Source organism: Triticum urartu, chromosome 5A (genome assembly GCF_056163025.1).
Source record: "Triticum urartu cultivar PI428250 chromosome 5A, HENAU_Tu73, whole genome shotgun sequence".
In the NCBI taxonomy this organism is placed as follows: Eukaryota; Viridiplantae; Streptophyta; class Magnoliopsida; order Poales; family Poaceae; genus Triticum; species Triticum urartu.
The window spans coordinates 242,995,566-243,283,923 of NC_141877.1; positions in this window are offsets into that span (position 1 = coordinate 242,995,566).

Below are 288,358 nucleotides of genomic sequence, written 5' to 3' on the forward strand. Positions count from 1 at the left end.
TGAGAGATAGCTTCTCCACCATCTCGATGCTAGCCAAGTTGTTGCAACTCCCTCCATCTATGATCACACGAACAGAACGTTCCTTCACAACTCCCTTTGTATGGAACAAATTATGCCTCTGATTTTGCTCAGCTTGTGTAACCTGCACACTCGAAACACGTTGAGCAACTAAACATTCATACCTGTCAGCATCTTCAGGAGCCATGTATTGCGTCTCATGATCAGAATCGTCTCCACCATGTTCGTCACGTGTAATAAGAGCCAAAGTCTCCTCATCATAGTCACTAGCGGACTCATACCCACCATCCTCAGTAACAATCATCACACGCTTAGATGGGCATTCTCTCGCATAATGACCTCCACCCTTGCAACGTCGACAAATAATATCATGTGTCTGCCCTGTTGATGCCATGGATGAAGAAGAGCTCTTTGCAGGCCCAGAAGGTGTGCTCTTGGCAGATAGTGGTGATTGTGCCTGCTTTATTGTATCACGGTTGGAGGTGGCAGCCGACGGAGGCGCCGGTGAAGCAGAACGTGTGGAAGTAGATGATGCACGTGGTGTCCATGAAGAAGGTCGACCTGCAGAAAAGTTAGTCCGCGCCAATGCATGTCGATCCTGCACTTCACGTTCAGCTTTACAAGCAAGATGGAATAAACGAGTGATATTAGTATACTCCTTATACTCTAGAATCGTCTGAATCTCTCTATTTAATCCACCCATAAAACGTGCAAGCATAGCTTCACTCTCCTCAACAATACCACATCTAATCATGCCAATTTGTAATTCCTGATAATATTCTTCTACAGAATTTTTTCCCTGTCTTAAGCGCTGCAATTTTTGAAGTAATTCACGTTGATAATATGGTGGAACCCAATGAGTACGCATAGCAGTTTTCAAAGCAGCCCAAGTAGCAGGAATGGGATATAATCTACAATGCTCAGACCACCAAACACATGCAAAACTAGTGAATGCACAAATAGCAGCAGGAACACGTCTCTCCTCGGGATATTGTAAACATGTAAATCGTTGTTCAGTTTCCAACTCCCAAGTAAGATATATATCAGGAACATATCTACCCTCAAATGGTGGAATATTCAATTTTAGTTTAGGGAGATGGTCATGATCTCGTACCTGAGGGTGAGCCCTACCATTGCCATTATTTGCATGTGGACGACCTGATGGTTGCTGTGCTGGTGGTGGCACGTAGTTCTGATTTTGATCAACCTCATCCTCGTAATCGCCAGCAAAATCATCCTCCTCCGCATCAGCAGCAGGAGCCACAGAAGTAGCAACAGCAGCACCAACAGTTTGGCCAGGTGCAAGAGGGAGACGGCTCGCTCGGCGGAGGGCTGTTTCACGATGTGTAGGTAGTCGTCGTTGTTGTTGTTGTAGAGGTGCGTTAGGTGCAGCCGGTGGTGGTGGTGGAAGACGCGCGAGCAATTCATTAAACCTGTCATCGAGCTTTGTTTCGAACGTCTTCTCCATGTCATCTATCTTCTCCATGGCCTCTTCAAATCTGTTTAGCACATCCTGCACCTGTCCATTCATCATTTGCTGAAATTTATCATGCAACTCCTGATTCGTCATGTTCTCCCAGTCAGTCTCGTCGGCTTGTGATCCTGCCATGGTTAGCAACAATAGAAAACACACAAGAATATGATCCTACAGAATACTAACAAGAGGTGGTGGTGGCGGGTGTCACAAATCCGTCAAGCAAATCTCAAATTCTTACCAGTTCTTACCCAGCAGCAGGCGGTGATCGGCAACCGTTGTAGTCAAAACTCTCAAAAGCTTGGATAGAGCGATTGCCAGGGAGAGTCAAACGCACGACGTAGAGGTATGTGGAGCTGGGAAGGCTTATAGTATGGTAGCAAAAAGGGTCAGCAATAATCAATTCAGAGATGCAAAGTTGAATAAACGCTCAACGACGGTACTGTGCTGGTCCTAGGCTAGACCGTGCTAGAGACGCGAGCCTAGAACACTAACAAAATCACGGCGCTGCACGTAAATAAGGGAAAAGCACACTCTGGAACTTTTTTTTTCGCTTCTTTTTCTTTTTGCGCTCCTCTTTTTTTTTTTGCGCTCCTCTTTTTTTTTGCGAAAAATTACTATAATGGCGAGTGTCTCAAAACTCTTTCCTCGTTAAACTGATAGTATGGGCACGAAAATTTTTTTTTCACTTTTTTTTTTTTGGAAATCAGGGCAGCGACGACGAAAAAGTGCGACAAAAAATCACTATGATGGCACGTGGCTCAAAAGACTCAGAAAAGCCTAAAAATAGGATAGGGAAAAAAAAATTGCCCGAGAAAATTTTGGCCTAAAAACTGCCCGGGGGTCTCCAGACTTTTTTTTTCCGAGACCTACGCAGGCAAGGAAACACGAATCGGAATTGAGATTGATCTCAAGAACAATCCTAATATGAGAAGAACTCGGATTGGTGGTGGATATATGGTTGTGGTATATGGCAGCGGTGGTGGTATATGGTAGCGGTGGTGGTATGTGGTATATGGATAAGGATTCAGAGCGGTGGCGGATAAGCAAAAGTGGTAGATGGGCGATGATGATGGTGCGGCGGCGGCGTGACAACTTATGACCAGAACTCAAAACTCTAAAAGACTAGACTCTAAGACCAGCAACTTGACACGACGATGCAACCGCAAATTCAACAAAGCAAAAACCCTAAAAAGATTATGCAAAGGCTTAGATTGGTTCGGATATGATGAACTAACCCTAATTTTTTTTTTGTGGCTTTTTCGTGGACTGTAGGTATGAAGAACAGACTCGATCTAATCTACGAAAAACTGTAAAATCTCACCGAGCAACTTGGAAATCTGATACCACTTGATAGAGGCAAAGGTGTCCCGATGTTTCGATGAGATGGTGGCTATCGTTTTCTGTGGGAGTCGACCTTGACGATCCGACTACGAACGTGCGAGACGTCGCGCCTTAGCAATCGCTAAACCAACTTCCGAGGGGTTATTGACCACGCCGGAGCACGATCAACCTGACCACGAGGGCCTGTTTCCTGCGAGCAAACGAAGAACAAGCAAGAAACTGAGATTGCAATCTGGATATTGCGAATATAAGATGAAAGCTTTATTGATCAAGGTGGGGTTCTGTGACGTCTTGGTCTGGTCGTTGGACACAAACGAAGTACGCGAAGTTGCAGCTATGGCGAACTTTTAATCTAAACAAAACCCAAGTCTAAACGACGCCCTAAGGGCTGTATATATGGAGGAAGAGAGGGGAATTTCGTGGCCCTTGAGGGTGGGGTCCGAAACCAACCCTAACTCTTGTTTCCCCACACATACGGACTCTAAAAATAGCCTATACTTAAGTATTTCGAAATTACATGGGCCTGGCCCATTAATAAGGTGACGCAGCACCTAGAATAGCCTATGGACGAATATTATGAAGTGGCATCTTGTATATTTCGTCCAAGGCTTCATGCACTCCTTATGGCGGCTTCAAAGTCCTGAAATCATCACTTGTAACTCCGTTCTTGATCCCCTTGCGCATGCCATCAACTCCATTCGTGTTCTTGCTCCAATGTTCATCCTTCTCCAAGCTAGGACCTTCATTTGTAAGCAAAACAAATGTATCCAATTTAGGCAGCATCATAATCTCATGAACATTAGAATCATTACCAAGAAACGAAAGTACCTGGTAATTTAATTGGCGTGCGCGAGCTCTAGTAATTGGCCCAGTATATGTAACAGTAGGGGCTGTGGGTGTAACAATGGTATTGATGTCCTCATCAAGATGCTCGAGTCGGCGCCTTATCCAGTGTCCTCAAAGGAAGATGGTGGGGGGAATAAAGAGGGCGAAAGCGGGCCTCACTTGCTACTTATTCTAGCCGGGGGAAGAATCTGACATTCTCTCTCCCCGGGGAAGGAAGAGGACTACTTCTAAAGATCTGGAAACTAAGGTTTCCAAAGGGAGAAGAAATCTTCATCAGAGGGTCCTGCCTCGGGGGGTATTCTTGCCGCACAATGTCCGCGCGGGGATCAGCCCTCTACCGAGCTGTAAGTAATCGAAAAGTACTTAATAGTGAAAACATCCTACCTTACTTCCGAAGACAATAAATGATGCTTATGAATTGTAGTCCGGATCGCAGCCCTTCTCGACAGAGTTCATCTTCGGGGGATCTTCTTCCGGACATGATGGAGAGCGAAACGCCTCCCCCGGACACCCTGTCTCAAGAAGCGGGCGACCTTGAAGTGTCGTCGCGAAGGGTATCTCCGGATCCACTAGGGCCAGAGGATAGCCCTTTGGCTGCCCAGAGTCCCCAGTATCCGGCTCCTAAGGAGAGCGACATCAAGGGTCCGTACAGTGTGCGGTCGGACGCGCTGAAGGATCTTCTGGGGCAAGTTGTCATCTCGGAAGCGCATCGTACGCTAATGGGTACAGTAATTGAAAGGATTTCATCCGTTGAAAGCGGTTTGCATGAAGCCTTTATGAGTCTGCTGAAAGGCTTCGAGGTACGTGAAATAATGTATGTTTTTAATAGTACCGCATACATTAGATATGCCCTATGCAGATGGTAGCCCCTGAGACTCTGGTTGTCGTCGAAAACGGTAGCAAACAGAGGATCATAGTCCCAGGTAATAACCAGACCGCCTTTATGATGAGGACATCAATACCATTGTTACACCCACATCCCTTGCTGCTATACATACATGACCAATTACTAGAGCTCGCGCACGCCAATTGAATTATCAGGTACTTTCATTTCTTGGTAACGATTCTAATGTTCATGAGAATATGATGGTGCCTAAATTGGATACATTTGTCTTGCTTACAAATGAAGGGCCTAGCTTGGACAAGAAAGATGAACCTTGGAACAAGTTCAAGCGTGGAGATGATGGCATGCGCAAGGGGATCCAGAACGGAGTTACAAGTGATGATTTAGGACTTTGAAGCAACCATAAGGAGTGCATGAAGCCATGGACGAAATATACAAGATGCCACTTCATAAATTTCATCCACAGGCTATTTTAGGTGCTGAGTCACCTTATTATTGGGCCAGGCCCATGTATTTTCGAAATACTTAAGTATAGGCTGTTTTTAGAGTCCGTATGTGTGGGGAAACAAGAGTTAGGGTTGGTTTCGGACCCCTCCTCCAAGGGCCACGAAATCCCCCCCTCTTCCTCCATATATACAGCCCTTAGGGCGACGTTTAGACTTTGGGTTTTGTTTAGATTAAAAGTTCGCCATAGCTGCAACTTCGCATACTTCGTTTGTGTCCAACGACCAGACCAAGACGTCACAGAACCCCACCTTGATCAATAAAGCTTTCATCTTATATTCGCAATATCCAGATTGCTATCTCAGTTTCTTGCTTGTTCTTCGTTTGCTCGCAGGAAACAGATCCTCGTGGTCATGTTGATCGTGCTCCGGTGTGGTCAATAACCCTCGGAAGTTGGTTTAGCGATTGCTAAGGCGCGACGTCTCGCACGTTCGTAGTCGGATCGTCAAGGTCGACTCCCACAGAAAACGATAGCCACCATCTCATCGAAATATCGGGACACCTTTGCCTCTATCAAGTGGTATCAGATTTCCAGGTTGCTCGGTGAGATTTTACAGTTTTTCGTAGTTTAGATCGAGTCTGTTCTTCATACCTATAGTCCACGAAAAAGCCAAAAAAAAATTTGGGTTAGTTCATCTTATCCGAACCAATCTGAGCCCTTGCATAATCTTTTCTATATTTGCTTTGTTGAATTTGCGGTTGCATCGTCGTGTCAAGTTGTTGGTCTTAGCGTCTAGTCCTTTAGAGTTTCGAGTTCTGTTCACAGGTTATCACGTCGCCGCTACCATATACCACCACCACACCAACTTCATCGTCGCTGCCATATTCACCACCTCATATTCACCACCAATCCGAGTCCATATACACCACCACATATCCACCGCCATCACGTTCCGAGTTCACCTGCAACATATATCCACCACCAGTCCGATTTCCACCAGATTCATCGTCGCCACCAGTCCGAGATTCCACCAGATTCATCTCCGCCACCTGCCCTAGTCCGAGTCTAGTATTTGTTGCTTTATTTTCGATTTCCAGATCACGTGATACTCCGAGTCGTGACAGAGTAGGACTCCCCAACTTTCGAGCCATCCACAGAAGAAAAATAGTTCCAAACTCAAAAAAAACTAAGTTTGGAAAATTCTGGCTAGGCAGTTTTTAGGACATTTGTAGACTTTTTCGAAAAAAAATGTTGCGGAGCAAAAAAAAAAGAGGAAAAAAGTGCAAAAAAAGTGAAAAAAAAGAAAAAAAATTCAGAGTGTGCTCCTCCCTTGTTTACGTGCAGCGCCGTGATTTTGTTAGTGTTCTAGGCTCGCGTCTCTAGTATGGTCTAGCCTAGGACCAACACAGTACCATCGTTGAGCATTTATTCAACTTTGCATATCTGAATTGATTATTGCTGACCCCTTTTGCTACCATATTATAAGCCTTCCTAGCTCCACATACATCTACGTCGTGCGTTTGACTCTCCCTGGTAATCGCAGTATCCAAGCTTTGAGAGTTTTGACTACAACGGTTGCTGATCACCACCTGCTGCTTGGTAAGAACTGGTAAGAATTTGAGATTCGCTTGACGGATTTGTGACTGTCCACCACTTACTAGTAGTCTGTAGGATCATATTCTTGTGTGTTTCTATTGCTGCTAACCACGACACGATCACCAGCCAACGAACAAAGAGTTACATGATAAGTTTTAGCAAATGATGAGTGGACAGGTGGAAGATGTGCTAAACAGATTTGAAGATGCCATGGAGAAGATAGATGACATTGAGAAGGCGTTCGAAACAAAGCTCGATAACAAGTTTAATGAATTGCTCGCACGTCTTCCACCGCCCGCTGCACCTGTCGCACCTCTACAACCACAACAACATCGTCTTCCAAATCAAGTGGGACGAGCACAACACATTCCCATTGAGCCTGGTCAAACTTCTGGTGCTGCTATACCTACTGTTGGTGCTTCTGTCGCTCCTGCTGCTACTGCAGAGGTGGAGGACCATTACGAGGATGAGGTTCATCAAAATCAGAACTACGTGCAACCACCAGCACCACCACCACCAGGTCGTCCTCATGCATATCATCGCAACGGTAGGGCTGCACCACCACCTGAGGTACATGACCATCTTCCTAAACTAAAATTGAATATTCCACCATTTGAGGGTAGATATGTTCCTGATATATATCTTACTTGGGAGTTAGAAACTGAACAACGACTTACATGTTTACAATATCCCGAGGAGAGACGTGTTCCTGCTGCTGTTTGTGCTTTCACTAGTTTTGCATGTGTTTGGTGGTCTGAGCATTGTAGATTATATCCTATTCCGGCTACTTGGGCTGCTTTGAAAACTGCTATGCGTACTCGTTGGGTTCCACCATATTATCAACGTGAATTACTTCAAAAATTGCAGCGCTTAAGACAGGGAAAAAATTCTGTAGAAGAATATTATCAGGAATTACAAACTGGCATGATTAGATGTGGTATTGTTGAGGAGAATGAAGCTATGCTTGCACGTTTTATGGGTGGATTAAATCGAGAGATTCAGACGATTCTAGAGTATAAGGAGTATACTAATATCACTCATTTATTCCATCTTGCTTGTAAAGCTGAACATGAAGTGCAGGATCGACAGGCATTGGCGCGCACTAAATTTTCTGCAGGTCGATCTTCATCATGGACACCACGTGCATCCTGATGAGGACATCAATACCATTGTTACACCCACAGCCCCTACTGTTACATATACTGGACCAATTACTAGAGCTCGCGCACGCCAATTAAATTACCAGGTACTTTCGTTTCTTGGTAATGATTCTAATGTTCATGAGATTATGATGCTGCCTAAATTGGATACATTTGTTTTGCTTACAAATGAAGGTCCTAGCTTGGAGAAGGATGAACATTGGAGCAAGAACACGAATGGAGTTGATGGCATGCGCAAGGGGATCAGGAACGGAGTTACAAGTGATGATTTCAGGACTTTGAAGCCGCCATAAGGAGTGCATGAAGCCTTGGACGAAATATACAAGATGCCACTTCATAATATTCGTCCATAGGCTATTCTAGGTGCTGCGTCACCTTATTAATGGGCCAGGCCCATGTAATTTCGAAATACTTAAGTATAGGCTATTTTTAGAGTCCGTATGTGTGGGGAAACAAGAGTTAGGGTTGGTTTCGGACCCCACCCTCAAGGGCCACGAAATTCCCCTCTCTTCCTCCATATATACAGCCCTTAGGGCGTCGTTTAGACTTGGGTTTTGTTTAGATTAAAAGTTCGCCATAGCTGCAACTTCGCGTACTTCGTTTGTGTCCAACGACCAGACCAAGACGTCACAGAACCCCACCTTGATCAATAAAGCTTTCATCTTATATTCGCAATATCCAGATTGCAATCTCAGCTTCTTGCTTGTTCTTCGTTTGCTCGCAGGAAACAGGCCCTCGTGGTCAGGTTGAACGTGCTCCGGCGTGGTCAATAACCCCTCGGAAGTTGGTTTAGCGATTGCTAAGGCGCGACGTCTCGCACGTTCGTAGTCGGATCGTCAAGGTCGACTCCCACAGAAAACGATAGCCACCATCTCATCGAAACATCGGGACACCTTTGCCTCTATCACATCCTCTACTTCCACTCCACCAGCACCTCCATTAGGTTCCACCTCCAGCCGTGATACAAGAAAGCAGGCACAACAACCACTATCTGCCAAGAGCACACCTGCTGGACCTGCGAAGAGCTTTTCTTCTTCCATGGCATCAACAGGGAACACAAGTGATATTATTTGTCGTCATTGTAAGGGAAGAGGACATTTTGCGAGAGAATGCCAATCTCAGCGTGTGATGATTGTTACTGAGGATGGTGGGTATGAGTCCGCTAGTGACTATGATGAGGAGACTTTGGCTCTTATTACACATGAAGAACACGGAGGAGAGGATTCTGATCATGAGACGCAATACATGGCTGCTGAAGATGCTGACAGGTATGAATGTTTAGTTGCTCAACGTGTTTTGACTATGCAGGTTACACAAGCTGAGCAAAATCAGAGGCATAATTTGTTCCATACAAAGGGAGTTGTGAAGGAATGTTCTGTTCGCGTCATCATAGATGGAGGGGGCTGCAATAACTTGGCTAGCATGGAGATGGTGGAGAAGCTATCTCTCACCACAAGACCACATCCACATCCTTACTACATCCAACGGTTCAACAACAGCGGCAAGGTTAAGGTAACACATACTGTTCGTGTGCATTTTAGTATCTCTACATATGCTGATTATGTTGATTGTGATGTGGTACCTATGCAAGCATGTTCCTTATTACTTGGTAGACCATGGCAATTTGATAAAAATTCTGTACACCATGGTAGAAATAATCAGTATACTCTTGTTCATAATGATAAAAATATTACTTTGCTTCCTATGACTCCAGAATCCATTTTGAAAGATGATATTAATAGAGCTAATAAAGCAAAACAGGAGAAAAATAAGAGTGAAAATCAGATTGTGGCAAAAGAATTTGAGCAACAAATGAAACCTAATAATAAACCATCTAGTGTTGCTTCTGAAATTAAATTGAAAAGTGCATGTTTACTTGCCACAAAATCTGATATTGATGATCTAGATTTCAGCAAATCTGTTTGCTATGCTTTTGTGTGCAGAGAGGCATTATTTTCATTCGAGGACGTGCCTTCCTCTTTGCCTCCTGCTATCAATAACATTTTGCAGGAGTTCACCAACGTCTTTCCAGAGGATGTGCCACCGGCATTACCACCTATTCGAGGGATTGAGCATCAAATTGACTTAATTCCCGGTGCATCATTACCCAACCGTGCACCATACCGTAACAATCCAGAGGAGACGAAGGAGATTATGTGTCAAGTACAAGAACTGCTCGACAAAGGTTATATACGCGAATCCCTTAGTCCTTGTGCTGTTCCTATCATTTTAGTGCCGAAAAAGGATGGTACGTCGTGTATGTGCGTTGATTGTAGAGGCACTAATAATATTACTATTCCTTATCGTCATCCTATTCCTAGGCTAGATGATATGCTTGATGAATTGAGTGGCTCTACAATATTCTCAAAGTTGATTTGCGTAGTGGATACCATCAAATTCATATGAAATTGGGAGATGAATGGAAAACAACATTTAAAACTAAGTTTGGATTATATGAGTGGTTAGTCATGCCTTTTGGGTTAACTAATGCACCTAGTACTTTCATGAGGTTAACGAACGAAGTTTTACGTGCTTTCATTGGACGATTTGTGGTAGTTTACTTTGATGACATATTGATTTATAGCAAATCTTTGGAGGAACATTTGGAACATTTACGTGCTGTTTTTATTGCTCTACGTGATGCACGTTTGTTTGGTAACCTTGGAAAGTGCACCTTTTGCACATACCGAGTATCTTTTCTTGGTTATGTTGTTACTCCACAGGGAATTGAAGATGATAAAGCCAAGATTGAAGCTATTGAGAGTTGGCCGCAGCCCAAAACGGTCACACAAGTGAGGAGTTTCCTTGGCCTCGCTGGTTTCTATAGGCGTTTTGTGAGAGATTTCAGCACCATTGCTGCACCTCTCAACGAGCTTACAAAGAAGGATGTGCCTTTTGTTTGGGGTACCGCACAGGAAGAAGCCTTCACGGTATTGAAAGATAAGTTGACACATGCTCCTTTACTCCAACTTCCTGATTTTAATAAGACTTTTGAGCATGAATGTGATGCTAGTGGAATTGGATTAGGAGGTGTGTTATTACAAGATGGCAAACCTGTTGCATACTTTTCTGAAAAATTGAGTGGGCCTAGTCTAAACTATTCTACTTATGATAAAGAATTATATGCTCTTGTTCGGACCTTAGAAACATGGCAACATTGTTTATGGCCCAAGGAATTTGTTATACATTCAGATCATGAATCATTGAAACACATTAAAAGTCAAGCAAAACTGAACCGTAGACATGCTAAATGGGTTGAATTCATTGAGCCTTTCCCTTATGTCATTAAACACAAGAAGGGTAAAGAAAATGTTATTGCTGATGCATTGTCTCGTCGTTATACTATGCTTTCACAACTTGACTTTAAAATATATGCATGATGCTGAATTTAAAGATGTATTGCAAAATTGTAAGGAAGGGAGAACTTGGAACAAGTTCGTTCTTAACGATGGATTTGTGTTCCGTGCTAACAAGCTATGCATTCCAGCTAGCTCCGTTCGTCTTTTGTTGTTGCAGGAGGCGCATGGAGGAGGATTAATGGGACACTTTGGCGTCAAGAAGACGGAGGATATACTTGCTACACATTTCTTTTGGCCAAAGATGAGACGGGATGTTGAGCGTTTTGTTGCTCGCTGCACTACATGTCAAAAAGCTAAGTCATGACTCAATCCTCATGGTTTATATATGCCTTTGCCTGTACCTAGTGTTCCTTGGGAGGATATATCTATGGACTTTGTTTTAGGTTTACCTCGAACAAAGAAGGGGAGGGATAACATATTTGTTGTCATGGATAGGTTCTCGAAAATGGCACACTTTATACGATGTCATAAAAGCGATGATGCTATTAATGTTGCTGATTTGTTCTTTCGTGAAATTATTCGCTTGCATGGTGTGCCAAATACTATTGTTTCAGATCGTGATACTAAATTTCTTAGCCACTTATGGAGATATTTATGGGCTAAGTTGGGGACTAAGCTGCTTTTTAGTACTACTTGTCACCCCCAAACTGATGGACAAACTGAAGTAGTCAATAGAACATTGTCTACTATGCTTAGGGCTGTTTTGAGGAATAACCAGAAAATGTGGGAAGAATGCTCGCCTCATATTGAATTTGCTTATAATCGTTCATTGCATTCTACTACTAAGATGTGCCCTTTTGAAATTGTGTATGGTTTCCTACCTCGTGCACCTATTGATTTGTTGCCTCTTCCATCTTCGGAGAAGGTTAATTTTGATGCTAAAGAAAGTGCTGTATTGATTTTAAAAATGCATGAGTTAACTAAGGAAAACATTGAGCGTATGAATGCTAAATATAAACTTGCTGGAGATAAGGGTAGAAAACATGTTGTGTTTGCACCTGGAGATCTTGTTTGGTTACATTTGCGTAAGGATAGATTTTCTAATTTGCGCAAGTTAAAGCTAATGCCATGTGCTGATGGTACTTTTAAGGTGTTAGAGAAAATAAATGATAATGCATATAAACTTGAGCTGCCTACAGATTTTGCGGTTAGTCCCACTTTTAACATTGCAGATTTGAAGCCTTATTTGGGTGAGGACGATGAACTTCCATCGAGGACGACTTCATTTCAAGAAGAGGAGGATGATGAGGACATCAATACCATTGTTACACCCACAGCCCCTGCTGCTATACATACAGGACCAATTAATAGAGCTCGCGCACGCCAATGAATTATCAGGTACTTTCGTTTCTTGGTAACGATTCTAATGTTCATGAGAATATGATGCCGCCTAAATTGGATACATTTGTCTTGCTTACAAATGAAGGGCCTAGCTTGGACAAGAAAGATGAACCTTGGAACAAGTTCAAGCGTGGAGATGATGGCATGCGCAAGGGGATCCAGAACGGAGTTACAAGTGATGATTTCAGGACTTTGAAGCCACCATAAGGAGTGCATGAAGCCTTGGACGAAATATACAAGATGCCACTTCATAAATTTCGTCCAGAGGCTATTTTAGGTGCTAAGTCACCTTATTATTGGGCCAGGCCCATGTATTTTTGAAATACTTAAGTATATGTTGTTTTTAGAGTCCGTATGTGTGGGGAAACAAGAGTTAGGGTTGGTTTCGGACCCCTCCTCCAAGGGCCACGAAATCCCCCCCCCCCCGCCCCTCTTCCACCATATATACAGCCCTTAGGGCGACGTTTAGACTTTGGGTTTTGTTTAGATTAAAAGTTCGCCATAGCTGCAACTTCGCGTACTTCGTTTATGTCCAACGACTAGACCAAGACGTCACAGAACCCCACCTTGATCAATAAAGCTTTCATCTTATATTCGCAATATCCAGATTGCAATCTCAGTTTCTTGCTTGTTCTTTGTTTACTCGCAGGAAACAGACCCTCGTGGTTAGGTTGGTTGTGCTCCGGCATGGTCAATAACCCTCGGAAGTTGGTTTAGCGATTGCTAAGGCGCCACGTCTCGCACCTTCGTAGTCGGATCGTTAAGGTCGACTCCCATAGAAAACGATAGCCACCATCTCATCGAAACATCGGGACACCTTCGCCTCTATCACTTTATGTGCAGGTGGCTGAAGCTCCGGTGGCTAGCCGGACTGATGGTTTTGCTGAGCTAAAGCGGCAACATGATGCGGCAGATGCCGACTTCATGCTTGTCAACAAGCGGCTTGACGAGGCACAGGGTGAGTGATTTTTCTGGTGATCATCACATAATAAGAGTAGCATAATGCCAGTATGTTTAATATGTTGTGACTACAGATGGAGCTGGCACCGTGGAGACCCTTCGGGCGGAGCTTGCCAGAGCCAAGGAGCAAGCAAGGAGTAGCAATGCGACCACTTTAAAGGCGGCCGAAGAGTTAAGGGCCGAACAGGCCACGCATTGCGAGAGCAAGGAAAAAATAGCCAAGATGGCTGTAGAGTTAAAAGATGCCGCTGACCATTACCATCTTCTTGAAGAAGAAAGCCGAGCGAAGGCGATGGACCTGGAGAAGGCCCGGGTGGCTGCCAAGGAAGCCCGCTCCAAAATTAGAGCGACGAAGGAGGAGCTGAATCAAGCTGCAAATATCATGTCTGGGAAGCACTTCTTGTTGCGGACTAAGTTTGGAGATCCGAAGTATGCTCCTCTGGAACGGCTATGGAGTTCTACGGACACATACATGGATTTGGCTGCAAGTGCTGCTGATGCGGCCAAGTACTTCAAGGATCAGAAAGGTCCCGAAGTGGAAAAGCTGTTCTGGTCACAGTTTCACGCTCCAGTCCGTCTGCTGCTGTTGAATGAGCGATTGGCCGAGTGGGCCGAGCTCCATAGGTTGTCCGGACTTGCCATGAGGTCCGTTGTGGATCACCCGTGGCCGGGAGGGCCAAGGCCGAATAGCTACTTTAGCTTAGTGCAACAATTCCTTGGTGCTATGCCATGCATCGATGATGTAAAGAGATCGGCGTGCATAGAAGGTGCGCGGATGGCCTTTGCCCGTGTAAAGACATACTGGGCGGAGATGGAGGCCACCACTGTTGCGACATAGGGTTCGGCCGTAGGCCGAGTGGCTGCCGAGCACTACTTTGAAGAAGTTCTTGAAGGCGCTCGTTCGATAGAGGCTCAGTGCTCGAAGAATATTATTTTCCAGTGACATGTATTCCCATTGTACAAACAATGTTTTACTGAATTATCAAGGCTGTATTTATACTTTTGCCTGAAAGTACTATGATGCCTCCTGTGCGGCCGTTTATGTATACATGTGTATAACCTGAAAGTTTGCAGTTGTCGGCTTCCGCCCCCACGCATATAATGCAGGGGTGTTCGCTAAATATGCATATCCACACTTGATCCAACGTCTTGGTCCGTTAAGGAGGTGATAGCGCAGCGAACGGGGCAATCGGACTATATTGCTTTAACACTTTCACTTAGCCATAGGAGTTTGACAGTGGGGCTACTATATAGCCCCTGGTACTTCTGCGCTTGTCCGAATACGGGTCGCGTACGTACATGGCCAGGAAACGGCCCTTCGTTATTGCGGAGGAATCCCGAAGATTCCGATGAGTCATTGAGTGGTTGACCAGTTTCTCGCTATATCATGACAGTCAGTTTTCGGCTTACTCTACTGAGGTGCTCACCCGGATGAGCCAGGGCACAATCGCAGTAGTTCTCCCAGTGCTACCTTAGCCGATATAATGTAACGTAAGGTACCAAAACGTGGGAGCCGGGAAAACCCAACATTTGACCAAAGACATGATTCGGAGCTGATGAATATAGGGCCAAACTTGCGACGTCGAACACTCCCTAAGGTGTTCGGTCTTTATAACATATACCGGGCTAAACAATGCCCTTAATAAGAAACCCCATATGTCCAGGTATGTGCAAAATTCTGGCGTGGCCACATGCCAATAACGCCAACATCCTTCTCGGTTGAGTGGAGTATCCGGAGGATGTGAGCAACAAGAGACAGTAAAAAAGGTTTACGCAGGGTCTTAATCTAAAAAGAAACCTTTGGGCGGGTCCCTGCTGGACGTCTGCGCCTGTGTCTCCGTTGTGCCGTGTCCTGGACGTGTGTAGCACGTTTGTCATCTGCAAAAGGAAAGGACTTAGGTGAAAGTTGTCGTGCCAAAAAGAAGAATTGGTTATTGTAAATGAAATATCAAAATTCAAGAGAAGCCTAGTTGAGTCGGGCTGGCCCTGATTACATGCGGGAAGCCCCTGGTATCGCTTTATGAGGGTTCGAAAACCAATCTCATGTATATATGATGGAACGCCGGATTCGTCTAACCGTGTCCGTGGTCTTGACGACCTACCATTTTTTCTGGTTGGTGAGGCCGTCTAGTTCGCGGCTGTTAGAGCTGCCACGTCCTCTTCCGTACGTAAAAAACATTCGGTATTTTCGCTAACTGTGATGATGCCACATGGACCGGGCATCTTGAGCTTGAGAAAAGCATAATGCGGTATTGCGTTAAAACAAGCGAAAGCCGCCCTTCCGAGTAGTGCTTGATAATCACTTCGGAATGGAGCGATGTGAAAAGTTAATGTTTCACTTCAGAAGTTATCGGGAGAACCGAATACCACCTCTAGTAGTAGAGAGCCCGTACAGCGGGCCTCTTGGCCTGGTATTACTCCCTTGAAGGTAGTATTACTGTGGCTTATTTGCGTCTGGTCTATCTCCATTTTGCAGACTGTGTCCTGATATATCAGATTTAGATCACTGTCGCCGTCCATGAGGACTCTTGTGAAATGGTACCCATTTATGATTGGGTCTAACACCAAGTGATGTAGGGTAGAACCCTAGTGGCTCGATCTTTCACGAAAGGAGCGGATCCCGTGAAGAACACGAAGAACACGAGGAGGGAAACGAGGGGAAAACACGAGGGGAACACAAGAGAACACTCAAACCAACAAGTATGATCACACATGTGCTAGATCCTCGAAACACAAAGAGAGATACAAGATCCAAAGTCAACAACGGACGATACAAGAGGTAACCGGTTCTTCTCCGTGAGGAGGTCTTGAATCCACAAGGGGATCTTCTCCGCAAGGAGGTCTTGAATCCAAGGTGGATCTTCTCCGAAGAGGCCACGGTCTCTCGCAAGGAGGAGATCCGATATGGATGAGCGTAGCTCTATCTCTCACATGAGCTATCACAACGCTGACCCTAGAAAGAAGGTGGAGGTGGTCTATTTATAGTCTTAGCCACAAAGGGGTAAGTGGGAGAGGGGTACAAGGCCAAAGGCCCACGGCTGCACACAGGCAGGTACCGGACGACCGGTGGGGGTCGGACGTCCGGTGGCTCAGGACGGACCGCACATCTGGCGCGCGTCGGACGTCCGCTGATTCTTCTCGGGACAGGTGGCACTGGATTTCCGGTAAGCGTCGGACATCTGGTGCCTGGGACTTGTCGGGCGTCCGGTATCGTCGGTCGTCCGGCGGCTGTAGAGGGTCGAACGTCCGGTGGCTTCCGGTCGTCCGGTCGCTGAAGACTCTGCAACTCCTTCTTCTTCCGTCTTCTCTTCCAGGCTTCCGTCGCGAGTGGTGTAGGTGTTCCTTGGCGCTGGCACTCCTCCTCATCATCCGTGAAGTTCCAACAATACCTATGCATGCACACGAGAGGGGTGTCAAGTAGTATACCATCCTCGAAGGGGTCAAGTGAACACGTGAAAGGGGAAGATTCACCTTTAGGTATGAGAAGTAGATGTCGCACGTGTCACTTGCCAAATGGACTCTTGACATGGTGATGCCCGTAGGATGCTCTGCATCATCTCCCCTCCCTTGGGAAAGATCCGACCTCGGATCGAAATCCAAATCACCATGGGAAAGAGATGGCGTCGCCGTGTAGGAGTGGTCGATCACCAAGTTCTCGTCATCTTGAAGCTCGAAATGGGCACTCTCCAATGTCGCATCGTCTCGTTCTTCCTTCAAAAGGAGCAAGGAGAACAAACACTTCGAAAAACAAATGCGGTTAGCGTTAGTGCAAAACCAAGCATTCTGATGAGAACATGACTACCTTGGATACGACCAAAAATATTGCATACATGCATATTTGTCAGGTGATTTCTAATGCAAACTATTCAATAATCTATTTATGTTATCCAGAACAAAAATACTTCACACACTTTTGTGTTTTGTCTAATTGCAGGTGTATGGGACATTTGTACAATCCACATATGAAGATAAGGGAAAAGGAGAAGTTTATGTTGTGTTCAAAAAGTCCTCTCACGTCACTTTTGGGCCAAGAGAAGATAGAGTCCAAGTCTTTCACGTTCTGGATTCAGATTCGGACTGCACAGACATACCTGACTCAAAACGCCAACAACTTTTTCGTACGGACTCCGAATTGGGTGATTCTTTTTTTGTTGGAAACTAGATTTCGTGCTCTTTCCAACCCAATTGGATTCACCTTCAAATTCGTCCGGAGCATTGAGTTACAGACGAAACAATCTGACGTTGCAGCAGAATCCGAGTCAAACTACAAGCCCAAAGGTGTTGCATCACCTCCACTTGGGCCCATGAGCCTTGTACGACCTAGGGTTAGTTTTAGGCTGCCTTGGGACGTCCTCCCACCTCCTTGGCCGCCACCCCTTGCTCCTATATAAGTAGATCCATCTAGTAGCTTTTTCCTTGGGATTTGTTTAGTTAAAAGTTAGCCATTGCAACTTCGTGTATTTTGTTTGTGTCCAACGACCAGACCAAGACCGCTTACGGATCCCCACCATTATCAATACCTCATATATATTTGCAATATTCAGATTGCTTTATCATATTCTTGCTCGTTCTTCGATTGCTTGCAGGAATAGACCTTCGTGGTCAGGCTGACTGTGCTTCCGGCATCGTCAGTAACCTCAGGAGATTGGTTTAGCGATTGATAAGGCGCAACGTCGTGCACGTTTGTAGTCGGATCGTCAAAGTCATCTCCACCAAATCGATAGTTATCATCTCATCGAAAGATCGGGACACCCTCGCCTCTATCAAGTGGTATCAGTTTTCAGGTTGCTCGGTGAGAATTTCCAGTTTTCCTAGATTAGATTTATTTTCTTACCTATTGTCCAAGAAAAAGCCACAAAAAAGAGTTAGATCTATTCATCCTTGGTCCAAGCCAGTCTGAGCCTTTGCAATTTTCTTTTCATTGCTTGCATAGTTGAATTATCGGTTGCATCGTCGTGTCGAGTTGCTGGTCTTAGTGTCTAGTTCGTTTAGAGTTTCGAGTTCTGTTCACATTAGTCACGCCACCGCTGCATCATTATCTCTTCCGCTGTCCACCATCCATCCATCAATTTCCACCACGTGCTACCCACCATTCATTGTCATAATAATAGTTGAGATCGTTCACATCTTCACTTGATCCAATCTGCATCTTATCTAGTTTGTTTTGGAAAGAGGGAGAAAAAAAAGAGAGAGAAAAAACGAGAGAAAAAAGAGAAAAAAAGTCAGAGAAAAAAAAGGAGAGAAAGAAAAAAAAGTGTGAGGAAAAAAAAAAGAGAAGAAAAAAAACAAAATTCGGATCTTTTTAGACTCAATCTCGTAGTTGAATTCGGATTGGAATCTGTTTTGTGCACTGTTCAGTAAAACAGGCATAACTTCCTCATACGAAGTCCGTTTTGCTTCCGCGAGTACTCAAATGAAAGCTAGCGACGAGCCGCATCTAAATAGTTGAAGAAGCTAGTTCAATATTTGGCACCTCAAAATCGGCTTCTAAATAGGTCTTTTTGCCCTCCGAAGTTCATGAACACAGCTTATTCCAGTTTTTCAGGACAGTTTTCGAATTTTTTGACTCCTCATATCAACTCGGAATTGAGTGATTCCTTTTGTGTTTGAAAGCTTGAGTCAATACCATTCTTGAAAAAAAATCGGCACAAACTTTTTCAGAGGAAAGTTGGAGACAAAGTTGTTGATATATCCTGCTTGGCTGTTGTTCCACATCATTATCTTTACTGCCGTTGTGATCTTCACTTATATCTTGCTGTCCAGAGCTACTTAGTATCCTTCATTGATGCTAGTTGTGCTACGACATGACCTCATTAGTGTTCTAGGCTCGCGTCTCTAGTTCGGTCTAGCCTAGGACCAGCATAGTACCGTCGTTGAGCGTTTATTCAACATTGCATCTCTGAATTGATTATTGCTAATCTTTTGCTACCATATATAGCCAACCCAGCTCCACATATTTCTACACCGTGTATACGCATGTTCCCCTGGCAATCGCTTTACACAATCTTTGGAGTTATTTGACACCGCTAGTTGCCTCTCACCACCTGCTGCATGGTAAGAACTTGTAAGATATTGATATTTGCTTTACTGTGAGCACTTTACAACCACATCCTAGTAGTTCATGGGAACATTATTCTCGAATTTTGGTTCTTGTTTCTACTAATCATGACAGGTTCCAGAGATAGAAATTCTTGGATGACGGACACATCTTCACCATCACGAGTTGGGACAACACACACAAGCATATGGTCAGGTTATCTCTTTACCATCATTTGAGGGTAGATTTAATCCTGCTATTTATCTAGCTTGGGAGCTTGAAGTAGAACAAGTTTTTAGTCACCATGATTTTTCTGAACTTGAGTGATAGAGGCGAGGGTGTCCCGATCTTTCGATGAGATGATAACTATCGATTTGGTGTAGACGATTTTGACGATCCGACTACAAACGTGCACGACGTTGCGCCTTAGCAATCGCTAAACCAATCTCCTGAGGTTACTGACGATGCCGGAAGCACGGTCAGCCTAACCACGAAGGTCTATTCCTGCAAGCAATCAAAGAACGAGCAAGAATATGATAAAGCAATCTGAATATTGCAAATATATATGAGGTATTGATAATGGTGGGGATCCGTAAGCGGTCTTGGTCTGGTCGTTGGACACAAACGAAATACACGAAGTTGCAATGGCTAACTTTTAACTAAACAAATCCCCAGGAAAAAGCTACTAGATGGATCTACTTATATAGGAGCAAGGGGTGGCGGCCAAGGAGGTGGGAGGACGTCCCAAGGCAGCCTAAAACTAACCCTAGGTCGTACAAGGCTCATGGGCCCAAGTGGAGGTGATGCAACACCTTTGGGCTTGTAGTTTGACTCGGATTCTGCTGCAACGTCAGATTGTTTCGTCCGTAACTCAACGCTCCGGACGAATTTGAAGGTGAATCCAATTGCGTTGTAAAGAGCACGAAATCTAGTTTCCAACAAAAAAATAATCACCCAATTCGGAGTCCGTATGAAAAAGTTGTTGGCGTTTTGAGTTAGGTATGTCTGTGCAGTCCGAATCTGAATCCAGAACGTGAAAGACTTGGACTCTATCTTCTCTTGGCCCAAAAGTGACGTGAGAGGACTTTTTGAACACAACATAAACTTCTCCTTTTCCCTTATCTTCATATGTGGATTGTACAAATATCCCATACACCTGCAATTAGACAAAACACAAAAGTGTGTGAAGTATTTTTGTTCTGGATAACATAAATAGATTATTGAATAGTTTGCATTAGAAATCACCTGACAAATATGCATGTATGCAATATTTTTGGTCGTATCCAAGGTAGTCATGTTCTCATCATCCTCCCCTTTCTGAAAACAAAGCCGTCCTCGGCGTTGCTTAATCTGAAATGTGGCTAACAAAAGAGACAAGGTTTACATGTTGTATATGTATATGTCATCCAGTTTAACTTCCCTTGATTTTTGCACGTATGACACATGTATACATGAGTAACTTTCATAGTTCATAAAAACTAAAGCCAAAAAATTATCACAAGAAGTAGAAGGCATGAAAATATTAGAACTCAGTTTGCACATATAAGTGAAGCTCCTATTCATTTCAAAAGATTCGCAATGTTCATCATTAAACCATCCCAACTTTGGTGAATAAACCTTACTTGCATCAAATTTACATGCTACAACATGCTTAAATAAGCAAACATGCAATAAGTCATTGGACACAGAATCATCACCAAGATTGGAGGCCATATCAAAATGATTAAACATTAGTTCTTTTGCATCAACAGTTAATTCAATGGGTGCACTCAAAATTATTGATATTTCAGTTGTTTGATCACATGACGCATTCATGACAGTAACAAGATTCTCTAAAATAGGTGGTGTGCTCAAATCAACAGGTAACTCAATACATGACGCATTCAAGTTAACTAGGCATGCATCATTCTCATGTGAAGTTATATCATCAATACCTTTACTGTTACCTTGTGGCAAAGATGTAGCTGATGTAGGTACGGACGTTGACAATGTACCATACTCTTGAGATGATGCCGCGCTCATAATCCGAGGTGCAGTGATGGAGGAACCCACCGGCGGTGGCGAGCATGAACTGGAATAGTAGTTGTTGTAGTCACCTAATGCATCCTCCTTTATCTGTCTCTCAAAGGTACAAGCACGGACATACATACCAGTAATGCAACGAGGAATATACTGAAATCTTGCCTGAATATCATGGTTCAAACCACCAAAAAATCTATTCATTGTATCATTCTCAGATTCTTCTATGTCACAATGATGCATATAAGATTTGAACTCTTGGTAGTAAGCATGAACAGTGTTGTTGCCTTGTTTAAATTGTTCAAATTTGCGAAGCAATTCACGACGATAATAAGGAGGAAAAAATTGTTGTCTCATTACAGCTTTCAAAACTTTCCAAGTTGTGGGTTGGTTATCAATGTTTTTCTTACAATGTACACTCCACCAAACAGAAGCAAAATCAGTAAATGCTCTAGTGGCTGCTCGCACTCGCTCAAGTTCAGAAAAGTCATGGTGACTAAAAACTTGTTCTACTTCAAGCTCCCAAGCTAGATATGTAGTAGGATTAAATCTACCCTCAAATGACGGTAAAAAGATAACCTGACCATGTGCTTGTGTGTGTTGTCCCAACTCTCATGATGGTGAAGATGTGTCCGTCGTCCAAGAACTTCTATCTTCGGAACCTGTCATGATTAGTAGAAACAAGAAACAAAATTCAAGAATAATGTTCCTATGAACTACTAGGGTGTGGTGGTAAAGCGCTCACAGTAAAGCAAATATCAATATCTTACAAGTTCTTACCAAGCAACAGGTGGTGACCGGCAACCAACGGTGTCAAATAACTCTGAAGATTGTGTAAAGCGATTGCCAGGGGAACGTACGTATACACGGTGTAGAAATATGTGGAGCTGGGTTGGCTATATATGGTAGCAAAAGATTAGCAATAATAAATTCAGAGATGCAATGTTGAATAAACGCTCAACGACGGTACTGTGCTGGTCCTAGGCTAGACCGAACTAGAGACGCGAGCCTAGAACACTAATGAGGTCACGTCGTAGCACAACTAGCATCAATGAAGGATACTAAGTAGCTCTGGACAGCAAGATATAAGTAAAGATCACAACGGTAGTAAAGATAATGATGTGAAACAACAGCCAAGCAGGATATATCAACAACTTTGTCTCCAACTTTCCTCTGAAAAAGTTTGTGCCGATTTTTTTGATTTTTTTTCTGACTTTTTTTTCTCTTTTTTTCTCGTTTTTTTCTTTCTTTTTTTCCCTCTTTCCAAAACAAACTAGATAAGACGCAGATTGGATCAAGCGAAGATGTGAACGATCTCAACTATTATTATGACAATGAATGGTGGGTAGCACGTGGTGGAAATTGATGGATGGGTGGTGGACAGCGGAAGAGATAATGATGCAGTGGTGGCGTGACTAATGTGAACAGAACTCGAAACTCTAAACAAACTAGACACTAAGACCAGCAACTCGACACGACGATGCAACCGATAATTCAACTATGCAAGCAATGAAAAGAAAATTGCAAAAGCTCAGACTGGCTTGGACCAAGGATGAATAGATCTAACTCTTTTTTGTGGCTTTTTCTTGGACAATAGGTAAGAAAATAAATCTAATCTAGGAAAATTGGAAATTCTCACCGAGCAACCTGAAAACTGATACCACTTGATAGAGGCGAGGGTCCCGATTTTTTGATGAGATGATAACTATCGATTTGGTGGAGACAACTTTGACGATCCGACTACAAACGTGCACGACGTTGCGCCTTAGCAATCGCTAAACCAATCTCCTGAGGTTACTGACGATGCCGGAACCACGGTCAGCCTGACCACGAAGGTCTATTCCTGCAAGCAATCGAAGAACGAGCAAGAATATGATAAAGCAATCTGAATATTGCAAATATATATGAGGTATTGATAATGGTGGGGATCCGTAAGCGGTCTTGGTCTGGTCGTTGGACACAAACGAAGTACACGAAGTTGCAATGGCTAACTTTTAACTAAACAAATCCCCAGGAAAAAGCTACTAGATGGATCTACTTATATAGGAGCAAGGGGTGGCGGCCAAGGAGGTGGGAGGACGTCCCAAGGCAGCCTAAAACTAACCCTAGGTCGTACAAGGCTCATGGGCCCAAGTGGAGGTGATGCAACACCTTTGGGCTTGTAGTTTGACTCGGATTCTGCTGCAATGTCAGATTGTTTCGTCCGTAATTTGAAGGTGAATCCAATTGGGTTGTAAAGAGGACGAAATCTAGTTTCCAACAAAAAAAGAATCACCCAATTCGGAGTCCGTATGAAAAAGTTGTTGGCGTTTTGAGTCAGGTATGTCTGTGCAGTCCGAATCTGAATCCAGAACGTGAAAGACTTGGACTCTATCTTCTCTTGGCCCAAAAGTGACGTGAGAGGACTTTTTGATCACAACATAAACTTCTCCTTTTCCCTTATCTTCATATGTGGATTGTACAAATGTCCCATACACCTGCAATTAGACAAAACACAAAAGTGTGTGAAGTATTTTTGTTCTGGATAACATAAATAGATTATTGAATAGTTTGCATTAGAAATCACCTGACAAATATGCATGTATGCAATATTTTTGGTCGTATCCAAGGTAGTCATGTTCTCATCATCATTGCACCTCGGATTATGAGCGCGGCATCATCTCAAGGGTATGGTACATTGTCAACGTCCGTACCTACATCAGCTACATCTTTGCTACAAGGTAACAGTAAAGGTATTGATGATATAACTTCACATGAGAATGATGCATGCCTAGTTAACTTGAATGCGTCATGTATTGAGTTACCTGTTGATTTGAGCACACCACCTATTTTAGAGAATCTTGTTACTGTCATGAATGTGTCATGTGATCAAACAACTGAAATATCAATAATTTTTAGTGCACCCATTGAATTAACTGTTGATGCAAAAGAACTAATGTTTAATCATTTTGATATGGCCTCCAATCTTGGTGATGATTCTGTGTCCAATGACTTATTGCATGTTTGCTTATTTAAGCATGTTGTAGCATGTAAATTTGATGCAAGTAAGGTTTATTCACCAAAGTTGGGATGGTTTAATGATGAACATTGCGAATCTTTTGAAATGAATAGGAGCTTCACTTATATGTGCAAACTGAGTTCTAATATTTTCATGCCTTCTACTTCTTGTGATAATTTTTTGGCTTTAGTTTTTATGAACTATGAAAGTTACTCATGTATACATGTGTCATACGTGCAAAAATCAAGGGAAGTTAAACTGGATGACATATACATATACAACATGTAAACCTTGTCTCTTTTGTTAGCCACATTTCAGATTAAGCAACGCCGAGGACGGCTTTGTTTTCAGAAAGGGGAGGATGATGAGAACATGACTACCTTGGATACGACCAAAAATATTGCATACATGCATATTTGTCAGGTGATTTCTAATGCAAACTATTCAATAATCTATTTATGTTATCCAGAACAAAAATACTTCACACACTTTTGTGTTTTGTCTAATTGCAGGTGTATGGGATATTTGTACAATCCACATATGAAGATAAGGGAAAAGGAGAAGTTTATGTTGTGTTCAAAAAGTCCTCTCACGTCACTTTTGGGCCAAGAGAAGATAGAGTCCAAGTCTTTCACGTTCTGGATTCAGATTCGGACTGCACAGACATACCTAACTCAAAACGCCAACAACTTTTTCATACGGACTCCGAATTGGGTGATTATTTTTTTGTTGGAAACTAGATTTCGTGCTCTTTCCAACCCAATTGGATTCACCTTCAAATTCGTCCGGAGCGTTGAGTTACAGACGAAACAATCTGACGTTGCAGCAGAATCCGAGTCAAACTACAAGCCCAAAGGTGTTGCATCACCTCCACTTGGGCCCATGAGCCTTGTACGACCTAGGGTTAGTTTTAGGCTGCCTTGGGACGTCCTCCCACCTCCTTGGCCGCCACCCCTTGCTCCTATATAAGTAGATCCATCTAGTAGCTTTTTCCTTGGGATTTGTTTAGTTAAAAGTTAGCCATTGCAACTTCGTGTACTTCGTTTGTGTCCAACGACCAGACCAAGACCGCTTACGGATCCCCACCATTATCAATACCTCATATATATTTGCAATATTCAGATTGCTTTATCATATTCTTGCTCGTTCTTCGATTGCTTGCAGGAATAGACCTTCGTGGTCAGGCTGACCGTGCTTCCGGCATCGTCAGTAACCTCAGGAGATTGGTTTAGCGATTGCTAAGGTGCAACGTCGTGCACGTTTGTAGTCGGATCGTCAAACTTATCTCCACCAAATCGATAGTTATCATCTCAACAAAAGATCGGGACACCCTCGCCTCTATCACATTCAAGAGGTGATTCACCCAACAAGTGTTGTCATCCAGCATAGCATATGGTGTGACAAAGGATTGTGACATGGCATGTAAGCACATAAATTGAGCATAAGCAAATATATCATGGGAACAAGCATGTGAATGTGTGGTAGTGATGCAAATATGTGTGGCAAGAGAAGAAGCATCTACCTCAAGTTCATAGCAAGCATTCACAAATTGCTCAATGAAAGGTCTATGGTAGGCATAGGAATCGTTCACAACACCAAATAAAATGAAGTTTCTAAACACATGTGTCAAGTGCAAGACAATCCAAGCCGAATGTGATTTGGGTGTAGTGAATATCGTGTGGCACTCAACATAATAGAAAGAGCAATTGTTCATCATGTGTGAGGCAATCAAGTCAAGCATAGTAACCGAGTCGTGCAAGCTAGTAGTGCGAAGATGTAACATACTAGAGGAAATCATGGCAACCATGTCATGTGAGCAAATAATAGACATAGACAATGCACATGACATATCGCAAGCAGGAACACAAAGCAAGATCACAGTATAATCATAGGTATGGGGCACAAAGCAAATATGGCAATAACAAGTGATATCTCTACCAAGCTTGCAAATATACATACAAGTATGAGAATCAATCATCATGTGTAATGCAAATCATGGGTCACAAATGCATGGCAAAGTCATGGGAATGAGCATATCATGCAAAGTGAACATGGCAAGATGGGCATAGAATATGTAATGGACAATATTCCATAACCATGTGAGGGACATGTAGAATAAATGCACGAAGACTTCGCGTGAAGAGAGCGGCAGGAAATGCAATCCATGGGATCCCAAGTCATCATTGCTCTCTAGAGCTCGTTTTGTCAACTCGTGGGATTGCGAGATTGACAAGAATTCATGGGTACCTACACAAAAGAGACACAAACCAAAGAAATTGTGCGCATGGTAAATGTACACATCATCCATCATGATGTGTATGTGCACATGTGAGTTAGCACAAGATAAGCATCGGTCAAAGAAATTTTATGCATGGTATAAGAACATGTCATCCATCATGAAAGAATAGTTATTGTGCATAACATGATGGGGATGCAAATTGAGCATACAAGTATATGGCACATCAATAGCATGTTTATTCATGGGAAGCATATTGTGCACATAAGTATTGGGATCATGCAATGGATTGGAGTGATCAAAATCTCCAAACATGTATGAGGAAACTATGGGGGGTCTCCTCATGAGCAATAATGGGAACATCATATGGAGAAAATGGACAACATCCAAAACAATGCATATCCGAAGCTAGTGGTTATGACATGGCATATGAGATAAATGATGCAAAGGTAGCATATCAATATCATCACAAGAGAAACAAATGCCAATAACCATAGGCTTGTCATCTATGCCATATGTGCAAATTGGGTTCATTTTAATAGCATATGCATAGTCACTATGAAGAGATTGCAAATATGACATATGATTGATCTCATGCATAGCATATGACAAGTCAAGCGGATTGGCAAACATGATGTGACCGAGATAATTAGCACAAGAAATCCTCTGCAACATGGCATCACAACTAATAGTCTTCACATGAGAATCATCATACTCATCGTAAATGGGCAACAAATCATCACATGAGGAAGTCGCACTAGCATGAATCATGGAAATAGGTGGATCAACATCATGCAAGCAATCAATGTCAAGAATGTCCATTAGTGGGACTAGAGCATCACCTTCACCTATGTTACCATTGCCATTCCACTCATGTGGTGTAGGTGAGGTGGGAAAGACCGAATGGTGGTCAAGATCATCATTGTGATGGAACCATGTGGGGGTGCATCATATTCCACCATGGCCATCGTCTTGTCCAAAGGTAGGACAAAGTCGTTGATAATCGGCGCATCATCATATAAGGGACCTAGCACCAAATGAGAAGACACAATAGAGGTAGAGGTCAAGTCGTTAGTGTTGAAATTGGCCTCACATGACCTGTCAACTATCTCACTCTCTCTATGTGGTGGTTCACTCACTCCCTCAAAATAGGTGCACTCAAACTCACATATGGTGGAGTCACTCATCTCACTCGAGTGGTGGGGATTGTGGCTCTCCTCACATGGGAATTGTGGCAACACATATATGTGGCTAGTGGTGAAGTCACTCTCACTCTCAATATGGTGGCACAAGTCACTCAAGTCATCATACGTCGCCGTGGTCGAAGGGAATTCCCATGCTCAACCATCTCGTCGTTGTCGCCGTGGATGAAGGCCAAAGATGGCACATCATCACTCTCGCCTCCTAAGATGGAAGCATCATCCTTGCTCGTCACCATGTCGCTTGCCTCCAAAGTTTGGTCCTTGATGGTGTCCGTACTCGTAGTCGTCGCCGCACCATCTTGAAAAAGAGTCGAAGTAGACTCGGCATCGTCAATGCCACAAAGAGGGATGGCGGTGAAGTCGAACTTGGGAGCATCGTCTTGGAGCTCGTCGGGCTTGGACATCTTGGTGATACTATCCTCATGCTCGCCTTCTTGGAGCTTGGTCTTCGAGAAGTGTGCTTGGGGTCGAGAAGCCTTGGCCTTCATGAGTTCTTGTTCCGCCTTGAGAGCACCAATGTAGTTGTCGTCGAGGGACTTGTAGCTCTCGAGGAAGATCGTCTTGGAGATGTTGTTGTGCAATCCCATCATGAAGTGGAACTTCATCGAAATGGGGTTGTCCATGCCGGCTCGTCGCAAGGCAATCTTCATCTCCTTGAAGTACTCGTCGATGGACTTGGATCCTTGGATGGTGTTCTCCAATTGGCATTGAAGTTGTTCCGTGTAGGTTGGAGGCACAAACTCTCGCTGCAAAGCTCTCTTCGTCTTGGGCCAACTCATGTCGTAGCTCTCCGAGGGTGTGTGAAGCCACCATGTGGACGTGTAGTCGTGGAAGTTCCTTGTGGCGCACTTCACTTGATCTTCGGGAGGGACTTGATGTAGCTTGAGGTAGTCGTCCATCAAACGCTCCCACTTGAGATACTCCTCGGGTTCTTGAGTCCCATAGAAAGGAATCGTGTGGTCGATGTCGAGGTCGTAGTAGCTCATGGAAGTCGCGGACTTGAGCTTGGGGAGCTTCTCTTGAGCGTAGTCTTGAGGTGCTTGCTGGCGAAGATGCCATATATCCGAAGGCGAAGATGCCTTGAAGTCGCTTGGCGAAGATGCCAAAGTGGTTGGTGTAGCCGTAGCTCCGTCTTGGTGGTGCTTGTCTCGCGGTCTTCTCTTGTGGTCATGAAGTTTGGACTTGGCGTGAAATAGGGCTTGTTGCAACTTGTAGGTAGGCTCATCTCGAGCATCTTCATGTTGATGGTGTCGTTGTCGCACTTGAGCTCGTAGTAGATGTCGTTTGTTGACGTCATGCACATGTTGCTTGGAGGTGACTTCCCTTCATGACGAGGTGGATCACGAACGTGATGGTGGTCGCCATGGAGATGTGGACGAGGATGACTTGCGCTTGCATCATTTTTGCGCTCCGAAGACTTGTGACTTGAACGTCGCCGCCTTGAGGATGATGAAGGGGAAGAACGGTTGATCAACAAGGTCCGAATCTCCTCCATCCTTGCATGTTGCTCCTCCTTTTGTGCGGAAAGCTTGTTGTTGATGTAGTTGTACACGCCGTCGTTGTTGTGGAAGACCGGAGATGAAATGCCTTGCCTATCCATCACAAGATTCGAGGCAATATGAGTGGAGAAAGAGAAGAACGAATACCAAATGTACCTTGACCGAAGTTGAAAGTGGATCAATGATCACTCCAATGTGGACAAGGAAATAGCACAATTGGTACCAATTCTTGTTGGTTTCTCACACCTGCACAAATAAGGCTTATGGTGGAGCTCGGTGAGGATAGTGGCACAAAAATTTGATGTAAAATGTTAGCAAGAGTCAATAATGTTGAAAGAGATTCACAAATTCGCAAGTGAAACAAGTAGACCAATAGCAATATGTGGCACACGGAAACACACACACGGATAGATAAAATGGGGTCATGCAACCAAGGATGAGCACAAAATGTGGAATCCACGGAAAACGCTTGTGTTGCACAACTCAAGAGAGACGCTAGCACGATTGCTCACTAGGCGGATACGACACTTGTGCACAACCTATAAGATGCAATATGGATAAACTTTCTATCCCAAGTATGCTACGTATGTATGGTTCCCGGTGTTTGATCCAAGATGATCGGATATGACAATCTTATGCAATGTGGTGGATGCTATGGCTATTGCTTACAAGCTTCTTTGCTCTTTCTCCTTTTCTTAAAAGCTTATTCTTTTATATATATATATCCACTTTGCGAAATGCACAAACCAAGATAGTAATTGTGTATATGCGGAAACAAACTTGAGGCACACGAGATGATATGATACCAATATGATATGGTATGTATGCAATGTATGGTGTAGATCACTAATGTGCACAAGTAACGTTGCCGGCAATACTCAAATGGCTAGTCTCGATAGGCAAGTGACGCAAAATGGGCTAGGGGTTATCAATGCAATGGCAAGGGAATATACAATGGAGGGATACCACGATATCGAGATGATATGGAGGTTACCGTCCGTGGCGATGATGAGTGGCGGTGATCTTGATGGAGATTCCAAGATGATGAAGACTCATCCCTAGCCGAAACACCTTAGGAAACGGAAAAACCACAACTCAAAATCTCAAGGACAAAAGTCAAATTGTGGTAGCGGGATGTGGTGTTGTTGCACTAGGCAATGCGGAAGTGGAGGTTATGGTGGTGGACTATACACGGTGTCGGAGTTGAAAGCACGGTCCCTAAGTAGCCGAAACACCTTAGGAGACACAACTCACAACACAACCAAAATTGGGTTAAGTTGGGGTGGCGGAAGTGTATAGTGGTCAAGCCTATGCGGAAGTGGTGGTGGTGGTTGAAGAAGAAGCAACCGTCCCTAAGTAGCCTAGACACCTTAGGAGACTCAAATCACTCCTCAAGCAACCACTAATGCGATGGGGAACAAAATTGGTTAGGTTGCGGAAGTCGGTGATGGTGTAGAGGATGATGTGGTGGAAGCCCTAGGCAAAGATGCCAAAATTGTCAAAATTTAATGGAGTCAAATGGTGATGGTAGTATTTTTGTGGGAAGGGGGGATGTCAAGAGTTTTCCAACGAGCTAAAGAACGCGAAAATCGGACTCCGGATAAATTAGTTATGGCCGAAACAAAAATCAGCCGAAGTTGATATCTACAGGTAGCGGACGTCAGGAAAAAACGGCCGTCCAGTGGCCGGACGTCCGGTCAGGTCGGAAATCCGCTAATTCTGCTCGGGTTATGGGGTTTTGGTCGTCCGGTATGGTCGGACGTCCGGTGGTTCCTGCGGCTCCGGACGTCCGGTAAAGGGCCGGTCGTCCGGTGTATCGGGGTCAACTCGAGATCCGAGATTCGAGACGCGATTTTGGGCGGAATTTGGGGATTTTGGGGTCAAAATTGATGAGATTTCATGGATGAAAGATGGGGAAACTTGGGGAGATGCTAGATCCACTCGTAACCAAGCAAATCCATGGATCAAAATCAACAAAACATCATCAAACCAACAAATCACAAAAAACAATCTGGGGCTATTTTTGGTGGGGATTTTCGAATTTAGGACGAAATCAAGCAAAAGAAGGCTAGAAAACGGTGGGGGAGGCTCCGAAATCGTGATCAACGTGGCTCATGATACCAAGATGATGGTATCAAGAGACAAGCTGGCTCTGATCCAAGATGATGTAGGGTAGAACCCTAGTGGCCCGATCTTTCACGAAAGGAGCGGATCCCGCGAAGAACGCGAAGAACACGAGGAGGGAAACGAGGGGAAAATCACGAGGGGAACACAAGAGAACACTCAAACCAACAAGTATGATCACATGATAGAGGCAAAGGTGTCCCGATGTTTCGATGAGATGGTGGCTATCGTTTTCTGTGGGAGTCGACCTTGACGATCCGACTACGAACGTGCGAGACGTCGCGCCTTAGCAATCGCTAAACCAACTTCCGAGGGGTTATTGACCACGCCGGAGCACGATCAACCTGACCACGAGGGCCTGTTTCCTGCGAGCAAACGAAGAACAAGCAAGAAGCTGAGATTGCAATCTGGATATTGCGAATATAAGATGAAAGCTTTATTGATCAAGGTGGGGTTCTGTGACGTCTTGGTCTGGTCGTTGGACACAAACGAAGTACGCGAAGTTGCAGCTATGGCGAACTTTTAATCTAAACAAAACCCAAGTCTAAACGACGCCCTAAGGGCTGTATATATGGAGGAAGAGAGGGGAATTTCGTGGCCCTTGAGGGTGGGGTCCGAAACCAACCCTAACTCTTGTTTCCCCACACATACGGACTCTAAAAATAGCCTATACTTAAGTATTTCGAAATTACATGGGCCTGGCCCATTAATAAGGTGACGCAGCACCTAGAATAGCCTATGGACGAATATTATGAAGTGGCATCTTGTATATTTCGTCCAAGGCTTCATGCACTCCTTATGGCGGCTTCAAAGTCCTGAAATCATCACTTGTAACTCCGTTCTTGATCCCCTTGCGCATGCCATCAACTCCATTCGTGTTCTTGCTCCAATGTTCATCCTTCTCCAAGCTAGGACCTTCATTTGTAAGCAAAACAAATGTATCCAATTTAGGCAGCATCATAATCTCATGAACATTAGAATCATTACCAAGAAACGAAAGTACCTGGTAATTTAATTGGCGTGCGCGAGCTCTAGTAATTGGTCCAGTATATGTAACAGTAGGGGCTGTGGGTGTAACAATGGTATTGATGTCCTCATCATCCTCCCCTACTTGAAATGAAGTCGTCCTCGACGGAAGCTCATCTTCCTCACCCAAATAAGGCTTCAAATCTGCAATGTTAAAAGTGGGACTAACCCCAAAATCTGCAGGTAGCTCAAGTTTATATGCATTATCATTTATTTTCTCTAAAACCTTAAAAGGACCATCAGCACGTGGCATTAGCTTTGATTTGCGCAGATTAGGAAATCTATCTTTACGCAAATGTAACCAAACAAGATCTCCAGGTGCAAACACAACATGTTTTCTACCCTTATCTCCAGCAAGTTTATATTTAGCATTCATACGCTCAATGTTTTCCTTAGTTAACTCATGCATTTTTAAAATCAATTCAGAACGTTCTTTAGCATCAAAATTAACCTTCTCCGAAGATGGAAGAGGCAACAAATCAATAGGTGCACGAGGTAGGAAACCATACACAATTTCAAAAGGGCACATCTTAGTAGTAGAATGCAATGAACGATTATAAGCAAATTCAATATGAGGCAAGCATTCTTCCCACATTTTCTTGTTATTCTTCAAAACAGCCCTAAGCATAGTAGACAATGTTCTATTGACTACTTCAGTTTGTCCATCAGTTTGGGGGTGACAAGTAGTACTAAAAAGCAGCTTAGTCCCCAACTTAGCCCATAAACATCTCCAAAAGTGGCTAAGAAATTTAGTATCACGATCTGAAACAATAGTATTTGGCACACCATGTAAGCGAATAATTTCACGAAAGAACAAATCAGCAACATTAACAGCATCATCGCTTTTATGACATGGTATAAAGTGTGCCATTTTCGAGAACCTATCCACGACAACAAATATGCTATCCCTCCCCTTCTTTGTTCGAGGTAAACCTAAAACAAAGTCCATAGATATATCCTCCCAAGGAACACTAGGTACAGGCAAAGGCATATATAAACCATGAGGATTGAGTCGTGACTTAGCTCTTTGACATGTAGTGCAGCGAGCAACAAAACGCTCAACATCCCGTCTCATCTTTGGCCAAAAGAAATGTGTAGCAAGTATATCCTCCGTCTTCTTGACGCCAAAGTGTCCCATTAATCCTCCTCCATGCGCCTCCTGCAACAACAAAAGACGAACGGAGCTAGCTGGAATGCATAGCTTGTTAGCACGAAACACAAATCCATCGTTAAGAACGAACTTGTTCCAAGTTCTCCCTTCCTTACAATTCTGCAATACATCTTTAAATTCAGCATCATTAACATATTGATCCTTGATGGTCTCCAAACCAAATATTTTAAAGTCAAGTTGTGAAAGCATAGTATAACGACGAGACAAGGCATCAGCAATAACATTTTCTTTACCCTTCTTGTGTTTAATGACATAAGGGAAAGTCTCAATGAATTCAACCCATTTAGCATGTCTACGGTTCAGTTTTGCTTGACTTTTAATGTGTTTCAAAGATTCATGATCAGAATGTATAACAAATTCCTTGGGCCATAAATAATGTTGCCATGTTTCTAAGGTCCGAACAAGAGCATATAATTCTTTATCATAAGTAGAATAGTTCAGACTAGGCCCACTCAATTTTTCAGAAAAGTATGCAACAGGTTTTCCATCTTGTAATAACACACCTCCTAATCCAATTCCACTAGCATCACATTCAAGCTCAAAAGTCTTATTGAAATTAGGAAGTTGGAGTAAAGGAGCATGTGTTAACTTATCTTTCAATACCGTGAAGGCTTCTTCCTGTGCGGTACCCCAAACAAAAGGTACATCCTTCTTTGTAAGCTCGTTGAGAGGTGCAGCAATGGTGCTGAAGTCTCTCACAAAACGCCTATAGAAACCAGCGAGGCCAAGGAAACTCCTCACTTGTGTGACCGTTTTGGGCTGCGGCCAACTCTCAATAGCTTCAATCTTGGCTTTATCAACTTCAATTCCCTGTGGAGTAACAACATAGCCAAGAAAAGATACTCGGTCGGTGCAAAAGGTGCACTTTCCAAGGTTACCAAACAAACGTGCATCACGTAGAGCAATAAAAACAGCACGTAAATGTTCCAAATGGTCCTCCAAAGATTTGCTATAAATCAATATGTCATCAAAGTAAACTACCACAAATCGTCCAATGAAGGCACGTAAAACTTCGTTCATTAACCTCATGAAAGTACTAGGTGCATTCGTTAACCCAAAAGGCATGACTAACCACTCATATAATCCAAACTTAGTTTTAAATGCTGTTTTCCATTCATCTCCCAATTTCATACGAATTTGATGGTAACCACTACTCAAATCAACTTTGGAGAATATTGTAGAGCCACTCAATTCATCAAGCATATCATCTAGCCTAGGAATAGGATGACGATAACGAATAGTAATATTATTAATGCCTCTACAATCAACGCACATACGCGACGTACCATCCTTTTTCGGCACTAAAATGATAGGAACAGCACAAGGACTAAGGGATTCGCGTATATAACCTTTGTCGAGCAGTTCTTGTACTTGACGCATAATCTCCTTCGTCTCCTCTGGATTGGTACGGTATGGTGCACGGTTGGGTAATGATGCACCGAGAATTAAGTCAATTTGATGCTCAATCCCGCGAATAGGTGGTAATCCCGGTGGCACGTCTTGTGGAAAGACGTCGGCGAACTCCTGCAAAATGTTAGTGACAGCAGGAGGCAAAGAGGAAGGCGCGTCCTCGAATGAAAATAATGCCTCTTTGCACACAAAATCATAGCAAACAGATTTGCTAAAATCTAGATCATCAATATCAGATTTGGTGGCAAGTAAACATGCACTTTTCAATTTAATTTCAGAAGCAACACTAGATTGTTTATTATTATTAGGCTGCATTTGTTGCTCAAATTCTTTTGCCACAATCTGATTTTCACTCTTAGTTTTCTCCTGTTTTGCTTTATTAGCTCTATTAATATCATCTTTCAAAATGGAATCAGGAGTCATAGGAAGCAAAGTAATATTTTTATCCTTATGAACAAGAGTATACTGATTGTTTCTACCATGGTGAATAGAATTTTTATCAAATTGCCATGGTCTACCAAGTAATAAGGAACATGCTTGCATAGGTACCACATCACAATCAACATAATCAGCATATGTAGAGATACTAAAATGCACACGAACAGTACGTGTTACCTTAACCTTGCCGCTGTTGTTGAACCATTGGATGTAGTAAGGATGTGGATGTGGTCTTGTGGTGAGAGATAGCTTCTCCACCATCTCGATGCTAGCCAAGTTGTTGCAACTCCCTCCATCTATGATCACGCGAACAGAACGTTCCTTCACAACTCCCTTTGTATGGAACAAATTATGCCTCTGATTTTGCTCAGCTTGTGTAACCTGCACACTCAAAACACGTTGAGCAACTAAACATTCATACCTGTCAGCATCTTCAGGAGCCATGTATTGCGTCTCATGATCAGAATCGTCTCCACCGTGTTCGTCACGTGTAATAAGAGCCAAAGTCTCCTCATCATAGTCACTAGCGGACTCATACCCACCATCCTCAGTAACAATCATCACACGCTTAGATGGGCATTCTCTCGCATAATGACCTCCACCCTTGCAACGTCGACAAATAATATCATGTGTCTGCCCTGTTGATGCCATGGATGAAGAAGAGCTCTTTGCAGGCCCAGAAGGTGTGCTCTTGGCAGATAGTGGTGATTGTGCCTGCTTTATTGTATCACGGTTGGAGGTGGCAGCCGACGGAGGCACCGGTGAAGCAGAACGTGTGGAAGTAGATGATGCACGTGGTGTCCATGAAGAAGGTCGACCTGCAGAAAAATTAGTCCGCGCCAATGCCTGTCGATCCTGCACTTCACGTTCAGCTTTACAAGCAAGATGGAATAAACGAGTGATATTAGTATACTCCTTATACTCTAGAATCGTCTGAATCTCTCTATTTAATCCACCCATAAAACGTGCAAGCATAGCTTCATTCTCCTCAACAATACCACATCTAATCATGCCAGTTTGTAATTCCTGATAATATTCTTCTACAGAATTTTTTCCCTGTCTTAAGCGCTGCAATTTTTGAAGTAATTCACGTTGATAATATGGTGGAACCCAACGAGTACGCATAGCAGTTTTCAAAGCAGCCCAAGTAGCAGGAATGGGATATAATCTACAATGCTCAGACCACCAAACACATGCAAAACTAGTGAATGCACAAACAGCAGCAGGAACACGTCTCTCCTCGGGATATTGTAAACATGTAAATCGTTGTTCAGTTTCTAACTCCCAAGTAAGATATATATCAGGAACATATCTACCCTCAAATGGTGGAATATTCAATTTTAGTTTAGGGAGATGGTCATGATCTCGTACCTGAGGGTGAGCCCTACCATTGCCATTATTTGCATGTGGACGACCTGATGGTTGCTGTGCTGGTGGTGGCACGTAGTTCTGATTTTGATCAACCTCATCCTCGTAATCGCCAGCAAAATCCTCCTCCTCCGCATCAGTAGCAAGAGCCACAGAAGTAGCAACAGCAGCACCAACAGTTTGGCCAGGTGCAAGAGGGAGACGGCTCGCTCGGCGGAGGGCTGTTTCACGATGTGAAGGTGGTCGTCGTTGTTGTTGTTGTAGAGGTGCGTTAGGTGCAGCCGGTGGTGGTGGTGGAAGACGCGCGAGCAATTCATTAAACCTGTCATCGAGTTTTGTTTCGAACGTCTTCTCCATGTCATCTATCTTCTCCATGGCCTCTTCAAATCTGTTTAGCACATCCTGCACCTGTCCATTCATCATTTGCTGAAATTTATCATGCAACTCCTGATTCGTCATGTTCTCCCAGTCAGTCTCGTCGGCTTGTGATCCTGCCATGGTTAGCAACAATAGAAAACACACAAGAATATGATCCTACAGAATACTAACAAGAGGTGGTGGTGGCGGGTGTCACAAATCTGTCAAGCAAATCTCAAATTCTTACCAGTTCTTACCCAGCAGCAGGCGGTGATCGGCAACCGTTGTAGTCAAAACTCTCAAAAGCTTGGATAGAGCGATTGCCAGGAAGAGTCAAACGCACGACGTAGAGGTATGTGGAGCTGGGAAGGCTTATAGTATGGTAGCAAAAAGGGTCAGCAATAATCAATTCAGAGATGCAAAGTTGAATAAACGCTCAACGACGGTACTGTGCTGGTCCTAGGCTAGACCGTGCTAGAGACGCGAGCCTAGAACACTAACAAAAATCACGGCGCTGCACGTAAATAAGGGAAAAGCACACTCTGGAACTTTTTTTTTTCGCTTTTTTTTTGCGCTCCTCTTTTTCTTTTGCGCTCCTCTTTTTTTTTTGCGCTCCTCTTTTTTTTTTGTTGCGAAAAATTACTATAATGGCGAGTGTCTCAATACTCTTCCCTCGTCAAACTGATAGTATGGGCACGAAAATTTTTTTTTTCCACTTTTTTTTTCGGAAATCAGGGCAGCGACGACGAAAAAGTGCGACAAAAAATCACTATGATGGCACGTGGCTCAAAAGACTCAGAAAAGCCTAAAAATAGGATAGGGAAAAAAAAAATTTTGCCCCAGAAAATTTTGGCCTAAAAACTGCCCGGGGGTCTCCAGACTCTTTTTTTTTTCGAGACCTACGCAGGCAAGGAAACACGAATTGGAATTGAGATTGATCTCAAGAACAATCCTAATATGAGAAGAACTCGGATTGGTGGTGGATATATGGTTGTGGTATATGGCAGCGGTGGTGGTATATGGTAGCGGTGGTGGTATGTGGTATATGGATACGGATTCAGAGCGGTGGCGGATAAGCAAAAGTGGTAGATGGGCGATGATGATGGTGCGGCGGCGGCGTGACAACTTATGACCAGAACTCGAAACTCTAAAAGACTAGACTCTAAGACCAGCAACTTGACACGACGATGCAACCGCAAATTCAACAAAGCAAAAACCTTAAAAAGATGATGCAAAGGCTCAGATTGGTTCGGATATGATGAACTAACCCTAATTTTTTTTGTGTGTGGCTTTTTCGTGGACTGTAGGTATGAAGAACAGACTCGATCTAATCTACGAAAAACTGTAAAATCTCACCGAGCAACCTGGAAATCTGATACCACTTGATAGAGGCAAAGGTGTCCCGATGTTTCGATGAGATGGTGGCTATCGTTTTCTGTGGGAGTCGACCTTGACGATCCGACTACGAACGTGCGAGACGTCGCGCCTTAGCAATCGCTAAACCAACTTCCGAGGGGTTATTGACCACGCCGGAGCACGATCAACCTGACCACGAGGGCCTGTTTCCTGCGAGCAAACGAAGAACAAGCAAGAAGCTGAGATTGCAATCTGGATATTGCGAATATAAGATGAAAGCTTTATTGATCAAGGTGGGGTTCTGTGACGTCTTGGTCTGGTCGTTGGACACAAACGAAGTACGCGAAGTTGCAGCTATGGCGAACTTTTAATCTAAACAAAACCCAAGTCTAAACGACGCCCTAAGGGCTGTATATATGGAGGAAGAGAGGGGAATTCCGTGGCCCTTGAGGGTGGGGTCCGAAACCAACCCTAACTCTTGTTTCCCCACACATACGGACTCTAAAAATAGCCTATACTTAAGTATTTCGAAATTACATGGGCCTGGCCCATTAATAAGGTGACGCAGCACCTAGAATAGCCTATGGACGAATATTATGAAGTGGCATCTTGTATATTTCGTCCAAGGCTTCATGCACTCCTTATGGCGGCTTCAAAGTCCTGAAATCATCACTTGTAACTCCGTTCTTGATCCCCTTGCGCATGCCATCAACTCCATTCGTGTTCTTGCTCCAATGTTCATCCTTCTCCAAGCTAGGACCTTCATTTGTAAGCAAAACAAATGTATCCAATTTAGGCAGCATCATAATCTCATGAACATTAGAATCATTACCAAGAAACGAAAGTACCTGGTAATTTAATTGGCGTGCGCGAGCTCTAGTAATTGGTCTAGTATATGTAACAGTAGGGGCTGTGGGTGTAACAATGGTATTGATGTCCTCATCATCACACATGTGCTAGATCCTCGAAACACAAAGAGAGATACAAGATCCAAAGTCAACAACGGACGATACAAGAGGTAACCGGTTCTTCTCTGTGAGGAGGTCTTGAATCCACAAGGGGATCTTCTCCACAAGGAGGTCTTGAATCCAAGGTGGATCTTCTCCGAAGAGGCCGCGGTCTCTCGCAAGGAGGAGATCCAATATGGATGAGCGTAGCTCTATCTCTCACATGAGCTATCACAACGCTGGCCCTAGAAAGGAGGTGAACGTAGACTCTGCAGCTCCTTCTTCTTCCGTCTTCTCTTCCAGGCTTCCCTCGCGGGTCATGTAGGTGTTCCTTGGCGCTAGCACTCCTCCTCGTCATCCGTGAAGTTCCTACATTACCTATGCATGCACACGAGAGGGGTGTCAAGTAGTATACCATCCTCAAAGGGGTCAAGTGAACACGTGTAAAGGGGAAGATTCACCTTTAGGTATAAGAAGTAGATGTCGCACGTGTCACTTGCCAAATGGACTCTTGACATGGTGATGCCCGTAGGATGCTCCGCATCACCAAGGCCGTCAGTCCTTCGCGCCGGATATTTGTATCATGATCCCTACGATCAAAAGTGATCGGGCAAGCCAACCAAGGGTTGAACCTAGGGGTGACGGGCTCTATGGCGCGTGTGTATCGGAGTGCATGATTGCTTCTCCTCTTTGTCACATGGATCACATTTACTGTTTTAACCTCTGATGGGAACTTTTTCTGTCCTCCGGCGTTTTGCTGGCGAGGTTCATCCTCGACTTCGCTTGGTGTTTCTTCCCTTTTGTGTTCGGCGTTTAGCTTACCGGCCTGCTTGAAGACCCAACATTCTCTGTCGGTATGATTTGCAGGTTTGTCTGGGGTGCCGTGAATCTGACAAAGTTTGTCAAGAATTTTGTTTAGGCCAGATTGTCCTTCTCTGCTGCCTTTGAAAGGCTTTTTCCGCTGACCTGGTCGGGAGCCCCTGAATCTGGCGTTTATCGCCGTGTTATCTGGGCTACCTTCTTTATTTCGACGCTTGTTTTTGTTGCATCGTGGTTTACCATTGCCATCCCTGACTTCGGATGTGCTTGGGTCGCTGGTGCTGCTACGGGCCAACCAGCTGTCTTCGCCCACGCAAAAGCGGGTCATGAGGCTTGTTAGGGCTGTCATTGTTCTCGGTTTTTCTTGACCGAGGTGTCTGGCTAGCCATTCGTCTCGGATGCTGTGTTTAAAAGCTGCTAAGGCTTCGACGTCCGGACAGTCGACGATTTGGTTCTTCTTGGTGAGGAACCTGTTCCAAAGCTTTCGAGCAGACTCCCCAGACTGTTGGATTATATGACTTAAATCGTCTGCATCCGGAGGTCGGACATAAGTCCCTTGAAAATTGGCCCGAAAAGCATCCTCGAGCTCCTCCCAACTTCCAATTGAGTTTTCGGGGAGGCTTTTCAGCCAGTGTCGAGCTGGCCCTTTAAGCTTGAGGGGCTAGTATTTAATGGCATGGAGATCGTCTCCACGAGCCATATGAATATGGAGGATGAAGTCCTCTATCCAGACTCCAGGGTCCGTGCTTCCGTCGTACGCCTCTATGTTCACCGGTTTGAATCCCTCCGGGAATTCGTGATCCAGTGATAGAGGCTAAGGTGTCCCGATGTTTCGATGAGATGGTGGCTATCGTTTTCTGTGGGAGTCGACCTTGACGATCCGACTACGAACGTGCGAGACGTCGCGCCTTAGCAATCGCTAAACCAACTTCTGAAGGTTATTGACCACGCCGGAGCACGATCAACCTGACCACGAGGGTCTGTTTCCTGCGAGCAAACGAAGAACAAGCAAGAAACTGAGATTGCAATCGGGATATTGCAAATATAAGATGAAAGCTTTATTGATCAAGGTGGGGTTCTGTGACGTCTTGGTCTGGTCGTTGGACACAAACGAAGTACGCGAAGTTGCAGCTATGGCGAACTTTTAATCTAAACAAAACCCGAAGTCTAAACGACGCCCAAAGGGCTGTATATATGGAGGAAGAGGGGGAAATTTCGTGGCCCTTGAGGGTGGGGTCCGAAACCAACCCTAACTCTTGTTACCCCACACATACGGACTCTAAAAATAGCCTATACTTAAGTATTTCAAAATTACATGGGCCTGGCCCATTAATAAGGTGATGCAGCACCTAGAATAGCCTATGGACGAATATTATGAAGTGGCATCTTGTATATTTCGTCCATGGCTTCATGCACTCCTTATGGCGGCTTCAAAGTCCTGAAGTCATCACTTGTTTTATGGGTGGCAAGTAAACATGCACTTTTCAATTTAATTTCAGAAACAACAGTAGATGGTTTATTGTTAGGCTTCATTTGGTGCTCAAATTCTTTTGCCACAATCTGATTTTCACTCTTATTTGTCTCCTGTTTTGCTTTATTAGCTCTATTAATATCATCTTTCAAAATGGAATCAGGAGTCATAGGAAGCAAAGTAATATTTTTATCCTTATGAACAAGAGTATACTGATTGTTTCTACCATGGTGAATAGAATTTTTATCAAATTGCCATGGTCTACCAAGTAATAAGGAACATGCTTGCATAGGTACGACATCACAATCAACATAATCAGCATATGTAGAGATACTAAAATGCACACGAACAGTACGTGTTACCTTAACCTTGCCGCTGTTGTTGAACCATTGGATGTAGTAAGGATGTGGATGTGGTCTTGTGGTGAGAGATAGCTTGTCCACCATCTCGATGCTAGCCAAGTTGTTGCAACTCCCTCCATCTACGATCACGCGAACAGAACGTTCCTTCACAACTCCCTTTGTATGGAACAAATTATGCCTCTGATTTTGCTCAGCTTGTGTAACCTGCACACTCAAAACACGTTGAGCAACTAAACATTCATACCTGTCAGCATCTTCAGGAGCCATGTATTGCGTCTCATGATCAGAATCGTCTCCACCGTGTTCGTCACGTGTAATAAGAGCCAAAGTCTCCTCATCATAGTCACTAGCGGACTCATACCCACCATCCTCAGTAACAATCATCACACGCTTAGATGGGCATTCTCTCGCATAATGACCTCCACCCTTGCAACGTCGACAAATAATATCATGTGTTTGCCCTGTTGATGCCATGGATGAAGAAGAGCTCTTTGCAGGCCCAGAAGGTGTGCTCTTGGCAGATAGTGGTGATTGTGCCTGCTTTATTGTATCACGGTTGGAGGTGGCAGCCGACGGAGGCGCCGGTGTAGCAGAACGTGTGGAAGTAGATGATGCACGTGGTGTCCATGAAGAAGGCCTTCTTCATGGACACCACGTGCATCATCTACTTCCACACGTTCTGCTACACCGGCGCCTCCGTCGGCTGCCACCTCCAACCGTGATACAATAAAGCAGGCACAATCACCACTATCTGCCAAGAGCACACCTTCTGGGCCTGCAAAGAGCTCTTCTTCATCCATGGCATCAACAGGGCAAACACATGATATTATTTGTCGACGTTGCAAGGGTGGAGGTCATTATGCGAGAGAATGCCCATCTAAGCGTGTGATGATTGTTACTGAGGATGGTGGGTATGAGTCCGCTAGTGACTATGATGAGGAGACTTTGGCTCTTATTACACGTGACGAACACGGTGGAGACGATTCTGATCATGAGACGCAATACATGGCTCCTGAAGATGCTGACAGGTATGAATGTTTAGTTGCTCAACGTGTTTTGAGTGTGCAGGTTACACAAGCTGAGCAAAATCAGAGGCATAATTTGTTCCATACAAAGGGAGTTGTGAAGGAACGTTCTGTTCGCGTGATCATAGATGGAGGGAGTTGCAACAACTTGGCTAGCATCGATATGGTGGAGAAGCTATCTCTCACCACCAGACCACATCCACATCCTTACTACATCCAATGGTTCAACAACAGCGGCAAGGTTAAGGTAACACGTACTGTTCATGTGCATTTTAGTATCTCTACATATGCTGATTATGTTGATTGTGATGTGGTACCGATGCAAGCATGTTCCTTATTACTTGGTAGACCATGGCAATTTGATAAAAATTCTATTCACCATGGTAGAAACAATCAATATACTCTTGTTCATAAGGATAAAAATATTACTTTGCTTCCTATGACTCCTGATTCCATTTTGAAAGATGATATTAATAGAGCTAATAAAGCAAAACAGGAGAAAACTAAGAGTGAAAATCAGATTGTGGCAAAAGAATTTGAGCAACAAATGCAGCCTAATAATAATAAACAATCTAGTGTTGCTTCTGAAATTAAATTGAAAAGTGCATGTTTACTTGCCACCAAATCTGATATTGATGATCTAGATTTTAGCAAATCTGTTTGCTATGCTTTTGTGTGCAAAGAGGCATTATTTTCATTCGAGGACGTGCCTTCCTCTTTGCCTCCTGCTGTCACTAACATTTTGCAGGAGTTCGCCGACGTCTTTCCACAAGACGTGCCACCGGGATTACCACCTATTCACGGGATTGAGCATCAAATTGACTTAATTCCCGGTGCATCATTACCCAACCGTGCACCATACCGTACCAATCCAGAGGAGACGAAGGAGATTATGCGTCAAGTACAAGAACTGCTCGACAAAGGTTATATACGCGAATCCCTTAGTCCTTGTGCTGTTCCTATCATTTTAGTGCCGAAAAAGGATGGTACGTCGCGTATGTGCGTTGATTGTAGAGGCATTAATAATATTACTATTCGTTATCGTCATCCTATTCCTAGGCTAGATGATATGCTTGATGAATTGAGTGGCTCTACAATATTCTCCAAAGTTGATTTGCGTAGTGGTTACCATCAAATTCGTATGAAATTGGGGGATGAATGGAAAACAGCATTTAAAACTAAGTTTGGATTATATGAGTGGTTAGTCATGCCTTTTGGGTTAACTAATGCACCTAGTACTTTCATGAGGTTAATGAACGAAGTTTTACGTGCTTTCATTGGACGATTTGTGGTAGTTTACTTTGATGACATATTGATTTATAGCAAATCTTTGGAGGAACATTTGGAACATTTACGTGCTGTTTTTATTGCTCTACGTGATGCACGTTTGTTTGGTAACCTTGGAAAGTGCACCTTTTGCACCGACCGAGTATCTTTTCTTGGCTATGTTGTTACTCCACAGGGAATTGAAGTTGATAAAGCCAAGATTGAAGCTATTGAGAGTTGGCCGCAGCCCAAAACGGTCACACAAGTGAGGAGTTTCCTTGGCCTCGCTGGTTTCTATAGGCGTTTTGTGAGAGATTTCAGCACCATTACTGCACCTCTCAACGAGCTTACAAAGAAGGATGTACCTTTTGTTTGGGGTACCGCACAGGAAGAAGCCTTCACGGTATTGAAAGATAAGTTGACACATGCTCCTTTACTCCAACTTCCTAATTTCAATAAGACTTTTGAGCTTGAATGTGATGCTAGTGGAATTGGATTAGGAGGTGTGTTATTACAAGATGGAAAACCTGTTGCATACTTTTCTGAAAAATTGAGTGGGCCTAGTCTGAACTATTCTACTTATGATAAAGAATTATATGCTCTTGTTCGGACCTTAGAAACATGGCAACATTATTTATGGCCCAAGGAATTTGTTATACATTCTGATCATGAATCTTTGAAACACATTAAAAGTCAAGCAAAACTGAACCGTCGACATGCTAAATGGGTTGAATTCATTGAGACTTTCCCTTATGTGATTAAACACAAGAAGGGTAAAGAAAATGTTATTGCTGATGCCTTGTCTCGTCGTTATACTATGCTTTCACAACTTGACTTTAAAATATTTGGTTTGGAGACCATCAAGGATCAATATGTTAATGATGCTGAATTTAAAGATGTATTGCAGAATTGTAAGGAAGGGAGAACTTGGAACAAGTTCGTTCTTAACGATGGATTTGTGTTTCGTGCTAACAAGCTATGCATTCCAGCTAGCTCCGTTCGTCTTTTGTTGTTGCAGGAGGCGCATGGAGGAGGATTAATGGGACACTTTGGCGTCAAGAAGACGGAGGATATACTTGCTACACATTTCTTTTGGCCAAAGATGAGACGGGATGTTGAGCGTTTTGTTGCTCGCTGCACTACATGTCAAAGAGCTAAGTCACGACTCAATCCTCATGGTTTATATATGCCTTTGCCTGTACCTAGTGTTCCTTGGGAGGATATATCTATGGACTTTGTTTTAGGTTTACCTAGAACAAAGAAGGGGAGGGATAGCATATTTGTTGTCGTGGATAGGTTCTCGAAAATGGCACACTTTATACCATGTCATAAAAGCGATGATGCTGTTAATGTTGCTGATTTGTTCTTTCGTGAAATTATTCGCTTACATGGTGTGCCAAATACTATTGTTTCAGATCGTGATACTAAATTTCTTAGCCACTTTTGGAGATGTTTATGGGCTAAGTTGGGGACTAAGCTGCTTTTTAGTACTACTTGTCACCCCCAAACTGATGGACAAACTGAAGTAGTCAATAGAACATTGTCTACTATGCTTAGGGCTGTTTTGAAGAATAACAAGAAAATGTGGGAAGAATGCTTGCCTCATATTGAATTTGCTTATAATCGTTCATTGCATTCTACTACTAAGATGTGCCCTTTTGAAATTGTGTATGGTTTCCTACCTCGTGCACCTATTGATTTGTTGCCTCTTCCATCTTCGGAGAAGGTTAATTTTGATGCTAAAGAACGTTCTGAATTGATTTTAAAAATGCATGAGTTAACTAAGGAAAACATTGAGCGTATGAATGCTAAATATAAACTTGCTGGAGATAAGGGTAGAAAACATGTTGTGTTTGCACCTGGAGATCTTGTTTGGTTACATTTGCGTAAAGATAGATTTCCTAATCTGCGCAAATCAAAGCTAATGCCACGTGCTGATGGTCCTTTTAAGGTTTTAGAGAAAATAAATGATAATGCATATAAACTTGAGCTACCTGCAGATTTTGGGGTTAGTCCCACTTTTAATATTGCAGATTTGAAGCCTTATTTGGGTGAGGAAGATGAGCTTCCGTCGAGGACGACTTCATTTCAAGAAGGGGAGGATGATGAGGACATCAATACCATTGTTACACCCACAGCCCCTACTGTTACATATACTGGACCAATTACTAGAGCTCGCGCACGCCAATTAAATTACCAGGTACTTTCGTTTCTTGGTAATGATTCTAATGTTCATGAGATTATGATGCTGCCTAAATTGGATACATTTGTTTTGCTTTCAAATGAAGGGCCTAGCTTGGAGAAGGATGAACATTGGAGCAAGAACACGCATGAAGTTGATGGCATGCGCAAGGGGATCAAGAACGGAGTTACAAGTGATGATTTCAGGACTTTGAAGCCGCCATAAGGAGTGCATGAAGCCATGGACGAAATATACAAGATGCCACTTCATAATATTCGTCCATAGGCTATTCTAGGTGCTGCGTCACCTTATTAATGGGCCAGGCCCATGTAATTTCGAAATACTTAAGTATAGGCTATTTTTAGAGTCCGTATGTGTGGGGAAACAAGAGTTAGGGTTGGTTTCGGACCCCACCCTCAAGGGCCACGAAATTCCCCTCTCTTCCTCCATATATACAGCCCTTAGGGCGTCGTTTAGACTTTGGGTTTTGTTTAGATTAAAAGTTCGCCATAGCTGCAACTTCGCGTACTTCGTTTGTGTCCAACGACCAGACCAAGACGTCACAGAACCCCACCTTGATCAATAAAGCTTTCATCTTATATTCGCAATATCCAGATTGCAATCTCAATTTCTTGCTTGTTCTTCGTTTGCTCGCAGGAAACAGGCCCTCGTGGTCAGGTTGATCGTGCTCCGGCGTGGTCAATAACCCCTCGGAAGTTGGTTTAGCGATTGCTAAGGCGCGACGTCTCGCACGTTCGTAGTCGGATCGTCAAGGTCGACTCCCACAGAAAACGATAGCCACCATCTCATCGAAACATCGGGACACCTTTGCCTCTATCAATCTTCAGCTATTACCAGTTCTTTAATTTCTTCTTTACTAGGTGGGTGATATTTAAACCACTTCTCCTTAGGGAGATCAACATGAGTAGCTAAATATTCACAAAAGTAAGCTACTATCTCAGAGTCAAGTCCATATTTAGTGCTAAACTTTTGAAAATCATCGGTATTCATAAAAGATTTACCAGAATCATACTTAATCTTAATACTTGACTCTTTCTTCGAGTTCCCAATCTTCATAGTTGTGTTTAATTCTTTCTAAAAGGTCCACCTGAATTCAATAGTCTTCTTCATGAAGGAACCAGTACAAGAAGTATCGAGCATGGATTGATCATCACGAGAAAGCCAAGCACAAAAATTCTGAACAATAATTTCTCTTGAGAGGTCATGATTGGGGCATGAATATAACATTGACTTAAGCCTCCCCCAAGCTAGAGCAATATTTTCTCCTTCACAAGGCCAAAATATATATATATAATTCCGATCACGATGAACTAGATGCATAGGATAATTTTTTGGTGAAATTCCAATTTCAATCGATTCCGATTCCAATTCGAAGATCCAATATAATTGCATAGCCTACACCATGCCAATGCTTTTCCCTTCAAAGATAAAGGGAGAACCTTCTTCTTAGCTTCATCTCTGGGTAAACCTGCATGCTTAAATAATCCACAAATATTATCCACATATATCAAGTGCATATCAGGATGTTCGGTTCCATCTCCTGCATAAGGATTAGCTAGCAGTTGTTCTATCATACCCGAAGGAATTTCATAACCAATATTTTTAGTAGGTGCATTAGGTTGAGGGGTAACTAATTGTGGTTCTGATTGAGGTGAAGATACCGCGAACAAACCCCTCAAAGGATTGTTCTCGATAGTAACAAGTGACAATAAATTTCAACACATAGTAATAATTTTTTCATACCGATTTCCACTTATGAAGAACGCTTCACTCCCCGACAACAGCGCCAGAAAAAGGTCCTTGATGACCCACAAGTATAGGGGATCAATCGTAGTCCTTTCGATAAGTAAGTGTGTCGAACCCAGCGAGGAGCAGAAGGAAATGACAAGTAGTTTTCAGCAAGGTATTCTCTACATGCACTGAAATTATAAGTAACGGGTAGTTTGAAAGCAAGATAATTTGAAACAAGCAAGTAAGGGTAATGGTAACAATAGTGCAGCAAGGTAACCCAATCCTTTTGTGGCAAATGACAAGCCAAAATGCTCTCTTATGATAAGCAGAGCGTTCTTGAGGGTACACGGGAATTTCATCTAGTCACTTTCATCATGTTGGTTTGATCATGTGTTCGCTACTTTGCTAATTTGATATGTGGGTGGACCGGTGCTTAGGTGTTGTTCTTACTTGAACAAACCTCCTACTTATGAACATATAATCCTCCACCAAATAAACCATATAGTAATCAAGTACAAGATGTAATCAACACTACTAGTCACCCACAAACACCAATCTAAGGTTTCGGTACAAAGATTGAACACAAGAGATGAACTAGGGTTTGAGAGGGGATGGTGTTGTTGAAGATGATGATGGAGATTGCCCGCCCCAAGATGGGAGAGTTGTTGGTGATGATGATAATGATGATTTCCCCCCTCCGGGAGGGAAGTCCCGCTAGCAAAATCGCCCCGCCGGAGGGCAAAAGTGCTCCTGCCCAAGTTCCACTTCGGGACGGCGGCGCTTCATCCCGAAAGTCCTCTCCTTATTTTTTCTAGGTCAAAATGACTTATATACCAGAAGAGGGGTGCTACCTCTTGAGCATGCGTTGGTTTTCCCTTGAAGAGGAAAGAGTGATGCTGCAAAGTAGTGTAAGTATTTCCCTCAGTTTTTTGAGAACCAAGGTATCAATCCAGTAGGAGACTACATGCAAGTCCCTCGTACCTGCACAAACAATCAAGAACCTTGCAACCAATGCGATAAAGGGGTTGCTAGTCCATTCACGACCACTTGCAAAAGTGAGATCTGATAAAGATAATAAGATAAATATTTTGGTATTTTTGTTGTATAGATTGAAAAGTAAAGACTGCAAAATAAACGGTAACAGAAATTGGCAAGTTGACGGGAAAATAATATAATGGAGAATAGACCCGGGGGCCATAGGTTTCACTAGTGGCTTCTCTCAAGATAGCATATTCTACGGTAGGTGAACAAATTACTGTCAAGCAATTCATAGAAAAGTGCATAGTTATGAGAATATCTAGGCATGATCATGTATATAGGCTTCACGTCTGTGACAAGTAGACCGAAATGATTCTGCATCTACTACTATTACTCCACACATCGACCGCTATCCAGCATGCATCTAGAGTATTAAGTTCATAAGAACAGAGTAACGCATTAGGCAAGATGACATGATGTAGAGGGATAAACTCAAGCAATATGATATAAACCCCATCTTTTTATCCTCGATGGCAACAATACAATACGTGCCTTGCTGCCCATACTGTCACTGGGAGAGGACACCGCAAGATTGAACCCAAAGCTAAGCACTTATCCCATTGCAAGAAAGATCAATCTGGTAGGCCAAACGAAACTGATAATTCAAAGAGACTTGCAAAGATATTTAAATCATGCATAAAAGAATTCAGAGAAGAATCAAATATTGTTCATAGATAATCTTGATCATGTACCCACAATTCATCGGATCTCGACAAACACACCGCAAAAAGAATTACATCGAATAGATCTCCAAGAGAATCGAGGAGAACTTTGTATTGAGATCCAAAGAGAGAGAAGAAGCCATCTAGCTAATAACTATGGACCCGAAGGTCTGTGGTAAACTACTCACACATCATCGAAGAGGCTATGCTGTTGATGTAGAAGCCCTCCGTGATTGATTCCCCCTCCGGCGGAGCGCCGGAAAAGGCCGCAAGATGGGATCTCACGGGTACAGAAGGTTGCGGCCATGGAAATAGGGTTTCGTGGTGCTCCTGGATGTTTTCAGGGTGTATGAGTATATATAGGCGAAAGAAGTAGGTCGGTGGAGCTGCGAGGGGCCCACGAGAGTGGGGGGTGTGTCCACCCCCCCCGGGGGGGTGCGCCCTCCTGCCTCATGACTTCCTCGCTACTTCCTTGACGTCCACTCCAAGTCTCCTGGATTGCGTTTGTTCCAAAAACGATCCTCGTGAAGGTTTCATTCCATTTGATATTCCTTTTCTGTGAAACATTGAAATAGGCAAAAAAATAGCAATTTGCACTGGGCCTTCGGTTAATAGGTTAGTCCCAAAAATAATATAAAAGTGCATAATAAAGCCCATTAAACATCCAAAACAGATAATATAATAGCATGGAACAATCAAAAATTATAGATAAGTTGGAGAAGTACCAAGGGACACCGGAGGTGGGCCGAGGAGGGCACAACCCACCATGGCGCGCCGAGGCTCCCTGGCGTGCCCAGGTCGGTTGTGCCCACCTGGTGGGCCCCCTCTGGTAGTTATTTGCTCCAGTATTTCTTATATATTCCATAAAAAAAACTCTGTGAAGTTTTAGCTCATTTGGAGTTGTGCAGAATAGGTGGTCCGATGTAGCTTTTCCAGGTCTAGAATTCCAGCTTCCGGTATTCTCCCTCCTTACCTTGCATATTATGAGAGAAAAGGCATTAGAATTACTCCAAAAAGCATTATTATGCATAATAACATTATAAATAACAGTAGGTAAACATGATGCAAATTTGATGTATCAAAGGCTGAAAGATAGGACGGGCTGGAAATGACCCAATGAAATAATGACAGTTAATGGGTATAAAGCGATATACTGTTCCTTATGGGCCAGTTTCACCACGGACCTTTAATGGGCCTAGAGTTACAAAGGGCCTCATACGGGCCAAAAGACGTCATGGGCCATACATGGGCCGGAAGTTACAATGGACTGAAATCATATTGGACGGCCCAGATGATGCTAGGCCATAACGGGCCATGAGTTAGCGGGCTGTAAATTGGCTATATGCTAACAGACTGTTAACTAGCTGATAGAGGCAAAGGTGTCCCGATGTTTCGATGAGATGGTGGCTATCGTTTTCTGTGGGAGTCGACCTTGACGATCCGACTACGAACGTGCGAGACGTCGCGCCTTAGCAATCGCTAAACCAACATCCGAGGGGTTATTGACCACGCCAGAGCACGATCAACCTGACCACGAGGGCCTGTTTCCTGCGAGCAAACGAAGAACAAGCAAGAAACTGAGATTGCAATCTGGATATTGCGAATATAAGATGAAAGATTTATTGATCAAGGTGGGGTTCTGTGACGTCTTGGTCTGGTCGTTGGACACAAACGAAGTACGCGAAGTTGCAGCTATGGCGAACTTTTAATCTAAACAAAACCCAAAGTCTAAACGACGCCCTAAGGGCTGTATATATGGAGGAAGAGAGGGGAATTTCGTGGCCCTTGAGGGTGGGGTCCGAAACCAACCCTAACTCTTGTTTCCCCACACATACGGACTCTAAAAATAGCCTATACTTAAGTATTTCGAAATTACATGGGCCTGGCCCATTAATAAGGTGACGCAGCACCTAGAATAGCCTATGGACGAATATTATGAAGTGGCATCTTGTATATTTCGTCCATGGCTTCATGCACTCCTTATGGCGGCTTCAAAGTCCTGAAATCATCACTTGTAACTCCGTTCTTGATCCCCTTGCGCATGCCATCAACTTCATGCGTGTTCTTGCTCCAATGTTCATCCTTCTCCAAGCTAGGCCCTTCATTTGAAAGCAAAACAAATGTATCCAATTTAGGCAGCATCATAATCTCATGAACATTAGAATCATTACCAAGAAACGAAAGTACCTGGTAATTTAATTGGCGTGCGTGATGATGAGGACATCAATACCATTGTTACACCCACAGCCCCTACTGTTACATATACTGGACCAATTACTAGAGCTCGCGCACGCCAATTAAATTACCAGGTACTTTCGTTTCTTGGTAATGATTCTAATGTTCATGAGATTATGATGCTGCCTAAATTGGATACATTTGTTTTGCTTACAAATGAAGGTCCTAGCTTGGAGAAGGATGAACATTGGAGCAAGAACACGAATGGAGTTGATGGCATGCGCAAGGGGATCAAGAGCGGAGTTACAAGTGATGATTTCAGGACTTTGAAGCCGCCATAAGGAGTGCATGAAGCCTTGGACGAAATATATAAGATGCCACTTCATAATATTCGTCCATAGGCTATTCTATGTGCTGCGTCACCTTATTAATGGGCCAGGCCCATGTAATTTCGAAATACTTAAGTATAGGCTATTTTTAGAGTCCGTATGTGTGGGGAAACAAGAGTTAGGGTTGGTTTCGGACCCCACCCTCAAGGGCCACGAAATTCCCCTCTCTTCCTCCATATATACAGCCCTTAGGGCGTCGTTTAGACTTGGGTTTTGTTTAGATTAAAAGTTCGCCATAGCTGCAACTTCGCGTACTTCGTTTGTGTCCAACGACCAGACCAAGACGTCACAGAACCCCACCTTGATCAATAAAGCTTTCATCTTATATTCGCAATATCCAGATTGCAATCTCAGCTTCTTGCTTGTTCTTCGTTTGCTCGCAGGAAAACAGGCCCTCGTGGTCAGGTTGATCGTGCTCCGGCGTGGTCAATAACCCCTCGGAAGTTGGTTTAGCGATTGCTAAGGCGCGACGTCTCGCGCGTTCGTAGTCGGATCGTCAAGGTCGACTCCCACAGAAAACGATAGCCACCATCTCATCGAAACATCGGGACACCTTTGCCTCTATCACGTGAGCTCTAGTAATTGGTCCAGTATATGTAACAGTAGGGGCTGTGGGTGTAACAATGGTATTGATGTCCTCATCATCCTCCCCTTCTTGAAATGAAGTCGTCCTCGACGGAAACTCATCTTCCTCACCCAAATAAGGCTTCAAATCTGCAATATTAAAAGTGGGACTAACCCCAAAATCTGCAGGTAGCTCAAGTTTATATGCATTATCATTTATTTTCTCTAAAACCTTAAAAGGACCATCAGCACGTGGCATTAGCTTTGATTTGCGTAGATTAGGAAATCTATATTTACGCAAATGTAACCAAACAAGATCTCCAGGTGCAAACACAACATGTTTTCTACCCTTATCTCCAGCAAGTTTATATTTAGCATTCATACGCTCAATGTTTTCCTTAGTTAACTCATGCATTTTTAAAATCAATTCAGAATGTTCTTTAGCATCAAAATTAACCTTCTCCGAAGATGGAAGAGGCAACAAATCAATAGGTGCACGAGGTAGGAAACCATACACAATTTCAAAAGGGCACATCTTAGTAGTAAAACGCAATGAACGATTATAAGCAAATTCAATATGAGGCAAGCATTCTTCCCACATTTTCTTGTTATTCTTCAAAACAGCCCTAAGCATAGTAGACAATGTTCTATTGACTACTTCAGTTTGTCCATCAGTTTGGGGGTGACAAGTAGTACTAAAAAGCAGCTTAGTCCCCAACTTAGCCCATAAACATCTCCAAAAGTGGCTAAGAAATTTAGTATCATGATCTGAAACAATAGTATTTGGCACACCATGTAAGCGAATAATTTCACGAAAGAACAAATCAGCAACATTAACAGCATCATCGCTTTTATGACATGGTATAAAGTGTGCCATTTTCGAGAACCTATCCACGACAACAAATATGCTATCCCTCCCCTTCTTTGTTCGAGGTAAACCTAAAACAAAGTCCATAGATATATCCTCCCAAGGAACACTAGGTACAGGCAAAGGCATATATAAACCATGAGGATTGAGTCGTGACTTAGCTCTTTGACATGTAGTGCAGCGAGCAACAAAACGCTCAACATCCCGTCTCATCTTTGGCCAAAAGAAATGTGTAGCAAGTATATCCTCCGTCTTCTTGACGCCAAAGTGTCCCATTAATCCTCCTCCATGCGCCTCCTGCAATAACAAAAGACGAACGGAGCTAGCTGGAATGCATAGCTTGTTAGCACGAAACACAAATCCATCGTTAAGAACGAACTTGTTCCAAGTTCTCCCTTCCTTACAATTCTGCAATACATCTTTAAATTCAGCATCATGAACATATTGATCTTTGATGGTCTCCAAACCAAATATTTTAAAGTCAAGTTGTGAAAGCATAGTATAACGACGAGACAAGGCATCAGCAATAACATTTTCTTTACCCTTCTTGTGTTTAATCACATAAGGGAAAGTCTCAATGAATTCAACCCATTTAGCATGTCGACGGTTCAGTTTTGCTTGACTTTTAATGTGTTTCAAAGATTCATGATCAGAATGTATAACAAATTCCTTGGGCCATAAATAATGTTGCCATGTTTCTAAGGTCCGAACAAGAGCATATAATTCTTTATCATAAGTAGAATAGTTCAGACTAGGCCCACTCAATTTTTCAGAAAAGTATGCAACAGGTTTTCCATCTTGTAATAACACACCTCCTAATCCAATTCCACTAGCATCACATTCAAGCTCAAAAGTCTTATTGAAATTAGGAAGTTGGAGTAAAGGAGCATGTGTCAACTTATCTTTCAATACCGTGAAGGCTTCTTCCTGTGCGGTACCCCAAACAAAAGGTACATCCTTCTTTGTAAGCTCGTTGAGAGGTGCAGCAATGGTGCTGAAATCTCTCACAAAACGCCTATAGAAACCAGCCAGGCCAAGGAAACTCCTCACTTGTGTGACCGTTTTGGGCTGCGGCCAACTCTCAATAGCTTCAATCTTGGCTTTATCAACTTCAATTCCCTGTGGAGTAACAACATAGCCAAGAAAAGATACTCGGTCGGTGCAAAAGGTGCACTTTCCAAGGTTACCAAACAAACGTGCATCACGTAGAGCAATAAAAACAGCACGTAAATGTTCCAAATGTTCCTCCAAAGATTTGCTATAAATCAATATGTCATCAAAGTAAACTACCACAAATCGTCCAATGAAAACACGTAAAACTTCGTTCATTGACCTCATGAAAGTACTAGGTGCATTAGTTAACCCAAAAGGCATGACTAACCACTCATATAATCCAAACTTAGTTTTAAATGATGTTTTCCATTCATCTCCCAATTTCATACGAATTTGATGGTAACCACTACGCAAATCAACTTTGGAGAATATTGTAGAGCCACTCAATTCATCAAGCATATCATCTAGCCTAGGAATAGGATGACGATAACGAATAGTAATATTATTAATGCCTCTACAATCAACGCACATACGCGACGTACCATCCTTTTTCGGCACTAAAATGATAGGAACAGCACAAGGACTAAGGGATTCGCGTATATAACCTTTGTCGAGCAGTTCTTGTACTTGACGCATAATCTCCTTCGTCTCCTCTGGATTGGTACGGTATGGTGCCCGGTTGGGTAATGATGCACCGGGAATTAAGTCAATTTGATGCTCAATCCCGCGAATAGGTGGTAATCCCGGTGGCACGTCCTGTGGAAAGACGTCGGCGAACTCCTGCAAAATGTTAGTGACAGCAGGAGGCAAAGAGGAAGGCACGTCCTCGAATGAAAATAATGCCTCTTTGCACACAAAAGCATAGCAAAGAGATTTGCTAAAATCTAGATCATCAATATCAGATTTGGTGGCAAGTAAACATGCACTTTTCAATTTAATTTCAGAAGCAACACTAGATTGTTTATTATTATTAGGCTGCATTTGTTGCTCAAATTCTTTTGCCACAATCTGATTTTCACTCTTAGTTTTCTCCTGTTTTGCTTTATTAGCTCTATTAATATCATCTTTCAAAATGGAATCAGGAGTCATAGGAAGCAAAGTAATATTTTTATCCTTATGAACAAGAGTATACTGATTGTTTCTACCATGGTGAATAGAATTTTTATCAAATTGCCATGGTCTACCAAGTAATAAGGAACATGCTTGCATCGGTACCACATCACAATCAACATAATCAGCATATGTAGAGATACTAAAATGCACACGAACAGTACGTGTTACCTTAACCTTGCCGCTGTTGTTGAACCATTGGATGTAGTAAGGATGTGGATGTGGTCTTGTGGTGAGAGATAGCTTCTCCACCATCTCGATGCTAGCCAAGTTGTTGCAACTCCCTCCATCTATGATCACGCGAACAGAACGTTCCTTCACAACTCCCTTTGTATGGAACAAATTATGCCTCTGATTTTGCTCAGCTTGTGTAACCTGCACACTCAAAACACGTTGAGCAACTAAACATTCATACCTGTCAGCATCTTCAGGAGCCATGTATTGCGTCTCATGATCAGAATCGTCTCCACCGTGTTCGTCACGTGTAAGAAGAGCCAAAGTCTCCTCATCATAGTCACTAGCGGACTCATACCCACCATCCTCAGTAACAATCATCACACGCTTAGATGGCATTCTCTCGCATAATGACCTCCACCCTTGCAACGTCGACAAATAATATCATGTGTTTGCCCTATTGATGCCATGGATGAAGAAGAGCTCTTTGCAGGCCCAGAAGGTGTGCTCTTGGCAGATAGTGGTGATTGTGCCTGCTTTATTGTATCACGGTTGGAGGTGGCTGCCGACGGAGGCGCCGGTGAAGCAGAACGTGTGGAAGTAGATGATGCACGTGGTGTCCATGAAGAAGGTCGACCTGCAGAAAAGTTAGTCCGCGCCAATGCCTGTCGATCCTACACTTCACGTTCAGCTTTACAAGCAAGATGGAATAAACGACTGATATTAGTATACTCCTTATACTCTAGAATCTTCTGAATCTCTCTATATAATCCACCCATAAAACGTGCAAGCATAGCTTCATTCTCCTCAACAATACCACATCTAATCATGCCAGTTTGTAATTCCTGATAATATTCTTCTACAGAATTTTTTCCCTGTCTTAAGCGCTGCAATTTTTGAAGTAATTCACGTTGATAATATGGTGGAACCCAACGAGTACGCATAGCAGTTTTCAAAGCAGCCCAAGTAGCAGGAATGGGATATAATCTACAATGCTCAGACCACCAAACACATGCAAAACTAGTGAATGCACAAACAGCAGCAGGAACACGTCTCTCCTCGGGATATTGTAAACATGTAAATCGTTGTTCAGTTTCTAACTCCCAAGTAAGATATATATCAGGAACATATCTACCCTCAAATGGTGGAATATTCAATTTTAGTTTAGGGAGATGGTCATGATCTCGTACCTGAGGGTGAGCCCTACCATTGCCATTATTTGCATGTGGACGACCTGATGGTTGCTGTGCTGGTGGTGGCACGTAGTTCTGATTTTGATCAACCTCATCCTCGTAATCGCCAGCAAAATCATCCTCCTCTGCATCAGCAGCAGGAGCCACAGAAGTAGCAACAGCAGCACCAACAGTTCGGCCAGGTGCAAGAGGGAGACTGATAGAGGCAAAGGTGTCCCGATGTTTCGATGAGATGGTGGCTATCGTTTTCTGTGGGAGTCGACCTTGACGATCCGACTACGAACGTGCGAGACGTCGCGCCTTAGCAATCGCTAAACCAACTTCCGAGGGGTTATTGACCACGCCGGAGCACGATCAACCTGACCACGAGGGCCTGTTTCCTGCGAGCAAACGAAGAACAAGTAAGAAACTGAGATTGCAATCTGGATATTGCGAATATAAGATGAAAGATTTATTGATCAAGGTGGGGTTCTGTGACGTCTTGGTCTGGTCGTTGGACACAAACGAAGTACGAGAAGTTGCAGCTATGGCGAACTTTTAATCTAAACAAAACCCAAAGTCTAAACGACGCCCTAAGGGCTGTATATATGGAGGAAGAGAGGGGAATTTCGTGGCCCTTGAGGGTGGGGTCCGAAACCAACCCTAACTCTTGTTTCCCCACACATACGGACTCTAAAAATAGCCTATACTTAAGTATTTCGAAATTACATGGGCCTGGCCCATTAATAAGGTGACGCAGCACCTAGAATAGCCTATGGACGAATATTATGAAGTGGCATCTTGTATATTTCGTCCAAGGCTTCATGCACTCCTTATGGCGGCTTCAAAGTCCTGAAATCATCACTTGTAACTCCGTTCTTGATCCCCTTGCGCATGCCATGAACTCCATTCGTGTTCTTGCTCCAATGTTCATCCTTCTCCAAGCTAGGACCTTCATTTGTAAGCAAAACAAATGTATCCAATTTAGGCAGCATCATAATCTCATGAACATTAGAATCATTACCAAGAAACGAAAGTACCTGGTAATTTAATTGGCGTGCGCGAGCTCTAGTAATTGGTCCAGTATATGTAACAGTAGGGGCTGTGGGTGTAACAATGGTATTGATGTCCTCATCATCTTCCCCTACTTGAAATGAAGTCGTCCTCGACGGAAGCTCATCTTCCTCACCCAAATAAGGCTTCAAATCTACAATGTTAAAAGTGGGACTAACCCCAAAATCTGCAGGTAGCTCAAGTTTATATGCATTATCATATATTTTCTCTAAAACCTTAAAAGGACCATCAGCACGTGGCATTAGCTTTGATTTGCGCAGATTAGGAAATCTATCTTTACGCAAATGTAACCAAACAAGATCGCCAGGTGCAAACACAACATGTTTTCTACCCTTATCTCCAGCAAGTTTATATTTAGCATTCATACGCTCAATGTTTTCCTTAGTTAACTCATGCATTTTTAAAATCAATTCAGAACGTTCTTTAGCATCAAAATTAACCTTCTCCGAAGATGGAAGAGGCAACAAATCAATAGGTGCACGAGGTAGGAAACCATACACAATTTCAAAAGGGCACATCTTAGTAGTAGAATGCAATGAACGATTATAAGCAAATTCAATATGAGGCAAGCATTCTTCCCACATTTTCTTGTTATTCTTCAAAACAGCCCTAAGCATAGTAGACAATGTTCTATTGACTACTTCAGTTTGTCCATCAGTTTGGGGGTGACAAGTAGTACTAAAAAGCAGCTTAGTCCCCAACTTAGCCCATAAACATCTCCAAAAGTGGCTAAGAAATTTAGTATCACGATCTGAAACAATAGTATTTGGCACACCATGTAAGCGAATAATTTCACGAAAGAACAAATCAGCAACATTAACAGCATCATCGCTTTTATGACATGGTATAAAGTGTGCCATTTTCGAGAACCTATCCACGACAACAAATATGCTATCCCTCCCCTTCTTTGTTCGAGGTAAACCTAAAACAAAGTCCATAGATATATCCTCCCAAGGAACACTAGGTACAGGCAAAGGCATATATAAACCATGAGGATTGAGTCGTGACTTAGCTCTTTGACATGTAGTGCAGCGAGCAACAAAACGCTCAACATCCCGTCTCATCTTTGGCCAAAAGAAATGTGTAGCAAGTATATCCTCCGTCTTCTTGACGCCAAAGTGTCCCATTAATCCTCCTCCATGCGCCTCCTGCAATAACAAAAGACGAACGGAGCTAGCTGGAATGCATAGCTTGTTAGCACGAAACACAAATCCATCGTTAAGAACGAACTTGTTCCAAGTTCTCCCTTCCTTACAATTCTGCAATACATCTTTAAATTCAGCATCATGAACATATTGATCTTTGATGGTCTCCAAACCAAATATTTTAAAGTCAAGTTGTGAAAGCATAGTATAACGACGAGACAAGGCATCAGCAATAACATTTTCTTTACCCTTCTTGTGTTTAATCACATAAGGGAAAGTCTCAATGAATTCAACCCATTTAGCATGTCGACGGTTCAGTTTTGCTTGACTTTTAATGTGTTTCAAAGATTCATGATCAGAATGTATAACAAATTCCTTGGGCCATAAATAATGTTGCCATGTTTCTAAGGTCCGAACAAGAGCATATAATTCTTTATCATAAGTAGAATAGTTCAGACTAGGCCCACTCAATTTTTCAGAAAAGTATGCAACAGGTTTTCCATCTTGTAATAACACACCTCCTAATCCAATTCCACTAGCATCACATTCAAGCTCAAAAGTCTTATTGAAATTAGGAAGTTGGAGTAAAGGAGCATGTGTCAACTTATCTTTCAATACCATGAAGGCTTCTTCCTGTGCGGTACCCCAAACAAAAGGTACATCCTTCTTTGTAAGCTCGTTGAGAGGTGCAGCAATGGTGCTGAAATCTCTCACAAAACGCCTATAGAAACCAGCGAGGCCAAGGAAACTCCTCACTTGTGTGACCGTTTTGGGCTGCGGCCAACTCTCAATAGCTTCAATCTTGGCTTTATCAACTTCAATTCCCTGTGGAGTAACAACATAGCCAAGAAAAGATACTCGGTCGGTGCAAAAGGTGCACTTTCCAAGGTTACCAAACAAACGTGCATCACGTAGAGCAATAAAAACAGCACGTAAATGTTCCAAATGGTCCTCCAAAGATTTGCTATAAAGCAATATGTCATCAAAGTAAACTACCACAAATCGTCCAATGAAAACACGTAAAACTTCGTTCATTGACCTCATGAAAGTACTAGGTGCATTAGTTAACCCAAAAGGCATGACTAACCACTCATATAATCCAAACTTAGTTTTAAATGATGTTTTCCATTCATCTCCCAATTTCATACGAATTTGATGGTAACCACTACGCAAATCAACTTTGGAGAATATTGTAGAGCCACTCAATTCATCAAGCATATCATCTAGCCTAGGAATAGGATGACGATAACGAATAGTAATATTATTAATGCCTCTACAATCAACGCACATACGCGACGTACCATCCTTTTTCGGCACTAAAATGATAGGAACAACACAAGGACTAAGGGATTCGCGTATATAACCTTTGTCGAGCAGTTCTTGTACTTGACGCATAATCTCCTTCGTCTCCTCTGGATTGGTACGGTATGGTGCACGGTTGGGTAATGATGCACCGGGAATTAAGTCAATTTGATGCTCAATCCCGCGAATAGGTGGTAATCCCGGTGGCACGTCTTGTGGAAAGACGTCGGCGAACTCCTGCAAAATGTTAGTGACAGCAGGAGGCAAAGAGGAAGGCGCGTCCTCGAATGAAAATAATGCCTCTTTGCACACAAAAGCATAGCAAACAGATTTGCTAAAATCTAGATCATCAATATCAGATTTGGTGGCAAGTAAACATGCACTTTTCAATTTAATTTCAGAAGCAACACTAGATTGTTTATTATTATTATGCTGCATTTGTTGCTCAAATTCTTTTGCCACAATCTGATTTTCACTCTTAGTTTTCTCCTGTTTTGCTTTATTAGCTCTATTAATATCATCTTTCAAAATGGAATCAGGAGTCATAGGAAGCAAAGTAATATTTTTATCCTTATGAACAAGAGTATACTGATTGTTTCTACCATGGTGAATAGAATTTTTATCAAATTGCCATGGTCTACCAAGTAATAAGGAACATGCTTGCATAGGTACCACATCACAATCAACATAATCAGCATATGTAGAGATACTAAAATGCACACGAACAGTACGTGTTACCTTAACCTTGCCGCTGTTGTTGAACCATTGGATGTAGTAAGGATGTGGATGTGGTCTTGTGGTGAGAGATAGCTTCTCCACCATCTCGATGCTAGCCAAGTTGTTGCAACTCCCTCCATCTATGATCACGCGAACAGAACGTTCCTTCACAACTCCCTTTGTATGGAACAAATTATGCCTCTGATTTTGCTCAGCTTGTGTAACCTGCACACTCAAAACACGTTGAGCAACTAAACATTCATACCTGTCAGCATCTTCAGGAGCCATGTATTGCGTCTCATGATCAGAATCGTCTCCACCGTGTTCGTCACGTGTAATAAGAGCCAAAGTCTCCTCATCATAGTCACTAGCGGACTCATACCCACCATCCTCAGTAACAATCATCACACGCTTAGATGGGCATTCTCTCGCATAATGACCTCCACCCTTGCAACGTCGACAAATAATATCATGTGTCTGCCCTGTTGATGCCATGGATGAAGAAGAGCTCTTTGCAGGCCCAGAAGGTGTGCTCTTGGCAGATAGTGGTGATTGTGCCTGCTTTATTGTATCATGGTTGGAGGTGGCAGCCGACGGAGGCGCCGGTGAAGCAGAACGTGTGGAAGTAGATGATGCACGTGGTGTCCATGAAGAAGGTCGACCTGCAGAAAAGTTAGTCCGCGCCAATGCCTGTCGATCCTGCCCTTCACGTTCAGCTTTACAAGCAAGATGGAATAAACGAGTGATATTAGTATACTCCTTATACTCTAGAATCATCTGAATCTCTCTATTTAATCCACCCATAAAACGTGCAAGCATAGCTTCATTCTCCTCAACAATACCACATCTAATCATGCCAGTTTGTAATTCCTGATAATATTCTTCTACAGATTTTTTTCCCTGTCTTAAGCGCTGCAATTTTTGAAGTAATTCACGTTGATAATATGGTGGAACCCAACGAGTACGCATAGCAGTTTTCAAAGCAGCCCAAGTAGCAGGAATGGGATATAATCTACAATGCTCAGACCACCAAACACATGCAAAACTAGTGAATGCACAAACAGCAGCAGGAACACGTCTCTCCTCGGGATATTGTAAACATGTAAATCGTTGTTCAGTTTCTAACTCCCAAGTAAGATATATATCAGGAACATATCTACCCTCAAATGGTGGAATATTCAATTTTAGTTTAGGGAGATGGTCATGATCTCGTACCTGAGGGTGAGCCCTACTATTGCCATTATTTGCATGTGGACGACCTGATGGTTGCTGTGCTGGTGGTGGCACGTAGTTCTGATTTTGATCAACCTCATCCTCGTAATCGCCAGCAAAATCATCCTCCTCCGCATCAGCAGCAGGAGCCACAGAAGTAGCAACAGCAGCACCAACAGTTTGGCCAGGTGCAAGAGGGAGACGGCTCGCTCGGCGGAGGGCTGTTTCACGATGTGTAGGTAGTCGTCGTTGTTGTTGTTGTAGAGGTGCGTTAGGTGCAGCCGGTGGTGGTGGTGGAAGACGCGCGAGCAATTCATTAAACCTGTCATCGAGCTTTGTTTCGAACGTCTTCTCCATGTCATCTATCTTCTCCATGGCCTCTTCAAATCTGTTTAGCACATCCTGCACCTGTCCATTCATCATTTGCTGAAATTTATCATGCAACTCCTGATTCGTCATGTTCTCCCAGTCAGTCTCGTCGGCTTGTGATCCTGCCATGGTTAGCAACAATAGAAAACACACAAGAATATGATCCTACAGAATACTAACAAGAGGTGGTGGTGGCGGGTGTCACAAATCCGTCAAGCAAATCTCAAATTCTTACCAGTTCTTACCCAGCAGCAGGCGGTGATTGGCAACCGTTATAGTCAAAACTCTCAAAAGCATGGATAGAGCGATTGCCAGGGAGAGTCAAACGCACGACGTAGAGGTATGTGGAGCCGGGAAGGCTTATAGTATGGTAGCAAAAAGGGTCAGCAATAATCAATTCAGAGATGCAAAGTTGAATAAACGCTCAACGACGGTACTGTGCTGGTCCTAGGCTAGACCGTGCTAGAGACGCGAGCCTAGAACACTAAGAAAATCACGGCGCTGCACGTAAATAAGGGAAAAGCACACCCTGGAACTTTTTTTTTTCGCTTTTTTTTGCGCTCCTCTTTTTTTTTGCGAAAAATTACTATAATGGCGAGTGTCTCAAAACTCTTCCCTCGTCAAACTGATAGGATGGGCACGAAATTTTTTTTTCACTTTTTTTTCGGAAATCAGGGCAGCGACGACGAAAAAGTGCGACAAAAAATCACTATGATGGCACGTGGCTCAAAAGACTCAGAAAAGCCTAAAAATAGGATAGGGAAAAAATATTTTTGCCCGTGAAAATTTTGGCCTAAAAACTGCCTGGGGTCTCAAGACTCAGAAAAGCCTAAATATTTTTTTTCCGAGACCTACGCAGGCAAGGAAACACGAATCGGAATTGAGATTGATCTCAAGAACAAACCTAATATGAGAAGAACTCGGATTGGTGGTGGATATATGGTTGTGGTATATGGCAGCGGTGGTGGTATATGGTAGCGGTGGTGGTATATGGATAGAGATTGATGGTGGTATATGGATACAGATTGGTAGTGGTATATGGATAAGGATTCAGAGCGGTGGCGGATAAGCAAAAGTGGTAGATGGGCGATGATGATGGGGCTAAACGATTCCCCTTAGGGCGTCGTTTAGACTTGGGTTTTGTTTAGATTAAAAGTTCTCCATAGCTGCAACTTCGCGTACTTCGTTTGTGTCCAACGACCAGACCAAGACGTCACAGAACCCCACCTTGATCAATAAAGCTTTCATCTTATATTCGCAATATCCAGATTGCAATCTCAGCTTCTTGCTTGTACTTCGTTTGCTCGCAGGAAACAGGCCCTCGTGGTCAGGTTGATCGTGCTCCGGCGTGGTCAATAACCCCTCGGAAGTTGGTTTAGCGATTGCTAAGGCGCGACGTCTCGCACGTTCGTAGTCGGATCGTCAAGGTCGACTCCCACAGAAAACGATAGCCACCATCTCATCGAAACATCGGGACACCTTTGCCTCTATCAAGTGGTATCAGATTTCCAGGTTGCTCGGTGAGATTTTACAGTTTTTCGTAGATTAGATCGAGTCTGTTCTTCATACCTACAGTCCACGAAAAAGCCACACAAAAAAAAATTAGGGTTAGTTCATCATATCCGAACCAATCTGAGCCTTTGCATAATCTTTTTAGGGTTTTTGCTTTGTTGAATTTGCGGTTGCATCGTCGTGTCAAGTTGCTGGTCTTAGAGTCTAGTCTTTTAGAGTTTCGAGTTCTGGTCATAAGTTGTCACGCCGCCGCCGCACCATCATCATTGCCCATCTACCACTTTTGCTTATCCGCCACCGCTCTGAATGCTTATCCATATACCACTACCAATCCGTATCCATATACCACCATCAATCTCTATCCATATACCACCACCGCTACCATATACCACCACCGCTGCCATATACCACAACCATATATCCACCACCAATCCGAGTTCTTCTCATATTAGGTTTGTTCTTGAGATCAATCTAAATTCCGATTCGTGTTTCCTTGCCTGCGTAGGTCTCGAAAAAAAAAAGAGTCTGGAGACCCCCGGGCAGTTTTTAGGCCAAAATTTTCACGGGCAAAAATATTTTTTCCCTATCCTATTTTTAAGCTTTTCTGAGTCTTTTGAGCCACGTGCCATCATAGTGATTTTTTGTCGCACTTTTTCGTCGTCGTTGCCCTGATTTCCGAAAAAAAAAAGTGGGAAATTTTTTTTCGTGCCCATACTCTCAGTTTGACGAGGGAAGAGTTTTGAGACACTCGCCATTATAGTAATTTTTCGCAAAAAAAAGGAGCGCAAAAAAAAAGAGGAGCGCAAAAAAAAAGCGAAAAAAAAAGTTCCAGAGTGTGCTTTTCCCTTATTTACGTGCAGCGCCGTGATTTTGTTAGTGTTCTAGGCTCGCGTCTCTAGCACGGTCTAGCCTAGGACCAGCACAGTACCGTCGTTGAGCGTTTATTCAACTTTGCATCTCTGAATTGATTATTGCTGACCCTTTTTGCTACCATACTATAAGCCTTCCCAGCTCCACATACCTCTACGTCGTGCGTTTGACTCTCCCTGGCAATCGCTCTATCCAAGCTTTTGAGAGTTTTGACTACAACGGTTGCCGATCACCGCCTGCTGCTGGGTAAGAACTGGTAAGAATTTGAGATTTGCTTGACGGATTTGTGACACCCGCCACCACCACCTCTTGTTAGTATTCTGTAGGATCATATTCTTGTGTGTTTTCTATTGTTGCTAACCATGGCAGGATCACAAGCCGACGAGACTGACTGGGAGAACATGACGAATCAGGAGTTGCATGATAAATTTCAGCAAATGATGAATGGACAGGTGCAGGATGTGCTAAACAGATTTGAAGAGGCCATGGAGAAGATAGATGACATGGAGAAGACGTTCGAAACAAAGCTCGATGACAGGTTTAATGAATTGCTCGCGCGTCTTCCACCACCACCACCGGCTGCACCTAACGCACCTCTACAACAACAACAACGACGACTACCTACACATCGTGAAACAGCCCTCCGCCGAGCGAGCCGTCTCCCTCTTGCACCTGGCCAAACTGTTGGTGCTGCTGTTGCTACTTCTGTGGCTCCTGCTGCTGATGCGGAGGAGGATGATTTTGCTGGCGATTACGAGGATGAGGTTGATCAAAATCAGAACTACGTGCCACCACCAGCACAGCAACCATCAGGTCGTCCACATGCAAATAATGGCAATGGTAGGGCTCACCCTCAGGTACGAGATCATGACCATCTCCCTAAACTAAAATTGAATATTCCACCATTTGAGGGTAGATATGTTCCTGATATATATCTTACTTGGGAGTTAGAAACTGAACAACGATTTACATGTTTACAATATCCCGAGGAGAGACGTGTTCCTGCTGCTGTTTGTGCATTCACTAGTTTTGCATGTGTTTGGTGGTCTGAGCATTGTAGATTATATCCCATTCCTGCTACTTGGGCTGCTTTGAAAACTGCTATGCGTACTCGTTGGGTTCCACCATATTATCAACGTGAATTACTTCAAAAATTGCAGCGCTTAAGACAGGGAAAAAATTCTGTAGAAGAATATTATCAGGAATTACAAACTGGCATGATTAGATGTGGTATTGTTGAGGAGAATGAAGCTATGCTTGCACGTTTTATGGGTGGATTAAATAGAGAGATTCAGACGATTCTAGAGTATAAGGAGTATACTAATATCACTCGTTTATTCCATCTTGCTTGTAAAGCTGAACGTGAAGTGCAGGATCGACAGGCATTGGCGCGGACTAACTTTTCTGCAGGTCGACCTTCTTCATGGACACCACGTGCATCATCTACTTCCACACGTTCTGCTTCACCGGCGCCTCCGTCGGCTGCCACCTCCAACCGTGATACAATAAAGCAGGCACAATCACCACTATCTGCCAAGAGCACACCTTCTGGGCCTGCAAAGAGCTCTTCTTCATCCATGGCATCAACAGGGCAGACACATGATATTATTTGTCGACGTTGCAAGGGTGGAGGTCATTATGCGAGAGAATGCCCATCTAAGCGTGTGATGATTGTTACTGAGGATGGTGGGTATGAGTCCGCTAGTGACTATGATAAGGAGACTTTGGCTCTTATTACACGTGACGAACACGGTGGAGACGATTCTGATCATGAGACGCAATACATGGCTCCTGAAGATGCTGACAGGTATGAATGTTTAGTTGCTCAACGTGTTTTGAGTGTGCAGGTTACACAAGCTGAGCAAAATCAGAGGCATAATTTGTTCCATACAAAGGGAGTTGTGAAGGAACGTTCTGTTCGCGTGATCATAGATGGAGGGAGTTGCAACAACTTGGCTAGCATCGAGATGGTGGAGAAGCTATCTCTCACCACAAGACCACATCCGCATCCTTACTACATCCAATGGTTCAACAACAGCGGCAAGGTTAAGGTAACACGTACTGTTCTTGTGCATTTTAGTATCTCTACATATGCTGATTATGTTGATTGTGATGTGGTACCTATGCAAGCATGTTCCTTATTACTTGGTAGACCATGGCAATTTGATAAAAATTCTATTCACCATGATAGAAACTTGAGCTACCTACAGATTTTGGGGTTAGTCCCACTTTTAACATTGCAGATTTGAAGCCTTATTTGGGTGAGGAAGATGAGCTTCCGTCGAGGACGACTTCATTTCAAGAAGGGGAGGATGATGAGGACATCAATACCATTGTTACACCCACAGCCCCTACTGTTACATATACTGGACCAATTACTAGAGCTCGCGCACGCCAATTAAATTACCAGGTACTTTCGTTTCTTGGTAATGATTCTAATGTTCATGAGATTATGATGCTGCCTAAATTGGATACATTTGTTTTGCTTACAAATGAAGGTCCTAGCTTGGAGAAGGATGAACATTGGAGCAAGAACACGAATGGAGTTGATGGCATGCGCAAGGGGATCAAGAACGGAGTTACAAGTGATGATTTCAGGACTTTGAAGCCGCCATAAGGAGTGCATGAAGCCTTGGACGAAATATACAAGAAGCCACTTCATAATATTCGTCCATAGGCTATTCTAGGTGCTGCGTCACCTTATTAATGGGCCAGGCCCATGTAATTTTGAAATACTTAAGTATAGGCTATTTTTAGAGTCCGTATGTGTGGGGAAACAAGAGTTAGGGTTGGTTTCGGACCCCACCCTCAAGGGCCACGAAATTCCCCTCTCTTCCTCCATATATACAGCCCTTAGGGCGTCGTTTAGACTTGGGTTTTGTTTAGATTAAAAGTTCGCCATAGCTGCAACTTCGCGTACTTCGTTTGTGTCCAACGACCAGACCAAGACGTCACAGAACCCCACCTTGATCAATAAAGCTTTCATCTTATATTCGCAATATCCAGATTGCAATCTCAGCTTCTTGCTTGTTCTTCGTTTGCTCGCAGGAAACAGGCCCTCGTGGTCAGGTTGATCGTGCTCCGGCGTGGTCAATTACCCCTCGGAAGTTGGTTTAGCGATTGCTAAGGCGCGACGTCTCGCACGTTCGTAGTCGGATCGTCAAGGTCGACTCCCACAGAAAACGATAGCCACCATCTCATCGAAACATCGGGACACCTTTGCCTCTATCATTTCCCCCTTTCCTAGTCCAAGTAGGATAAGAAGGAAGGAGAGGAAGAAGAGAAGGAAAATGTGGGGCCGGCCCCCCTAGCCCTAGTCCAATTCGGTTTGGGCTAGCGGCGCGTGCCACCTCTTGGCCTGGCTCCTCTCTTCCACCACTAGGCCCATAAAGCCCAATAACTTCCCGGGGGGGGGGGGGGGGTTCCGGTAACCCCCGGTACTCCAAAACTTATCCCAAACGACCCGAACCATTCTAGTGTCTGAATGTAGCCTTCCAATATATGAATCTTTATGTCTCTACCAATTCGAGACTCCTCGTCATGTCCGTGATCACATCCGGGACTCCGAACAACCTTCGGTACATCAAATCACATAACTCATAATACATATCATCATCGAACGCTAAGCGTGCGGACCCTACGGGTTCGGGAACTATGTAGACATGACCGAGACACATCTCCGGTCAATAACCAATAGCGGAACCTAGATGCTCATATTGGTTCCTACATATTCTACGAAGATCTTTATCAGTCAAACCGCATAACAACATACGGTGTTCCCTTTTTCATCGGTATGTTACTTCCCCGAGATTCAATCATCGGTATCATCATACCTAGTTCAATCTGGTCACCGGCAAGTCTCTTTACTCGTTCCGTAATGAATCATCCCGCAATTAACTCATTAGTCACATTGCTTGCAAGGCTTATAGTGTTGTGCATTACCGAGAGGGCCCAGAGATACCTCTGTGATACACAGAGTGACAAATCCTAATCTCAATCTATGCCAACTCAACAAACACCATCGGAGACACCTATAGAGCATCTTTATAACCACCCAGTTACGTTGTGACGTTCAATAGCACACAAGGTGTTCCACCGGTATCCGGGAGTTGCATAATCTCATAGTTAGAGGAACATGTATAAGTTACAATGAAAGCAATAGCAATAAAAACTAAACGATCATTAATGCTAAGCTAACGGATGGGTCTTGTCCATCACTGATAGAGGCAAGGGTGTCCCAATCTTTCGATGAGATGATAACTATCGATTTGGTGGAGACGACTTTGACAATCCGACTACAAACGTGCACGACGTTGCGCCTTAGCAATCGCTAAACCAATCTCCTGAGGTTACTGACAATGCTGGAAGCACGATCAGCCTGACCACGAAGGTCTATTCCTGCAAGCAATCGAAGAACGAGCAAGAATATGATAAAGCAATCTGAATATTGCAAATATATATGAAGTATTGATAATGGTGGGGACCCGGAAGCGGTCTTGGTCTGGTCGTTGGACACAAACGAAGTACACGAAGTTGCAATGGCTAACTTTTAACTAAACAAATCCCCAGGAAAAAGCTACTAGATGGATCTACTTATATAGGAGCAAGGGGTGGCGGCCAAGGAGGTGGGAGGACGTCCCAAGGCAGCCTAAAACTAACCCTAGGTCGTACAAGGCTCATGGGCCCAAGTGGAGGTGATGCAACACCTTTGGGCTTGTAGTTTGACTCGGATTCTGCTGCAACGTCAGATTGTTTCGTCCGTAAACTCAACGCTCCGGACGAATTTGAAGGTGAATCCAATTGGGTTGGAAAGAGCACGAAATCTAGTTTCCAACAAAAAAAGAATCACCCAATTCGGAGTCCGTATGAAAAAGTTGTTGGCGTTTTGAGTCAGGTATGTCTGTGCAGTCTGAATCTGAATCCAGAACTTGAGAGACTTGGACTCTATCTTCTCTTGGCCCAAAAGTGACGTGAGAGGACTTTTTGAACACAACATAAACTTCTCCTTTTCCCTTATCTTCATATGTGGATTGTACAAATGTCCCATACACCTGCAATTAGACAAAACACAAAAGTGTGTGAAGTATTTTTTTTCTGGATAACATAAATAGATTATTGAATAGTTTGCATTAGAAATCACCTGACAAATATGCATGTATGCAATATTTTTGGTCGTATCCAAGGTAGTCATGTCCTCATCATCCTCCCCTTTTTGAAAACAAAGCCGTCCTCGGCGTTGCTTAATCTGAAATGTGGCTAACAAAAGAGACATGGTGTACATGTTGTATATGTATATGTCATCCAGTTTAACTTCCCTTGATTTTTGCACGTATGACACATGTATACATGAGTAACTTTCATAGTTCATAAAAACTAAAGCCAAAAAATTATCACAAGAAGTAGAAGGCATGAAAATATTAGAACTCAGTTTGCACATATAAGTGAAGCTCTTATTCATTTCAAAAGATTCGCAATGTTCATCATTAAACCATCCCAACTTTGGTGAATAAACCTTACTTGCATCAAATTTACATGCTACAACATGCTTAAATAAGCAAACATGCAATAAGTCATTGGACACAGAATCATCACCAAGATTGGAGGCCATATCAAAATGATTAAACATTAGTTCTTTTGCATCAACAGTTAATTCAATGGGTGCACTCAAAATTGTTGATATTTCAGTTGTTTGATCACATGACGCATTCATGACAGTAACAAGATTCTCTAAAATAGGTGGTGTGCTCAAATCAACAGGTAACTCAATACATGACGCATTCAAGTTAACTAGGCATGCATCATTCTCATGTGAATTTATATCATCAATACCTTTACTGTTACCTTGTGGCAAAGATGTAGTTGATGTAGGTACGGATGTTGACAATGTACCATACCCTTGAGATGATGCCGCGCTCATAATCCGAGGTGCAATGATGGAGGAACCCACCGGCGGTGGTGAGCATGAACTGGAATAGTAGTTGTTGTAGTCACCTAATGCATCCTCCTTTATCTGTCTCTCAAAGGTACAGGCACGGACATACATACCAGTAATGCAACGAGGAATATACTGAAATCTTGCCTGAATATTATGGTTCAAACCACCAAAAAATCTATTCATTGTATCATTCTCATATTCTTCTATGTCACAATGATGCATATAAGATTTGAACTCTTGGTAGTAAGCATGAACAGTGTTGTTGCCTTGTTTAAATTGTTCAAATTTGCGAAGCAATTCACGACGATAATAAGGAGGGAAAAATTGTTGTCTCATTACAGCTTTCAAAACTTTCCAAGTTGTGGGTTGGTAATCAATGTTTTTCTTACAATGTACACTCCACCAAACAGAAGCAAAATTAGTAAATGCTCTAGTGGCTGCTCGCACTCGCTCAAGTTCAGAAAAGTCATGGTGACTAAAAACTTGTTCTACTTCAAGCTCCAAGCTAGATAAGTAGTAGGATTAAATCTACCCTCAAATGACGGTAAAAAAATAACCTGACCATGTGCTTGTGTGTGTTGCCCCAACTCTCGTGATGGTGAAGATGTGTCCGTCGTCCAAGAACTTCTATCTTCGGAACCTGTCATGATTAGTAGAAACAAGAAACAAAATTCAAGAATAATGTTCCTATGAACTACCAGGGTGTGGTGGTAAAGCGCTCACAGTAAAGCAAATATCAATATCTTACAAGTTCTTACCAAGCAGCAGGTGGTGACAGGCAACCAGCGGTGTCAAATAACTCTGAAGATTGTGTAAAGCGATTGCCAGGGGAACGTACGTATACACGGTGTAGAAATATGTGGAGCTGGGTTGGCTATATATGGTAGCAAAAGATTAGCAATAATCAATTCAGAGATGTAATGTTGAATAAACGCTCAACGACGGTACTGTGCTGGTCCTAGGCTAGACCGAACTAGAGACGCGAGCCTAGAACACTAATGAGGTCACGTCGTAGCACAACTAGCATCAATGAAGGATACTAAGTAGCTCTGGACAGCAAGATATAAGTGAAGATCAAAACGGCAGTAAAGATAATGATGTGAAACAACAGCCAAGCAGGATATATCAACAACTTTGTCTCCAACTTTCGTCTGAAAACATTTGTGCCGATTTTTTTGATTTTCTTTTTCAAGAATGGTATTGACTCAAGCTTTCAAACACAAAAGGAATCACTCAATTCTGAGTTGATATGAGGAGTCAAAAAATTTGAAAACTGGCCTGAAAAACTGGAATAAGCTGTGTTCATGAACTTCGGAGGGAAAAAAGATCTATTTAAAAGCCGATTTTGAGGTGCCAAATATTGAACTAGCTTCTTCAACTATTTAGATGCGGCTCGTCGCTAGCTTTCGTTTGAGTACTCGCGGAGGCAAAACGGACTTCGTATGAGGATGTTATGCCTGTTTTACTGAACAGTGCACAAAACAGATTCCAATCCGAATTCAACTATGAGATTGAGTCTAAAAAGATCCGAATTTTGTTTTTTTTTCTTCTCTCTTTTTTTTCCTCACACTTTTTTTTCTTTCTCTCTTTTTCTCTGACTTTTTTTCTCTTTTTTTCTCTTGTTTGTTTTCTCTCTTTTTTTCTCACTCTTTCCAAAACAAACTAGATAAGATGCAGATTGGATCAAGCGAAGATGTGAACGATCTCAACTATTATTATGACAATGAATGGTGGGTAGCACGTGGTGGAAATTGATGGATGGGTGGTGGACAGCGGAAGAGATAATGATGCAGCGGTGGCGTGACTAATGTGAACAGAACTCGAAACTCTAAACGAACTAGACACTAAGACCAGCAACTCGACACGACGATGCAACCGATAACTCAACTATGCAAGCAATGAAAAGAAAATTGCAAAGGCTCAGACTGGCTTGGACCAAGGATGAATAGATCTAACTCTTTTTTGTGGCTTTTTCTTGGACAATAGGTAAGAAAATAAATCTAATCTAGGAAAACTGGAAATTCTCACCGAGCAACCTGAAAACTGATACCACTTGATAGAGGCGAGGGTGTCCCAATCTTTCGATGAGATGATAACTATCGATTTGGTGGAGACGACTTTGACGATCCGACTACAAACGTGCACGACGTTGCGCCTTAGCAATGGCTAAACCAATCTCCTGAGGTTACTGACAATGCTGGAAGCACGATCAGCCTGACCACGAAGGTCTATTCCTGCAAGCAATCGAAGAATGAGCAAGAATATGATAAAGCAATCTGAATATTGCAAATATATATGAAGTATTGGTAATGGTGGGGATCCAGAAGCGGTCTTGGTCTGGTCGTTGGACACAAATGAAGTACACGAAGTTGCAATGGCTAACTTTTAACTAAACAAATCCCCAGGAAAAAGCTACTAGATGGATCTACTTATATAGGAGCAAGGGGTGGCGGCCAAGGAGGTGGGAGGACGTCCCAAGGCAGCCTAAAACTAACCCTAGGTCGTACAAGGCTCATGGGCCCAGGTGGAGGTGATGCAACACCTTTGGGCTTGTAGTTTGACTCGGATTCTGCTGCAACGTCAGATTGTTTCGTCTGTAACTCAACGCTCCGGACGAATTTGAAGGTGAATCCAATTGGGTTGGAAAGAGCACGAAATCTAGTTTCCAACAAAAAACGAATCACCCAATTCGGAGTCCGTATGAAGAAGTTGTTGGCGTTTTGAGTCAGGTATGTCTGTGCAGTCCGAATCTGAATCCAGAACGTGAAAGACCTGGACTCTATCTTCTCTTGGCCCAAAAGTGACGTGAGAGGACTTTTTGAACACAACATAAACTTCTCCTTTTCCCTTATCTTCATATGTGGATTGTACAAATGTCCCATACACCTGCAATTAGACAAAACACAAAAGTGTGTGAAGTATTTTTTTTGGATAACATAAATAGATTATTGAATAGTTTGCATTAGAAATCACCTGACAAATATGCATGTATGCAATATTTTTGGTCGTATCCAAGGTAGTCATGTCCTCATCAATCACATCATTCTCTAATGATGTGATCCCGTTCATCAAATGACAACACATTTCTATGGTTAGGAAACTTAACCATCTTTGATTAATGAGCTAGTCAAGTACAGGCATACTAGGGACATTCTGTTTTGTCTATGTATCCACACATGTACTAAGTTTCCGGTTAATACAATTCTAGCATGAATAATTTACATTTATCATGATATAAGGAAATATACATAACAACTTTATTATTGCCTCTAGGGCATATTCCGTTCAGTCTCCCACTTGCCCTAGAGTCAATAATCTAGTTCACATCGTCATGTGATTTAACACCAATAGTTCACATCTTTATGCGATTAGTTCACATCTCCATGTGACTAATACCCAAAGGGTTTACTAGAGTCAATAATCTAGTTGACATCGCTATGTGACTAACACCCAAAGAGTGATCATGTTTTGCTTGTGAAAGAAGTTTAGTCAATGGGTCTGCCACATTCAGAGCCGTGTGTATTTTGCAAATTTTCTATGTCTACAATGCTCTGCACGGAGCTATTCTAGCTAATCACTCCCACTTTCAGTATGTATCCAGATTGAGACTTAGAGTCATCTGAATCAGTGTCAAACCTTACATCGACGTAACCCTTCAACGACAAACTTTTTTGTCACCTCCATAACCGAGAAATATTTCCTTAGTCCTCTAAGGATAATTTTGACTGTCGTCCAGTGATCTACTCCTATATCACAATTGTACTCCCTTGCCAAAATCATGCTAAGGTATACAATAGGTCTGGTACACAACATAGCATACTTTATAGAACCTATAACTGAGGCATAGGGAATGACTTTTCATTCTCTTTCTGTTTTCTGCCGTGGTCGGGTTTTGAGTCTTTACTCAACTTCACACCTTACAACTCAGGCAAGAACGCCTTCTTTGACTGATCCATTTTGAACTTCTTCAAAATCTTATCAAGGTACGTACTCATTGAAAGTCTTATCAAGCGTCTTGATCTATCTTTATAGATCTTGATGCCTAATATGTAAGTAGCTTCATTGAGGTCTTTCTTTGAAAAATCCTTTCAAACACTCCTTTTTGCTTTCCAGAAAATTCTACATCAATTCGGATCAACAATATGTCATTCACATATATTTATCAGAAAGCCTGTAGTGCTCCCACTCACTTTCTTGTAAATACATGCTTCACCAAAAGTCTGTATAAAACCATATGCTTTGATCACTTTATCAAAGCATATATTCCAACTCTGAGATGCTTGCACCAGTCCATAGATGGATCACTGGTGCTTGCACACTTTGTTAGCACCTTTAGGATTGACAAAACCTTCTTGTTGCATCATATACAACTCTTATTTAAGAAATCCATTTAAGGAATGCAGTTTTGACATCCATTTGCTAGATTTCATAAAATGTGGCAATTGCTAACATGATTCAGACAGACTTGAGCATCGCTACGAGTGAGAAAATCTTATCGTAGTCAACACCTTGAACTTGTCGAAAACCTTTTTGCGACAATTCAAGCTTTGTAGATAGTAACACTACTATCAGCGTCCGTCTTCCTCTTGAAGATCCATTTATTCTCAATGTGATGAGGACATGACTACCTTGGATATGACCAAAAATATTGCATACATGCATATTTGTCAGGTGATTTCTAATGCAAACTATTCAATAATCTATTTATGTTATCCAGAAAAAAATAATTCACACACTTTTGTGTTTTGTCTAATTGCAGGTGTATGGGACATTTGTACAATCCACATATGAAGATAAGGGAAAAGGAGAAGTTTATGTTGTGTTCAAAAAGTCCTCTCACGTCACTTTTGGGCCAAGAGAAGATAGTGGTGATTGTGCCTGCTTTATTGTATCACGGTTGGAGGTGGTAGCCGACGGAGGCGCCGGTGAAGCAGAACGTGTGGAAGTAGATGATGCACGTGGTGTCCATGAAGAAGGTCGACCTGCAGAAAAGTTAGTCCGCGCCAATGCCTGTCGATCCTGCACTTCACGTTCAGCTTTACAAGCAAGATGGAATAAACGAGTGATATTACTATACTCCTTATACTCTAGAATCGTCTGAATCTCTCTATTTAATCCACCCATAAAACGTGCAAGCATAGCTTCATTCTCCTCAACAATACCACATCTAATCATGCCAGTTTGTAATTCCTGATAATATTCTTCTACAGAATTTTTTCCCTGTCTTAAGCGCTGCAATTTTTGAAGTAATTCACGTTGATAATATGGTGGAACCCAACGAGTACGCATAGCAGTTTTCAAAGCAGCCCAAGTAGCAGGAATGGGATATAATCTACAATGCTCAGACCACCAAACACATGCAAAACTAGTGAATGCACAAACAGCAGCAGGAACACGTCTCTCCTCGGGATATTGTAAACATGTAAATCGTTGTTCAGTTTCTAACTCCCAAGTAAGATATATATCAGGAACATATCTACCCTCAAATGGTGGAATATTCAATTTTAGTTTAGGGAGATGGTCATGATCTCGTACCTGAGGGTGAGCCCTACCATTGCCATTATTTGCATGTGGACGACCTGATGGTTGCTGTGCTGGTGGTGGCACGTAGTTCTGATTTTGATCAACCTCATCCTCGTAATCGCCAGCAAAATCCTCCTCCTCCGCATCAGTAGCAAGAGCCACAGAAGTAGCAACAGCAGCACCAACAGTTTGGCCAGGTGCAAGAGGGAGACGGCTCGCTCGGCGGAGGGCTGTTTCACGATGTGAAGGTGGTCGTCGTTGTTGTTGTTGTAGAGGTGCGTTAGGTGTAGCCGGTGGTGGTGGTGGAAGACGCGCGAGCAATTCATTAAACCTGTCATCGAGTTTTGTTTCGAACGTCTTCTCCATGTCATCTATCTTCTCCATGGCCTCTTCAAATCTGTTTAGCACATCCTGCACCTGTCCATTCATCATTTGCTGAAATTTATCATGCAACTCCTGATTCGTCATGTTCTCCCAGTCAGTCTCGTCGGCTTGTGATCCTGCCATGGTTAGCAACAATAGAAAACACACAAGAATATGATCCTACAGAATACTAACAAGAGGTGGTGGTGGCGGGTGTCACAAATCCGTCAAGCAAATCTCAAATTCTTACCAGTTCTTACCCAGCAGCAGGCGGTGATCGGCAACCGTTGTAGTCAAAACTCTCAAAAGCTTGGATAGAGCGATTGCCAGGGAGAGTCAAACGCACGACGTAGAGGTATGTGGAGCTGGGAAGGCTTATAGTATGGTAGCAAAAAGGGTCGGCAATAATCAATTCAGAGATGCAAAGTTGAATAAACGCTCAACGACGGTACTGTGCTGGTCCTAGGCTAGACCGTGCTAGAGACGCGAGCCTAGAACACTAACAAAATCACAGCGCTGCACGTAAATAAGGGAAAAGCACACTCTGGAACTTTTTTTTCGCTTTTTTTTTTTGCGCTCCTCTTTTTTTTTGCGCTCCTCTTTTTTTTTTCCGAAAAATCACTATAATGGCGAGTGTCTCAAAACTCTTCCCTCGTCAAACTGATAGGATGGGCACGAAAAAAAAATTTCCACTTTTTTTTCGGAAATCAGGGCAGCGACGACGAAAAAGTGCGACAAAAAATCACTATGATGGCACGTGGCTCAAAAGACTCAGAAAAGCCTAAAAATAGGATTGGGAAAAAATATTTGTGCCCGTGAAAATTTTGGCCTAAATTTTTTTTTCCGAGACCTACGCAGGCACGGAAACACGAATCGGAATTGAGATTGATCTCAAGAACAAACCTAATATGAGAAGAACTCGGATTGGTGGTGGATATATGGTAGTGGTATATGGCAGCGGTGGTGGTATATGGTAGCGGTGGTGGTATATGGATAGAGATTGATGGTGGTATATGGATACGGATTGGTCGTGGTATATGGATATGGATTCAGAGCGGTGGCGGATAAGCAAAAGTGGTAGATGGGCGATGATAATGGTGCGGCGGCGGCGTGACAACTTGTGACCAGAACTCGAAACTCTAAAAGACTAGACTCTAAGACCAGCAACTTGACACGACGATGCAACCGCAAATTCAACAAAGCAAAAACCCTAAAAAGATTATGCAAAGGCTCAGATTGGTTCAGATATGATGAACTAACCCTAATTTTTTTTGTGTGGCTTTTTCGTGGACTGTAGGTATGAAGAACAGACTCGATCTAATCTACGAAAAACTGTAAAATCTCACCGAGCAACCTGGAAATCTGATACCACTTGATAGAGGCAAAGGTGTCCCGATGTTTCGATGAGATGGTGGCTATCGTTTTCTGTGGGAGTCGACCTTGACGATCCGACTACGAACGTGCGAGACGTCGCGCCTTAGCAATCGCTAAACCAACTTCCGAGGGGTTATTGACCACGCCGGAGCACGATCAACCTGACCACGAGGGCCTGTTTCCTGTGAGCAAACGAAGAACAAGCAACAAACTGAGATTGCAATCTGGATATTGCGAATATAAGATGAAAGCTTTATTGATCAAGGTGGGGTTCTGTGATGTCTTGGTCTGGTCGTTGGACACAAACGAAGTACGCGAAGTTGCAGCTATGGCGAACTTTTAGTCTAAACAAAACCCAAAATCTAAACGACGCCCTAAGGGCTGTATATATGGAGGAAGAGAGGGGACTTTCGTGGCCCTTGAGGGTGGGGTCCGAATCCAACCCTAACTCTTGTTTCCCCACACATACGGACTCTAAAAATAGCCTATACTTAAGTATTTCGAAATTACATGGGCCTGGCCCATTAATAAGGTGACGCAGCACCTAGTATAGCCTATGGACGAATATTATGAAGTGGCATCTTGTATATTTCGTCCATGGCTTCATGCACTCCTTATGGCGGCTTCAAAGTCCTGAAATCATCAGTTGTAACTCCGTTCTTGATCCCCTTGCGCATGCCATCAACTTCATGCGTGTTCTTGCTCCAATGTTCATCCTTCTCCAAGCTAGGCCCTTCATTTGAAAGCAAAACAAATGTATCCAATTTAGGCAGCATCATAATCTCATGAACATTAGAATCATTACCAAGAAACGAAAGTACCTGGTAATTTAATTGGCGTGCGCGAGCTCTAGTAATTGGTCCAGTATATGTAACAGTAGGGGCTGTGGGTGTAACAATGGTATTGATGTCCTCATCAGTCCAAGTCTCTCACGTTCTAGATTCAGATTCGGACTGCACAGACATACCTGACTCAAAACGCCAACAACTTTTTCATACGGACACCGAATTGGGTGATTCGTTTTTTGTTGGAAACTAAATTTCGTGCTCTTTCCAACCCAATTGGATTCACCTTCAAATTCGTCCGGAGCGTTGAGTTACGGACGAAACAATCTGACGTTGCAGCAGAATCCGAGTCAAACTACAAGCCCAAAGGTGTTGCATCACCTCCACTTGGGCCCATGAGCCTTGTACGACTTAGGGTTAGTTTTAGGCTGCCTTGGGACGTCCTCCCACCTCCTTGGCCGCCACCCCTTGCTCCTATATAAGTAGATCCATCTAGTAGCTTTTTCCTAGGGATTTGTTTAGTTAAAAGTTAGCCATTGCAACTTCGTGTACTTCGTTTGTGTCCAACGGCCAGACCAAGACCGCTTCCGGATCCCCACCATTATCAATACTTCATATATATTTGCAATATTCAGATTGCTTTATCATATTCTTGCTCGTTCTTCGATTGCTTGCAGGAATAGACCTTCGTGGTCAGGCTGACCGTGCTTCCAGCATGGTCAGTAACCTCAGGAGATTGGTTTAGCGATTGCTAAGGCGCAACGTCGTGCACGTTTGTAGTCGGATCGTCAAAGTCGTCTCCACCAAATCGATAGTTATCATCTCATCGAAAGATTGGGACACCCTCGCCTCTATCAAGTGGTATCAGTTTTCAGGTTGCTCGGTGAGAATTTCCAGTTTTCCTAGATTAGATTTATTTTCTTACCTATTGTCCAAGAAAAAGCCACAAAAAAGAGTTAGATCTATTCATCCTTGGTCCAAGCTAGTCTGAGCCTTTGCAATTTTCTTTTCATTGCTTGCATAGTTGAGTTATCGGTTGCATCGTCGTGTCGAGTTGCTGGTCTTAGTGTCTAGTTCGTTTAGAGTTTCGAGTTCTGTTCACATTAGTCACGCCACCGCTGCATCATTATCTCTTCCGCTGTCCACCACCCATCCATCAATTTCCACCACGTGCTACCCACCATTCATTGTCATAATAATAGTTGAGATCGTTCACATCTTCGCTTGATCCAATCTGCATCTTATCTAGTTTGTTTTGAAAAGAGTGAGAAAAAAAGAGAGAAAACAAACAAGAGAAAAAAAAAGAGAAAAAAAGTCAGAGAAAAAAAGGAGAGAAAGAAAAAAAAGTGTGAGGAAAAAAAAGAGAGAAGAAAAAAACAAAATTCAGATCTTTTTAGACTCAATCTCGTAGTTGAATTCGGATTCGAATCTGTTTTGTGCACTGTTCAGTAAAACAGGCATAACATCCTCATACGAAGTCCGTTTTGCCTCCGCGAGTACTCAAATGAAAGCTAGCGACGAGCCGCATATAAATAGTTGAAGAAGCTTGTTCAATATTTGGCACCTCAAAATCGGCTTTTAAATAGGTCTTTTTGCCCTCCGAAGTTCATGAACACAGCTTATTCCAGTTTTTCAGGCCAGTTTTCAAATTTTTTGACTCCTCATATCAACTCGGAATTGAGTGATTCCTTTTGTGTTTGAAAGCTTGAGTCAATACCATTCTTGAAAAAGAAAATCAAAAAAATCGGCACAAATGTTTTCAGACAAAAGTTGGAGACAAAGTTGTTGATATATCCTGCTTGGCTGTTGTTTCACATCATTATCTTTACTGCCGTTTTGATCTTCACTTATATCTTGCTGTCCAGAGCTACTTAGTATCCTTTATTGATGCTAGTTGTGCTACGACGTGACCTCATTAGTGTTCTAGGCTCGCGTCTCTAGTTCGGTCTAGCCTAGGACCAGCACAGTACCGTCGTTGTGCGTTTATTCAACATTGCATCTCTGAATTGATTATTGCTAATCTTTTGCTACCATATATAGCCAACCCAGCTCCACATATTTCTACACCGTGTATACGTACGTTTCCCTGGCAATCGCTTTACACAATCTTCAGAGTTATTTGACACCGCTGGTTGCCTGTCACCACCTGCTGCTTGGTAAGAACTTGTAAGATATTGATATTTGCTTTACTGTGAGCGCTTTACCACCACACCCTGGTAGTTCATAGGAACATTATTCTTGAATTTTGTTTCTTGTTTCTACTAATCATGACAGGTTCCGAAGATAGAAGTTCTTGGACGACGGACACATCTTCACCATCACGAGAGTTGGGACAACACACACAAGCACATGGTCAGGTTATTTTTTTACCGTCATTTGAGGGTAGATTTAATCCTACTACTTATCTAGCTTGGGAGCTTGAAGTAGAACAAGTTTTTAGTCACCATGACTTTTCTGAACTTGAGCGAGTGCGAGCAGCCACTAGAGCATTTACTGATTTTGCTTCTGTTTGGTGGAGTGTACATTGTAAGAAAAACATTGATAACCAACCCACAACTTGGAAAGTTTTGAAAGCTGTAATGAGACAACAATTTTTCCCTCCTTATTATCGTCGTGAATTGCTTCGCAAATTTGAACAATTTAAACAAGGCAACAACACTGTTCATGCTTACTACCAAGAGTTCAAATCTTATATGCATCATTGTGACATAGAAGAATCTGAGAATGATACAATGAATAGATTTTTTGGTGGTTTGAACCATAATATTCAGGCAAGATTTCAGTATATTCCTCGTTGCATTACTGGTATGTATGTCCATGCCTGTACCTTTGAGAGACAGATACAGGAGGATGCATTAGGTGACTACAACAACTACTATTCCAGTTCATGCTCACCACCGCCGGTGGGTTCCTCCATCATTGCACCTCGGATTATGAGCGCGGCATCATCTCAAGGGTATGGTACATTGTCAACATCCGTACCTACATCAACTACATCTTTGCCACAAGGTAACAGTAAAGGTATTGATGATATAAATTCATATGAGAATGATGCATGCCTAGTTAACTTGAATGCGTCATGTATTGAGTTACCTGTTGATTTGAGCACACCACCTATTTTAGAGAATCTTGTTACTGTCATGAATGCGTCATGTGATCAAACAACTGAAATATCAACAATTTTGAGTGCACCCATTGAATTAACTGTTGATGCAAAAGAACTAATGTTTAATCATTTTGATATGGCCTCCAATCTTGGTGATGATTCTGTGTCCAATGACTTATTGCATGTTTGCTTATTTAAGCATGTTGTAGCATGTAAATTTGATGCAAGTAAGGTTTATTCACCAAAGTTGGGATGGTTTAATGATGAACATTGCGAATCTTTTGAAATGAATAAGAGCTTCACTTATATGTGCAAACTGAGTTCTAATATTTTCATGCCTTCTACTTCTTGTGATAATTTTTTGGCTTTAGTTTTTATGAACTATGAAAGTTACTCATGTATACATGTGTCATACGTGCAAAAATCAAGGGAAGTTAAACTGGATGACATATACATATACAACATGTACACCTTGTCTCTTTTGTTAGCCACATTTCAGATTAAGCAACGCCGAGGACGGCTTTGTTTTCAAAAAGGGGAGGATGATGAGGACATGACTACCTTGGATACGACCAAAAATATTGCATACATGCATATTTGTCAGGTGATTTCTAATGCAAACTATTCAATAATCTATTTATGTTATCCAGAAAAAAAATACTTCACACACTTTTGTGTTTTGTCTAATTGCAGGTGTATGGGACATTTGTACAATCCACATATGAAGATAAGGGAAAAGGAGAAGTTTATGTTGTGTTCAAAAAGTCCTCTCACGTCACTTTTGGGCCAAGAGAAGATAGAGTCCAAGTCTCTCAAGTTCTGGATTCAGATTCGGACTGCACAGACATACCTGACTCAAAACGCCAACAACTTTTTCATACGGACTCCGAATTGGGTGATTCTTTTTTTGTTGGAAACTAGATTTCGTGCTCTTTCCAACCCAATTGGATTCACCTTCAAATTCGTCCGGAGCGTTGAGTTACGGACGAAACAATCTGACGTTGCAGCAGAATCCGAGTCAAACTACAAGCCCAAAGGTGTTGCATCACCTCCACTTGGGCCCATGAGCCTTGTACGACCTAGGGTTAGTTTTAGGCTGCCTTGGGACGTCCTCCCACCTCCTTGGCCGCCACCCCTTGCTCCTATATAAGTAGATCCATCTAGTAGCTTTTTCCTGGGGATTTGTTTAGTTAAAAGTTAGCCATTGCAACTTCGTGTACTTCGTTTGTGTCCAACGGCCAGACCAAGACCGCTTCCGGATCCCCACCATTATCAATACTTCATATATATTTGCAATATTCAGATTGCTTTATCATATTCTTGCTCGTTCTTCGATTGCTTGCAGGAATAGACCTTCGTGGTCAGGCTGACCGTGCTTCCAGCATTGTCAGTAACCTCAGGAGATTGGTTTAGCGATTGCTAAGGCGCAACGTCGTGCACGTTTGTAGTCGGATCGTCAAAGTCGTCTCTACCAAATCGATAGTTATCATCTCATCAAAAGATTGGGACACCCTCGCCTCTATCACAATGGCTCACCGATCATTGGGCAAGTCAATCAAAGTCCATACTTTGTTCTCATACATGGATCCCATCTCAGATTTCATGGCCTCAAGCCATTTTGCGGAATCTGAGCTCATCATTGCTTCCTTATAGTTCGTAGGTTCATCATGGTCTAGTAACATGACTTCCAGAAATGATTACCGTACCACTTTGGCGCGGACCATACTCTGCTTGACCTACGAGGTTCGGTAGTAACTTGATCTGAAGTTTCATGATCATCATCATTAGCTTCATCAATAATTGGTGTAGGAATCACTGGAACTGATTTATGTGATGAACTACTTTCCAATTTTGGAGAAGGTACAGTTACCTCATCAAGTTCTACATTCCTCCCACTCACTTCTTTCGAGAGAAACTCCTTCTCTACAAAGGATCCATTCTTAACAACAAAGATCTTGCCTTCGGATCTGTGATAGAAGGTGTACCCAATAGTTTCTTTTGGGTATCCTATGAAGACACACTTCTCCGATTTGAGTTCGAGCTTATCAGGTTGAAACCTTTTCATATAAGCATGACAGCCCCACAATTTAAGTAATGACAGCTTAGGTTTGTTGCTAAACCATAGTTCATATGGTGTCGTCTCAACGGATTTAGAAGGTGCCCTATTTAACATGAATGCAACTGTCTCTAATGCATAACCCCAAAACGGTAGTGGTAAATCGGTAAGACACATCATAGATCGCACCATATCTAATAAAGTACGGTTACGACGTTCGGACACACCATTACGTTGTGGTGTTTGAGGTGTCGTGAGTGGTGAAACTATTCCAGATTGTTTCAAATGAAGGTGAAACTCGTAACTCAAATATTCGCCTCCATGATCAGATCGTAGAAACATTATTTTCTTGTTACGATGATTCTTAACTTCACTCTGAAATTCTCTGAACTTTTCAAATGTTTCAAACTTGTGTTTCATTAAGTAGATATACTCATATCTTCTCAAATCATGTATGAAGGTCAGAAAATAACGATACCCGCCGCGAGCCACAACACTCATCGGACCGCATACATCGGTATGTATTATTTCCAATAAGTCATTGGCTCGCTCCATTGTTCCGAAGAACAGAGTCTTAGTCATCTTGCCCATGGGCATGGTTCGCAAGCATCAAATGATTCAAAATTAAGTGGTTCCAAAAGTCCATCCGCATGGAGTTTCTTCACGCGCTTTACACCAATATGACCTAAACGGCAGTGCCACTAGTATGTTCAATATTATGAATATGTGTATCACTACTATCGAGATTCAATAAACCATTCACCTTGGGTGTATGACCACGGAAGGTTTTATTCATGTAAACAGAATAACAATTATTCTTTGACTTAAATGAATAATCATATTGCAATAAACATGATCCAATCATATTATGCTCAACGCAAACACTAAATAACATTTATTTTAGGTTCAATACTAATCCCGAAGATATAGGGAGTTTGTGATGGTGATCTTATCAACCTTGGAATCACTTCCAACACACATCGTCACCTTGCCCTCAACTAGTCTCTGTTCATTTTGTAACTCCTATTTCAAGTTACTAATCATAGCAACTGAACCAGTATCAAATACCCAGGGCTACTATGAATACTATAAAGTACACATCAATAACATGTATATCATATATACTTTTGTTCACTTTGCCATACTTCTTATCCGCCAAGTATTTGGGGCAGTTCCGCTTCCAGTGACCATTTCCTTTGTAGCGGAAGCGCTCGGTTTCGGACTTGAGACTAGCTTTGGGCTTCTTCATGGGAGTGGCAACTTGCTTGTCATTCTTCCTGAAGTTCTCTTTCTTTTCCTTGCCCTTATACTTGAAACTAGTGGTCTTGTCAACCATCAACACTTGATGCTCTTTCTTGATTTCTACCTTCGCCGATTTCAGCATCACGAAGAGCTTGGGAATCATTTTCATCATCCCTTGCATATTATAGTTCATCACGAAGTTCTAGTAACTTGGTGATAGTGACTAGAGAACTCTATCAATCACTATCTTATCTGAAAGATTAACTCCCACTTGATTCAAGTGATTGTAGTACCCAGACATTCTGAGCACATGCTCACTAGCTGAGCTATTCTCCTCCATCTTGTAGGCAAAGTATTTGTCAGAGGTCTCATAACTCTCGACACGGGCATGAGTCTGAAATACCAATTTCAACTCTTGGAACATCTTATATGCTCTATGGCGTTCAATACATTTTTGAAGTCCCGGTTCTAAGCCGTAAAGCATGGTGCACTAAACTATCAAGTAGTCGGCATACCGAGCTTGTCAAACATTCATAACGTGATGCAGAGCTTCCCACGTTCATCCCCATGTACACTTCGACTACTCTCCAAGACCCAAGAGAACATAAGATGAGACCTCAACTAGGCACCATTGGACACAAGGTGAACTCGCTCCTCTTCGAACCATCACTTTCCATACGTGAGACATGGCTACTACCTCAAACATGTGTGCTATGCATGACTAGGAACCAAGAGGAAGCCGATGGACAAGAAGGCGAGGACACCAAGCGCGAGGAACAAGAAGAAGGGCCACGGAAAAATCTCCAGCCACCAGACGACCGGTCGGGACCGGACGTCCGACGCATGAAGATCCACCGGACGACCGGCCCGGACCGGACGACCGGCGATCTCGCACCCGAACCAAAATGAGCGGACATCCGACACACTCCAGCGTCCGGACGTCCGACCGCCCTGGAAATCCGGCGCCACCTCATCCGAGCCAAAACGCCAGACGTCCGACAAGTACCTGACGACCGGACCCTCGCGAGCCACCGGACGTCCGGTACCTGTCGGACGACCGGCCCCTGGTTGTGTCCAGTGTTGCGGGCCAAAGCCCATGTAACCCTCACTTACCCCTTTGTGTCCCTAGACTATATATACTCCTCCACCATCTCCTAGTTAGGGTTAGCATTGGTTTAGCTCATTTTAGAGATAGAGCATTGCTCATCCACATCGGATCTACTCCACGAAAGAGACCGCGGCCTCTACGGAGAAGATCCCTTTGGATTCAAGACCTCCTTGCGGAGAAGAACATCAAGACCTCCTCACGGAGAAGACCGGCTACCTTTGTATCGTCCGTTGTTGACTTTGGATCTTGTATCTTCCTTTGTGTTCATGGATCTAGCGCATGTGTGATCATTTTTGTTGGTTTGAGTGTTCTCTTGTGTTCCCCTCGTGATTTTCCCCTCATTTCCCTCCTGGTGTTCTTCGTGTTCATCGCGGGATCCGCTCCTTTCATGAAAGATTGGTAGATTAGGGTTCTACCCTACATCATCTTGGTGTCAGAGCCACGTTGATCACGATTTTGAAGCCTCCCCTTTGTGTTTTCTAGCCTAATTTTGTTGTGTTGTTCCCCAATTTTGAAAATCCCCACCAAAAATAGCCCCAAAGTTTTTTGTGATTTGTTGGTTTGACGAAGTTTTGTTGGATTTGATCCATGGATTTTCTTGGTTTCAAGTGGATCTAGCATCTCCCCAAGTTTCCCCATCTTTCATCCATGAAATCTCATCAATTTTGACCCCAAAATCTCCATTTTCCGCCCAAAATCGCGCCCCGGGTCTAAAATTTCGCGTTGACCCCGACCCCCCGGACGACCGACACTTTACGGACATCCAGAGCCCCTGGAACGACCGGACGTCCGACCTTTTCCGGACGACCGGAACCCCTAACCCGAGCCGAGTTTACGGATTCCGAGCCCGCACAGACGTCCGGCCCCCGAACATCCTACCTTGTCCGGACGTCCGTAACCTATAAAAACCGATTTCGCTCAAATTTTGTTTCGGCCATAACTAATTCATCCGAACTCCGATTTTCGCGTTCTTTAGCTCGTTGGAAAGCTCTTGACATCCTCCTTCCCACAAAAATACCACCAAAATCATTTGACTCTATCAATGTTTTGGAATTTTGGCATCTTTGCCTAGGGCTTCCACCACATCATCTGCTTCACCACCACTGACTTCCGCAACCTAATCAATTTTGTTCCCCATCGCATTAGTGGTTGATTGAGGAGGGATTTGAGTCTCCTAAGGTGTCTAGGCTACTTAGGGACGGTTTCTTCTTCTTCAACCACCACCACCACTTCCGCATAGGCTTACCAACCATACACTTCTTCCACACCGACTTAACCCAATTTTATTTGTGTTGTGAGTTGTGTCTCCTAAGGTGTTTCGGCTACTTAGGGACCGTGCTTCCAACTCCGACACCATGTATAGTCCACCACCTTACCATCCATTTCCACATTGCGTACTCCACAACCCATCATTGCATTTCCGCAATCCCTTTGAGCTTCCACAACCAGCACCACATTCCCGCTACCAGCATTTGACATTTGACATTTGAGATTTTGAGTTCGCGGTTTTTCCATTTCCTAAGGTGTTTCGGCTACTTAGGGACGAGTCTCCATCATCTTGGTATCTCCATCAAGATCACCGCCACTCATCATCGCCACGGACGGTAACCTCCATATCATCTCGGTATCGTGGTATCCCTCCATTGTATATTCCCTTGACATTGCATTGATAACCCCTAGCCCATTTTGCGTCACTTGCCTTTCAAGACTAGCCATTTGAGTATTGCCGGCAACATTACTTGTGCACATTAGTGATCTACACCATACATTGCATACATACCATACCATATCGGTATCTTCTTTGTATCATATCATCCTTTGTGACACAAGTTTGTTCCCGCATATATACAATTGCTATCTTGGTTTGTGCATTGTGCCAAAGTGGCCAAAAAAAGAATAAGCTTTTAAGAAAAAGAGATAGAGCAAAGAAGCTTGTAAGCAATAGCCATAGCATCATACCACATTGCATATAAGATCATCTTGGATCACCTTGTGAAAAACACCTGGAACCATACATACATAGCATACTTGGGATAGAAAGTTATCCATTTTGCATCTTATAGGTTGTGCACAAGTGTCGTATCCGCCTATTGAGCAATCGTGCTAGCGTCTCTCTTGAGTTGTGCAACATGAGTGTTTTCCGTGGATTCCACATTTTGTGCTCATCCTTGGTTGCACGACCCCATTTATCTATCCGTGTGTGTGTTTCCGTGTGCCACATATTGCTATTGGTCTACTTGTTTTACTTGCGAATCTGTGAATCTCTTTCAACATTATTGCCTCTTGCTAACATTTTGCATCAAAAAAATTTGTGCCACTATCCTCACCGAGCTCCACCATAAGCCTTACTTATGTAGGTGTGAGAAACCGACAAGAATTGGTACCAACTATGATATTTTCTTGTCCACATTGGAGTGATCATTGATCCACTTTCAACTTTGGTTAAGGTACATTTGGTATTCGTTCTTCTCTTTCTACCACTCACATTTTTCTCTTGGAGTGATGGATAGGCAAGGCATTTCATCTCTGGTCTTCCACAACAACGACGGCGTGAACAACTACATCACCAAAGCGTCAATCTTCGATCTACAACGACAAATGCAAGGCGCACAATCAAAATTGTGAGAGCGCACCGAGAACCTCTCCATCGACATTCGTCACTCCGAAGCAAGGAGAAGGGACTACATCGACAACAAGTTTTCCGCACAAAAGGAGGAGCAAGATGCAATGGTGGAGGAGATTCGGACCTTGTTGATCAACCTTTCTTCCCCTTCATCATCCTCAAGGCGGCGACGTTCAAGTCACAAGTCTTCGGAGCGCAAAAATGATGCAAGCGCAAGTCGTCCACGTCCACATCTCCATGGCGACCACCATCACATTCGTAATCCACCTCGTCATGAAGGGCAAGTCACCTCCAAGCAACATGTGCACGACGATGAATGACATCTACTACGAGCTCAAGTGCGAAAACTGCACCATCATCATGAAGATGATCGCCAAGCGCAAATGTACAAGTCCCAACAAGCTCTACTTCATGCCAAGGCCAAGCCTCAAGAGCACAAGAGAAGACCGCGAGACAAGCACCACCAAGAGCACGCTACGGCTACTACCACCACCACTTCGGCATCTTCCCCAAGTGTTCTCAAGGCATCTTCGCCTACTTCCCATGAGTTTGCATACATCGACATCTTCAAGTACAAGGCGACCACCTACGAGCGAGGGCGACACTTCCATCTTCGGAAACCCCTCAAGGAAGATGGCCGAGCATGGGAATTTCCCTTCCGTCATGGAGACAAGCTACGAGGTGCCACATCATATGGGCCTCCAACAACAAGACGGTGACAAGAAGGTCGAGCAAGGGCCATCCCCTTCGACCACGGCGACGAGCATGAACTTCTTCCACAACATGAAGACGGCGCCCATATTGGACTCATACTCCGAGTCAAGCTATGAGGCCGCACAAGAGACCTCATCTTTGGTCTTAGAGGAGAGCGATGATGTGCCATCTTCGGCCTTCATCTACGGCTACAACTACGATATGATTGAGCATGGAGACATTTGCACCAATATCTCTCCGACACTAACATGTGATGAGATGCCCCAATTCCCATGCGAGGACGACCGGCGATCCCGCACCCGAGCCAAAATGAGCGGATGTCCGACAAGTCCCGGACGTCCAACACACTCCAGCATCCGGACGTCCGACCGCCCCGGAAATCTGGCGCCACCTCATCCGAGCCAAAACACCGGACAACCGACAAGTACCGGACGACCGGACCCTCGCGGGCCACCGGACGTCCGGTACCTGTTGGACGACCGGCCCTTGACTGTGTCCAGTGTTGCGGTCCGAAGCCCATGTACCCCTCACTTACCCCTTCGTGTCCCTAGACTATATATACTCCTTGATAGAGGCAAAGGTGTCCCGATGTTTCGATGAGATGGTGGCTATCGTTTCTGTGGGAGTCGACCTTGATGATCCGACTATGAACGTGCAAGACGTCGCGCCTTAGCAATCGCTAAACCAACTTCCGAGGGGTTATTGACCACGCCGGAGCACGATCAACCTGACCACGAGGGTCTGTTTCCTGCAAGCAAACGAAGAACAAGCAAGAAACTGAGATTGCAATCTGGATATTGCGAATATAAGATGAAAGCTTTATTGATCAAGGTGGGGTTCTGTGATGTCTTGGTCTGGTCCTTGGACACAAACGAAGTACGAGAAGTTGCAGCTATGGCGAACTTTTAATCTAAACAAAACCCAAAGTCTAAACGATGCCCTAAGGGCTGTATATATGGAGGAGAGAGGGGGAATTTCGTGGCCCTTGGTGGAGGGGTCCGAAACCAACCCTAACTCTTGTTTCCCCACACATACGGACTCTAAAAACAGCCTATACTTAAGTACTTCGAAAATACATGGGCCTGGCCCAATAATAAGGTGACGCAGCACCTATAATAGCCTCTAGACAATATTTATGAAGTGGCATCTTGTATATTTCATCCCATGCTTCATGCACTCATTATGGTGGCTTCAGTGTACTGGAATCATCACTTGTAATTCCGTTCTTGTTCCCCTTGTGCATGTCATCATCTCCATGCTTGAACTTGCTCCAAGGTTCATCTTTCTTGTCCAAGCTAGGCCATTCATTTGTAAGCAAAACAAATGTATCCAATTTAGGCAGCATCATATTCTCATGAACATTAGAATCGTTACCAAGAAACGAAAGTACCTGATCATTCAATTGGCGTGCGCGAGCTCTAGTAATTGGTCCAGTATGTATAGCAGCAGGGGCTGTGGGTGTAAAAAATGTATTGATGTCCTCATCATCCTCCCCTTCTTGAAATGAAGTCGTCCTCGACGGAAGCTCATCTTCCTCACCCAAATAAGGCTTCAAATCTGCAATGTTAAAAGTGGGACTAACCCCAAAATCTGCAGGTAGCTCAAGTTTATATGCATTATCATTTATTTTCTCTAAAACCTTAAAAGGACCATCAGCACGTGGCATTAGCTTTGATTTGCGCAGATTAGGAAATCTATCTTTACGCAAATGTAACCAAACAAGATCTCCAGGTGCAAACACAACATGTTTTCTACCCTTATCTCCAGCAAGTTTATATTTAGCATTCATACGCTCAATGTTTTCCTTAGTTAACTCATGCATTTTTAAAATCAATTCAGAACGTTCTTTAGCATCAAAATTAACCTTCTCCGAAGATGGAAGAGGCAACAAATCAATAGGTGCACGAGGTAGGAAACCATACACAATTTCAAAAGGGCAAATCTTAATAGTAGAATGCAACGAACGATTATAAGCAAATTCAATATGAGGCAAGCATTCTTCCCACATTTTCTTATTATTCTTCAAAACAGCCCTAAGCATAGTAGACAATGTTCTATTGACTACTTCAGTTTGTCCATCAGTTTGGGGGTGACAAGTAGTACCAAAAAGCAGTTTAGTCCCCAACTTAGCCCATAAACATCTCCAAAAGTGGCTAAGAAATTTAGTATCATGATCTGAAACAATAGTATTTAGCACACCATGCAAGCAAATAATTTCACGAAAGAACAAATCGCTTTTATGACATGGTATAAAGTGTGCCATTTTCGAGAACCTATCCACGACAACAAATATGCTATCCCTCTCCTTCTTTGTTCGAGGTAAACCTTAAACAATGTCCATAGATATATCCTCCCAAGGAACACTAGGTACAGGTAAAGGCATATATAAACCATGAGGATTGAGTCGTGACTTAGCTTTTTGACATGTAGTGCAGCGAGCAACAAAACGTTCAACATCCCGTCTCATCTTTGGCCAAAAGAAATGTGTAGCAAGTATATCCTCCGTCTTCTTGACGCCAAAGTGTCCCATTAATCCTCCTCCATGCGCCTCCTGCAACAACAAAAGACGAACGGAGCTAGCTGGAATGCATAGCTTGTTAGCAAGAAACACAAATCCATCGTTAAGAACGAACTTGTTCCAAGTTCTCCCTTCCTTACAATTCTGCAATACATCTTTAAATTCAGCATCATGCACATATTGATCTTTGATGGTCTCCAAACCAAATATTTTGAAGTCAAGTTGTGAAAGCATAGTATAACGACGAGACAATGCATCAGCAATAACATTTTCTTTGACCTTCTTGTGTTTAATCACATAAGGGAAAGTCTCAATGAATTCAACCCATTTAGCATGTCTACGGTTCAGTTTTGCTTGACTTTTAATGTGTTTCAAAGATTCATGATCGGAATGTATAACAAATTCCTTGGGCCATAAATAATGTTGCCATGTTTCTAAGGTCTGAACAAAAGCATATAATTCTTTATCATAAGTAGAATAGTTCAGACCAGGCCCACTCAATTTTTCAGAAAAGTATGCAACAGGTTTGCCATCTTGTAATAACACACCTCCTAATCCAATTCCACTAGCATCACATTCAAGCTCAAAAGTCTTATTAAAATCAGGAAGTTGGAGTAAAGGAGCATATGTCAACTTATCTTTCAATACCGTGAAGGCTTCTTCCTGTGCGGTACCCCAAACAAAAGGCACATCCTTCTTTGTAAGCTCGTTGAGAGGTGCAGCAATGGTGCTAAAGTCTCTCACAAAACGCCTATAGAAACCAGCGAGGCCAAGGAAACTCCTCACTTATGTGACCGTTTTGGGCTGCGGCCAACTCTCAATAGCTTCAATCTTGGCTTTATCAACTTCAATTCCCTGTGGAGTAACAACATAGCCAAGAAAAGATACTCGGTCGGTGCAAAAGGTGCACTTTCCAAGGTTACCAAACAAACGTGCATCACGTAGAGAAATAAAAACAACACGTAAATGTTCCAAATGTTCCTCCAAAGATTTGCTATAAATCAATATGTCATCAAAGTAAACTACCACAAATCGTCCAATGAAAGCACGTAAAAATTCGTTCATTAATCTCATGAAAGTACTAGGTGCATTAGTTAACCCAAAAGGCATGACTAACCACTCATATAATCCAAACTTAGTTTTAAAAGCTGTTTTCCATTCATCTCCCAATTTCATACGAATTTGATGGTATCCACTACGCAAATCAACTTTGGAGAATATTGTAGAGCCACTCAATTCATCAAGCATATCATCTAGCCTAGGAATAGGATGACGATAATGAATAGTAATATTATTAATGCCTCTACAATCAACACACATACGCGACGTACCATCCTTTTTCAGCACTAAAATGATAGGAATAGCACAAGGACTAAGGGATTCGCGTATATAACCTTTATCGAGCAGTTCTTGTACTTGTCGCATAATCTCCTTCATCTCCTCTAGATTGGTATGGTGTGGTGCATGATTGGGTAATGATGCATCGGGAATTAAGTCAATTTGATGCTCAATCCCTCGAATAGGTGGTAATCCCGGTGGCACGTCTTGTGGAAAGACGTCAGCGAACTCCTGCAAAATATTAGTGACAGCAGGAGGCAAAGAGGAAGGCACGTCCTCGAATGAAAATAATGCCTCTTTGCACACAAAAGCATAGCAAACAGATTTGCTAAAATCTAAATCATCAATATCAGATTTGGTGGCAAGTAAACATGCACTTTTCAATTTAATTTCAGAAGGAACACTAGATGGTTTATTATTACGATGCTTTTGTTGCTCAAATTCTTTTGCCACAATCTGATTTTGACTTTTATTTTTCTCCAATATTTCTTTATTAGCTCTATTAGTATCATCTTTCAAAATGGAATCAGGAGTCATAGGAAGCAAAGTAACATTTTTATCCTTATGAACAAGAGTATATTGATTGTTTCTACCATAGTGTACAGAATTTTTATCAAATTGCCATGGTCTACCAAGTAATAAAGAACATGCTTGCATAGGTACCACATCACAATCAACATAATCAGCATATGTACAGATACTAAAATGCACACGAACAGTACGTGTTACTGATAGAGGCAAAGGTGTCCCGATGTTTCGATGAGATGGTGACTATCGTTTTCTGTGGGAGTCGACCTTGACGATCCGACTACGAACGTGCGAGACATCGCGCCTTAGCAATCGCTAAACCAACTTCCGAGGGGTTATTGACCACGCCGAAGCACGATCAACCTGACCACGAGGGCCTGTTTCCTGCGAGCAAACGAAGAACAAGCAAAAACTGAGATTGCAATCTGGATATTGCGAATATAAGATGAAAGCTTTATTGATCAAGGTGGGGTTCTGTGACGTCTTGGTCTGGTCGTTGGACACAAACGAAGTACGCGAAGTTGCAGCTATGGCGAACTTTTAATCTAAACAAAACCCCAAAGTCTAAACGACGCCCTAAGGGTTGTATATATGGAGGAAGAGAGGGGAATTTCGTGGCCCTTGAGGGTGGGGTCCGAAACCAACCCTAACTCTTGTTTCCCCACACATACGGACTCTAAAAATAGCCTATACTTAAGTATTTCGAAATTACATGGGCCTGGCCCATTAATAAGGTGACGCAGCACCTAGAATAGCCTATGGACGAATATTATGAAGTGGCATCTTGTATATTTCGTCCATGGCTTCATGCACTCCTTATGGCGGCTTCAAAGTCCTGAAATCATCACTTGTAACTCCGTTCTTGATCCCCTTGCGCATGCCATCAACTTCATGCGTGTTCTTGCTCCAATGTTCATCCTTCTCCAAGCTAGGCCCTTCATTTGAAAGCAAAACAAATGTATCCAATTTAGGCAGCATCATAATCTCATGAACATTAGAATCATTACCAAGAAACGAAAGTACCTGGTAATTTAATTGGCGTGCGCGAGCTCTAGTAATTGGTCCAGTATATGTAACAGTAGGGGCTGTGGGTGTAACAATGGTATTGATGTCCTCATCATCCTCCCCTTCTTGAAATGAAGTCGTCCTCGACGGAAGCTCATCTTCCTCACCCAAATAAGGCTTCAAATCTGCAATATTAAAAGTGGGACTAACCCCAAAATCTGCAGGTAGCACAAGTTTATATGCATTATCATTTATTTTCTCTAAAACCTTAAAAGGACCATCAGCACGTGGCATTAGCTTTGATTTGCGCAGATTAGGAAATCTATCTTTACGCAAATGTAACCAAACAAGATCTCCAGGTGCAAACACAACATGTTTTCTACCCTTATCTCCAGCAAGTTTATATTTAGCATTCATACGGTCAATGTTTTCCTTAGTTAACTCATGCATTTTTAAAATCAATTCAGAACGTTCTTTAGCATCAAAATTAACCTTCTCCGAAGATGGAAGAGGCAACAAATCAATAGGTGCACGAGGTAGGAAACCATACACAATTTCAAAAGGGCACATCTTAGTAGTAGAATGCAATGAACGATTATAAGCAAATTCAATATGAGGCAAGCATTCTTCCCACATTTTCTTGTTATTCTTCAAAACAGCCCTAAGCATAGTAGACAATGTTCTATTGACTACTTCAGTTTGTCCATCAGTTTGGGGGTGACAAGTAGTACTAAAAAGCAGCTTAGTCCCCAACTTAGCCCATAAACATCTCCAAAAGTGGCTAAGAAATTTAGTATCACGATCTGAAACAATAGTATTTGGCACACCATGTAAGCGAAAAATTTCAAGAAAGAACAAATCAGCAACATTAACAGCATCATCGCTTTTATGACATGGTATAAAGTGTGCCATTTTCGAGAACCTATCCACGACAACAAATATGCTATCCCTCCCCTTCTTTGTTCTAGGTAAACCTAAAACAAAGTCCATAGATATATCCTCCCAAGGAACACTAGGTACAGGCAAAGGCATATATAAACCATGAGGATTGAGTCGTGACTTAGCTCTTTGACATGTAGTGCAGCGAGCAACAAAACGCTCAACATCCCGTCTCATCTTTGGCCAAAAGAAATGTGTAGCAAATATATCCTCTGTCTTCTTGACGCCAAAGTGTCCCATTAATCCTCCTCCATGCGCCTCCTGCAACAACAAAAGACGAACGGAGCTAGCTGGAATGCATAGCTTGTTAGCACGAAACACAAATCCATCGTTAAGAACGAACTTGTTCCAAGTTCTCCCTTCCTTACAATTCTGCAATACATCTTTAAATTCAGCATCATTAACATATTGATCCTTGATGGTCTCCAAACCAAATATTTTAAAGTCAAGTTGTGAAAGCATAGTATAACGACGAGACAAGGCATCAGCAATAACATTTTCTTTACCCTTCTTGTGTTTAATCACATAAGGGAAAGTCTCAATGAATTCAACCCATTTAGCATGTCGACGGTTCAGTTTTGCTTGACTTTTAATGTGTTTCAAAGATTCATGATCAGAATGTATAACAAATTCCTTGGGCCATAAATAATGTTGCCATGTTTCTAAGGTCCGAACAAGAGCATATAATTCTTTATCATAAGTAGAATAGTTCAGACTAGGCCCACTCAATTTTTCAGAAAAGTATGCAACAGGTTTTCCATCTTGTAATAACACACCTCCTAATCCAATTCCAGTAGCATCACATTCAAGCTCAAAAGTCTTATTGAAATTAGGAAGTTGGAGTAAAGGAGCATGTGTCAACTTATCTTTCAATACCGTGAAGGCTTCTTCCTGTGCGGTACCCCAAACAAAAGGTACATCCTTCTTTGTAACCTCGTTGAGAGGTGCAGCAATGGTGCTGAAATCTCTCACAAAACGCCTATAGAAACCAGCGAGGCCAAGGAAACTCCTCACTTGTGTGACCGTTTTGGGCTGCGGCCAACTCTCAATAGCTTCAATCTTGGCTTTATCAACTTCAATTCCCTGTGGAGTAACAACATAGCCAAGAAAAGATACTCGGTCGGTGCAAAAGGTGCACTTTCCAAGGTTACCAAACAAACGTGCATCACGTAGAGCAATAAAAACAGCACGTAAATGTTCCAAATGTTCCTCCAAAGATTTGCTATAAATCAATATGTCATCAAAGTAAACTACCACAAATCGTCCAATGAAAGCACGTAAAACTTCGTTCATTAACCTCATGAAAGTACTAGGTGCATTAGTTAACCCAAAAGGCATGACTAACCACTCATATAATCCAAACTTAGTTTTAAATGCTGTTTTCCATTCATATCCCAATTTCATACGAATTTGATGGTAACCACTACGCAAATCAACTTTGGAGAATATTGTAGAGCCACTCAATTCATCAAGCATATCATCTAGCCTAGGAATAGGATGACGATAACGAATAGTAATATTATTAATGCCTCTACAATCAACGCACATACGCGACGTACCATCCTTTTTCGGCACTAAAATGATAGGAACAGCACAAGGACTAAGGGATTCACGTATATAACCTTTGTCGAGCAGTTCTTGTACTTGACGCATAATCTCCTTCGTCTCCTCTGGATTGGTACGGTATGGTGCCCGGTTGGGTAATGATGCACCGGGAATTAAGTCAATTTGATGCTCAATCCCGCGAATAGGTGGTAATCCCGGTGGCATGTCTTGTGGAAAGACGTCGGCGAACTCCTGCAAAATGTTAGTGACAGCAGGAGGCAAAGAGGAAGGCACGTCCTCGAATGAAAATAATGCCTCTTTGCACACAAAAGCATAGCAAACAGATTTGCTAAAATCTAGATCATCAATATCAGATTTGGTGGCAAGTAAACATGCACTTTTCAATTTAATTTCAGAAGCAACACTAGATTGTTTATTATTATTAGGCTGCATTTGTTGCTCAAATTCTTTTGCCACAATCTGATTTTCACTCTTAGTTTTCTCCTGTTTTGCTTTATTAGCTCTATTAATATCATCTTTCAAAATGGAATCAGGAGTCATAGAAAGCAAAGTAATATTTTTATCCTTATGAACAAGAGTATACTGATTGTTTCTACCATGGTGAATAGAATTTTTATCAAATTGCCATGGTCTACCAAGTAATAAGGAACATGCTTGCATCGGTACCACATCACAATCAACATAATCAGCATATGTAGAGATACTAAAATGCACACGAACAGTACGTGTTACCTTAACCTTGCCGCTGTTGTTGAACCATTGGATGTAGTAAGGATGTGGATGTGGTCTTGTGGTGAGAGATAGCTTCTCCACCATCTCGATGCTAGCCAAGTTGTTGCAACTCCCTCCATCTATGATCACGTGAATAGAACGTTCCTTCACAACTCCCTTTGTATGGAACAAATTATGCCTCTGATTTTGCTCAGCTTGTGTAACCTGCACACTCAAAACACGTTGAGCAACTAAACATTCATACCTGTCAGCATCTTCAGGAGCCATGTATTGCGTCTCATGATCAGAATCGTCTCCACCGTGTTCGTCACGTGTAATAAGAGCCAAAGTCTCCTCATCATAGTCACTAGCGGACTCATACCCACCATCCTCAGTAACAATGATCACACGCTTAGATGGGCATTCTCTCGCATAATGACCTCCACCCTTGCAACGTCGACAAATAATATCATGTGTTTGCCCTGTTGATGCGATGGATGAAGAAGAGCTCTTTGCAGGCCCAGAAGGTGTGCTCTTGGCAGATAGTGGTGATTGTGCCTGCTTTATTGTATCACGGTTGGAGGTGGCAGCCGACGGAGGCGCCGGTGAAGCAGAACGTGTGGAAGTAGATGATGCACGTGGTGTCCATGAAGAAGGTCGACCTGCAAAAAAGTTAGTCCGCGCCAATGCCTGTCGATCCTGCACTTCACGTTCAGCTTTACAAGCAAGATGGAATAAACGAGTGATATTAGTATACTCCTTATACTCTAGAATCGTCTGAATCTCTCTATTTAATCCACCCATAAAACGTGCAAGCATAGCTTCATTCTCCTCAACAATACCACATCTAATCATGCCAGTTTGTAATTCCTGATAATATTCTTCTACAGAATTTTTTCCCTGTCTTAAGCGCTGCAATTTTTGAAGTAATTCACGTTGATAATATGGTGGAACCCAACGAGTACGCATAGCAGTTTTCAAAGCAGCCCAAGTAGCAGGAATGGGATATAATCTACAATGCTCAGACCACCAAACACATGCAAAACTAGTGAATGCACAAACAGCAGCAGGAACACGTCTCTCCTCGGGATATTGTAAACATGTAAATCATTGTTCAGTTTCTAACTCCCAAGTAAGATATATATCAGGAACATATCTACCCTCAAATGGTGGAATATTCAATTTTAGTTTAGGGAGATGGTCATGATCTCGTACCTGAGGGTGAGCCCTACCATTGCCATTATTTGCATGTGGACGACCTGATGGTTGCTGTGCTGGTGGTGGCACGTAGTTCTGATTTTGATCAACCTCATCCTCGTAATCGCCAGCAAAATCATCCTCCTCCGCATCAGCAGCAGGAGCCACAGAAGTAGCAACAGCAGCACCAACAGTTTGGCCAGGTGCAAGAGGGAGACGGCTCGCTCGGCGGAGGGCTGTTTCACGATGTGTAGGTAGTCGTCGTTGTTGTTGTTGTAGAGGTGCGTTAGGTGCAGCCGGTGGTGGTGGTGGAAGACGCGCGAGCAATTCATTAAACCTGTCATCGAGCTTTGTTTCGAACGTCTTCTCCATATCATCTATCTTCTCCATGGCCTCTTCAAATCTGTTTAGCACATCCTGCACCTGTCCATTCATCATTTGCTGAAATTTATCATGCAACTCCTGATTCGTCATGTTCTCCCAGTCAGTCTCGTCGGCTTGTGATCCTGCCATGGTTAGCAACAATAGAAAACACACAAGAATATGATCCTACAGAATACTAACAAGAGGTGGTGGTGGTGGGTGTCACAAATCCATCAAGCAAATCTCAAATTCTTACCAGTTCTTACCCAGCAGCAGGCGGTGATCGGCAACCGTTGTAGTCAAAACTCTCAAAAGCTTGGATAGAGCGATTGCCAGGGAGAGTCAAACGCACGACGTAGAGGTATGTGGAGCTGGGAAGGCTTATAGTATGGTAGCAAAAAGGGTCAGCAATAATCAATTCAGAGATGCAAAGTTGAATAAACGCTCAACGACGGTACTGTGCTGGTCCTAGGCTAGACCGTGCTAGAGACGCGAGCCTAGAACACTAACAAAATCACGGCGCTGCACGTAAATAAGGGAAAAGCACACTCTGGAACTTTTTTTTTTCGCTTTTTTTTTTGCGCTCCTCTTTTTTTTTGCGCTCCTCTTTTTTTTTGCGAAAAATTACTATAATGGCGAGTGTCTCAAAACTCTTCCCTCGTCAAACTGATAGGATGGGCACGAAATTTTTTTTTTCACTTTTTTTTCGGAAATCAGGGCAGCGACGACGAAAAAGTGCGACAAAAAATCACTATGATGGCACGTGGCTCAAAAGACTCAGAAAAGCCTAAAAATAGGATAGGGAAAAAATATTTTTGCCCGTGAAAATTTTGGCCTAAAAACTGCCCGGGGGTCTCCAGACTCTTTTTTTTTCCGAGACCTACGCAGGCAAGGAAACACGAATCGGAATTTAGATTGATCTCAAGAACAAACTGAATATGAGAAGAACTCGGATTGGTGGTGGATATATGGTTGTGGTATATGGCAGCGGTGGTGGTATATGGTAGCGGTGGTGGTATATGGATAGAGATTGATGGTGGTATATGGATACGGATTGGTAGTGGTATATGGATAAGGATTTAGAGCGGTGGCGGATAAGCAAAAGTGGTAGATGGCGATGATGATGGTGCGGCGGCGGCGTGACAACTTATGACCAGAACTCGAAACTCTAAAAGACTAGACTCTAAGACCAGCAACTTGACACGACGATGCAACCGCAAATTCAAGAAAGCAAAAACCCTAAAAAGATTATGCAAAGGCTCAGATTGGTTCGGATATGATGAACTAACCCTAATTTTTTTTTTGTGTGGCTTTTTCGTGGACTGTAGGTATGAAGAACAGACTCGATCTAATCTACGAAAAACTGTAAAATCTCACCGAGCAACCTGGAAATCTGATACCACTTGATAGAGGCAAAGGTGTCCCGATGTTTCGATGAGATGGTGACTATCGTTTTCTGTGGGAGTCGACCTTGACGATCCGACTACGAACGTGCGAGACGTCGCGCCTTAGCAATCGCTAAACCAACTTCCGAGGGGTTATTGACCACGCCGGAGCACGATCAACCTGACCACGAGGGCCTGTTTCCTGCGAGCAAACGAAGAACAAGCAAGAAACTGAGATTGCAATCTGGATATTGCGAATATAAGATGAAAGCTTTATTGATCAAGGTGGGGTTCTGTGACGTCTTGGTCTGGTCGTTGGACACAAACGAAGTACGCGAAGTTGCAGCTATGGCGAACTTTTAATCTAAACAAAACCCCAAAGTCTAAACGACGCCCTAAGGGCTGTATATATGGAGGAAGAGAGGGGAATTTCGTGGCCCTTGAGGGTGGGGTCCGAAACTAACCCTAACTCTTGTTTCCCCACACATACGGACTCTAAAAATAGCCTATACTTAAGTATTTCGAAATTACATGGGCCTGGCCCATTAATAAGGTGACGCAGCACCTAGAATAGCCTATGGACGAATATTATGAAGTGGCATCTTGTATATTTCGTCCATGGCTTCATGCACTCCTTATGGCGGCTTCAAAGTCCTGAAATCATCACTTGTAACTCCGTTCTTGATCCCCTTGCGCATGCCATCAACTTCATGCGTGTTCTTGCTCCAATGTTCATCCTTCTCCAAGCTAGGCCCTTCATTTGAAAGCAAAACTTATGCGGACATCAATACCATTGTTACACCCACAGCCCCTACTGTTACATATACTGGACCAATTACTAGAGCTCGCGCACGCCAATTAAATTACCAGGTACTTTCGTTTCTTGGTAATGATTCTAATGTTCATGAGATTATGATGCTGCCTAAATTGGATACATTTGTTTTGCTTTCAAATGAAGGGCCTAGCTTGGAGAAGGATGAACATTGGAGCAAGAACACGCATGAAGTTGATGGCATGCGCAAGGGGATCAAGAACGGAGTTACAAGTGATGATTTCAGGACTTTGAAGCCGCCATAAGGAGTGCATGAAGCCATGGACGAAATATACAAGATGCCACTTCATAATATTCGTCCATAGGCTATTCTAGGTGCTGCGTCACCTTATTAATGGGCCAGGCCCATGTAATTTCGAAATACTTAAGTATAGGCTATTTTTAGAGTCCGTATGTGTGGGGAAACAAGAGTTAGGGTTGGTTTCGGACCCCACCCTCAAGGGCCACGAAATTCCCCTCTCTTCCTCCATATATACAGCCCTTAGGGCGTCGTTTAGACTTTGGGTTTTGTTTAGATTAAAAGTTCGCCATAGCTGCAACTTCGCGTACTTCGTTTGTGTCCAACGACCAGACCAAGACGTCACAGAACCCCACCTTGATCAATAAAGCTTTCATCTTATATTCGCAATATCCAGATTGCAATCTCAATTTCTTGCTTGTTCTTCATTTACTCGCAGGAAACAGGCCCTCATGGTCAGGTTGATCGTGCTCCGGCGTGGTCAATAACCCCTCGGAAGTTGGTTTAGCGATTGCTAAGGCGCGACGTCTCGCACGTTCGTAGTCGGATCGTCAAGGTCGACTCCCACAGAAAACGATAGCCACCATCTCATCGAAACATCGGGACACCTTTGCCTCTATCAAGTGGTATCAGATTTCCAGGTTGCTCGGTGAGATTTTACATTTTTTCGTAGATTAGATCGAGTCTGTTCTTCATACCTACAGTCCACGAAAAAGCCACACAAAAAAAAATTAGGGTTAGTTCATCATATCCGAACCAATCTGAGCCTTTGCATAATCTTTTTAGGGTTTTTGCTTTGTTGAATTTGCGGTTGCATCGTCGTGTCAAGTTGCTGGTCTTAGAGTCTAGTCTTTTAGAGTTTCGAGTTCTGGTCATAAGTTGTCACGCCACCGCCGCACCATCATCATTGCCCATCTACCACTTTTGCTTATCCGCCACCGCTCTGAATCCTTATCCATATACCACTACCAATCCGTATCCATATACCACCATCAATCTCTATCCATATACCACCACCGCTACCATATACCACCACCGCTGCCATATACCACAACCATATATCCACCACCAATCCGAGTTCTTCTCATATTAGGTTTGTTCTTGAGATCAATCTCAATTCCGATTCGTGTTTCCTTGCCTGCGTAGGTCTCGGAAAAAAAAAGAGTCTGGAGACCCCCGGGCAGTTTTTAGGCCAAAATTTTCACGGGCAAATTTTTTTTCCCTATCCTATTTTTAGGCTTTTCTGAGTCTTTTGAGCCACGTGCCATCATAGTGATTTTTTGTCGCACTTTTTCGTCGTCGCTGCCCTGATTTCCGAAAAAAAAAGTGAAATTTTTTTTTTCGTGCCCATCCTATCAGTTTGACGAGGGAAGAGTTTTGAGACACTCGCCATTATAGTAATTTTTCGCAAAAAAAAAAGAGGAGCGCAAAAAAAAAAGAGGAGCGCAAACAAAAAAACAAGCGAAAAGAAAAAAGTTCCAGAGTGTGCTTTTCCCTTATTTACGTGCAGCGCCGTGATTTTGTTAGTGTTCTAGGCTCGCGTCTCTAGCACGGTCTAGCCTAGGACCAGCACAGTACCGTCGTTGAGTGTTTATTCAACTTTGCATCTCTGAATTGATTATTGCTGACCCTTTTTGCTACCATACTATAAGCCTTCCCAGCTCCACATACCTCTACGTCGTGCGTTTGACTCTCCCTGGCAATCGCTCTATCCAAGCTTTTTAGAGTTTTGACTACAACGGTTGCCGATCACCGCCTGCTGCTGGGTAAGAACTGGTAAGAATTTGAGATTTGCTTGACGGATTTGTGACACCCGCCGCCACCACCTCTTGTTAGTATTCTGTAGGATCATATTCTTGTGTGTTTTCTATTGTTGCTAACCATGGCAGGATCACAAGCCGACGAGACTGACTGGGAGAACATGACGAATCAGGAGTTGCATGATAAATTTCAGCAAATGATGAATGGACAGGTGCAGGATGTGCTAAACAGATTTGAAGAGGCCATGGAGAAGATAGATGACATGGAGAAGACGTTCGAAACAAAGCTCGATAACAGGTTTAATGAATTGCTCGCGCGTCTTCCACCACCACCACCGGCTGCACCTAACGCACCTCTACAACAACAACAACGACGACTACCTACACATCGTGAAACAGCCCTCCGCCGAGCGAGCCGTCTCCCTCTTGCACCTGGCCAAACTGTTGGTGCTGCTGTTGCTACTTCTGTGGCTCCTGCTGCTGATGCGGAGGAGGATGATTTTGCTGGCGATTACGAGGATGAGGTTGATCAAAATCAGAACTACGTGCCACCACCAGCACAGCAACCATCAGGTCGTCCACATGCAAATAATGGCAATGGTAGGGCTCACCCTCAGGTACGAGATCATGACCATCTCCCTAAACTAAAATTGAATATTCCACCATTTGAGGGTAGATATGTTCCTGATATATATCTTACTTGGGAGTTAGAAACTGAACAACGATTTACATGTTTACAATATCCCGAGGAGAGACGTGTTCCTGCTGCTGTTTGTGCATTCACTAGTTTTGCATGTGTTTGGTGGTCTGAGCATTGTAGATTATATCCCATTCCTGCTACTTGGGCTGCTTTGAAAACTGCTATGCGTACTCGTTGGGTTCCACCATATTATCAACGTGAATTACTTCAAAAATTGCAGCGCTTAAGACAGGGAAAAAATTCTGTAGAAGAATACTATCAGGAATTACAAACTGGCATGATTAGATGTGGTATTGTTGAGGAGAATGAAGCTATGCTTGCACGTTTTATGGGTGGATTAAATAGAGAGATTCAGACGATTCTAGAGTATAAGGAGTATACTAATATCACTCGTTTATTCCATCTTGCTTGTAAAGCTGAACGTGAAGTGCAGGATCGACAGGCATTGGCGCGGACTAACTTTTCTGCAGGTCGACCTTCTTCATGGACACCACGTGCATCATCTACTTCCACACGTTCTGCTTCACCGGCGCCTCCGTCGGCTGCCACCTCCAACCGTGATACAATAAAGCAGGCACAATCACCACTATCTGCCAAGAGCACACCTTCTGGGCCAGCAAAGAGCTCTTCTTCTTCCATGGCATCAACAGGGCAAACACATGATATTATTTGTCGACGTTGCAAGGGTGGAGGTCATTATGCGAGAGAATGCCCATCTAAGCGTGTGATGATTGTTACTGAGGATGGTGGGTATGAGTCCGCTAGTGACTATGATGAGGAGGCTTTGGCTCTTATTACACGTGACGAACACGGTGGAGACGATTCTGATCATGAGACGCAATACATGGCTCCTGAAGATGCTGACAGGTATGAATGTTTAGTTGCTCAACGTGTTTTGAGTGTGCAGGTTACACAAGCTGAGCAAAATCAGAGGCATAATTTGTTCCATACAAAGGGAGTTGTGAAGGAACGTTCTGTTCGCGTGATCATAGATGGAGGGAGTTGCAACAACTTGGCTAGCATCGAGATGGTGGAGAAGCTATCTCTCACCACAAGACCACATCCACATCCTTACTACATCCAATGGTTCAACAACAGCGGCAAGGTTAAGGTAACACGTACTGTTCGTGTGCATTTTAGTATCTCTACATATGCTGATTATGTTGATTGTGATGTGGTACCGATGCAAGCATGTTCCTTATTACTTGGTAGACCATGGCAATTTGATAAAAATTCTATTCACCATGGTAGAAACAATCAGTATACTCTTGTTCATAAGGATAAAAATATTACTTTGCTTCCTATGACTCCTGATTCCATTTTGAAAGATGATATTAATAGAGCTAATAAAGCAAAACAGGAGAAAACTAAGAGTGAAAATCAGATTGTGGCAAAAGAATTTGAGCAACAAATGCAGCCTAATAATAATAAACAATCTAGTGTTGCTTCTGAAATTAAATTGAAAAGTGCATGTTTACTTGCCACCAAATCTGATATTGATGATCTAGATTTTAGCAAATCTGTTTGCTATGCTTTTGTGTGCAAAGAGGCATTATTTTCATTCGAGGACGTGCCTTCCTCTTTGCCTCCTGCTGTCACTAACATTTTGCAGGAGTTCGCCGACGTCTTTCCACAAGACGTGCCATCGGGATTACCACCTATTCGCGGGATTGAGCATCAAATTGACTTAATTCCCGGTGCATCATTACCCAACCGGGCACCATACCGTACCAATCCAGAGGAGACGAAGGAGATTATGCGTCAAGTACAAGAACTGCTCGACAAAGGTTATATACGCGAATCCCTTAGTCCTTGTGTTGTTCCTATCATTTTAGTGCCGAAAAAGGATGGTACGTCGCGTATGTGCGTTGATTGTAGAGGCATTAATAATATTACTATTCGTTATCGTCATCCTATTCCTAGGCTAGATGATATGCTTGATGAATTGAGTGGCTCTACAATATTCTCCAAAGTTGATTTGCGTAGTGGCTACCATCAAATTCGTATGAAATTGGGGGATGAATGGAAAACAGCATTTAAAACTAAGTTTGGATTATATGAGTGGTTAGTCATGCCTTTTGGGTTAACTAATGCACCTAGTACTTTCATGAGGTTAATGAACGAAGTTTTACGTGCTTTCATTGGACGATTTGTGGTAGTTTACTTTGATGACATATTGATTTATAGCAAATCTTTGGAGGAACATTTGGAACATTTACGTCCTGTTTTTACTGCTCTACGTGATGCACGTTTGTTTGGTAACCTTGGAAAGTGCACCTTTTGCACCGACCGAGTATCTTTTCTTGGCTATGTTGTTACTCCACAGGGAATTGAAGTTGATAAAGCCAAGATTGAAGCTATTGAGAGTTGGCCGCAGCCCAAAACGGTCACACAAGTGAGGAGTTTCCTTGGCCTCGCTGGTTTCTATAGGCGTTTTGTGAGAGATTTCAGCACCATTGCTGCATCTCTCAACGAGCTTACAAAGAAGGATGTACCTTTTGTTTGGGGTACCGCACAGGAAGAAGCCTTCACGGTATTGAAAGATAAGTTGACACATGCTCCTTTACTCCAACTTCCTAATTTCAATAAGACTTTTGAGCTTGAATGTGATGCTAGTGGAATTGGATTAGGTGGTGTGTTATTACAAGATGGAAAACCTGTTGCATACTTTTCTGAAAAATTGAGTGGGCCTAGTCTGAACTATTCTACTTATGATAAAGAATTATATGCTCTTGTTCGGACCTTAGAAACATGGCAACATTATTTATGGCCCAAGGAATTTGTTATACATTCTGATCATGAATCTTTGAAACACATTAAAAGTCAAGTAAAACTGAACCGTCGACATGCTAAATGGGTTGAATTCATTGAGACTTTCCCTTATGTGATTAAACACAAGAAGGGTAAAGAAAATGTTATTGCTGATGCCTTGTCTCGTCGTTATACTATGCTTTCACAACTTGACTTTAAAATATTTGGTTTGGAGACCATCAAGGATCAATATGTTAATGATGCTGAATTTAAAGATGTATTGCAGAATTGTAAGGAAGGGCGAACTTGGATCAAGTTCGTTCTTAACGATGGATTTGTGTTTCGTGCTAACAAGCTATGCATTCCAGCTAGTTCCGTTCGTCTTTTGTTGTTGCAGGAGGCGCATGGAGGAGGATTAATGGGACACTTTGGCGTCAAGAAGACGGAGGATATACTTGCTACACATTTCTTTTGGCCAAAGATGAGACGGGATGTTGAGCGTTTTGTTGCTCGCTGCACTACATGTCAAAGAGCTAAGTCACGACTCAATCCTCATGGTTTATATATGCCTTTGCCTGTACCTAGTGTTCCTTGGGAGGATATATCTATGGACTTTGTTTTAGGTTTACCTAGAACAAAGAAGGGGAGGGATAGCATATTTGTTGTCGTGGATAGGTTCTCGAAAATGGCACACTTTATACCATGTCATAAAAGCGATGATGCTGTTAATCTTGCTGATTTGTTTTTTTCGTGAAATTATTCGCTTACATGGTGTGCCAAATACTATTGTTTCAGATCGTGATACTAAATTTCTTAGCCACTTTCTGAGATGTTTATGGGCTAAGTTGGGGACTAAGCTGCTTTTTAGTACTACTTGTCACCCCCAAACTGATGGACAAACTGAAGTAGTCAATAGAACATTGTCTACTATGCTTAGGGCTGTTTTGAAGAATAACAAGAAACTGTGGGAAGAATGCTTGCCTCATATTGAATTTGCTTATAATCGTTCATTGCATTCTACTACTAAGATGTGCCCTTTTGAAATTGTGTATGGCTTCCTACCTCGTGCACCTATTGATTTGTTGCCTCTTCCATCTTCGGAGAAGGTTAATTTTTATGCTAAAGAACGTTTTGAATTGATTTTAAAAATGCATGAGTTAACTAAGGAAAACATTGAGCGTATGAATGCTAAATATAAACTTGCTGGAGATAAGGGTAGAAAACATGTTGTGTTTGCACCTGGAGATCTTGTTTGGTTACATTTGCGTAAAGATAGATTTCCTAATCTGCGCAAATCAAAGCTATTGCCAAGTGCTGATGGTCCTTTTAAGGTTTTAGAGAAAATAAATGATAATGCATATAAACTTGAGCTACCTGCAGATTTTGGGGTTAGTCCCACTTTTAATATTGCAGATTTGAAGCCTTATTTGGGTGAGGAAGATGAGCTTCCGTCGAGGACGACTTCATTTCAAGAAGGGGAGGATGATGCGGACATCAATACCATTGTTACACCCACAGCCCCTACTGTTACATATACTGGACCAATTACTAGAGCTCGCGCACGCCAATTAAATTACCAGGTACTTTCGTTTCTTGGTAATGATTCTAATGTTCATGAGATTATGATGCTGCCTAAATTGGATACATTTGTTTTGCTTTCAAATGAAGGGCCTAGCTTGGAGAAGGATGAACATTGGAGCAAAAACAAGCATGAAGTTGATGGCATGCGCAAGGGGATCAAGAACGGAGTTACAAGTGATGATTTCAGGACTTTGAAGCCGCCATAAGGAGTGCATGAAGCCATGGACGAAATATACAAGATGCCACTTCATAATATTCGTCCATAGGCTATTCTAGGTGCTGCGTCACCTTATTAATGGGCCAGGCCCATGTAATTTCGAAATACTTAAGTATAGGCTATTTTTAGAGTCCGTATGTGTGGGGAAACAAGAGTTAGGGTTGGTTTCGGACCCCACCCTCAAGGGCCACGAAATTCCCCTCTCTTCCTCCATATATACAGCCCTTAGGGCGTCGTTTAGACTTTGGGTTTTGTTTAGATTAAAAGTTCGCCATAGCTGCAACTTCGCGTACTTCGTTTGTGTCCAACGACCAGACCAAGACGTCACAGAACCCCACCTTGATCAATAAAGCTTTCATCTTATATTCGCAATATCCAGATTGCAATCTCAGTTTCTTGCTTGTTCTTCGTTTGCTCGCAGGAAACAGGCCCTCGTGGTCAGGTTGATCGTGCTCCGGCGTGGTCAATAACCCCTCAGAAGTTGGTTTAGCAATTGCTAAGGCGCGATGTCTCGCACGTTCGTAGTCGGATCGTCAAGGTCGACTCCCACAGAAACGATAGCCACCATCTCATCGAAACATCGGGACACCTTTGCCTCTATCAAAAACAAATGTATCCAATTTAGGCAGCATCATAATCTCATGAACATTAGAATCATTACCAAGAAACGAAAGTACCTGGTAATTTAATTGGCGTGCGCGAGCTCTAGTAATTGGTCCAGTATATGTAACAGTAGGGGCTGTGGGTGTAACAATGGTATTGATGTCCTCATCAGTTACCTTCACCTTGCCGCTGTTGTTGAACCATTGGATGTAGTAAGGATGTGGATGTGATCTTGTGGTGAGAGATAGCTTCTCCACCATCTCCATGCTAGCCAAGTTATTGCAGCTCCCTCCATCTATGATGACGCGAACAGAACGTTCCTTCACAACTCCCTTTGTATGGAACAAATTATGCCTCTGATTTTGCTCAGCTTGTGTAACCTGCACACTCAAAACACGTTGAGCAACTAAACATTCATACCTGTCAGCATCTTCAGCAGCCATGTATTGCGTGTCATGATCAGAATCATCTCCACCGTGTTCTTCATGTGTAATAAGAGCCAAAGTCTCCTCATCATAGTCACTAGCGGACTCATACCCACCATCCTCAGTAGCAATCATCACACGCTGAGATTGGCATTCTCTCGCGAAATGTCCTCTTCCCTTACAACGACGACAAATAATATCACTTGTGTGCCCTGTTGATGCCATGGAAGAAGAAGAGCTCTGCGCAGGCCCGGCAGGTGTGCTCTTGGCAAATAGTGGTAGTTGTGCCTGCTTTCTTGAATCACGGCTGGAGGTGGCACCTGATGGAGGTGCTGGTGGAGTGGAAGTAGAGGATGCACGTGGTGTCCATGATGAAGATCGAACTGCAGAAAAGTTAGTTCACGCCAATGCCTGTCGATCCTGCACTTCATGTTCAGCTTTACAAGCAAGATGGAATAAACGAGTGATATTAGTATACTCCTTATACTCTAGAATGGTCTGAATCTCTCTATTTAATCCACCCATAAAACATGCAAGCATAGCTTCATTCTCCTCAACAATACCACATCTAATCATGCCAGTTTGTAATTCCTGATAATATTCTTCTACAGAATTTTTGCCTTGTCTTAAACGCTACAATTTTTGAAGTAATTCACGTTGATAATATGGTGGAACCCAACGAGTACGCATAGCAGTTTTCAAAGCAGCCCAAGTAGCTGGAATAGGATATAATCTACAATGTTCAGACCACCAAACGCATGCAAAGCTAGTGAAAGCACAAACAGCAGCAGGAACACGTCTCTCCTCAGGATATTGTAAACATGTAAATCGTTGTTCAGTTTCTAACTCCCAAGTAAGATATATATCAGGAACATATCTACCCTCAAATGGTGGAATATTCAATTTTAGTTTAGGAAGATGGTCATGTACCTCAGGTGGTGGTGCAGCCCTACCGTTGTGATGATATGCATGAGGACGACCTGGTGGTGGTGGTGCTGGTGGTTGCACGTAGTTCTGGTTTTGATCAACCTCATCCTCGTAATGGTCCTCCACCTCTGCAGTAGCAGCAGGAGCGACAGAAGCACCAACAGTAGGTACAGCACCACCAGAAGTTTGACCAGGCTCAATGGGAACGCGTTATGCTCATCCCACTTGATTTGGAAGACGATGTTGTTGTTGTTGTAGAGGTGCGACAGGTGCAGCGGGCAGTGGAAGACGCGCAAGCAATTCATTAAACTTGGTATCGAGCTTTGTTTCGAACGCCTTCTCAATGCCATCTATCTTCTCCATGGCCTCTTCAAATCTGTTTAGCACATCTTCCACCTGTCCACTCATCATTTGCTGAAACTTATCATGTAACTCTTTGTTCGTCATGTTCTCCCAGTCAGTCTCGTCGGCTTGTGATCCTGCCATGGTTAGCAGCAATAGAAACACACAAGAATATGATCCTGCAGACTACTAACAAGAGGTGGTGGTGGATGTCACAAAACCGTCAAGCAAATCTCAAATTCTTACTAGTTCTTACCCAGCAGCAGGCAGTGATCGGCAACCGTTGTAGTCAAAACTCTCAAAGCTTCGATAGAGCGATTACCAAGGAGAGTCAAACGCACAACATAGATGTATGTGGAGCTGGGAAGGCTTATAATATGGTAGCAAAAAGAGTCAGCAATAATCAATTCAGAGATGCAAAGTTGAATAAACGCTCAACGACGGTACTGTGCTGGTCCTAGGCTAGACCGTGCTAGAGACGCAAGCCTAGAACACTAACAAAATCACGGCGCTGCACGTAAACAAGGGAAAAGCACACTATGGAATTTTTTTTCGCTCTGTTTTTTTTGCGCTCCTCTTTTTTTTGGCGCTCCTCTTTTTTTTTGCAAAAAATCACTATAATGGTGAGTGTCTCAAAACTCTTCCCTCGTCAAACTGATAGGATGGGCACGAAATTTTTTTTTGACTGTTTTTTCGGATATCAGGGCAGCGACAACCAAAAAGTGTGACAAAAAATCACTATGATGGCACGTGGCTCAAAAGACTCAGAAAAGCCTAAAAAGAGGATAGGGAAAAATATTTTTGCCTGCGAAAATTTTGGCCTAAAAACTGCCCGGGGTCTCCAGACTCTTTTTTCCGAAACCTACTCAGGCAAGGAAACACGAATCAGAAATTAGACGGACCTCGAAAACAAACCTAATATGAAAGGAACTCGGATTGGTGGTGGATATATGATGGTAGGATATGGCAGCGGTGGTGGTATATGGATAAGGATTGGTGGTGGTATATGGATATGGATTGGTGGTGGTATATGGATACGGATTGGTGATGGTATATGGAGACGGATTGGTGGTGGTATATAGCAGGGGCGATGATGATGGTGCGGTGGCGGCGTGACAACTTATGACCAGAACTCGAAACTCTAAAAGACTAGACGCTAAGACCAGCAACTAGACACAATGATGCAACCGCAAATTCAACAAAGGAAAATACTGAAAAGACTATGCAAAGGCTCAGATTGGTTCGGATATGATGAACTAACCCTAATTTTTTTTGGCTTTTTTTTGTGGACTGTAGGAATGAAGAACGGACTCGATATAAACTATGAAAAACTGTAAAATCTCACCAAGCAACCTGGCTCTGATACCACTTGATAGAGGCAAAGGTGTCCTGATGTTTCGATGAGATGGTGGCTATCGTTTCTGTGGGAGTCAACTTTGACGATTCGACTACGAACGTGCGAGACGTCGCGCCTTAGCAATCGCTAAACCAACTTCCGAGGGGTTATTGACCACGCCGGAGCACGATCAACCTGACCACGAGGGTCTATTTCCTGCAAGCAAATGAAGAACAAGCAAGAAACTGAGATTGCAATCTGGAGCGAATATAAGATGAAAGCTTTATTGATCAAGGTGGGGTTCTGTGACGTCTTGGTCTGGTCGTTGGACACAAACGAAGTACGAGAAGTTGTAGCTATGGTGAACTTTTAATCTAAACAAAACCCAAAGTCTAAACGATGCCCTAAGGGCTGTATATATGGAGGAGAGAGGGGGAATTTCGTGGCCCTTGGTGGAGGGGTCCGAAACCAACCCTAACTCTTGTTTCCCCACACATACGGACTCTAAAAGCAGCCTATACTTAAGTACTTCGAAAATACATGGGCCTGGCCCAATAATAAGGTGACGCAGCACCTATAATAGCCTCTAGATGAAATTTATGAAGTGGCATCTTGTATATTTCGTCCCATGCTTCATGCACTCATTATGGGGCCTTCAAAGTCATGGAATCATCACTTGTAACTCTGTTCTTGTTCCCCTTACGCATGCCATCATCTCCATACTTGAACTTGCTCCAAGGTTCATCTTTCTTGTCCAAGCTAGGCCCTTCATTTGTAAGCAAAACAAATGTATCCAATTTAGGCAGCATCCTATTCTGATGAACATTAGAATCGTTACCAAGAAACGGAAGTACCTGATAATTCAATTGGCGTGCGCGAGCTCTAGTAATTGGTCCAGTATGTATAGCAGTAGGGGCTGTGGGTGTAACAATGGTATTGATGTCCTCATCACTCCTCCACCACCTCCTAGTTAGGGTTAGAATTGGTTTAGCTCATTTTAGAGATAGAGCATTGCTCATCCACATCGGATCTACTCCACGAGAAAGACCGCGGCCTCTACGGAGAAGATCCCTTTGGATTTAAGACCTCCTTGCGGAGAAGAACATCAAGACCTCCTCACGGAGAAGATCGGCTACCTTTGTATCATTTGTTGTTGACTTTGGATCTTGTATCTTCCTTTGTGTTCATGGATCTAGCGCATGTGTGATCATTTTTGTTGGTTTGAGTGTTCTCTTGTGTTCCCCTCATGATTTTACCCTCATTTCCCTCCTCGTGTTCTTCGTGTTCATCGTGGGATCCGCTCCTTTCGTGAAAGATCGTCCGATTTGGGTTCTACCCTACATCATAACGTCTGCATCTGCTCCTGCAATAGTTCTGTCACCTAGCGGTCCATCAAGGACATAATTCTTCTGTGCAACAATGAGGATAATCCTCAGATCACGGACCAAGTCTGCATCATTGCTACTATCATCTTTCAACCTAGTTTTCTCTAGGAACATGAAGAAAATAGGGAGCTAAACGCGAGCTATTGATCTACAACAACATAGATATGCAAAAACTATTAGGACTAAGTTCATGATAAATTAAAGTTCAATTAATCATATTACTTAAGAACTTCCACTTAGATAGACATCCCTCGAGTCATCTAAACGATAACGTGATCCATATCAACTAAACCATGTCCGATCATCACGTGACATGGAGTAGTTTTCAATGGTGAACATCACTATGTTGAACATATATACTATATGATTCACGCTCGACTTTTCGGTCTCACTGTCCCGAGGCCATATCTGGATATGCTAGGCTCGTCAAGTTTAACCCGACTATTCTGCGTGTGCAAAACTGGCTTGCACCCATTGTATGTGAACGTAGAGCTTATCACACCCGACCATCATGTGATGTCTCGGCACAACGAACTGTAGCAACGGTGCATACTCAAGGAGAACACTTATACCTTGAAATTTAGTGAGAGATCATCTTATAATGCTACTGTCGTACTAAGCGAAATAAGATGCATAAAAGATAAACATCACATGTAATCAATATAAGTGATATGATATGGCCATCATCATCTTGTGCCTTTGATCTCCATCTTGAAAGCACTGTCATGATCACCATCGTCACCGGCTTGACACCTTGATCTCCATCGTACTACTGCTTAGTGATAAAGTAAAGCAATTACATGTCGATTGCATTTCATACAATAGAGCGACAACTATATGGCTCCTGCCAGTTGCTGATAACTTTGTTACAAAACATGATCATCTCATACAACAATTTATATAATCACGTCTTGACCATATCACATCACAACATGCCCTGCAAAAACAAGTTAGATGTCCTCTACTTTGTTGTTGCAAGTTTTACATGGCTGCTACGGGCTTAGCAAGAACCGTTCTTACCTACGCATCAAAAACCACAACGATTTTTCATCAAGCATGTTGTTTTAACCTTCTACAAGGACCGGCCATAGTCACACTCGATTCAACTAAAGTTGGAGAAACAGACACCCACTAGCCACCCGTGCGCGAAGCACGTCGGTAGAACCAGTCTCATGAATGCGGTCATGTAATGTTGGTCTGGGCCGCTTCATCCAACAATACCGTCGAATCAAAGTTTGACATGCTGGTAAGCAGTATGACTATTATCGCCCACAACTCTTTGTGTTCTACTTGTGCATATAACATCTACACATAGACCTGGCTCGGATGCCACTATTGGGGAACGTAGTATTTCATAAAATTTCCTACGATCACGCAAGATCTATCTAGGAGATGCATAGCAACGATAGGGGAGAGTGTGTCTACATACCCTCGTAGACCGAAAGCGGAAGCTTTTAGTAATGTAGTTGATGTAGTCGAACGTCTTCACGATCCAACCGATCAAGTACCGAACACACAGCACCTCCATGATCTGCACACGTTCAGCTCGGTGACGTCCCTCGTACTCTTGATCCAGCTGAGGCCGAGGGTGAGTTCAGTCAACACGATGGCGTGTTGACGGTGATGATGAAATTACCGACGCAGGGCTTCGCCTTAGCACTACGACAAATATGACCGAGGTGGAAAACTATGGAGGGGGGCACCGCACACGGCTAAAGATCAACTTGTGTGTCTATGGGGTGCCCCCTCCCCCTTATATAAAGGAGGGGAGGAGGAGGAGGGCCGGCCTCAAGGGGCGCACCCAAGGGGGGATTCCTACTCCTAGTAGGAGTAGGTTTCCCCCTTTCCTAGTCCAAGTAGGTGAAGAAGGAAGGAGAGGAAGAAGAGAAGGAAAAAAGGGGGCCGGCCCCCTAGCCCTAGTCCAATTCGGTTTGGGCTAGGGGGGCACCACCTCATGGCCTGCCTCCTCTCTTCCGCCACTAGGCCCATAAAGCCCAATAACTTCCCTGGGGAGGGGGTTCTGGTAACCCCTGGTACTCCGAAACTTATCCGAAATGACCCGAACCATTCCGGTGTCCGAATGTAGCCTTCCAATATATGAATCTTTATGTCTCAACCATTTCGAGACTCCTCGTCATGTCCGTGATCACATCCGGGACTCCAAACAACCTTCGGTACATCAAATCACATAACTCATAATACATATCGTCATCAAATGTTAAGCGTGCGGACCCTACATGTTTGAGAACTATGTAGACATGACCGAGAAACATCTCCGGTCTATAACCAATAACGGAACTTGGATGCTCATATTGGTTCCTACATATTCTACGAAGATCTTTATCGTTCAAACTGCATAACAACATACGTTGTCCCCTTTGTCATCGGTATGTTACTTGCCCGAGATTCGATCATCGGTATCATCATACCTAGTTCAATGTCGTCACTGGCAACTCTCTTTACTCGTTCCGTAATGAATCATCCCACAACTAACTCATTAGTCACATTGCTTGCAAGGCTTATAGTGGTGTGCATTACCGAGAGGGCCCAGAGATACCTCTCTGATACATGGAGTGACAAATCCTAATCTCAATCTATGCCAACTCAACAAACACCATCGTAGACACCTATAGAGAATTTTTATAATCACCCAGTTATGTTGTGACGTTTGATAGCACACAAGGTGTTCCTCCGATATTCGGGAGTTGCATAATCTCATAGCCAGAGGAACATGTATAAGTCATGATGAGAGCAATAGCAATAAAAACTAAACAATCATTAATGCTAAGCTAACGGAGAGGTCTTGTCCATCACATCATTCTCTAATGATGTGATCCCATTCATCAAATGACAACACATGCCTATGGTTAGGAAACTTACCATCTTTGATTAACGAGCTAGTCAAGTAGAGGTTTACTAGGGACATTCTATTTTGTCTATGTATCCAGACATGTACTAAGTTTCCGGTTAGTACAATTCTAGCATGAATAATAAACATTTATCATGATATAAGGAAATATAAATAACAACTTTATTATTGCCTCTTTGGCATATTTCCTTCAATAAATCGACCCCTCGAAAGATTTGTTGAAGTAGCGAAGCTTTCTGTTTCAATACTGTCGTCCAAAGAAACTGACTGTAGCGGTTGAAGTCGAAGACAAAATGAAGACATAGTATTCATTGACTTTTTCTTCTTTCTGTCTTTTTGAGTCATAGGACCTCTGTACTATTAAGAGGGGTATAGGTTCTCGTTGCTTAGATCAACTGTGATGCTTAGCTACAACCTATGAAAAATGCGAAAGAATTCTCTTTGTGCTTCGAGCAATTACTTGCCAGCAAGAGACTTTGTTCTTCTTCGCTGCGAGAGATTTGCCTCGGACAGAGGAGTTAGCATTTCTTGCTCCGCAAGGAATGTTAGCGCTGCGCTCAAATACGACAATCAGAATTGTGTCGTTCAGCTATTGGCTAAGGCTGATGTCCAATTTGGTAATTTCCCATCTGGGAAGGTGATAGAGGCAAAGGTGTCCCGATGTTTCGATGAGATGGTGGCTATCGTTTTCTGTGGGAGTCGACCTTGACGATCCGACTACGATCGTGCGAGACGTCGCGCCTTAGCAATCGCTAAACCAACTTCCGAGGGGTTATTGACCACGCCGGAGCACGATCAACCTGACCACGAGGGCCTGTTTCCTGCGAGCAAACGAAGAACAAGCAAGAAACTGAGATTGCAATCTGGATATTGCGAATATAAGATGAAAGCTTTATTGATCAAGGTGGGGTTCTGTGACGTCTTGGTCTGGTCGTTGGACACAAACGAAGTACGTGAAGTTGCAGCTATGGCGAACTTTTAATCTAAACAAAACCCAAAGTCTAAACGACGCCCTAAGGGCTGTATATATGGAGGAAGAGGGGGGAATTTCGTGGCCCTTGAGGGTGGGGTCCGAAACCAACCCTAACTCTTGTTTCCCCACACATACGGACTCTAAAAATAGCCTATACTTAAGTATTTCGAAATTACATGGGCCTGGCCCATTAATAAGGTGACGCAGCACCTAGAATAGCCTCTGGACGAATATTATGAAGTGGCATCTTGTATATTTCGTCCATGGCTTCATGCACTCCTTATGGCGGCTTCAAAGTCCTGAAATCATCACTTGTAACTCCATTCTTGATCCCCTTGCGCATGCCATCAACTTCATGCGTGTTCTTGCTCCAATGTTCATCCTTCTCCAAGCTAGGCCCTTCATTTGAAAGCAAAACAAATGTATCCAATTTAGGCAGCATCATAATCTCATGAACATTAGAATCATTACCAAGAAACGAAAGTACCTGGTAATTTAATTGGCGTGCGCGAGCTCTAGTAATTGGTCCAGTATATGTAACAGTAGGGGCTGTGGGTGTAACAATGGTATTGATGTCCTCATCATCCTCCCCTTCTTGAAATGAAGTCGTCCTCGACGAAAGCTCATCTTCCTCACCCAGATAAGGCTTCAAATCTGCAATATTAAAAGTGGGACTAACCCCAAAATCTGCAGGTAGCTCAAGTTTATATGCATTATCATTTATTTTCTCTAAAACCTTAAAAGGACCATCAGCACGTGGCATTAGCTTTGATTTGCGCAGATTAGGAAATCTATCTTTACGCAAATGTAACCAAACAAGATCTCCAGGTGCAAACACAACATGTTTTCTACCCTTATCTCTAGCAAGTTTATATTTAGCATTCATACGCTCAATGTTTTCCTTAGTTAACTCATGCATTTTTAAAATCAATTCAAAACGTTCTTTAGCATCAAAATTAACCTTCTCCGAAAATGGAAGAGGCAACAAATCAATAGGTTCACGAGGTAGGAAACCATACACAATTTCAAAAGGGCACATCTTCGTAGTAGAATGCAATGAACGATTATAAGCAAATTCAATATGAGGCAATCATTCTTCCCACATTTTCTTGTTATTCTTCAAAACAGCCCTAAGCATAGTAGACAATGTTCTATTGACTACTTCAGTTTGTCCATCAGTTTGGGGGTGACAAGTAGTACTAAAAAGCAGCTTAGTCCCCAACTTAGCCCATAAACATCTCCAAAAGTGGCTAAGAAATTTAGTATCACGATCTGAAACAATAGTATTTGGCACACCATGTAAGCGAATAATTTCACGAAAGAACAAATCAGCAACATTAACAGCATCATCGCTTTTATGACATGGTATAAAGTGTGCCATTTTCGAGAACCTATCCACGACAACAAATATGCTATCCCTCCCCTTCTTTGTTCGAGGTAAACCTAAAACAAAGTCCATAGATATATCCTCCCAAGGAACACTAGGTACAGGCAAAGGCATATATAAACCATGAGGATTGAGTCGTGACTTAGCTCTTTGACATGTAGTGCAGCGAGCAACAAAACGCTCAACATCCCGTCTCATCTTTGGCCAAAAGAAATGTGTAGCAAGTATATCCTCCGTCTTCTTGACGCCAAAGTGTCCCATTAATCCTCCTCCATGCGCCTCCTGCAACAACAAAAGACGAACGGAGCTAGCTGGAATGCATAGCTTGTTAGCACGAAACACAAATCCATCGTTAAGAACGAACTTGTTCCAAGTTCTCCCTTCCTTACAATTCTGCAATACATCTTTAAATTCAGCATCATTAACATATTGATCCTTGATGGTCTCCAAACCAAATATTTTAAAGTCAAGTTGTGAAAGCATAGTATAACGACGAGACAAGGCATCAGCAATAACATTTTCTTTACCCTTCTTGTGTTTAACCACATAAGGGAAAGTCTCAATGAATTCAACCCATTTAGCATGTCGACGGTTCAGTTTTGCTTGACTTTTAATGTGTTTCAAAGATTCATGATCAGAATGTATAACAAATTCCTTGGGCCATAAATAATGTTGCCATGTTTCTAAGGTCCGAACAAGAGCATATAATTCTTTATCATAAGTAGAATAGTTCAGACTAGGCCCACTCAATTTTTCAGAAAAGTATGCAACAGGTTTCCCATCTTGTAATAACACACCTCCTAATCCAATTCCACTAGCATCACATTCAAGCTCAAAAGTCTTATTGAAATTAGGAAGTTGGAGTAAAGGAGCATGTGTCAACTTACCTTTCAATACCGTGAAGGCTTCTTCCTGTGCGGTACCCCAAACAAAAGGTACATCCTTCTTTGTAAGCTCGTTGAGAGGTGCAGCAATGGTGCTGAAATCTCTCACAAAACGCCTATAGAAACCAGCGAGGCCAAGGAAACTCCTCACTTGTGTGACCGTTTTGGGTTGCGGCCAACTCTCAATAGCTTCAATCTTGGCTTTATCAACTTCAATTCCCTGTGGAGTAACAACATAGCCAAGAAAAGATACTCGGTCGGTGCAAAAGGTGCACTTTCCAAGGTTACCAAACAAACGTGCATCACGTAGAGCAATAAAAACAGCACGTAAATGTTCCAAATGTTCCTCCAAAGATTTGCTATAAATCAATATGTCATCAAAGTAAACTACCACAAATCGTCCAATGAAAGCACGTAAAACTTCGTTCATTAACCTCATGAAAGTACTAGGTGCATTAGTTAACCCAAAAGGCATGACTAACCACTCATATAATCCAAACTTAGTTTTAAATGCTGTTTTCCATTCATCTCCCAATTTCATACGAATTTGATGGTAACCACTACGCAAATCAACTTTGGAGAATATTGTAGAGCCACTCAGTTCATCAAGCATATCATCTAGCCTAGGAATAGGATGACGATAACGAATAGTAATATTATTAATGCCTCTACAATCAACGCACATACGCGACGTACCATCCTTTTTCGGCACTAAAATGATAGGAACAGCACAAGGACTAAGGGATTCGCGTATATAACCTTTGTCGAGCAGTTCTTGTACTTGACGCATAATCTCCTTCGTCTCCTCTGGATTGGTACGGTATGGTGCCCGGTTGGGTAATGATGCACCGGGAATTAAGTCAATTTGATGCTCAATCCCGCGAATAGGTGGTAATCCCGGTGGCACGTCTTGTGGAAAGACGTCGGCGAACTCCTGCAAAATGTTAGTGACAGCAGGAGGCAAAGAGGAAGGCATGTCCTCGAATGAAAATAATGCCTCTTTGCACACAAAAGCATAGCAAACAGATTTGCTAAAATCTAGATCATCAATATCAGATTTGGTGGCAAGTAAACATGCACTTTTCAATTTAATTTCAGAAGCAACACTAGATTGTTTATTATTATTAGGCTGCATTTGTTGCTCAAATTCTTTTGCCACAATCTGATTTTCACTCTTAGTTTTCTCCTGTTTTGCTTTATTAGCTCTATTAATATCATCTTTCAAAATGGAATCAGGAGTCATAGGAAGCAAAGTAATATTTTTATCCTTATGAACAAGAGTATACTGATTGTTTCTACCATGGTGAATAGAATTTTTATCAAATTGCCATGGTCTACCAAGTAATAAGGAACATGCTTGCATCGGTACCACATCACAATCAACATAATCAGCATATGTAGAGATACTAAAATGCACACGAACAGTACGTGTTACCTTAACCTTGCCGCTGTTGTTGAACCATTGGATGTAGTAAGGATGTGGATGTGGTCTGGTGGTGAGAGATAGCTTCTCCACCATCTCGATGCTAGCCAAGTTGTTGCAACTCCCTCCATCTATGATCACGCGAACAGAACGTTCCTTCACAACTCCCTTTGTATGGAACAAATTATGCCTCTGATTTTTCTCAGCTTGTGTAACCTGCACACTCAAAACACGTTGAGCAACTAAACATTCATACCTGTCAGCATCTTCAGGAGCCATGTATTGCGTCTCATGATCAGAATCGTCTCCACCGTGTTCGTCACGTGTAATAAGAGCCAAAGTCTCCTCATCATAGTCACTAGCGGACTCATACCCACCATCCTCAGTAACAATCATCACACGCTTAGATGGGCATTCTCTCGCATAATGACCTCCACCCTTGCAACGTCGACAAATAATATCATGTGTTTGCCCTGTTGATGCCATGGATGAAGAAGAGCTCTTTGCAGGCCCAGAAGGTGTGCTCTTGGCAGATAGTGGTGATTGTGCCTGCTTCATTGTATCACGGTTGGAGGTGGCAGCCGACGGAGGCGCCGGTGTAGTAGAACGTGTGGAAGTAGATGATGCACGTGGTGTCCATGAAGAAGGTCGACCTGCAGAAAAGTTAGTCCGCGCCAATGCCTGTCGATCCTGCACTTCACGTTCAGCTTTACAAGCAAGATGGAATAAACGAGTGATATTAGTATACTCCTTATACTCTAGAATCGTCTGAATCTCTCTATTTAATCCACCCATAAAACGTGCAAGCATAGCTTCATTCTCCTCAACAATACCACATCTAATCATGCCAGTTTGTAATTCCTGATAATATTCTTCTACAGAATTTTTTCCCTGTCTTAAGCGCTGCAATTTTTGAAGTAATTCACGTTGATAATATGGTGGAACCCAACGAGTACGCATAGCAGTTTTCAATGCAGCCCAAGTAGCAGGAATGGGATATAATCTACAATGCTCAGACCACCAAACACATGCAAAACTAGTGAATGCACAAACAGCAGCAGGAACACGTCTCTCCTCGGGATATTGTAAACATGTAAATCGTTGTTCAGTTTCTAACTCCCAAGTAAGGTATATATCAGGAACATATCTACCCTCAAATGGTGGAATATTCAATTTTAGTTTAGGGAGATGGTCATGATCTCGTACCTGAGGGTGAGCCCTACCATTGCCATTATTTGCATGTGGACGACCTGATGGTTGCTGTGCTGGTGGTGGCACGTAGTTCTGATTTTGATCAACCTCATCCTCGTAATCGCTAGCAAAATCATCCTCCTCCGCATCAGCAGCAGGAGCCACAGAAGTAGCAACAGGAGCACCAACAGTTTGGCCAGGTGCAAGAGGGAGACGGCTCGCTCGGCGGAGGGCTGTTTCACGATGTGTAGGTAGTCGTCGTTGTTGTTGTTGTAGAGGTGCGTTAGGTGCAGCCGGTGGTGGTGGTGGAAGACGCGCGAGCAATTCATTAAACCTGTTATCGAGCTTTGTTTCGAACGTCTTCTCCATGTCATCTATCTTCTCCATGGCCTCTTCAAATCTGTTTAGCACATCCTGCACCTGTCCATTCATCATTTGCTGAAATTTATCATGCAACTCCTGATTCGTCATGTTCTCCCAGTCCGTCTCGTCGGCTTGTGATCCTGCCATGGTTAGCAACAATAGAAAATACACAAGAATATGATCCTACAGAATACTAACAAGAGGTGGTGGTGGCGGGTGTCACAAATCCGTCAAGCAAATCTCAAATTCTTACCAGTTCTTACCCAGCAGCAGGCGGTGATCAGACTCTAAGACCAGCAACTTGACACGACGATGCAACCGCAAATTCAACAAAGCAAAAACCCTAAAAAGATTATGCAAAGGCTCAGATTGGTTCGGATATGATGAACTAACCCTAATTTTTTTTTGTGTGGCTTTTTCGTGGACTGTAGGTATGAAGAACAGACTCGATCTAATCTATGAAAAACTGTAAAATCTCACCGAGCAACCTGGAAATCTGATACCACTTGATAGAGGCAAAGGTGTCCCGATGTTTCGATGAGATGGTGGCTATCGTTTTCTGTGGGAGTCGACCTTGACGATCCGACTACGATCGTGCGAGACGTCGCGCCTTAGCAATCGCTAAACCAACTTCCGAGGGGTTATTGACCACGCCGGAGCACGATCAACCTGACCACGAGGGCCTGTTTCCTGCGAGCAAACGAAGAACAAGCAAGAAACTGAGATTGCAATCTGGATATTGCGAATATAAGATGAAAGCTTTATTGATCAAGGTGGGGTTCTGTGACGTCTTGGTCTGGTCGTTGGACACAAACGAAGTACGTGAAGTTGCAGCTATGGCGAACTTTTAATCTAAACAAAACCCAAAGTCTAAACGACGCCCTAAGGGCTGTATATATGGAGGAAGAGGGGGGAATTTCGTGGCCCTTGAGGGTGGGGTCCGAAACCAACCCTAACTCTTGTTTCCCCACACATACGGACTCTAAAAATAGCCTATACTTAAGTATTTCGAAATTACATGGGCCTGGCCCATTAATAAGGTGACGCAGCACCTAGAATAGCCTCTGGACGAATATTATGAAGTGGCATCTTGTATATTTCGTCCATGGCTTCATGCACTCCTTATGGCGGCTTCAAAGTCCTGAAATCATCACTTGTAACTCCATTCTTGATCCCCTTGCGCATGCCATCAACTTCATGCGTGTTCTTGCTCCAATGTTCATCCTTCTCCAAGCTAGGCCCTTCATTTGAAAGCAAAACAAATGTATCCAATTTAGGCAGCATCATAATCTCATGAACATTAGAATCATTACCAAGAAACGAAAGTACCTGGTAATTTAATTGGCGTGCGCGAGCTCTAGTAATTGGTCCAGTATATGTAACAGTAGGGGCTGTGGGTGTAACAATGGTATTGATGTCCTCATCAGAAGGTTGCGGCTATAAATAGCCACCCCGCTCCAAAGTTATCCATTGGCTGCTCCGCGTGAGATTTCTGACAAGATTGATTTGAGCTACCCCTCTCTGAGTGTTTTGGGAAGAAGAAGCACGGTTCAGAGGACCCCGTGCGCACGGCCCTTCTGGACCCCGTGCGCACGGCCTATCCAGAGAGTTTCTAGATACCCGTGCGCACGGGCCCCAAAAGACCCCGTGCGCACGGGACCCCCGTGCCCACGGGGCTGACTTAGCCCGTGCGCACGGGCCTACCTGCGAGTTGGCCGGGAGATGCCCCTTTTGCCCCTCCACTCGTCCCTCACCTCCAGCCACCTATATATTTCGTCCCTAGGTCATTTGTTAGGGTTAGCAAAGGATATGACATGATCTATGTGAGCTTTGCTCCTTGTACCACTCCTCCTCTTGAGAGAGAGAGAGACCTCTCCATTGGAGATCAAGACCTCCTATGGAGAAGATCCCAAGTGGATAGATCAAGACCACCTATGGAGAAGATCCCTAGTGGATAGATCCCCATCATAGGATCACCAAGACCTCATTCCTCATAGGATTGGGATGAACTAGCACCTTGTATCTTTCCTTTGTTGTCTTTGAATCATTGTATCTCTCTCTGTGTGATTGGATCTAGCATATGTGTGATTGGATCTAGTCAATTGAGTGTTTTCCCTCTTGTGTTCATCTTGTTCTTGGGGATTCCCCCTCCAATTCGTGAAAGATATCCACTTAGGGTTCCACCCTACACCATTTTGGTATCATGAGCCATGGTTTCTCATGAAATTGGAGCCCCCCTCTTTGTTTTCTAGCCTAGTTTTGTTGATTTCGTCCTAAATTCGAAAATTCCCCACCAAAAATAGCCCCAGATTTTTTTTGTGATTTGTTGGTTTGATGATGTTTTGTTGGATTTGATCCATGGATTTGCTCGGTTTCAACTGGATCTAGCTTTCCCCCATCTTTTCCCCACCACCCATCCCCAAAATCTCCCCAATTTTGCCCAAGAAATCTCCAATTTCCGCCACAAAATCACAAATTTTCCGCCCACCCCGTGCCCACGGACCCCAGACCCCGTGCGCACGGCCCCCCGAAAACTCTCTGGACACCCCGTGCCCACGGACCTGTACTGTGTGCACGGGACCCCGTGCCCATGGGCTCCCACCCCCGTGCGCACGACCCCCCCAGGACAGCCACGAGTGCTTCACCGTTTTGCCCATAATTTCAACATCCGGAGTCCGATTTTCGCGTTCTTTAGCTCGTTGAGTAGCTATTGACATCCCCCATCCACCTAGATAGGCTCCAACACCATTTGACTCCATCAAAGTTTTGACATTTTGGCTTCTTTAACTAGGCCTTCCACCATATCATCCGCAAAACCCAACATAGCCTTCCGCAACCTAACCCATTTTCTCCATTTAGCATTTGTGGTTGTTTAAGTGGTGACTTGAGTCTCCTAAGGTGTTTCGGCTACTTAGGGACGGTTTCTTCTTCTTCAACCACCACCACCACTTCCGCATTGCCATCTCCGCTACCACCATTTGACTTTTGTCCTTCAGATTTTGAGTTTGCAGTTTTTCCGTTTCCTAAGGTGTTTCGGCTACTTAGAGACAAGTCTCCATCATCTTGGTATCTACATCAAGAACACCGCCACTCACCATCTTCAAGGACGGTAACCTCGATGACACCATTGTACAATCACCCTTGCAATTGCATTGATAACCCCTAGCCCATTTTGCGTCACTTGCCTATCGAGACTAGCCATTTGAGTATTGCCGGCAATGTTACTTGTGCACATTAGTGATCTACACCTCCCATTGCATGCATACCATATCATATTGGTATCACATCATCTCTTGTGTCACAAGATTGTTCCCGCATATACACAATTGCTATCTTGGTTTGTGCATTTCGCATAGTGTCCATATAAAAAAAGAATAAGCTTTTAAGCAAAAGAAGAGAAAGAGCAAAGAGCTTGGAAGCAATAGCCATAGAATCTTACCACATTGCATATAAGATTGTCATATCCGATCATCTTGGATCATCTTGACAAGAACAACGGGAACATCATACACATAGCACACTTGGGATAGAAAGCTCATACATTTTGTATCTTATAGGTTGTGCACAAGTGTCGTATCTGCCTATTGAGCAATCGTGCTAGCGTCTCTCTTGAGTTGTGCAACACGAGCGTTTTCCCTGGATTCCACATTTTGTGCTCATTCATTGGTTGCACGACCCCATTTATCTATCCGTGTGTGTGTTTCCGTGTGCCACATATTGCTATTGGTCTACTTGTTTCACTTGCGAATTTGTGAATCTTTTCCAACATTATTGACTCTTGCTAACATTTTGCATCAAGTTTTTGTGCCACTATCCTCACCGAGCTCCACCATAAGCCTTATTTGTGTAGGTGTGAGAATTGACAAGATCCGGTACCAATTGTGCTATTTCCTTGATACATTATTGAGTGATCTTTGATCCATCCTCAACATTGGATAAGGTACATTGGTCTAGTTCTTTCCTTTCTTCCACTCATATTTGTGCGAGTCTTGTGATGGATAGGCAAGGCATTTCATCTCCGGTCTTCGACAACAACGACGGCGTGAACAACTACATCACCAAAGCGTACATCTTTGATCTACAACGACAAATGCAAGGCACACAGTCTACCTTGCGAGAGCGCCTCGACAACCTCGCCATCGACATACACCACTCCAAAGCAAGGAAAAGGGACTACATCGACACCAAGTTGGGCGAGCTAAAGGATCAACTACAAGACATGGTGGCCGACTACAAGTCTTCTTCCCCTTCATCATCCTCAAGGCGGCGGCGAGCAAGTCGATCATCTTGTGAGCGCAAACAAGATGCAAGCGCAAGTCGTCCACTTCCACATCTCCATGACAACCATCACCAACATCGTCATGAAGGGCAAGACACCTCCAAGCATCATGTGCACAACGACGACGAACGACATCTACTACGAGCTCAAGCACGACAACGACATCATCAACATGAAGATGCTCAACAAGCGCAAACGTACAAGTCCGAACAAGCCCTACTTCACGCCAAGTCCAAGTTTCATGAGCATAACAGAAGACCGCGTGACGAGCACCACCAAGACGGAGCTACGGCTACTACCACCACCACTTTGGCATCTTCGCCTAGTGCTATCAAGGCATCTTCGCCTTTGGACGTAAGGCATCTTCGCCTACTTCCCGTGAGTTCGCCTACATCGACATCTTCACCAACGAGGCAACCACCTACGAGCGAGGGCGACACTTCCAGCTTCAGAAGCCCCTCAAGGAAGATGGCCGAGCATGGGAATTTCCCTTCGGTCAAGGAGACGAGCTATGAAGTGCCACATCATATGGACCTCCTACAACAAGACAGCGACAAGAAGGTCGAGCTAGGGCCATCCCCTTTGACCACGGCGACGAGCATGAACCTCTTCAACAACATGAAGACGGCGCCCATATTAGACTCATACTCCGAGTCAAGCTACGAGACCGCACATGAGACCTTATCTTTGGTCTTGGAGGAGAGTGATGATGTGCCATCTTCGGCCTTCATCCATAGCTACGACCACGACATGATTGAGCATGGAGACATTTGCACCTACATCTCTCCGACACCCACATATAAAGAGATTCCCCAATTCCCATGTGAGGAGAGCCACCCCACCATGAGTGATATGAGTGACTCCACCATTTTTAACATTGAGTGCATTTCCTATGAGAGGATGAGTGTGACCACCACTAGCCCCACACTTGAGAGCATCCAAGAGGGAGTGAGTGAGCCACCACACTTAGTGAGTAAGGTAATTGACACGACATGTGAGGCCACTATGATTTCTAACAACTTAACCTCTACTCCGAGTGTGTTTTCTTTGGTGCTAGGTCTCCTACATGATGACACGCCTATCATCGACGAGTCCATACCTCTAATGGAGATGACGATGGCCATGGTGGATGATGATGCACCCCCCACATGGTTCCATCAAGATGAAGATGACCATGACTTGGTCTTCGACGCCTCACCTACAACACATGAGCGATGCTCCAAAGGTAACATAGGTGATGGTGCTTCTCTTGTCCCACTAGTGGACTATCTTGCAAATGATTGCTTGCATGATGATGATCACCCTATGGATTCATCACATACTATGTCTTGTTTTGATATGCCACCCATTTATGATGAATATGATGATGAGCATGTTGAATTGCCTACTTGTGATGCTATGCTCCATAGGATACCATGTGAAAATTCTTTTGGTCACATCATGTTTGACAATCCATTAACCTTGTCATATGCTATGAGTGAGATCTCCCATATTGCATCTTTTCAATCTCAACATACTAACTATGCATGCCCCATTAAAATCAATCCCATTTGCACTTATAGCATAGATGACGAGATGATGGTCATTGGCTTTTGTTTTTCATGTGATGATATTGCCATGCTTCCTTTACATGATTTGCGCAATTTATCTACTATGCCATGCCATGATCACATTGCTCCAAATATGCATTGTTTTGAATGTTGTCAATATTCTCCATGTGATGTTTCCATTAATGCTCATGAGGAGACCCCCATAGTTTACTCATACATATTAGGAGATTTTGATGCATTCCATACATTGCATGATTCTCATAATTGCTTGCACCGTATGCATTCCATGAATAACAATGCTCTACATATTTCTTGTGATGCATTACACAATTTGAGTCTCCATTATGCTATACATAACAACAAACCTATCATGATGGATGGCATGTTTCTATATCACGCATCTCATTTATTTGAGCATTGGCTATTTTGTGCTAACCAACACAAGCACGTGCGCATCATGATGGATGATGTGTACATCTACCATGCACACACAATTTTCCCTTTGTCTTTGTTTTGTGTAGGTACTCACGTATACGCGTCAACCTCTCAATCCCAAGAGTTGACGAAATGAGCTCTTGAGAGCAAAGATGACTTGGGATACTGTGAACTATCCTTTCCACCACTCTCTTCGCGCAGCGACTACGCGCATCTCTTTCACTTGGCTCTCACACGGCTATGGGCTATATACCGCTTCTCGCTTCTTGCTCATTTTACCGTGTTCACTTTGCATGCTATGCTTGCTTCTATGCCTTTGCCATGCAACTGTGACACTTGCTTGCATCTACCCATGATTCACAATTATGTTACTCCTATGTGTATTTGCATGCTTGGTGAGATCCTTGTTGCTATTGCCATGTTTATAATGTGCCTCATGCTATTGATGCTATTTTGCTCATATCCTCCTTTCATGCTTGTGATATGTCTTGTGCATTATTCATGCCCACGATTTGCACACATGACATACTTGACATGATTCTTTCTAGTATGTTGCATCTTCACAATACTAGCTTGCTTACCTTGATTCCCATGATTGCTTGCTTTGTCGCATCACCCATGCTCCATTCTTCATTGCTTTCTTGGGTTGATGACGCATATGCTCATGCCTCTCACATGATATATTTTGTTCATTGTCGCCTGCCTCCAATTGTTGCATTTATGCTTATTGATCGTGGAGACTTGGACACTTTACTTGTGATGCATGCTTGCTTGATTGAGCCTATTGTATTTGGTTGTCCTCTCATCATCATATGCCTCCATACTATGAAATGCTCCCTTGTACTTTCTTATGACGAGCATGATGCATCCACTTGTTGGGTATTTTACCACACGAATGATAGGTTTTGCATCTCCGCTAGCCTCATTTGTTTTTCCGAGTGTTTGTCATGTTCTTTCATGTTGACGGATTCACAAGGCGATACCGTCATGAGACAATTTCGTCATGTGAAGGCATACACGACGTGCAACACCAAAATTTGCGAGAATCTCCTAAAGGTGAACTCCTTCCCTTTGAGCCATCCTCAAATATGCATATTGGATGGGTCACTCTTTCATTGTTGTTTCCTTCTTCTTGTCTACATGTTACATCTATTGGATGGAGGACCGACATTGGAGATGGAACCCATGAACCTTCAAGTTGAGGAGCGCTCGGACTTATTGGATGCACCTTCGAACCTCCACTCATGCCACGACATCGAGCATTGGTATACCAACACCTCCATATTTGTTGATTGTGTTCACACATGTCATGCTCGATGGACATATCATACACATGACAAATTTGCATCTTATGCATGGATTGACTCATATTACGATTGCCTTGTTGCATCTTGTCTTTCTATGTCATCCATGATATATGAGCTTGTGCATTTCATTAGCAAATTTCTTGTAATATACCTTGATGGCATATCCATACATCATGATCATATTGCCTACCATCAATTGCATGATAACTTCTCCATATTGAGCATACATTGCCATATTCATGCTATTGATAAACCGTCTCACTATGACATCATTTTGCACCATGGTTGCATTGATCACATTCACAATACATTTGTGTGCACAATGAATGCTTTTCCTCCCATGAATGCTCTACATGTCATTTTACATCATCTTGATAAGCTTCATGCGCTTTGTCACGAACAATCTTGCCGCAAGGACTTATGCTTATTTGATGGACACTTTGGGTGCGCTAACCATTGTATTTCCTAGTGTCGCTTGTGTTTGCTCTTTTTGCATGTATACCACTCCGGAGACACCTTGGAGTACTTGGATTGCGCCATGTCTTCAATTCCGTCCAACTACAAGTCCATCCACGACAACCGTTTCCATGGTGATGATGATCACGATCCAAGGTCTGATCTTTCCCGAGGGGGAGGAGATGATGCGGAGCATCCTATGGACATCACCATGTCAAGAGCCACTTCGTCAAGTGACACGTGTGACATCTACTTCATGCTTACAAAGGTGAATCGTCTCCTTTACATGTGTCCACTTGTACCCCTCGAGGATGGTATACTACTTGACCCCTCTCTCGTGTGCATGCATAGGTGTGAGCGGAGCTACACGTTCTTCGAGGAGGAATGATGTAGGGTAGAACCCTAATCGCCCGATCTTTCACGAAAGGAGCAGATCCTGCGAAGAACACGAGGAACACGAGGGGAAAACGAGGGAAATCACGAGGGGAAACACGAGAGAATCACTCAACCTAACAAGAACAAGTCACACATGGGCTAGATCCTCGAGTACATAGGGAGAGATACATGAATCCACGGACAACTAAGGACGATACAAGGGTTGCCGGTTCTTCTCCGTGAGGAGGTCTTGATGTTCTTCTCCATGAGGAGGTCTTGAATCCACAAGGGGATCTTCTCCACGAGGAGGTCTTGAATCCAAGTGGATCTTCTCCGAAGAGGGGCCGCGGTCTATCTCTCAAATGAGTTAAATCCAAGTGTATCTCATGGAGTAGATCCGGATGGATGAGCGAAGCTCTATGATAGAGGCAAAGGTGTCCCGATGTTTCGATGAGATGGTGGCTATCGTTTTCTGTGGGAGTCGACCTTGACGATCCGACTACGAACGTGCAAGACGTCGCGCCTTAGCAATCGCTAAACCAACTTCCGAGGGGTTATTGACCACGCCGGAGCACGATCAACCGGACCACGAGGGCCTGTTTCCTGCGAGCAAACGAAGAACAAGCAAGAAACTGAGATTGCAATCTGGATATTGCGAATATAAGATGAAAGCTTTATTGATCAAGGTGGGGTTCTGTGACGTCTTGGTCTGGTCGTTGGACACAAACGAAGTACGCGAAGTTGCAGCTATGGCGAACTTTTAATCTAAACAAAACCCAAAGTCTAAACGACGCCCTAAGGGCTGTATATATGGAGGAAGAGAGGGGAATTTCGTGGCCCTTGAGGGTGGGGTCCGAAACCAACCCTAACTCTTGTTTCCCCACACATACGGACTCTAAAAATAGCCTATACTTAAGTATTTCGAAATTACATGGGCCTGGCCCATTAATAAGGTGACGCAGCACCTAGAATAGCCTATGGACGAATATTATGAAGTGGCATCTTGTATATTTCGTCCATGGCTTCATGCACTCCTTATGGCGGCTTCAAAGTCCTGAAATCATCACTTGTAACTCCGTTCTTGATCCCCTTGAGCATGCCATCAACTTCATGCGTGTTCTTGCTCCAATGTTCATCCTTCTCCAAGCTAGGCCCTTCATTTGAAAGCAAAACAAATGTATCCAATTTAGGCAGCATCATAATCTCATGAACATTAGAATCATTACCAAGAAACGAAAGTACCTGGTAATTTAATTGGCGTGCGCGAGCTCTAGTAATTGGTCCAGTATATGTAACAGTAGGGGTTGTGGGTGTAACAATGGTATTGATGTCCTCATCATCCTCCCCTTCTTGAAATGAAGTCGTCCTCGACGGAAGCTCATCTTCCTCACCCAAATAAGGCTTCAAATCTGCAATATTAAAAGTGGGACTAACCCCAAAATCTGCAGGTAGCTCAAGTTTATATGCATTATCATTTATTTTCTCTAAAACCTTAAAAGGACCATCAGCACGTGGCATTAGCTTTGATTTGCGCAGATTAGGAAATCTATCTTTACGCAAATGTAACCAAACAAGATCTCCAGGTGCAAACACAACATGTTTTCTACCCTTATCTCCAGCAAGTTTATATTTAGCATTCATACGCTTAATGTTTTCCTTAGTTAACTCATGCATTTTTAAAATCAATTCAGAACGTTCTTTAGCATCAAAATTAACCTTCTCCGAAGATGGAAGAGGCAACAAATCAATAGGTGCACGAGGTAGGAAACCATACACAATTTCAAAAGGGCACATCTTAGTAGTAGAATGCAATGAACGATTATAAGCAAATTCAATATGAGGCAAGCATTCTTCCCACACTTTCTTGTTATTCTTCAAAACAGCCCTAAGCATAGTAGACAATGTTCTATTGACTACTTCAGTTTGTCCATCAGTTTGGGGGTGACAAGTAGTACTAAAAAGCAGCTTAGTCCCCAACTTAGCCCATAAACATCTCCAAAAGTGGCTAAGAAATTTAGTATCACGATCTGAAACAATAGTATTTGGCACACCATGTAAGCGAATAATTTCACGAAAGAACAAATCAGCAACATTAACAGCATCATCGCTTTTATGACATGGTATAAAGTGTGCCATTTTCGAGAACCTATCCACGACAACAAATATGCTATCCCTCCCCTTCTTTGTTCTAGGTAAACCTAAAACAAAGTCCATAGATATATCCTCCCAAGGAACACTAGGTACAGGCAAAGGCATATATAAACCATGAGGATTGAGTCGTGACTTAGCTCTTTGACATGTAGTGCAGCGAGCAACAAAACGCTCAACATCCCGTCTCATCTTTGGCCAAAAGAAATGTGTAGCAAGTATATCCTCCGTCTTCTTGACGCCAAAGTGTCCCATTAATCCTCCTCCATGCGCCTCCTGCAACAACAAAAGACGAACGGAGCTAGCTGGAATGCATAGCTTGTTAGCACGAAACACAAATCCATCGTTAAGAACGAACTTGTTCCAAGTTCTCCATTCCTTACAATTCTGCAATACATCTTTAAATTCAGCATCATTAACATATTGATCCTTGATGGTCTCCAAACCAAATATTTTAAAGTCAAGTTGTGAAAGCATAGTATAACGACGAGACAAGGCATCAGCAATAACATTTTCTTTGCCCTTCTTGTGTTTAATCACATAAGGGAAAGTCTCAATGAATTCAACCCATTTAGCATGTCGACGGTTCAGTTTTGCTTGACTTTTAATGTGTTTCAAAGATTCATGATCAGAATGTATAACAAATTCCTTGGGCCATAAATAATGTTGCCATGTTTCTAAGGTCCGAACAAGAGCATATAATTCTTTATCATAAGTAGAATAGTTCAGACTAGGCCCACTCAATTTTTCAGAAAAGTATGCAACAGGTTTTCCATCTTGTAATAACACACCTCCAAATCCAATTCCACTAGCATCACATTCAAGCTCAAAAGTCTTATTGAAATTAGGAAGTTGGAGTAAAGGAGCATGTGTCAACTTATCTTTCAATACCGTGAAGGCTTCTTCCTGTGCGGTACCCCAAACAAAAGGTACATCCTTCTTTGTAAGCTCGTTGAGAGGTGCAGCAATGGTGCTGAAATCTCTCACAAAACGCCTATAGAAACCAGCGAGGCCAAGGAAACTCCTCACTTGTGTGACCGTTTTGGGCTGCGGCCAACTCTCAATAGCTTCAATCTTGGCTTTATCAACTTCAATTCCCTGTGGAGTAAAAACATAGCCAAGAAAAGATACTCGGTCGGTGCAAAAGGTGCACTTTCCAAGGTTACCAAACAAACGTGCATCACGTAGAGCAATAAAAACAGCACGTAAATGTTCCAAATGTTCCTCCAAAGATTTGCTATAAATCAATATGTCATCAAAGTAAACTACCACAAATCGTCCAATGAAAGCACGTAAAACTTCGTTCATTAACCTCATGAAAGTACTAGGTGCATTAGTTAACCCAAAAGGCATGACTAACCACTCATATAATCCAAACTTAGTTTTAAATGCTGTTTTCCATTCATCTCCCAATTTCATACGAATTTGATGGTAACCACTACGCAAATCAACTTTGGAGAATATTGTAGAGCCACTCAGTTCATCAAGCATATCATCTAGCCTAGGAATAGGATGACGATAACGAATAGTAATATTATTAATGCCTCTACAATCAACGCACATACGCGACGTACCATCCTTTTTCGGCACTAAAATGATAGGAACAGCACAAGGACTAAGGGATTCGCGTATATAACCTTTGTCGAGCAGTTCTTGTACTTGACGCATAATCTCCTTCGTCTCCTCTGGATTGGTACGGTATGGTGCCCGGTTGGGTAATGATGCACCGGGAATTAAGTCAATTTGATGCTCAATCCCGCGAATAGGTGGTAATCCCGGTGGCACGTCTTGTGGAAAGACGTCGGCGAACTCCTGCAAAATGTTAGTGACAGCAGGAGGCAAAGAGGAAGGCACGTCCTCGAATGAAAATAATGCCTCTTTGCACACAAAAGCATAGCAAACAGATTTGCTAAAATCTAGATCATCAATATCAGATTTGGTGGCAAGTAAACATGCACTTTTCAATTTAATTTCAGAAACAACACTAGATTGTTTATTATTATTAGGCTGCATTTGTTGCTCAAATTCTTTTGCCACAATCTGATTTTCACTCTTAGTTTTCTCCTGTTTTGCTCTATTAGCTCTATTAATATCATCTTTCAAAATGGAATCAGGAGTCATAGGAAGCAAAGTAATATTTTTATCCTTATGAACAAGAGTATACTGATTGTTTCTACCATGGTGAATAGAATTTTTATCAAATTGCCATGGTCTACCAAGTAATAAGGAACATGCTTGCATCGGTACCACATCACAATCAACATAATCAGCATATGTAGAGATACTAAAATGCACACGAACAGTACATGTTACCTTAACCTTGCCGCTGTTGTTGAACCATTGGATGTAGTAAGGATGTGGATGTGGTCTGGTGGTGAGAGATAGCTTCTCCACCATCTCGATGCTAGCCAAGTTGTTGCAACTCCCTCCATCTATGATCACGCGAACAGAACGTTCCTTCACAACTCCCTTTGTATGGAACAAACTATGCCTCTGATTTTGCTCAGCTTGTGTAACCTGCACACTCAAAACACTTTGATTAACTAAACATTCATACCTGTCAGCATCTTCAGGAGCCATGTATTGCGTCTCATGATCAGAATCGTCTCCACCGTGTTCGTCACGTGTAATAAGAGCCAAAGTCTCCTCATCATAGTCACTAGCGGACTCATACCCACCATCCTCAGTAACAATCATCACACGCTTAGATGGGCATTCTCTCGCATAATGACCTCCACCCTTGCAACGTCAACAAATAATATCATGTGTTTGCCCTGTTGATGCCATGGATGAAGAAGAGCTCTTTGCAGGCCCAGAAGGTGTGCTCTTGGCAGATAGTGGTGATTGTGCCTGCTTTATTGTATCACGGTGGGAGGTGGCAGCCGACGGAGGCGCCGGTGAAGCAGAACGTGTGGAAGTAGATGATGCACGTGGTGTCCATGAAGAAGGTCGACCTACAGAAAAGTTAGTCCGCGCCAATGCCTGTCGATCCTGCACTTCACGTTCAGCTTTACAAGCAAGATGGAATAAACGAGTGATATTAGTATACTCCTTATACTCTAGAATCGTCTGAATCTCTCGATTTAATCCACCCATAAAACGTGCAAGCATAGCTTCATTCTCCTCAACAATACCACATCTAATCATGCCAGTTTGTAATTCCTGATAATATTCTTCTACAGAATTTTTTCCCTGTCTTAAGCGCTGCAATTTTTGAAGTAATTCACGTTGATAATATGGTGGAACCCAACGAGTACGCATAGCAGTTTTCAAAGCAGCCCAAGTAGCCGGAATAGGATATAATCTACAATGCTCAGACCACCAAACACATGCAAAACTAGTGAATGCACAAACAGCAGCAGGAACACGTCTCTCCTCGGGATATTGTAAACATGTAAATCGTTGTTCAGTTTCTAACTCCCAAGTAAGATATATATCAGGAACATATCTACCCTCAAATGGTGGAATATTCAATTTTAGTTTAGGGAGATGGTCATGATCTCGTACCTGAGGGTGAGCCCTACCATTGCCATTATTTGCATGTGGACGACCTGATGGTTGCTGTGCTGGTGGTGGCACGTAGTTCTGATTTTGATCAACCTCATCCTCGTAATCGCTAGCAAAATCATCCTCCTCCGCATCAGCAGCAGGAGCCACAGAAGTAGCAACAGCAGCACCAACAGTTTGGCCAGGTGCAAGAGGGAGACGGCTCGCTCGGCGGAGGGCTGTTTCACGATGTGTAGGTAGTCGTCGTCGTTGTTGTTGTAGAGGTGCGTTAGGTGCAGCCGGTGGTGGTGGTGGAAGACGCGCGAGCAATTCATTAAACCTGTTATCGAGCTTTGTTTCGAACGTCTTCTCCATGTCATCTATCTTCTCCATGGCCTCTTCAAATCTGTTTAGCACATCCTGCACCTGTCCATTCATCATTTGCTGAAATTTATCATGCAACTCCTGATTCGTCATGTTCTCCCAGTCAGTCTCGTCGGCTTGTGATCCTGCCATGGTTAGCAACAATAGAAAACACACAAGAATATGATCCTACAGAATACTAACAAGAGGTGGTGGTGGCGGGTGTCACAAATCCGTCAAGCAAATCTCAAATTCTTACCAGTTCTGACCCAGCAGCAGGCGGTGATCGGCAACCGTTGTAGTCAAAACTCTCAAAAGCTTGGATAGAGCGATTGCCAGGGAGAGTCAAACGCACGACGTAGAGGTATGTGGAGCTGGGAAGGCTTATAGTATGGTAGCAAAAAGGGTCAGCAATAATCAATTCAGAGATGCAAAGTTGAATAAACGCTCAACGACGGTACTGTGCTGGTCCTAGGCTAGACCGTGCTAGAGACGCGAGCCTAGAACACTAACAAAATCACTTCGCTGCACGTAAATAAGGGAAAAGCACACTCTGGAACTTTTTTTTTCGCTTTTTTTTTGCGCTCCTCTTTTTTTTTTTTGCGAAAAATCACTATAATGGCGAGTGTCTCAAAACTCTTCCCTCGTCAAACTGATAGGATGGGCACGAAAATTATTTTTTCCACTTTTTTTTCGGAAATCAGGGCAGCGACGACGAAAAAGTGCGACAAAAAATCACTATGATGGCACGTGGCTCAAAAGACTCAGAAAAGCCTAAAAATAGGATAGGGAAAAAATATTTTTGCCCGAGAAAATTTTGGCCTAAAAACTGCCCGGGGGTCTCCAGACTCTTTTTTTTTTCCGAGACCTACGCAGGCAAGGAAACACGAATCGGAATTGAGATTGATCTCAAGAACAAACCTAATATGAGAAGAACTCGGATTGGTGGTGGATATATGGTGGTGGTATATGGCAGCGGTGGTGGTATATGGTAGCGGTGGTGGTATATGGATAGAGATTGATGGTGGTATATGGATACGGATTGGTGGTGGTATATGGATATGGATTCAGAGCGGTGGCGGATAAGCAAAAGTGGTAGATGGGCGATGATGATGGTGCGGCGGCGGCATGACAACTTATGACCAGAACTCGAAACTCTAAAAGACTAGACTCTAAGACCAGCAACTTGACACGACGATGCAACCGCAAATTCAACAAAGCAAAAACCCTAAAAAGATTATGCAAAGGCTCAGATTGGTTCGGATATGATGAACTAACCCTAATTTTTTTTGTGTGGCTTTTTCGTGGACTGTAGGTATGAAGAACAGACTCGATCTAATCTACGAAAAAACTGTAAAATCTCACCGAGCAACCTGGAAATCTGATACCACTTGATAGAGGCAAAGGTGTCCCGATGTTTCGATGAGATGGTGGCTATCGTTTTCTGTGGGAGTCGACCTTGACGATCCGACTACGAACGTGCAAGACGTCGCGCCTTAGCAATCGCTAAACCAACTTCCGAGGGGTTATTGACCACGCCGGAGCACGATCAACCTGACCACGAGGGCCTGTTTCCTGCGAGCAAACGAAGAACAAGCAAGAAACTGAGATTGCAATCTGGATATTGCGAATATAAGATGAAAGCTTTATTGATCAAGGTGGGGTTCTGTGACGTCTTGGTCTGGTCGTTGGACACAAACGAAGTACGCGAAGTTGCAGCTATGGCGAACTTTTAATCTAAACAAAACCCAAAGTCTAAACGACGCCCTAAGGGCTGTATATATGGAGGAAGAGAGGGGAATTTCGTGGCCCTTGAGGGTGGGGTCCGAAACCAACCCTAACTCTTGTTTCCCCACACATACGGACTCTAAAAATAGCCTATACTTAAGTATTTCGAAATTACATGGGCCTGGCCCATTAATAAGGTGACGCAGCACCTAGAATAGCCTATGGACGAATATTATGAAGTGGCATCTTGTATATTTCGTCCATGGCTTCATGCACTCCTTATGGCGGCTTCAAAGTCCTGAAATCATCACTTGTAACTCCGTTCTTGATCCCCTTGAGCATGCCATCAACTTCATGCGTGTTCTTGCTCCAATGTTCATCCTTCTCCAAGCTAGGCCCTTCATTTGAAAGCAAAACAAATGTATCCAATTTAGGCAGCATCATAATCTCATGAACATTAGAATCATTACCAAGAAACGAAAGTACCTGGTAATTTAATTGGCGTGCGCGAGCTCTAGTAATTGGTCCAGTATATGTAACAGTAGGGGTTGTGGGTGTAACAATGGTATTGATGTCCTACACAAGTAAAAGCTTTTGGTGGAGCTTGGTTAGGATGGTGGCACAAAATTTGATGCAATTGTAAGTCAGCTTCAACAATGTTGGAAAAGATTCGCAAGATGCAATGTAACAAGTAGACCAAGCATATAAGGTACACAGAAACACACACGCAAAAAGATAAGTGGGGTTGTGCAACCAAGGGTGAGCCAAAATGTGGAATCCACAAAAATGCTCTTGTTGCACAACACTAGAGAGACGCTAGCATGATTGCACAATAGGCAGATACAAGAACTTGTGCACAACCTACTTAGCAAAAATGCGACGACTTCTATCCCAAATATGTTCTATGCAAGGTGTTGCTATGATATGATCCAAGATGATCGAGTATGACAGTCTTAATGTTGTAAGATGCTATGGTTCTTGCTTAAAAGCTCTTTGCTTATCTTTCTCTTTGCTTAAAAGCTTGTTTGTCACTTTGATGTTTGAGCTCTTTTTGCATGCAATGCTCGACGAACCAAGATAGCAAATGAGTATGCGATGACAACTTTGTGACACAAGAGATGATACCAAGATATGCAACAATGATTTATGCATGCTATGGGAAGTATGATCACTAATGTGCACAAGTCTAGTTGCCGGCAATACTCAATGGCTAGTCTCGATGGGTAAGCAACGCAAAGGAGTAAGGCTATGATGGCTATCAATGTAATGGCAAGAATGATATGTCCAATACCAAGATGAGGTTACCGGTCTTGCTTCCGGTATGGTGTCAAAATTGTGGCACGAATACCAAATCATAGTCGAGGTGGTCGTTGTTGATGACACGTTCGTGGCGAAGATGTCGATGTCGAACCGTACCTAGATAGCTGAAACACAAAAGGATACGGTACCGCAACTCAAATTCTCAAACCTCGAAGTAGCAATTGTGTCGGGGAGCGAAATGTTCCCAAAAATGGTTGGATTATGCGGAAGTGGTGGAGGTATGCAGAAGTATATATGGTATATGGTGGGCACCGGAACAAAATTTGGTGGAAATTGGGCGGAAAAACGGGTCGGTGGATGGAGATGTTGCTGCCAGGGGCCGGATGTTCGGGTGGAAGGTCGGATGTTCGGGTGGAGCTGGATGTCCGGGCTCTGCGGGCCGGATGTCCGGGCTCTGGATCCGGGGACGAACAGGATGAACACCGCGTGGGGAGGTTAAATCCGAGCGAAATTCGTAGGAATTTTGTGGATGGAAATTGGGGGGAAAAGGATGGGAAGCTAGATCCACTCAAAACAAAGCAAATCCACGGATCCAAACCAACAAAATCCCAACACACAAACAAATCACAAAAAAAATTTGGGGCTATTTTTGGTGGGGAATTTTCGAATTAGGACGAAAAACAACAAAATTAGGCTAGAAACACAATGGGGAGGCTCCGAAATCGTGATCAACCTTGCTCTAGATACCAAGATGATGTAGGGTAGAACCCTAATCGCCCGATCTTTCACGAAAGGAGCGGATGCCGCGAAGAACAAGAGCAACACGAGGGGAAAATGTGGGAAATCACGAGGGGAAACACAAGAGAATCACTCAACCTAACAAGAACAAGTCACACATGGGCTAGATCCTCGAGTACATAGGGAGAGATACACGAATCCACGGATAACTAAGGACGATACAAGGGTAGCCGGTTCTTCTCCGTGAGGAGGTCTTGATGTTCTTCTCCGCGAGGAGGTCTTGTCCACAAGGGGATCTTCTCTGCGAGGAGGTCTTGAATCCAAGTGGATCTTCTCCGAAGAGGGGTTGCGGTCTCTCTCGTGGAGTAGATCCGGATGGATGAGCGAAGCTCTATCTCTCAAATGAGCTAAACCAACGCTAAACCTAGAAAGTTGTACGGGATAGAGTATATATAGTCTAGGGGGTGGAAGGGATACACGGGCCTCGGCCCTTTACTGTTCGCAGACAGGGAGGTCGGACGTCCGGGCGTTCGCGGAGGGCCGGATGTCCGGGCAATGGGGGCCGAATGTCCGGGCTGGAGAAGCTGGCCATGTTGCTCTCGGATTCGGGAGGGTCCGGATTTCCGGGCAGGGGGGGCGGATATCCGGTGCCTCGGGAAGGCCCGGATGTCCTGGCATGCGGGCCGGATGTCCGGGGCCTGTATGCACTTGGAGGCTGAGCAGCTGAAGGGGAGGGCGCTCCAGGGGCCGGATGTCCGGGGCCTTGGCCGGATGTCCGGGTCCTAGGAGATGCTCTTGGCTCCTTCCGATGGTTCTCCTCGTCTGTGGACTTGGGGACTTGTCCGTCTTCATGTGCATCTTCGGGAGGACCCTCTTGGTACCTAATCATGGACAACAGTTCGGACTTAGGTAGTAGCCATGTCTCATGCATAGAAAGTGGAAGTTCGGAGAGGAGTGAGTTCACCTTATCTTCGATAGCCTTGGCTCGGGCTCGTGTCATTGGTCCAAGTGGTGCCGTTGGAGGTGTGGGTGCGTCAATGGGGATGATCTTGGGATGCTCCGCATCATCTCCCCTCCCTTGGGGAAGATCCGTCCTCGGATCGAAATCCTCATCACCATGGTAGGGCAAGAGATCTTTGATGTTGAAGATATCGCTCACGGAGTACTTGTCACGAGGAATGTCGATCTTCTAAGCGTTCTTGTTTTAGCGTGCAAGCACCTTGAATGGTCCATCCATGCGTGGTCGAAGTTTGGACTTGCGTTCTTGGGGAAAACGGTCCTTGCGAAGGTGTAGCCACACGAGGTCTCCAATGTTGAATATCATAGGGTGCTTGTTGACGTTGAGCTTGGTCGCAAGGTGTTGTACTTGGCGCTCGATGGTGTTTCTTTTATCGGCATGCACCTTCTTGATATGGGTCACTCTTGCACTTGCGTCCAAATTGATTCGCTCTTGGAGTGGTAGAGGTAGAATATCCAATGGTGACAAAGGGTTGAATCCGTAGACGACCTCGAAAGGGGACTTGCCGGTTGTTGAGTGTCTTGCTCGGTTGTAGGCGAACTCGGCGATGGGTAGACACTCCTCTCACTCCTTGATGTTCTTCTTGATGAGTACCCGAAGTAGAGCGGAGAGTGTGCGGTTTGTCACCTCCGTTTGGCCGTCGGTTTGAGGATGGTACGCCGTGGAGAAGAGTAGCTTTATTCCAGCTTGGCGCATAGGGTCTTCCAAAAGTAGCTAAGGAACTTGACGTCGCGGTCCGAGACTATGGTTTTTGGCACACCATGGAGACGCAAAATTTCCCTACAAAAGAGATTAGCAACATGTGAAGCATCGTCTAACTTGTGACAAGGAATAAAATGTGCCATTTTTTAGAAACGGTCCACAACGACAAATATGGAATCTTTCCCATTTCGAGTTCTAGGCAAACCAAGTACAAATTCCATGTTAATGTCTTCCCATGGTTGGTATGGAATTAGTAAAGGCATATAGAGACCATGAGATTGAGCTTTGGACTTAGCTTTGCGACATGTAGAACACCGGTTGGTGAGGCGATTGACGTACCGAAACATCTTTGGCCAAATGTAGCTCTTCGAGAGCGTGGCGAACATCTTGTCGCGTCTGAAGTGTCCCATTAAGCATCGTCCATGCGATTCCTGCAAAAGCAACAAACAAAGAGACGACTCGGGGATGCAAAGTTTGTTAGCTCTCATAAGATAGCCGTCTTTGATGTAATAGCGTTCCCAAGATGTATACGACAAACACTTGGCATAAGGAGTAGCAAAAGTTGTATCATGCGCACACAAGTCTTTGATATGCTCGAAGCCAATGACATCGAACTCAAGTTGCGTGACAAGCATGCATATGCGGGAAAGTGCATCCGCTACGATGTTTTCTTTACCCTTGATGTACTTGATGACATAGGGAAAAGACTCAATAAATTCACTCCATTTAGCATGACGCTTGTTCAACTTAGTTTGTCCCTTAAGATACTTGAGAGTCTCATGATCGGTATGAATGATAAACTCATGGGGACGAAGGTAATGTTCCCAATCACGAAAAACACGGACTAAAGCATATAGCTCTTTGTCATAGATGGGATAATTGAGTTGCACTCCGGAAAGTTTCTCACTAAAGTAAGCTATGGGGCGCTTCTCTTGCGTTAACACAACTCCTATGCCATTACCACTAGCATCGCAATGAATTTCAAAAGGCTTGTCTAAGTTGGGTAAAGCAAGCACGGGAACATGAGTAAGCAAATTCTTAAGCTCATTGAATGCGGTATCTTGGGATGGTCCCAAACGAAAGGCGCATTCTTATTGCTCAAAGCATGCAAAGGCGAAGCAATGGTGCTAAAATCCTTCACAAAGCGACGATAGAAACCCGCAAGGCCAAGAAAACTACGCACTTGATGCAAGTTGGTTGGTTGCGGCCAAGTCTTAATAGCATTAATCTTGGACTCATCAACATGAACACCCTTAGAAGAAACAACAAAACCCAAGAAAACGAGCTTATCAACACCAAAAAGGCATTTCTCCATATTAGCATAGAGGTGCTCTTTTCTAAGAGTTTGTAAAACGGTGCGGACATGGGTGACATGCTCTTTGATAGATTTGCTAAACACAAGGATATCATCAAAGTAGACAACAACAAATATACCGATTTAAGGGCGAAAGACATGATTCATGAGGCGCATAAAAGTGCCCGGTGCTTCCGAAAGACCCATAGGCATGACTAACCACTCATACAAACCAAACTTGGTTTTGAAGGCGGTTTTACATTCATCACCCTCTTGTATGCAGATTTGATAGTAACCACTCTTAAGATCAATTTCAGAAAAAATAGTGGCACCGCTAAGCTCATCAAGCATATCATCTAGGCGTGGAATGGGATACCTATAGCGAATGGTGATGGCATTGATAGGTCTACAATCAGAGCATGTGCGAAAACTACCATCACATTTTGGCACAAGAATGACCGGGACGGCACAAGGGCTCAAACTTTCACGCACATGTCCATGGTCTATGAGATGCTTTACTTGCATTTGTATTTCTTTTGTTTCGTCGGGGTTGACACGGTAAGGAGCTTTGTTCGGAAGAGGTGCTTGGGGGATGAGGTCGATTCGGTGCTCAATGCCTCGTAGAGGAGGTAGACCCGGAGGTAGCTCATCTGGAAACACATCTTGAAATTCCTGCAAAAGAGAAGATAACACTAGAGGAAGAGTGTGAGAAGTGTTAGTTTGTGATGCATTGTCCTTGCACATGAGGATGTAGTGTAGGACACTAGATGGGTTCTCACACAGTTCTCTCATCTCACGTTTGGTGGCAAATAGAACTAGGTTCTTGTTTTCGCTCATCGTGGAGGCACTCAATTTTGGCTTGTGGCGCTCACTCTCGTTTTGGTGGCTCATTCTCTCACTATGATCTCCACAATGGGTGGGTTGCTTGTCGGCGATCACTTGACTTGCCGATATTGGACAGAGGACGTACTCCTTGCCCTTCATCTTGAAGATGTAGTGGTTCATTCGGCCGTTGTGTACGACTCCTCTATCGAATTGCCATGGCCGTCCAAGGAGAAGGTGACAAACGATCATTGGAACGACGTCGCACTCCAAGGTGTCTTCATAGGCGCCGATCTTGAAGGAGACTTGCACTCGGTGCTCGACTTGGATAGTGCCGGAGTCACTAAGCCATTGCACTTCGTATGGATGTGGATGCTTCGTCTTGGGCAATTGGAGCTTGGAGCAAAGTTCTTCACTTGCAAGATTATGACAACTCCCTCCATCGGTGATGACCTTGACGGATCGTCCATTGATGCCGACCTTGGTGTGGAATATGTGGCATTGTTGGTCTTCTTCTTGGTGATGTTGGAGAGTCAAGGCTTTGGAGACAACAAGTGCGGGGCTTGAGTCTTCGTCACAAAATACTTGTTCTTCTTCATTGTTCACTTGGCGGTGCATGGAGACTTGCTCGAGGGCTTCCAATTCGCCTTCGCTCATGGAGTCATAACTGCCATCATCGTTGAAGAACATGGTTCGCTTGTTGGTGCACTCGTAGGACTTGTGGCCTCGGCCTCCGCACGTGAAACACTTGAAGGAACTCGTCTTGACGGTCTCATCGGTTGGGGTTGATGATGATGAAGCTCTCATCTTGAAGTAGCTCGTAGGAGGATGGCTTGTAGTTGACGAAGCTTTCTTGGAAGTCGACTTGTCGATGTTGGAAGTAGAAGGTCTTGTGGTCGGTGTAGGAGTCGTTGAAGCTTGGTTATTGGAGAAGCCATAGGACTTGGATGAGAACTTGGCATACTTGAAATCATCTTGCACTTGGCGTTCCGCTTTGGTAGCTTGGTGCACTAGCTCATCATCTTCTGTGACATTGGCTCGTATCATTGCAATCTCCATCTCCTTGTAGTATTCTTCAACGCTCTTTGTTCCTTGCTTGAGTTGTTGGAGTTTCTTGAAGAGGTCGCGGTTGTAGTAGGTAGGTACGAAGCATGCTCTCATGACATCCTTCATTTCCGCCCAAGTAGTGATGGGTGGTTCACCTCTTGCCTCTCGGCGCTCAATGACTTGTTCCCACCAAAAGAGGACATAATCTTGGAACTCAAGGGATGCCATCGCGATCTTCTTCTCTTCTTCAAAATTGTACAAATGGAAGATCTTGTCAACCTTCAATGCCCATGAAAGGTATTCTTCGGGATCGTTGCTTCCGTTGAATTTGGGCATGGTGAACTTGAGCTTGTCGTAGCGTTGCTCTTCATTGTGTTGGGGTCGGGGGTGATGACGCCCATGTTGTAGATGATTGTTCAACTCGTGGTGCTCTTGGCGCGGAGGACTGTTATCATCATGTTGCTCTTGTCGTGGAGGATCTCCAATGTCGTCATGCTCTTGATTGACTTGTTGTTCTTGGCGAGCTTGTGGAGGAGCATGTCGAGCTCAAGGAGGAACTTGCCAATGCACGCGAGCTTGAAATCGTTGTTCTTGAATTTCTTCGCGAAATGCTTCCTCTTGTTGAAGGGCTTGTCGGCTTCGGTCGGCAACGGCTCGACTCAAATCGCGTAGAGCTTGTTGGGCTGCAAGTGCTTGAACGTCATGGAGTTGTTGTTCTTGACCTTGTGCCTCAGCATCTTGAGCATTTTGGTGTAGACGCGCTCGCTCTTCCTCTTCATGTTGGCGTTGTCGTTGTCGTTCTCGTGCTAGCGCAAAGGCTTCTTGAGTTTGACGTTGTCGGCGCTCTTGAGAGTCGGTCTCTCCTAGGGGATTGAGGCTTGCTTGACGGTCAGTCCGCGCGGCTCGACGAAGAGTGTTCGATGTCGGTGTACTTGAGCCGGAGAGGGTGAAGTCGGAGTGGCGGCTTGAACGGCTCCTTCTTGAAGTGAAAGACGAGCGGTTGAGCAACAAAGCATGAATTTCGTCCACCCTTGCGTCATTCTCTTGCTTGTGATCATTGAGCTTGTGGTCGAAGTAGTCCTTTGTACGTTACTCGAAAAGTCACAAGTCGGCGGCAAGGTTGTCGATGCGTTTACTCATAGCTTGTTGCTCTTGATGCAAAGCACGTTGTGCACCAAAGAGGTGACTCTTGGTGACGAAGGAGTTCATGTCGTCGTCTTGCTCCATGAAGAGTGGGTTGTTAGAAGTACTTGGCCTATCCATCATTCCAAATGTGACTGGTAGAAAGAGAAGAACGAGTACCAAATGTACCTTGACAGAAGTTGAAACTGGATCGAGGATCACTCCAATGTAGGACAAGGAAATAGCACAATTGGTACAAGTTCTTGTCAGTTTCTCACACCTACACAAGTAAAAGCTTTTGGTGGAGCTTGGTTAGGATGGTGGCACAAAATTTGATGCAATTGTAAGTCAGCTTCAACAATGTTGGAAAAGATTCGCAAGATGCAATGTAACAAGTAGACCAAGCATATAAGGTACACAGAAACACACACGCAAAAAGATAAGTGGGGTTGTGCAACCAAGGGTGAGCCAAAATGTGGAATCCACAAAAATGCTCTTGTTGCACAACACTAGAGAGACGCTAGCATGATTGCACAATAGGCAGATACAAGAACTTGTGCACAACCTACTTAGCAAAAATGCGACGACTTCTATCCCAAATATGTTCTATGCAAGGTGTTGCTATGATATGATCCAAGATGATCGAGTATGACAGTCTTAATGTTGTAAGATGCTATGGTTCTTGCTTAAAAGCTCTTTGCTTATCTTTCTCTTTGCTTAAAAGCTTGTTTGTCACTTTGATGTTTGAGCTCTTTTTGCATGCAATGCTCGACGAACCAAGATAGCAAATGAGTATGCGATGACAACTTTGTGACACAAGAGATGATACCAAGATATGCAACAATGATTTATGCATGCTATGGGAAGTATGATCACTAATGTGCACAAGTCTAGTTGCCGGCAATACTCAATGGCTAGTCTCGATGGGTAAGCAACGCAAAGGAGTAAGGCTATGATGGCTATCAATGTAATGGCAAGAATGATATGTCCAATACCAAGATGAGGTTACCGGTCTTGCTTCCGGTATGGTGTCAAAATTGTGGCACGAATACCAAATCATAGTCGAGGTGGTCGTTGTTGATGACACGTTCGTGGCGAAGATGTCGATGTCGAACCGTACCTAGATAGCTGAAACACAAAAGGATACGGTACCGCAACTCAAATTCTCAAACCTCGAAGTAGCAATTGTGTCGGGGAGCGAAATGTTCCCAAAAATGGTTGGATTATGCGGAAGTGGTGGAGGTATGCAGAAGTATATATGGTATATGGTGGGCACCGGAACAAAATTTGGTGGAAATTGGGCGGAAAAACGGGTCGGTGGATGGAGATGTTGCTGCCAGGGGCCGGATGTTCGGGTGGAAGGTCGGATGTTCGGGTGGAGCTGGATGTCCGGGCTCTGCGGGCCGGATGTCCGGGCTCTGGATCCGGGGACGAACAGGATGAACACCGCGTGGGGAGGTTAAATCCGAGCGAAATTCGTAGGAATTTTGTGGATGGAAATTGGGGGGAAAAGGATGGGAAGCTAGATCCACTCAAAACAAAGCAAATCCACGGATCCAAACCAACAAAATCCCAACACACAAACAAATCACAAAAAAAATTTGGGGCTATTTTTGGTGGGGAATTTTCGAATTAGGACGAAAAACAACAAAATTAGGCTAGAAACACAATGGGGAGGCTCCGAAATCGTGATCAACCTTGCTCTAGATACCAAGATGATGTAGGGTAGAACCCTAATCGCCCGATCTTTCACGAAAGGAGCGGATGCCGCGAAGAACAAGAGCAACACGAGGGGAAAATGTGGGAAATCACGAGGGGAAACACAAGAGAATCACTCAACCTAACAAGAACAAGTCACACATGGGCTAGATCCTCGAGTACATAGGGAGAGATACACGAATCCACGGATAACTAAGGACGATACAAGGGTAGCCGGTTCTTCTCCGTGAGGAGGTCTTGATGTTCTTCTCCGCGAGGAGGTCTTGTCCACAAGGGGATCTTCTCTGCGAGGAGGTCTTGAATCCAAGTGGATCTTCTCCGAAGAGGGGTTGCGGTCTCTCTCGTGGAGTAGATCCGGATGGATGAGCGAAGCTCTATCTCTCAAATGAGCTAAACCAACGCTAAACCTAGAAAGTTGTACGGGATAGAGTATATATAGTCTAGGGGGTGGAAGGGATACACGGGCCTCGGCCCTTTACTGTTTGCAGACAGGGAGGCCGGACGTCCGGGCGTCGGGCCGGATGTCCGGGCGTTCGCGGAGGGCTGGATGTCCGGGCTATGGGGGCCGGATGTCCGGGCTGGAGAAGCTGGCCATGTTGCTCTTGGATTCGGGGCGGGGGTCCGGATTTCCGGGCAGTGGGGGCGGATACCCGGGGCCTCGGGAAGGGCCGGATGTCCGGGCTTGCGGGCCGGATGTCCGGGGCCTGTATGCACTTGGAGGCTGAGTAGCTGAAGGGGAGGGCGCTCCAGGGGCCGGATGTCCGGGTCCTGGGAGATATTCTTGGCTCCTTCCGATGGTTCTCCTTGTCCGTGGACTTGGGGACTTGTCCGTCTTCATGCGCATCTTCCGGAGGACCCTCTTGGTACCTAATCATGCACAACAGCTCGGACTTAGGTAGTAGCCATGTCTCATGCATAGAAAGTGGAAGTTCGGAGAGGAGTGAGTTCACCTTATCTTCGATAGCCTTGGCTCGGGCTCGTGTCATTGGTCCAAGTGGTGCCGTCGGAGGTGTGGGTGCATCCATGGGGATGATCTTGGGATGCTCCGCATCAAGGAACCCAATCAGAAGAGTACAACTACACCATCCATGAGGAGAACACACGAAAGAAGGAAGCTCGCCGAGGCCAAGGAGAAGGACGGGAAGACCGCAAGGAAGATGGAGGCGAGAAGATGGAGGAAGAAGCACGGTTCAGAGGACCCCGTGCGCACGGCCTTTTTGGACCCCGTGCGCACGGCCTTTTTGGACCCCGTGCGCACAGCCTATCCAAAGAGTTTCTGGATACCCCGTGCACACGGGCCCGAAAGACCCCGTCCACACGGGACCCCCGTGCCCACGGGGATGACTTAGCCCGTGCGCACGGGCCTACCTGCGAGTTGGCCGAGAGATGCCCCTTTTGCCCCTCCACTCGTCCCTCACCTCCAGCCAGCTATATATTTTGTCCCTAGGTCATTTGTTAGGGTTAGCAAAGGATATGACATGATCTATGTGAGCTTTGCTCCTTGTACCACTCCTCCTCTTGAGAGAGAGAGAGAGACCTCTCCATTGGAGATCAAGACCTCCTATGGAGAAGATCCCTAGTGGATAGATCAAGACCTCCTATGGAGAAGATCCCTAGTGGATAGATCCCCATCATAGGATCACCAAGACCTCATTTCTCATAGGATTGGGATGAACTAGGACCTTGTATCTTTCCTTTGTTGTCTTTGAATCATTGTATCTCTCTGTGTGTGATTGGATCTAGTCAATTGAGTGTTTTCCCTCTTGTGTTCATCTTGTTCTTGGGGATTCCCCCTCCAATAAGTGAAAGATCTCCACTTAGGTTTCCACCCTACACCATGGTGGCTATCGTTTTGGAGGAAGTTGACTTTGACAATCCGACTACAAATGTGCGAGGATGTCGCGCCTTAGCAATCGCTAAACCAACTCCGAGAGGTTACTGACCACGCCGGAGCACGATCAACCTAACCGCGAAGGTCTGTTCCATGCAAGAAAACGAAGAACAAGCAAGAAACTAAGATTGCAATCTAGATATTGCGAATATAAGATGAAAGCTTTATTGATCAAGGTGGGGTTCTGTGACGCCTTTGTCTGGTCGTTGAACACAAACGGAGTACGCGAAGTTGCAGCTATGGAGAACTTTAATCTAAACAAAAGCCAGAGTCTAAACGACGCCCTTAGGGTTGTATATATGGAGGAAGAGAGCGAGGGGGGATTTCGTGGCCCTTGGAGGAGGGGTCCGAAACAAACCCTAACTCTTTGTTTCCCCACACATACGGACTCTAAAAATAGCCTATACTTAAGTATTTTTAAAATACATGGGCCTGGCCCAATAATAAGGTGACGCAGCACCTAGAATAGCCTCTAGACGAAATTTACGAAGTGGCATCTTGTATATTTCGTCCAAGGCTTCATGCACTCCTTATGGTGGCTTCAAAGTCCTGAAATCATCACTTGTAACTCCGTTCTTGATCCCCTTGCACATGCCATCATCTCCATGCTTGAACTTGCTCCAAGGTTCATCTTTCTTGTCCAAGCTAGGCCCTTCATTTGTATGCAAAACAAATGTATCCAATAGGCAGCATCATATTCTCATGAACATTAGAATCGTTACCAAGAAACGAAAGTAGCTGATAATTCAATTTGCGTGCGCGAGCTCTAGTAATTGGTCCAGTATGTATAGCAGCAGGGGTTGTGGGTGTAACAATGGTATTGATGTCCACATCAAATTCACAGCCGAATCAATTATCATTCTCGAATGATTATCGCTCTCACTTGCGTCAGAAGGTGATAGAGGCAAAGGTGTCCCGATGTTTCGATGAGATGGTGGCTATCGTTTTCTGTGGGAGTCGACCTTGACGATCCGACTACGAACGTGCGAGACGTCGCGCCTTAGCAATCGCTAAACCAACTTCCGAGGGGTTATTGACCACGCCGGAGCACGATCAACCTGACCACGAGGGCCTGTTTCCTGCGAGCAAACGAAGAACAAGCAAGAAGCTGAGATTGCAATCTGGATATTGCGAATATAAGATGAAAGCTTTATTGATCAAGGTGGGGTTCTGTGACGTCTTGGTCTGGTCGTTGGACACAAACGAAGTACGCGAAGTTGCAGCTATGGCGAACTTTTAATCTAAACAAAACCCAAGTCTAAACGACGCCCTAAGGGCTGTATATATGGAGGAAGAGAGGGGAATTTCGTGGCCCTTGAGGGTGGGGTCCGAATCCAACCCTAACTTTTTTTCCCCCACACATACGGACTCTAAAAATAGCCTATACTTAAGTATTTCGAAATTACATGGGCCTGGCCCATTAATAAGGTGACGCAGCACCTAGAATAGCCTATGGACGAATATTATGAAGTGGCATCTTGTATATTTCGTCCAAGGCTTCATGCACTCCTTATGGCGGCTTCAAAGTCCAGAAATCATCACTTGTAACTCCGTTCTTGATCCCCTTGCGCATGCCATCAACTCCATTCGTGTTCTTGCTCCAATGTTCATCCTTCTCCAAGCTAGGACCTTCATTTGTAAGCAAAACAAATGTATCCAATTTAGGCAGCATCATAATCTCATGAACATTAGAATCATTACCAAGAAACGAAAGTACCTGGTAATTTAATTGGCGTGCGCGAGCTCTAGTAATTGGTCCAGTATATGTAACAGTAGGGGCTGTGGGTGTAACAATGGTATTGATGTCCTCATCATCCTCCCCTTCTTGAAATGAAGTCGTCCTCGACGGAAGCTCATCTTCCTCACCCAAATAAGGCTTCAAATCTGCAATGTTAAAAGTGGGACTAACCCCAAAATCTGCAGGTAGCTCAAGTTTATATGCATTATCATTTATTTTCTCTAAAACCTTAAAAGGACCATCAGCACGTGGCATTAGCTTTGATTTGCGCAGATTAGGAAATCTATCTTTACGCAAATGTAACCAAACAAGATCTCCAGGTGCAAACACAACATGTTTTCTACCCTTATCTCCAGCAAGTTTATATTTAGCATTCATACGCTCAATGTTTTCCTTAGTTAACTCATGCATTTTTAAAATCAATTCAGAACGTTCTTTAGCATCAAAATTAACCTTCTCCGAAGATGGAAGAGGCAACAAATCAATAGGTGCACGAGGTAGGAAACCATACACAATTTCAAAAGGGCACATCTTAGTAGTAGAATGCAATGAACGATTATAAGCAAATTCAATATGAGGCAAGCATTCTTCCCACATTTTCTTGTTATTCTTCAAAACAGCCCTAAGCATAGTAGACAATGTTCTATTGACTACTTCAGTTTGTCCATCAGTTTGGGGGTGACAAGTAGTACTAAAAAGCAGCTTAGTCCCCAACTTAGCCCATAAACATCTCCAAAAGTGGCTAAGAAATTTAGTATCACGATCTGAAACAATAGTATTTGGCACACCATGTAAGCGAATAATTTCACGAAAGAACAAATCAGCAACATTAACAGCATCATCGCTTTTATGACATGGTATAAAGTGTGCCATTTTCGAGAACCTATCCACGACAACAAATATGCTATCCCTCCCCTTCTTTGTTCGAGGTAAACCTAAAACAAAGTCCATAGATATATCCTCCCAAGGAACACTAGGTACAGGCAAAGGCATATATAAACCATGAGGATTGAGTCGTGACTTAGCTCTTTGACATGTAGTGCAGCGAGCAACAAAACGCTCAACATCCCGTCTCATCTTTGGCCAAAAGAAATGTGTAGCAAGTATATCCTCCGTCTTCTTGACGCCAAAGTGTCCCATTAATCCTCCTCCATGCGCCTCCTGCAATAACAAAAGACGAACGGAGCTAGCTGGAATGCATAGCTTGTTAGCACGAAACACAAATCCATCGTTAAGAACGAACTTGTTCCAAGTTCTCCCTTCCTTACAATTCTGCAATACATCTTTAAATTCAGCATCATTAACATATTGATCCTTGATGGTCTCCAAACCAAATATTTTAAAGTCAAGTTGTGAAAGCATAGTATAACGATGAGACAAGGCATCAGCAATAACATTTTCTTTACCTTTCTTGTGTTTAATGACATAAGGGAAAGTCTCAATGAATTCAACCCATTTAGCATGTCTACGGTTCAGTTTTGCTTGACTTTTAATGTGTTTCAAAGATTCATGATCAGAATGTATAACAAATTCCTTGGGCCATAAATAATGTTGCCATGTTTCTAAGGTCCGAACAAGAGCATATAATTCTTTATCATAAGTAGAATAGTTCAGACTAGGCCCACTCATTTTTTCAGAAAAGTATGCAACAGGTTTTCCATCTTGTAATAACACACCTCCTAATCCAATTCCACTAGCATCACATTCAAGCTCAAAAGTCTTATTGAAATTAGGAAGTTGGAGTAAAGGAGCATGTGTTAACTTATCTTTCAATACCGTGAAGGCTTCTTCCTGTGCGGTACCCCAAACAAAAGGTACATCCTTCTTTGTAAGCTCGTTGAGAGGTGCAGCAATGGTGCTGAAATGTCTCACAAAACGCCTATAGAAACCAGCGAGGCCAAGGAAACTCCTCACTTGTGTGACCGTTTTGGGCTGCGGCCAACTCTCAATAGCTTCAATCTTGGCTTTATCAACTTCAATTCCCTGTGGAGTAACAACATAGCCAAGAAAAGATACTCGGTCGGTGCAAAAGGTGCACTTTCCAAGGTTACCAAACAAACGTGCATCACGTAGAGCAATAAAAACAGCACGTAAATGTTCCAAATGGTCCTCCAAAGATTTGTTATAAATCAATATGTCATCAAAGTAAACTACCACAAATCGTCCAATGAAGGCACGTAAAACTTCGTTCATTAACCTCATGAAAGTACTAGGTGCATTAGTTAACCCAAAAGGCATGACTAACCACTCATATAATCCAAACTTAGTTTTAAATGCTGTTTTCCATTCATCTCCCAATTTCATACGAATTTGATGGTAACCACTACGCAAATCAACTTTGGAGAATATTGTAGAGCCACTCAGTTCATCAAGCATATCATCTAGCCTAGGAATAGGATGACGATAACGAATAGTAATATTATTAATGCCTCTACAATCAACGCACATACGCGACGTACCATCCTTTTTCGGCACTAAAATGATAGGAACAGCACAAGGACTAAGGGATTCGCGTATATAACCTTTGTCGAGCAGTTCTTGTACTTGACGCATAATCTCCTTCGTCTCCTCTGGATTGGTACGGTATGGTGCACGGTTGGGTAATGATGCACCGGGAATTAAGTCAATTTGATGCTCAATCCCGCGAATAGGTGGTAATCCCGGTGGCACGTCTTGTGGAAAGACGTCGGCGAACTCCTGCAAAATGTTAGTGACAGCAGGAGGCAAAGAGGAAGGCGCGTCCTCGAATGAAAATAATGCCTCTTTGCACACAAAAGCATAGCAAACAGATTTGCTAAAATCTAGATCATCAATATCAGATTTGGTGGCAAGTAAACATGCACTTTCCAATTTAATTTCAGAAGCAACACTAGATTGTTTATTATTATTAGGCTGCATTTGTTGCTCAAATTCTTTTGCCACAATCTGATTTTCACTCTTAGTTTTCTCCTGTTTTGCTTTATTAGCTCTATTAATATCATCTTTCAAAATGGAATCAGGAGTCATAGGAAGCAAAGTAATATTTTTATCCTTATGAACAAGAGTATACTGATTGTTTCTACCATGGTGAATAGAATTTTTATCAAATTGCCATGGTCTACCAAGTAATAAGGAACATGCTTGCATAGGTACCACATCACAATCAACATAATCAGCATATGTAGAGATACTAAAATGCACACGAACAGTACGTGTTACCTTAACCTTGCCGCTGTTGTTGAACCATTGGATGTAGTAAGGATGTGGATGTGGTCTTGTGGTGAGAGATAGCTTCTCCACCATCTCGATGCTAGCCAAGTTGTTGCAACTCCCTCCATCTATGATCACGCGAACAGAACGTTCCTTCACAACTCCCTTTGTATGGAACAAATTATGCCTCTGATTTTGCTCCGCTTGTGTAACCTGCACACTCAAAACACGTTGAGCAACTAAACATTCATACCTGTCAGCATCTTCAGGAGCCATGTATTGCGTCTCATGATCAGAATCGTCTCCACCGTGTTCGTCACGTGTAATAAGAGCCAAAGTCTCCTCATCATAGTCACTAGCGGACTCATACCCACCATCCTCAGTAACAATCATCACACGCTTAGATGGGCATTCTCTCGCATAATGACCTCCACCCTTGCAACGTCGACAAATAATATCATGTGTCTGCCCTGTTGATGCCATGGATGAACAAGAGCTCTTTGCAGGCCCAGAAGGTGTGCTCTTGGCAGATAGTGGTGATTGTGCCTGCTTTATTGTATCACGGTTGGAGGTGGCAGCCGACGGAGGCGCCGGTGAAGCAGAACGTGTGGAAGTAGATGATGCACGTGGTGTCCATGAAGAAGGTCGACCTGCAGAAAAGTTAGTCCGCGCCAATGCCTGTCGATCCTGCACTTCACGTTCAGCTTTACAAGCAAGATGGAATAAACGAGTGATATTAGTATACTCCTTATACTCTAGAATCGTCTGAATCTCTCGATTTAATCCACCCATAAAACGTGCAAGCATAGCTTCATTCTCCTCAACAATACCACATCTAATCATGCCAGTTTGTAATTCCTGATAATATTCTTCTACAGAATTTTTTCCCTGTCTTAAGCGCTGCAACTTTTGAAGTAATTCACGTTGATAATATGGTGGAACCCAACGAGTACGCATAGCAGTTTTCAAAGCAGCGCAAGTAGCATGAATGGGATATAATCTACAATGCTCAGACCACCAAACACATGCAAAACTAGTGAATGCACAAACAGCAGCAGGAACACGTCTCTCCTCGGGATATTGTAAACATGTAAATCGTTGTTCAGTTTCTAACTCCCAAGTAAGATATATATCAGGAACATATCTACCCTCAAATGGTGGAATATTCAATTTTAGTTTAGGGAGATGGTCATGATCTCGTACCTGAGGGTGAGCCCTACCATTGCCATTATTTGCATGTGGACGACCTGATGGTTGCTGTGCTGGTGGTGGCACGTAGTTCTGATTTTGATCAACCTCATCCTCGTAATCGCCAGCAAAATCATCCTCCTCCGCATCAGCAGCAGGAGCCACAGAAGTAGCAACAGCAGCACCAACAGTTTGGCCAGGTGCAAGAGGGAGACGGCTCGCTCGGCGGAGGGCTGTTTCACGATGTGTAGGTAGTCGTCGTTGTTGTTGTTGTAGAGGTGCGTTAGGTGCAGCCGGTGGTGGTGGTGGAAGACGCGCGAGCAATTCATTAAACCTGTCATCGAGCTTTGTTTCGAACGTCTTCTCCATGTCATCTATCTTCTCCATGGCCTCTTCAAATCTGTTTAGCACATCCTGCACCTGTCCATTCATCATTTGCTGAAATTTATCATGCAGCTCCTGATTCGTCATGTTCTCCCAGTCAGTCTCGTCGGCTTGTGATCCTGCCATGGTTAGCAACAATAGAAAACACACAAGAATATGATCCTACAGAATACTAACAAGAGGTGGTGGTGGCGGGTGTCACAAATCCGTCAAGCAAATCTCAAATTCTTACCAGTTCTTACCCAGCAGCAGGCGGTGATCGGCAACCGTTGTAGTCAAAACTCTCAAAAGCTTGGATAGAGCGATTGCCAGGGAGAGTCAAACGCACGACGTAGAGGTATGTGGAGCTGGGAAGGCTTATAGTATGGTAGCAAAAAGGGTCAGCAATAATCAATTCAGAGATGCAAAGTTGAATAAACGCTCAACGACGGTACTGTGCTGGTCCTAGAGACGCGAGCCTAGAACACTAACAAAATCACGGCGCTGCACGTAAATAAGGGAAAAGCACACTCTGGAACTTTTTTTTTCGCTTTTTTTTTGCGCTCCTCTTTTTTTTTGCGCTCCTCTTTTTTTTTTGCGAAAAATTACTATAATGGCGAGTGTCTCAAAACTCTTCCCTTGTCAAACTGATAGTATGGGCACGAAAATTTTTTTTCCACTTTTTTTTCGGAAATCAGGGCAGCGACGACGAAAAAGTGCGACAAAAAATCACTATGATGGCACGTGGCTCAAAAGACTCAGAAAAGCCTAAAAATAGGATAGGGAAAAAAAAATTTGCCCGAGAAAATTTTGGCCTAAAAACTGCCCGGGGGTCTCCAGACTTTTTTTTTCCGAGACCTACGCAGGCAAGGAAACACGAATCGGAATTGAGATTGATCTCAAGAACAAACCTAATATGAGAAGAACTCGGATTGGTGGTGGATATATGGTTGTGGTATATGGCAGCGGTGGTGGTATATGGTAGCGGTGGTGGTATGTGGTATATGGATAAGGATTCAGAGCGGTGGCGGATAAGCAAAAGTGGTAGATGGGCGATGATGATGGTGCGGCGGCGGCGTGACAACTTATGACCAGAACTCGAAACTCTAAAAGACTAGACTCTAAGACCAGCAACTTGACACGACGATGCAACCGCAAATTCAACAAAGCAAAAACCCTAAAAAGATTATGCAAAGGCTCAGATTGGTTCGGATATGATGAACTAACCCTAATTTTTTTTGTGGCTTTTTCGTGGACTGTAGGTATGAAGAACAGACTCGATCTAATCTACGAAAAACTGTAAAATCTCACCGAGCAACCTGGAAATCTGATACCACTTGATAGAGGCAAAGGTGTCCCGATGTTTCGATGAGATGGTGGCTATCGTTTTCTATGGGAGTCGACCTTGACGATCCGACTACGAACGTGCGAGACGTCGCGCCTTAGCAATCGCTAAACCAACTTCCGAGGGGTTATTGACCACGCCGGAGCACGATCAACCTGACCACGAGGGCCTGTTTCCTGCGAGCAAACGAAGAACAAGCAAGAAGCTGAGATTGCAATCTGGATATTGCGAATATAAGATGAAAGCTTTATTGATCAAGGTGGGGTTCTGTGACGTCTTGGTCTGGTCGTTGGACACAAACGAAGTACGCGAAGTTGCAGCTATGGCGAACTTTTAATCTAAACAAAACCCAAGTCTAAACGACGCCCTAAGGGCTGTATATATGGAGGAAGAGAGGGGAATTTCGTGGCCCTTGAGGGTGGGGTCCGAATCCAACCCTAACTCTTGTTTCCCCACACATACGGACTCTAAAAATAGCCTATACTTAAGTATTTCGAAATTACATGGGCCTGGCCCATTAATAAGGTGACGCAGCACCTAGAATAGCCTATGGACGAATATTATGAAGTGGCATCTTGTATATTTCGTCCAAGGCTTCATGCACTCCTTATGGCGGCTTCAAAGTCCGGAAATCATCACTTGTAACTCCGTTCTTGATCCCCTTGCGCATGCCATCAACTCCATTCGTGTTCTTGCTCCAATGTTCATCCTTCTCCAAGCTAGGACCTTCATTTGTAAGCAAAACAAATGTATCCAATTTAGGCAGCATCATAATCTCATGAACATTAGAATCATTACCAAGAAACGAAAGTACCTGGTAATTTAATTGGCGTGCGCGAGCTCTAGTAATTGGTCCAGTATATGTAACAGTAGGGGCTGTGGGTGTAACAATGGTATTGATGTCCTCATCAGAAGGAGTACTTGTGCATATCATCTAATCATTATACTCATGCATTTGGAAACAACTCACACGCCTATTCAAATGACTATTATATAGTAGTCAGGGGTCACGCAGAACACGCCAAAGAAATATTCCAAGCTAGGCGAAGCAAATGAGATCATCACCTGCCACACAGGTGTGGGTTGTGAAGAAGAACTAATCATTTCTTGCAGGAACACTATCAGGGATATCACACTCTCATCCTATGCCCTGAGTGCAATCATTGTTGGTGCTTCTATTTTTGTTTGTGTTGTTCCTGCTCTCTCCTTCAGTTTTTTCTCTTGTGCTTTCATTTCAATTCCTTCTCTGTTTTTTTCTCTCTGTTCTCCGTGTCATAAGCATGCACTTGATCTGAACAAGATATCCTTCCAAGTCCTTGGTCGCAAATAAAATCTTCCTCAATTCCTTCATCTATTTTGGCATTTGCCCTTCCTCAAAACCTTCGACATTATGTTCAGTTACCGAGAATTTTGCAGGAAATGGCTCACACGTGCCCACGATCTCTTCATCGTGATCATGCATGTTGAATGCGGAACGTCCCTAGTTTTCTGTCCGTAGATTTTAGAGTGGTGGTTTGTCCTTCAGGCTATATAAACCCCCCTTGCTACGGATCTCTTCTTCCTTAGTTCCTCTCTGTTTGGCCTCAAACCCTACTTTCTCTCTCCGCCCGAGCCCGAGCTCGAAGCAGCATCGACGTTAAGCATTGTCGTGCAACTCCGACGAAGCTCAGTCACCGCTGATCGTGCCAGAGCGGTAACTCTTCCTTTTCTCTCTGCCATAGTTGATCTGTGTTGCCAAGTTAGGGCACTCGGATACGGTTCTTGCTCTACTCAACTTCTGTTCTAGAGCAGTTCCTCCCAGCGTGATTTATTCCATGTTATTTCAGTGCGGTAGATCTTCTTGGGTCTGTTAGTTTTCACTTGTACGGTTTGTAATTGTTCCTCGTACATGTCCTTTGGATCTAGTGTTCTCTATGCATGTTCTTTGAAAGATTAGAGGATCTGTGGTGTCATCCTTAGGCATACTGGAATTCACTCAATGATATCTTGCCAGTGCATTATAACCCACAAGTATAGGGGATCGCAACAGTTTTCAAGGGTAGAGTATTCAACCCAAATTTATAGATTCGACACAAGGGGAGCAAAAGAATATTTGCAAGTATTAGAAACTGAGTTGTCAATTCAATGACACCTGGAGATTAATTATCTGTAGCAAAGTGATTAGTAGCACAGTAATATGATAGCTTTGATAGTAGTGGTAGCAGCAACAATAACGGTAACAGTGATAGTAATAGTTTTGTAGCAGTGACAGTAGTAGTAACTTAGCAAGATCAATATGTAGTAAAATTGTAGGCATTGGATCGATGATTTGTTGGATGATATTCATCATGTGATAGTTACAACCTAGGGCGATACGACACTAGCTCTAGTTCATAAATATAATCCAGGCATGTATTCCGTAAATAGTCGTATGTGCTTATGGAAAGAACTTGCATGACATCTTTTGTCCTACCCTCCCGTGGCAGTGGGGTCCTATTGGAAATTAAGGGATGTTAAGGCCTCCTTTGAATAGAGAACTGGAACAAAGCATCAACACACGGTGAATACATGAACTCCTCAAACTACAGTCATCATCGGGAAGTGTCCCGACTATTGTCACTCCGGGGTTGCCGGATCGTAACACGTACTAGGTAACTATAACTTGCAAGATCGGATCTAGTACATAGATATAATGGTGATAACATAAATGGTTCAGATCTGAAATCATGGCACCCGAGCCCAAAGTGACAAGCATTAAGCATGGCAAAGTCATAGCAACATCAATCTCAAAACATAATGGATACTAGGGATCAAGCCCTAACAAAACTAACTCGATTACATGATAAATCTCATCCAACTCCTCACCGACCAGCGAGCCTACGAAGGAATTACTCATTCTCGATGGGGAACATCATGGAATTGGCGATGAAGAAGGGTTGGTGATGATGAAGATTGAAGATCCCCCTCCCTGGAGCCCCAAACGGACTCCAGATCTGGCCTCCCGATGAAGAACAGGAGGTGGCGACGGCATTGTCTCGTGAAACGTGATAATTCTTCCTCTCTGATTTTTTTTCTAGAAATATGTCATTTTATAGCGTCGCTTCCAGGAACTGCGGGGCCACCAGGTGGGGACAACCCACCTGGGCGCGCCTGCAGGGGGCGCCCGTGTGGGTTGTGCCCACCCAGGTGCCCCCCTCCGGTGGTCTTGGCTCCAGAAATTCTCTTTTATTGAATAGAAAATCCTCGCCAAGTTTCGTTCCAATCGGAGAACTTCTATTTCTACACAAAAACAACACCATGGTAGTTCTGTTGAAAACAACGCCAGTCCGGGTTAGTTTCATTCAAATCATGCAAATTAGAGTCCAAAACAAGAGGAAAAGCGTTAGGAAAAGTAGATACGACGGAGACGTATCAGTGCATGACATGTATCCATTGGTTCCTTCTGTAAAACCTTCTGTTTTGTGTTTAAAAAAATCTCTATGCTGCTTGTGACCTCGTCCGTGTTCTCCTTCGCCCTTGTGTTTTCTTCAAGATTGGTCATGGCAAACCGTTTGAATGAGCATTTTGGTTTAGAGGAAGAAACCCCTCAGCAACCACGGGTGGCTGCCAAAACTAAGGTGGTCGAATGAAAATCTGGCAAGCCACCAAGAGTGCCGAAGAAAAAGGCCGAATCAGAATCTGTTGATGACATTGATTATGATATTCCTTCTCCTCACAGTAAACCAGAAAATGAACTAGTCACTAATTCCAAGACCATGTTTTCAGATGGAAATCTCAAGAAGGGTGGCAGAGGAAGAGAAAGAAATACAGCAGCTGAGATGTCTGATCAGGAAACATACATGACTCCACCAGGAGTGGAAACAACTCAAGACAGAAATACTAGATTGCAAAAGATTCGCCGGCACTGGGCGAAGAAATGGTTCAACTATGAGAATATTCGATGGAAATATTAGGTATTGTTTGCTTTCGCTCCACCTTGGAATGATTGCATTGCAGAAGGCTGTCTAGGCCAGGAAGATGAGAAAGTAAGGCCAGCAACACCTCCCAATGCTCATGTCGATTCTCTGAAAACAATAGCTGACTTTGCTGAAGAAGTTGCGAAGAGGGAAAAGGCAAAGGCCAAGCTTTAGGCTAGGCTTGCGAAGAACTAGGTTGAGTAGCGGAATGTTGAGCTGACTCAACAAGATGTAATTGAGAAGAAGGAAAGGGCATCTGCCCGAAAAGAAAAGAAGAGGAAGTCAGTTTCTCCTCGAGCTCTGAAGAAGAAGTCTGTTGTGAAAAAGTCCAGAAAGGTTGCATCTGCCTCATCTGATGAGGAATCTTCTGATAATAATGTTGGCGATGAAATTCCCATGTACGATCAACGAGCGTTGCTCAACAAGCCCTATCACACTCCATCACCTGCCAAGAAGTCACCGCCTGTCAGATGTTCACCAAGACTTGCACCAGTTCGCTCCAATAAACCTTCAGGTTTTGCTGCCCCTGCTATCAAGAGGAAGCTGGTCACTGGTGAAAAAGCTGTTGTTTCCACCAAGAAGGAGAAGAAAATCATTCTTGCTTCCATAGTGGAATATGATTTTGATTATTGAAGGTGCCTCCTATGATGCAAATCTAGCTGAGTTGGGTGATTTGGGTCTGCCTGAATATGTTACCAATATGGTAGCAAAGCACTTCACTGATCTGAAGGAAATAACCAAAGAACTCAATCACAATAAGGTTGTCGAAGATAAGAAGCTTCTGGAGAAAATGAGAAGGGAAGCCAAGTCTGAAGCTGAGAGAAAGGATGTGAACAAGTCCATTCTTGAAACCACCAAAGCCCTCACTACCATGAGGAATAACAAGATAGAGTGTCACTCCAGGATGAAAATGATGTTGATAGAGGCAAAGGTGTCCCGTCTTTCGATGAGATGGTGGCTATCGTTTTAGAGGAAGTCGACTTTGACGATCCGACTACGAACGTGCGAGGACGTCGCGCCTTAGCAATCGCTAAACCAACTCCGAGGGGTTATTGACCACGCCGGAGCACGATCAACCTGACCACGAGGGCCTGTTTCCTGCGAGCAAACGAAGAACAAGCAAGAAACTGATATTGCAATCTGGATATTGCGAATATAAGATGAAAGCTTTATTGATCAAGGTGGGGTTCTGTGACGTCTTGGTCTGGTCGTTGGACACAAACGAAGTACGCGAAGTTGCAGCTATGGCGAACTTTTAATCTAAACAAAACCCAGAGTCTAAACGACGCCCTAAGGGCTGTATATATGGAGGAAAAGGGGGGGAATTTCGTGGCCCTTGGAGGAGGGTCCGAAACCAACCCTAACTCTTGTTTCCCCACACATACGGACTCTAAAAACAGCCTATACTTAAGTATTTCAAAAATACATGGGCCTGGCCCAATAATAAGGTGACGCGGCACCTAAAATAGCCTCTGGACGAAATTTATGAAGTGGCATCTTGTATATTTCGTCCAAGGCTTCATGCACTCCTTATGCTGGCTTCAAAGTCCTGAAATCATCACTTGTAACTCCGTTCTGGATCCCCTTGCGCATGCCATCATCTCCATGCTTGAACTTGTTCCAAGGTTCATCTTTCTTGTCCAAGCTAGGACTTTCATTTTAAGCAAGACAAATGTATCCAATTTAGGCAGCATCATATTCTCATCAACATTAGAATCGTTACCAAGAAACGAAAGTACCTGATAATTTAATTGGCGTGCGCGAGCTCTAGTAATTGGTCCAGTATGTATAGCAACAGGGGTTGTGGGTGTAACAATGGTATTGATGTCCTCATCATCATCCCCTTCTTGAAATGAAGTCGTCCTCGACTAAAGTTCATCGTCCTCACCCAAATAAGGCTTCAAATCTGCAATGTTAAAAGTGGGACTAACCCCAAAATCTACAGGCAGCTCAAGTTTATATGCATTATCATTTATTTTCTCTAACACCTTAAAAGGACCATCAGCACGTGGCATTAGCTTTGATTTGCGCAAATTAGGAAAACTATCCTTACGCAAATGTAACCAAACAAGATCTCCAGGTGCAAACACAACATGTTTTCTACCCTTATCTCCAGCAAGTTTATATTTAGCATTCATACGCTCAATGTTTTCCTTAGTTAACTCATGCATTTTTAAAATCAATTCAGCACGTTCTTTAGCATCAAAATTAACCTTCTCCGAAGATGGAAGAGGCAACAAATCAATAGGTGCACGAGGTAGGAAACCATACACAATTTCAAAAGGGCACATCTTAGTAGTAGAATGCAATGAACGATTATAAGCAAATTCAATATGAGGCAAGCATTCTTCCAACATTTTCTTGTTATTCTTCAAAACAGCCCTAAGCATAGTAGACAATGTTCTATTGACTACCTCAGTTTGTCCATCAATTTGGGGGTGACAAGTAGTACTAAAAAGCAGTTTAGTCCCCAACTTAGCCCATAAACATATCCAAAAGTGGCTAAGAAATTTAGTATCATGATCTGAAACAATAGTATTTGGCACACCATGCAAGCGAATAATTTCACGAAAGAACAAATCAGCAACATTAACAGCATCATCACTTTTATGACATGGTATAAAGTGTGCCATTTTCGAGAACCTATCCACGACAACGAATATGCTATCCCTCCCCGTCTTTGTTCGAGGTAAACCTAAAACAAAGTCCATAGATATATCCTCCCAAGGAACACTAGGTATGGCAAAGGCATATATAAACCATAAGGATTGAGTCGTGACTTAGCTTTTTGACATGTAGTGAAGCAAGCAAAAAACGCTCAACATCCCGTCTCATCTTTGGCCAAAAGAAATGTGTAGCAAGTATATCCTCCGTCTTCTTGACACCAAAGTGTCCCATTAATGCTCCTCCATGCGCCTCCTGCAACAACAAAAGACGAACAGAGCTAGCTGGAATGCATAGCTTGTTAGCACGAAACACAAATCCATCATTAAGAATGAACTTGTTCCAAGTTCTCCCTTCCTGACAATTCTGCAATACATCTTTAAATTCAGCATCATGCACATACTGATCTTTGATGGTCTCCAAACCAAATATTTTAAAGTCAAGTTGTGAAAGCATAGTATAACGACGAGACAATGCATTAGCAATAACATTTTCTTTACCCTTCTTGTGTTTAATGGCATAAGGAAAAGTCTTAATGAATTCAACCCATTTAGCATGTCTATGGTTCAGTTTTGCTTGACTTTTAATGTGTTTCAAAGATTCATGATCAGAATGTATAACAAATTCCTTGGGCCATAAATAGTGTTGCCATGTTTTGATAGAGGCTAAGGTGTCCCGATGTTTCAATGAGATGGTGGCTATCGTTTTCTGTGGGAGTCGACCTTGATGATCCGACTACGAATGTGCGAGACGTCGCGCCTTAGCAATCGCTAAACCAACTTCCGAGGGTTATTGACCACGCCGGAGCACGATCAACCTGACCACGAGGGTCTGTTTCCTGCGAGCAAACGAAGAACAAGCAAGAAACTGAGATTGCAATCGGGATATTGCGAATATAAGATGAAAGCTTTATTGATCAAGGTGGGGTTCTGTGACGTCTTGGTCTGGTCGTTGGACACAAACGAAGTACGCGAAGTTGCAGCTATGGCGAACTTTTAATCTAAACAAAACCCAAAGTCTAAACGACGCCCTAAGGCTGTATATATGGAGGAAGAGGGGGGAATTTCGTGGCCCTTGAAGGTGGGGTCCGAAACCAACCCTAACTGTTGTTTCCCCACACATACGGACTCTAAAAATAGCCTATACTTAAGTATTTCGAAATTACATGGGCCTGGCCCATTAATAAGGTGACACAGCACCTAGAATAGCTTATGGACGAATATTATGAAGTGGCATCTTGTATATTTCGTCCAAGGCTTCATGCACTCCTTATGGCGGCTTCAAAGTCCTGAAATCATCACTTGTAACTCCGTTCTTGATCCCCTTGCGCATGCCATCAACTCCATGCGTGTTCTTGCTCCAATGTTCATCCTTCTCCAAGCTAGGCCCTTCATTTGTAAGCAAAACAAATGTATCCAATTTAGGCAGCATCATAATCTCATGAACATTAGAATCATTACCAAGAAACGAAAGTACCTGGTAATTTAATTGGCGTGCGCGAGCTCTAGTAATTGGTCCAGTATATGTAACAGTAGGGGCTGTGGGTGTAATAATGGTATTGATGTCCTCATCATCCTCCGCTTCTTGAAATGAAGTCGTCCTCGACGGAAGCGCATCTTCCTCACCCAAATAAGGCTTCAAATCTGCAATGTTAAAAGTGGGACTAACCCCAAAATCTACAGGTAGCTCAAGTTTATATGCATTATCATTTATTTTCTCTAAAACCTTAAAAGGACCATCAACACGTGGCATTAGCTTTGATTTGCGCAAATTAGGAAATCTATCTTTACGCAAATGTAACCAAACAAGATCTCCAGGGGCAAACACAACATGTTTTCTACCCTTATCTCCAGCAAGTTTATATTTAGCATTCATACGCTCAATGTTTTCCTTAGTTAACTCATGCATTTTTAAAATCAATTCAGAACGTTCTTTAGCATCAAAATTAACCTTCTCCGAAGATGGAAGAGGCAACAAATCAATAGGTGCACGAGGTAGGAAACCATACACAATTTCAAAAGGGCACATCTTAGTAGTAGAATGCAATGAACGATTATAAGCAAATTCAATATGAGGCAAGCATTCTTCCCACATTTTCTTGTTATTCTTCAAAACAGCCCTAAGCATAGTAGACAATGTTCTATTGACTACTTCAGTTTGTCCATCAGTTTGGGGGTGACAAGTAGTACTAAAAAGCAGCTTAGTCCCCAACTTAGCCCATAAACATCTCCAAAAGTGGCTAAGAAATTTAGTATCACGATCTGAAACAATAGTATTTGGCACACCATGTAAGCGAATAATTTCACGAAAGAACAAATCAGCAACATTAACAGCATCATCGCTTTTATGACATGGTATAAAGTGTGCCATTTTCGAGAACGTATCCACGACAACAAATATGCTATCCCTCCCCTTCTTTGTTCTAGGTAAACCTAAAACAAAGTCCATAGATATATCCTCCCAAGGAACACTAGGTACAGGCAAAGGCATATATAAACCATGAGGATTGAGTCGTGACTTAGCTCTTTGACATGTAGTGCAGCGAGCAACAAAACGCTCAACATCCCGTCTCATCTTTGGCCAAAAGAAATGTGTAGCAAGTATATCATCCGTCTTCTTGACGCCAAAGTGTCCCATTAATCCTCCTCCATGCGCCTCCTGCAACAACAAAAGACGAACGGAGCTAGCTGGAATGCATAGCTTGTTAGCACGAAACACAAACCCATCGTTAAGAACGAACTTGTTCCAAGTTCTCCCTTCCTTACAATTCTGCAATACATCTTTAAATTCAGCCCTCAAGGGCCACGAAATTCCCCTCTCTTCCTCCATATATACAGCCCTTAGGGCATCGTTTAGACTTTGGGTTTTGTTTAGATTAAAAGTTCGCCATAGCTGCAACTTCGCGTACTTCGTTTGTGTCCAACGACCAGACCAAGACGTCACAGAACCCCACCTTGATCAGTAAAGCTTTCATCTTATATTCGCAATACCCAGATTGCAATCTCAGTTTCTTGCTTGTTCTTCGTTTGCTCGCAGGAAACAGGCCCTCGTGGTCAGGTTGATCGTGCTCCGGCGTGGTCAATAACCCCTCGGAAGTTGGTTTAGCGATTGCTAAGGCGCGACGTCTCGCACGTTCGTAGTCGGATCGTCAAGGTCGACTCCCACAGAAAACGATAGCCACCATCTCATCGAAACATCGGGACACCTTTGCCTCTATCAAGTGGTATCAGATTTCCAGGTTGCTCGGTGAGATTTTTACAGTTTTTGTAGATTAGATCGAGTCTGTTCTTCATACCTACAGTCCACGATAAAGCCACAAAAAAAAATTAGGGTTAGTTCATCATATCCGAACCAATCTGAGCCTTTGCATAATCTTTTTAGGGTTTTTGCTTTGTTGAATTTGCGGTTGCATCATCGTGTCAAGTTGCTGGTCTTAGAGTCTAGTCTTTTAGAGTTTTGAGTTCTGGTCATAAGTTGTCACGCCGCCGCCGCACCATCATCATCGCCCATCTACCACCATTGCTTATCCGCCACCGTTCTGAATCCGTATCCATATACCACCACCAATCCGTATCCATATACCACCACCAATCTGTAACCATATATCCACCACCAATCCGAGTTCTTCTCATATTAGGTTTGCTCTTGAGATCAATCTCAATTCCGATTCGTGTTTCCTTGCCTGCGTAGGTCTCGGAAAAAAAAAAGAGTCTGGAGACCCCCGGGCAGTTTTTAGGCCAAAATTTTCACGGGCAAAAATATTTTTTCCCTATCCTATTTTTAGGCTTTTCTGAGTCTTTTGAGCCACGTGCCATCATAGTGATTTTTTATCGCACTTTTTCGTCGTCGCTGCCCTGATTTCCGAAAAAAAAGTGAAATTTTTTTTTCGTGCCCATCCTATTAGTTTGACGAGGGAAAAGTTTTGAGACACTCGCCATTATAGTAATTTTTCGCAAAAAAAAAGAGGAGCGCAAAAAAAAAGAGGAGCGCAAAAAAAAAGCGAAAAAAAAGTTCCAGAGTGTGCTTTTCCCTTATTTACGTGCAGCGCCGTGATTTTGTTAGTGTTCTAGGCTCGCGTCTCTAGCACGGTCTAGCCTAGGACCAGCACAGTACCGTCGTTGAGCGTTTATTCAACTTTGCATCTCTGAATTGATTATTGCTGACCCTTTTTGCTACCATACTATAAGCCTTCCCAGCTCCACATACCTCTACGTCGTGCGTTTGACTCTCCCTGGCAATCGCTCTATCCAAGCTTTTGAGAGTTTTGACTACAACGGTTGCCGATCACCGCCTGCTGCTGGGTAAGAACTGGTAAGAATTTGAGATTTGCTTGACGGATTTGTGACACCCGCCACCACCACCTCTTGTTAGTATTCTGTAGGATCATATTCTTGTGTGTTTTCTATTGTTGCTAACCATGGCAGGATCACAAGCCGACGAGACTGACTGGGAGAACATGACGAATCAGGAGTTGCATGATAAATTTCAGCAAATGATGAATGGACAGGTGCAGGATGTGCTAAACAGATTTGAAGAGGCCATGGAGAAGATAGATGACATGGAGAAGACGTTCGAAACAAAGCTCGATGACAGGTTTAATGAATTGCTCGCGCGTCTTCCACCACCACCACCGGCTGCACCTAACGCACCTCTACAACAACAACAACGACGACTACCTACACATCGTGAAACAGCCCTCCGCCGAGCGAGCCGTCTCCCTCTTGCACCTGGCCAAACTGTTGGTGCTGCTGTTGCTACTTCTGTGGCTCCTGCTGCTGATGCGGAGGAGGGTGATTTTGCTGGCGATTACGAGGATGAGGTTGATCAAAATCAGAACTACGTGCCACCACCAGCACAGCAACCATCAGGTCGTCCACATGCAAATAATGGCAATGGTAGGGCTCACCCTCAGGTACGAGATCATGACCATCTCCCTAAACTAAAATTGAATATTCCACCATTTGAGGGTAGATATGTTCCTGATATATATCTTACTTGGGAGTTAGAAACTGAACAACGATTTACATGTTTACAATATCCCGAGGAGAGACGTGTTCCTGCTGCTGTTTGTGCATTCACTAGTTTTGCATGTGTTTGGTGGTCTGAGCATTGTAGATTATATCCCATTCCTGCTACTTGGGCTGCTTTGAAAACTGCTATGCGTACTCGTTGGGTTCCACCATATTATCAACGTGAATTACTTCAAAAATTGCAGCGCTTAAGACAGGGAAAAAATTCTGTAGAAGAATATTATCAGGAATTACAAACTGGCATGATTAGATGTGGTATTGTTGAGGAGAATGAAGCTATGCTTGCACATTTTATGGGTGGATTAAATAGAGAGATTCAGACGATTCTAGAGTATAAGGAGTATACTAATATCACTCGTTTATTCCATCTTGCTTGTAAAGCTGAACGTGAAGTGCAGGATCGACAGGCATTGGCGCGGACTAACTTTTCTGCAGGTCGACCTTCTTCATGGACACCACGTGCATCATCTACTTCCACACGTTCTGCTTCACCGGCGCCTCCGTCGGCTGCCACCTCCAACCGTGATACAATAAAGCAGGCACAATCACCACTATCTGCCAAGAGCACACCTTCTGGGCCTGCAAAGAGCTCTTCTTCATCCATGGCATCAACAGGGCAGACACATGATATTATTTGTCGACGTTGCAAGGGTGGAGGTCATTATGCGAGAGAATGCCCATCTAAGCGTGTGATGATTGTTACTGAGGATGGTGGGTATGAGTCCGCTAGTGACTATGATGAGGAGACTTTGGCTCTTATTACACGTGACGAACACGGTGGAGACGATTCTGATCATGAGACGCAATACATGGCTCCTGAAGATGCTGACAGGTATGAATGTTTAGTTGCTCAACGTGTTTTGAGTGTGCAGGTTACACAAGCTGAGCAAAATCAGAGGCATAATTTGTTCCATACAAAGGGAGTTGTGAAGGATCGTTCTGTTCGCGTGATCATAGATGGAGGGAGTTGCAACAACTTGGCTAGCATCGAGATGGTGGAGAAGCTATCTCTCACCACAAGACCACATCCACATCCTTACTACATCCAATGGTTCAACAACAGCGGCAAGGTTAAGGTAACACGTACTGTTCGTGTGCATTTTAGTATCTCTACATATGCTGATTATGTTGATTGTGATGTGGTACCTATGCAAGCATGTTCCTTATTACTTGGTAGACCATGGCAATTTGATAAAAATTCTATTCACCATGGTAGAAACAATCAGTATACTCTTGTTCATAAGGATAAAAATATTACTTTGCTTCCTATGACTCCTGATTCCATTTTGAAAGATGATATTAATAGAGCTAATAAAGCAAAACAGGAGAAAACTAAGAGTGAAAATCAGATTGCGGCAAAAGAATTTGAGCAACAAATGCAGCCTAATAATAATAAACAATCTAGTGTTGCTTCTGAAATTAAATTGAAAAGTGCATGTTTGCTTGCCACCAAATCTGATATTGATGATCTAGATTTTAGCAAATCTGTTTGCTATGCTTTTGTGTGCAATTATTTTCATTCGAGGACGCGCCTTCCTCTTTGCCTCCTGCTGTCACTAACATTTTGCAGGAGTTCGCCGACGTCTTTCCACAAGACGTGCCACCGGGATTACCACCTATTCGCGGGATTGAGCATCAAATTGACTTAATTCCCGGTGCATCATTACCCAACCGTGCACCATACCGTACCAATCCAGAGGAGACGAAGGAGATTATGCGTCAAGTACAAGAACTGCTCGACAAAGGTTATATACGCGAATCCCTTAGTCCTTGTGCTGTTCCTATCATTTTAGTGCCGAAAAAGGATGGTACGTCGCGTATGTGCGTTGATTGTAGAGGCATTAATAATATTACTATTCGTTATCGTCATCCTATTCCTAGGCTAGATGATATGCTTGATGAATTGAGTGGCTCTACAATATTCTCCAAAGTTGATTTGCGTAGTGGTTACCATCAAATTCGTATGAAATTGGGAGATGAATGGAAAACAGCATTTAAAACTAAGTTTGGATTATATGAGTGGTTAGTCATGCCTTTTGGGTTAACTAATGCACCTAGTACTTTCATGAGGTTAATGAACGAAGTTTTACGTGCCTTCATTGGACGATTTGTGGTAGTTTACTTTGATGACATATTGATTTATAGCAAATCTTTGGAGGACCATTTGGAACATTTACGTGCTGTTTTTATTGCTCTACGTGATGCACGTTTGTTTGGTAACCTTGGAAAGTGCACCTTTTGCACCGACCGGGTATCTTTTCTTGGCTATGTTGTTACTCCACAGGGAATTGAAGTTGATAAAGCCAAGATTGAAGCTATTGAGAGTTGGCCGCAGCCCAAAACGGTCACACAAGTGAGGAGTTTCCTTGGCCTCGCTGGTTTCTATAGGCGTTTTGTGAGAGATTTCAGCACCATTGCTGCACCTCTCAACGAGCTTACAAAGAAGGATGTACCTTTTGTTTGGGGTACCGCACAGGAAGAAGCCTTCACGGTATTGAAAGATAAGTTAACACATGCTCCTTTACTCCAACTTCCTAATTTCAATAAGACTTTTGAGCTTGAATGTGATGCTAGTGGAATTGGATTAGGAGGTGTGTTATTACAAGATGGAAAACCTGTTGCATACTTTTCTGAAAAATTGAGTGGGCCTAGTCTGAACTATTCTACTTATGATAAAGAATTATATGCTCTTGTTCGGACCTTAGAAACATGGCAACATTATTTATGGCCCAAGGAATTTGTTATACATTCTGATCATGAATCTTTGAAACACATTAAAAGTCAAGCAAAACTGAACCGTAGACATGCTAAATGGGTTGAATTCATTGAGACTTTCCCTTATGTCATTAAACACAAGAAGGGTAAAGAAAATGTTATTGCTGATGCCTTGTCTCGTCGTTATACTATGCTTTCACAACTTGACTTTAAAATATTTGGTTTGGAGACCATCAAGGATCAATATGTTAATGATGCTGAATTTAAAGATGTATTGCAGAATTGTAAGGAAGGGAGAACTTGGAACAAGTTCGTTCTAAACGATGGATTTGTGTTTCGTGCTAACAAGCTATGCATTCCAGCTAGCTCCGTTCGTCTTTTGTTATTGCAGGAGGCGCATGGAGGAGGATTAATGGGACACTTTGGCGTCAAGAAGACGGAGGATATACTTGCTACACATTTCTTTTGGCCAAAGATGAGACGGGATGTTGAGCGTTTTGTTGCTCGCTGCACTACATGTCAAAGAGCTAAGTCACGACTCAATCCTCATGGTTTATATATGCCTTTGCCAGTACCTAGTGTTCCTTGGGAGGATATATCTATGGACTTTGTTTTAGGTTTACCTCGAACAAAGAAGGGGAGGGATAGCATATTTGTTGTCGTGGATAGGTTCTCGAAAATGGCACACTTTATACCATGTCATAAAAGCGATGATGCTGTTAATGTTGCTGATTTGTTCTTTCGTGAAATTATTCGCTTACATGGTGTGCCAAATACTATTGTTTCAGATCGTGATACTAAATTTCTTAGCCACTTTTGGAGATGTTTATGGGCTAAGTTGGGGACTAAGCTGCTTTTTAGTACTACTTGTCACCCCCAAACTGATGGACAAACTGAAGTAGTCAATAGAACATTGTCTACTATGCTTAGGGCTGTTTTGAAGAATAACAAGAAAATGTGGGAAGAATGCTTGCCTCATATTGAATTTGCTTATAATCGTTCATTGCATTCTACTACTAAGATGTGCCCTTTTGAAATTGTGTATGGTTTCCTACCTCGTGCACCTATTGATTTGTTGCCTCTTCCATCTTCGGAGAAGGTTAATTTTGATGCTAAAGAACGTTCTGAATTGATTTTAAAAATGCATGAGTTAACTAAGGAAAACATTGAGCGTATGAATGCTAAATATAAACTTGCTGGAGATAAGGGTAGAAAACATGTTGTGTTTGCACCTGGAGATCTTGTTTGGTTACATTTGCGTAAAGATAGATTTCCTAATCTGCGCAAATCAAAGCTAATGCCACGTGCTGATGGTCCTTTTAAGGTTTTAGAGAAAATAAATGATAATGCATATAAACTTGAGCTACCTGCAGATTTTGGGGTTAGTCCCACTTTTAACATTGCAGATTTGAAGCCTTATTTGGGTGAGGAAGATGAGCTTCCGTCGAGGACGACTTCATTTCAAGAAGGGGAGGATGATGAGGACATCAATACCATTGTTACACCCACAGCCCCTACTGTTACATATACTGGACCAATTACTAGAGCTCGCGCACGCCAATTAAATTACCAGGTACTTTCGTTTCTTGGTAATGATTCTAATGTTCATGAGATTATGATGCTGCCTAAATTGGATACATTTATTTTGCTTACAAATGAAGGTCCTAGCTTGGAGAAGGATGAACATTGGAGCAAGAACACGAATGGAGTTGATGGCATGCGCAAGGGGATCAGGAACGGAGTTACAAGTGATGATTTCAGGACTTTGAAGCCGCCATAAGGAGTGCATGAAGCCTTGGACGAAATATACAAGATGCCACTTCATAATATTCGTCCATAGGCTATTCTAGGTGCTGCGTCACCTTATTAATGGGCCAGGCCCATGTAATTTCGAAATACTTAAGTATAGGCTATTTTTAGAGTCCGTATGTGTGGGGAAACAAGAGTTAGGGTTGGTTTCGGACCCCACCCTCAAGGGCCACGAAATTCCCCTCTCTTCCTCCATATATACAGCCCTTAGGGCGTCGTTTAGACTTGGGTTTTGTTTAGATTAAAAGTTCGCCATAGCTGCAACTTCGCGTACTTCGTTTGTGTCCAACGACCAGACCAAGACGTCACAGAACCCCACCTTGATCAATAAAGCTTTCATCTTATATTCGCAATATCCAGATTGCAATCTCAGTTTCTTGCTTGTTCTTCGTTTGCTCGCAGGAAACAGGCCCTCGTGGTCAGGTTGATCGTGCTCCGGCGTGGTCAATAACCCCTCGGAAGTTGGTTTAGCGATTGCTAAGGCGCGACGTCTCGCACGTTCGTAGTCGGATCGTCAAGGTCGACTCCCACAGAAAACGATAGCCACCATCTCATCGAAACATCGGGACACCTTTGCCTCTATCAGCCATGGTAGAAACAATCAGTATACTCTTGTTCATAAGGATAAAAATATTACTTTGCTTCCTATGACTCCTGATTCCATTTTGAAAGATGATATTAATAGAGCTAATAAAGCAAAACAGGAGAAAACTAAGAGTGAAAATCAGATTGTGGCAAAAGAATTTGAGCAACAAATGCAGCCTAATAATAATAAACAATCTAGTGTTGCTTCTGAAATTAAATTGAAAAGTGCATGTTTACTTGCCACCAAATCTGATATTGATGATCTAGATTTTAGCAAATCTGTTTGCTATGCTTTTGTGTGCAAAGAGGCATTATTTTCATTCGAGGACGTGCCTTCCTCTTTGCCTCCTGCTGTCACTAACATTTTGCAGGAGTTCGCCGACGTCTTTCCACAAGACGTGCCACCGGGATTACCACCTATTCGCGGGATTGAGCATCAAATTGACTTAATTCCCGGTGCATCATTACCCAACCGTGCACCATACCGTACCAATCCAGAGGAGACGAAGGAGATTATGCGTCAAGTACAAGAACTGCTCGACAAAGGTTATATACGCGAATCCCTTAGTCCTTGTGCTGTTCCTATCATTTTAGTGCCGAAAAAGGATGGTACGTCGCGTATGTGCGTTGATTGTAGAGGCATTAATAATATTACTATTCGTTATCGTCATCCTATTCCTAGGCTAGATGATATGCTTGATGAATTGAGTGTCTCTACAATATTCTCCAAAGTTGATTTGCGTAGTGGTTACCATCAAATTCGTATGAAATTGGGAGATGAATGGAAAACAGCATTTAAAACTAAGTTTGGATTATATGAGTGGTTAGTCATGCCTTTTGGGTTAACTAATGCACCTAGTACTTTCATGAGGTTAATGAACGAAGTTTTACGTGCTTTCATTGGACGATTTGTGGTAGTTTACTTTGATGACATATTGATTTATAGCAAATGTTTGGAGGAACATTTGGAACATTTACGCGCTGTTTTTATTGCTCTACGTGATGCACGTTTGTTTGGTAATCTTGGAAAGTGCACCTTTTGCACCGACCGAGTATCTTTTCTTGGCTATGTTGTTACTCCACAGGGAATTGAAGTTGATAAAGCCAAGATTGAAGCTATTGAGAGTTGGCCGCAGCCCAAAACGGTCACACAAGTGAGGAGTTTCCTTGGCCTCGCTGGTTTCTATAGGCGTTTTGTGAGAGATTTCGGCACCATTGCTGCACCTCTCAACGAGCTTACAAAGAAGGATGTACCTTTTGTTTGGGGTACCGCACAGGAAGAAGCCTTCACGGTATTGAAAGATAAGTTGACACATGCTCCTTTACTCCAACTTCCTAATTTCAATAAGACTTTTGAGCTTGAATGTGATGCTAGTGGAATTGGATTAGGAGGTGTGCTATTACAAGATGGAAAACCTGTTGCATACTTTTCTGAAAAATTGAGTGGGCCTAGTCTGAACTATTCTACTTATGATAAAGAATTATATGCTCTTGTTCGGACCTTAGAAACATGGCAACATTATTTATGGCCCAAGGAATTTGTTATACATTCTGATCATGAATCTTTGAAACATATTAAAAGTCAAGCAAAACTGAACCGTCGACATGCTAAATGGGTTGAATTCATTGAGACTTTCCCTTATGTGATTAAACACAAGAAGGGTAAAGAAAATGTTATTGCCGATGCCTTGTCTCGTCATTATACTATGCTTTCACAACTTGACTTTAAAATATTTGGTTTGGAGACCATCAAGGATCAATATGTTAATGATGCTGAATTTAAAGATGTATTGCAAAATTGTAAGGAAGGGAGAACTTGGAACAAGTTCGTTCTTAACGATGGATTTGTGTTTCGTGCTAACAAGCTATGCATTCCAGCTAGCTCCGTTCGTCTTTTGTTGTTGCAGGAGGCGCATGGAGGAGGATTAATGGGACACTTTGGCGTCAAGAAGACGGAGGATATACTTGCTACACATTTCTTTTGGCCAAAGATGAGACGGGATGTTGAGCGTTTTGTTGCTCGCTGCACTACATGTCAAAGAGCTAAGTCACGACTCAATCCTCATGGTTTATATATGCCTTTGCCTGTACCTAGTGTTCCTTGGGAGGATATATCTATGGACTTTGTTTTAGGTTTACCTAGAACAAAGAAGGGGAGGGATAGCATATTTGTTGTCGTGGATAAGTTCTCGAAAATGGCACACTTTATACCATGTCATAAAAGCGATGATGCTGTTAATGTTGCTGATTTGTTCTTTCGTGAAATTATTCGCTTACATGGTGTGCCAAATACTATTGTTTCAGATCGTGATACTAAATTTCTTAGCCACTTTTGGAGATGTTTATGGGCTAAGTTGGGGACTAAGCTGCTTTTTAGTACTACTTGTCACCCCCAAACTGATGGACAAACTGAAGTAGTCAATAGAACATTGTCTACTATGCTTAGGGCTGTTTTGAAGAATAACAAGAAAATGTGGGAAGAATGCTTGCCTCATATTGAATTTGCTTATAATCGTTCATTGCATTCTACTACTAAGATGTGCCCTTTTGAAATTGTGTATGGTTTCCTACCTCGTGCACCTATTGATTTGTTGCCTCTTCCATCTTCGGAGAAGGTTAATTTTGATGCTAAAGAACGTTCTGAATTGATTTTAAAAATGCATGAGTTAACTAAGGAAAACATTGAGCGTATGAATGCTAAATATAAACTTGCTGGAGATAAGGGTAGAAAACATGTTGTGTTTGCACCTGGAGATCTTGTTTGGTTACATTTGCGTAAAGATAGATTTCCTAATTTGCGCAAATCAAAGCTAATGCCACGTGCTGATGGTCCTTTTAAGGTTTTAGAGAAAATAAATGATAATGCATATAAACTTGAGCTACCTGCAGATTTTGGGGTTAGTCCCACTTTTAATATTGCAGATTTGAAGCCTTATTTGGGTGAGGAAGATGAGCTTCCGTCGAGGACGACTTCATTTCAAGAAGGGGAGGATGATGAGGACATCCATACCATTGTTACACCCACAGCCCCTACTGTTACATATACTGGACCAATTACTAGAGCTCGCGCACGCCAATTAAATTACCAGGTACTTTCGTTTCTTGGTAATGATTCTAATGTTCATGAGATTATGATGCTGCCTAAATTGGATACATTTGTTTTGCTTTCAAATGAAGGGCCTAGCTTGGAGAAGGATGAACATTGGAGCAAGAACACGCATGAAGTTGATGGCATGCGCAAGGGGATCAAGAACGGAGTTACAAGTGATGATTTCAGGACTTTGAAGCCGCCATAAGGAGTGCATGAAGCCATGGACGAAATATACAAGATGCCACTTCATAATATTCGTCCATAGGCTATTCTAGGTGCTGCGTCACCTTATTAATGGGCCAGGCCCATGTAATTTCGAAATACTTAAGTATAGGCTATTTTTAGAGTCCGTATGTGTGGGGAAACAAGAGTTAGGGTTGGTTTCGGACCCCACCCTCAAGGGCCACGAAATTCCCCTCTCTTCCTCCATATATACAGCCCTTAGGGCATCGTTTAGACTTTGGGTTTTGTTTAGATTAAAAGTTCGCCATAGCTGCAACTTCGCGTACTTCGTTTGTGTCCAACGACCAGACCAAGACGTCACAGAACCCCACCTTGATCAATAAAGCTTTCATCTTATATTCGCAATATCCAGATTGCAATCTCAGTTTCTTGCTTGTTCTTCGTTTGCTCGCAGGAGACAGGCCCTCGTGGTCAGGTTGATCGTGCTCCGGCGTGGTCAATAACCCCTCGGAAGTTGGTTTAGCGATTGCTAAGGCGCGACGTCTCGCACGTTCGTAGTCGGATCGTCAAGGTCGACTCCCACAGAAAACGATAGCCACCATCTCATCGAAACATCGGGACACCTTTGCCTCTATCAATAATGTTGCCATGTTTCTAAGGTCCGAACAAGAGCATATAATTGTTTATCATAAGTAGAATAGTTCAGACTAGGCCCACTCAATTTTTCAGAAAAGTATGCAACAGGTTTTCCATCTTGTAATAACACACCTCCTAATCCAATTCCACTAGCATCACATTCAAGCTCAAAAGTCTTATTGAAATTAGGAAGTTGGAGTAAAGGAGCATGTGTCAACTTATCTTTCAAAGTGAAGGCTTCTTCCTGTGCGTACCCCAAACAAAAGGCACATCCTTCTTTGTAAGCTCGTTGAGAGGTGCAGCAATGGTGCTGAAATCTCTCACAAAACGCCTATAGAAACCAGCGAGGCCAAGGAAACTCCTCACTTGTGTGACCGTTTTGGGCTGCAGCCAACTCTCAATAGCTTCAATCTTGGCTTTATCAACTTCAATTCCCTGTGGAGTAACAACATAGCCAAGAAAAGATACTCAGTCGGTGCAAAAGGTGCACTTTCCAAGGTTTCCAAACAAACGTGCATCACGTAGAGCAATAAAAACAGCACGTAAATGTTCCAAATGTTCCTCCAAAGATTTGCTATAAATCAATATGTCATCAAAGTAAACTACCACAAATCGTCCAATGAAAGCACGTAAAACTTCGTTCTCATGAAAGTACTAGGTGCATTAGTTAACCCAAAAGGCATGACTAACCACTCATATAATCCAAACTTAGTTTTAAATGCTGTTTTCCATTCATCACCCAATTTCATACGAATTTGATGGTATCCACTACGCAAATCAACTTTGGAGAATATTGTAGAGCCACACAATTCATCAAGCATATCATCTAGCCTAGGAATAGGATGACGATAATGAATAGTAATATTATTAATGCCTCTACAATCAACGCACATACGCGACGTACCATCCTTTTTCGGCACTAAAATGATAGGAACAGCACAAGGACTAAGGGATTCGCGTATATAACCTTTGTCGAGCAGTTCTTGTACTTGACGCATAATCTCCTTCGTCTCCTCTGGATTTGTACGGTATGGTGCACGGTTGGGTAGCGAAGCACCGGGAATTAAGTCAATTCGATGCTCAATCCCTCGAATAGGTGTTAATTACGGTGGCACGTCTTGTGGAAAGACGTCAGCGAACTCTTGCAAAATGTTAGTGACAGCAGGGGGCAAAGAGGAAGGCACGTCCTCGAATCAAAATAATGCCTGTTTGCACACAAAAGCATAGCAAACAGATTTGCTCAAATCTAGCTCATCAATATCAGATTTGGTGGCCAGTAAACATGCACTTTTCAATTTAATTTCAGAAACAACAGTAGATGGTTTATTATTAGGATTCATTTGGTGCTCAAATTCTTTTGCCACAATCTGATTTTCACTCTTATTTGTCTCCTGTTTTGCTTTATTAGCTCTATTAATATCATCTTTCAAAATGGAATCAGGAGTCATAGGAAGCAAAGTAATATTTTTATCGTTATGAACAAGAGTATACTGATTGTTTCTACCATGGTGTACAGAATTTTTATCAAATTGCCATGGTCTACCAAGTAATAAGGAACATGCTTGCATAGGTACCACATCACAATCAACATAATCAGCATATGTAGAGATACTAAAATGCACACGAACAGTACGTGTTACCTTAACCTTGCCGCTGTTGTTGAACCATTGGATGTAGTAAGGATGTGGATGTGGTCTTGTGGTGAGAGATAGCTTCTCCACCATCTCCATGCTAGCCAAGTTATTGCAGCTCCCTCCATCTATGATCATGCGAACAGAACGTTCCTTCACAACTCCCTTTGTATGGAACAAATTATGCCTCTGATTTTGCTCAGCTTGTGTAACCTGCACACTCAAAACACGTTGAGCAACTAAACTTTCATACCTGTCAGCATCTTCAGGAGCCATGTATTGCGTCTCATGATCAGAATCGTCTCCACCGTGTTCGTCACGTGTAATAAGAGCCAAAGTCTCCTCATCATAGTCACTAGCGGACTCATACCCACCATCCTCAGTAACAATCATCACACGCTTAGATGGGCATTCTCTCGCATAATGACCTCCACCCTTGCAACGTCGACAAATAATATCATGTGTTTGCCCTGTTGATGCCATGGATGAAGAAGAGCTCTTTGCAGGCCCAGAAGGTGTGCTCTTGGCAGATAGTGGTGATTGTGCCTGCTTTATTGTATCACGGTTGGAGGTGGTAGCCGAAGGAGGCGCCGGTGTAGCAGAACGTGTGGAAGTAGATGATGCACGTGGTGTCCATGATGAAGGTCGACCTGCAGAAAAGTTAGTCCGCGCCAATGCCTGTCGATCCTGCACTTCACGTTCAGCTTTACAAGCAAGATGGAATAAACGAGTGATATTAGTATACTCCTTATACTCTAGAATCGTCTGAATCTCTCTATTTAATCCACCCATAAAACGTGCAAGCATAGCTTCATTCTCCTCAACAATACCACATCTAATCATGCCAGTTTGTAATTCCTGATAATATTCTTCTACAGAATTTTTTCCCTGTCTTAAGCGCTGCAATTTTTGAAGTAATTCACGTTGATAATATGGTGGAACCCAACGAGTACGCATAGCAGTTTTCAAAGCAGCCCAAGTAGCCGGAATAGGATATAATCTACAATGCTCAGACCACCAAACACATGCAAAACTAGTGAAAGCACAAACAGCAGCAGGAACACGTCTCTCCTCGGGATATTGTAAACATGTAAATCGTTGTTCAGTTTCTAACTCCCAAGTAAGATATATATCAGGAACATATCTACCCTCAAATGGTGGAATATTCAATTTTAGTTTAGGGAGATGGTCATGATCTCATACCTGAGGGTGAGCCCTACCATTGCCATTATTTGCATGTGGACGACCTGGTGGTTGCTGTGCTGTTGGTGGCACGTAGTTCTGATTTTGATCAACCTCATCCTCATAATCTCCCACATAAGCATCCTCCTCCACATCAGCAGTAGGAGCCACAGAAGTATCAACAGCAGCACCAGCAGTTTGGCCCGACTGAAGAGGGACACGGCTCGCTCGGCGGAGGGCTGTTTCCCGACGTGGAGGTAGTCGGTGTTGTTGCTGTTGTTGCAGAGGTGCGGCAGGAGCAGCCGGTGGTGGTGGTGGAAAACGCGACAGCAATTCAGCAAACTTGTTATCGAGCTTTGTTTCAAACGTCTTCTCCATGCCATCTATCTTCTCCATGGCCTCTTCAAATCTATTTATCACATCTTGCACCTGTCCATTCATCATTTGCTGAAACGTATCATGAAGCTCCTTGTTCGTCAAGTTCTCCCAGTCAGTCTCGTCGGCTTGTGATCCTGGCATGGTTAGCAGCAATAGAAACACACAAGAATATGATCCTACAGACTACTAACAAGTGGTGGTGGTGGCGGGTATCACAAATCCGTCAAGCAAATCTCAAATTCTTACCAGTTCTTACCCAGCAGCAGGCGGTGATCGGCAACCGTTGTAGTCAAAAACTCTCAAAAGCTTGGATAGAGCGATTGCCAGGGAGAGTCAAACGCACGACGTAGATGTATGTGGAGCTGGGAAGGCTTATAGTATGGTAGCAAAAAGGGTCAGCAATAATCAATTCAGAGATGCAAAGTTGAATAAACGCTCAACGACGGTACTGTGCTGGTCCTAGGCTAGACCGTGCTAGACACGCGAGCCTAGAACACTAACAAAATCACGGCGCTGCACGTAAATAAGGGAAAAGCACACTCTGGAACTTTTTTTTTCGCTCTTTTTTTGCGCTCCTCTTTTTTTTTGCGAAAAATCACTATAATGGCGAGTGTCTCAAAACTCTTCCCTCGTCAAACTGATAGGATGGGCACGAAAAAAAAAATTCACTTTTTTTCGGAAATCAGGGCAGCGACGACGAAAAAGTGCGACAAAAAATCACTATGATGGCACGTGGCTCAAAAGACTTAGAAAAGCCTAAAAATAGGATAGGGAAAAAAAAATTTGCCCGTGAAAATTTTGGCCTAAAAACTGCCCGGGGGTCTCTAGACTTTTTTTTTCCGAGACCTACGCAGGCAAGGAAACACGAATCGGAATTTAGATTGATCTCAAGAACAAACCTAATATGAGAAGAACTCGGATTGGTGGTGGATATATGGTTGTGGTATATGGCAACGGTGGTGGTATATGGTAGCGGTGGTGGTATATGGATACGAATTGATAGTGGTATATGGATATGGATTCAGAGCGGTGACGGATAAGCAAAAGTGGTAGATGGGCGATGATGATGGTGCGGCGGCGGCGTGACAACTTATGACCAGAACTCGAAACTCTAAAAGACTAGACTCTAAGACCAACAACTTGACACGACGATGCAACCGCAAATTCAACAAAGCAAAAACCCTAAAAAGATTATGCAAAGGCTCAGATTGGTTCGGATATGATGAACTAACCCTAATTTTTTTTGTGGCTTTTTTTTCATGGACTGTAGGTATGAAGAACAGACTCGATCTAATCTACGAAAAACTGTAAAAATCTCACCGAGCAACCTGGAAATCTGATACCACTTGATAGAGGCTAAGGTGTCCCGATGTTTCGATGAGATGGTGGCTATCGTTTTCTGTGGGAGTCGACCTTGACGATCCGACTACGAACGTGCGAGACGTCGCGCCTTAGCAATCGCTAAACCAACTTCCGAGGGTTATTGACCACGCCGGAGCACGATCAACCTGACCACGAGGGTCTGTTTCCTGCGAGCAAACGAAGAACAAGCAAGAAACTGAGATTGCAATCGGGATATTGCGAATATAAGATGAAAGCTTTATTGATCAAGGTGGGGTTCTGTGACGTCTTGGTCTGGTCGTTGGACACAAACGAAGTACGCGAAGTTGCAGCTATGGCGAACTTTTAATCTAAACAAAACCCAAAGTCTAAACGACGCCCTAAGGGCTGTATATATGGAGGAAGAGGGGGGAATTTCGTGGCCCTTGAGGGTGGGGTCCGAAACCAACCCTAACTCTTGTTTCCCCACACATACGGACTCTAAAAATAGCCTATACTTAAGTATTTCGAAATTACATGGGCCTGGCCCATTAATAAGGTGACGCAGCACCTAGAATAGCCTATGGACGAATATTATGAAGTGGCATCTTGTATATTTCGTCCAAGGCTTCATGCACTCCTTATGGCGGCTTCAAAGTCCTGAAATCATCACTTGTAACTCCGTTCTTGATCCCCTTGCGCATGCCATCAACTCCATGCGTGTTCTTGCTCCAATGTTCATCCTTCTCCAAGCTAGGCCCTTCATTTGTAAGCAAAACAAATGTATCCAATTTAGGCAGCATCATAATCTCATGAACATTAGAATCATTACCAAGAAACGAAAGTACCTGGTAATTTAATTGGCGTGCGCGAGCTCTAGTAATTGGTCCAGTATATGTAACAGTAGGGGCTGTGGGTGTAACAATGGTATTGATCTCCTCATCATGTTTCTAAGGTCCGAACAAGAGCATACAATTCTTTGTCATAAGTAGAATAGTTCAAACTAGGCCCACTCAATTTTTTAGAAAAGTATGCAACAGGTTTGCCATCTTGTAATAACACACCTCCTAATCCAATTCCACTAGCATTACATTCAAGCTCAAAAGTCTTTTTAAAATCAGGAAGTTGGAGTGAAGGAGCATGTGTCAACTTATCTTTCAGTACCTTGAAGGCTTCTTCCTGTGTGTTACCCCAAACAAAAGGCACATCGTTCTTTGTAAGCTCGTTGAGAGGTGCAGCAATTGTGCTGAAATCTCTCACAAAACACCTATAGAAACATGCAAGGCCAAGGAAACTCCTCACTTGTGTGACCATTTTGGGCTGCGGCCAACTCTCAATAGCTTCAATCTTGGCTTTATCAACTTCAATTCCCTGTGGAGTAACAACATAGCCAAGAAAAGATACTCGGTTGGTGCAAAAGGTGCACTTTCCAAGGTTACCAAACAAACGTGCATCATGTAGAGCAATAAAAACAGCACATAAATGTTCCAAATGTTCCTCCAAAGATTTGCTATAAATCAATATGTCATCAAAGTAAACTACCATAAATCGTCCGATGAAAGCACGTAAAACTTCGTTCATTAACCTCATGAAAGTACCAGGTGCATTAGTTAACCCAAAAGGCATGACTAACCACTCATATAATCCAAACTTAGTTTTAAATGTTTTTTTCCATTCATCTCCCAATTTCATATGAATTTGATGGTATCCACTACGCAAATCAACTTTGGAGAATATTGTAGAGCCACTCAATTCATCAAGCATATCATCTAGCCTAGGAATAGGATGACGATAACGAATAGTAATATTATTAATGCGTCTACAATCAACGCACATACGTGACGTACCATCCTTTTTTGGCACTAAAATGATAGGAACAGCACAAGGACTAAGGGATTCGCGTATATAACCTTTGTCGAGCAGTTCTTGTACTTGACACATAATCTCCTTCGTCTCCTCTGGATTGGTACGGTATGGTGCACGGTTGGGTAATGATGCACCGGGAATTAAGTCAATTTGATGCTCAATCCCTCAAATAGGTGGTAATCCCGGTGGCACGTCTTGTGGAAAGACGTCAGCGAACTCCTGCAAAATGTTAGTGACAGCAGGAGGCAAAGAGGAAGCCACGTCCTCGAATGAAAATAATGCCTCTTTGCACACAAAAGCATAGCAAACAGATTTGCTAAAATCTAAATCATCAATATCAGATTTGGTGGCAATTAAACATGCACTTTTCAATTTAATTTCAGAAGCAACACTAGATGGTTTATTATTAGGCTGCATTTGTTGTTCAAATTCTTTTGCCACAATCTGATTTTCACTTTTTTTTTCTCCTGTTTTGCTTTATTAGCTCTATTAAAATCATCTTTCAAAATGTAATCAGGAGTCATAGGAAGCAAAGTAATATTTTTATCCTTATGAACAAGAGTATACTGATTGTTTCTACCATGGTGTACAATTTTTTTATCAAATTGCCATGGTATACCAAGTAATAAGGAACATGCTTGCATAGGTACCACATCACAATCAACATAATCAGCATATGTAGAGATACTAAAATGCACACGAACAATACATGTTACCTTAACCTTGCCACTGTTGTTGAACCATTGGATGTAGTAAGGATGTGGATGTGGTCTTGTGGTGAGAGATAGCTTCTCCACCATCTCCATGCTAGCCAAGTTATTGCAGCTTCCTCCATCTATGATGACGCAAACAGAACGTTCCTTCACAACTCCCTTTGTATGGAACAAATTATGCCTCTAATTTTGCTGAGCTTGTGTGACCTGCACACTCAAAACACGTTGAGCAACTAAACATTCATACCTATCAGCATCTTCAGGAGCCATGTATTGCGTCTCATGATCAGAATCATCTCTACCGTGTTCTTCACGTGTAATAAGAGCCAAAGTCTCCTCATCATAGTCACTAACGGACTCATACCCACCATCCTCAGTAGCAATCATCACACGCTGAGATTGGCATTCTCTCGCAAAATGTCCTCTTCCCTTACAACGACGACAAATAATATCACTTGTGTGCCCTGTTGATGCCATGGACGAAGAAGAGCTCTTCGCAGGTCCGGCAGGTGTGCTCTTGGCAGATAGTGGTTGTTGTGCCTGCTTTCTTGTATCACGGCTGGAGGTGGCACCCGATGGAGGTGCTGGTGGAGTGGAAGTAGAGGATGCACGTGGTGTCCATGATGAAGATCGACCTGCAGAAAAGTTAGTTCGCGCCAATGCCTGTTGATCCTGCACTTCACGTTCAGCTTTACAAGCATGATGGAAACGAGTGATATTAGTATACTCCTTATACTCTACAATGTCTGAATCTCTCTATTCAATCCACCCATAAAACGTGCAAGCATAGCTTCATTCTCCTCAACAATACCACATCTAATCATGCCAGTTTGTAATTCCTGATAATATTCTTCTACAGACTTTTTTCCTTGTCTTAAACGCTACAATTTTTGAAGTAATTCACGTTAATAATATGGTGGAACCCAACGAGTACGCATAGCAGTTTTCAAAGCAGCCCAAGTAGTTGGAATAGGATATAATCTACAATGTTCAGACCACCAAACACATGCGAAGCTAGTGAAAGCACAAACTGCAGCAGGAACACGTCTCTCCTCAGGATATTGTAAACATGTAAATCGTTGTTCAGTTTCTAACTCCCAAGTAAGATATATATCAGGAACATATCTACCCTCAAATGGTGAAATATTCAATTTTAGTTTAGGAAGATGGTCATGTACCTCAGGTGGTGGTGCAGCCCTATCGTTGCGATGATATGCATGAGGACGACTTGGTGGTGGTGGTGCTGGTGGTTGCACGTAGTTCTGATTTTGGTCAACCTCATCCTCGTAATGGTCCTCCACCTCTGCAGTAGCAGCAGGAGCGACAGAAGCATCAACAGCGGCACCAGAATTCTGCCCAGAGTCAATTGGAACGCGCTGTGCTCATCCCATTTGATTTGGAAAGCGACGTTGTTGTTGTTGTTGTTGTAGAGGTGTGTTAGGGGCAGCCGGTGGTGGTGCTGGAAGACGCGCGAGCAATTCATTGAACTTGTTATCGAGCTTTGTTTCCAACGTCTTCTCCATGCCATCTATCGTCTCCATGGCCTCTTCAAATCTGTTTAGCACATCTTGCACCTGTCCACTCATCATTTGCTGAAATTTATCATGCAACTCCTTATTCGTCATGTTCTCCCAGTCAGTCTCGTCGGCTTGTGATCCTGCCATGGTTAGCAGCAATAGAAACACACAAGAATATGATCCTACAGACTACTAACAAGAGGTGGTGGTGGATGTCACAAATCCGTCAAGCAAATCTCAAATTCTTACCAGTTCTTACCTAGCAGCAGGCGGTGATCGGCAACCGTCGTAGTCAAAACTCTCAAAGCTTGGATAGAGCGATTACCAGGGAGAGTCGAACGCACGACGTAGATGTATGTGGAGCTGGGAAGGCTTATAATATGGTAGCAAAAAGGGTCAGCAATAATCAATTCAGAGATGCAAAGTTGAATAAACGCTCAACGACGGTACTGTGCTGGTCCTAGGCTAGACCGTGCTAGAGACGCGAGCCTAGAACACTAACAAAATCACGGCGCTGCACGTAAACAAGGGAGGAGCACGCTTTGAATTTTTTTTCACTTTTTTGCACTTTTTTTCCTCTTTTTTTTTGCTCCGCAACAAATTTTTTCGAAAAAGTCTACAAATGGTCTAAAAACTGCATAGCCAGAATTTGAGTTTGGAACTATTTTTCTTCTGCGGGTAGCACGGAATCTCAGGAGTCCTATTCTATCATGACTCGAAGTATCGCATGATTCAGATATCGAAAACAATGCACCAATTACTGGACTCGGACTAGGACTGGTGGCGGAGATGAATCTGGTGGAATCTCGGACTGGTGGCGGCGATGAATCTGGTGGAAATCGGACTGGTGGCGGATATATGTTGCAGGTGGACTCGGATTGGCGTGATGGCGGCGGATATGTGGTGGCATATATGGACTCGGATTGGTGGTGAATATGTGGTGGTGAATATGGCAGCGGCGATGAAGTTGGTGTGGTGGTGGTATATGGCAGCAGCGATGATGATGATGCGGTGGTGATATATGGCAGCGGCGACGTGACAACCTGTGAACAGAACTTGAAACTCTAAAGGACTAGACGCTAAGACCAGCAACTTGACATGATGATGCAACCGCAAATTCAACAAAGCAAATACAGAAAAGATTATGCAAAGGCTCAGATTGGTTCAGATAGGATGAACTAACCCTAATTTTTTTGGCCAAAAGAAATATGTAGCAAGTATATCCTCCGTCTTCTTGACACCAAAGTGTCCCATTAATGCTCCTCCATGCGCCTCCTGCAACAACAAAAGACGAACAGAGCTAGCTGGAATGCATAGCTTGTTAGCACGAAACACAAATCCATCATTAAGAATGAGCTTGTTCCAAGTTCTCCCTTCCTGACAATTCTGCAATATATCTTTAAATTCAGCATCATGCACATATTGATCTTTGATGGTCTCCAAACCAAATATTTTAAAGTCAAGTTGTGAAAGCATAGTATAACGACGAGACAATGCATCAGCAATAACATTTTCTTTACCCTTCTTGTGTTTAATGGCATAAGGAAAAGTCTTAATGAATTCAACCCATTTAGCATGTCTACGGTTCAGTTTTGCTTGACTTTTAATGTGTTTCAAAGATTCATCATCAGAATGTATAACAAATTCCTTGGGCCATAAATAGTGTTGCCATGTTTCTAAGGTCCGAACAAGAGCATATAATTCTTTGTCATAAGTAGAATAGTTCAGACTAGGCCCACTCAATTTTTCAGAAAAGTAAGCAACAGGTTTGCCATCTTGTAATAACACACCTCCTAATCCAATTCCACTAGCATCACATTCAAGCTCAAAAGTCTTATTAAAATCAGGAAGTTGGAGTAAAGGAGCATGTGTCAACTTATCTTTTAATACCGTGAAGGCTTCTTCCTGTGCGGTACCCCAAACAAAAGGCACATCCTTCTTTGTAAGCTCGTTGAGAGGTGCAGCAATGGTGCTGAAATCTCTCACAAAACGCCTATAGAAACAAGCGAGGCCAAGGAAACTCCTCACTTGTGTGACCATTTTGGTCTGCGACCAACTCTCAATAGCTTCAATCTTGGCTTTATCAACTTCAATTCCCTGTGGAGTAACAACATAGCCAAGAAAAGAAACTCGGTCGGTGCAAAAGGTGCACTTTCCAAGGTTACCAAACAAACGTGCACCACGTAGAGCAATAAAAACAGCACGTGAATGTTCCAAATGTTCCTCCAAAGATTTGCTATAAATCAATATGTCATCAAAGTAAACTACCATAAATCGTCCGATGAAAGCACGTAAAACTTCGTTCATTAACCTCATGAAAGTACTAGGTGCATTAGTTAACCCAAAAGGCATGACTAACCACTCATATAATCCAAACTTAGTTTTAAATGTTGTCTTCCATTCATCTCCCAATTTCATACGAATTTGATGGTATCCACTACGCAAATCAACTTTGGAGAATATTATAGAGCCACTCAATTCATCAAGCATATCATCTAGCCTAGGAATAGGATGACGATAATGAATAGTAATATTATTAATGCATCTACAATCAACGCGCATACGTGACGTACCATCCTTTTTTGGCACTAAAATGATAGGAACAACACAAGGACTAAGGGATTCGCGTAATAACCTTTGTCGAGCAGTTCTTGTACTTGACGCATAATCTCCTTCGTCTCCTCTGGATTGGTACGGTATGGTGCACGGTTGGGTAATGATGCACCGGGAATTAAGTCAATTTGATGCTCAATCCCTCGAATAGGTGGTAATCCCGGTGGCACGTCTTGTGGAAAGACGCCAGCGAACTCCTGCAAAATGTTAGTGACAGCAGGAGGCAATGAGGAAGGCACGTCCTCGAATGAAAATAATGCCTCTTTGCACACAAAAGCATAGCAAACAGATTTGCTAAAATCTAATTCATCAATATCAGATTTGGTGGCAATTAAACATGCACTTTTCAACTTAATTTCAGAAGCAACACTAGATGGTTTATTATTAGGCTGCATTTGTTGTTCAAATTCTTTTGCCACAATCTGATTTTCACTTTTTTTCTCCTGTTTTGCTTTATTAGCTCTATTAATATCATCTTTCAAAATGCAATCAGGAGTCATAGGAAGCAAAGTAATATTTTTATCGTTATGAACAAGAGTATACTGATTGTTTCTACCATGATGTACAGAATTTTTATCAAATTGCCATGGTCTACCAAGTAATAAGGAACATGCTTGCATAGGTACCACATCACAATCAAAATAATCAGCATATGTAGAGATACTAAAATGCACACGAACAATACATGTTACCTTAACCTTGCCACTGTTGTTGAACCATTGGATGTAGTAAGGATGTGGATGTGGTCTTGTGGTGAGAGATAGCTTCTCCACCATCTCCATGCTAGCCAAGTTATTGCAGCTCCCTCCATCTATGATGACGCGAACAGAACGTTCCTTCACAACTCCCTTTGTATGGAACAAATTATGCCTCTAATTTTGCTCAGCATGTGTGACCTGCACACTCAAAACACGTTGAGCAACTAAACATTCATACCTGTCAGCATCTTTAGGAGCCATGTATTGCGTCTCATGATCAGAATCATCTCTACCATGTTCTTCACGTGTAATAAGAGCCAAAGTCTCCTCATCATAGTCACTAGCGGACTCATACATACCATCCTCAGTAGCAATCATCACACGCTGAGATTGGCATTCTCTCGCAAAATGTCCTCTTCCCTTACAACGACGACAAATAATATCACTTGTGTGCCCTGTTGATGCCATGGACGAAGAAGAGCTCTTCGCAGGTCCGGCAGGTGTGCTCTTGGCAGATAGTGGTTATTGTGCCTGCTTTCTTGTATCACGGCTGGAGGTGGCACCCGATGGAGGTGCTGGTGGAGTGGAAGTAGAGGATGCACGTGGTGTCCATGATGAAGATCGACCTGCAGAAAAGTTAGTTCGCGCCAATGCCTGTCGATCCTGCACTTCACGTTCAGCTTTACAAGCATGATGGAAACGAGTGATATTAGTATACTCCTTATACTCTAGAATGTCTGAATCTCTCTATTCAATCCACCCATAAAACGTGCAAGCATAGCTTCATTCTCCTGAACAATACCACATCTAATCATGCCAGTTTGTAATTCCTGATAATATTCTTCTACAGACTTTTTTCCTTGTCTTAAACGCTACAATTTTTGAAGTAATTCACGTTAATAATATGGTGGAACCCAACGAGTACGCATAGCAGTTTTCAAAGCAGCCCAAGTAGTTGGAATAGGATATAATCTACAATGTTCAGACCACCAAACACATGCGAAGCTAGTGAAAGCACAAACTGCAGTAGGAACACGTCTCTCCTCAGGATATTGTAAACATGTAAATCGTTGTTTAGTTTCTAACTCCCAAGTAAGATATATATCAGGAACATATCTACCCTCAAATGGTGAAATATTCAATTTTAGTTTAGGAAGATGGTCATGTACCTTAGGTGGTGGTGCAGCCCTATCGTTGCGATGATATGCATGAGGACGACCTGGTGGTGGTGCTGCTGGTGGTTGCACGTAGTTCTGATTTTGGTCAACCTCATCCTCGTAATGGTCCTCCACCTCTGCAGTAGCAGCAGGAGCGACAGAAGCATCAACAGCGGCACCAGAATTCTGCCCAGGGTCAATGGGAACGCGCTGTGCTCGTCCCACTTGATTTGGAAAGCGACGTTGTTGTTGTTGTTGTAGAGGTGTGTTAGGGGCAGCCGGTGGTGGTGCTGGAAGATGCGCGAGCAATTCATTGAACTTGTTATCGAGCTTTGTTTCCAACGTCTTCTCCATGCCATCTATCGTCTCCATGGCCTCTTCAAATCTGTTTAGCACATCTTGCACCTGTCCACTCATCAATTGCTGAAATTTATCATGCAACTCCTTATTCGTCATGTTCTCCCAGTCAGTCTCATCGGCTTGTGATCCTGCCATGGTTAGCAGCAATAGAAACACACAAGAATATGATCCTACGGACTACTAACAAGAGGTGGTGGTGGATGTCACAAATCCTTCAAGCAAATCTCAAATTCTTACCAGTTCTTACCTAGCAGCAAGCGGTGATCGGCAACCGTCGTAGTCAAAACTCTCAAAGCTTGGATAGAGCGATTACCAGGGAGAGTCAAACGCACGACGTAGATGTATGTGGAGCTGGGAAGGCTTATAATATGGTAGCAAAAGGGGTCAGCAATAATCAATTCAGAGATGCAAAGTTGAATAAACGCTCAACGACGGTACTGTGCTGGTCCTAGGCTAGACCGTGCTAGAGACGCGAGCCTAGAACACTAACAAAATCATGGCGCTGCACGTAAACAAGGGAGGAGCACGCTCTGAATTTTTTTTTTACTTTTTTTGCACTTTTTTTCCTCTTTTTTTTGCTCCGCAACAAATTTTTTCAAAAAAGTCTACAAATGGTCTAAAACCTGCATAGCCAGAATTTGAGTTTGGAACTATTTTTCTTTTGCGGGTAGCATGGAATCTCAGGAGTCCTATTCTATCACGACTCGAAGTATCGCATAATTCGAATATCGAAAACAATGCAATAATTACTGGACTCGGACTAGGACTGATGGCGGAGATGAATCTGGTGGAATCTCGGACTGGTGGCGGCGATGAATCTGGTGGAAATCGGACTGGTGGCGGATATATGTTGCAGGTGGACTCGGATTGGCGTGATGGCGGCGGATATGTGGTGGCGTATATGGACTCGGATTGGTGGTGAATATGTGGTGGTGAATATGGCAGCGACAATGAAGTTGGTGTGGTGGTGGTATATGGCAGCAGTGATGATGATGATGCGGTGGTGATATATGGCAGCGGCGACGTGACAACCTGTGAACAGAACTCGAAACTCTAAAGGACCAGACGCTAAGACCAGCAACTTGACACAACGATGCAACCGCAAATTCAACAAAGCAAATACAGAAAAGATTATGCAAAGACTCAGATTGGTTCGGATAGGATGAACTAACCCTAATTTTTTTGGCTTTTTTGTGGACTATAGGTACGAAGAATAGACTCGATCTAAACTACGAAAAACTGTAAAATCTCACCGAGCAACCTAGAAATCTGATACCACTTGCTAGAGGCAAAGGTGTCCCGTCTTTCGATGAGATGGTGGCTATTGTTTTAGAGGAAGTCGACTTTGACGATCCGACTACGAACGTGCGAGGACGTCGTGCCTTAGCAATCTCTAAACCAAGTCCGAGGGGTTATTAACCACGCCGGAGCATGATTAACCTGACCACGAGGCCCTGTTTCCTACGAGCAAACGAAGAACAAGCAAGAAACTGAGATTGCAATCTGGATATTGCGAATATAAGATGAAAGCTTTATTGATCAAGGTGGGGTTCTGTGACGTCTTGGTCTGGTCGTTGGACACAAACGAAGTACGCGAATTTGCAGCTATGGAAAACTTTTAATCTAAACAAAACCCAAAGTCTAAACGACGCCCTAAGGGCTGTATATATGGAGGAAATGGGAGGAATTTCGTGGCCCTTGGAGGAGGGGTCCGAAACCAACCCTAACTCTTGTTTCCCCACACATACGGACTCTAAAAACAGCCTATACTTAAGTATTTCGAATATACATGGGCCTGGCCCACTAATAAGGTGACGCAGCACTTAAAATAGCCTCTGGAGGAAATTTATGAAGTGGCATCTTGTATATTTCGTGCAAGGCTTCATGCACTCCTTATGGTGGCTTCAAAGTCCTGAAATCATCACTTGTAACTCCGTTCTGGATCCCCTTGCACATGCCACCATCTCCACGCTTGAACTTGTTCCAAGGTTCATCTTTCTTGTCCAAGCTAGGCCCTTCATTTGTAAGCAAGACAAATGTATGCAATTTAGGCAGCATCATATTCTCATGAACATTAGAATCGTTACCAAGAAACAAAAGTACCTGATAATTCAATTGGCATGCGCGAGCTCTAGTAATTGGTCCAGTATGTATAGTAGCAGAGGCTGTGGATGTAACAATGGTATTGATGTCCTCATCAGATGTCTCCTAGCTTTGTAAAAGAAGAATCGAAGAGATTCAGCATCAGGAAAATATTGCTCGACGCAGGGAGAAAGAAGAGAAATGTCTTAGAGCTTAGGTCAGAGCAAATAAGCCAAAAGAAGTTAAGGACAGGCATGTCAAATCTGCCTCTACTAATGCTCCTATTGACTCAAGTGCACCACTTCAACAGATTCCACTATCGCCTCGTCTCGAGGAAGCTATCGAACAACAAGTTGAGGCTGTGGTAGTTCCTACCTCAGTCGAATAAGAAGCAGATGTTGTGGATATCTATCTTGTTAATCCTGATGAAGTTATGACTGTTCCCGAGCAAAGTGCTCCTGATGAGAAGATTGATGAAGAAATTGAGATGGAAAAGTCAGTCACTTTACTTGTGAAGGATATTCGAGATGGACCCTCCGGACCCACTGAGGAAGAAAGGTGAGGGGGAGCAAGCTGCTGCCCAAATTACCGCCTCAACGGTCTCCTCATTTGGTGCTCCTGCCCCGATGGAGGTTGACCCTGCTCCTGGTTCCTTGGCTTCACAGCTGGAACATGAAGGAAAGAAGATTGAAGAGCCCATGGCTCACGAGAAAAAGGATGAAGAAGTTGCACCACCTATTTAGTCCCACCAAGTCTTACCACCGGTGATGCCGCAGCAGGCTGGAGAAGTTTTTGTTCCACCACCAATCGATGAATCACCGAAAGAAAAGGCCCTTGAGCCTGAGTCTGAGAAAGCCGCTGAAGGTGTTCTAGCAAAGAGAAATGATCAACGATTTGATGATGCCATGCCGTCTGCTTGAGAGAAGGATATCACCGCTCATGTGTCTCTACAACCCTCTAATGAGAATGCCTTTGCTGATGATGTTCAACCGATGGAAATTAGTGCAGAAGTGTATCGGAAAAATCCTCAGGAATCTTTCCCGCTATTTTCATCTGAGTATGGCCCCTATGGCCCAGCTTTCAATGAGGAGCTTCAGCAAAGCTTTCATTCTTTGGGGTGAGCCCCTATGAAGGAGAAAGAACATCTCTTTCACCGAGGTTCTGGACAGAGGGTCAGGCAATATACTATGCTTGGATCTTGTTTGGCAAGCATAGGATTTTCAATCACAAGATGTTAAACTTCGCCAAGCTCGAAGGAATATCTTGCTTCCACAATGCCCTTGACCATATTGAGCATGCTCTTCTGAAGGGTTTCATGCATTTCAACCATGGATGAAACAAATAGATTATTCATTAGTTCTATGCCACGATGTACATTACAGGGCAGATGGAAAACACTTCATGATGGACGCTCGAATGGATGACAGGCAGAGAAAGAATCAAATGCTTGGCAAATCATTTTCTGGCCCCGATTAATTTGCCGCGGTGCGAATTTGAAGTTGAGAGAGAACACCGACTGCTTTTTTGGGAAGTGTCTGATGCTCAACTCCATTTCCTGATGGATCCCGCTTTGGTGGGTGATGAATGCATCGATGTTGACCCGAAGAAGTTGGCCTATGACAACAAAGTGCTATTCCACATTCTGTGCAATACTATTATGCCAACCAATCGGCCCGACTCGATCAAAAGCATTAAGAAATTCTCTGGTGTCAATTACTCAGGGTATCAAATTCGATATTCCTGACTTATTCATTCAGAATCTCGCATGTGCTGCAGATACCCCTCAGTCACTCAAGCGTGATGCTCCTTGGATCATGTATGCCATTAAGCAGCTTACAAATGAAAAATTCTTCTGGGCCTATGCATAAAAAGTTTTCATGCCACCTGTCTGTGACACACTGCGCATAGTGAAGGAATACAAAAAGGGAAAGGAACCTATTGACATGGATGCAAATGCTTTAGCATCTGAACATGCACCGAAGATCAAAGTAGCCAAAGTTGAAGTTCCTCGAGAGGAAAATCCATCGCTATATGAAATTTTCACTCGCACACAGCAGACCTTGGAGAGGCATATCAGGATGGATCGGAAGGAAAAGAAGGAATTGTTGGCTGAGCTGAATCTGCTTCACAATCACACCAAGCAAATCCTTCTGCATGAGAAGGATGCAAGTAAGAGATCTTGGACCTTGGTGAGGAGGCATTACTCTCGGAAGGATCTAGCCAAGAAAGGTCTCCACAAGGAAATTCACTATCAGGATCTTCTTGCAGTCTCGCGTGTCCGAAGACAAACTCCAGAGCTCCCAAAACATTCTGCTTCAACTGAACTGCTGCTTTAGAACCACGATGATGAAATCAAAGACACATCAAGCACACGGATCTTCAAGCCGGATGAAAATCCCTCGAAGCCCCTCAGACCCAAGACTGCAACTCCTGCTTCTGCCTCGACCATTCCACATTCTTTTGATTCTGGTTGTTCAAGTGATATAAATTCTGACTCAGAAGATACTCCTTCAAAGTGATTCCTCGTGTGAACTCTCTATCCTTTTTGACACTTGTTGACAAAAAGGGGGAGAATAACTTCGAGTGATAGTTTATCGAGGTTTCAGGGTGTTTTGCTTCGAACTCTTATTTGGTTTCTCTTCGAACAACTTTCTTCAGAACCTTATCGCACCGCATGTGGTGTTAAAACTTCAGTCGTCATGTAGTGTTAATTACCCCCGCCTACAATACTACTTGCTTCATATTATTTGTCTGCGGGTACCGTTAAATATTTTTGTCCTGTGAATGATATCACAGACGATTATTCTTCTTACAGGGACACATCAATTCTCCTCGGCGAACAGAGAATCATCAAGTGATGATATTATATTGGAGCTTTGTGTGATTCATAACTTATGGTTGGATATGCTCTTATTGCTATTTATCAATACCTAACCTTGCACGAAAATATAGTCAGTCGATGCACAAATGCCTTGTGAAGGCTATCTGTGGCTGACCAAGTGTTTCTCTTGGATATCATATGCTTCACCAAATTACAAGGAAAAGCTTCTTCGAAGCTTATCCACTCTGAGCTATGAACTATCATTCGATCCTGTTTTGATCTTATTATACATCTAACATGCAGGAAAATTTTGTCTCATGTGGATTCAAAATTGTTCTCTGAGAAAACATTCATGATGTATCCATGTCTCAAAAACTCACCACTCTTCTAAGGCTTGTCGAAGTTTTTGGTGACAGGAACTACCTCAGACACCGTAGAGTGCATTGAAAGAACTCCAGTATGAAATCTTTATCAATGACACTCATATGAAGAGAAGTTTATTTTTCCGGACCGAATCATAACTTAAGGTGAAGAATATATTATCTTGATAAACCTCTCTTGAATTTCATTATTCTTCACATTACATTCCATTCACTATCTATCATTCGATGTGATCGATTTTCTCAACAATCATCCAAAAAGGGGGAGATTGTTGGTGCAATATCTGCCTACCTCGAGTTTTGTATATTGTTGACAAAAACAGGTATGGACTAATATGTTTGCTAGTGCACATAGAGAGAAAAGTCCATACACAACCAAAGAGAATGTTGTCTTTGGTACTGAGTTCAAGGAACTGCCTCGAAGTATATCTACACTGTAGAGAAGAACAAGCTACGTCTGATGAAGAGATATAGTCGAGAAGATTAATGTGAATAAATCAACCCCTCGAAAGATTTACTGAGATGGCGAAGCTTTCTGTTTCAATACCGTCGTCCAAAGAAATTGACTACAGCGATCGAAGTCAAAGACAAAATGAAGGCGTAGTATTCATTGTGTTTTTCTTCTTTTAGCCTTTTTGAGTCATAGGACCTCTGTACTATTAAGAGGGCTATAGGTTCTCATTTCTTAGATCAGCTGCGACGCTTAGCTACAACCTATGAAAAATGCAAGAGAGATCTCTTTGTGCTCCGAGTAAATACTTGCCAACAAGAGACTGTGTCCTTCTTCGCTGCGAGAGGTTTGCCTCAGACAGAGGAGTTATCATTTCTTGTTCCGCAAGGAATGTTATTGCAGTGCTCAAATACAACAATTGGAATCGTGTCATTCGGCTATTGGATGAGGACGATGTCCAATTTGGTCATTTCCCATCTAGGAAGGTTGCGGCTATAAATAGCCACCCTGCTCCAACATTATCCGTTGGCTGCTCCGCTTCAGATTTCTGAGAAGAATGATTTGAGCTACCCCTCTCTGAGTTATTTGTGTTTAAGATCCACCAAGAGAAAACAAAGAGCCCAAACTTAGATAGTGGTTTAGCATCATGACAGTTCTGAGTGACGGTTCTTGTGCCTATTACTCGTGAGAGCTGCACACTCTCTAGACGGATAGGTTTGGCTTCGAGTGATGAAGAGTCATTGTCTTCACCGAGCCTGATCTTCAGCAACCAAGACTGATTGTGGTTTGCGAAGGTCGACCAAAGGATTGGAGATCGCCGACAAGGATCTACCATGAGTGAAATGAATCTGAGTCTGATCAGCTCTATGTTGAAGGAGTCTAGGGTGAAGAGAGTTTATCTTCTGTGTTAAGTCACAGCCCCTCCAACCAGACGCAACCCTTTGGCAGAAGGGTGAACTGGTCTACCAAATCTCTTGTCGCCATCGAGCACCACTAGTTAATCTACTCTACGGCAATTCATTCAGTAATTTTCATTCGTGCTCTGTGCCACTAGACTCTTTGATCATTGTTCTTCTATATTTCCATTGTGTGTTGTAATATCTTATCTTTTCATTATCTTTGTCTTGTATCCTACATCATGTGTCTGTATCCTTGTTATTTAGTGTAACCCTGAGAGTGTATTTTCTTCAGTAGTTGTTATCTTTTGCTTCATTCTGTTACACATGTTTACCTATTGCATAACTCTCATCGTAGTTAAACCTATTATCAATCAAGCTCGCTCTGTTGTAAATGCCTTTCTTGATGAATATGCTTCTCATGAAGAAATCTAATTTAGTGCATTTCTCTACATATTCTATTCCGCTGCGGTGTGTGGATTAAGAATCAAAGCTTTCGAAAGAAAATTTGAATCTCCCATTCACCCACCTCTGGTCAATATACTCTCGGTCCTAACACACTTCCATGATGAAAAATTGAGTATTGTCATGGAACACTTCTACGACAGCATAGCTATGAGTATCTTGATTCTGTCACAAAATTGTCATGGATGTACATGGATGACCGAAAACGTGACCTACTCTAACAAACACGTATCATCACAGAAGTGTTTTTTTGTAGTGAATATTAGTAGGTGCAGAATCATTTCGGTCTACTTCTCTCGGACATGATGCCTATATATGATCATTACCTTGGATATCGTCATAATTATTTGCTGTCCTATCAATTTCCCAACAATAATTTCTTACCCACTGTATGCTATTTTCAAGAGAGAAACCTCTAGTGAAAATTATGGCCCCTGGGTCTACTTTTATCATATATTAAATCCAAAAATACCTTCTTGCTTTTTTACTTTATTTATTTTATTTGTATTTTGTTTGATCTATGTATCTATCACCATAAAATTTAATCTTGCTGGTAACCGTCGAGGGGTTGACGGCCCCTTGTTCATGTTGGGTTGCAAGGATTTGTTGTTTGTGTGCAGGTGCTACTATCGAGGTGTTGCTTGGTTCTCCTACTGGATTGATAACATTGGTTCTTAACTAAGGAAAATACTTATCTCTACTATACTGCATCATCCTCTCCTCTTCGGGGGAATCCCAACGCGGTTCACAAGTAGCAGGAAGAATTTCTGGAGCCGTTGTCGGGGAGACATCATCAACATCTATCAAGTACCTACGCATAAACTTTCATGTCGTTGCATGTACATTATTTGTCATTTGCCTCTAGTTACATTTCCACAAAAAATAAAAAAAAATCGTTTTCCTTTTTGCGTGTTTCCTTGTTTTCTTGCTTGAGATTGCTATCGTGGCTGATTTTGGTATGGAAAAAAGTGAGGACGTAAAAACTCCTAAAATTGAAATTCCTACCAATTTAGTTGCTAAAACTTTTGTGATGGGACATGGGAATATTATAGGAAAAAACGTTATCCAAGTTAATTGCATTGGAACTTTGGCTTGTGATGAGGCTCCTATATTGAAAAGAACCAAAAATATGCCGAAGCTATTTCTAACTTGTTCTTAAACTTGATAGAAGATTTATCCGTACCCATCCTACCTTGCAAAGATTGTTTTATGAATTTCCACATATAAAAAATCCTTAGGCTAAAAAGATAGCTACCCTTGTCCTGATGAATGAATTTGTTTTCATAGTGCGGGAAGCTAGAGAAATCTTTGATTTTTACGGTATGAATCAGGAAAACCCAGTGATAGATGAGATTTTATACAATAGTCATTGCTTGTTGAGATATTTATTTGCGATGATCATACTTTTGATGAGAATACTAAAAAGGAGGCCCCTACCTTAAATATAATCCAACAAGTTTTCAATGGTATTAATAAACAGTATTCTTGGATTGTAAAGGGGAGTCAAGAGGGATTTGAGGATGGTCAAGTTAGTAATGCTAAAATTCCCATGGATGATGTGTTTCATATTATCTTTGAAAAGCCTCCTGATGAGAATGCATCCTTAGAAAAGAATAATAAAGATGACAACACTTGAAACTATGCATTATAACTAGCTAGGGCCTAAAACGGTAGTGCTACTTGGGAGGCGACCCAATATTTATGTTTTAATTTTCTTGTTTATTTTTCTGTTTTTCAATAAGCCCACAATTATGCTACCATTATGATTGTTATGATTGTGTTTCTTGTGTTTTAATTAGTGTTTGTGCCAAGTAAAGTCTTTGGGATGATTTGGAAGATAGTTGCTTTGATTCTGTGCAAAAAGAGAAACTTTTTCATCCAGTAGCAGAACTGTAAAACTTTGCTAGAGCGTGATAAAATTCTCAATTTCTTACACATGATTTGTATACAAATTTACAATGTTGTCCTTATTTTTTAGAATTTTTGGACTTACATAAGTATGGTCAATGTTCAGATTGCTATAGAATGTTCTGTTTTTGATAGATTCTGTTTTTGATTCATTGTTTTGCTTATTCTAATGAACTATGGATTGTATCGGGGGGTATAAGCCATGGAGAAGTTAGAATACAGTAGGTATAATGCAAAAATAAAATATGAATGGGTTTGCAATAGTACTTAAAGTAGTGATTTGCTTTGTTATACTAATGAATCTCACGAGGTTTTGTTGAGTTTTGTGTGATTGAAGTTTTCAAGTTTTGGGTAAGATCGCGATGGATGAAGGAATAAGGAGTGGCAAGAGCCTAAGCTTAGGGATACCTGAGGCACCCGAAGGTAATATTCAAGGTCTCCAAAGAAACTAAGCTTGGGGATGCCCTAGAAGGCATCCCCTCTTTCTTCTACCAACTATCGGTAATTTTTCTTGGAGCTATATTTTTATTCGTCACATATCATGAGTTTTGCTTGGAGCGTCGTGTATTATATAAGTCTTTGATTTGTTTGCTTTTTAGTTTTTCACAATCATCTTTCCTGGATACACTTATTTGAGAGAGCCACACATTTATCATGATTTGTTAGAATACTCTATGTGCTTCACTTAATGATGAGGACATCAATACCATTGTTACACCCACAGCCCCTACTGTTACATATACTGGACCAATTACTAGAGCTCGCGCACGCCAATTAAATTACCAGGTACTTTCGTTTCTTGGTAATGATTCTAATGTTCATGAGATTATGATGCTGCCTAAATTGGATACATTTGTTTTGCTTACAAATGAAGGTCCTAGCTTGGAGAAGGATGAACATTGGAGCAAGAACACGAATGGAGTTGATGGCATGCGCAAGGGGATCAGGAACGGAGTTACAAGTGATGATTTCAGGACTTTGAAGCCGCCATAAGGAGTGCATGAAGCCTTGGACGAAATATACAAGATGCCACTTCATAATATTCGTCCATAGGCTATTCTAGGTGCTGCGTCACCTTATTAATGGGCCAGGCCCATGTAATTTCGAAATACTTAAGTATAGGCTATTTTTAGAGTCCGTATGTGTGGGGAAACAAGAGTTAGGGTTGGTTTCGGACCCCACCCTCAAGGGCCACGAAATTCCCCTCTCTTCCTCCATATATACAGCCCTTAGGGCGTCGTTTAGACTTGGGTTTTGTTTAGATTAAAAGTTCGCCATAGCTGCAACTTCGCGTACTTCGTTTGTGTCCAACGACCAGACCAAGACGTCACAGAACCCCACCTTGATCAATAAAGCTTTCATCTTATATTCGCAATATCCAGATTGCAATCTCAGCTTCTTGCTTGTTCTTCGTTTGCTCGCAGGAAACAGGCCCTCGTGGTCAGGTTGAACGTGCTCCGGCGTGGTCAATAACCCCTCGGAAGTTGGTTTAGCGATTGCTAAGGCGCGACGTCTCGCACGTTCGTAGTCGGATCGTCAAGGTCGACTCCCACAGAAAACGATAGCCACCATCTCATCGAAACATCGGGACACCTTTGCCTCTATCACTTAAATCCTTTGAGCCAGGCAGTTCCTCTAGTACTTCACTTATATCTTTTTGAGCACAACGGTGATTATATTTTAAAGAAATAAATGAACTATCATGCTCCACTCGTATCTTTTTGAGAGTTGATAATACCAATGGTAATTTGCACAAGATATGAATTTGGTCCCAAAGTGATGAATATCCAAGAGGGATATAATAAAAACTTCCATATAGATCATTGGATGTGATAAGTTTGATTCCTTGCAATAGTTTTGTGATATGGAGTTGATAATATGTTAGTTATTCTACTGAGTAATTGTGCTTTAGTAAGAATATTGGTGTTAAGGTTTGTGACTCCCTATGCATGCACGTAAAGTCAATATTTATGCAACAAAGTTACATCCTACCTATGGTGCACAATTCAATGTTAGTTATGTTCAATGCATGTTTATGACCATTTTCGTTTTTTGGTTGGTTGCTTCTTAATCTATTTGCTAGCCTCCACTTGTACTAAGCAAAATTACTGCTTGTTCATCCAATTCTTTAAACCTAAAGTTGTAACAAATGAGTCCACCATACCTACCTTTATGTGGTATTTACATTTCGTTCTAAGTAAATTTGCATGTGCTAACTCTAATCATTGGAACAAATCTGTCTTCTATGCCCGTATCGCTTATGAAGCGGCAGGGGGTGGCTAATATTTTCCATGCTAGGTGTGCTATTCTCACGATGAGTGTTTATTAACTTGTCATTGCACCAGAAAGTGGCAAGGTAATAGGGATGCCTAGTCCCGAAATGAAAATAACAACAATATATTCCTTCGAAAGTGTTGATATGGAAGGCACCCATGGATACGGCTAGCTAAGGATTGTGAAAGAATGGTGGAAAGGAAATAAACTTTATTTTCTATTTGGGAACCGCCTAAAATGTGTCTAGCATGGAAGATATTGGGAATTCTCGGTCGTTTTCCTTGACAGGAAAAGCATGCCTATCTAAAAACATTATCTCTATTTTAAACTTTGAGCTCTGGCACCTCTATAAATCTCTGCTTCTCTCTACGACGGGCCTATCTATTTACTTTTATGCAAAAAAAATTATTATGAGTATCCATCTTCTCTTACAAAGAACCAACTAGAGTGTGTTTCATGAATGGATCAATGAGTGAGCATAATGGGACAGGGATAACTTTCCTTAGTGTTGATATTTTGAAAGACATGGTTGCTTGTTGGTAAACTTGAGTATTTATGATTTCATGTCAAACTATAGACTATTGCTTTGAAACACTCATGTCTGGAGACCCCCGGGCAGTTTTTAGGCCAAAATTTTCTCGGGCAAAAATTTTTTTTCCCTATCCTATTTTTAGGCTTTTCTGAGTCTTTTGAGCCACGTGCCATCATAGTGATTTTTTGTCGCACTTTTTCGTCGTCGCTGCCCTGATTTCCGAAAAAAAAAAGTGGGAAAAAAAATTTCGTGTCCATATTATCAGTTTGACGAGGGAAGAGTTTTGAGACACTCGCCATTATAGTAATTTTTCGCAAAAAAAAAAAAAAAAAGAGGAGCGCAAAAAAAAAAAAGAGGAGCGCAAAAACAAAAAAAAAAAGCGAAAAAAAAAAGTTCCAGAGTGTGCTTTTCCCTTATTTACGTGCAGCGCCGTGATTTTGTTAGTGTTCTAGGCTCGCGTCTCTAGCACGGTCTAGCCTAGGACCAGCACAGTACCGTCGTTGAGCGTTTATTCAACTTTGCATCTCTGAATTGATTATTGCTGACCCTTTTTGCTACCATACTATAAGCCTTCCCAGCTCCACATACCTCTACGTCGTGCGTTTGACTCTCCCTGGCAATCGCTCTATCCAAGCTTTTGAGAGTTTTGACTACAACGGTTGCCGATCACCGCCTGCTGCTGGGTAAGAACTGGTAAGAATTTGAGATTTGCTTGACGGATTTGTGACACCCGCCACCACCACCTCTTGTTAGTATTCTGTAGGATCATATTCTTGTGTGTTTTCTATTGTTGCTAACCATGGCAGGATCACAAGCCGACGAGACTGACTGGGAGAACATGACGAATCAGGAGTTGCATGATAAATTTCAGCAAATGATGAATGGACAGGTGCAGGATGTGCTAAACAGATTTGAAGAGGCCATGGAGAAGATAGATGACATGGAGAAGACGTTCGAAACAAAGCTCGATGACAGGTTTAATGAATTGCTCGCGCGTCTTCCACCACCACCACCACCGGCTGCACCTAACGCACCTCTACAACAACAACAACGACGACTACCTACACATCGTGAAACAGCCCTCCGCCGAGCGAGCCGTCTCCCTCTTGCACCTGGCCAAACTGTTGGTGCTGCTGTTGCTACTTCTGTGGCTCCTGCTGCTGATGCGGAGGAGGATGATTTTGCTGGCGATTACGAGGATGAGGTTGATCAAAATCAGAACTACGTGCCACCACCAGCACAACAACCATCAGGTCGTCCACATGCAAATAATGGCAATGGTAGGGCTCACCCTCAGGTACGAGATCATGACCATCTCCCTAAACTAAAATTGAATATTCCACCATTTGAGGGTAGATATGTTCCTGATATATATCTTACTTGGGAGTTAGAAACTGAACAACGATTTACATGTTTACAATATCCCGAGGAGAGACGTGTTCCTGCTGCTGTTTGTGCATTCACTAGTTTTGCATGTGTTTGGTGGTCTGAGCATTGTAGATTATATCCCATTCCTGCTACTTGGGCTGCTTTGAAAACTGCTATGCGTACTCGTTGGGTTCCACCATATTATCAACGTGAATTACTTCAAAAATTGCAGCGCTTAAGACAGGGAAAAAATTCTGTAGAAGAATATTATCAGGAATTACAAACTGGCATGATTAGATGTGGTATTGTTGAGGAGAATGAAGCTATGCTTGCACGTTTTATGGGTGGATTAAATAGAGAGATTCAGACGATTCTAGAGTATAAGGAGTATACTAATATCACTCGTTTATTCCATCTTGCTTGTAAAGCTGAACGTGAAGTGCAGGATCGACAGGCATTGGCGCGGACTAACTTTTCTGCAGGTCGACCTTCTTCATGGACACCACGTGCATCATCTACTTCCACACGTTCTGCTTCACCGGCGCCTCCGTCGGCTGCCACCTCCAACCGTGATACAATAAAGCAGGCACAATCACCACTATCTGCCAAGAGCACACCTTCTGGGCCTGCAAAGAGCTCTTCTTCATCCATGGCATCAACAGGGCAGACACATGATATTATTTGTCGACGTTGCAAGGGTGGAGGTCATTATGCGAGAGAATGCCCATCTAAGCGTGTGATGATTGTTACTGAGGATGGTGGGTATGAGTCCGCTAGTGACTATGATGAGGAGACTTTGGCTCTTATTACACGTGACGAACACGGTGGAGACGATTCTGATCATGAGACGCAATACATGGCTCCTGAAGATGCTGACAGGTATGAATGTTTAGTTGCTCAACGTGTTTTGAGTGTGCAGGTTACACAAGCTGAGCAAAATCAGAGGCATAATTTGTTCCATACAAAGGGAGTTGTGAAGGAACGTTCTGTTCGCGTGATCATAGATGGAGGGAGTTGCAACAACTTGGCTAGCATCGAGATGGTGGAGAAGCTATCTCTCACCACAAGACCACATCCACATCCTTACTACATCCAATGGTTCAACAACAGCGGCAAGGTTAAGGTAACACGTACTGTTCGTGTGCATTTTAGTATCTCTACATATGCTGATTATGTTGATTGTGATGTGGTACCTATGCAAGCATGTTCCTTATTACTTGGTAGACCATGGCAATTTGATAAAAATTCTATTCACCATGGTAGAAACAATCAGTATACTCTTGTTCATAAGGATAAAAATATTACTTTGCTTCCTATGACTCCTGATTCCATTTTGAAAGATGATATTAATAGAGCTAATAAAGCAAAACAGGAGAAAACTAAGAGTGAAAATCAGATTGTGGCAAAAGAATTTGAGCAACAAATGCAGCCTCATAATAATAAACAATCTAGTGTTGCTTCTGAAATTAAATTGAAAAGTGCATGTTTACTTGCCACCAAATCTGATATTGATGATCTAGATTTTAGCAAATCTGTTTGCTATGCTTTTGTGTGCAAAGAGGCATTATTTTCATTCGAGGACGCGCCTTCCTCTTTGCCTCCTGCTGTCACTAACATTTTGCAGGAGTTCGCCGACGTCTTTCCACAAGACGTGCCACCGGGATTACCACCTATTCGCGGGATTGAGCATCAAATTGACTTAATTCCCGGTGCATCATTACCCAACCGTGCACCATACCGTACCAATCCAGAGGAGACGAAGGAGATTATGCGTCAAGTACAAGAACTGCTCGACAAAGGTTATATACGCGAATCCCTTAGTCCTTGTGCTGTTCCTATCATTTTAGTGCCGAAAAAGGATGGTACGTCACGTATGTGCGTTGATTGTAGAGGCATTAATAATATTACTATTCGTTATCGTCATCCTATTCCTAGGCTAGATGATATGCTTGATGAATTGAGTGGCTCTACAATATTCTCCAAAGTTGATTTGCGTAGTGGTTACCATCAAATTCGTATGAAATTGGGAGATGAATGGAAAACAGCATTTAAAACTAAGTTTGGATTATATGAGTGGTTAGTCATGCCTTTTGGGTTAACTAATGCACCTAGTACTTTCATGAGGTTAATGAACGAAGTTTTACGTGCCTTCATTGGACGATTTGTGGTAGTTTACTTTGATGACATATTGATTTATAGCAAATCTTTGGAGGACCATTTGGAACATTTACGTGCTGTTTTTATTGCTCTACGTGATGCACGTTTGTTTGGTAACCTTGGAAAGTGCACCTTTTGCACCGACCGAGTATCTTTTCTTGGCTATGTTGTTACTCCACAGGGAATTGAGGTTGATAAAGCCAAGATTGAAGCTATTGAGAGTTGGCCGCAGCCCAAAACGGTCACACAAGTGAGGAGTTTCCTTGGCCTCGCTGGTTTCTATAGGCGTTTTGTGAGAGATTTCAGCACCATTGCTGCACCTCTCAACGAGCTTACAAAGAAGGATGTACCTTTTGTTTGGGGTACCGCACAGGAAGAAGCCTTCACGGTATTGAAAGATAAGTTAACACATGCTCCTTTACTCCAACTTCCTAATTTCAATAAGACTTTTGAGCTTGAATGTGATGCTAGTGGAATTGGATTAGGAGGTGTGTTATTACAAGATGGAAAACCTGTTGCATACTTTTCTGAAAAATTGAGTGGGCCTAGTCTGAACTATTCTACTTATGATAAAGAATTATATGCTCTTGTTCGGACCTTAGAAACATGGCAACATTATTTATGGCCCAAGGAATTTGTTATACATTCTGATCATGAATCTTTGAAACACATTAAAAGTCAAGCAAAACTGAACCGTAGACATGCTAAATGGGTTGAATTCATTGAGACTTTCCCTTATGTCATTAAACACAAGAAGGGTAAAGAAAATGTTATTGCTGATGCCTTGTCTCGTCGTTATACTATGCTTTCACAACTTGACTTTAAAATATTTGGTTTGGAGACCATCAAGGATCAATATGTTAATGATGCTGAATTTAAAGATGTATTGCAGAATTGTAAGGAAGGGAGAACTTGGAACAAGTTCGTTCTTAACGATGGATTTGTGTTTCGTGCTAACAAGCTATGCATTCCAGCTAGCTCCGTTCGTCTTTTGTTATTGCAGGAGGCGCATGGAGGAGGATTAATGGGACACTTTGGCGTCAAGAAGACGGAGGATATACTTGCTACACATTTCTTTTGGCCAAAGATGAGACGGGATGTTGAGCGTTTTGTTGCTCGCTGCACTACATGTCAAAGAGCTAAGTCACGACTCAATCCTCATGGTTTATATATGCCTTTGCCTGTACCTAGTGTTCCTTGGGAGGATATATCTATGGACTTTGTTTTAGGTTTACCTCGAACAAAGAAGGGGAGGGATAGCATATTTGTTGTCGTGGATAGGTTCTCGAAAATGGCACACTTTATACCATGTCATAAAAGCGATGATGCTGTTAATGTTGCTGATTTGTTCTTTCGTGAAATTATTCGCTTACATGGTGTGCCAAATACTATTGTTTCAGATCGTGATACTAAATTTCTTAGCCACTTTTGGAGATGTTTATGGGCTAAGTTGGGGACTAAGCTGCTTTTTAGTACTACTTGTCACCCCCAAACTGATGGACAAACTGAAGTAGTCAATAGAACATTGTCTACTATGCTTAGGGCTGTTTTGAAGAATAACAAGAAAATGTGGGAAGAATGCTTGCCTCATATTGAATTTGCTTATAATCGTTCATTGCATTCTACTACTAAGATGTGCCCTTTTGAAATTGTGTATGGTTTCCTACCTCGTGCACCTATTGATTTGTTGCCTCTTCCATCTTCGGAGAAGGTTAATTTTGATGCTAAAGAACGTTCTGAATTGATTTTAAAAATGCATGAGTTAACTAAGGAAAACATTGAACGTATGAATGCTAAATATAAACTTGCTGGAGATAAGGGTAGAAAACATGTTGTGTTTGCACCTGGAGATCTTGTTTGGTTACATTTGCGTAAAGATAGATTTCCTAATCTGCGCAAATCAAAGCTAATGCCACGTGCTGATGGTCCTTTTAAGGTTTTAGAGAAAATAAATGATAATGCATATAAACTTGAGCTACCTGCAGATTTTGGGGTTAGTCCCACTTTTAACATTGCAGATTTGAAGCCTTATTTGGGTGAGGAAGATGAGCTTCCGTCGAGGACGACTTCATTTCAAGAAGGGGAGGATGATGAGGACATCAATACCATTGTTACACCCACAGCCCCTACTGTTACATATACTGGACCAATTACTAGAGCTCGCGCACGCCAATTAAATTACCAGGTACTTTCGTTTCTTGGTAATGATTCTAATGTTCATGAGATTATGATGCTGCCTAAATTGGATACATTTGTTTTGCTTACAAATGAAGGTCCTAGCTTGGAGAAGGATGAACATTGGAGCAAGAACACGAATGGAGTTGATGGCATGCGCAAGGGGATCAGGAACGGAGTTACAAGTGATGATTTCAGGACTTTGAAGCCGCCATAAGGAGTGCATGAAGCCTTGGACGAAATATACAAGATGCCACTTCATAATATTCGTCCATAGGCTATTCTAGGTGCTGCGTCACCTTATTAATGGGCCAGGCCCATGTAATTTCGAAATACTTAAGTATAGGCTATTTTTAGAGTCCGTATGTGTGGGGAAACAAGAGTTAGGGTTGGTTTCGGACCCCACCCTCAAGGGCCACGAAATTCCCCTCTCTTCCTCCATATATACAGCCCTTAGGGCGTCGTTTAGACTTGGGTTTTGTTTAGATTAAAAGTTCGCCATAGCTGCAACTTCGCGTACTTCGTTTGTGTCCAACGACCAGACCAAGACGTCACAGAACCCCACCTTGATCAATAAAGCTTTCATCTTATATTCGCAATATCCAGATTGCAATCTCAGCTTCTTGCTTGTTCTTCGTTTGCTCGCAGGAAACAGGCCCTCGTGGTCAGGTTGAACGTGCTCCGGCGTGGTCAATAACCCCTCGGAAGTTGGTTTAGCGATTGCTAAGGCGCGACGTCTCGCACGTTCGTAGTCGGATCGTCAAGGTCGACTCCCACAGAAAACGATAGCCACCATCTCATCGAAACATCGGGACACCTTTGCCTCTATCACTTAAATCCTTTGAGCCAGGCAGTTCCTCTAGTACTTCACTTATATCTTTTTGAGCACAACGGTGATTATATTTTAAAGAAATAAATGAACTATCATGCTCCACTCGTATCTTTTTGAGAGTTGATAATACCAATGGTAATTTGCACAAGATATGAATTTGGTCCCAAAGTGATGAATATCCAAGAGGGATATAATAAAAACTTCCATATAGATCATTGGATGTGATAAGTTTGATTCCTTGCAATAGTTTTGTGATATGGAGTTGATAATATGTTAGTTATTCTACTGAGTAATTGTGCTTTAGTAAGAATATTGGTGTTAAGGTTTGTGACTCCCTATGCATGCACGTAAAGTCAATATTTATGCAACAAAGTTACATCCTACCTATGGTGCACAATTCAATGTTAGTTATGTTCAATGCATGTTTATGACCATTTTCGTTTTTTGGTTGGTTGCTTCTTAATCTATTTGCTAGCCTCCACTTGTACTAAGCAAAATTACTGCTTGTTCATCCAATTCTTTAAACCTAAAGTTGTAACAAATGAGTCCACCATACCTACCTTTATGTGGTATTTACATTTCGTTCTAAGTAAATTTGCATGTGCTAACTCTAATCATTGGAACAAATCTGTCTTCTATGCCCGTATCGCTTATGAAGCGGCAGGGGGTGGCTAATATTTTCCATGCTAGGTATGCTATTCTCACGATGAGTGTTTATTAACTTGTCATTGCACCAGAAAGTGGCAAGGTAATAGGGATGCCTAGTCCCGAAATGAAAATAACAACAATATATTCCTTCGAAAGTGTTGATATGGAAGGCACCCATGGATACGGCTAGCTAAGGATTGTGAAAGAATGGTGGAAAGGAAATAAACTTTATTTTCTATTTGGGAACCGCCTAAAATGTGTCTAGCATGGAAGATATTGGGAATTCTCGGTCGTTTTCCTTGACAGGAAAAGCATGCCTATCTAAAAACATTATCTCTATTTTAAACTTTGAGCTCTGGCACCTCTATAAATCTCTGCTTCTCTCTACGACGGGCCTATCTATTTACTTTTATGCAAAAAAAATTATTATGAGTATCCATCTTCTCTTACAAAGAACCAACTAGAGTGTGTTTCATGAATGGATCAATGAGTGAGCATAATGGGACAGGGATAACTTTCCTTAGTGTTGATATTTTGAAAGACATGGTTGCTTGTTGGTAAACTTGAGTATTTATGATTTCATGTCAAACTATAGACTATTGCTTTGAAACACTCAAGTCCAAATATCCATGCCACAAAGAAGAAAATTACATGATGAATTTGATAGGTAGCATTCCACACGAAAAATTCTTTTTTATCATTTACCTACTTGAGGACGATCAGGAATTAAGCTTGGGGATGCTTGATATGTCTCCAATGTATCTATAATTTTTCTATCATTCCATGCTATTATATTATCAATCATGGATGTTTTATATGTCATTATATATCATTTTTTGGGACTAACCTATTAACTTAGTGCCCAGTGTTAGTTGTTGTTTTTTACCTGTTTTTGGCTTTTTAGGAATCAATATAAAAAAGAGTCCAAACGGAGAAAAAAATTGGATTATTTTTTACTAGGCCAGAAGAGACCCTAGAAGGTTCGGGAGAAGACCAGAAGATCCACGAGGGAGTGACAAGCCCTAGGGGCGCACCCCTGAGGCTTGTGGGCCCCTCGTGGCACATCCAACCCTAATTCCACCTCTATAAATACTCAAATATTCCCCTGACATCAAAGAGCCACCTGAAATACTTTTTCCACCGCCACAAGTTCCAAAACCACGAGATCCCATCTGGAGGCCTTCTCCGGTACTCTCCCGAAGGGGGAATCAACCATGGATGAGCTTTACATGAACCTTGCTGCCCTTCCGATGACGCGTGAGTAGTTTACCACAGATCTACGGGTCCATAGTTAGTAGCTAGATGGCTTCTTCTATCTCTTTGATCTTCAATACAGTGTTCTCCTTGATGTTCTTGGAGATATATTTGATGTAATGACTTTTTGTGGTGTGTTTGTTGGGATTCCGTGAATTATGAGTTTAAGATTAGATCTAGCCATGAATATTATTTGAGTTTTCTCTCAACTCTTTTATGCATGATTACTATAGCTTCATATTACTCTTCGATCTATTGATTTGGTTTGGACAACTAGATAGATTTATCTTGCAATGGGAGAGGTGCTTTGTAATGGGTTCGACCTTGCGGTGCTCAATCCCAGTGACAGAAGGCAACATGACACGTATTGCATTGTTGCTATTTAGGATAAAAAGATGGGGTTTATTTATACGTGAGTTTACTTTGTCTACATCATGTCATCTTGCTTAAGGCGTTACTCTATTCTTATGAACTTAAAACTCTAGATGCATGTTGGATAGTGGTCGATGTGTGGAGTAATAGTAGTAGATGCAGAATCATTTTGGTCTACTTGTCTCGGACATGATGCCTATATATGATCATTGCCTTGGATATTGTCATAATTATTTGCTTTTCTGTCAACTTCCCAATAGTAATTTGCTTACCCACTGTATGCTATTTTCTAGACAGAATCCTCTAGTGAAAGCAATGGCCCCAGGTCAACTTTTATCATATATCTATATCTATATAAAAAGTACTTGATGGGTCATCAGAATAAAGATAATTATCTTAGTAAATTACACAATAATTAGAAAGATTCGACCTTTAATTATGTGATACAACAAAGTCCAACCATTAGATCTTCGTAAACCAGGTGGGTCCATGTCGTGAGACAACAAAAAACAACCATTATATTTTTGTAAACCAGGTGGGCCAGAATAGAGATAAGTCCAACCATTAGATGTTTGTAAATGAGGTGGGTCCATAGCGTCCAATGACAGCTTCACGTTGATTTTCACAATCCCAGCCACAATCCCAATGGTTGGACCATCCCGTGAGGGATCAGAAACACACATGCATCATTAAAAGAAAAAACATACATATTGGGCCATTAGACGCATACGGGATGGACTATGCCATCATCGATGAGGCCATCCCAGAAAAAAAAAGGGTCTAATGTGCCTAAAGAAATCAAAACTATCATATCTCTCCAAACAGAATATGTGACCAGACAAAATCTGATTTTTTTTCCATCGTGCAAACATGAGAAACTTAACCATCCATATAAGACCTTCCCCACAACCTCATGGGTTCATTATCCTAGATATTTTAGGTTACAACTTCTACATCATCTTCCTCCCACATCATCTTCCTCTGGCGATATAAACTTCGAGATCAACTTCAGAATTGTCTTCCTCCAGTAGCCACAGGACAGCTCTGTCGACTAATCAGGAAATGTCAAGTAAGTTCAATATGCACGAAATTATAAATGATACCGATTAATGGATCAATGATGGTTCAATTATGCTCTTCGCAGTCCTCATCTAAAAATATTTGACATGTTACCTTAGAAGGTTGATTACATAGAATCCTATAGGTGTGGGTTCATGTCTTAATGGTGCCAGGTTCATACTTTTTACCCATCTACAAAAGCCTATGACATGGATGTTGCTTGTTGTGATATAGAGAAACATATATGGCGCATCAGATGGTGTTTATATTATAGACCAGACCTATTAATGGATCAATGATACTTAGATTATACTATCGACAATGCTAATCTAAAAAGATTTCACATGTTAGCTCACAAGTTTCATTATGTACAAACAGATATGGAGAAACATACATAGATGGTTTCCATGTGTGATCAACCTCAGATGCTATAGTAGTTTCCTTTCATAATGCCAGCAGCTCCATCTGAAACAAAAATAAAAAACATTTGTCAATAAAATTGTGTTGATTCATCTACTATGATTTCATATAGACTCATCTATACATACATAGATGGTTCTTGTATTTGGTCAACCTCAGATGCTATGGTGGGTTCCTGTCATAATTCCAGCAGCTCCATCTGAAACAAATTTAAGACCAATTGTTAATAAAGTTATATTGATTCATATACTATGATTTCATATAGACTCATCTACAGAAGGCTAATCCCATGGATGTTGTTTCCAGTGTTTCCACGTTAAGACAACATACAATCGAAGTCTAGAATTGTACAACTATAACAGAAACAAGTGGGATTGCTTGCTACGATAAAGCTAACCATATATGGTTCATCAGATGGTGTTCATATTATAGATCAAACCTATTAATGGATCAATAATACTTAAATTACACTGTAGGCGGTGCTAATCTAAAAGCGACAAAAATATTTTGTATTTATAGAGCTTGCATGTCATTATATTAATTACTTTATCAATCAACATTTTGTTCTTATATTTTTAGGGCCTCAAAGATTATGGCACACACACCATTGAATGCATCGACTACTGGAAATGAGACATGGAAAATAAAAGTCAAATTTTTAAGACTTTGGGACGCAATTAACTTATCAACTAATGAACTCATTAGCACTGATATGATTTTATTAGACAAAAAGGTGCAAGTATTACATATATAATGTCTCTTCAATTTACCCTTTCCAAAGTTTGTTGATGTTTTCTCTCTATGTAGGGTGATGTAATCCATGCTTCTATTGGGAGCAAACTGGTCTATAAATTTAAATAAAAAATTAAAAAGGTACAAAATTAAGACCTTCAAAGTCTGGGAGTATGAAAAATACCGACCATTGAAGAACAATATCAAAATAAGTTGTGTAGGGAAGGATGAAGATACATAAAGGAATATAATATTTTATTTTTTAACAATTAATAAGGAATATAATCTTTAGAGAAGGAAGATGCTAGACAAAAGAAAATAACCTTTCATGGGCTATGTAATGGCAAAGGTGGATAATTTTACTTTACTTAAATCAAACGGCTATAAATTTTAAGTGTATTAAATAAATGGTTAGATTTTTCTGATTTTTGTGAAAATTTCTAGAGAAGGAAGCCGCAATACTTATGCCTATTCTCTCTTATTTTACAAGGTTTATATAGAGAGGGAGAATGTCGGCAGCTGGGATTCTGGGCTGGAAAAGGAGAAAATATTAGAGACCTATTCTACACAGCTCCAAAAGTCCTGAAACTTCACGGAAGTTATTTTCAGAATATATAAAAAATACTGAGCGCAAGAAGTACCAGAGGGGGGCCACTCACCAGCCACGAGGGTGGGGGCGCGCCCTACCCCCTAGGCGCGCCCCTGCCTCGTGGGCCCCCTGGTGGCCCTCCGATGCCCATCTTCTTCTATATGGAGTCTTTCATTGAGAAAAAAATCATAAGCAAGCTTTCGGGACGAGACTCCGCCGCCACGAGGCGGAACCTTGGCGGAACCAATCTAGGGCCCTGGTGGAGCTGTTCTGCCGGTGAAACTTCCCTCCGGGAGGGGGAAATCACCACCATCGTCATCACCAACGCTCCTCTCATCGGGAGGGGGCCAATCTCCATCAACATCTTCACCAGCATCATCTCCTCTCAAACCCTAGTTCATCTCTTGTATCCAATTCTTGTCTCTAAGTTTGGGATTCGTACCTGTAGGTTGCTAGTAGTGTTGATTACTCCTTGTAGTTGATGCTAGTTGGTTTATTTGGTGGAAGATCATATGTTCAGATCCTATATGCACATTAATACCCCTCTAATTATGAACATGAATATGCTTTGTGAGTAGTTACGTTTGTTCCTGAGGACATGGGAGAAGTCTTGCTATTAGTAGTCATGTGAATTTGGTATTCGTTCGATATTTTGATGAGATGTATGTTGTCTCTCCTCTAGTGGTGTTATGTGAACGTTGACTACATGACACTTCACCATTATTTGGGCCTAGAGGAAGGCATTGGGAAATAATAAGTAGATGATGGGTTGCTAGAGTGACAGAAGCATAAACCCTAGTTTATGTGTTGCTTCGTAAGGAGCTGATTTGGATCCATATGTTTCATGCTATGGTTAGGTTTACCTTAATACTTTTGTTGTAGTTGCGGATGCTTGCAATAGAGGATAATCATAAGTGGGATGCTTGTCCAAGTAAGGACAGTACCCAAGCACCGGTCCACCCACATACCAAATTATCAAAGTACCAAACGCAAATCATATGAACGTGATGAAAACTAGCTTGACGATAATTCCCATGTGTCCTCGGGAGCGCTTTTCTCTATATAAGAGTTTGTCCAGGCTTGTCCTTTGCTACAAAAAGGATTGGGCTACCTGGCTGCACTTTATTTACTTTTGTTACTTGTTGCTCGTTACAAATTATCTTATCACAAAACTATCTATTACCTATAATTTCAGTCCTTGCAGAGAATACCTTGCTGAAAACCGCTTATCATTTCCTTCTGCTCCTCATTGGGTTCCACACACTTACTTATTGAAAGGACTACTATAGATCCCCTATACTTGTGGGTCATCAAGATTCTTTTCTGGCACCTTTGCCGGGGAGTGAAGCGCCTTTGGTAGGTGGAATTTGGTAAGGAAAAATTTATATAGTGTGCTGAAATTTACTGTCACTTGTCACTATGGAAAGTAATCCTCTGAGGGGCTTGTTCAGGGTATCTTCACCTCGACCACTAGAGCAAAGAGTTGCTCCTCAACCTACTCAACCTACTGAAAATGAAAATGTCTACTTTGAAATTCCTTCGGGTTTGAGAGAAAAACTGCTAGCTAATCCTTTTGCAGGAGATGGAACATTACATCCTGATGAGCACCTAATATATGTGGATGAAGTTTGTGGATTATTTAAGCTTGCAGGTATGCCCGATGATGTTATCAAGAAGAAGGTCTTCCCTTTATCTTTGGAGGGAGATGCATTGACATGGTATAGGCTATGTGATGATATGGGATCATGGAACTACAAACGATTGAAATTGGAATTTCATCAGAAGTTTTATCCTATGCATCTTGTTCATCGTGATCGTAATTATATATATAATTTTTGGCCTCGCGAAGGAGAAAGCATCACTCAAGATTGGGTGTAGCGACCCGACCTCAAACGTTCAAGTCTCTGTGCTTCAGTGTCATCCCTGAATCGGTGATGCTGACACACAGAGTACTCGAAGGATTTATAACAGAGTAGCAATCACACACTTATTACATCGAATGTCTCAAAAGAGAACTTATTACAATAAATATGGCTTAAGGCCATCTAATATGATAACAGCGGAAGGCTTGGAAGATAAAGTGAGTCCATCAACTCCAATGGCATAGCTGAGCTGCACGGCAACGACCTAACGAACCTTACTCCTCGTCTGAAAAGTCTACAACATAATACGTTGTAGCCCAAAAACGGGTCAGCACATGGAATATGCTGGCAATATAACACAGTAGAGCAAGAACAGAATAATGCTATCACTACATGCATATTTGGCTGGGGAAAAGCTCTATGGTTATAGTTTTTTGCGAAAAGCCAATTTTTCCCTACAACAAAGGAATAGATTTTATTTAACTATCATGGTAGTTGAAACATCATTGAGAAGGTTCCTCCAACTTAATCCAAATTAAAAGTAATTATTAACCCAACAATATTAATTTAGAGTGATGAGATACATATGATAATCCAAGTATTAGATACTCAAGAATTGTCCATAACCTGGGACACGGCTAACCATGATTAGATTGTACACTCTACAAAGTTTTGTGCACTTTTCCCCACAAGACCCGATCTCCTCCGTTGGATTTCTCGCACTACATGGTGTTTGAGAAACGGATGACCGAGACACAATCTTTCAGAAACATTTACTCTTTACTCCGGGCAGACCATACCAACCTACATCCCTCTACCTACTGATCTACCTCTTCAAGAGCTCATGTAACTTACTCAGCTATGCTAGAGCCCATAATAGCATGTGGCTGCACACAGAAGTTTCTAGCATGAAATATCTCAGTTCCCTTTGAGCCTAGGTGGCGGACCTTAGGATTATCACACGGGTACTCCGGGATATCCTAGGACAACACTGGATTCCGCAGGTGCCCGACAAACAATCCACCCAGATGTGTATTCAAGTTGCCACCTTAAGTTGAACCATTAATTAACAATCTCACATCTGTCATGGATTTCACTCACCCAAACCACGTCTACGAGAATAGCATAGCAATGTGATAGAGGCTAAGGTGTCCCGGTGTTTCGATGAGATGATGGCTATCGTTTTCTGTGGGAGTCGACCTTGACGATCCGACTACGAACGTGTGAGACGTCGCGCCTTAAGAATCCCTAAACCAACTTCCGAGGGTTATTGACCATGCCAGAGCACGATCAACCTGACCACGAGGGTCTGTTTCCTGCAAGCAAACGAAGAACAAGCAAAAAACTGAGATTGCAATCTGGATATTGCGAATATAAGATGAAAACTTTATTGATCAAGGTGGGGTTCTGTGACGCCTTGGTCTGGTCGTTGAACACAAATGAAGTACGCGAAGTTGCAGCTATGGCGAAATTTTAATCTAAACAAAACCCAAAGTCTAAACAATGCCCTAAGGGCTGTATATATGGAGGAGAGAGGGGGAATTTCGTGGCCCTTGGAGGAGGGGTCCGAAACCAACCCTAACTCTTGTTTCCCCACACATACGGACTCTAAAAACAGCCTATGCTTAAGTGTTTCGAAAATACATGGGCCTGGCCCAATAATAAGGTGACGCAACACCTAGAATAGCCTCTGGACGAAATTTATGGAGTGACATCTTGTATATTTCGTCCAAGGCTTCAGGCAGTCCTTATGGTGGTTTCAAAGTCCTGAAATCATCACTTGTAACTCCGTTCTTTATCCCCTTGCGCATGCCATCATCTCCATGCTTGAACTTGCTCCAAGGTTCATCTTTCTTGTCCAAGCTAGGCCCTTCATTTGTAAGCAAAACAAATGTATCCAATTTAGGCAGCATCATATTCTCATGAGCATTAGAATCGTTACCAAGAAATGAAAGTACCTGGTAATTCAATTGGAGTGCGCGAGCTCTATTAATTGGTCCAGTATGTATAGCAGCAGGGGCTATGAGTGTAACAATGGTATTGATGTCCTCATCACAATGTAGGCAATACATAGAAGTAACTCCCAAGGGTTAGATAATAACAGGGCAATAGGTTCTACCTCATTAACTACTTCCCAACCCACAAGTTAATCACATCCTAATCATGCAATGTTTGAGGATTGGAGCTAATGCATAAAAACTGGGTGATAAAGAGGTATGCTCAATGTGTTACTTGCCTTGCTGATGATCCGCAAAACCTAAAGATTCAAAGTAGCACGCTTCGCACTTCGGGTGTTCTATTGCAAACAAACAATAGCATACATAAGCAGTCAAGCAAAGAAGCATGGATAAAACTCAAATAAGAAGATCTACCAGAAAGTTCAACTTAAGAACTCCGGTTTGCAAAAAGAATCAAATCAAACAGGGCAACGAAACTCAAACTGCGAAAGAAACAAGGTCCATTTACTATTCTGGACTAAAGTCAAATTTTTCAGTATCAAAACCTTGTTCAAGTTGATTAAACAGAAAGAGGGTTTCGAGACGAAGATCTAGGCACTTGAATCGCGTGATTCCGACAAACGAGCGAAAAGATAAACTAAAACGAAAATTGGATCAGAAATCACGGTCGAAAATAATCGCGGAAAATCTGAGAAAAAGAAAAACTGACGAACAGGCTAACGAGCGAATGTTCGCTGTCTGCGGCTAACGAGTGAACACCGTTCGTTAAAACGAACGCATGGACGAACGTCTGCTAAATAAACTAAAACGGAAAAAACCGATCTAAAAAAACAAACCTAGGATTTTCTAAAAAAACCGGATCGGCTTTAAAAAAACCGAACGGCGGCTTATAGCTCCAGCGAGGTCCGGCGAGGCGGGCTGTGGTGGTGGGGTGCGCAGGGCGGCGCGGGCAGCGGCGGCAGGCGGCGGCGCGGTAAAGGGTGGCGGCGACAGCGCGGCAAAGGGCGACGGTGGGGCGGGGCTAGGCGGGAATCGGGGGCGGGGGCGGGGTACTTATAGGAGGGGGGTGTGCTTGCTTGGGCGAGGGGCCAAGCGGCGCGGGGAGGGAGAGTCCCGGCCGGACTCGGCCTCGCGGGCGGCGGCGCGCTCCCATTCTCCTGGAAGGAGACGGAGCGAGGAGGTGGGCCGGCTGACTTGGCCTTCGGCCCAGTCGGCGGAGGAAACCTTTTTTTTTTAAATAATTTCACTGAAACTAAAAAAATCCTATAAAATAAAATAAAACTCTAAAAATGCCAAAACAAATTTTCACCATCTAAATAAAATATTTAGAACGAGATGAACATTTTCTTGGCCCTAAAATGCAACTTTGAAAAACATGCAATTTTTCTAATTCAAATAAAATAGCAATAAACTCCGAATAAAATCAAATATTTGATTTTAATATTTTTCCTCCAATATTTCATTTATTTTGGAGAAGTCATATTATCTCCTCTCATATATTTTAATATGAAATATTTTCAGAGAGAAAAATAATTATAACCAAAAATCCTCGTTTCAATATTTGATAAAACTCAAATATGAAAACAGGGAAATCCACAACTCCCTCCGAGGGTCCTTGAGTTGCTTACGATTTCGAGGATCGCGAAACGAAATGCAATAAAATATGATATGCATGAATGATCTATGTATAACATTCCAAATTGAAAATTTGGGATGTTACAAACCTACGCCCCTTAAGATGAATCTCTCCCTCGAGATTCGGGTTGGTTAGAAAATAGGTGCGAGTGGTCTTTGCGAAGAACAGTCTCTCGTTCCCAGGTGGCTTCATCCTCGGTATGGTGACTCCACTGAACTTTGCAAAACTTGATAACCTTGATGCGGGTGACTCGGCTGGCAAATTCAAGAATCCTGACTGGCTTCTCCTCGTAGGTCAGATCAATGTCCAACTGAATCGCCTCCAAGGGCACCGTATCTCTTAGTGGTATATCAGCCATCTCAGCGTGACACTTCTTCAACTGGGAAACATGGAACACATCATGAACTCCTGACAGTCCTTCAGGTAACTCCAACTTGTAGGCAACTTCTCCCATACGTTCCAAAATTCGGTACGGTCCTACAAATCTCGGGCTAATTTTCCCTTAACTCCAAAACGTTTCACTCCTCGCAGGGGTGACACTCGTAGATATGCTCTGTCTCCAATTTCATATGTTATTTCCTTGCGTTTCGAGTCTGCATAACTCTTCTGCCTGGACTGAGCTATCTTCAGTCTATCTCTAATCAACTTAACCTTTTCTTCACACTCCTTGATCAAATCTGGTCCAAACAACGGATGGTCTCCAACTTCATGATGAGGACATCAATACCATTTTTACACCCACAGCCCCTGCTTGATAGAGACTAAGGTGTCCCGATGTTTCGATGAGATGGTGGCTATCGTTTTCTGTGGGAGTTGACCTTGACGATCCGACTACGAACGTGCGAGACGTCGCGCCTTAGCAATCGCTAAACCAACTTCCGAGGGTTATTGACCACGCCGGAGCACGATCAACCTGACCACGAGGGTCTGTTTCCTGCGAGCAAACGAAGAACAAGCAAGAAACTGAGATTGCAATCTGGATATTGCGAATATAAGATGAAAGCTTTATTGATCAAGGTGGGGTTCTGTGTCGTCTTGGTTTGGTCGTTGGACACAAACGAAGTACGCGAAGTTGCAGCTATGGCGAACTTTTAATCTAAACAAAACCCAAAGTCTAAACGACGCCCTAAGGGCTGTATATATGGAGGAAGAGGGGGAAATTTCGTGGCCCTTGAGGGTGGGGTCCGAAACCAACCCTAACTCTTGTTTCCCCACACATACGGACTCTAAAAATAGCCTATACTTAAGTATTTCGAAATTACATGGGCCTGGCCCATTAAAAAGGTGACGCAGCACCTAGAATAGCCTATGGACGAATATTATGAAGTGGCATCTTGTATATTTCGTCCAAGGCTTCATGCACTCCTTATGGCGGCTTCAAAGTCCTGAAATCATCACTTGTAACTCCGTTCTTGATCCCCTTGTGCATGCCATCAACTCCATGCGTGTTCTTGCTCCAATGTTCATCCTTCTCCAAGCTAGGCCCTTCATTTGTAAGCAAAACAAATGTATCCAATTTAGGCAGCATCATAATCTCATGAACATTAGAATCATTACCAAGAAACGAAAGTACCTGGTAATTTAATTGGCGTGCGCGAGCTCTAGTAATTGGTCCAGTATATGTAACAGTAGGGGCTGTGGGTGTAACAATGGTATTGATGTCCTCATCATCCTCCCCTTCTTGAAATGAAGTCGTCCTCGACGGAAGCGCATCTTCCTCACCCAAATAAGGCTTCAAATCTGCAATGTTAAAAGTGGGACTAACCCCAAAATCTACAGGTAGCTCAAGTTTATATGCCTTATCATTTATTTTCTCTAACACCTTAAACGGACCATCAGCACGTGGCATTAGCTTTGATTTGCGCAGATTAGGAAATCTATCTTTACGCAAATGTAACCAAACAAGATCTCCAGGCGCAAACACAACATGTTTTCTACCCTTATCTCCAGCAAGTTTATATTTAGCATTCATACGCTCAATGTTTTCCTTAGTTAACTCATGCATTTTTAAAATCAATTCAGAACGTTCTTTAGCATCAAAATTAACCTTCTCTGAAGATGGAAGAGGCAACAAATCAATAGGTGCACGAGGTAGGAAACCATACACAATTTCAAAAGGGCACATCTTAGTAGTAGAATGCAATGAGCGATTATAAATAAATTCAATATGAGGCAAGCATTCTTCCCACATTTTCTTGTTATTCTTCAAAACAGCCCTAAGCATAGTAGACAATGTTCTATTGACTACTTCAGTTTGTCCATCAGTTTGGGGGTGACAAGTAGTACTAAAAAGCAGCTTAGTCCCCAACTTAGCCCATAAACATCTCCAAAAGTGGCTAAGAAATTTAGTATCACGATCTGAAACAATAGTATTTGGCACACCATGTAAGCGAATAATTTCAGGAAAGAACAAATCAGCAACATTAACAGCATCATCGCTTTTATGACATGGTATAAAGTGTGCCATTTTCGAGAACCTATCCACGACAACAAATATGCTATCCCTCCCCTTCTTTGTTCGAGGTAAACCTAAAACAAAGTCCATAGATATATCCTCCCAAGGAACACTAGGTACTGGCAAAGGCATATATAAACCATGAGGATTGAGTCGTGACTTAGCTCTTTGACATGTAGTGCAGCGAGCAACAAAACGCTCAACATCCCGTCTCATCTTTGGCCAAAAGAAATGTGTAGCAAGTATATCCTCCGTCTTCTTGACGCCAAAGTGTCCCATTAATCCTCCTCCATGCACCTCCTACAACAACAAAAGACGAACGGAGCTAGCTGGAATGCATAGCTTGTTAGCACGAAACACAAATCCATCGTTAAGAACAAACTTGTTCCAAGTTCTCCCTTCCTTACAATTCTGCAATACATCTTTAAATTCAGCATCATGAACATATTGATCTTTGATGGTCTCCAAACCAAATATTTTAAAGTCAAGTTGTGAAAGCATAGTATAACGACGAGACAAGGCATCAGCAATAACATTTTCTTTACCCTTCTTGTGTTTAATGACATAAGGGAAAGTCTCAATGAATTCAACTCATTTAGCATGTCTACGGTTCAGTTTTGCTTGACTTTTAATGTGTTTCAAAGATTCATGATCAGAATGTATAACAAATTCCTTGGGCCATAAATAATGTTGCCATGTTTCTAAGGTCCGAACAAGAGCATATAATTCTTTATCATAAGTAGAATAGTTCAGACTAGGCCCACTCAATTTTTCAGAAAAGTATGCAACAGGTTTTCCATCTTGTAATAACACACCTCCTAATCCAATTCCACTAGCATCACATTCAAGCTCAAAAGTCTTATTGAAATTAGGAAGTTGGAGTAAAGGAGCATGTGTCAACTTATCTTTCAATACCGTGAAGGCTTCTTCCTGTGCGGTACCCCAAACAAAAGGCACATCCTTCTTTGTAAGCTCGTTGAGAGGTGCAGCAATGGTGCTGAAATCTCTCACAAAACGCCTATAGAAACCAGCGAGGCCAAGGAAACTCCTCACTTGTGTGACCGTTTTGGGCTGCGGCCAACTCTCAATAGCTTCAATCTTGGCTTTATCAACTTCAATTCCCTGTGGAGTAACAACATAGCCAAGAAAAGATACTCGGTCGGTGCAAAAGGTGCACTTTCCAAGGTTTCCAAACAAACGTGCATCACGTAGAGCAATAAAAACAGCACGTAAATGTTCCAAATGTTCCTCCAAAGATTTGCTATAAATCAATATGTCATCAAAGTAAACTACCACAAATCGTCCAATGAAAGCACGTAAAACTTCGTTCATTAACCTCATGAAAGTACTAGGTGCATTAGTTAACCCAAAAGGCATGACTAACCACTCATATAATCCAAACTTAGTTTTAAATGCTGTTTTCCATTCATCACCCAATTTCATACGAATTTGATGGTATCCACTACGCAAATCAACTTTGGAGAATATTGTAGAGCCACTCAATTCATCAAGCATATCATCTAGCCTAGGAATAGGATGACGATAACGAATAGTAATATTATTAATGCCTCTACAATCAATGCACATACGCGACGTACCATCCTTTTTCGGCACTAAAATGATAGGAACAGCACAAGGACTAAGGGATTCGCGTATATAACCTTTGTCGAGCAGTTCTTGTACTTGACGCATAATCTTCTTCGTCTCCTCTGGATTGGTACGGTATGGTGCACGGTTGGGTAGCGAAGCATCAGGAATTAAGTCAATTTGATGCTCAATCCCTCGAATAGGTGGTAATCCCGGTGGCACGTCTTGTGGAAAGACGTCAGCGAACTCCTGCAAAATGTTAGTGACAGCAGGGGGCAAAGAGGAAGGCACGTCCTCGAATGGAAATAATGCCTCTTTGCACACAAAAGCATAGCAAACAGATTTGCTGAAATCTAGCTCATCAATATCAGATTTGGTGGCAAGTAAACATGCACTTTTCAATTTAATTTCAGAAACAACAAGTAGATGGTTTATTATTAGGCTTCATTTGGTGCTCAAATTCTTTTGCCACAATCTGATTTTCACTCTTATTTGTCTCCTGTTTTGCTTTATTAGCTCTATTAATATCATCTTTCAAAATGGAATCAGGAGTCATAGGAAGCAAAGTAATATTTTTATCGTTATGAACAAGAGTATACTGATTGTTTCTACCATGGTGTACAGAATTTTTATCAAATTGCCATGGTCTACCAAGTAATAAGGAACATGCTTGCATAGGTACCACATCACAATCAACATAATCAGCATATGTAGAGATACTAAAATGCACACGAACAGTACGTGTTACCTTAACCTTGCCGCTGTTGTTGAACCATTGGATGTAGTAAGGATGTGGATGTGGTCTTGTGGTGAGAGATAGCTTCTCCACCATCTCCATGCTAGCCAAGTTATTGCAGCTCCCTCCATCTATGATCACGCGAACAGAACGTTCCTTCACAACTCCCTTTGTATGGAACAAATTATGCCTCTGATTTTGCTCAGCTTGTGTAACCTACACACTCAAAACACGTTCAGCAACTAAACATTCATACCTGTCAGCATCTTCAGGAGCCATGTATTGCGTCTCATGATCAGAATCGTCTCCACCGTGTTCGTCACGTGTAATAAGAGCCAAAGTCTCCTCATCATAGTCACTAGCGGACTCATACCCACCATCCTCAGTAACAATCATCACACGCTTAGATGGGCATTCTCTCGCATAATGACCTCCACCCTTGCAACGTCGACAAATAATATCATGTGTTTGCCCTGTTGATGCCATGGATGAAGAAGAGCTCTTTGCAGGCCCAGAAGGTGTGCTCTTGGCAGATAGTGGTGATTGTGCCTGCCTTATTGTATCACGGTTGGAGGTGGCAGCCGACGGAGGCGCCGGTGTAGCAGAACGTGTGGAAGTAGATGATGCACGTGGTGTCCATGATGAAGGTCGACCTGCAGAAAAGTTAGTCCGCGCCAATGCCTGTCGATCCTGCACTTCACGTTCAGCTTTACAAGCAAGATGGAATAAACGAGTGATATTAGTATACTCCTTATACTCTAGAATCGTCTGAATCTCTCTATTTAATCCACCCTTAAAACGTGCAAGCATAGCTTCATTCTCCTCAACAATACCACATCTAATCATGCCAGTTTGTAATTCCTGATAATATTCTTCTACAGAATTTTTTCCCTGTCTTAAGCGCTGCAATTTTTGAAGTAATTCACGTTGATAATATGGTGGAACCCAACGGGTACGCATAGCAGTTTTCAAAGCAGCCCAAGTAGCCGGAATAGGATATAATCTACAATGCTCAGACCACCAAACACATGCAAAACTAGTGAAAGCACAAACAGCAGCAGGAACACGTCTATCCTCGGGATATTGTAAACATGTAAATCATTGTTCAGTTTCTAACTCCCAAGTAAGATATATATCAGGAACATATCTACCCTCAAATGGTGGAATATTCAATTTTAGTTTAGGGAGATGGTCATGATCTCGTACCTGAGGGTGAGCCCTACCATTGCCATTATTTGCATGTGGACGACCTGGTGGTTGCTGTGCTGTTGGTGGCACGTAGTTCTGATTTTGATCAACCTCATCCTCATAATCTCCCACATAAGCATCCTCCTCCACATCAGCAGTAGGAGCCACAGAAGTATCAACAGCAGCACCAGCAGTTTGGCCCGACTGAAGAGGGACACGGCTCGCTCGGCGGAGGACTGTTTCCCGACGTGGAGGTAGTCGGTGTTGTTGCTGTTGTTGCAGAGGTGCGGCAGGAGCAGCCGGTGGTGGTGGTGGAAAACGCGACAGCAATTCAGCAAACTTGTTATCGAGCTTTGTTTCAAACGTCTTCTCCATGCCATCTATCTTCTCCATGGCCTCTTCAAATCTGTTTATCACATCTTGCACCTGTCCATTCATCATTTGCTGAAACGTATCATGAAGCTCCTTGTTTGTCAAGTTCTCCCAGTCAGTCTCGTCGGCTTGTGATCCTGGCATGGTTAGCAGCAATAGAAACACACAAGAATATGATCCTACAGACTACTAACAAGTGGTTGTGGTGGCGGGTGTCACAAGTCCGTCAAGCAAATCTCAAATTCTTACCAGTTCTTACCCAGCAGCAGGCGGTGATCGGCAACCGTTGTAGTCAAAAACTCTCAAAAGCTTGGATAGAGCGATTGCCAGGGAGAGTCAAACGCACGACGTAGATGTATGTGGAGCTGGGAAGGCTTATAGTATGGTAGCAAAAAGGGTCAGCAATAATCAATTCAGAGATGCAAAGTTGAATAAACGCTCAACGACGGTACTGTGCTGGTCCTAGGCTAGACCGTGCTAGAGACGCGAGCCTAGAACACTAACAAAATCACGGCGCTGCACGTAAATAAGGGAAAAGCACACTCTGGAACTCTCTCTTTTTTTTCGCTCTCTTTTTTTTTCCGAGACCTACGCAGTCAAGGAAACATGAATCGGAATTTAGATTGATCTCAAGAACAAACCTAATATGAGAAGAACTCAGATTGGTGGTGGATATATGGTTGTGGTATATGGCAGCGGTGGTGGTATATGGTAGCGGTGGTGGTATATGGATAGAGATTGATGGTGGTATATTGATACGGATTGGTAGTGGTATATGGATATGGATTCAGAGCGGTGGCGGATAAGCAAAAGTGGTAGATGGGCGATGATGATGGTGCGGCGGCGGCGTGACAACTTATGACCAGAACTCGAAACTCTAAAAGACTAGACTCTAAGACCAGCAACTTGACACGAGGATGCAACCGCAAATTCAACAAAGCAAAAACCCTAAAAAGATTATGCAAAGGCTCAGATTGGTTCGGATATGATGAACTAACCCTAATTTTTTTGTGTGGCTTTTTCGTGGACTGTAGGTATGAAGAACAGACTCGATCTAATCTACGAAAAACTGTAAAATCTCACCGAGCAACCTGGAAATCTGATACCACTTGATAGAGGCTAAGGTGTCCCGATGTTTCGATGAGATGGTGGCTATCGTTTTCTGTGGGAGTTGACCTTGACGATCCGACTACGAACGTGCGAGACGTCGCGCCTTAGCAATCGCTAAACCAACTTCCGAGGGTTATTGACCACGCCGGAGCACGATCAACCTGACCACGAGGGTCTGTTTCCTGCGAGCAAACGAAGAACAAGCAAGAAACTGAGATTGCAATCTGGATATTGCGAATATAAGATGAAAGCTTTATTGATCAAGGTGGGGTTCTGTGTCGTCTTGGTCTGGTCGTTGGACACAAACGAAGTACGCGAAGTTGCAGCTATGGCGAACTTTTAATCTAAACAAAACCCAAAGTCTAAACGACGCCCTAAGGGCTGTATATATGGAGGAAGAGGGGGGAATTTCGTGGCCCTTGAGGGTGGGATCCGAAACCAACCCTAACTCTTGTTTCCCCACACATACGGACTCTAAAAATAGCCTATACTTAAGTATTTCGAAATTACATGGGCCTGGCCCATTAAAAAGGTGACGCAGCACCTAGAATAGCCTATGGACGAATATTATGAAGTGACATCTTGTATATTTCGTCCAAGGCTTCATGCACTCCTTATGGCGGCTTCAAAGTCCTGAAATCATCACTTGTAACTCCGTTCTTGATCCCCTTGCGCATGCCATCAACTCCATGCGTGTTCTTGCTCCAATGTTCATCCTTCTCCAAGCTAGGCCCTTCATTTGTAAGCAAAACAAATGTATCCAATTTAGGCAGCATCATAATCTCATGAACATTAGAATCATTACCAAGAAACGAAAGTACCTGGTAATTTAATTGGCGTGCGCGAGCTCTAGTAATTGGTTCAATATATGTAACAGTAGGGGCTGTGGGTGTAACAATGGTATTGATGTCCTCATCACTGCTGCTATACATACTGGACCAATTACTAGAGCTCACGCACGCCAATTGAATTATCAGGTACTTTCGTTCCTTGGTAACGATTCTAATGTTGATGAGAATATGATGCTGCCTAAATTGGATACATTTGTCTTGCTTAAAAATGGAGGGCCTAGCTTGGACAAGAAATATGAACCTTGGAACAAGTTCAAGCGTGGAGATGATGGCATGCGCAAGGGGATCCAGAACGGAGTTACAAGTGATGATTTCAGGACTTTGAGGCCACCATAAGGAGTGCATGAAGCCTTGGACGAAATATACAAGACGCCACTTCATAAATTTGGTCCAGAGGCTATTTTAGGTGCTGCGTCACCTTATTATTGGGCCAGGCCCATGTATTTTCGAAATACTTACGTATAGGCTGTTTTTAGAGTCCGTATGTGTGGGGAAACAAGAGTTAGGGTTGGTTTCGGACCCCTCCTCCAAGGGCCACGAAATTTCCCCCTCTTCCTCCATATATACAGCCCTTAGGGCGTCGTTTAGACTTTAGGTTTTGTTTAGATTAAAAGTTCTCCATAGCTGCAACTTCGCGTACTTCGTTTGCGTCCAACGACCAGACCAAGATGTCACAGAACCCCAGCTTGATCAATAAAGCTTTCATCTTATATTTGCCATATCTAGATTGCAATCTCAGTTTCTTGCTTGTTCTTCGTTTGCTCGCAGGAAACAGACCCTCGTGCTCAGGTTGATCGTGCTCCGGCGTGGTCAATAACCTCTCGGAAGTTGGTTTAGCGATTGCTGAGACGCGACGTCTCGCACGTTCGTAGTCGGATCGTTAAGGTCGACTCCCACAGAAACGATAGGCACCATCTCATCGAAACATCGGGACACCTTCGCCTCTATCAAGTGGTATCAGATTTTCAGGTTGCTCGGTGAGATTTTCCAGTTTTCATAGTTCAGATCGAGTCTGTTCTTCATACTTACAGTCCATGAAAAAAGCCAACCAAAAAAAAATTTAGGGTTAGTTCATCATATCCGAACCAATATGAGCCTTTGCATAGTCCTTTTAGAGTTTTGCTTTGTTGAATTTGCGGTTGCATCGTCGTGTCGAGTTGCTGGTCTTAGCGATCTAGTCCCTTAGAGTTTCGAGTTCTATTCACTGGTTGTCACGCCGCTGCCGCACCATCGTCATCATCATTGCCATATACCACCACCCCACCATATACATCACCGCTGCCATATACAACCACCAATCCGAGTCCACATATACCATCGCCATATACAATCACCAATCCGAGTCCACATATACCATCGCCATATACAACCACCAATCCGAGTTCCACCAGATTCATCGCCGCCACTAGTCCGAGTTCCACCAGATTCATCTCCGCTACCAGTCCTAGTCTGAGTCCAGTATTTGTTGCTTTGTTTTCGAGTTCCAGATCACGCGATACTTCGAGTCGTGACAGAGTAGGACTCCTGAGATTCCGTGCTACCCGCAGAAGAAAAATAGTTCCAATCTCAAAAAAAAACTAAGTCTGGAAAATTCTGTCTAGGCATTTTTTAGACCATTTGTAGACTTTTTTGAAAAAATTTGTTGCGGAGCAAAAGAAAAGAGGAAAAAAGTGCAAAAAAAGTGAAAAAAAAAGAAATTACGTGCCGTGCCGTGATTTTGTTCGTGTTCTAGGCTCACGTCTCTAGTACGGTCTAGCCTAGGACCAGCACAGTACCGTCGTTGAGCATTTATTCAACTTTGCATCTCTGAATAGATTATTGCTGACCTTTTTGCTCCCATATTATAAGCCTTCCCAGCTCCACATACATCTACGTCATGCGTTTGACTCTCCCTGGTAATCGCTCTATCCAAGTTTTGAGAGTTTTGACTACGATGGTTGCCGATCACCGCCTGCTGCTGGGTAAGAACTGGTAAGAATTTGAGATTTGCTTGACGGATTTGTGACATCCACCACCACCTCTTGTTAGTAGTCTATAGGATCATATTCTTGTGTGTTTCTATTGCTACTAGCCATGGCAGGATCACAAGCCGACGAGACTGACTGGGAGAACATGATGAATAAGGAGTTGCATGATAAATTTCAGCAAATGATGAGTGGACAGGTGCAAGATGTGCCAAACAGCTTTGAAGAGGCCATGGAGAAGATAGATGGCATGGAGAAGACGTTCGAAACAAAGCTCGATAACAAGTTTAATGAATTGCTCGCGCGTCTTCCACCACCACCACCGGCTGCCCCTAACACACCTCTACAACAACAACAACAACAACAACAACAACGTCGCTTTCCAAATCAAGTGGGACGAGCACAGCACGTTCCCATTGACCCTGGGCAAAATTCTGGTGCCGCTGTTGATGCTTCTGCCGCTCCTACTGCTACTGCAGAGGTGGAGAACCATTACGAGGATGAGGTTGACCAAAATTAGAACTACGTGCGACTACCAGCACCACCACCAGGTCGTCCTCATGCATATCATCGCAACGGTAGGGTTGCACCACCACCTGAGGTACATGACCATCTTCCTAAACTAAAATTGAATATTTCACCATTTGAGGGTAGATACGTTCCTGATATATATCTTACTTGGGAGTTATAAACTGAACAACGATTTACATGTTTACAATATCCTGAGGAGAGACGTGTTCCTGCTGCAGTTTGTGCTTTCACTAGCTTCGCATGTGTTTGGTGGTCTGAACATTGTAGATTATATCCTATTCCAACTACTTGGGCTGCTTTGAAAACTGCTATGCGTACTCGTTGGGTTCCGCCATATTCTCTGATGAGGACATCAATACCATTGTTACACCCACAGCCCCTACTGTTACATATACTGGACCAATTACTAGAGCTCGCGCACGCCAATTAAATTACCAGGTACTTCCGTTTCTTGGTAATGATTCTAATGTTCATGAGATTATGATGCTGCCTAAATTGGATACATTTGTTTTGCTTTCAAATGAAGGGCCTAGCTTGGAGAAGGATGAACATTGGCGCAAGGGGATCAAGAACGGAGTTACAACTGATGATTTCAGGACTTTGAAGCCGCCATAAGGAGTGCATGAAGCCATGGACGAAATATACAAGATGCCACTTCATAATATTCGTCCATAAGCTATTCTAGGTGCTGCGTCACCTTATTAATGGGCCAGGCCCATGTACTTTCGAAATACTTAAGTATAGGCTATTTTTAGAGTCCGTATGTGTGGGGAAACAAGAGTTAGGGTTGGATTCGGACCCCACCCTCAAGGGCCACGAAATTCCCCTCTCTTCCTCCATATATACAGCTCTTAGGGCGTCGTTTAGAGGTTGGGTTTTGTTTAGATTAAAAGTTCGCCATAGCTGCAACTTCGCGTACTTCGTTTGTGTCCAACGACCAGACCAAGACGTCACAGAACCCCACCTTGATCAATAAAGCTTTCATCTTATATTCGCAATATCCAGATTGCAATCTCAGTTTCTTGCTTGTTCTTCGTTTGCTCGCAGGAAACAGGCCCTCGTGGTCAGGTTGATCGTGCTCCGGCGTGGTCAATAACCCCTCGGAAGTTGGTTTAGCGATTGCTAAGGCGCGACGTCTCGCACGTTCGTAGTCGGATCGTCAAGGTCGACTCCCACAGAGAACGATAGCCACCATCTCATCGAAACATCGGGACACCTTTGCCTCTATCAAGTGGTATCAGATTTCCAGGTTGCTCGGTGAGATTTTACAGTTTTTCGTAGATTAGATCGAGTCTGTTCTTCATACCTACAGTCCACGAAAAAGCCACACAAAAAAAATTAGGGTTAGTTCATCATATCCGAACCAATCTGAGCCTTTGCATAATCTTTTTAGGGTTTTTGCTTTGTTGAATTTGCGGTTGCATCGTCGTGTCAAGTTGCTGGTCTTAGAGTCTAGTCTTTTAGAGTTTCGAGTTCTGGTCATAAGTTGTCACGCCGCCGCCGCACCATCATCATCGCCCATCTACCACTTTTGCTTATCCGCCACCGCTCTGAATCCTTATCCATATACCACTACCAATCCGTATCCATATACCACCATCAATCTCTATCCATATACCACCACCGCTACCATATACCACCACCGCTGCCATATACCACTACCATATATCCACCACCAATCCGAGTTCTTCTCATATTAGGTTTGTTCTTGAGATCAATCTCAATTCCGATTCGTGTTTCCGTGCCTGCGTAGGTCTCGGAAAAAAAAAGAGTCTGGAGACCCCCGGGCAGTTTTTAGGCCAAAATTTTCACGGGCAAAAATATTTTTTCCCTATCCTATTTTTAGGCTTTTCTGAGTCTTTTGAGCCACGTGCCATCATAGTGATTTTTTGTCGCACTTTTTCGTCGTCGCTGCCCTGATTTCCAAAAAAAAAGTGGGAAAAAAAATTTCGTGCCCATCCTATCAGTTTGACGAGGGAAGAGTTTTGAGACACTCGCCATTATAGTGATTTTTCGCAAAAAAAAAAGAGGAGCGCAAAAAAAAAGCGAAAAAAAAGGTTCCAGAGTGTGCTTTTCCCTTATTTACGTGCAGCGCCGTGATTTTGTTAGTGTTCTAGGCTCGCGTCTCTAGCACGGTCTAGCCTAGGACCAGCACAGTACCGTCATTGAGCGTTTATTCAACTTTGCATCTCTGAATTGATTATTGCTGACCCTTTTTGCTACCATACTATAAGCCTTCCCAGCTCCACATACCTCTACGTCGTGCGTTTGACTCTCCCTGGCAATCGCTCTATCCAAGCTTTTGAGAGTTTTGACTACAACGGTTGCCGATCACCGCCTGCTACTGGGTAAGAACTGGTAAGAATTTGAGATTTGCTTGACGGATTTGTGACACCCGCCACCACCACCTCTTGTTAGTATTCTGTAGGATCATATTCTTGTGTGTTTTCTATTGTTGCTAACCATGGCAGGATCACAATCCGACGAGACTGACTGGGAGAACATGACAAATCAGGAGTTGCATGATAAATTTCAGCAAATGATGAATGGACAGGTGCAGGATGTGCTAAACAGATTTGAAGAGGCCATGGAGAAGATAGATGACATGGAGAAGACGTTCGAAACAAAACTCGATGACAGGTTTAATGAATTGCTCGCGCGTCTTCCACCACCACCACCGGCTGCACCTAACGCACCTCTACAACAACAACAACGACGACTACCTACACATCGTGAAACAGCCCTCCGCCGAGCGAGCCGTCTCCCTCTTGCACCTGGCCAAACTGTTGGTGCTGCTGTTGCTACTTCTGTGGCTCCTGCTGCTGGTGCGGAGGAGGATGATTTTGCTGGCGATTATGAGGATGAGGTTGATCAAAATCAGAACTACGTGCCACCACCAGCACAGCAACCATTAGGTCGTCCACATGCAAATAATGGCAATGGTAGGGCTCACCCTCAGGTACGAGATCATGACCATCTCCCTAAACTAAAATTGAATATTCCACCATTTGAGGGTAGATATGTTCCTGATATATATCTTACTTGGGAGTTAGAAATTGAACAACGATTTACATGTTTACAATATCCCGAGGAGAGACGTGTTCCTGCTGCTGTTTGTGCATTCACTAGTTTTGCATGTGTTTGGTGGTCTGAGCATTGTAGATTATATCCCGTTCCTGCTACTTGGGCTGCTTTGAAAACTGCTATGCGTACTCGTTGGGTTCCACCATATTATCAACGTGAATTACTTCAAAAATTGCAGCGCTTAAGACAGGGAAAAAATTCTGTAGAAGAATATTATCAGGAATTACAAACTGGCATGATTAGATGTGGTATTGTTGAGGAGAATGAAGCTATGCTTGCACGTTTTATGGGTGGATTAAATAGAGAGATTCAGACGATTCTAGAGTATAAGGAGTATACTAATATCACTCGTTTATTCCATCTTGCTTGTAAAGCTGAACGTGAAGTGCAGGATCGACAGGCATTGGCGCGGACTAACTTTTCTGCAGGTCGACCTTCTTCATGGATACCACGTGCATCATCTACTTCCACACGTTCTGCTTCACCGGCGCCTCCGTCGGCTGCCACCTCCAACCGTGATACAATAAAGCAGGCACAATCACCACTATCTGCCAAGAGCACACCTTCTGGGCCTGCAAAGAGCTCTTCTTCATCCATGGCATCAACAGGGCAAACACATGATATTATTTGTCGACGTTGCAAGGGTGGAGGTCATTATGCAAGAGAATGCCCATCTAAGCGTGTGATGATTGTTACTGAGGATGGTGGGTATGAGTCCGCTAGTGACTATGATGAGGAGACATTGGCTCTTATTACACGTGACGAACACGGTGGAGACGATTCTGATCATGAGACGCAATACATGGCTCCTGAAGATGCTGACAGATATGAATGTTTAGTTGCTCAACGTGTTTTGAGTGTGCAGGTTACACAAGCTGAGCAAAATCAGAGGCATAATTTGTTCCATACAAAGGGAGTTGTGAAGGAACATTCTGTTCGCGTGATCATAGATGGAGGGAGTTGCAACAACTTGGCTAGCATCGAGATGGTGGAGAAGCTATCTCTCACCACAAGACCACATCCACATCCTTACACTATCCAATGGTTCAACAACAGCGGCAAGGTTAAGGTAACACGTACTGTTCGTGTGCATTTTAGTATCTCTACATATGCTGATTGTGTTGATTGTGATGTGGTACCGATGCAAGCATGTTCCTTATTACTTGGTAGACCATGGCAATTTGATAAAAATTCTATTCACCATGGTAGAAACAATCAGTATACTCTTGTTCATAAGGATAAAAATATTACTTTGCTTCCTATGACTCCTGATTCCATTTTGAAAGATTGTATTAATAGAGCTAATAAAGCAAAACAGGAGAAAACTAAGAGTGAAAATCAGATTGTGGCAAAAGAATTTGAGCAACAAATGCAGCCTAATAATAATAAACAATCTAGTGTTGCTTCTGAAATTAAATTAAAAAGTGCATGTTTACTTGCCACCAAATCTGATATTGATGATCTAGATTTTAGCAAATCTGTTTGCTATGCTTTTGTGTGCAAAGAGGCATTATTTTCATACGAGGACGTGCCTTCCTCTTTGCCTCCTGCTGTCACTAACATTTTGCAGGAGTTCGCCGACGTCTTTCCACAAGACGTGCCACCGGGATTACCACCTATTCGCGGGATTGAGCATCAAATTGACTTAATTCCCGGTGCATCATTACCCAACCGGGCACCATACCGTACCAATCCAGAGGAGACGAAGGAGATTATGCGTCAAGTACAAGAACTGCTCGACAAAGGTTATATACGCGAATCCCTTAGTCCTTGTGCTGTTCCTATCATTTTAGTGCCGAAAAAGGATGGTACGTCGCGTATGTGCGTTGATTGTAGAGGCATTAATAATATTACTGTTCGTTATCGTCATCCTATTCCTAGGCTAGATGATATGCTTGATGAATTGAGTGGCTCTACAATATTCTCCAAAGTTGATTTGCGTAGTGGTTACCATCAAATTCGTATGAAATTGGGAGATGAATGGAAAACAGCATTTAAAACTAAGTTTGGATTATATGAGTGGTTAGTCATGCCTTTTGGGTTAACTAATGCACCTAGTACTTTCATGAGGTTAATGAACGAAGTTTTACGTGCTTTCATTGGACGATTTGTGGTAGTTTACTTTGATGACATATTGATTTATAGCAAATCTTTGGAGGAACATTTGGAACATTTACGTGCTGTTTTTATTGCTCTACGTGATGCACGTTTGTTTGGTAACCTTGGAAAGTGCACCTTTTGCACCGACCGAGTATCTTTTCTTGGCTATGTTGTTACTCCACAGGGAATTGAAGTTGATAAAGCCAAGATTGAAGCTATTGAGAGTTGGCCGCAGCCCAAAACGGTCACACAAGTGAGGAGTTTCCTTGGCCTCGCTGGTTTTTATAGGCGTTTTGTGAGAGATTTCAGCACCATTGCTGCACCTCTCAACGAGCTTACAAAGAAGGATGTACCTTTTGTTTGGGGTACCGCACAGGAAGAAGCCTTCACGGTATTGAAAGATAAGTTGACACATGCTCCTTTACTCCAACTTCCTAATTTCAATAAGACTTTTGAGCTTGAATGTGATGCTAGTGGAATTGGATTAGGAGGTGTGTTATTACAAGATGGAAAACCTGTTGCATACTTTTCTGAAAAATTGAGTGGGCCTAGTCTGAACTATTCTACTTATGATAAAGAATTATATGCTCTTGTTCGGACCTTAGAAACATGGCAACATTATTTATGGCCCAAGGAATTTGTTATACATTCTGATCATGAATCTTTGAAACACATTAAAAGTCAAGCAAAACTGAACCGTCGACATGCTAAATGGGTTGAATTCATTGAGACTTTCCCTTATGTGATTAAACACAAGAAGGGTAAAGAAAATGTTATTGCTGATGCCTTGTCTCGTCGTTATACTATGCTTTCACAACTTGACTTTAAAATATTTGGTTTGGAGACCATCAAGGATCAATATGTTAATGATGCTGAATTTAAAGATGTGTTGCAGAATTGTAAGGAAGGGAGAACTTGGAACAAGTTCGTTCTTAACGATGGATTTGTGTTTCGTGCTAACAAGCTATGCATTCTAGCTAGCTCCGTTCGTCTTTTGTTGTTGCAGGAGGCGCATGGAGGAGGATTAATGGGACACTTTGGCATCAAGAAGACAGAGGATATACTTGCCACACATTTCTTTTGGCCAAAGATGAGACGGGATGTTGAGCGTTTTGTTGCTCGATGCACTACATGTCAAAGAGCTAAGTCACGACTCAATCCTCATGGTTTATATATGCCTTTGCCTGTACCTAGTGTTCCTTGGGAGGATATATCTATGGACTTTGTTTTAGGTTTACCTAGAACAAAGAAGGGGAGGGATAGCATATTTGTTGTCGTGGATAGGTTCTCGAAAATGGCACACTTTATACCATGTCATAAAAGCGATGATGCTGTTAATGTTGCTGATTTGTTCTTTCGTGAAATTATTCGCTTACATGGTGTGCCAAATACTATTGTTTCAGATCATGATACTAAATTTCTTAGCCACTTTTGGAGATGTTTATGGGCTAAGTTGGGGACTAAGCTGCTTTTTAGTACTACTTGTCACCCCCAAACTGATGGACAAACTGAAGTAGTCAATAGAACATTGTCTACTATGCTTAGGGCTGTTTTGAAGAATAACAAGAAAATGTGGGAATAATGCCTGCCTCATATTGAATTTGCTTATAATCGTTCATTGCATTCTACTACTAAGATGTGCCCTTTTGAAATTGTGTATGGTTTCCTACCTCGTGCACCTATTGATTTGTTGCCTCTTCCATCTTCGGAGAAGGTTAATTTTGATGCTAAAGAACGTTCTGAATTGATTTTAAAAATGCATGAGTTAACTAAGGAAAACATTGAGCGTATGAATGCTAAATATAAACTTGCTGGAGATAAGGGTAGAAAACATGTTGTGTTTGCACCTGGAGATCTTGTTTGGTTACATTTGCGTAAAGATAGATTTCCTAATCTGCGCAAATCAAAGCTAATGCCACGTGCTGATGGTCCTTTTAAGGTTTTAGAGAAAATAAATGATAATGCATATAAACTTGAGCTACCTGCAGATTTTGGGGTTAGTCCCACTTTTAATATTGCAGATTTGAAGCCTTATTTGGGTGAGGAAGATGAGCTTCCGTCGAGGACGACTTCATTTCAAGAAGGGGAGGATGATGAGGACATCAATACCATTGTTACACCCACAACCCCTAGTGTTACATATACTGGACCAATTACTAGAGCTCGCGCACACCAATTAAATTACCAGGTACTTTCGTTTCTTGGTAATGATTCTAATGTTCATGAGATTATGATGCTGCCTAAATTGGATACATTTGTTTTGCTTTTAAATGAAGGGCCTAGCTTGGAGAAGGATGAACATTGGAGCAAGAACACGCATGAAGTTGATGGCATGCGCAAGGGGATCAAGAACGGAGTTACAACTGATGATTTCAGGACTTTGAAGCCGCCATAAGGAGTGCATGAAGCCATGGACGAAATATACAAGATGCCACTTCATAATATTCGTCCATAGGCTATTCTAGGTGCTGCGTCACCTTATTAATGGGCCAGGCCCATGTAATTTCGAAATACTTAAGTATAGGCTATTTTTAGAGTCCGTATGTGTGGGGAAACAAGAGTTAGGGTTGGATTCGGACCCCACCCTCAAGGGCCACGAAATTCCCCTCTCTTCCTCCATATATACAGCCCTTAGGGCGTCGTTTAGAGGTTGGGTTTTGTTTAGATTAAAAGTTCGCCATAGCTGCAACTTCGCGTACTTCGTTTGTGTCCAACGACCAGACCAAGACGTCACAGAACCCCACCTTGATCAATAAAGCTTTCATCTTATATTCGCAATATCCAGATTGCAATCTCAGTTTCTTGCTTGTTCTTCGTTTGCTCGCAGGAAACAGGCACTCGTGGTCAGGTTGATCGTGCTCCGGCGTGGTCAATAACCCCTCGGAAGTTGGTTTAGCGATTGCTAAGGCACGACGTCTCGCACGTTCGTAGTCGGATCGTCAAGGTCGACTCCCACAGAAAACGATAGCCACCATCTCATCAAAACATCGGGACACCTTTGCCTCTATCATTCTCAACGTGAATTACTTCAAAAATTGCAGCGTTTACGACAAAGAAAAAATTCTGTCGAAGAATATTATTAGGAATTACAAACTGGCATGATTAGATGTGGTATTGTTGAGGAGAATGAAGCTATGCTTGCATGTTTTATGGGTGGATTAAATAGAGAGATTCATACCATTCTAGAGTATAAGGAGTATACTAATATCACTCGTTTATTCCATCTTGCTTGTAATGCTGAACGTGAAGTGCAGGATCGACAGGCATTGGCGCGAACTAATTTTTCTGTAGGTCGATATTGATCGTGGACACCATGTGCATCCTCTACTTCCACTCCACCAGCACCTCCATCAGGTGCCACCTCAAGCCGTGACACAAGAAAGCAGGCACAACAACCACTATCTGCCAAGAGCACACCTGCCGGACCTACGAAGAGCTCTTCTTCGTCCATGGCATCAACAGGCCACACAAGTGATATTATTCGTCGTCCTTGTAAGAAAGAGGACATTTTGCGAGAGAATGCCAATCTCAGCGTGTGATGATTGCTACTGAGGATGGTGGGTATGAGTCCGCTAGTGACTATGATGAGGAGACTTTGGCTCTTATTACACGTGAAGAACACGGTAGAGATGATTCTGATCATGAGACGCAATACATGGCTCCTGAAGATGCTGACAGGTATGAATGTTTAGTTGCTCAACGTGTTTTGAGTGTGCAGGTCACACAAGCTGAGCAAAATCAGAGGCATAATTTGTTCCATACAAAGGGAGTTGTGAAGGAACGTTCTGTTCGCGTCATCATAGATGGAGGGAGATGGAAAAACTTGGCTAGAATGAAGATGGTGGAGAAGCTATCTCTCACCACAAGACCACATCCACATCCATACTACATCCAATGGTTCAACAACAGTGGCAAGGTTAAGGTAACACGTACTGTTCGTGTGCATTTTAGTATCTCTACGTATGCTGATTATGTTGATTGTGATGTGGTACCTATGCAAGCATGTTCCTTATTACTTGGTAGACCATGGCAATCTGATAAAAACTCTGTACACCATGGTAGAAACAATCAGTATACTCTTGTTCATAACGATAAAAATATTACTTTGCTTCCTATGACTCCTGATTCTATTTTGAAAGATGATATTAATAGAGCTAATAAAGCAAAACAGGAGAAAAATAAAAGTGAAACTCAGATTGTGGCAAAAGAATTTGAGCAACAAATGTAGCCTAATAATAAACCATCTAGTGTTGCTTCTGAAATTAAATTGAAAAGTGCATGTTTAATTGCCACCAAATCTGATATTGATGATTTAGATTTTAGCAAATCTGTTTTCTATGCTTTTTTGTGCAAAGAGACATTATTTTCATTCGAGGACGTGCCTTCCTCTTTGCCTCCTGCTGTCACTAACATTTTGCAGGAGTTCGCTGACGTCTTTCCACAAGACGTGCCACCGTGATTACCACCTATTCGAGGGATTGAGCATCAAATTGACTTAATTCCTGGTGCATCATTACCCAACCATGCACCATACCGTACCAATCCAGAGGAGACGAAGGAGATTATGCGTCAAGTACAAGAACTGCTCGACAAAGGTTATATACATGAATCCCTTAGTCCTTGTGTTGTTCCTATCATTTCAGTGCTGAAAAAGGATGGTACGTCACGTATGTGCGTTAATTGTAGAGGCATTAATAATATTACTATTCGTTATCGTCATCCTATTCCTAGGCTAGATGATATGCTTGATGAATTGAGTGACTCTACAATATTCTCCAAAGTTGATTTGCATAGTGGACACCATAAAATTTGTATGAAATTGGGAGATAATGGAAAACAGCATTTAAAACTATGTTTGGATTATATGAGTGGTTAGTCATGCCTTTTGGGTTAACTAATGCACCTAGTACTTTCATGAGGTTAATGAACGAAGTTTTACGTGCTTTCATCGGACGATTTGTGGTAGTTTACTTTGATGACATATTGATTTATAGCACATCTTTGGAGGAACATTTGGAACATTTATGTGCTGTTTTTATTGCTTTACGTGATGCACGTTTGTTTGGTAACCTTGGAAAGTGCACCTTTTGCACAGACCGAGTATCTTTTCTTGGCTATGTTGTTACTCCATAGGGAATTGAAGTTGATAAAGCCAAGATTGAAGCTATTGAGAGTTGGCCGCAGCCCAAAACGGTCACACAAGTGAGGAGTTTCCTTGGCCTCGCTAGTTTCTATAGGCGTTTTGTGAGAGATTTCAACACCATTGCTGCACCTCTCAACGAGCTTACAAAGAAGGATGTGCCTTTTGTTTGGGGTACCGCACAGGAAGAAGCCTTCACGGTATTGTAAGATAAGTTGACACATGCTCCTTTACTCCAACTTCCTGATTTAATAAGACTTTGGAGCTTGAATTTGATGCTAGTGGAATTGGATTAGGAGGTGTGTTATTACAAGATGGCAAACCTGTTGCATACTTTTCTGAAAAATTGAGTGGGCCTAGTCTGAACTATTCTACTTATGACAAAGAATTATATGCTCTTGTTCGGACCTTAGAAACATGGCAACATTATTTATGGCCCAAGGAATTTGCTATACATTCTGATCATGAATCTTTGAAACACATTAAAAGTCAAGCAAAACTGAACCGTAGACATGCTAAATGGGTTGAATTCATTGAGACTTTCCCTTATGTGATTAAACACAAGAAGGGTAAAGAAAATGTTATTGCTGATGCCTTGTCTCGTCATTATACTATGCTTTCACAACTTGACTTTAAAATATTTAGTTTGGAGACCATTAAAGATCAATATGTGCATGATGCTGAATTTAAAGATGTATTGCGGAATTGTAAGGAAGGGAGAACTTGGAACAAGTTCGTTCTTAACGATGGATTTGTGTTTCGTGCTAACAAGCTATGCATTCCAGCTAGCTCCGTTCGTCTTTTGTTGTTGCAGGAGGCGCATGGAGGAGGATTAATGGGACACTTTGGCATCAAGAAGACAGAGGATATACTTGCCACACATTTCTTTTGGCCAAAGATGAGACGGGATGTTGAGCGTTTTGTTGCTCGATGCACTACATGTCAAAGAGCTAAGTCACGACTCAATCCTCATGGTTTATATATGCCTTTGCCTGTACCTAGTGTTCCTTGGGAGGATATATCTATGGACTTTGTTTTAGGTTTACCTCGAACAAAGAAGGGGAGTGTCGGTGTTGAGGAACGACACCTATGGGATCACGAGAATCCCTACTACGGTTAGTGGGGCGCGGGGTCGTGAGAAGAGCGAATCAAGCAGGTACCACACGGTTCGTTTATCCAGGTTCGGGCCGCAAGGATGCGTAAAACCCTACTCCTGCTTTGGTGGATTGTGTATTTGTGAGCCAGCTATGGGGCGTGAGGAGCTCCAAATAGCCGAATCCCTCTCCTGGTCGCCTCGGGCCTCCTTTTATAGGAAAAGGGGTGGCCACAGTGGCACACAGGAGGTGGAAAGGGAACAGTGATGCGAGGTTATCCCTAGCATTACATGACAAGGCGCATTTAATGCGTCTTGCTTAGGTGTCCTTGCTTTATCGGGGATGGGGGAGAGATCTGCCACGTCCGTCGTTGCCGCTCCTTCTTATGTCGACACGCGCCCTGGCCAGCGACGCCTGAGATGCCACGCAGGCAGACAGGCAGCTGAGGTGGCGCAGTGGTGGGTCTTCACGAAGATCTGCATGCCGCCACGCAGGTGCCTGCCCAGCTGGTTGGGTTGGCAGCTGCATGCATGCGGTGGTGGAGGCTCAGTCGGCGTGGGCCTGATGGTGGCCCTGCGGGTGTCCTCGGCAAGGGCCTTGCCGGGGCCCCGGCAAGGGCCTTGCCGAGGCGCCTGTTGTCATCCCCGACAAGGCGCTTGCCGGGGGCCTGGTGGTCTTCCTCGCTTGGGATCCCGCCAAGGGTTGTCGTCTCCTTAGTGCGTGTCCGGTCTTGAACGTCTTCACAAAGATCTGTATGTCGCCACGGGGATGTCTCCCGAATCCTTGCCCTTTGGGGGCAATGGACTCAAGGGTGATTCGCTCCGTAGGCGCGGGACGAGTCGCCGCGGCAAGGGTCTTGCCAGGGCTGCTAGAACTGTCTCCCGGCAAGGATCTTGCCGAGGGAGTTTGCTTCGTCCCCTTTGTTCTTTGTGGTCTTGGTCTTGGCGTCGTGGTTCCTTCGAGCTTCGGTCTTACCCTGGCTCACCTCCCTTGCCTTGCTTGGTGTGGTGGTGCCCGTGGCTCAGACTGCCCATGCACAGTTATAGGGGTACAAAAAGTGTACCCCTCTTTTTGTACACCGACAGGAGCCCCCGGGCCTGGGCCACACATAAGCGCAACGCGTTGTTTGGGCTAGGCCCAAAAACGGTGCGCGGGCAGGCGGGGCGGTTTTCACCGCGGTAAGACTCTTCGCGCGCTGCGCTTCCCACGATTCCCGCGCGTGGCGCGGCATGGGGAGGCGCGTGTGACGTGGGCGGCATGCGTGGGGTTGGTTCCCGCATGCATGCGTCACGTCGTAGTAAAGGGGGCGGTTCGCGCCTTCCCCATAAACGGAGGGAGGCATGGAGGCGCGGCCCATTTACTGAATGGGGCCGAGGCGCGGTCCTCGAGGCGTCCACTCCCCACGATCACGGGGTGGGGAAAGGTCGCCTTACCCGTCCCCTCGGTTCTGAACGTCCGCCACGTGTCTCCCATGCGCTTGGGGTGGCAAACGGTGGAGGCGGGAAACTAGGCCGTCGCTGGTTGGGGCAGTGGGTCGGCCCTGGCTCCCTGCGCCTCGCGTGTCTTGATTGGCCGAGCGGGGCGGCCAAGCCCCAACCCCGATCCTTTATAAAGAGCGGGAGGGGGGATGGCGTCCCGCATTCCTTCATCTTCTTCTTCCTTCAGCTTCTGCTCCTCCCTTCCACCCGTAATGGAGAGAGGGAATCCCGGTCCTTCAACAGTGGCGGCGAGGGTCGCCGCTCAACAACGCGCCCCTCCTTCTCCTGCGCCTGCGGTGGCAGAGCCAGCCGCGAGGGGAAGGGGAAGGGGAAGGGGGCGAGGCCGGGGCGCTCGGGGAAGAGGAGGACGGGGTGGCGCGCCAGCCTCGCCTCCGCCAGCAGCTCCTCCTCCAATGGAGGGCCACGTTGGGGACGACCCTTGTGAGTTCTTCGTCAGGCTACGTCGGCCGCCGCGCCGTCCCCTTCGTCTCCCGACTCCATTTGCACAGGAGATGGAGCTGGATCTGCCGGAGTCGTTGTGGCTGCACATGAGGGGCTGCGGGATCAGTGGCACGCGGGCCCATGTCGACTTCCCCGCCCCTCACGTGATGTATCTTTGTCGAGGATGGAAGACGTTTGCGCATATCCACCCCTTGATGGAGGGGCTCACTCTCCATTTTAAGCTGATGGAGGGTGGCCTTCTCTCCGTCAAGGTCTTCGGGTGCTTTGGGACCCGTGCAAGGTGCTGCGTGGAGAGCTCTTCTGATAGCGAAGACTCCTCCTCGGGCGGGAGTGACGAGGAGTATAGCGGCAGCGACAACGAGGGTAGTAGGCGGCAGGATGACGGGTTCGATTAGGTGTCGGGTGCCGCTCCGTGCGGCACCGGCGACCCCATCATCCGCGTCGCCGGCTCCCTGAACTTCTTGGGGTCGTCTCCTTGGGCGGCTGGTGTTGGGAGGCTGCGGAAGAGGAAGAGGGCGGGCGGCAAGGCCATCAAGTCGGAGTACGCGGGTGATAGAGGCAAAGGTGTCCCGATGTTTCGATGAGATGGTGGCTATCGTTTTCTGTGGGAGTCGACCTTGACGATCCGACTACGAACGTGCGAGACGTCGCGCCTTAGCAATCGCTAAACCAACTTCCGAGGGGTTATTGACCACGCCGGAGCACGATCAACCTGACCACGAGGGCCTGTTTCCTGCGAGCAAACGAAGAACAAGCAAGAAGCTGAGATTGCAATCTGGATATTGCGAATATAAGATGAAAGCTTTATTGATCAAGGTGGGGTTCTGTGACGTCTTGGTCTGGTCGTTGGACACAAACGAAGTACGCGAAGTTGCAGCTATGGCGAACTTTTAATCTAAACAAAACCCAAGTCTAAACGACGCCCTAAGGGCTGTATATATGGAGGAAGAGAGGGGAATTTCGTGGCCCTTGAGGGTGGGGTCCGAAACCAACCCTAACTCTTGTTTCCCCACACATACGGACTCTAAAAATAGCCTGTACTTAAGTATTTTGAAATTACATGGGCCTGGCCCATTAATAAGGTGATGCAGCACCTAGAATAGCCTATGGACGAATATTATGAAGTGGCATCTTGTATATTTCGTCCAAGGCTTCATGCACTCCTTATGGCGGCTTCAAAGTCCTGAAATCATCACTTGTAACTCCGTTCTTGATCCCCTTGCGCATGCCATCAACTCCATTCGTGTTCTTGCTCCAATGTTCATCCTTCTCCAAGCTAGGACCTTCATTTGTAAGCAAAACAAATGTATCCAATTTAGGCAGCATCATAATCTCATGAACATTAGAATCATTACCAAGAAACGAAAGTACCTGGTAATTTAATTGGCGTGCGCGAGCTCTAGTAATTGGTCCAGTATATGTAACAGTAGGGGCTGTGGGTGTAACAATGGTATTGATGTCCTCATCATCCTCCCCTTCTTGAAATGAAGTCGTCCTCGACGGAAGCTCATCTTCCTCACCCAAATAAGGCTTCAAATCTGCAATGTTAAAAGTGGGACTAACCCCAAAATCTGCAGGTAGCTCAAGTTTATATGCATTATCATTTATTTTCTCTAAAACCTTAAAAGGACCATCAGCACGTGGCATTAGCTTTGATTTGCGCAGATTAGGAAATCTATCTTTACGCAAATGTAACCAAACAAGATCTCCAGGTGCAAACACAACATGTTTTCTACCCTTATCTCCAGCAAGTTTATATTTAGCATTCATACGCTCAATGTTTTCCTTAGTTAACTCATGCATTTTTAAAATCAATTCAGAACGTTCTTTAGCATCAAAATTAACCTTCTCCGAAGATGGAAGAGGCAACAAATCAATAGGTGCACGAGGTAGGAAACCATACACAATTTCAAAAGGGCACATCTTAGTAGTAGAATGCAATGAACGATTATAAGCAAATTCAATATGAGGCAAGCATTCTTCCCACATTTTCTTGTTATTCTTCAAAACAGCCCTAAGCATAGTAGACAATGTTCTATTGACTACTTCAGTTTGTCCATCAGTTTGGGGGTGACAAGTAGTACTAAAAAGCAGCTTAGTCCCCAACTTAGCCCATAAACATCTCCAAAAGTGGCTAAGAAATTTAGTATCACGATCTGAAACAATAGTATTTGGCACACCATGTAAGCGAATAATTTCACGAAAGAACAAATCAGCAACATTAACAGCATCATCGCTTTTATGACATGGTATAAAGTGTGCCATTTTCGAGAACCTATCCACGACAACAAATATGCTATCCCTCCCCTTCTTTGTTCGAGGTAAACCTGAAACAAAGTCCATAGATATATCCTCCCAAGGAACACTAGGTACAGGCAAAGGCATATATAAACCATGAGGATTGAGTCGTGACTTAGCTCTTTGACATGTAGTGCAGCGAGCAACAAAACGCTCAACATCCCGTCTCATCTTTGGCCAAAAGAAATGTGTAGCAAGTATATCCTCCGTCTTCTTGACGCCAAAGTGTCCCATTAATCCTCCTCCATGCGCCTCCTGCAATAACAAAAGACGAACGGAGCTAGCTGGAATGCATAGCTTGTTAGCACGAAACACAAATCCATCGTTAAGAACGAACTTGTTCCAAGTTCTCCCTTCCTTACAATTCTGCAATACATCTTTAAATTCAGCATCATGAACATATTGATCCTTGATGGTCTCCAAACCAAATATTTTAAAGTCAAGTTGTGAAAGCATAGTATAACGACGAGACAAGGCATCAGCAATAACATTTTCTTTACCCTTCTTGTGTTTAATGACATAAGGGAAAGTCTCAATGAATTCAACCCATTTAGCATGTCTACGGTTCAGTTTTGCTTGACTTTTAATGTGTTTCAAAGATTCATGATCAGAATGTATAACAAATTCCTTGGGCCATAAATAATGTTGCCATGTTTCTAAGGTCCGAACAAGAGCATATAATTCTTTATCATAAGTAGAATAGTTCAGACTAGGCCCACTCAACTTTTCAGAAAAGTATGCAACAGGTTTTCCATCTTGTAATAACACACCTCCTAATCCAATTCCACTAGCATCACATTCAAGCTCAAAAGTCTTATTGAAATTAGGAAGTTGGAGTAAAGGTGCATGTGTTAACTTATCTTTCAATACCGTGAAGGCTTCTTCCTGTGCGGTACCCCAAACAAAAGGTACATCCTTCTTTGTAAGCTCGTTGAGAGGTGCAGCAATGGTGCTGAAATCTCTCACAAAACGCCTATAGAAACCAGCGAGGCCAAGGAAACTCCTCACTTGTGTGACCGTTTTGGGCTGCGGCCAACTCTCAATAGCTTCAATCTTGGCTTTATCAACTTCAATTCCCTGTGGAGTAACAACATAGCCAAGAAAAGATACTCGGTCGGTGCAAAAGGTGCACTTTCCAAGGTTTCCAAACAAACGTGCATCACGTAGAGCAATAAAAATAGCACGTAAATGTTCCAAATGGTCCTCCAAAGATTTGCTATAAATCAATATGTCATCAAAGTAAACTACCACAAATCGTCCAATGAAGGCACGTAAAACTTCGTTCATTAACCTCATGAAAGTACTAGGTGCATTAGTTAACCCAAAAGGCATGACTAACCACTCATATAATCCAAACTTAGTTTTAAATGCTGTTTTCCATTCATCTCCCAATTTCATACGAATTTGATGGTAACCACTACGCAAATCAACTTTGGAGAATATTGTAGAGCCACTCAATTCATCAAACATATCATCTAGCCTAGGAATAGGATGACGATAACGAATAGTAATATTATTAATGCCTCTACAATCAACGCACATACGCGATGTACCATCCTTTTTCGGCACTAAAATGATAGGAACAGCACAAGGACTAAGGGATTCGCGTATATAACCTTTGTCGAGCAGTTCTGATAGAGGCAAAGGTGTCCCGATGTTTCGATGAGATGGTGGCTATCGTTTTCTGTGGGAGTCGACCTTGACGATCCGACTACGAACGTGCGAGACGTCGCGCCTTAGCAATCGCTAAACCAACTTCCGAGGGGTTATTGACCACGCCGGAGCACGATCAACCTGACCACGAGGGCCTGTTTCCTGCGAGCAAAAGAACAAGCAAGAAACTGAGATTGCAATCTGGATATTGCGAATATAAGATGAAAGCTTTATTGATCAAGGTGGGGTTCTGTGACGTCTTGGTCTGGTCGTTGGACACAAACGAAGTACGCGAAGTTGCAGCTATGGCGAACTTTTAATCTAAACAAAACCCAAGTCTAAACGACGCCCTAAGGGCTGTATATATGGAGGAAGAGAGGGGAATTTCGTGGCCCTTGAGGGTGGGGTCCGAAACCAACCCTAACTCTTGTTTCCCCACACATACGGACTCTAAAAATAGCCTATACTTAAGTATTTCGAAATTACATGGGCCTGGCCCATTAATAAGGTGACGCAGCACCTAGAATAGCCTATGGACGAATATTATGAAGTGGCATCTTGTATATTTCGTCCAAGGCTTCATGCACTCCTTATGGCGGCTTCAAAGTCCTGAAATCATCACTTGTAACTCCGTTCCTGATCCCCTTGCGCATGCCATCAACTCCATTCGTGTTCTTGCTCCAATGTTCATCCTTCTCCAAGCTAGGACCTTCATTTGTAAGCAAAATAAATGTATCCAATTTAGGCAGCATCATAATCTCATGAACATTAGAATCATTACCAAGAAACGAAAGTACCTGGTAATTTAATTGGCGTGCGCGAGCTCTAGTAATTGGTCCAGTATATGTAACAGTAGGGGCTGTGGGTGTAACAATGGTATTGATGTCCTCATCAAGTTCTTGTACTTGACGCATAATCTCCTTCGTCTCCTCTGGATTGGTGCGGTATGGTGCACGGTTGGGTAATGATGCACCGGGAATTAAGTCAATTTGATGCTCAATCCCGCGAATAGGTGGTAATCCCGGTGGCACGTCTTGTGGAAAGACGTCGGCGAACTCCTGCAAAATGTTAGTGACAGCAGGAGGCAAAGAGGAAGGCGCGTCCTCGAATGAAAATAATGCCTCTTTGCACACAAAAGCATAGCAAACAGATTTGCTAAAATCTAGATCATCAATATCAGATTTGGTGGCAAGTAAACATGCACTTTTCAATTTAATTTCAGAAGCAACACTAGATTGTTTATTATTATTAGGCTTCATTTGATGCTCAAATTCTTTTGCCACAATCTGATTTTCACTCTTATTTGTCTCCTGTTTTGCTTTATTAGCTCTATTAATATCATCTTTCAAAATGGAATCAGGAGTCATAGGAAGCAAAGTAATATTTTTATCGTTATGAACAAGAGTATACTGATTGTTTCTACCATGGTGTACAGAATTTTTATCAAATTGCCATGGTCTACCAAGTAATAAGGAACATGCTTGCATAGGTACCACATCACAATCAACATAATCAGCATATGTAGAGATACTAAAATGCACACGAACAGTACGTGTTACCTTAACCTTGCCGCTGTTGTTGAACCATTGGATGTAGTAAGGATGTGGATGTGGTCTTGTGGTGAGAGATAGCTTCTCCACCATCTCCATGCTAGCCAAGTTATTGCAGCTCCCTCCATCTATGATCACGCGAACAGAACGTTCCTTCACAACTCCCTTTGTATGGAACAAATTATGCCTCTGATTTTGCTCAGCTTGTTTAACCTGCACACTCAAAACACGTTGAGCAACTAAACATTCATACCTGTCAGCATCTTCAGGAGCCATGTATTGCGTCTCATGATCAGAATCGTCTCCACCGTGTTCGTCACGTGTAATAAGAGCCAAAGTCTCCTCATCATAGTCACTAGCGGACTCATACCCACCATCCTCAGTAACAATCATCACACGCTTAGATGGGCATTCTCTCGCATAATGACCTCCACCCTTGCAACGTCGACAAATAATATCATGTGTTTGCCCTGTTGATGCCATGGATGAAGAAGAGCTCTTTGCAGGCCCAGAAGGTGTGCTCTTGGCAGATAGTGGTGATTGTGCCTGCTTTATTGTATCACGGTTGGAGGTGGTAGCCGACGGAGGCGCTGGTGTAGCAGAACGTGTGGAAGTAGATGATGCACGTGGTGTCCATGATGAAGGTCGACCTGCAGAAAAGTTAGTCCGCGCCAATGCCTGTCGATCCTGCACTTCACGTTCAGCTTTACAAGCAAGATGGAATAAACGAGTGATTTTAGTATACTCCTTATACTCTAGAATCGTCTGAATCTCTCTATTTAATCCACCCATAAAACGTGCAAGCATAGCTTCATTCTCCTCAACAATACCACATCTAATCATGCCAGTTTGTAATTCCTGATAATATTCTTCTACAGAATTTTTTCCCTGTCTTAAGCGCTGCAATTTTTGAAGTAATTCACGTTGATAATATGGTGGAACCCAACGAGTATGCATAGAAGTTTTCAAAGCAGCCCAAGTAGCCGGAATAGGATATAATCTACAATGCTCAGACCACCAAACACATGCAAAACTAGTGAAAGCACAAACAGCAGCAGGAACATGTCTCTCCTCGGGATATTGTAAACATGTAAATCGTTGTTCAGTTTCTAACTCCCAAGTAAGATATATATCAGGAACATATCTACCCTCAAATGGTGGAATATTCAATTTTAGTTTAGGGAGATGGTCATGATCTCGTACCTGAGGGTGAGCCCTACCATTGCCATTATTTGCATGTGGACGAGCTGGTGGTTGCTGTGCTGTTGGTGGCACGTAGTTCTGATTTTGATCAACCTCATCCTCATAATATCCCACATAAGCATCCTCCTCCACATCAGCAGTAGGAGCCACAGAAGTATCAACAGCAGCACCAGCAGTTTGGCCCGACTGAAGAGGGACACGGCACGCTCGGCGGAGGGCTGTTTCCCGACGTGGAGGTAGTCGGTGTTGTTGCTGTTGTTGCAGAGGTGCGGCAGGAGCAGCCGGTGGTGGTGGTGGAAAACGCGAAAGCAATTCAGCAAACTTGTTATCGAGCTTTGTTTCAAACGTCTTCTCCATGCCATCTATCTTCTCCATGGCCTCTTCAAATCTGTTTATCACATCTTGCACCTATCCATTCATCATTTGCTGAAACGTATCATGAAGCTCCTTGTTCGTCAAGTTCTCCCAGTCAGTCTCGTCGGCTTGTGATCCTGGCATGGTTAGCAGCAATAGAAACACACAAGAATATGATCCTACAGACTACTAACAAGTGGTGGTGGTGGCGGGTGTCACAAATCCGTCAAGCAAATCTCAAATTCTTACCAGTTCTTACCCAGCAGCAGGCGGTGATCGGCAACCGTTGTAGTCAAAAACTCTCAAAAGCTTGCATAGAGCGATTGCCAGGGAGAGTCAAACGCACGACGTAGATGTATGTGGAGCTGGGAAGGCTTATAGTATGGTAGCAAAAAGGGTCAGCAATAATCAATTCAGAGATGCAAAGTTGAATAAACGCTCAACGACGGTACTGTGCTGGTCCTAGGCTAGACCGTGCTAGAGACGCGAGCCTAGAACACTAACAAAATCACGGCGCTGCACGTAAATAAGGGAAAAGCACACTCTGGAACTTTTTTTTTCGCTCTTTTTTTTGCGCTCCTTTTTTTTGGGCTCCTCTTTTTTTTGCGAAAAATCACTATAATGGCGAGTGTCTCAAAACTCTTCCCTCGTTAAACTGATAGGATGGGCACGGAATTTTTTTTTTTCACTTTTTTTCGGAAATCAGGGCAGCGACGACGAAAAAGTGCGACAAAAAATCACTATGATGGCACGTGGCTCAAAAGACTCCGAAAAGCCTAAAAATAGGATAGGGAAAAAAAAATTTGCCCGTGAAAATTTTGGCCTAAAAACTGCCCGAGGGTCTCCAGACTCTTTTTTTTTCCGAGACCTACGCAGGCAAGGAAACACGACTCGGAATTTAGATTGATCTCAAGAACAAACCTAATATGAGAAGAACTCGGATTGGTGGTGATGAGGACATCAATACCATTGTAACACCCACAGCCCCTACTGTTACATATACTGGACCAATTACTAGAGCTCGCGCACGCCAATTAAATTACCAGGTACTTTCGTTTCTTGGTAATGATTCTAATGTTCATGAGATTATGATGCTGCCTAAATTGGATACATTTGTTTTGCTTTCAAATGAAGGGCCTAGCTTGGAGAAGGATGAACATTGGAGCAAGAACACGCATGAAGTTGATGGCATGCGCAAGGGGATCAAGAACGGAGTTACAAGTGATGATTTCAGGACATTGAAGCCGCCATAAGGAGTGCATGAAGCCATGGACGAAATATACAAGATGCCACTTCATAATATTTGTCCATAGGCTATTCTAGGTGCTGCGTCACCTTATTAATGGGCCAGGCCCATGTAATTTCGAAATACTTAAGTATAGGCTATTTTTAGAGTCCGTATGTGTGGGGAAACAAGAGTTAGGGTTGGTTTCAGACCCCACCCTCAAGGGCCACGAAATTCCCCTCTCTTCCTCCATATATACAGCCCTTAGGGCGTCGTTTAGACTTTGGGTTTTGTTTAGATTAAAAGTTCGCCATAGCTGCAACTTCGCGTACTTCGTTTGTGTCCAATGACCAGACCAAGACGTCACAGAACCCCACCTTGATCAATAAAGCTTTCATCTTATATTCGCAATATCCAGATTGCAATCTCAGTTTCTTGCTTGTTCTTCGTTTGCTCGCAGGAAACAGGCCCTCGTGGTCAGGTTGATCGTGCTCCGGCGTGGTCAATAACCCCTCGGAAGTTGGTTTAGCGATTGCTAAGGCGCGACGTCTCGCACGTTCGTAGTCGGATCGTCAAGGTCGACTCCCACAGAAAACGATAGCCACCATCTCATCGAAACATCGGGACACCTTTGCCTCTATCAAGTGGTATCAGATTTCCAGGTTGCTCGGTGAGATTTTACAGTTTTTCGTAGATTAGATCGAGTCTGTTCTTCATACCTACAGTCCACGAAAAAGCCACACAAAAAAAATTAGGGTTAGTTCATCATATCCGAACCAATCTGAGCCTTTGCATAATCTTTTTAGGGTTTTTGCTTTGTTGAATTTGGGGTTGCATCGTCGTGTCAAGTTGCTGGTCTTAGAGTCTAGTCTTTTAGAGTTTCGAGTTCTGGTCATAAGTTGTCACGCCGCCACCGCACCATCATCATCGCCCATCTACCACTTTTGCTTATCCGCCACCGCTCTGAATCCTTATCCATATACCACTACCAATCCGTATCCATATACCACCATCAATCTCTATCCATATACCACCACCGCTACCATATACCACCACCGCCGCCATATACCACAACCATATATCCACCACCAATCCGAGTTCTTCTCATATTAGGTTTGTTCTTGAGATCAATCTCAATTCCGATTCGTGTTTCCTTGCCTGCGTAGGTCTCGGAAAAAAAAAAGAGTCTGGAGACCCCCGGGCAGTTTTTAGGCCAAAATTTTCACGGGCAAAAATATTTTTTCCCTATCCTATTTTTAGGCTTTTCTGAGTCTTTTGAGCCACGTGCCATCATAGTGATTTTTTGTCGCACTTTTTCGTCGTCGCTGCCCTGATTTCCAAAAAAAAAGTGAAAAAAAAAAAATTTCGTGCCCATCCTATCAGTTTGACGAGGGAAGAGTTTTGAGACACTTGCCATTATAGTAATTTTTCGCAAAAAAAAAGAGGAGCGCAAAAAAAAAGCGAAAAAAAAGTTCCAGAGTGTGCTTTTCCCTTATTTACATGCAGCGCCGTGATTTTGTTAGTGTTCTAGGCTCGCGTCTCTAGCACGGTCTAGCCTAGGACCAGCACAGTACCGTCGTTGAGCGTTTATTCAACTTTGCATCTCTGAATTGATTATTGCTGACCCTTTTTTCTACCATACTATAAGCCTTCCCAGCTCCACATACCTCTACGTCGTGCGTTTGACTCTCCCTGGCAATCGCTCTATCCAAGCTTTTGAGAGTTTTGACTACAACGGTTGCCGATCACCGCCTGCTGCTGGATATATAGTTGTGGTATATGGCAGCGGTGGTGGTATATGGTAGTGGTGGTGGTATATGGATACGGATTGGTGGTGGTATATGGATATGGATTCAGAGCGATGGCGGATAAGCAAAAGTGGTAGATGGGCGATGATGATGGTGCGGCGGCGGCGTGACAACTTATGACCAGAACTCGAAACTCTAAAAGACTAGAGTCTAAGACCAGCAACTTGACACGAAGATGCAACCGCAAATTCAACAAAGCAAAAACCCTAAAAAGATTATGCAAAGGCTCAGACTGGTTCGGATATGATGAACTAACCCTAATTTTTTTGTGTGGCTTTTTTTTCGTGGACTGTAGGTATGAAGAACAGACTCGATCTAATCTACGAAAAACTGTAAAAATCTCACCGAGCAACCTGGAAATCTGATACCACTTGATAGAGGCTAAGGTGTCCCGATGTTTCGATGAGATGGTGGCTATCGTTTTCCGTGGGAGTCGACCTTGACGATCCGACTACGAACGTGCGAGACGTCGCGCCTTAGCAATCGCTAAACCAACTTCCGAGGGTTATTGACCACGCCGGAGCACGATCAACTTGACCACGAGGGTCTGTTTCCTGCGAGCAAACAAAGAACAAGCAAGAAACTGAGATTGCAATCGGGATATTGCGAATATAAGATGAAAGCTTTATTGATCAAGGTGGGGTTCTGTGACGTCTTGGTCTGGTCGTTGGACACAAACGAAGTACGCGAAGTTGCAGCTATGGCGAACTTTTAATCTAAACAAAACCCAAAGTCTAAACGACGCCCTAAGGGCTGTATATATGGAGGAAGAGGGGGGAATTTCGTGGCCCTTGAGGGTGGGGTCCGAAACCAACCCTAACTCTTGTTTCCCCACACATACGGACTCTAAAAATAGCCTATACTTAAGTATTTCGAAATTACATGGGCCTGGCCCATTAATAAGGTGATGCAGCACCGAGAATAGCCTATGGACGAATATTATGAAGTGGCATCTTGTATATTTCGTCCAAGGCTTCATGCACTCCTTATGGCGGCTTCAAAGTCCTGAAATCATCACTTGTAACTCCGTTCTTGATCCCCTTGCGCATGCCATCAACTCCATGCGTGTTCTTGCTCCAATGTTCATCCTTCTCCAAGCTAGGCCCTTCATTTGTAAGCAAAACAAATGTATCCAATTTAGGCAGCATCATAATCTCATGAACATTAGAATCATTACCAAGAAACGAAAGTACCTGGTAATTTAATTGGCGTGCGCGAGCTCTAGTAATTGGTCCTGTATATGTAACAGTAGGGGCTGTGGATGTAACAATGGTATTGATGTCCTCATCAGGAAGGGCGCGCTCGGCGGACTTGGAGATGAACCTCCTCATGGTGGCAACGCAACCGGCAAGCCGACGCACATCCTTGACTCGCTTGGGCGCTTCAATCCGCTCTATAGCTTTGGTCTTGTCCGGATTGGCCTCTATCCCACGCTGTGACACAAAGAACCCGAGAAGCTTGCCAGACGGGACGTCGAAGATGCACTTCTCAGGGTTCAGCTTGAGATTGATCTTGCGTAGGTTTGCAAATGTTTCTTGTAAATCTGATATGAGGGTTGCCCTGTTCTTGGTTTTGACCACTATATCATCCATATAGGCTTCCATATTTCTATGGAGCTGGGGTTCAAAACCAATCTGGACCACCCTTGCAAACATTGAACCAGCACTCTTCAACCCGAAAGGCATCCGTATAAAGCAATACGTACCACATGGGGTGATGAATGCCATTTTCTCTTCATCTTCCCTCGCCATGAAGATCTGGTGGTAGCCGGAGTAGGCATCGAGGAATGACAACAGATCACACCCAGCTGTGGAGTCAACAATCTGGTCGATGCGCGGCAACGGGAAGGGGTCTTTGGGACAAGCCTTATTAATATCTGTGTAGTCAATACACAGCCTCCACTTCCCATTTGCCTTGCGCACCACCACCGGATTGGCCAACCACGTTGGATGGAGCACTCCTCTTACCAAACCTGCTGCTTCCAGTTTCCGGATCTCCCCTGTGATGAACTCTTGTCGTTCCAAAGCTTGCTTTCTGACCTTCTGCTTGACGGGCGGCGCATGAGGACAGATAGCAAGGTGGTGCTCAATCACCTTCCTGGGAACGCCGGGGATGTCGGATGCTTGCCAAGCAAACACATCGACATTCGCCCGTAGGAAGGTGACGAGCGCGTCTTCCTATTTGTCGTCAAGGGTGGAGCTTACGGTAAAAGCTCCTCCCGTGCCGTCCTCCTTGACAGAAACCTTCTTGGTTCCTGGCGGTGTGGCCCTGGACTTCTTGTTTCTGTCGGCGGAGCTCTCTGGCACGTCCTCGACGGGAGCGCTACACTCCGAAGAGGTGCGCTTGCCGGAGTGGGTGCCTGAGGTCTCAGCGGTCTTCTTCTTTTGCCTTCCCGGGGCCCCAACGGCAGGAGCAAGCGCCTTGGCAGTGGCGGCTGCTGCAACTGCTTGTTGATAGAGTTGGTCAGCGCAAATTAGCGCATCCTTCTTGTCCGACGGGACGGTGATGATCGTCACAGGCCCCGGCATCTTCAGGGTGTTGTAGGCGTAATGTGACGCCGCCATGAACTTGGCCAGCGCTGGGCGGCCAAGGATACCGTTGTAAGGCAAGGGGATCTTGGCAACGTCGAACACAATCCTTTCTGTCCTGTAGTTCAGATTGCTCCCAAAAGTCACGGGCAACGTGACCTTTCCCTTAGGTTGACTTCTTCCCGGGTTGACCCCCTGAAACGTGCCCGTCTCTTCGAGGTCTTCATCAGGAATCTGCAATTTCTCGATCACGGCAGGCGAGATTAAGTTCAGACCGGCCCCGCCATCGACTAGCATCTTTGTCACCTTGAGGTTGCGTATTGTTGGTGAAACCAACAATGGCAAGCACCCGACTGTAGTAGTGCGATCAGGGTGATCCTCAGTGTCAAAAATGATAGGTGTGCCGGACCACTTCAGCGGCCATTGGGCATCAAACGACGGTTCCGCCGCTGTAATCTCACGCGCCCACTGTTTAAGCTGGCGGTGAGAGGTACGCAGCGAGGCGCTGCCATCAGCGCACATGGCCTCTGTAGCTTTCTGAAATCCTTGGTCACCAGACTCATCGTCCTCTTCGTGATCATCGTCTTCTGGCTTTTTGTCACGGCCCCAGGCGGGCCTCTCCCGCTATTTATCTTTGCCATGACGACACGTCTGGCCGTCACGCTTCTTGCCGGACCCCTCGGCACCGTCCTGGCCTTTCTCCTTGTCCCGCCTCTCATATTCAGCCCTCTGCTTCTCAGCAAGGAGCTCAGCCTGTCGGTAGTTCTGGAGATCATGGCCTTTGGTGCGATGGATCTTGCAGTATTGCTTGTCGGAGTTTCCTGGCTTCTCGGCAGCCGCCAAGGCCCGGCAGGCGACACATACAGCAATTTCCTTGCCGGGGTCATCTGCCTTGGTTTTCTTGGCAGAGCCGGAGTCACCAGATCCCTCGATGGCAAGCACAACTTTACCTTTCTGCTTCCTGTTGCGGTGCCGGCCTTTCTTCGCCGGGGCGGTAGTATCCTCATCTGAGGAGTCGGTTTCCACGCTGGCATCTTCGCCAGGGTACTTCCTTCCCTCTTTAGCCCTGGCACATTTGTCAGCAAGAACATAGAGTTCCACGACATCTTTCACCTTGTTCATCGCCAGTTCTTCGCGCATCTTGCAGTTACGCATGTTCTAATGGAACGCGCTGATGATGGCGGCAGGGTGAACATCAGGGATATTGTACTGTACCCTGCTGAACCTGATGAGGACATGAGTACCTTGGATACGACCAAAAATATTGCATACATGCATATTTGTCAGGTGATTTCTAATGCAAACTATTCAATAATCTATTTATGTTATCCAGAACAAAAATACTTCACACACTTTTGTGTTTTGTCTAATTGCAGGTGTATGGGACATTTGTACAATCCACATATGAAGATAAGGGAAAGGAGAAGTTTAGGTTGTGTTCAAAAAGTCCTCTCACGTCACTTTTGGGCCAAGAGAAGATAGAGTCCAAGTCTCTCACGTTCTGGATTCAGATTCGGACTGCACAGACATACCTGACTCAAAACGCCAACAACTTTTTCATACGGACTCCGAATTGGGTGATTCTTTTTTCTGTTGGAAACTAGATTTCGTGCTCTTTCCAACCCAATTGGATTCACCTTCAAATTCGTCCGGATCATTGAGTTACGACGAAACAATCTGACGTTGCAGCAGAATCCGAGTCAAACTATAAGCCCAAAGGTGTTGCATCACCTCCACTTGGACCCATGAGCCTTGTACGACCTAGGGTTAGTTTTAGGCTGCCTTGGGACGTCCTCCCACCTCCTTGGCCGCCACCCCTTGCTCCTATATAAGTAGATCCCTCTAGTAGCTTTTTCCTTGGGATTTGTTTAGTTAAAAGTTAGCCATTGCAACTTCGTTTGTGTCCAACGACCAGACCAAGACCGCTTCCGGATCCCCACCATTATCAATACTTCATATATATTTGCGATATTCAGATTGCTTTATCATATTCTTGCTCGTTCTTCGATTGCTTGCAAGAATAGACCTTCATGGTCAGGCTGACCGTGCTTCTAGCATTGTCAGTAACCTCAGGAGATTGGTTTAGCGGTTGCTAAGGCGCAACGTCGTGCACGTTTGTAGTCGGATCGTCAAAGTCGTCTCCACCAAATCGATAGTTATCATCTCATCGAAAGATCGGGACACCCTTAGCCTCTATCAAGTGGTATCAGTTTTCAGATTGCTCGGTGAGAATTTCCAGTTTTCCTACATTAGATTTATTTTCTTACCTATTGTCCAAGAAAAAGCCACAAAAAAGGGTTAGATCTATTCATCCTTGGTCCAAGCCAGTCTGAGCCTTTGCAATTTTCTTTTCATTGCTTGCATAGTTGAATTATCGGTTGCATCGTCGTGTCGAGTTGCTAGTCTTAGTGTCTAGTTCGTTTAGAGTTTCGAGTTCTGTTCACATTAGTCACGCCACCGCTGCATCATTATCTCTTCCGCTGTCCACCACCCATCCATCAATTTCCACCACGTGCTACCCACCATTCATTGTCATAATAATAGTTGAGATCGTTCACATCTTCACTTGATCCAATCTGCATCTTATCTAGTTTGTTTTGGAAAGAGGGAGAAAAAAAGAGAGAAAAAAAATGAGAGAAAAAAAAGAGAAAAAAAAGAGAAAAAAAAGAGAAAAAAAAGAGAAAAAAAAGTCAGAGAAAAAAAGGAGAGAAAGAAAAAAAAGTGTGAGGAAAAAAAAAGAGAAAAAAAACAAAATTCGGATCTTTTTAGACTCAATCTTGTAGTTGAATTCGGATTGGAATCTGTTTTGTGCATTGTTCAGTAAAACAGCTTGGCTCTTGTTTCACATCATTATCTTTACTGCCGTTGTGATCTTCACTTATATCTTGCTGTCCAGAGCTACTTAGTATCCTTCATTGATGCTGGTTGTGTTACGACGTGACCTCATTAGTGTTCTAGGCTCGCGTCTCTAGTTCGGTCTAGCCTAGGACCAGCAGAGTACCGTCGTTGAGCGTTTATTCAACATTGCATCTCTGAATTGATTATTGCTAATCTTTTGCTACCATATATAGCCAACCCAGCTCCACATATTTCTACACCGTGTATACGCACGTTCCCCTGGCAATCGCTTTACACAATCTTCGGAGTTATTTGACACCGCTGGTTGCCTGTCACCACCTGCCGCATCGTAAGAACTTGTAAGATATTGATATTTGCTTTACTGTGAGCACTTTACAACCACATCCTAGTAGTTCATAGGAACATTATTCTCGAATTTTGGTTCTTGTTTCTACTAATCATGACAGGTTCCAGAGATAGAAGTTCTTGGACGACGGACACATCTTCACCATCACGAGTGTTGGGACAACACACACAAGCATATGGTCAGGTTATCTCTTTACCATCATTTGAGGGTAGATTTAATCCTGCTATTTATCTAGCTTGGGAGCTTGAAGTAGAACAAGTTTTTAGTCACCATGATTTTTCTGAACTTGAGAGAGTACGAGCTACCATTAGAGCATTTACTGGTTTTGCTTCTGTTTGGTGGAGTGTACATTGTAAGAAGAACATTGATAACCAACCCACAACTTGGAAAGTTTTGAAAGCTGTAATGAGACAACAATTTTTCCCTCCTTATTATCGTCGTGAATTGCTTCGCAAATTTGAACAATTTAAACAAGGCAACAACACTGTTCATGCTTACTACCAAGAGTTCAAATCTTATATGCATCATTCTGACATAGAAGAATCTGAGAATGATACAATGAATAGATTTTTTGGTGGTTTGAACCATAATATTCAGGCAAGATTTCAGTATATTCCTCGTTGCATTACTGGTATGTATGTCCGTGCCTGTACCTTTGAGAGACAGATACAGGAGGATGCATTAGGTGACTACGACAACTACTATTCCAGTTCATGCTCACCACCGCCGGTGGGTTCCTCCATCATTGCACCTCGGATTATGAGTGCGGCATCATCTCAAGGGTATGGTACATTGTCAACGTCCGTACCTACATCAGCTACATCTTTGCCACAAGGTAACAGTAAAGGTATTGATGATATAACTTCACATGAGAATGATGCATGCCTAGTTAACTTGAATACGTCATGTATTGAGTTACCTGTTGATTTGAGCACACCACCTATTTTAGAGAATCTTGTTACTGTCATGAATGCGTCATGTGATCAAACAACTGAAATATCAATAATTTTGAGTGCACCCATTGAATTAACTGTTGATGCAAAAGAACTAATGTTTAATCATTTTGATATGGCCTCCAATCTTGGTGATGATTCTGTGTCCAATGACTTATTGCATGTTTGCTTATTTAAGCATGTTGTAGCATGTAAATTTGATGCAAGTAAGGTTTATTCACCAAAGTTGGGATGGTTTAATGATGAACATTGCGAATCTTTTGAAATGAATAAGAGCTTCACTTATATGTGCAAACCAAGTTCTAATATTTTCATGCCTTCTACTTCTTGTGATAATTTTCTGGCTTTAGTTTTTATGAACTATGAAAGTTACTCATGTATACATGTGTCATACGTGCAAAAATCAAAGGAAGTTAAACTGGATGACATATACATATACAACATGTACACCTTATCTCTTTTGTTAGCCACATTTTAGATTAAGCAACGCCGAGGACGGCTTTGTTTTCAAAAAGGGGAGGATGATGAGGACATGACTACCTTGGATACGACCAAAAATATTGCGTACATGCATATTTGTCAGGTGATTTCTAATGCAAACTATTCAATAATCTATTTATGTTATCCAGAACAAAAATACTTCACACACTTTTGTGTTTTGTCTAATTGCAGGTGTATGGGACATTTGTATAATCCACATATGAAGATAAGGGAAAAGGAGAAGTTTATGTTGTGTTCAAAAAGTCCTCTCACGTCACTTTTGGGCCAAGAGAAGATAGAGTCCAAGTCTTTCACGTTCTGGATTCAGATTCGGACTGCACAGACATACTTGACTCAAAACGCCAACAACTTTTTCATACGGACTCCGAATTGGGTGATTCTTTTTTTTGTTGGAAACTAGATTTCGTGCTCTTTCGAACCCAATTGGATTCACCTTCAAATTCGTCCGGATCATTGAGTTACGACGAAACAATCTGACGTTGCAGCAGAATCCGAGTCAAACTATAAGCCCAAAGGTGTTGCATCACCTCCACTTGGACCCATGAGCCTTGTACGACCTAGGGTTAGTTTTAGGCTGCCTTGGGACGTCCTCCCACCTCCTTGGCCGCCACCCCTTGCTCCTATATAAGTAGATCCATCTAGTAGCTTTTTCCTTGGGATTTGTTTAGTTAAAAGTTAGCCATTGCAACTTCGTGTACTTCGTTTGTGTCCAACGACCAGACCAAGACCTCTTCCGGATCCCCACCATTATCAATACTTCATATATATTTGCAATATTCAGATTGCTTTATCATATTCTTGCTCGTTCTTCGATTGCTTGCAGGAATAGACCTTCGTGGTCAGGCTGACCGTGCTTCCAGCATTGTCAGTAACCTCAGGAGATTGGTTTAGCGGTTGCTAAGGCGCAACGTCGTGCACGTTTGTAGTCGGATCGTCAAAGTCGTCTCCACCAAATCGATAGTTATCATCTCATCGAAATATCGGGACACCCTCGCCCTCCATCAGAACCTCTGTATATACTTGCGCAGACTCTCGCCTCCCTTCTGGGGAATGACATGCAGGTCGCTTGCTTGGCCATGGGCTTGGTGACCTCCCGTAAAGGCGCCCACAAACTCATGGCACAAATCCGACCAGGAGGAAATAGAATCTACCGGCAAGTGCATCAACCACGACATGGCGTTGGGTTTAAGAGCCAATGGAAAGTAATTCGCAAGCACCTTATCGTTGCGGGCTCCGGCGGCTTGCATCGCGATGGTGTAGATGCTGAGGAACTCAGACGGGTGAGTCTTGCCGCCGTACTTTTTGCCAACGTCAGGTTTGAAGGTGCGGTGAGTGGGCCATTGGAACTGCCGCAGCTCACGGGTAAAAGCCGGACAACCTATCTCGTAAGGTAGGCCTCCAGGGCTCTCCGGGGCCGGGTGGTTCACAACAGGCCCTGCTCGCCTGTTTGACTAGTGGCGCGCTTCGCGCTGGCGCTCGATAGTTGTTCGAGCGTCTTCATGGGCTCGTTCCCGAAGAACTTGGCGCTGGTCATACCGGGTCCGCGGGTCAGACGATGCTATGGAGATGGCGTCGCCCGCGACGTCGCGACGAGCCGGCGCCCGCGGTACTAGATGGGGAAGAGGTGAATGCACCGTGGTCGCGGCGCCGCCGACTTTTCCGCCACTGGTCCGAGGGACTCCATCAGAGCGTCGACCCGGGGGCCTCACCGGACTTGGTTCGTCTTTGTTGGCCACCGCAACAAGGCTTCGGATAGTGGCTCTCCATTCGTTGAGTTTCCCCGTAGTGGGAGGAAAATCGAGGAGCAACTGCGCGCGTGCCAGGGCCTCTACTGGCGTCGGCGGCAGCGAAACCTGCACGGATCGCGACGCGCTTCGACTTCTGACCATGTCAGAAGGAGGTCTATCACAACCCCGCGGTCGCATGCCGCTTTCGCCAGCGCCTCGGCAAGTGGGCAGGTCTTCTACGTCCAGGGAGTGGCGCTCGGGGCTCTTCCCGTGGCGGCGCCCGGGGTCTTCGGCGTGATTACGCCGTTCGTCGCGCGCCGCCTGGGAGGAGCGCGCTGTTGACGCCGGCGTGGGAGACTTGGAGGCCCTCGCGTCGCCTTCGGGCGGGGCGGCGATGACCTTGGAAGGCCCTGCTCCACCCGCGAAGGACTTAGCTCCGCCTTTGGATTTGGCGACGTGTGGCCCGTTACCAGGCACACGAGGGAGTGGCGCTCGGGGCTCTTCCCGTGGCGGCGCCCGGGGTCTTCGGCGTGATTACGCCGTTCGTCGTGCGCCGCTTGGGAGGAGCGCGCTGTTGATGCCGGCGTGGGAGACTTGGAGGCCCTCGCGTCGCCTTCGGGCGGGGCGGCGATGACCTTGGAAGGCCCTGCTCCACCCGCGAAGGACTTAGCTCCGCCTTTGGATTTGGCGACGTGTGGCCCGTTACCAGGCACACGAGGGAGTGGCGCTCAGGGCTCTTCCCATGGCGGCGCCCGGGGTCTTCGACGTGATTACGCCGTTCGTCGTGCGCCGCCTGGGAGGAGCGCGCTGTTGATGCCGGCGTGGGAGACTTGGAGGCCCTCGCGTCGCCTTCGGGCGGGGCGGCGATGACCTTGGAAGGCCCTGCTCCACCCGCGAAGGACTTAGCTCCGCCTTTGGATTTGGCGACGTGTGGCCCGTTACCAGGCACACGAACATCACCGCCTCCCAAACTCCGGCTGCTGCGATGGTGTTGGTGTTTGCGAGCAGCGCCCCGGGTCCTCTCTGCGACCGGTCCGCTGCTCGCCCGCGTCGGGACGGGCTGTCCGGCTTCTGACTGGCCAACCGCCACCGTCTTCTTCTTCTTGGGCGCCATGATGATGAAGAAGCGCCAACTAACTGCTAGAGCCGATTCTCACAATTGCGCCCCCTACCTAGCGCGCCAAAGATGTCGGTGCTGAGGAACGACACCTATGGGATCACGAGAATCCCTACTACTGTTAGCGGGGCGCGGGGTCGTGAGAAGAGCGGATCAAGCAGGTAGCACACGGTTCGTTTATCCAGGTTCGGGCCGCAAGGATGCGTAAAACCCTACTCCTGCTTTGGTGGATTGTGTATTTGTGTTCTAGAGCTAGCTATGGGGCGTGAGGAGCTCCAAATAGTCGAATCCCTCTCCTGGTCGCCTCGGGCCTCCTTTTATAGGAAAAGGGGTGGCCACAGTGGCACACAGGAGGTGGAAAGGGAACAGTGATGCGAGGTTATCCCTAGCATTACATGACAAGGCGCATTTAATGCGTCTTGCTTAGGTGTCCTTGCTTTATCAGGGACGGGGGAGAGACTGCCTCGTCCATCGTTGCCGTTCCTTCTTGTGTCGACACGCGCCCTGGCCAGCGACGCCTGAGATGCCACGCAGGCAGGCAGGCAGCTGAGGTGGCGCAGTGGTGGGTCTTCACGAAGATCTGCATGCCGCCACACAGGTGCCTGCCCAGCTGGTTGGGTCGGCAGCTGCATGCATGCGGTGGTGGAGGCTCAGTCGGCGTGGGCCTGATGGTGGCCCTGCGGGTGTCCTCGGCAAGGGCCTTGTCGGGGCCCCGGCAAGGGCCTTGCCGAGGCGCCTGCTGTCATCCCCGGCAAGGCGCTTGCCGGGGGCCTTGTGGTCTTCCTCGGCCAGGATCCCGCCAAGGGTCGTCGTCTCCTTAGTGCGTGTCCGGTCTTGAACATCTTCACAAAGATCTGCTTGTCGCCACGGGGATGTCTCCCGAATCCTTGCCCTTTGGGGGCAGTGGAGTCATGGGTGATTCGCTCCGTAGGCGCGGGACGACTCACCGCGGCAAGGGTCTTGCCGGGGCTGCTAGAACTGTCTCCCGACAAGGATCTTGCCGGGGGAGTTCGCTTCGTCCCCTTTGTTCTTTGTGGTCTTGGTATTGGCGTCGTGGTTCCTTCGAGCTTCGGTCTTACCCTGGCTCACCTCCCTTGCCTTGCTTGGTGTGGTGGTGCCCGTGGCTCAGACTGCCCGTGCACAGTTATAGGGGTACAAAAAGTGTACCCCTCTTTTTGTACACCGACAGGGAGGGATAGCATATTTGTTATCGTGGATAGGTTCTCGAAAATGGCACACTTTATACCATGTCATAAAAGCGATGATGTTGTTAATGTTGCTGATTTGTTCTTTCGTGAAATTATTCGCTTGCATGGTGTGCCAAATACTATTGTTTCAGATCGTGATTCTAAATTTCTTAGCCACTTTTGGAGATGTTTATGGGCTAAGTTGGGGACTAAACTGCTTTTTAGTACTACTTGTCACCCCCAAACTGATGGACAAACTGAAGTAGTCAATAGAACATTGTCTACTATGCTTAGTGCTATTTTGAAGAATAACAAGAAAATGTGGGAAGAATGCTTGACTCATATTGAATTTGCTTATAATCGTTCATTGCATTCTACTACTAAGATGTGCCCTTTTGAAATTGTGTAGGTTTCCTACCTCGTGCACCTATTGATTTGTTGCCTCTTCCATCTTCGGAGAAGGTTAATTTTGATGCTAAAGAACGTGCTGAATTGAATTTGCATGAGTTAACTAAGGAAAACATCGAGGCCTTCTTTGGTTCATAGGATAGGAATTTTATAGGAATAGGAAAATCATAGGAAGTGAGATGACATGCATGTCAATTCCTATAGAGAAAAAGATGTCGTTTGGTGCATAGGATAGGATTTTTTCCATCAAGTCTAGGCTAATGTTTTTTCCTCCAAAACGTGAAGGATTGATTCCTATCCTACATAGGAATAGGAATCCATTACTACAAACCAAAGGGCTTCAAAGGAATTTTTCCTTTGCAAATCCTATCCTATAGAATTCCTACAAAAATCCTACAAACCAAAGGAGGCCTGAGTGTATGAATGCTAAATATAAACTTGCTGGAGATAAGGGTAGAAAACATGTTGTGTTTGCACCTGGAGATCTTGTTTGGTTACATTTGCGTAAGGATAGATTTCCTAATTTGCGCAAATCAAAGCTAATGCCACGTGCTGATTGTCCTTTTAAGGTGTTAGAGAAAATAAATGATAATGCATATAAACTTGAGCTGCCTGCAGATTTTGGGGTTAGTCCCACTTTTAACATTGCAGATTTGAAGCCTTATTTGGGTGAGGACGATAAACTTTCGTCGAGGACGACTTCATTTCAAGAAGGGGAGGATGATGAGGACATCAATACCATTGTTACACCCACAACCCCTGTTGCTATACATACTGGACCAATTACTAGAGCTCGCGCACGCCAATTGAATTATCAGGTACTTTCGTTTCTTGGTAACGATTCTAATGTTCATGAGAATATGATGCTGCCTAAATTGGATACATTTGTCTTGCTTACAAATGAAGGGCCTAGCTTGGACAAGAAAGGTGAACCTTGGAACAAGTTCAAGCATGGAGATGATGGCATGCGCAAGGGGATCCAGAACGGAGCTACAAGTGATGATTTCAGGACTTTGAAGCCACCATAAGGAGTGCATGAAGCCTTGGACGAAATATACAAGATGCCACTTCATAAATTTTGTCCAGAGGCTATTTTAGGTGCTGCGTCACCTTATTATTGGGCCAGGCCCATGTATTTTCGAAATACTTAAGTATAGGCTGTTTTTGGAGTCCGTATGTGTGGGGAAACAAGAGTTAGGGTTGGTTTTGGACCCCTACTCCAAGGTCCACGAAATTCCCCCCTCCACGAAATTCCCCCCTCTCCCTTAGGGCGTCGTTTAGACTTTGGGTTTTGTTTAGATTAAAAGTTCGCCATAGCTGCAACTTCGCGTACTTCGTTTGTGTCCAACGACCAGACCAAGACGTCACAGAACCCCACCTTGATCAATAAAGCTTTCATCTTATATTCCCCATATCCAGATTGCAATCTCAGTTTATTGCTTGTTCTTCGTTTGCTCGCAGGAAACAGACCCTCGTGGTCAGGTTGATCGTGCTCCAGCGTGGTCAATAACCTCTCGGAAGTTGGTTTAGCGATTGCTAAGGCGCGACATCTCGCACGTTCGTAGTCGGATCGTCAAGGTCGACTCCCACAGAAACGATAGCCACCATCTCATCGAAACATCGGGACACCTTCGCCTCTATCACTTCATCCCATAACAACGGTGTTCTGCACCTTCGTCCATACAGGGCTTCGAACGGTGCCATCTTCAAACTGGCTTGATAGCTATTGTTGTATGAGAAGTTCGCGTAGGGAAAATTGTCATCCCAACTAGATCCATAATCTAGCACACAGGCTCGCAACATATCCTCCAGAATATGGTTGACTCTCTCGAGTCTGTCCATCCGTCTGCAGGTGGAATGCTGTACTGAACTCCAACCTTGTTCCAAAAGTCTCGTGTAGTTGATGCCAAAACTTTGAGGTAAACTGTGTTCCTCTATCTGATACTATGGTCCTTGGAACTCCATGCATACATACGACCTGTTCATGTATATCTTGGCCAACTTCGCACTTGTATAGTTGGTTTTCACTGGGATAAAGTGAGCCACTTTGGTCAAGCGATCAACTACTACCCATATAGAATCATATCCTGATTTGGTCCTAGGTAATCCGGTGATAAAATCCATGCCAAGTTTATCACACTTCCATTCGGGTATCGGCATAGGTTGCAACAATCCTGCTGGCTTTTGATGTTCAGCCTTCACTCTCTGACATACATCACATACGGCTACATACTCGGCAATATCTTTCTTCATACCTGATGCGGAGCATCCCAAGGTCATCCCCATGGACCTACCATCGTCTCATCAAGTGCCTACCGGACCCATGACTCGATCACGTGCAAGAGCCCTTGAAACCAAGGTGACATCTCTCCTCTCACAATTCCACTTCGATGCACATGAAGCATGGCTACTACCTCATATGGATACTTTGTGCATACTCAGGTACAATGGAGAAGCTAAGGAGCAAGGACAAGAAGAAGAGGAAGATGGACGGGAAGACGGAGAAGAAGAAGGGCTGCCGAAAAAGTCCTAGCCATCGGACGACCGGCTGGGACAGGACGTCCGGCGCTTGAAGCATCAGCCGAGTCCCAGCCAGGGGACGTCTGGTCCAGACCGAACGACCGGTGCCCCGACACCCGAAGACAAAACGAGCGGACGTCCGGTCCGGACCGGACGACCGGCGCACCTGCACCCGAACCAAAGTCAGCGGAAGACCAACGCCTCCGGACGTCCGGCAGGCCCATCACAGAACAGAACCAGCGGACGACCGGAGGACACCGGACGTCCGGCAGCTCCTGAGACACCGGACGACTGGTCCCTAGTGGACGTCCGGTACCTGTCTGCGCACAGTGTTCGGGCCCGAGGCCCATGTACCCTTTCACTTCGCCCCCATTTGCACTTAGACTATAAATAGACCTCCCCCACCTCCTTTCTATGGTTAGCATTGGTTTAGCTCATTTGAGAGATAGAGCATTGCTCATCCATATCGGATCTACTCCTTGAGAGAGACCACGGCCCCTCTTCGGAGAAGATCCACCTTGGATTCAAGACCCCTTTTCAAGGGAAGATCCCCTTGTGGATACAAGACCTCCTCACGGGGAAGAACCGGTTACCGTGTATCGTCCCTAGTTGTCCGTGGATTCGTGTATCGTTCTATGTACTCGAGGATCAAGCCCATGTGTGACTTATTCGTGTCGGTTTAGTGATTTCCTCTTGTGTTTTCATTCCGTTCATCCTTGTGTTCTTCGTGTTTTCCCCGGGATCCGCTCCTTTCGTGAAAGATCGGGCGATTAGGGTCTCCACCCTACATCATCTTGGTATCATGAGCAAGGTTGATCACAATTTCGGAGCCCCCCTCTTCGTTTTTCTAGCTTGATTTTGTTGTTTTTCGTCCTAATCCGAAAATCCCCACAAAAATAGCCAAAAACAATTTCTTGTGTTTTGTGAGTTTTGATGATGTTTTGCTGGTTTTGATCTGTGAATTTGTTGTGTTGCAAGTGGATCTCGCCTTCCCCCACCATTTCCACCTCGAAATCCCTCCCAAAATCCCCAAAATCACCTCCCGGATCTGAAATTTCGCGTTGACCCCGACCACCGGACGTCCGTCACTTCATCGGACGACCGGCGAACCAGGAAGCACCGGACGTCCGACCATTACCGGACGACCGGCGACCGGACATCCGTCCACTTCCGGACGTTCGCTACACCACCTCCATCTTCCGCAAACCGTTCCAATATCCCAACCCACACCACCACTTAACCGCTACCTACTCCGACGATTTTGGTCGCCTTTGGTGATGAGGACATGAATACCTTGGATACGACCAAAAATATTGCATACATGCATATTTGTCAGGTGATTTCTAATGCAAACTATTCAATAATCTATTTATGTTATCCAGAACAAAAATACTTCACACACTTTTGTGTTTTGTCTAATTGCAGGTGTATGGGACATTTGTACAATCCACATATGAAGATAAGGGAAAAGGAGAAGTTTAGGTTGTGTTCAAAAAGTCCTCTCACATCACTTTTGGGCCAAGAGAAGATAGAGTCCAAGTCTCTCACGTTCTGGATTCAGATTCGGACTGCACAGACATACCTTACTCAAAACGCCAACAACTTTTTCATACGGACTCCGAATTGGGTGATTCTTTTTTTGTTGGAAACTAGATTTCGTGCTCTTCCCAACCCAATTGGATTCACCTTCAAATTCATCCGGAGCGTTGAGTTACGGACGAAACAATCTGACGTTGCAGCAGAATCCGAGTCAAACTACAAGCCCAAAGGTGTTGCATCACCTCCACTTGGGCCCATGAGCCTTGTACGACCTAGGGTTAGTTTTAGGCTGCCTTGGGACGTCCTCCCACCTCCTTGGCCGCCACCCCTTGCTCCTATATAAGTAGATCCCTCTAGTAGCTTTTTCCTGGGGATTTGTTTAGTTAAAAGTTAGCCATTGCAACTTCGTGTACTTCGTTTGTGTCCAACGACCAGACCAAGACCGCTTCCGGATCCCCACCATTATCAATACTTCATATATATTTGCGATATTCAGATTGCTTTATCATATTCTTGCTCGTTCTTCGATTGCTTGCAGGAATAGACCTTCGTGGTCAGGCTGACCGTGCTTCCAGCATCGTCAGTAACCTCAGGAGATTGGTTTAGCGGTTGCTAAGGCGCAACGTCGTGCACGTTTGTAGTCGGATCGTCAAAGTCGTCTCCACCAAATCGATAGTTATCATCTCATCGAAAGATCGGGACCCTCGCCTCTATCAAGTGGTATCAGAGCCACATTTCAGATTAAGCAACGCCGAGGACGGCTTTGTTTTCAAAAAGGGGAGGATGATGAGGACATGAATACCTTGGATACGACCAAAAATATTGCATACATGCATATTTGTCAGGTGATTTCTAATGCAAACTATTCAATAATCTATTTATGTTATCCAGAACAAAAATACTTCACACACTTTTGTGTTTTGTCTAATTGCAGGTGTATGGGACATTTGTACAATCCACATATGAAGATAAGGGAAAGGAGAAGTTTAGGTTGTGTTCAAAAAGTCCTCTCACGTCACTTTTGGGCCAAGAGAAGATAGAGTCCAAGTCTCTCACGTTCTGGATTCAGATTCGGACTGCACAGACATACCTGACTCAAAACGCCAACAACTTTTTCATACGGACTCCGAATTGGGTGATTCTTTTTTTGTTGGAAACTAGATTTCGTGCTCTTTCCAACCCAATTGGATTCACCTTCAAATTCATCCGGAGCGTTGAGTTACGGACGAAACAATCTGACGTTGCAGCAGAATCCGAGTCAAACTACAAGCCCAAAGGTGTTGCATCACCTCCACTTGGGCCCATGAGCCTTGTACGACCTAGGGTTAGTTTTAGGCTGCCTTGGGACGTCCTCCCACCTCCTTGGCCGCCACCCCTTGCTCCTATATAAGTAGATCCCTCTAGTAGCTTTTTCCTGGGGATTTGTTTAGTTAAAAGTTAGCCATTGCAACTTCGTGTACTTCGTTTGTGTCCAACGACCAGACCAAGACCGCTTCCGGATCCCCACCATTATCAATACTTCATATATATTTGCGATATTCAGATTGCTTTATCATATTCTTGCTCGTTCTTCGATTGCTTGCAGGAATAGACCTTCGTGGTCAGGCTGACCGTGCTTCCAGCATCGTCAGTAACCTCAGGAGATTGGTTTAGCGGTTGCTAAGGCGCAACGTCGTGCACGTTTGTAGTCGGATCGTCAAAGTCGTCTCCACCAAATCGATAGTTATCATCTCATCGAAAGATCGGGACCCTCGCCTCTATCAAGTGGTATCAGAGCCACATTTCAGATTAAGCAACGCCGAGGACGGCTTTGTTTTCAAAAAGGGGAGGATGATGAGGACATGAATACCTTGGATACGACCAAAAATATTGCATACATGCATATTTGTCAGGTGATTTCTAATGCAAACTATTCAATAATCTATTTATGTTATCCAGAACAAAAATACTTCACACACTTTTGTGTTTTGTCTAATTGCAGGTGTATGGGACATTTGTACAATCCACATATGAAGATAAGGGAAAGGAGAAGTTTATGTTGTGTTCAAAAAGTCCTCTCACGTCACTTTTGGGCCAAGAGAAGATAGAGTCCAAGTCTCTCACGTTCTGGATTCAGATTCGGACTGCACAGACATACCTGACTCAAAACGCCAACAACTTTTTCATACGGACTCCGAATTGGGTGATTCTTTTTTTGTTGGAAACTAGATTTCGTGCTCTTTCCAACCCAATTGGATTCACCTTCAAATTCATCCGGAGCGTTGAGTTACGGACGAAACAATCTGACGTTGCAGCAGAATCCGAGTCAAACTACAAGCCCAAAGGTGTTGCATCACCTCCACTTGGGCCCATGAGCCTTGTACGACCTAGGGTTAGTTTTAGGCTGCCTTGGGACGTCCTCCCACCTCCTTGGCCGCCACCCCTTGCTCCTATATAAGTAGATCCCTCTAGTAGCTTTTTCCTTGGGATTTGTTTAGTTAAAAGTTAGCCATTGCAACTTCGTGTACTTCGTTTGTGTCCAACGACCAGACCAAGACCGCTTCCGGATCCCAACATTATCAATACTTCATAAAATTTGCGATATTCAGATTGCTTTATCATATTCTTGCTCGTTCTTCGATTGCTTGCAGGAATAGACCTTCGTGGTCAGGCTGACCGTGCTTCCAGCATCGTCAGTAACCTCAGGAGATTGGTTTAGCGGTTGCTAAGGCGCAACGTCGTGCACGTTTGTAGTCGGATCGTCAAAGTCGTCTCCACCAAATCGATAGTTATCATCTCATCGAAAGATCGGGACCCTCGCCTCTATCATTTGGTTTTGAGAATTTGAGTTGCGGTACCATATCCTTTTGTGTTTCGGCTATCTAGGTATGGTTCGACATCGACATCACCGCTGCTCATCTTCGCCACGGACGCGTCATCAACAACGACCACCTCAAGAAGGAGCCGTTCAAGTCGCCATTCCGACTCAAGTACACCGACATCGAACACTCTTTGTCGAGCCGCATGCATCGACCGTCAAGCAAACCTCAATCCGCTTCGGGACACCGACTCTCAAGAGCGCCGACGACGTCAACCGAAGAAGCCTTTGCGCTAGCTCAAGAACGGCAACAAAAACGCCAACATGAAGAGGAAGAACGCGTGCGTCTACACCAAAATGCACAAAATGCCAAGGCTCAACATCAAGAACAACAACTCCGTGACGCTCAAGCACTTGGGGCGCAACAAGCTCTACGTGATGCGAGTCGAGCCGTTGTCGACCGAGGCCGACAAGCCCGTGAAGAAGCGAAAGCACTTCGCGAAGAACTTCATGAACGACGATTTCAAGCTCGCATGCATCGTCTAGTTCCCCCTCGAGCTCGACGCGTTCCTCCACAAGCTCGCCAAGACCATCAAGTTCATCAAGAGCATGAAGACAATGGGAATCCTCCGCGACAAGAGCAACACGAGGTTGACAACCCTCCGCGTCAAGAGCACCACGAGTTGGACAATCATCTACAACATGGGCGTCATCATCCCCGACCCCAACACAATGAAGAGCAACGCTATGACAAGCTCAAGTTCACCATGCCCAAGTTCAACGGAAGCAACGATCCCGAAGAATACCTTTCATGGGCATTGAAAGTTGACAAGATCTTCCGTTTGCACAATTATGAAGAAGAGAAGAAGATCGCGATGGCATCCCTTGAGTTCCAAGACTATGTCCTCATTTGGTGGGAACAAGTCATTGAGCGCCGCGAGGCAAGAGGTGATCCACCCATCACTACTTGGGCACAAATGAAGGATGTCATGAGAGCACGCTTCGTGCCTACCTACTACAACCGCGACCTCTTCAAGAAACTCCAACAACTCAAGCAAGGAACCAAGAGCATTGAAGAATACTATAAGGAGATGGAGATTGCAATGATAAGAGCCAATGTGACGGAAGATGATGAGCAAACTATGGCACATTTCTTGAATGGACTCAATCATCCTATCAAGAAGATCGCCGACTTCCAACCATACTCAAATATCATCGAGCTCGTGCACCAAGCTACCAAAGGGGAACGCCAAGTGCAAGATGACTTCAAGTATGCCAACTTCTCATCCAAGTCCTACGGTTTCTCCAATAACCAAGCTTCAACGACTCCAACACCGACTACAAGATCGTCTACTTCCACCATCGACAAGTCGACTTCCAAGAAAGCTTCGTCTACTACAAGCAACTTCAAGCCGAGAGCTTCATCATCATCAACCCCTACCGATGAGACCGTCAAGACGAGTTCCCTCAAGTGTTTAACTTGCGGAGGCCAAGGCCACAAGTCCTATGAGTGCACCAACAAGCGCACCATGATCTTCAACGACGATGGCACTTATGATTCCATGAGCGAAGGAAAAATGGAAGCCCTTGAGCAAGTCGCCACGCACCGCCAAGTGAACAATGAAGAAGAACAAGTCTTTTGTGATGAAGACTCAAGTCCCGCACTTGTTGTCTCCAAAGTCTTGACTCTCCAACATCACCAAGAAGAAGACCAAAGGTGCACCATATTCCACACCAAGGCCGGCATCAATGGATGATCCGTCAAGGTCATCATCGATGGAGGGAGTTGTCACAATCTCGCAAGTGAAGAACTTTGCTTCAAGCTCCAATTGCCCAAGACGAAGCATCCACATCCATACAAAGTGCAATGGCTTAGTGACTCCAGCACTATCCAAGTTGAGCACCGAGTACAAGTCTCCTTCAAAATCGGCGCCTACGAAGACACCTTGGAGTGCGACGTCATCCCAATGACCGTTTGCCATCTTCTCCTTGGACGGCCATGGCAATTTGATAGAGGAGTCATCCACAATGGGCGTACAAACCACTATAGCTTCAAGATGCAAGGAAAGGAGTTTGTGTTACGACCTATGTCTCCAAGCCAAGTGATCGCCGATAAGCAAGCCACCCATCATCGAGAGAATGGTGAGATAGTGAGCCACCAAAAAGCGAGTGAGCGCCACAAGCCCAAATTGAGTGCCTCCACGATGAGCGAAAACAAGAACCTCGTTCTATTTGCCACCAAACGTGAGATGAGAGAAGTGTGTGAGAACCCATCTGTGTCCTACACTACGTCCTCGTGTGCAAGGACAATGCACCACAAACTAACACTTCTCACACTCTTCCTCTAGTATTGTCTTCTCTTTTGCAGGAATTTCAAGATGTTTTCCCCGATGAGCTCCCTCCACTACGAGGCATTGAGCACCACATCGACCTCATCCCCGGAGCACCGCTTCCGAACAAAGCTCCCTACAGTATCAAGTTCTTGCATTACTTTTGGAAGACCTTATGCACCAAGCTCGGACTCAAGTTAGTCTTCTCCACGGCGTACCACCCTCAAACCGACGGTAACACGGAGGTGACGAACCGTACACTCGCCACTCTACTACGAGTCTTAATCAAGAAGAACATCAAGGAGTGGGAGGAGTGCTTATCCATTGCCAAGTACGCCTACAACCGCGCAAAAAATTCGACTACCGGCAAGTCCCCCTTCGAGGTTGTCTACGTTTTCAACCCGTTGTCCCCATTGGACATCCTACCTCTACCACTCCACGAGCGCACAAACATGGGCGCGAGTGACCGAGCCAACCACCTCAAGAAGATGCATGAAGATACAAGGCACACCATCAAGCTCCAAGTACAACGACTCGCGACCAAGCTCAACGTCAACAAGAATCACATGATATTCAACATTGGAGATATTGTGTGGCTACACCTTCGCAGGGAACGTTTCCCCAACGAACGCAGGTCCAAGCTACTACCACGAGCCGATGGACCATTCAAGGTGCTTGCCCGCTACAACAACAACGCATACAAGATCGACATCCCATGCCACAAGTACTCCGTGAGCGACATCTTCAACGTCAAATATCTCTCCCCGTACCATGGTGATGAGGATTTCGATCCGAGGACGGATCTTCCCCAAGGGAGGGGAGATGATGCAGAGCATCCCAAGGTCATCCTCATGGACCTACCATCGTCTCATCAAGTGCCTACCGGACCCATGACTCGATCACGTGCAAGAGCCCTTGAAACCAAGGTGACATCTCTCCTCTCACAATTCCACTTCGATGCACATGAAGCATGGCTACTACCTCATATGGATACTTTGTGCATACTCAGGTACAATGGAGAAGCTAAGGAGCAAGGACAAGAAGAAGAGGAAGATGGACGAGAAGACAGAGAAGAAGAAGGGCTGCCGGAAAAGTCCCAGCCACCGGACGACCGGCCGGGACCGGACATCCAGCGCTTGAAGCATCAGCCGAGTCCCAGCCAGCGGACGTCCGTCCAGACCGGACGACCGGTGCCCCGACACCCGAAGCAAACGAGCGGACGTCCGGCGCACCTGCATCTGAACCAAAGTCAGCAGAAGACCGATGCCTCCGGACGTCCGGCACCCCCATCATAGAATAGAACCAGCGGACGACCGGAGGCACCGGACGTCCGGCAGCTCCTGAGACACCAGACGACCGGTCCCCAGTGGACGTTCGGTACCTGTCTGCGCATAGTGTTCGGGCCCGTGGCCCATGTACCCTTTCACTTAGCCCCCATTTGCACATAGACTATAAATAGACCTCCCCCACCTCCTTTCTAGGGTTAGCATTGGTTTAGCTCATTTGAGAGATAGTGCATTGCTCATCCATATCGGATCTACTCCTCGAGAGCGACCACGGCCCCTCTTCGGAGAAGATCCACCTTGGATTCAAGACCCCTTTTCAAGTGAAGATCCCCTTGTGGATAGAAGACCTCCTCACGGAGAAGAACCGGTTACCGTGTATCGTTCTATGTACTCGAGGATCTAGCCCATGTGTGACTTATTCGTGTCGGTTTAGTGATTTCCTCTTGTGTTTTCCTTCCGTTCATCCTTGTGTTCTTCGTGTTTTCCCCAGGATCCGCTCCTTTCATGAAAGATCGGGCGATTAGGGTCTCCAACCTACATCAATACCAGTCCACTAGAAATGCTCCTTTAGATCCAAATACATCTTGGTGTTTCCGGGGTGTATCGAGTATGGTGATGATGAGGACATCAATACCATTGTTACACCCACAGCCCCTACTGTTACATATACTGGACCAATTACTAGAGCTCGCGCACGCCAATTAAATTACCAGGTACTTTCGTTTCTTGGTAATGATTCTAATGTTCATGAGATTATGATGCTGCCTAAACTGGATACATTTGTGATAGAGGCAAAGGTGTCCCGATGTTTCGATGAGATGGTGGCTATCGTTTTCTGTGGGAGTCGACCTTGACGATCCGACTACGAACGTGCGAGACGTCGCGCCTTAGCAATCGCTAAACCAACTTCCGAGGGGTTATTGACCACGCCGGAGCACGATCAACCTGACCACGAGGGCCTGTTTCCTGCGAGCAAACGAAGAACAAGCAAGAAGCTGAGATTGCAATCTGGATATTGCGAATATAAGATGAAAGCTTTATTGATCAAGGTGGGGTTCTGTGACGTCTTGGTCTGGTCATTGGACACAAACGAAGTACGCGAAGTTGCAGCTATGGCGAACTTTTAATCTAAACAAAACCCAAGTCTAAACGACGCCCTAAGGGCTGTATATATGGAGGAAGAGAGGGGAATTTCGTGGCCCTTGAGGGTAGGGTCCGAAACCAACCCTAACTCTTGTTTCCCCACACATACGGACTCTAAAAATAGCCTATACTTAAGTATTTCGAAATTACATGGGCCTGGCCCATTAATAAGGTGACGCAGCACCTAGAATAGCCTATGGACGAATATTATGAAGTGGCATCTTGTATATTTCGTCCAAGGCTTCATGCACTCCTTATGGCGGCTTCAAAGTCCTGAAATCATCACTTGTAACTCCGTTCTTGATCCCCTTGCGCATACCATCAACTCCATTCGTGTTCTTGCTCCAATGTTCATCCTTCTCCAAGCTAGGACCTTCAATTGTAAGCAAAACAAATGTATCCAATTTAGGCAGCATCATAATCTCATGAACATTAGAATCATTACCAAGAAACGAAAGTACCTGGTAATTTAATTGGCGTGCGCGAGCTCTAGTAATTGGTCCAGTATATGTAACAGTAGGGGCTGTGGGTGTAACAATGGTATTGATGTCCTCATCATCCTCCCCTTCTTGAAATGAAGTCGTCCTCGATGGAAGCTCATCTTCCTCACCCAAATAAGGCTTCAAATCTGCAATGTTAAAAGTGGGACTAACCCCAAAATCTGCAGGTAGCTCAAGTTTATATGCATTATCATTTATTTTCTCTAAAACCTTAAAAGGACCATCAGCACGTGGCATTAGCTTTGATTTGCGCAGATTAGGAAATCTATCTTTACGCAAATGTAACCAAACAAGATCTCCAGGTGCAAACACAACATGTTTTCTACCCTTATCTCCAGCAAGTTTATATTTAGCATTCATACGCTCAATGTTTTCCTTAGTTAACTCATGCATTTTTAAAATCAATTCAGAACGTTCTTTAGCATCAAAATTAACCTTCTCCGAAGATGGAAGAGGCAACAAATCAATAGGTGCACGAGGTAGGAAACCATACACAATTTCAAAAGGGCACATCTTAGTAGTAGAATGCAATGAACGATTATAAGCAAATTCAATATGAGGCAAGCATTCTTCCCACATTTTCTTGTTATTCTTCAAAACAGCCCTAAGCATAGTAGACAATGTTCTATTGACTACTTCAGTTTGTCCATCGGTTTGGGGGTGACAAGTAGTACTAAAAAGCAGCTTAGTCCCCAACTTAGCCCATAAACATCTCCAAAAGTGGCTAAGAAATTTAGTATCACGATCTGAAACAATAGTATTTGGCACACCATGTAAGCGAATAATTTCACGAAAGAACAAATCAGCAACATTAACAGCATCATCGCTTTTATGACATGGTATAAAGTGTGCCATTTTCGAGAACCTATCCACGACAACAAATATGCTATCCCTCCCCTTCTTTGTTCGAGGTAAACCTAAAACAAAGTCCATAGATATATCCTCCCAAGGAACACTAGGTACAGGCAAAGGCATATATAAACCATGAGGATTGAGTCGTGACTTAGCTCTTTGACATGTAGTGCAGCGAGCAACAAAACGCTCAACATCCCGTCTCATCTTTGGCCAAAAGAAATGTGTAGCAAGTATATCCTCCGTCTTCTTGACGCCAAAGTGTCCCATTAATCCTCCTCCATGCGCCTCCTGCAATAACAAAAGACGAACGGAGCTAGCTGGAATGCATAGCTTGTTAGCACGAAACACAAATCCATCGTTAAGAACGAACTTGTTCCAAGTTCTCCCTTCCTTACAATTCTGCAATACATCTTTAAATTCAGCATCATTAACATATTGATCCTTGATGGTCTCCAAACCAAATATTTTAAAGTCAAGTTGTGAAAGCATAGTATAACGACGAGACAAGGCATCAGCAATAACATTTTCTTTACCCTTCTTGTGTTTAATGACATAAGGGAAAGTCTCAATGAATTCAACCCATTTAGCATGTCTACGGTTCAGTTTTGCTTGACTTTTAATGTGTTTCAAAGATTCATGATCAGAATGTATAACAAATTCCTTGGGCCATAAATAATGTTGCCATGTTTCTAAGGTCCGAACAAGAGCATATAATTCTTTATCATAAGTAGAATAGTTCAGACTAGGCCCACTCAATTTTTCAGAAAAGTATGCAACAGGTTTTCCATCTTGTAATAACACACCTCCTAATCCAATTCCACTAGCATCACATTCAAGCTCAAAAGTCTTATTGAAATTAGGAAGTTGGAGTAAAGGAGCATGTGTTAACTTATCTTTCAATACCGTGAAGGCTTTTTCCTGTGCGGTACCCCAAACAAAAGGTACATCCTTCTTTGTAAGCTCGTTGAGAGGTGCAGCAATGGTGCTGAAATCTCTCACAAAACGCCTATAGAAACCAGCGAGGCCAAGGAAACTCCTCACTTGTGTGACCGTTTGGGGCTGCGGCCAACTCTCAATAGCTTCAATCTTGGCTTTATCAACTTCAATTCCCTGTGGAGTAACAACATAGCCAAGAAAAGATACTCGGTCGGTGCAAAAGGTGCACTTTCCAAGGTTACCAAACAAATGTGCATCACGTAGAGCAATAAAAACAGCACGTAAATGTTCCAAATGGTCCTCCAAAGATTTGCTATAAATCAATATGTCATCAAAGTAAACTACCACAAATCGTCCAATGAAGGCACGTAAAACTTCGTTCATTAACCTCATGAAAGTACTAGGTGCATTAGTTAACCCAAAAGGCATGACTAACCACTCATATAATCCAAACTTAGTTTTAAATGCTGTTTTCCATTCATCTCCCAATTTCATACGAATTTGATGGTAACCACTACGCAAATCAACTTTGGAGAATATTGTAGAGCCACTCAATTCATCAAGCATATCATCTAGCCTAGGAATAGGATGACGATAACGAATAGTAATATTATTAATGCCTCTACAATCAACGCACATACGCGACGTACCATCCTTTTTCGGCACTAAAATGATAGGAACAGCACAAGGACTAAGGGATTCACGTATATAACCTTTGTCGAGCAGTTCTTGTACTTGACGCATAATCTCCTTCGTCTCCTCTGGATTGGTACGGTATGGTGCACGGTTGGGTAATGATGCACCGGGAATTAAGTCAATTTGATGCTCAATCCCGCGAATAGGTGGTAATCCCGGTGGCACGTCTTGTGGAAAGACGTCGGCGAACTCCTGCAAAATGTTAGTGACAGTAGGAGGCAAAGAGGAAGGCGCGTCCTCGAATGAAAATAATGCCTCTTTGCACACAAAAGCATAGCAAACAGATTTGCTAAAATCTAGATCATCAATATCAGATTTGGTGGCAAGTAAACATGCACTTTTCAATTTAATTTCAGAAGCAACACTAGATTGTTTATTATTATTAGGCTGCATTTGTTGCTCAAATTCTTTTGCCACAATCTGATTTTCACTCTTAGTTTTCTCCTGTTTTGCTTTATTAGCTCTATTAATATCATCTTTCAAAATGGAATCAGGAGTCATAGGAAGCAAAGTAATATTTTTATCCTTATGAACAAGAGTATACTGATTGTTTCTACCATGGTGAATAGAATTTTTATCAAATTGCCATGGTCTACCAAGTAATAAGGAACATGCTTGCATAGGTACCACATCACAATCAACATAATCAGCATATGTAGAGATACTAAAATGCACACGAATAGTACGTGTTACCTTAACCTTGCCGCTGTTGTTGAACCATTGGATGTAGTAAGGATGTGGATGTGGTCTTGTGGTGAGAGATAGCTTCTCCACCATCTCGATGCTAGCCAAGTTGTTGCAACTCCCTCCATCTATGATCACGCGAACAGAACGTTCCTTCACAACTCCCTTTGTATGGAACAAATTATGCCTCTGATTTTGCTCAGCTTGTGTAACCTGCACACTCAAAACACGTTGAGCAACTAAACATTCATACCTGTCAGCATCTTCAGGAGCCATGTATTGCGTCTCATGATCAGAATCGTCTCCACCGTGTTCGTCACGTGTAATAAGAGCCAAAGTCTCCTCATCATAGTCACTAGCGGACTCATACCCACCATCCTCAGTAATAATCATCACACGCTTAGATGGGCATTCTCTCGCATAATGACCTCCACCCTTGCAACGTCGACAAATAATATCATGTGTTTGCCCTGTTGATGCCATGGATGAAGAAGAGCTCTTTGCAGGCCCAGAAGGTGTGCTCTTGGCAGATAGTGGTGATTGTGCCTGCTTTATTGTATCACGGTTGGAGGTGGCAGCCGACGGAGGCGCCGGTGAAGCAGAACGTGTGGAAGTAGATGATGCACGTGGTGTCCATGAAGAAGGTCGACCTGCAGAAAAGTTAGTCCGCGCCAATGCCTGTCGATCCTGCACTTCACGTTCAGCTTTACAAGCAAGATGGAATAAACGAGTGATATTAGTATACTCCTTATACTCTAGAATCGTCTGAATCTCTCTATTTAATCCACCCATAAAACGTGCAAGCATAGCTTCATTCTCCTCAACAATACCACATCTAATCATGCCAGTTTGTAATTCCTGATAATATTCTTCTACAGAATTTTTTCCCTGTCTTAAGCGCTGCAATTTTTGAAGTAATTCACGTTGATAATATGGTGGAACCCAACGAGTACGCATAGCAGTTTTCAAAGCAGCCCAAGTAGCAGGAATGGGATATAATCTACAATGCTCAGACCACCAAACACATGCAAAACTAGTGAATGCACAAACAGCAGCAGGAACACGTCTCTCCTCGGGATATTGTAAACATGTAAATCGTTGTTCAGTTTCTAACTCCCAAGTAAGATATATATCAGGAACATATCTACCCTCAAATGGTGGAATATTCAATTTTAGTTTAGGGAGATGGTCATGATCTCGTACCTGAGGGTGAGCCCTACCATTGCCATTATTTGCATGTGGACGACCTGATGGTTGCTGTGCTGGTGGTGGCACGTAGTTCTGATTTTGATCAACCTCATCCTCGTAATCGCCAGCAAAATCATCCTCCTCCGCATCAGCAGCAGGAGCCACAGAAGTAGCAACAGCAGCACCAGCAGTTTGGCCAGGTGCAAGAGGGAGACGGCTCGCTCGGCGGAGGGCTGTTTCACGATGTGTAGGTAGTCGTCGTTGTTGTTGTTGTAGAGGTGCGTTAGGTGCAGCCGGTGGTGGTGGTGGAAGACGCGCGAGCAATTCATTAAACCTGTCATCGAGCTTTGTTTCGAACGTCTTCTCCATGTCATCTATCTTCTCCATGGCCTCTTCAAATCTGTTTAGCACATCCTGCACCTGTCCATTCATCATTTGCTGAAATTTATCATGCAACTCCTGATTCGTCATGTTCTCCCAGTCAGTCTCGTCGGCTTGTGATCCTGCCATGGTTAGCAACAATAGAAAACACACAAGAATATGATCCTACAGAATACTAACAAGAGGTGGTGGTGGCGGGTGTCACAAATCCGTCAAGCAAATCTCAAATTCTTACCAGTTCTTACCCAGCAGCAGGCGGTGATCGGCAACCGTTGTAGTCAAAACTCTCAAAAAGCTTGGATAGAGCGATTGCCAGGGAGAGTCAAACGCACGACGTAGAGGTATGTGGAGCTGGGAAGGCTTATAGTATGGTAGCAAAAAGGGTCAGCAATAATCAATTCAGAGATGCAAAGTTGAATAAACGCTCAACGACGGTACTGTGCTGGTCCTAGGCTAGACCGTGCTAGAGACGCGAGCCTAGAACACTAACAAAATCACGGCGCTGCACGTAAATAAGGGAAAAGCACACTCTGGAACTTTTTTTTTTCGCTTTTTTTTGCGCTCCTTTTTTTTTGCGCTCCTCTTTTTTTTTTTTGCGAAAAATTACTATAATGGCGAGTGTCTCAAAACTCTTCCCTCGTCAAACTGATAGTATGGGCACGAAAATTTTTTTTTCCACTTTTTTTTCGGAAATCAGGGCAGCGACGACGAAAAAGTGCGACAAAAAATCACTATGATGGCACGTGGCTCAAAAGACTCAGAAAAGCCTAAAAATAGGATAGGGAAAAAAAATTTGCCCCAGAAAATTTTGGCCTAAAAACTGCCCGGGGGTCTCCAGACTCTTTTTTTTTCCGAGACCTACGCAGGCAAGGAAACACGACTCGGAATTTAGATTGATCTCAAGAACAATCCTAATATGAGAAGAACTCGGATTGGTGGTGGATATATGGTTGTGGTATATGGCAGCGGTGGTGGTATATGGTAGCGGTGGTGGTATGTGGTATATGGATAAGGATTCAGAGCGGTGGCGGATAAGCAAAAGTGGTAGATGGGCGATGATGATGGTGCGGCAGCGGCGTGACAACTTATGACCAGAACTCGAAACTCTAAAAGACTAGACTCTAAGACCAGCAACTTGACACGACGATGCAACCGCAAATTCAACAAAGCAAAAACCCTAAAAAGATTATGCAAAGGCTCAGATTGGTTCGGATATGATGAACTAACCCTAATTTTTTTTTGTGGCTTTTTCGTGGACTGTAGGTATGAAGAACAGACTCGATCTAATCTACGAAAAACTGTAAAATCTCACCGAGCAACCTGGAAATCTGATACCACTTGATAGAGGCAAAGGTGTCCCGATGTTTCGATGAGATGGTGGCTATCGTTTTCTGTGGGAGTCGACCTTGACGATCCGACTACGAACGTGCGAGACGTCGCGCCTTAGCAATCGCTAAACCAACTTCCGAGGGGTTATTGACCACGCCGGAGCACGATCAACCTGACCACGAGGGCCTGTTTCCTGCGAGCAAACGAAGAACAAGCAAGAAGCTGAGATTGCAATCTGGATATTGCGAATATAAGATGAAAGCTTTATTGATCAAGGTGGGGTTCTGTGACGTCTTGGTCTGGTCGTTGGACACAAACGAAGTACGCGAAGTTGCAGCTATGGCGAACTTTTAATCTAAACAAAACCCAAGTCTAAACGACGCCCTAAGGGCTGTATATATGGAGGAAGAGAGGGGAATTTCGTGGCCCTTGAGGGTAGGGTCCGAAACCAACCCTAACTCTTGTTTCCCCACACATACGGACTCTAAAAATAGCCCATACTTAAGTATTTCGAAATTACATGGGCCTGGCCCATTAATAAGGTGACGCAGCACCTAGAATAGCCTATGGACGAATATTATGAAGTGGCATCTTGTATATTTCGTCCAAGGCTTCATGCACTCCTTATGGCGGTTTCAAAGTCCTGAAATCATCACTTGTAACTCCGTTCTTGATCCCCTTGCGCATACCATCAACTCCATTCGTGTTCTTGCTCCAATGTTCATCCTTCTCCAAGCTAGGACCTTCATTTGTAAGCAAAACAAATGTATCCAATTTAGGCAGCATCATAATCTCATGAACATTAGAATCATTACCAAGAAACGAAAGTACCTGGTAATTTAATTGGCGTGCGCGAGCTCTAGTAATTGGTCCAGTATATGTAACAGTAGGGGCTGTGGGTGTAACAATGGTATTGATGTCCTCATCAATTTGTTTTGCTTTCAAATGAAGGGCCTAGCTTGGAGAAGGATGAACATTGGAGCAAGAACACGCATGGAGTTGATGGCATGCGCAAGGGGATCAAGAACGGAGTTACAAGTGATGATTTCAGGACTTTGAAGCCGCCATAAGGAGTGCATGAAGCCATGGACGAAATATACAAGATGCCACTTCATAATATTCGTCCATTGGCTATTCTAGGTGCTGCGTCACCTTATTAATGGGCCAGGCCCATGTAATTTCGAAATACTTAAGTATAGGCTATTTTTAGAGTCCGTATGTGTGGGGAAACAAGAGTTAGGGTTGGTTTCGGACCCCACCCTCAAGGGCCACGAAATTCCCCTCTCTTCCTCCATATATACAGCCCTTAGGGCGTCGTTTAGACTTTGGGTTTTGTTTAGATTAAAAGTTCGCCATAGCTGCAA